We start from the raw sequence: 288358 nt of genomic DNA, 5'->3' as shown, positions 1-288358 counted from the left end.
AAACCTCCACCTCCTGGGTTCAAGCAATTCTCCTGCCTCAGCCTCCTGAGTAGCTGGGACTACAGGCAAATACCACCATGCCAGCTAATTTTTGTATTTTTTGTAGAGAAGGGATTTTGCCATGTTCACCAGGCTGATCTTGAACTCCTGACCTCAGGTAATCCACCTGCCTTGGCTTCCCAAAGTGCTGGGATTACAGGGAGGAGTCACTATGCCCAGCTCTAAATGGTACATTTTCAATGCCTATTCTATTCTTGTTTCTCCAGATCTTTAAACGTTCTACTCTTAATTTGAGAAAACCTTTCCATTATTAATCTCTTTGATGGTTTGTGCCTTAATCATATCTCCACAGTCACTTTTGACATATATGTTACTAATCTCAGGAATTAAAATGTGGACAGTGTGGTTGGGGGGCATCATCTAGTGGATGAACTCCATTTTATTTTACTGATCTATTTCTCTATTACAGTGTCTTATTTACTATAGCTTTATAATAGATTTTAATATTCAAGAGTGGAAAAATATTGTTATTCAAGATTGTGTTATTCTTTTGCTCTTTTTACTTACATAAAATTTTGAATATCAGCTTGCCAGTTTCCACACATATGCACACCTACTGAGATACTTCTTTCGAATGCATCATATTCATATATTAATTTCACAAACTTTAGCACCTACACATTTTTGTCTTTAATAATTGCATGGATTTAGAAGGTACATTTAAATTTCTAAATAGTTACATCTATTTTGAAAAAAAAATTATGTTAAATCAGGCTAGCCTTAGAGAGGTCAGAATTGTTCAATACATGTACAATTTGTTTTAGAACATTAAATATATCTGACTCCAGTTACACATGCACTTACTGATTCAATGTTAACTTGAAATAGTTCCTGCTGGTAAACTTGCATCATCATCTTTTCTATTCACCAACTTGCTTAGGTCAACTTTCTTCCTTGGATCTTCGTTCTCTAACTTTATTCTTTTCATTTATCCCTAGCTTTTTTGTATGTGCTCCTGATGAGTATAAAGGAAACCAAAGGCTCTCAGCAAAGTTGCAAAACAAGAAAAGGCTGATTTGTAAAGACATGATGCAGACATATTTTCTAGAATATACGTGCAGAATCTTTGCAGCTTCACTACCTGTACTAAATATGTCTACAGATGCCAGAGACTTAAAAATATGTTTTAAATGATTTATGTTATTTGTTGAGTCAGGTTCCCTTAGAAACAGACTGAAACGAGAATTTGTGTGCATGAAAGATATTTATTAAGGGTGATCTTAGGCAAAATCTCTAAGGAAGTGAGGGGAACTAGAGTGGATAGGGAAATAGCAGTACAAGAGAAAGATGTCAGAAGTCTAGCTTCAGTCTGATTCATCCAGGAACTTTGATGCTTACATTGCAATGCAGATTATGTTGTAACTGTAGGTAAGGAAGTTGGACTTTTGTAATTCTGACTAGTCTGTCACTGAATATACAGTTTGCTGTGTAACCCTAAGACAACTCCCAGAGAAGTGGCTCCAAATGCTCAAGGGTTAGCATGTGAAGAAGTTGCTAGGTAGTTACAGGTGTGAGCCTTTGTAGACACTGTGGGTGGACACCCTGAGCAAGTACAAAGGTTCCCAGTTCATGTGTCCTGGAGCCAACATCATATGCTACATCTTTTATTCCCTTGTGAGCTCTCTTTTACATGAACACTGCTTATAGCAAATACTGATCTCATTGTTAATCATGATTTCTCGTAGTATATAATGATTTTTTTTATTGCATGAGTTGATTTATAAGAAATTTATTAATCTGAAGGTACACATAATTTTAGAAGAATATTCTTTGGCTTCTTACATAGGTTTAAAAATTACATCTTGGGCTCTAACTTTTTTTTTTTTTTTTAAATTTTTTGAGATGGAGTCTAGCTCTGTCGCCCAGGATGGAATGTAGTGGCATGATCTCAGCTCACTGCAATCTCCACCTCCTGGGTTCAAGCAGTTCCCTGTCTCAGCCTCCTGAGTAGCTGGGATTACAGGCACCCACCACCACGCCTGGATAATTTTTTAATTTTTAGTAGAGATGGGGTTTCACTATCTTGACCAGGCTGGTCTTGAACTCCTGACCTTGTGATCCACCTGCCTTGACCGCCCAAAGTGCTGGGATTACAGGCATGAGCCACTGCACCGGCCAGGTTCAAACACTTTTAAAGGAACATATACTGAAATTATAAAGTAAATTAATAGGATCTTAATGGAATTACGGGGCTATAAACTATACTGGCTATTTACCAAAACTATTATCCTGTTCTTTCTTTTCTTCTTAGACTGTATTTCCTAGCCTACGTCTATTAAGAGGGCTGTTATGAGGTTATGCCAATAAAATGTTCATGGAAATTATGTATGTAACCACCAAGCCTGATCTCCCATACAGTCTTCAGGCTTGCTCTTTCTCTGTGTGCTGATTGGATGTCAATGCCCAGGGTGCTGAGGGGTGGTGGATGGGGGCAGCAAGGGGGATGTGTTCAAGATGGCAGAGCCTCCAGGCATCTAAGTTCCTGAATTACTAACAGAGCATGTCACAACCCTTGCCTCTAGTTGGACTCTAAAATAAGCATGTAATAAACTTCAATAATACTAAGCTGTGGAGATTTCAGGGTTCGTAGCTAATGCAATTACTAGTATTGTCTTATTTAACATATATACCAAAATATATGCACAAACATAATTTCAGGAGAATATAGACCTCCAAAATTGTTAAACATACTTGTGTATGTTTATCAGTAGTATATAAAGTTAAATAGTAAAATCTTAGATTAAAATCCTTTTCTATTATGCCCTTATTGGAAATGTATTTCAGAATTCTTTCCACTAGTAAATACTATTGCTTAATATCTTGAAGCCAGAATTTCCCTTAGACTTTTATATTCTACCTAATACTTAAAATAATTGTTGAAGAACAAGAATAGGAGTAATTTTAGAGGAGGTCAAATGAAGAAAATTTTGAGAATGGCTGTAAAATTTCCCATGATGTTTTGCTTTGTTTTGTCTATACTTGATTTGTTTTTTTCTGATGTGAAACCCTGAGCTACAGTAGTCATTAGATCATTTGCTTTTCTACTCTTAGCTTATACAGCTAAGCAGCAAACCAGCTCCCCGAAGAAAATCAGAAACACATTCATCCTTCCAGTTACAAACTTGACTACAATAAACTCACCAGGCACTTTAGTGACTATGATTAATGGGAAGTCAGTCAGCTCAGACACAATATCTTATATTTTTTGCATCCCACTAATTAAAATAATTTGAGAGATAGCAAATAATTTGAGGTAGAACCCATGGAAATACTATATGAAAAAAGGATGATTAGCTGGTAACTCAGTAACGTTCATTGATGCAATAGCTTGGTTTACCAGATCAATTATCATCAATGAATAGGATATGAAATGTGATTCAGTGAGGTTTTGAGGAAGGGAAGATAAAAGTGAAGGTTTATGTTCAGTTTTTTTTTTCTTGCTATCCTAGGAATGATTTGTGCTGCTTGTATCCTGATGGGGTAAAAGAATGAGTCCAGGGACTGTGGAGGACAGGACAACACCACAGCTTCCTGCTACAGAATTGCAGCTAGCACCAATCTTTTCTCAAAAGAAACACAGAACTTGGTTGAGTTTGTTATTACATTATCTGTAAGACATTTTTATCCATGTGGCCATACTTGGAAATCTGAACATTTTTTCAGTAAAAATCTACTTAATATGATAAAAGGTGTGTTGCTAGCACCTGGGTCATTGTGACTTCAAAAAGAACACAATTTGAGGAATAATTAACATAGTTCTTTCTTTCTGGATACTGTCCCCAGAAACATAATTTTATTCATAATTATGCTTAGGAATTATGCATGACATTCAAGAAATTAAATGTATGTTTTATTTTGAAAGGTCAAAACATTGTTTCCAACACTATTTATTAAATATCCATTTAATTCATGGCAAAGAATAAGAACATTCTAGAATTATAAATGTGTTTAATTTCCTTTCCTATGTTTAAATATTAATGTAGTGATTTGCAATATTTCTTCAGAGACCACTGTAATAAATCTTTCTTCAATGGAAGAGTTCTAAAGATCTAAATTATGGTGAATTCTTTTACTTTGAGAAGTAATAATTGGCTTTATTGCTCCTGTAAGTGAATTATGTGGGAGGAATCTCTGCATGTTTTCTGAGACCTAGAAACAATCAGACAGCAGTTGGCATGTCTTTTTTTAGCAACATTATTTGATATTGTAGAAAATAAAACAAAAGCCCACTTATAATTATTTTTATTCCATTGGTGAAAGGGTCACAGAGTATAGTTTTAATAATGTAAGGTTTTATAAATCCTCAAGGTCATAAAAATTGCTTGGCAAATTGCTAAGCTGAGAACGAATGATCCTAGGTTGTCATTTAGGTCTAAGAAGTGTCTGCTCTCTTAAATAAAATAAAACCTTTTCTGATAATATACAGGATATTTATCCAATATCTACTGGATACTAAATGCAAGGTATTCTTTCAAAGGTGGCTATGAGATATGGTATGGTTTAGATACTAACCCAAAGATGTAATTCTGATTAACTGGATAATTTAAAGGAGGGCCATGGAGGTTCATTTGCTCTCCTAAACCCATAGCCTTAATTAGGTAAAATTTAGATTTGGAGATTTAAGTAAGGAGTGCTTTGGACATGCATAGGTGAAAGAAAAACTTATACATATTTAACTGATAGTATTTACCAAGATTTTTTTTTCCTTTTTTTAAAATTGCATTTTAGGTTTTGGGGTACATGTGAAGAACATGCAAAATTGTTGCATAGGTGCATACGTGGTAGTGTGATTTGCTGCCTTCCTCCCATTCACTTATATGTGGCATTTCTCCCCATGATCTCCCTCCCCAACTCCCCACCCCCTGCTGTCCCTCCCCTATTTCCCCCAACAGACCCCAGTGTATAGTGCTCCCTTCCCTGTGTCCATGTGTTCTCATTGTTCAACACCCGCCTATGAGTGAGAACATGCAGTGTTTGATTTTGTGTTCTTGTGTCAGTTTGCTGAGAATGATGGTTTCCAGGTTTATCCATGTCCCTACAAAGGACACAAACTCATCATTTTTGATGGTTGTATAATATTCCATGGTGTATATATGCCACATTTTCAAGATTTGAAGCAAGTACTTTATGTATAACATTTTATGGAATCTCCATAATAGCTATGTGAATTAAACATTAGTGTTCTTATTATACAATAGATGATCTTCTAGAGTTACCTGTAAGAGAAATACAGAGATATAAATTATAATGAACTCTTCTACTTAGGAGCATGCCAGCCTCCTTACTTATGTCTTCTACTCCGGACCATCTCTTGGAGGGAAAGCACTTCTCTTGTGAGCATTCTTAGGCTCTTCCACCCTGAACATTTCTTGCAGTGAGAGAGGAAATTCACTGAAGCAAATATTTATGGGCCTACTTGTCTCTTTGTGAAACTATTTGCCACCTAGGAATTCTCACAATCATATAGCCACAGAGAAATAAACCTATTTGTGGGCTGCATGACCCAGGCAGTTCCTGTCTGGTGGCCGAACCAGGAGGGACAACACTTCTGACACCCAAATTTCTGATGACTAGGGTTCTAGAATAGCAGGTTTCGTATATTAGTGAGTCCCAAACCTTGATCATAAAGCTCAACGTTTTCCAACTTGGTTGGCTCCCACTGCCAAATCCAACTCTTTGTAAACATGTGCTTGTAAACATAAGAGGAAGCAGGGTATGTGATCCCCCCTAGTGAGCCCAGTTGTGGCCGACCCTCATATGTCTCTCCATGTTGTGCTAGAGCCTGGGGAACACTGTCATTCACCAGCCCTGTGCCTGAGGATGTCTGTTTTGAGACTTTGCTGTGGATTATTTGTTCTGCTTAGCTTTATTCTCGAGTCAAAAATAGCTTAATGGAAAGTATTTTCCCCATACTGGTTTCTTGTATAACTGTAGGCATGGCTTGGGGCAGAAATGATATTGGCAGAATTCGGGAGGCAAAACTCAATATTGATCTCTACCTGTGTAAAAAAGAAAGATTTCCTTTATGCTATTTGCTTTACCATTTCTTAGCACTTCCCATTTTAAATGGAAATATTTCAAAGCAAATTAAATACCTAAAAAGTAGTCATGGCATTCTATGTAGTAAAAAAGAAACCTATCAGCAGAAAGGTGGGATTTATATTTCTGCAGAGTGTACTTTCTGAGTTACATGAGCATTAAAAAAGATGGGGGGAGAGAAAGAGGTAGTTCAATTATACATGGTAAGTGTCACAGTGTTTTTAATTAAGAGAAAAACTGACTAAGGAGCTAGAGGGAGGGCTCTTGTTTTGATAGTATCAGACTATTGATGAGAGTAGAAAATAGTCTGCATATGCTCTACAGAGTTATTTTTTTCCGCACCCTCTGTCAATTCATATTACAGCTGTCAGAGTTGGTGCAGGTTTTCAAGCAAACTCAGTAATGCATTCAGTTTTCTTTTTCCCCATTTATCCGTCTCTCTAACATAGGGCCTTAAGTTGCCCTCAGACTTGCATTCTGCCTTATCATAGCTAACCATGATATTTCTAGCAAACCTGGTGTCAACCTCCTTGAAAGCACATTACCATTTCTTCAGCAGACTAATTGTCTACTTCAATCCAACATCTGCTTGCAGAGATTTTAAATTAAGCCTCAGAAGATTAAATAAGTTATATAGTTATTAGCAAAAAGAGACGGTACCAGAATATATCAAAAATTTAGCAAAATGCAAATGCTATGCCAATATCAAGTATAACAAAGTAAGTCTTCCAAATGCAACAGCCTAACAAATCTATATATTTATTTTATTGTGTAGATGTCAATATAACACTTGTTAGTATGTATGAAATGGTGATCTGGAATCTTTCCTAAAGCAGCAAATGATAATTATCCATGGATGTCCACACTATTTCCCTATTGACTGGCAAACTAATATTTAACTAAGCTAACTTAAATTGAAGTGCATTTCAGTTGTACAATTTCCTTTGAGAGTAGTTTGCAGTTTTAAAATTCTGTAGGCTGAGGTGTATCAGATATGACCATGCTAAGGGAGAAGACTGATTTTCTGTAACCAATTACCTCCTAAAAAGTGAAATAATAAAGAAACAACCTTGGGCTTTCACACTGTAGAAACAGAATATTTGTTTCAAAAATAACCAAATAACAACAACAATAGCAATTAAAACTGAACCCCTTACTTACGAGAAAGTGTATTAAGATCTATCTACAAAAACATATTGGATTTTGTCAGAAAATTCTTAGAGAATACCCGAGGCTATTGTTTCTATGGCGAAAAGATGAAGGTTTGGGTATTAACTCAGTTATTTACTTATAGATTTATTTATTTATTCATTAATAAACATGTATTAAGCATTAATTCCTGAAACTAGATATAAAAGGTAAAAGACGATTACTGGCAATTAGTTATATCAGGTTGCTAGTACCTAAAATGGTGGGAATTGTAAAATAATCAAATACTAAAAAATAACTTTTATTTTAAATTTATAAAACAGTTTTATGGGTTTTCATTAAATATATGTTTGTAGCCATAACATTCATATCAATATAGATATATGGCAGTGCTTGACTAGTTTTACCAAGTATTACAATTTTACATTTAATTTAGCCAGAAATTGTTTCCAATATGCTCAGAATGCTTTAAGCACCAAATGACACCACCTGTATTCTGGATCCCAGAAGTGGGACTTAAAACACTAAGCTGTAAAATATATTGGCCTTCCTTTACGTTTTCTGATGTTAAGGACATCCTAAGACTCTGAAATTGAATGGTGCTATTTTCAGAAGACGTTAAATGTGTGCCTTTTCAAAATCTTTTGATAGTTTATGCCATTTTTTTTACCACAATAATAATTTTAGAACACTGTGGTATTTTTCAACTCATATATTCTTTTCTACTTCACAGTCTTGAAGTCTTGTCAAATTTCCCCATATCATTGACTCACTCCACATTCAGATGAGTAGGTATGAGATCCAAGATCCATGCTACCCAATTCTTCTATATGCCCAGCATACATAAATAAGGAACTGTCATTAAGGGTTTCACTGCTATACCACTTGTTCATATAAGTCACTAAAAAATGGAGCAACTCTGTTCCCAAAAATGTTTCCACTGACAGCTCTAGGGAAACTAGAAAGCAGCAGCTGATATGAATGTAAAAAGGGGAATGACTTTACAATATATGTCTTTCTTTCTTTATTTTCTAAGCCATAAAACTGTTGAATTTCAGCTTCCTGTTTTTTACTGTATTGAAAAATTTCAATAGTTATTTTTACCAAAAATTTTTTATTCTTTCCAATACATACTGGTGGAAAATAAAAGTAATCAAATTCTTTCTTTATATTATTGTTTAGACTTAATGAAATAAAAGTTTGGTAACTTATGTCTTTTATTCTTCCCTCTTTCTTTATCTGCTTCAGGAATATTAGATTCTTTTACACTTAAAAAAATGTTTAATTTATGAGTAATACATTTCTCTATCTTTTCCAAGAGGTGTGCATCTTATACTACTTTTTTGAGTTGAGAAATATCATTGAAGGGGCAGCCAATTCCTTTACTGCGAGGCCATTTTAACACTATTGCCCCTAACCCAGAAATGCTTGTGTCACCATAGACATTAATTATTCGGTCCTTCAGCAAGATGATGTCAAAATAAGCACTTAGTACATTCAAATCACTTTGGCTCTCAAGGCATTTATACTCTAAACAGGGATATCCACATTTGTTTATATGCTTTTGTAAACAAATATGTTTATCTCTTTATTTGCTTATATACATTATAATCATATACACAAATTAATCATTAAAATAACTTTAGATATTAAAGTCCTGGGTGATATTAGCCAAGATGATCTGGCAAGGCCATTTTAAGAAGAATGCTTTTGAGAGGCATCATGAATAAGAAAACAAGCCAGTCAAACAAATGTCTCATATAAGATGCCTTCAGATAGAGTAAACTACAAGAACTAAACTTCTGAGGTTGGTGCAAGGTAACAGATAGAAGTAGGCAGCAGTGGCCAGATGGAAAAATATCTCATAGGCCTTGGAAGTAAGGAAGGTTATTTTTGTTCGTATATTTTCTTTTCTAATAATATTATAATAAGGATTTTTATCACAGGAAATATGGGATCTGATTTATAGTTTTTTTAAAAATATATTTTATTGCACTTTAGGTTTTGGGGTACATGTGCAGAACATGCAGGATTGTTGCATAGGTACATACATGGCAATGTGGTTTACTGCCTCCATCCCCCTCACTGATTTATACTTTTAAAAGATCATCAATGGAAAGTGAGCTCTAATTAACCTAAATGGAAATGGGCTAACTCTGGTAATGTGTAGATTTAACTATGTTAATCTATCTTAGCATTGTTTCAGTTTAAAAGACAATGTGCTGTGTTAGTATGATTCTTTGTACAATTTTTCATACTAGAGGTAAAAAAGAAAGTTTCAGCCAGAAGCCTCTAGGAGTATTCCTTATCTCTGGGCTGTACTAAGATATCCTTTTTATTTCTCTCTAGCCTTTCATGCCAGAACAGGGAGAAGCTTTTACCCAATGGTATAGTTGGTTCTCTTCTCTAGTAAACTTTTTTCTTATTGCACCAACAATCCCAACCAACAAGTTAGGACTCTATAGGCATTTGGTTCAAAAGACTCACAGCCTCATTCAAAGGTGAAAATGTCACAGCGTGTACTCTGCAGTAAGAGCTATACAGTAGTGTGAACACATTGCAAAAAAAGACAGAAAGAAGGGAGAGAACACTTCTATCTTGGGGAAGTTAGGGAAGATTGCATAGAGGATGTTGTGTTTGATTGAGGCCTAAAGACATTTAAAGTGGTTTAAAGTAGAGAATATATGAGTATAAGAATTTTCTCTAAATTACAAGGAAAAGTAGCATGAGTTAGAGCATGTAAGAATGATCATACGTGATTTTTAAATAAATGGAAAAGCACACTACTTCATCAGAAAAAGTGAAGATTTTTATGTCACTGGCAGTGATAGGAAATAAAATAGAAAAATTTATTATTTATAGCCATGGTAAGGAGTATGAGCATTAATTTTCAGGCCTTTAATGGAGAGTCAGCAAAAAATTTTTGAGCATGAGGGTGACCACAAAATTTGTGTTTTACAAAGATAATGCTAAGAAAAAGTGTAAAGAATGGATTCAAGGAGCAAAAGAACAAGTGACAAGCAGCAGGAAAACCTGTTAGAAGTCCTTAAAGTGATCTAGGTTAGATATGCTAAGGGGCTGGACAATGAAAGATGGAATCAAAGGGAAGAGGGATGAATTAAAGAATCATGTTGGGGTAGAAATGATAGGGGTCATGTGTAAATCAGGTTTATCTGCAATAATAAGTGATGTTAATGAAGTTTATAAAGCTTCAGGCTTAGACTACTTACTGCATGGGGATACTGGCAACCTAATAATCTATAACCTGGCCCACCCAGGAGAGATCTTCCAAAGATTATAGTCATTTGATAGGCTAGAACTTCACCTAAATCTCCCCATAATCATCCTAACTTCATTTCTTTTTTTTCCCCTTAGTATTTGGCATTTGAATAATGAATGTGGCTTTTGTACCTTGAAGAGCAAGGTACAATATGCATTGTGTTTTAAGCTGGAAATATCTCCTGCCTGCTAGTTTTGTCAGTGTGTTTAATGTTTGTTGTCTTTTTCATAGATGAATTAATTTTGGTTGAGTCTTTGCTCCTAATAGGCAACAAAGTCACATATTGTTTTCAGTCCTACTTTATAAAGCAGCCATATTTTTCACTTATGGCTGATTCACTCTTCTCATAAATTTAATTTTCTTCCCTCTACATTAATTATCTAAAGATGATATGGAGTTGCAATATCCTATCAGTGATATAAATTGCCTATTTCATAAAGTTAAGATATGTTCTGTTACAAATAACAAAATAATCAACACAACTATTTTTAATGAGAGATTTTCATGTCATATATAAAAAGAATAGTGTAACTACGAGGTTGGTTAATTGAAAGGCTAAATACGAAGCAAAGATACAGTTTCCTTCAATTATCTAGCACTGCCGTTTTCATCACACCAGTTTATCTTTTTAGACTGCCTACTCTCATACCTTGAAGATGATTTTCAGTTTCAGATATCACAGAAAAATGAATGATTCTTATATTGTGTCCCTTTACAAGGGTTAGAAAACTTTACTAGATGGTGTTGTCTAGACTTCCTCTCACATCTCATTGGCCATTTATATAACACTTGCTCTGTCTAAGCCAATCAAATATGATGGCAAGAATAATGTAATCACCATGATTGGTTTAGATTCATCCTTCTCTGAAATGCATGACCATCTAATAACTGAAAAAAAATCAGGGTTTTATGAAAAGATGGAGGAGCATGGAAGATGGTTTCATAAATAGGCAACTAATAGTATTCACCACTGCAGTATTCCTGAAGGATGTTTCTTTTGGAATATTTTAAGATTTGTTAATTACATAGTATGATCTCTGGGTAGATAACACTCCCTGAATACGTGTCCAACTTTGGAGCTTTCAGCATTAATTGGTCACTCATTTGGAGAAGACAAAGGAGAAAAAAAAGACAACAGTGTTCTTAACTATTGCGACACAGTCTCAGGAATTTGAACTTGGCATTCGCAAATTTCTATATTGGTCCTTGATCAACTGTTCTTCCAGTGCCAACCATTATGCTATTAGAAATCTGGTCCACACATGCTGTTCTGTGGCCACGCAGAAACTCCCTAGCAGAACTTTAACTAGCTTTCTGTTTCAAACTCATCTATTTGACCAAAATGTAATTGTCCTCTAGTCTCAGAAGCATTTCTGATTCATCTAAGAAACTAAGCTCTATCTTTGTATTCACTGGAAGTAATGGGTTAAAAAAAATCATTTCTCAAGCAGTAGAAGTGTATTTTGACAAAGATCTGAGGGTTCTAAAGATTATCCAGAAGAGGACACTGTTTGAAGCAGAATTTTCTAGTTTGCTGCCTATTTGACATTTGGCCATGCACTGATTATTTCACATCTCAAAAGTAGCACTTGCCTACCTCCATTTCTGTAGTATCCCATTGAAATAATACACTGATATTATGAGGTGCTACTCCAAGAAGTTCTTGGGACCTGGGGTAGAGGCTACAGTTTAGAAGCCCATGACAATGATGAGTATTGTTTCAGGCACTAGCTAGCTGCAGTTTTCGGCAGAACCTAAGTGTCAAAACTCCAGTCAGTCAGAGTGGTGAAATCTTTGAATAATGAAGTGATCTTCCTCTTCACATCTCCCAGAAGCCATGGAGTAAATATTTTACAATTAATTTTTGATGTCAAGTTACACAAAAATGATCTGATTAATTTCTATGAGTGAAAAGTTGTGGTATAGTGATAACAGTCAGAAAATGAATATTACAGTGGTTATTGCAAATGTCATCTTTTTATGCAGGAATATATTATTAAAACAATAAGGCTTACCAGCTCTGTGTGAACATATATATATATATGTGGGGGCACAAAGAAGTTCTAATGAAATCCCAAGCTGGTGTAATAAATGTTTTAGCTTTACAATCTATATATTTCCTGAAATTCAACAGAAAACATGTCTTCAGTTTCCTGAGCATTTAAAACAAGAAGAAAACTTTATTTTAAAAGGTTTTGATGGCAGAAGAGAAAAGTTAAAGTTTCCATTTCTTTTATCTTTTTTTCTCCCTTAGTTTTTCTACATTTCACATCTGTCTTTCTTCTCTGAACACCAAAAGTAATTGATGGCAACTTGACAGGGTCTCAAAAATGATTTAAATTATTAAAATGTCATTCTTGCAGGTATGAAGAGTTTATGCCATTTTATTCTTCACTATTTCAGAATGATGTCCTGCCCTCCTACCCATGGTGTAGCCTTCTTCGCTTATCTGAACACAAGTGACATCTTTTATGTATAAGACTAAAGTGAAGTGCCATGAATCATTTCTTTTTTAATGTTTCCCATAGAGCATTTCCTCTCCCTGTCAAATAGAAATTCACATTATTATCTTCTAGAGTTAAACCTTAATGTATTTTCTTTTTACTTGGAGTATTTTTCTATTGTACTTGGTTTCTGCATTGCTTTTTATGTCAGCAATTTGCTCTATCACTCTAGGTGCCCACATCAGGGAAATATGTTTCTCAAAAGCACTGAGTGTCTGAAACCATGACTATTTATAATAGGATGGTATAGTATACAGCAAGGGTCCCCAAACCCTGGGTTGACTGGTACTGGTGCGTGGCCTGTTAGGAACTGGGCTGCACAGCAGGAGGTGAGCGGGCAAGAAACTTTTATCACCTGAGCTCTGCCTCCTATCTGACTAGCAGTGGCATTAGATTCTCATAGGAGCACAAATCCTATTGTGAACTGAGTATGCGAGGGATCTAAGTTGCGTCTCCCTTATGAGAATCTAACTAATGCCTGATGATCTGATGTGGAACAGTTTCATCCCAAAACCATCTCATCCCCCAGCTCTGACCATCCGTGGAAAACTTGTCTTCCACAAAATCAGTTCCTGATGCCAAAAATGTTGGGGACCACTGGCACAGACAGCCGAAACATGATTATGAATTATAAAGTTTTATAACAGTTAATCAATGAAACCTGAGAAGTAACCATTACAATTACCAAAAACAAAATAAAATTGTACATTTGTTTGTCAACCATATCTATAATGTAATAGAAGACATGTTTACCGTAGAGTCAGAAGATGCTCCTAATAAGCTCTATGAACTTATATAAGGCTTTTCTCAGTCTCGTCGTCTGCTTCCAAATTTATAAATATATGAATCTTGAAGTAGATGATCACTATGACCCTTCCAGGTTAAATGATCTTGAATATCAGTATAATTTATCTTAATCAACTGGAAATTGACTTTAATAAAAGCATAACCATGGAATGCTTCCTCTTGTTACATGGGAACAACTCCTAAAACACACATTTGTAATTATGGTGCAGGAGAGTCTTATCATAGTTTGCAGATTTTTAGGAAGTTTCCCATAATGAATTAATTATATTAGGGGAGCTTATGATGGGATCAGTTACTTATAATGTTTATTTTGTTAGAGATTATAATATACATTTTGATGGAATAAAAGCTATTTGAGAGGATATTGCCTTGCTCTCTCACTCCAGTTTTTACATGTCTTTTATTCTACAGTTGTCTGAGTCTTAATATCAAAATTTGCTCCTTATGCAGAAAATCTATTTGGTAACTATCCATTTGTGCTACCTAATCTAGGTAATGTTGTAGAACAGGTCTGTTTTCCATAATATATCCCTGTCTATCCAAATCAAATTATCTTTAGTTTGGATAATGAGTATTTAGATAAACAATTTGGATAGAAATGGACATAACTAAAACTATTCAGCTGTGTGTTTTTGCGAAGTGAAAGTTCAGAGAGTAAGAGTTTCAATGTGATAGAGGGGTTGGGTAATATTTTTTTGAGGAAGCAGAATGCCTTAGTGGAAAGGGTATAAGAATTCATATAAGGAAAGATAGGTTCGTTCAATTCCTGTTTCTTCCTCTTGCTATCTGGGTGACCTGAAACAAAGGAATTGGCCAGATACATGTGTTAGGATTCACAGTTGTAGGTAGAAGAAACAAACTGGCTGATTAAGTGCAACTTGATTCATTAGAAGGATTTATATACAACTCAGAGAAGCAGTAGAAGAATGAGTGTTGCATTTCCATTATAATTACATAGAATAATAATGATAGTGTGTGGTAAATATACAATTTTTGAAGCTGATGCTGTTTGATATTTAGTACTGATACTCTATAAATGGCTATTTGATAAGAACATCAAGAACTTAAATTGGTCATTAGCTAGTGAATGACTAGAAATCCTATCAAGATCTGTTCATTTAATTTTGACTTCTCCTTTCAGAAAATGAATCTATAATTTATAGCTCTCGGTGAGAAAACAATATTTAAATTTTCATGTAGCTCTATTGAATCAAGTCTCATTTAAGGGATATAGATGTTAAAACAATCTTATAATAAAATCATCCCACCATTAAGATGGTTCCCAGGAAGACTTCAGCTTTTTTACTAGTTCTTTGTTTTACTTTATTCTCTTAATTTTTTTTTTAACCAATATTTCTAATTATCACCTATTCTACCTATAGACATCTTAGTCAGTGTTGGCCATACACATTTACTCAGAATTCCAGAAGAAAATTAGATTGTATAATACATGGTTGATTTCCCCTTATGTAAGCTTGACGAATAGCAAGTGACAAGATTAGCCATCCAGGAATCTACAATTAAAGAATATGGTTTAATCATAACCATGTTAATCAGACTGGCAGAATTTTTTGGCCAGTCCTTTGGTAAACTAGTAACAAAAATTGCCAAAGTCATCTTTGGTATAAAGGGAGGCAATGATAATTTGTTAAAGTGATAGCTTTTGCTTGAAGGATATAGAGATTTACTCATTATGTTTTCTAAAATGTTTTCATTATATTTTCTAAAATAAGAGAATTAGCTTATGGTATGAGATTTGGCATTCTGGACTTTTAGAATTTTAACTGCTTTCAATGAAAAAGAAGCATTCATTATGCACAATACTGTTGTTATGACCATTTTACTTTGCGATAAAGAGGAAGGGAAAAGTCTTGTTTTTCTTATCAAGCTGGAGTATGTTGTTGATGTCATAACTAGAGTGAATAGTGTTCCACTTTAATACAAATATTAATCTGCTTAAAATGCTTAATCTGCTTACTAAAAATGCAGATTTCTGGGTGCCACTTCCAGAGATTATGATTTGGTAGATTTTCAAAACCACCTTTAGGAGGTTCTGGCACAGAAGCTCAAGGACCACATTAGAAAATAATGCCTTAGTGTAAAGGGTGCCCATATCAGACATTTTTCTTGATTTTTTCCACCCCATTTGGTAATTATAATTGGATGGGCAACCCATTACCTGAGATGTAGCTTTTGCTTCAGCCTCACTCTAGGCAGAAATCCATCTTGTTAACAGGGCTTTGACTGTAATAGCAGGTAGCACTTTTCTCCAGCATCTTTGTCTGAACAAGGACAGCACATGTTTTAAGTGATGCTTCTTTGCACTATCCATGACCTGTGAAACTGCTATTAACCATCAATGAAAGGATAAAGGGAATCAGCTGATCTTGGAAAAAAGAAAATAGTAACCATTTACCTTTAGTTACCAACACTTTCTCGTGATGAGATGTTCTGTCAGTGGCTGTACTTGTACTTGTTATCTCAGTGTAAGTGACTATGTACTGTTTCATTCATACACTAATTTGCAGATGTGCAAATTAGAGAAGTCTACTAGTTAGCATTCCTTTTCACCCAAATTACAGAGGACAGATGCTTTCACTCTATTAGTTATATGATTATTTTGCTGAGACCATTTAATGCTAATGTGTGCCTTTTGTCTGCATTCATCTTTTTGCTTTTAGTTCTGCCAGCAGAGAGTCAGTTGTTACCCCCTCCTGAGGTGCCTCAGTCTTGCTATTGGAGCCATCTGCCTAGCTGACTTAATCTCTAGATCCATAGAAAATAGACATGTACACGTTTAATAGTTCCCTATGACATGGCAAAAAGCCCTGTAGAGACTTATAAACTATTCTTTAAAAGCACCTAAGAATGAAATGTCACATTGCATGATAAGAATAGTTAGTGATGTGACACAATTAATGGTCTGTGCTAGAACTGCCATAGTGAGGCTTTTCGTATTTTTAGTCACCATTCATTGAATATGTATTAATACACATGTTTGTTAGAGTTCTCCAGAGAAATAGAACCCATAATATATATAAAGATATAAAGAAAGAGATGTATTAGGAGTGATTGGCTCATCAGAGATTATGGAGGCTGAGAAGTCCCACAAACTTTCTGCAAGCTGGAGGCTCAGGAAAGCTGGTGGTGTAGTTCCAGTGAAAACTTGAGGCCTGAGAAGCAGTGGAGCCAATGATGTACTTCCAGTTAAAGGCCCAAATCCTGAGAAGTAGGGAGCTTCTAGTTACAGTCCTGGAGTCTGAAGGCCCAAGAACCAAGAACACTGAGGTCTGAGGGCAGGAGAAGATGAATGTCTCAGTTTAAGCAGAGAGAGCAATTTCACCATTTCTTTGCCTTTTTATTCTTTTCAGGCCCTCAATAGGTGGAGTGGTGCCCACCCATATTAGTGAGGGCAGAACTTCTTTCTTCTTCACTCAGTTTGCTAATTCACATGCTAATCTCTTCCAGGAACACCCTCACAGACACACCCAGAAATAAGGTTTTACCAGTCATGTGGGAATCTCTTAGCCAAACGGACACAAAAGCTTAAGTATCACAACACCACATCTCTTTCCTTCTTACATACCATTAAATGGTCAGACAGAAAGTAAAAGTCATAATAAAGTATTTTGATAGATAGTATAGTCTAAATCCAGACAGACCTATGTTTGAATCCTGACCCATTTTCTTACTAGCAAGTTTACTTAGCTTCTGTGAAATGAGTTTTACCTTTCGGGATTATTCTGAGAATATGGTAAATTGATAAGCTTAAAGTGACAAACAGGGTCTTACTGAATCTGGATCCCACTCTTAGGTGTGTAGATGTGGGAAATAAGCTGCTTTCTGATGCTCTAATGCAGATACATTCATGTTGTAGATTCCCTGTAGACTATAAATCACATTGCTATGATAAAGGTGTTTGGTGGCAAGGACACAGCAGTACAGCGATTGTGATGCCATGGAGCTAATACAAATATGATAAGTGGTTTCATTCTATATATAGCCATGGACAGGAGAAGATAGATGTCCCTTTGGATATTTATATTTTGTCATTCTTTAAAAAATTACATTGCTCCAAAAATAATTTTCACTTTATAATTCATTTATGCTTATTTTTTTATTAAGCAGCTTTCAGTCATATAAAAAAATTTAAAATGGTAATGATAATAAAAATAGAAAATCACCACTAAGTAGTGAGCAAATGCTCAGTTATAAATATAAAGTAAACATATGTTTTTATATATGTGTGTATATATATATTTGGTTTTATGTTAGTTTCCAAGCTCCTTTTAACCAGGGTAAAATTGGCAAAACAAGTTGGAGTATTTTATTATCAAAAGGAAGGATATATATATATATATATAACTTATATATATATATATAACTTATTCAGTTAAAATAAGAAAATTTTTCACATGGAATTTTGAAACAGACATGGGATAATGTAAAGAACAATCTTATCAATGATAAATTTATGAAAAATATAGAAGCAAATTTAACATGACTATTTCAACTACTTTACAAAATCTGAAGATACAACAGTTGTTCATAATTCAGTGAGAATTACCCTAAGAAGCACTAAGATAATGTGAGCCAGGTATATGCCTCTCTGGTGGTGCAAGCAAGAAGTAAATCCAAATGAGAAAATACTGATCATAGTAGATGAAGAACAGAAAGTATTTCCCTTAAAGAACTTTCCATCAGTTGAAAATTTAAGAGTGAGTGATTTGATGTGGGTTCGTAATGTCAGTGTTCTACAGTGCTCACTGTGAGTAAAATTAGATTCTTTAGAGTGAGATGACATTAGGAAAGTCAAGAAGTATATCCAGTATTCTACCTTCATTAAATATCTCCTACCTCTATATATGTGGTCCAAGAGAATCCCAAAATTATGTTTGATAAAGGTTTTACAAATAGCTTTCCTGCATTCCTTTATCTTCCTTTACATGTGATTTGTTTTTAATTGTCATTGATTGTCTCCCTTTCCCATTCCTGGAGCATCTCTCCCTGAACTCTCTCCTCTGACCCTCAGCGATTACCCAGGTCCTACTTCCTTAGAAGGTCAGGTCTGTGTTCTTTATTTTATCAACTGCTTACACTTCTAACTACAGACTGATCTGATTCTCAACTATCTCTATCTCCTTGCCTTTAATCTCAAATAGTACAGGGTACTTCTCTTTCTTCAGGTCAAACCATGTCAACCCAGGTCAATCTCCTGTATTCCTGACTTCCATCTCTTAAGAGACTGTGAGCTCTTCAAGGTCAGTTATTATGTCCTGACCACTTTGGTCTTCTCTAGCAGGTATATAGATGGCCTCCTTATATTCCCTGGGCCTTACCATTTGAATGACTAAACTGGACGTTCTTTGCCTAGGCTTGCTGTAGCAGCAGTGCACTCTACATGTGGAGATCCTAGAGAATTAATTCCTCCATTTCCCAACCCAGGTTCAGCCCTCAAATGATGACTTCTTAAAGTTGATATATAAATATTCCAGCCCTTTTGCTCCTCAGGCGGGATGACTAGGATGAATGTGCTCTACATTGGCTCCCAGAGTTCACTAGCCTGATTAAATTCTAGTTGACCCACAGTAATGCTTAATAATGTACCTTTCATCAGTTGTCATCTTTTCCCTGTTTCTCTTTGCTTTCCTCTTCCCCTTTCCAGGTGCTTCCCTGGATCACTTCCCAAGGAAATAACTTGTAAACAAATCTTAGTTTCAAGGTTTGCTTTCAAGGGTATGTAAAAAAAAATGTTTCTATACCCAACTCTGAGACTCCTACATAGAGCATTATAAGTGTTTGTTGAATGAATAAATGAATAAAATTAACAAATCATGAGTCTTGCCATGTTACTTGAATTCATATGAGCTAAGCTGTATTTTAAGGTTTTAAATAGCTACCACTCTTGCCATATTTCTGCACTACACGTTCTTCAGTATCTTGTCTATATTGCAGTAAACTTAGATTATCTTTGCTATAAATTGCTTTACCATGTCAATACATATTCTTTCATGTTAGTATTTTTCTAGATTGTAAAAGGTTCCCAGGAGATGAAAGTATGTGCAGTCTACATGCCAGGAATGGTTCACAAATAGCAGAAATTTAAACTAGTAACGCCAGCTTTATCTGCAAAACAGATCACAACGATAATTGCAAGCTCTGCTGTTGATGTTGAAAACATTTATTTGCTGTGCCTCCTAAATAAAAATAAAACCTAGTCAAAGAAGACACATTTGTGCTAGGCAAATACCTCATTGGAATTCCTTATTACTTCTAAGCTATCTGGGGCCAAAATACCCTTGAATATTTTTTGATCATTGCCTCTCCTAATTTTTCCGTAATTGTGAAGCAAGTTAGGTACCATGTAAAACTTTAGGATTTGAAGATGCTTTTTCTCTTTGTCCTCCACAGTCCAGCAGAGGGAGCAGTGTGTCACCCAGAAAAGCTTCAGCCACATACATACCTGAGCACTGGATTCTGTGAGACAGACAGATGCTTGGATTTCAGTATAAGGTATCCTTGACATAAGCTGAGAGCAGAGACTCAAACAAAAATGCTAGTGAAAATGGAAAGGACAGCCACATATACCGGTAAAGTTTGAGGGATTAGGTCAAACATTTCTCGTTTGGAATCTCCTTCATAATCAGTTCTCTCTATTGATGTACTGAAGTTTCCTCTGTAAAAAAGAAAATATTGTTCAGAAGAAGAGAAAGCCACCCTAAGGCATTACAACTCATGAACATCTTCAAATGGGTTAGTCAGTAGGAAGCAGTGAGTATGATGACTAGCAAATTAAACTTTGGAGTCAATTCCTGACTTTCACATGTGAATGTGTGACTTTATTCAAGTGATATAATACCTTGAACGCTCGTACTCTTTACCTTAAAAGTGGGGATAATATCAACATCATAGTACAGTCACAAGTATTAAATGCCTATAAAAGGCTTAGCATAAGTCTATCAGTAGTATCTCAGTAAATCTTAGCCTTTCTTGTTCGATTGATTAAAGTTATTTAACATTACCCTCAGGAAAAGAAACAGGCTAATGTGAAATCTAGTGCAAATAATGAAAAAAGGAAAATTACACAGTTAGAAAATTCTAGGGAAGAGGTGAAATGATAGGTCTTGAATTTTGGAGGCTGCCCAGTGTGTGTCCACTGTTATTAGTCACCTTAGAGCAGAAATATGAGAATAGAAGACGTCACCAGAAGCAGCAGGAAGTAATAGTGTTTAAGTCAAGTACTGCCTCATTTATACATTTATCTGGCTTGATTGTGCCAGGAAAGTCTTCTTTCACTAGGACCAAATGGTTCAAAAAGTGGGTTACATAGCTAAACTCAATGAAGAACTTTCTTCAAGTCAAATTTTCTTGAGTGTACAAAACATTAAAATGTTTGCAAAGGCATATGAATACTTGGCATCAGGGACAGCTAGGACTAAAGGTAGACTGAGCTTCCTCTTTTGTGTATCAATCTTACTTTATAGCTCTGTTTGGATATGGGCCAGCCCTTGGGATACAATTTTTTCCCTGCTTTTACCACAAAAATCATCATTGTGTCTGTCATCCTTGCCTATCTCAGGAGCAGCATTCCTCTGTGTTAGGTTTTTTGGAGTTGTATCCACAGCTGGATGGAACCAGAGGTGACCAATGCTAAAATAATTTATCTGTTCTGCAATCAGATCCTTTACTTTTTCTTCATCTCCCTCTGACTTCTTATTCCTCCCTTGAAAATCAACTGTTTTATTTCATAGTCCATTGCCTTTTACCTGTATTTTTCTCCTCAATTTCATGCATATATATCGAAAGGTTGTTGCTGTGGCAACCTTCTGTGAGGAAGCTTTTGAGCTGTTCTATTACTATATATTAAGGTAGATTATAGAAGAGGAAGTCATTTTTAAAATAGAAAGAAATTTAACCAAATTTATATATAAAAATGTTAGAGCACCAGGACTCTGAATGTAAAAATATTCTGTAATTGAGTTCATTATTTACAAATATTATTAGTGTTATTACTCTTTGTGTTCATTTTTACCTTGGGTTTGGAAAACCATTATCATTTTTTTTCCCTTTTTATCCTAGAGCGTACCACAAGTTGGCATCTGGTACAATTGTTCTCAAGTGTATTTCTTAATACATGTCATAATAAATGTCTCTCTCTTTATTTTCCTTAGTTTTCAATAAATATTTGCTCATAATTTTTCATTTCCTCTTCTGAATTATTCTTTGTGAAGCAAAATTCCCATGTATGGAAAGTGTACTGGATCCTTTCTTAGATGAATCTGCCGTGTGTCAGATGATCACGCCCTCAGAGTGTTATGGAACAGCTGTGATTTCTGACCATGACTCTCAGGTGGGTATCAAGAAATAGGAATACTGAAAGTGAAGCCTAGCCTTCTGTAGTTTCTTTGGTTTTTTCGTTTCCTTCATTTCCACAGCTTCTACTTATGAATCGGAATTCTCTTGTTCTTCAATCAGTGGTGTTTATGGCACATGCACTCACACAAGCACACACTCCTCATTCAGAGAATTGAAGGGCTTACTAGGAATTTACATATGGCTTTCAGTGGGAAAGGTTTAAAGTGCATCTTCCATGGTTTCTTTTCCATGGCTCTGTTTTACCCTCATAGTCTACATTTTTCAAGTCTGTGCCTTTAGCGTCTCATAACTTTTAGGTGCACTAGACTGAGAAGTCCTGAGAAAAGAAGTTATAGCTTTCTCATTTTTAATATACCCTAGCACAGGATCTGGCACATTAAAGGCACTTGGTGAATGATTAGTTGTATGCTATAATGAAGGTCATACAGATACTGTATATACATAATTTTAAAGAATCATAACCATTGTATTATGTCCATTGGAATTAACAGTGTGCAATATAGTGTGTCCCCTATGTAGCAATGGCATCAAATATATGGACATTGGTCAGGCCTCGTGGCTCATGCTTATTTGCCTCGTGACAAATCCCAGCACTTTGGGAGGCCAAGGCAGAAGGATCACTTTAGCCCAAGAGTTTGAGACCAGTGTGGAAGCATGGGAAAACCCCATCTCTCGACAACCCCCCGCAAATACAAAAATTAGCTGGGTGTGGTGACATGTGCCTGTATTCCTAGCTACTTGAGAGGCTGAAGTAGGAAGATCACCTGAGCCTGGAGGGGTTTAGGCTTCAATGAGCTGTGATCACACTGTTGCATTCCAGCCTGGGTGACAGAGTGAGACCCTCACTCTGTCACCCAGGCTGGAATGCAGCAGTGTGATATTAACTTCTATATTATTAACTTCTCTATATATATAGAAGTTAATTCAGTTTATTTTTATATTTATTCTATGTTTTTGGACTGATTGAATGGATAGTCTAAATAATTTGTCTTTACTAGCATTTGTATATAGATGCCTGCAAGTACTGAAATGTATTGAAGTGGTCTGGAACTTCAAAGAATATTTCATGAATTCTAAGGAGTAAGGCCATTACCCTACCTAACATATTTGGTACAGAAGAGTTAATCTCCAAAGTATCAAGCTTATTGTTAAAATTAAGTTTTGCTTTAGTATATGTTTATATTAGAAACTTCACTTTCTCAATTCTTTGAGTTTAATATAATAAAAAGTTTTAAAATAACCCAAATATGAAAAAACACAAACTTTTATGTTGATGTTCTAATTTTAATTAACCACTTAAATTATAAATTAAGCCATTTCCCTTCAATCTTTATCAGAATTATACAATTGCTATTTTAATTTTTTTAATTCAATTTAAAATTTATCTTTTTGAGACAGGGTCTCACTGTGTCACCCAGGTGGGAATGCAGTGGTACAATCAAAGTTCCCAGGCTCAGGTGATCCTCTCATTTCAGTGTCCCAAATAACTGGGACTATAGGCAGGCACAACCATACCTGGCTAATACTTTTAAATTTTTTGTAGAGATGGGGCCTCCTTAAATTGTGTAGGCTGGTCTCGAGCTCCTGGCCTCAAATGGTCCTCCAACCTTGGTCTTTCAAAATGCTGGGATTATAGATCTGAGGCACCATGCCTGGCCTCAATTGCAACTTTTAGAAAATATAAATTTAGTGCCTGCTTTTCAAAAATATCTTTCATTGTAACACTCCTGATGTGTTGACCATCTACTCAGCAGTATTGTCCTATGTGCTGGCAATATATAGATAGTGGGACAATTAGCTTTATAATTCTGTAATTTAAATTTTTTATTTTTCCTTCATTTTTCAATAACTATCAAATTTGGGGTTATGATGATTGTTGGCTTTTCCATTATACTTTTTTTCTAGGAAATTATATAAAACTAGTAAGTTGTTTCTTTTACCATGAATTTTCAAATATTTCAGAATAACAGATTATAGGTATATATTCATTCTAAAGTGGACAATTTAGCAACATGGTACCAGGTGTTTGCAAATGTATGTACATATGTGTGGATATTTTGTATAATGCTTAAAAGTCATACTTTTTATTGTCTCTGGCCCTCACCTCCTCACCTGCAAAAGTGAGGGATTCAACTGCATTGTTTTGTGTAACTGCTTCTGGGCTTTAATTGCCTTATTCTGAGTATAAATTCATCTAAAACTCATGACCACTTTTCAGATGACTTTTGATGCTCTTCCATTACTACTACTTTCACTGACTATCCCCAATATTCATATTAGCTCTTCAGTCAGAAAAAGAGTGTTTCTTGAAACCTTCCTCTCTTTCTCATCTTTAATATGTATTGACTCTTGTTTGAGTTTATTCCTCAATGTCTTACGTGTGGTCTATATCCATTTCTCTATAATAGTCCAATCCACAATCATATTTTGCTTGAAAAATTGCAGTAGCCTCCTAAAGGGGTCTCCTTAAATCACTTACTCTATTCCAATCTCCTCTTAAATGGTACCTAGATACATCTTCTAAAATTCCTTCATGTCATTTCCTGCTTGAAACAATGCAGTGGGAATAAGAAAAACAGCCATATTAACTGGTCTTGCTATAGACCCTAATTAATCTATTCCTACTCCTATCTGTTTCTCCACTGCCATCTTGCTATGTTTACTCATCTTTTTCTCTTCAATTTTCCATATTGAATGGCTTTCAGTTCTTCAAACATGCAATATTTTCATATGTCTCAAATCTTTTGGTATTCTCTTCTGTGTTGACATCACATTAGTTCATGCCATTCTACTTTTACTAGTCAACTTCTATTCGTTTTCTAGTGTTCACCTCAGAGACACTTACCTAGGGTAGATTATTGAGACTTTGTATTAGACCAAGATGCTATTACACACTCTGCTTATGTTATATGATATCTTAATCACCAGAACTCATCAAAATACTAAATATTTTATAATTTATAAATATGTTACTTCCACTAGATAGGAAGCTCTCTGAAGAAGGTATTGTGTCCATTTCATTCACCATCAGGCATTAAGTGCATTGTAGAAGTAGAGAAGAACCACCTATTGGTAAGCTCGTAACGTGTACTGCGTTGTAGATGACAAGTCTCAACATAGGATACAATCATCCATCCCTGTAAAAGAGAACTTTATATAAATAGGATGATACAGTACATACTTGTTGTACATACCTGTTGTATTCATCTACAAATTCAATACATTGCTAATATGTACATGTTATTACAAAAATCTACTGCATCAAGTTTTGTAAACTGTATAGAAGTTAATCATAGGAATTGAATACTCTATTTTTTACCTGTTTTGTTTGCTTTGTATTTTTTTATTAAAAGAATTACATAATCTTTCAGAAAAGTATATGTTTATGTACTTGACCATTTCCAAAGGCAGTGTTCTTTAAGTTGTTCATTTGGTGTATCCCTGAGGCAGAGGAGAATAGAAGAATGCCAGTCACACCTGAAGTGGCTCTTATAACAATAGAGGATTTGATACACACACGATATACATATATTTACATTATATGTTATACGTACATACATATGTAATATTTTTAAATAAAAGCAGGTAAATTTAAAATATAATTTTTTAATCTATGTGTTCTGATAATACATTAGAAATTATTTACAAAAAAATACTAATAATTGCCTTGCTGTTTCACTGTGTAATTAGTAAGATATTATTGCATTGAGTCTATAAATTTTTGAAAATGGAACCAAATTACATGGCCTATAAGATTAAACATCTTGCTAACTTTTGTATCCTTCTTTGTATTATGATATTTCAAGAAAGTAAATTCACATATATATGTATGTACAAATGATAATATTTTCATTACTTTATTCTTCTTTTATAATAATTCATGAAGAGAAATGGCAGATTGCTGCCCAAGCACAAAGTATGGACTTTCAATATACTCTGTGGGAATATTGACGGGTCTCATTTTGTTTAGATGTGCAGGCACTTGGGTATTGTGGTGGATTAAAAGAATATTTGATCTACTTGTCAGTCTATTTCAAAATCCAAAGCCCTCTCTCTTTCTTTCTTTTTCTTTTTCTTTTTTTTTTTGAGATGGAGTTTTCACTCTTGTTACCCAGGCTGGAGTGCAATGGCGCGATCTCGGCTCACCACAATCTCCGCCTCCTGGGTTCAGGCAATTCTCCTGCCTCAGCCTCCTGAGTAGCTGGGATTACAGGCATGTGCCACCGTGCCCAGCTAATTTTTTGTATTTTTAGTAGAGACGGGGTTTCACCATGTTGACTCGGATGGTCTCGATCTCTTGACCTTGTGATCCACCCACCTCAGCGTCCCAAAGTGCTGGGATTTCTCTTTCTTTTTTCCTATGCAAATGAACCATTTTTTGAGACAGAGTTTTGCTCTTGTTGCCCAGGCTGGAGTGCAATGGCATGATCTCAGCTCACCAGAACCCTATGTGGGGAAAGCTAAGGCTAAAAACAGAAACAATATTGCAATTGATAGTGTGAATACCATAGAAAGAGTAAAGGCCTTTAACTTGGATATGATACTTAGGTGGACAGAATGTACATATGTAATCTCCTAGGCCTTTTCATCAATTCCCACCTGCCTGACATGGTCAAATTGTCAAAAAGGCTATTAAAGTCAGCAGTAGAGTCCTGTTGTCAGCATACGAATTTATTCTGGAAGACAAAGGGGTTATTTCTTCTACAAAGGCAATTGAGTGCCACACATTCAGCATGCCCTAGTGAGATGATACCACATCTCATCTCAGCTCCACCAGTATACCCAAAAACTAGCAGAATACATGGCATTAAGCATACACTTAATATCAGAATGTATGGATGGATAAATGAAGGGATTCGTATATGAATTGAAGGGCAGATGTACTGAAGAATGTTATATTGATTTAAAGTATCTTGGGCATACAATGAAGGAAAGAGCAAAGTTTGAAGACATATATGTATACTTTGATTCTTTTATTTGCTTATGACTTTTCAAAATTTGGAATATATGAAAGATTTTAATAGATTTTTTTTCTAAATAGAGTTACCTATGTAGTCCTGAAAATAATAAAGATAAATTACAACATTTCACTTTTCTCTTCCACGTCAGGGAATTCTATTTTGAGGGAAAATATCCAAAGAGACATTCTAAAATTACCAGTAACAATACTAGAAAAGCAAAAACACATATTTAAATGTCCATTTTTAAAAAACATGTAATATTAGATATTTTACCTAAGTAACAATATAACAAGATCTTAAAAGTCTTGACAAATAGGTCTTCAGGTTTTCTCAGTCTGGACAGATCTAATGTCATTTATTTCTACTTTGTGAACATCTCTAATTTTATATTTTATACTTCAAAGTGTCTTCATTCATTAAAATGGCATCTCTTTTTATTTCAGTTTATAATTAGCCTTAATCTACACTTTCATCCTTATTAAGTAGTTGGACAGATGACAATTTCTGAAGGGATTTCATAGTACACTGCATAAAAGAAGGCAAAGTTTCAGAAGGGAAATTTCTGGCAAAAGTGAAAGCCTGGGTAAGGATGAAAATATGTGTCATTGCTTTTCTTGGAGCAAGTATGGTTTAAAATTATTTCTGAAATGTCTGGAGATTAATCCTCAAATGTTGTCTACATCCCCTCCAATCAACATTTAAGTCTGAGTTTCATGTAACTCTATCTAGAGTGGAATCTCTTGATTAAATTAGTGATAATAATAATAATAAAGGAGTCAGGTATAACTATACCATCATCAAACATAAAAGGATAAGTTAAACATCATGAAATATTCAGCTTCAAAAAATCAGATGCACTAGCTATTTTGGTTTCGTGAGAATAATGATTGAGGATATTAATCATATTAATTTTGAAAGCTGTTTTCAGAACGTTCAAATGTGGGAATGTCTGTCATTAGATTGAAAAACATTCAAATTAAAATTAAAAAATTTTCTCTTAGGAAAAAATGTAATTCTATAATTACAAAGAATATGTTGTAATTTTTTGCATTTCTAAGCTATTTTCTCCATATGTGATATTATATCCATGTAAATATATATTTAAACTACTATTGGCATTTTTCTCTATTTTGAAACTAATTTTATTAATTAACATTGGGAAATTTGGAAAAGCAGGCAACAGAGCAGTTTTAATTCTTTGTGTGTATGTGTTTCTTGCTGTCTCTCTCCTTCTCTCTTCAGTCTTCACTGCGTTTATAACTTAATATCCTACTTATTTTCACCTAATTGAGTAATAAGATTAGCAATTCCTCATCTCATAATTGTTTACAACTTGAAGAAATGGGAGCATAATATTCCATCAACTGGAAATTCTAGTTAGATTGCTTCCAATTTTGCTTTTACAAACAAAATTTCAATGCATATTTTCATAAACATATTTATGCACAAATTTCTGATTATTTTCTAGTTATATTTGTAGAATAAGATGTATGATTTTTCTTTAAAAGTGTGTGTTATTGGCGAATTGCTTTCCAAAAATATTCTGATTTATGATTATACCAACATTTCAGAAAATACTCATCTTATAATGTGTTCATATTATCGACTGCAAACTAAAAACTGTACCTCATTTTTAGTTATAATTTAAGCTAGATTTATTTTGTATATTTATGAATATGAATTATATGAATTGAATTTGTATGTTTTTGATCCTCATAGTGTTTGATCAAATGGTATATGTACTTTTAAAATTTATTTTCTTATTCTACAAAAGGGTTATTCTGTTTTTAAATTAAATATATTTTTTTACTTTTTAAAATTATTATTATACTTTAAGTTCTGAGGTACATGTGCAGATCTTGCAGGGTTGTTACATAGGTATACACATGCCATGCCATGGTGGTTTGCTGCCTCCATTCCCCATCACCTAAATTAGGTATTTCTCCTAATATTATCCCTCCCCAGTCTCCCAACCCCCTGCTATCCCTCCCCTAGACCCCCAACCCCCAAAACCCCAGTGTGTGATGTTCCGCTTCCTGTGTCCACGTGTTCTCATTGTTAAACATTGTTCTCACCACTTATGAGTGAGAACATGTGGTGTTTGGTTTTCTGTTCTTACGTCAGGTTGCTGAGACTGATGGTTTCCAGATTCATCCATGTCCCTGCAAAGGATATGAACACATTCTTTTATCGCTGCATAGTATTCCATGGTGTTTATGTGCCACATTTTCTTTATCCAATCTATCCTTGATGGGCATTTGGGTTGGTTCCAAGTCTTTGCTATTGTAAACAGTGCTGCAATGAACATACGTGTGCATGTCTCTTTATAATAGGACGATTTATAATCCTTTGTGTATATACCCATTAATGGGATTGCTGGTTCAAATGGAATTTCTATTTCTAGATCCTTGAGGAATTGCCACACTGTCTTCCACAATGGTTGAATTAATTTACACTCCCACCAACAGTGTAAACGCCTATTTCTCCACATCTTCTCTAGCATCTGTTGGGTCCAGATTTTTTGATGATCGCCCTTCTAACTGGCGTGAGATGGTATCTCAATGTGGCTTTGATTTGCATTTCTCTAATGACCAGTGGTGATGAGCATTTTTCATATGTTTGTTGGCTGCATAAATGTCTTCTTTTGAAAACTGCCTGTTCATTTCCTTCAGCCACTTTTTGATGGACTTGCTTGTGTTTTTTTTTTCTTTTAAATTTGCTTTAGTTCTTTGTAGATTTTGGATATTAGCCCTTTGTCAGATGGGTAGCTTGCAAAATTTTTTTCACATTCTGTTGGTTGCCGGTTTACTCTAATGATTGTTTCTTTTGCTGTGCAGAAGCTCTAGAGTTTAATTAGATCTCATTTGTCTATTTTGGCTTTTGTTGCCATTGCTTTCGGTGTTTTAGTCATGAATTTCTTGCCTATGCCTATGTCCTGAGTGGTTTTGCCTAGGTTTTCTTCTAGGGTTTTTATGGTGTTAGGTCTTATGTTTAAGTCTTTAATCTATCTGGAGTTAATTTTAGTGTAAGGTGTCAGGAAGGGGTCCAGTTTCTGCTTTCTGCACATGGTTAGCCAGTTTTCCCAATACCATTTATTAAACAGGGAATCCTTTCCCCGTTGCTTGTTTTTGTCCGGTTTGTCAAAGGTCAGATGGTTGTAGATGTGTGGCATTGCTTCTGAGGCCTCTGTTCTGTTCCATTGGTCTAAGTCTGTTTTGGTACCAGTACCATGCTGTTTTGATTACTGTAGCCTTGTAGTATAGTTTGAAATCAGGTAGCGTGATGCCTCCAGCTTTGTTCTTTTTGCTTAGCATTGTCTTGGCTATGAGGACTCTATTTTGGTTCCATATGAAGTTTAAGGTGGTTTTTTCCAGTTCTGTGAAGAAGATCAATGGTAGCTTGATGGGAATAGCATTGAATGTACAAATTACTTTGGGCAGTGTGGCCATTTTCATGATACTGATTCTTCCTAACCATAAGCATGAAATGTTTTTCCATTTGTTTGTGTCCTCTCTTATTTCCTTGAGCAGTGGTTTGTAGTTCTCCTTGAAGAGGTCCTTCACGTCATTTGTTAATTGTATTCCTAGGTGTTTTATTCTCTTTGTAGCAATTGTGAATGGAAGTTCACTCATGATTTGGCTCTCTGTTTGTTGTTATTGGTGTATAGAAATGCTTGTGTTTTTTGCACATTGATTTTATATCCCACCATTTTGCTGAAGTTGCTTATCATCTAAAGGACATTTTGGACTGAGACGATGTGGTCTTCCAAATATAAAATCATGTTATCTGCAAATAGAGACAGTTTGATTTCCTCTTTTCCTACTTGAATACCCTATATTTCTTTTTCTTGCCTGATTGCTCTGGCTAGAACTTCCAATACTATATTGAACAGGAGTGGTGAGAGAGGGAACCCTTGTCTAGTGCCAGTTTTCAAAGGGAATGCTTCCAGTTTTTGCCCATTCAGTATAATATTGGCTGTGGGTTTGTCATAAATAGCTTTTATTATTTTGAGATACGTTCCATCAGTACCTAGTTTATTGAGAGTTTTTAGCTTAAAGGACTGTTGAATTTTGTCAAAGGCCTTCTCTGCATCTGTTGAGATAACCATGTGGTTTTTGTGTTTGGTTCTGTTTATGTGATGGATTATGTTTATAGATTTGCAATTGTTGAACCAACCTTGCATCCCCAGGATGAATCCTACTTGATCGTGATGGATAAGCTTTTTGATGTGCTGTTGTATCTGGTTTGCCAGTATTGTATTGAAGATTTTTGCATTGATGTTCGTCATGGATATTGGCCTGGAATTTTCTTTTTCCCTTGTGCCTCTGCCAGGTTTTGGTATCAGGATGATGTTGGTCTAATAAAATGAGATAGGGAGGACTTTTTTTGTTTGTTAGGCTATTAATTGCTGCCTCAACTTCAGACCTTGTTATTGGTCTATTCAGGGATTCAACTTCTTCCTAGTTTAGTCTTGGGAGGGTGTAAGTGTCCAGGAATTTATCATTTCTTCTAGATTTACTGGTTCACGTGAATAGAGTTATTTGTAGTAATCTCTGATGGTAATTTGCATTTCTGTGGAATTGGTGGTGATATCCGCTTTATCATTTTTTTATTGCATCTATTTGTTTCTTCTCTCTTTTCTTTATTATTATTCTGGCTAGCAGTCTATCTATTTCACTGATCTTTTCATAAAACCAGATCCTGGATTTGTTGATTATTTCGAAGGGTTTTTTTTGTGTCTCTGTCTCCTTCACTTCTGCTGTGATCTTAGTTATTTCTTCTCTTCTGCTAGCTTTTGAATTTGTTTGATCTTGTTCCTCTAGCTCTTTTACTTTTGATGATAGGGTGTCGATTTTAGATCTTTCCTCACTTCTCATGTGGGCATTTATTGCTATAAATTTCCGTCTAGACACTGCTTTAAATGTGTCTGGTACATTGTGTTTTTGTTCTCATTGGTTTTGAAGAACATCTTTATTTCTGCCTTCATTTCATTATTTATCCAGTAGTCATTCAGAAGCACGTTGTCCAGTTTCTATGCAGTTGTGCAGTTTTGAGCGAGTTTCTTAATCCTGACTTCTAATTTGTTTGCACTGTGGTCTGAGAGGCTGGTTGTTATGATTTCTGTTCTCTTGCATTTGCTGAGGAGTGATTTACTTCCAATTATGTGGTCAATTTTAGAGTAAGTGTGATGCAGTGCTAAGATAAATGTATGTTCTGTGGATTTGGGATGGAGAGTTCTGTAGGTGTCTATTAGGTCCACTTGGTACAGATCTGCATTCAAATCCTGGATATACTTGTTGATTTTCTGTCTCATTGATCTGTCTAATATTGACAGTGGAGTGTTAAAATCTCCCATTATTATTGTGTGGGAGCCTAAATCTCTTTGTAGATTGTTAAGAACTTGCTCCATGTATCTGGGTGCTCCTGTATTGGGTGCATATATATTTAGGATAGCTCTTCTTGTTGCATTGATTCTTCTATCATTATGTAATACCCTTCTTTGTCTCTTTTGATCTTTGTTGGTTTAAAGTCTGTTTTATCCGAGACTATGATTGCAACCTCTGCTTTTTTTTGCTCTCCATTTTCTTGGTAAATCTTCCTCCATCCATTTATTTCAAGTCTATGTGTGTCTTTGCATTTGAATTGGGTTTCCTGAATACAACACACTGATGGGTCTTGACGTTTTATCCAATTTTCTAGTCTGTGTCTTTTGACTGGGGCATTTAGCTCATTTACATTTAAGGTTAATATTGTTATGTGTGAATTTGATCCTGCCATTTTGATACTAGCTGGTTGTTTTGCCCGTTAGTTGATGGAGTTTCTTCATTGTGTCAATGGTCTTTACCATTTGGTATGTTTTTGGAGTGGCTGGTACTGGTTGTTCCTTTGCATGTTTAGTGCTTCCTTCAGGAGCTCTTTCTCGTAAGGCAGGCCTGGTGGTGACAAATCTCTCAGCAATTGCTTGTCCATAAAGAATTTTATTTCTCTCACTTATGAAGCTTAGTTTGGCTGGATATGAAATTCTGGGTTGAAAGTTCTTTTCTTTAAGAATGTTGAATATTGGCCCCCCTCTCTTCTGGCTTGTGGGGTTTCTGCCGAGAGATGCACTGTGAATCTGATGGGCTTCCCTTTGTGGGTAACACAACCTTTCTCTCTGACTGCCTTTAGCATTTTTTCTTTCATTTCAACCTGGTGAGTCTGACAATTATGTGCCTTGGGGTTGCTTCTCTTGAGGAGTATCTTTGTGGTGTTCTCTGTATTTGGGGAAGTTCTCCTGGATAAGACCCTGAAGAGTGTTTTCCAGCTTGGATTCATTCTCCGCATCACATTCAGGTACACTGATCAAATGTAGATTAGGTCTTTTCACATAACCCCGTATTTCTTGGAGGCTTTGTTCATTTCTTTTTACTCTTTTTTCTCTAATCTTGCCTTCTTGTTTTATTTCATTGAGTTGATCTTCAATCTCTGATATCCTTTCTTCTGCTTGATTGATTTGGCTATTGAAACCTGTGTGTGCTTCGCAAAGTTCTTGTGCTGTGTTTTTCAGCTCCATCAAGTAGTTTATATTCTTCTCTAAGCTGGTTATTCTAGTTAGCATTTTGTCTAACCTTTTTTCCAGGTTCTTAGTTTCTTTGCATTGGGTTAGAACTTGTTCATTTATCTCAGAGAAGTTTGTTATTACCCACCTTCTGAAGCCTGCTTCTGTCAATTCATCAAACTCATTCTCCATCCAGTTTTGTTTCCTTCTGGTGAGGAGTTGTGATCCCTTGGAGGAGGAGAGGCATTCTGGTTTTTGGTGATTTCATCCTTTTTGCACTGGTTTCTTACCATCTTTGTGGATTTATTTACCTTTGGTCTTTGACCTTGGTGACTTTCGGATGGGGGTCTCTGAGTGAATGTCCTTCCTGTTGATGTTGAAGCTATTTCCTTTTGATTTTTAGTTTTCCTTCTAACAGTCAGGCCCCTCTGCTACAGGACTGCTGGAGGTCTACTCCAGACCCTGCTCGCCTGAGAGTCACTTGTGGGGGCTGCAGAACAGCAAGGATTGCTGTCTGTTCCTTCCTCTGGGGGCTTCATCCCAAGGGTACCTGCCAGATGTCAGTCAGAGCTCTCCTGTATGAGGTGTCTTTTTGGATATACAAGGGTCAGGGAGCAACCTGAGGAGGCAGTCTGTCCCTTATCAGAGCTCAAGTGCTGTGCTGGGAGCTCTGTTGCTCCTTTCAGAGCTGCTGGGCAGGTACATTTAAGTCTGTTGCATCAGAACCCACAACTGCCCTTTTTCCCAGGTGCTCTGTACTGGGAAGGTGGGGCTTTATTTATAAGTCCCTGATGACCTGCTGCCTTTTTTCAGAGATGTCCTGCCCAGCAAGGAGGGAATCTAGTCACAGTCTGGCTGCAGAGGCCTTGCTGAGCTGCCGTAGGCTCTGCCCAGCTGCTATGTAAACTTCCTTGCAATTTTGTTTACACCGGTAAAGTTAGAACTGCCTCAGTAATGGCGAACTGCCTCAGTAATGGTGGACTGCTTTGGTAATGGTGGGGTGCCTTGGTCATGGCAGACTGCCTTGGTAATGGCAGACAACCTTCTCCCACTGAGCTCGACCTTCCCGGGTTGAGCTCAAACTGCTATGCTGGCTGTGAAAATCCCAAGCCAGGAGGATTCGGTTTGCTGGTCAACGTGGGGGTGGGACCCGCTGAGCCTGATCACTTGACTCTTTACCTTCAGCCTCCTTTTTCTCAGGGGTATGAGTGGCTCTCTCTTGCAGGCGCTCCTGGTACCAGCCAAAATGGCCACTCATATTTGTGCTGGAAACCTGTGGTGCTGGCTGAATTGGCCACCCAGATTTGTGCTAGAAACCTGCAGTGGGTGGGGATCTGGGTGGGTGACATCCTGTTCTGTGGGCTGCAAAGACCATGGGAGAAGCACAGCATTTGAACCGGAGCACTGGAGTGGCCGAAGAAGTCCCCAGTGGCTTCTGTTGGATGTGGGGTTCCTCTGGCCTGTTTCATTTCACGGGTGAGGCAGCACCCCACCCTGCCTCAGTTTGCCCTCCTTGGGACTGTCCAACCAGTCCCATTGAGATGAACCTGGTACCTCGGTTGGAAATGTGGAGATCACTTGCCTTCTGTGTCACTCTCACTGGGAACTGCTCTCCGGAGCTGTTCCTATTCAGCCATCTTGGTGGAAGTTCCTCTCTATATACTTTAACATAATAAGGCATATATGTTCTAATATATCAAAACTATGTATACATTTAATAGATGTGTATATATTATAAAATGTGAATATATACTTTATGAAAAGACGTTAATTTTAATCATCAAAAGATTATATGTATACATACATCTATCTTTATAAATCTGTACACAGATTGAAGCTATATAATATATTTGTGTCTTACTTATTTTCATCTAACAGTGTAACATTAATAATTTCTTATGGTCATTAACATTGTTCAAAACAATGAAAAGAGGCAGCATAATATTCTCTCAATTGGAAATTTATAGTGAGATGGAGTAAAATATAAAACTTAAAATAATAAAAAGACAAACTGAAAAGATGTGCAAATATAAAAACAAAAACCTTTGTTTATTCTCATTTCCCTGACTGCCTTTGCTTTGAGTCCCTGGAAAAGGCTGACTCTCTTGATACAGGACGCTTTGAATAAATAGGTTCTATTCCCATTTTATGATCTTCATTTCTTTTCATTATAACATGTGTCTTGAGCCTAACTACTTCATGGATTTTTGAAATTAGAATCATATAAATGTATCATTATATGTCTGGCTGTTGACTGGTCTTTTATTATTAGTTTTGTGTGGAATTCTGTGATTCCTCTTGATATGTATACATTTTTATTCCATATTATGTGACATAGTGTTGCTTCTCTTTCTGTTTTTAGATTTCTTACTTGTAAGCAAGTGTCATTCTTGTTTAGGTCTTAGATCTCAGAATTCTATATCTTTTATCTTCTCTGTCATAGTTTCAACATATCCTTTACTTTCAGATTCTTTTCTGTTTTCTCTCCAAACCAGTTTGTGTACTTTTATTCTGCTCTTATTAAGGTAAATTTGATTCTGTCACTGTCTTTTGGGATTTCCTATGCTCTTATTTTGTCTCCCATTCTTTTAGTCTCCCTGATCCCATTTAGTTTTGTTTTCATCTTACCATTATCTAGACTATGTGCTTTACAATGATTTTGAGAGAATCATGCAGAAATCTTCTATTTTTTTTCCTATTTACTTTGTGTAAATGCTTTTAACTAGTTATAGCATTAAGAAAACATTATAAAACCATGGTTAAGAAAGAGATGGTCTTCAAGGTCAAATAATTAAAACATGAGCTTTGACTCTTCCTAATTGTGGTGGGTTGGGTCAAATTTCTTAATTTTCTCCCTTGAAAGTGGGAATAATACTTATCTGTTTGGGACCACTGCAAATTTTTCTTTTGAAGTTTGTTCATAAGTTGAGCACTTATCAAAATATTTTTCCTATCCTCTGTTAGTTTTTCTGTGACAGTGATTCTCAATGTTTTCAGGCATAAGGACCACTTGGAGCACTTGTTAGACCACCACCCACCCCAGGTGGCTGGGCCCCACTAACAGTCTCTAATTCAGAGGGTGAATTTGCATTTCTAACAAGTTCCCAGGAGATGCTGCTGCTGGTGGTCCTGTAATTCTAGGTGCATACTCTAAGAACCTCTAGGGTATGATTTTTTTAATTCTTATTTTTTTTTGTTCTCCAAAGATGGGATACATGATGTATAACTCAAGCCTCTGCTTCTCAATACATTATCACCAACAATAAAGTTAGTGAACTTCCTTCTCCCTGTTGTTATAAGATTTTAATTTTATCTCTCATTCCAGTGCTACTATTTGCTTTTGGCATTTTGGATATATTCACAGGCATTTTACAGGAAGAGTAGAGGACAAGTATTAAAGCTAGAAAATCTTGCTACCATATTAACTAGGCAGTCCTATATTTCTGTACAAAATTACACCATATGTATAATTTGTTTTTTCTGATTATAAGTTCATTGTTACAAAAGCCATGTTTTAGATCCAGCTAGTGATGTATTATAACTTACAACTGACAAATGGTAACCAAAAAGTAGTTTTATTCTTTTTTTTTTTTTTGCATAGCATTTTATAGTTTACAAGTTGGTTTCACACATGCAATCTCACTTTGCTATCACCACAAACAAGTTATTTTTGTTCTATTTTCCTCATTTAAAAGTAAAAGTACCCTGTTGGTGAATGATAGAATGTGGCAAAGCAGAGTTTATACTCATGTTTTCTAATTCCAAGTCTCTCTTAAACACAGAGCAGATAGTGTGTTACAAAGTTCATATACAGACTGTAGGTGAACAATACTCTTGAAAAAATAGTTAACAAAATATCCAAATCTGTAAAATATTGAGGCACAGAACTATTTGCCACATCACATTTGGCTCCTGTCCTCATGAGCTATCACAGCATGCAAAGCCAATTTAAACTTGAATCTCATATTTATGATGATGAGTACTACAAAACCTGAAAACCATAGTGAACAATTTGGCATTCTTTATATGACTTTTAAAACAACAGTTAAAACTTTGTGGACTATTTGCATGCATATGTAAAATTTATACATATTATATAGTATAAGTATAGGTATATAGTACTATATACTGTATTTTATACAATTACTATGGAAGTAATATGTATAAAAAGGAAAAGAAATGCACACATATAATATACATGGCATATACATATAAGTATATACATATTATATAGTATATATAAGTATATAGTACTCTATACTATACAAGTAATATGTATAAAAAAATTACTATACAAGCAATATGTATAAAAAGGAAAAGTAAAACATAGTATATATATATATGCCTATTATATATATGCCATATATAGTGTGTGTGTGTGTGTGTGTGTGTGTGTGTGTGTGTGTATGTGTATTTCTTCTCCTTTTATTTCCTTCTGAAAAAGTCCAGACTGCCTCCTTCGGTGATGTAGCCAAATCAAAGGCGAGAGATTATAGCATGTTAAACAGTTCTAAAATGTGTTTCTATTTTGCGTAATCTTTGGACCTACTTAAGTTTCCATGGTACAGTGCCTTTTCCTCTTCCTTGCAGTGTTGGTGAGGAGATTCCATTTCTGGCCTCTCTTCTTTTGTATTGAGCTTTCTATTGTGGGAGTGTTTCATTCTCTTCCTCAGCATGACTCACATAAAGAGCTTTTCCCTACCTAATATGTTAACTGAAGGTGGAAGTTGGACTTCATAAATTATGAAAGGATAACATTAAGCATTGGATTTCTGAACTTGTTTTTACTGATAAATGGGATTTTCAAACTTTAATGGAATGTTTTCTATCTTAAGCTCCTCGGATTTTTACCATGCAGTTTTTGAGATTGGATGAGGATATGTGAATTTTTATTTGCCAATGAAAGATTAATTTTGTTGCTAAGAGGTTGATTTCATTCTGCCTTCTGAACATATTTTATGTCTCAGCTCCTGTAGGAAGTTGAAAACTAGATAGCATTCCCTCTCATGGTGAGTTGGCAAGGATCCCTTCACTTGATATGGAGATATTCTAGCAGTGAAAGCACAGTGTTTTAATTCATACCCACTAAGCTGAAATTTTCTGCTTACTCCTCAGAGCAACCTCTTCATTGCTCATATAAATAGGGGCAAGCTGGTCATCAAAATGCATTAATTATACTTTTAATTAGTTGATTCAATCACATTAAGCTATTCCAGGCTTCCTTTTGGGGTGACTGTATAACCTACTCTTGTCTTCTCTGGGAACTGCTCCTTGTAGTTTCATTTGTATCATGAAAAATTGTCAACCTGACCATGACTTACTGATTGAGTTGGATTTTTGTTGGACTTCAAAATAACCTTGAATAACTTGCTCATGTATTTTTTTAGGAAGTACAAAATTTCACTGTTTTAAACATTTAGGTCTTTGCTCTTGTGCATTCTTTGAATTCATTTCAAATATACAATTCAATGATCAGATCATGTTAAATTAATAAAAAGTAGGTAAAGATAATTTACATGTAGATAGCTTCTGAATATTTAAGATGGTTATACACAAGTGCAAATGGCGTGATTAAATGCTAAAACGCATTTTATGATTGGAGACTATGTATAATTGACTCAGCAATGTGCAGTGGATTTTTTCACCTTTTTCAGAAAGTCAGCAGTTCTTGGTCAATAGTGAAGAAGAGGCGATTTGCATAGTGGTCAAATCTGTAGGTTGTGAAGCCTGACCGAATTCTATTACTAGTTCTGTCACACACTATCTGTGTGCCCTTGGACAAACTGTACATATTCCATAGTTCACATTCTCTACAACGTCTATAGTAGCAGTGTTTTACTTCTGAAGATTCTTATAAAATTTAACTTTCAAACAGTAAACATTCAAAGTGCTTAAAATAGTACAATGCCAGACACATAGGAAGCATTTCAGAAGTTATTACTATTATTATTAATGTAGAAAAAAATCTAGGCTAGATTTTCCCAATTATTTTTTTTTACTAAAAGTATTTAGAATTTGGCTACAATATATAAATATGTCTCATATAGAATATGGAGTTTACAGCTGTATTCTAACATAGATTCACGAGGGAACATGTGGTTTATTCAGAACTGTCTCATGATAACAATTTGGGTTTCATTTCCATCAGGCTAATTTCATCATTTCATAAATGTTCCAGGCCTACATGGAACTCACAAATTATATTCTCATAAACCATAAAAAGGCTCCTGATCCATGTGCCAAGACCTTCCTGCAGGAAAGGGCAAAGCAACACTTTAAAAGAATTTAGCACCATTACAGAGCTACTTAGAAGTACAGCAAGTAATATTTGGCTGCAAACCATCATCTCTGTTAGGAAGCTTGGAAGCAGAATATCACTGTGTCCCACAAAGTGTTATAGCACATATGGTAACTGTTCTTTATGAAGGCTCCTGAGAGGTGATCTGTGTTTGGGTCAAGATAAGTTTGGCTCTCTCTTCTGTACTCTGCTCTGGCAAAACAGCCCCTATTATTGTAAAATAATTTTGTTCTGGGAAAAAGATATCCCAATGCAGCTGTAGCAGAGAGACATAAAAGGCATTTTTAAAAATCAATTTATGTTTTTATTGATTTTATTTCAACCCTCATTGCATTTCATAGATATGCATATAATATATTTTCACCTCTAGCAGCCTTAGGATGTGATAGTTTATTTTTTAGAAATGAGCTAATGATTATCTTTATTTTTTCCTTTTAGATCTAGGAGATAGCTATGCACTTTTTGAGCTTTTGGCTGGAAGAGGAGTTTCCAAGTTGTTTGTCCTTGAGGATAACCTGGAGGGTGAAGTAGGATTCCCAGGTGATACAGAGTGATGATAAAGTACCAGTGTAGTCCACAAACTAAAATCAATACAGAGTCTAAGTCTTTCCTGAGAAAGTGTGGGTCTCCCTCTGGATGGTATCCTGAGAGATTCTGCAACTCTTTTCTTTCACAAACTTTTATTAAAACACAATTATGTTAACTGGTGTGAGAGATTCATGGGTGAACAATGTATTCTGTCTCTTTCAGAGCATTCATGATTTAAGAAAAGATCTAGACTCACAAACCTAAATAATAGTATGATGCTGAACATGTGATTTGAATGCAAGATAAGGAGAGATAAATTCTGCCTGGGAACTGAAGTTGCTGCTGAAGAGAGGTTTTCAGAGAAGTTACTGAGCTAGGTATTGAACATAAGTAATTGTTTTCTAGACACAAAAATAGAACTGTTTTCCAGGACAACTAAAGCAGAGGAAGAAACATATAACTGCATGGAGTCAAGAGGAAACATGGCATGCTTGTGAAAACAGTGAGAAGTGAGATATTCAAAGTGGTCAGAATCTAGAAATAGTAGAAGAAAATCAGCTCAGAGAGGTGGAATGGGTTCTGGTCATGAAGAGCTGTGGAAGACATCCTGTAGGCAAAAAGAGTGAATAATGTTTTGATTTAGAAAGATTACTATGGTAATTGTGTAATCTCAAGGATAGATTGAAGGGAAAAAAAAAATCACAACAAGGATAGATCAAAGGGGAAAAAAAATCATAACTGGGTGTTCAAACAACAGGTGATTGCAACACTCCATGTGATTGATGACAAAGATCTTGGCATACAGAATTACACAATACAGAGCAGAGAGGAAATAAATTCAGAAATATTTTAGGAAGTGGAGAAGATAAATATGCATCACTGATTGGATAACAGCTGGAAATAAAAGTGGAGAATTAAACTTTCCAGTTTCAAGCTAGGTGAATGACAAGAAATAAGAATATAGATGGACGAAGAGGTAATACTAACAGATGAAAATTTCAATATTGGACTGCTAATTTTTGAGAAGCTGTTGATTCAGGAGGACATGACATTTGGAAATAAGAATTTGGTGCTCAATAGTGACATCTGACATGGATATGTCAACACAAAGAGGGTTATTAGAGAGGGGGGGATGCATGACATCAACCAACGAGGTACTTAGATCAAGAACAAAATAATGACTGTGATCAGAATAATCTGATCTAATCATATGATTAGAAGGAAATGCAGAGAATAGTTTTCTTAATTGAGGTGCTTTTATATGCAGTGAACAAAAATCCTGATTCAATCTGGCTTAATCAGGAGAGGAATTATCTATAATGAGAGAAAGCCCATATCTAAACGCCCCAATTGTCGTCACAATGATTTTTCAACTTTAAACTCTTTCCCAGCCTGGCTTCCCTTATCAGTATAAAATGGCTGCTAGAAGCAATTGGGATTGTATGCATGAGAAGAGAGAGACACAGAAACACTCCCATAACCGTGAAAATAAAAGTGTCCCTTCAGAAGGATAGGACCAATTAAAGCATCCAATCATACTTGGTCAAATAACGATCACTAGGGAAAGGACATTTCAGTTCTTTGACAGGTGGTATAGGATTAACATAATTGACTGGGAATAGTTAGGACCTACTGCAAATAATGTACAGTTGAGCTGAACATGATGTGAACTTTTCTTGAGTCATATAGAATGAAAAGGGAGAGGTAGATTCCTGGATAAAACATTGATTGTATTAGAAAGGAGTAATAAAGGCAATGGCTTTTAGATAAGCAATCAACAGTCTCTACCATACTGCTAATCTAAAGGATAGAAAGTACACTTTATGCTTACCAACAATTACTAAAATACAGTCATGTTTGTGTGGACTCTATACATTAGGACTTTTTTAAGGGTTTAAAAATAGTTTTAGGGCAGAAAGGAAATTGTATGTGAGACAATAACATCATGACACTACATTAGTTTTCTGAGAGCAAAACCTCAAGCCATATGTGTAGATAATATCTCACATTTGCTAAGTGCTGTCTCAATCCTAAGTATTGTGCAAAGTTCTTTACATGGGTTATCACAGTTAATCCTTTTAACACTATGATGCAACAGATACTCAACTTTACATAGGACCATATCACCAGCATATGATAAAATCAAGATTTGAACTCAATCTAGTTCAAAGAATTAGGATCTATTCTTATCTCTGATGCTCCTGTCATCATGTACCACCACCATCCACCGAGTAAAAATGAAACAGGGGTTCAAAAACTTTTATTGGGTACCCCAACAAATGGGTTGAAGTTTAAAATGGTTTGGACAGAACTCCAGATGACAAAAGGAGCAGCAGCCAACATGGCTGGGGTTAAGAGGATACTATGTGACCCTCAGAGAGATTTCCAGGGTTTAGCCCTGTATTTGAGGCAAGTAGTTGCTAAGACTAATGTCAAGTCTGCTTGCTGAGGGATGGACGTTCTAGTCTGAACTTGGATTGGCTCAAGGACTTGGAGATAACTTTTGTATAAAGAACATAAATATGTAGATTGTGAAGATCTAGAGAAGGTGAGTTTTGATAATGGACTTAGTTACCAGTTGCTAAGCCTCTCCAACACTAATTGCCTGCTACCAACCTCCATCCTCCCCTATAGAGGAGTTTACTGATAACCTCACCAACAGGTGCAAAACCATGCCAGTTCCTAAATCAAATCTTTTAACACACTAACTTTTTCTCAGCCTCTTAACTCCCTTCCTTCAAACAAGATGAGCACTTTTTGATCCCATAGTAAGAAATGTTTTGGGGTATAATTCTGACATGTAAATTAATATACTAATGCTATCCACTGAGTCCACCATTGTTACCTGAGTTGCAAATTCAGGCTGGGAATATGAAGGAGGGGCCACGATAGGCTCATCTGGCATCCTGGCTCCTCCTGCATGTCCCCAGACTGAATTTTTCTATATCCTCTAGTCCATGGTTCAGACCTTATTTTGAGATTCTGTTTAAAAAACTTGCAGTATTCCTCAAACTCCTTTAAGAACTAGACTTCTGGCCCTCACCATTCTCCTTAGGAACTTGAATCCTGATTCCTACTACAGTCATGTGTTGCTTAGCAACAGAGATGCATTCTGAGAAACATGTCTTTAGGCGATTTTGTTGTTGTGTGAACATCATAAAGTGTACTTACACAAACCTGGATGGTGTAGCCTACTAGATACCTAGGCTATATGGTAAAGTCTCTTGCTCCTAAGCTATAGATCTGTACAGCATGTTACTGTACTATGTAGGTAATTGTAACATAATGATAAGTATTTGTGTATCTAAACAAAGAAAATGTACAGTAAAAAAATACAATATTATAATCTTATAGTACCACTGCATATGCGACCTATCATTGATAGAAAGGTAGTTATGGGTGCGTAAGTATGTTTCAATTTGTCCTGGGTCTGAATAGTGAATGGAGGCTACCAAACAGCTCACCTGCTAGGTTGAATATTCATTACCCCTCAAGCCCTTTCTAAATACCCATCTTATCTCAGTGGTCAATTCTAAGGCTAAGCCTCAGCTCTTCTCTGTACATGAGGTATCTGGCAATAAATAAACTGCTCTGCATCACAGATGAACGCTAAGAGAAAGCATATGTCATTGTCAACCCCACTGCCTTTGTAGCCTTAAACAGATTTTCACATAGTTCTATGATTCAAAAATGTGTCTATATCACTGATTTTAAAGAATGCCTACTATTTGACATACACTAGTGGCTTAATATTTTATTCATTTTTGCATAGAATTGAATTGATTTTTAAATCAAAGTCAAGAAGTATATAAAAATAACTTCAAGAAGAAATTCATATATTACTTGGACTCAATCTATTAGTTAATTTTACTTTCTGTAGTTTGAAAATGCAGTAATTATGAAATTTGTAGAGCTAACACAAAATTCAGTCTAGCTAGTACTATTGAAGAATCATGACTATGCATATCTAGCAGCTAGCAAATGTTAAAAAACAAAGCAAGTTAAAAACTCTAGACACCATCCATAAAGTAAAAGATACATTTTCCACAACGCTTTAGTATTTCCAATCTGCAGATCTGAATTTATGTCACTAACTTAGTTACAGGTGAATCTATTTTGCCTCTGGCTTGACAGGAACTCAGATTGCAATAGCTTTAGCTCTTCTGGGATTCTGAGGCTGTCAGGAGGCCAATATTTGTGAAACATTTTAGAGAAATTATGTTTATATCAAATAGAGAGATCGTTCATACTATATATTGTACTTGACTTATGTTTTTTCTTTTAAGTCAGGCAAATGTCTGAAACTACTCTTTTTAATAATTTTATTTTCCCTGGTTTGCCTTATATACAGGATGGTTCAAAATAATCAAATGCTTTAAAACATTATTACTCAATAAGCTGGTCATATATGAGCATGGAGTAAAAAATAATTTGAAAAGAACTAACACAGGTATTGTTATACATGTTCAATATGTGGTCTTTATTTCACAGGGCATACATCAATTTTTGTGGCCTAATTCTTCCCATATCCCTTTTTATTACACATTGCCTTTTATATTGAAATAGAATCCACCCTGTGTGTTTTTTCCTTTCTTTAAAGCTTTAAGTAAGAAGTGGTAGAACATTAAGGTTATTAATTTATCTCTCTCATAAAGTCTTGTGATTTGCTATCTGGGGATCTTGGTGGCAACTCTTTAAGTATTTATTGAATGTGATCGTATATATGCATTTTTATTTTCAGATATATCAATGATAATTAGAGGGGATTATGTCTTATTACAGTAGAATAAAAGTGAAAATTGTTATATTTCTTGACCACTGTGAGAAGATATTGAACAAATGTTTCTTTCTATTTTGGCAGACAAGTTGAATAATTTCTTGAATGTTGAAGATAAGTAATAAAATAAATTATTTTATTCTAATTGTAAATATGTTATATATAGCAAGAATAAATGAAATTGGGAAACTGTAAAAAGTAATGATTTTTGAGATGCTGTGAGAAATTAGTACTTTTTAAATCACATGTTGATGTACCTAGGAAGTCTTGAATATGACCTTTCTCAATAAGCAGTCCTAATCCAAAAATGCATTGCAAAAGTGAATTTTAAAAGTAACAAGTAAAAAAAGTGCATCATTTTATATAACATAGATCTTTAGTTTGTCACTCATAGACATAATGTAGATGAAAAATAGCTAGAAGTTAGCAATGCAATGACTAGGAGAATCTTTTGTCATTAAAATGCAAAAAAAGTATGTATACTTTACCATGATTTATAAGGAAGATTTGATTAATGGTGACCCTCAAAATTGCTGTTTTCATGTTACTAAGTAATATATTTTTATATCGGTGTTTTTATATAGTAGATACACACATGGATTGTTGTATCAAAGCCATAAGAGAAGATATCTTTGGCTCAACTTCAAATTTACAATGTAATCTGTAATTTTTATATATGCTTTATTCTTATTTGATGTTTTTGTTAAAATCATCCAGATCTAGTCTTAGGATGGTCCAATATCTCACCATTGTAACTCTTAAAATTATTTAGCAAATGTTTACCTTCATATGATAACATACATGTAGTTATGTTATTGATTTCTGTTCAATATTATAATACAGAAACACTTATAAGAAAACAACTATAAAGTCAGAATAGTCTCTAAAAGTCAAATGAATGCATTTAGTTTTCCTTCGTGCTCTGTGAAAGATGTAAATTTTTAAAGGTTTATTTTCCAGGATATCAAATTCATTGTAGCTATTAGAGAACAGAAGGGAAGAGACACATTAATATTTAGAGATTGATTTTAAACACACATGAGGTAATTATTATAAGCCAAAGCCACCAACCTTGGAAAACTTGGAAAATCTAAAATGTTTTCTGGAAGATTAGAATAAATGAATAGTTATTGAAGTGTTATGGTAGAAAATGAAAATATCATTTTAGTATGGTAGAAAGATAGTAATGAGAACAATTACAGTTACTGAAATAAAAGCCAATACTACATACTTGCAGAATTACATTTTCTGCCATTTCTTCTCTCCTAAAAATAGATTTTATGTATGTACTGTATATAGGGTTACCTAAAATTACCATGTAAACCAGGACACATCAGATCATGAATGGAAGTGTTATTAACAATTACTACAGACAAACTGGCATGTACGTTCGTCCCAGGTGGCAAAGGTATTTTCAAAGACTGCCTAGGCTAAAATTCCATTCCAACTGTTACCAGTGCTATAACCTCTCTGGACGTGTTGCTTAGTCTCTATTTGTCTCAGTTTTCTCCCCAGTGTAATGAAAACAATAATAACACTTTGGGTTGTTGTGTGGAAGTCTCCTAAAATTAGTATATTGTTTCCTAATGTACTTTGTTTTATTGATGTTTTTGTACTATTAATATATGCACGTAAGTTATTTACCCAATTTAGATGGTTTCTGATATTTTATTATCATAAACAATGCATCAATGTCATTGCACTTATGTCATTTTATACATGTGAATACATAGATATTTGTAATTTCCTAGACATGGCATTGCTGTGTCAAAGGACATATACATTAAAGGTGTTTCATGAACAAATTCTAAAGTTTGTTCTTTGTTTTGGAACACATTAAGATATACATTTAGTTGTGTCAGAAGTAATCTGTGCAAGGAATCATGTCACATACATATCCAGTTCTGAACATTTCCTGTTATAATGATTATTGAATTTTTTATGTGTTGAGAATTTCACCATGGCTTTAATAGTGCATTGCCAACTGGTGATGTCTCATTGCATATTTTTCCCAGTTTTTTTTTTTTTTTTTACTTGTTCAACTTTCATTTTAAGTTTTTACTTTAAAGAAGTAACTGATAGAATTTTGTGTTTGAGTTGGAGAACAAGGAATAGAGAAGGAAGGTAAAAGAATATAGAAAATTGGTTGTAATAGAGGAAAGATAACTTGATGACAACAGTAACTGCCTTTTTAATTCACATCTTTGAGATGGAGCTCAGAAACAATTCATTTTCTTCATGCTTGGCAGAATCATTTACATTTGTTAAGTGGTTTCTTGAGCCTTGCTCATATCACTCCTAAGATGGCACACTCATCCCAATGGTGTGCTTTCCATATTAAGTACCAATTTCCAGCAGCTCACAGTAATTAATGCTTGTTAACTATTTAAAATGAAGTAAATGCATTGAGGCAAAAATCAATATATCACTATTATTGCTCAAGTAAACTTTAAAAAGCTGAGCATGCAGAGGCCCTGGAAAGATCTGAGTCCAGTCACACATACATGGCCTTTGTGGTCAGATTCTTTGTTATGGATGTCATGCTTTCAGATCTTGTTTTTAAGCTTTTCAGTCGGCTCTAGTAGTAGCCTTTACTCTAAGGCTGGTTTAAGTCCCCAGGTATGACCCTAATCAAATCTTTACTATATGTCCCATGTGGGTCAACAAAATCTTTTCACTCTGGTGGAAATTCGAATGACTCTTGACCTTATGTGAGCTCTTGAAATTATTTGACTTACAGTGGTTATTTTGTTTTTCTGGAAGTTCATCTCTACTCAGGCTACTTTACTTTATATGTGTGAAGATTAATATTCATTCATGAACTATAGAACACCCTGCGGTCTTGATGATATCTGCTTCTTGCTGTTAAGCCTTTATTATCCTCTGTCCTTGAGTCTGGGCAGGACTTGTGACTGGATTCTAGCCAATAAAATATGGCAAAGATGATGAGATGTCAAACCCACAAATATTTATGCTACATAAGACTTCTTAGCAGGCTGGAAAAGAAACTCATTCTCCTACTAGTCTTAAAGAAGGCAACAACCATTTTTGGGAACTACTTATCCGGAGGGCCATCAGGCAGGGAACTATGGGTGGCTTCTAGAGCCTAAGAGTAACTTCTAGCCAACATCCTGTAAGAAGCCAGGGTTCTCAGTTCTATGGCCACAAAGAAATAAATTCTGCCAACAACCTGAGACACATTTGAAGCATATCTTTCCCCACTTGAGCTTTGGATATGACCACGGCCCCAGTAGTCCCTGATTATAGTCTGGTGACATCATGAAGCAGGGCCTGCATTTCTTACAAAAGCTGTGAGATAATAACTATGTATAGTTGAGAGATACTATATTTGTGGTAATTCATTATGTAGAATAGAGAACAAATATAAATCCAAATGTAGATTTCTGGAGCTCTGTGTTTGAGTAGCTACCTCCTTTCTGGTACACTGCCCTGTAAATTCTAGCCACCTCCGGTGCTCCAACCTCTGTCTCTGCAAATTGTCAAGAGTGCCTAGTTCGGTTTTGGTTCCCCTTGACTATTCTGCATCCCAGAAATTGCCACCAGATAGAAAACTAAAACAAATATAGGGTTCATTCTATTTGTGTCTCTTCCTGCAAGGATCACAGTTCCATGCTGCTTATTGCTCAAGTTTTTAAAATAGTTGTTTATGTATTTTGCCCATTTTTTTGTTTATGTCTAGCTCTGTTATTCCTTCATGTCAAAATTGAATTTATCTTCATTTTTGAAAACTACATTCTCTGAGTACCAGTTTTTAGGTTGCAAGTTCTTTCCTTTCAGTGCTTTGAAGAAAGTCTATAATATTCTAGCTTCCATTTTATCTGCTGACATTTGGCTGTCACATTTGTGGTTGCCCTTTTGAAGACAGTGTCTCTTTTTTTTTTTTTTTTTTTTTTTTTGAGATGGAGTCTTGCTCTGTCACCAGGCTGGAGTGCAGTGGTGCAATCTTGGCTCACTGCAACCTCTGCCTTCTAGATTCAAATGATACTTCCACCTCAGCCTCCTGAGTAGCTGGGACCACAGGCATGTGCCACCATGCCCAGCTAATTTTTTTTGTATTTTTAGTAGAGACGGGGTTTCACTGTGTTGGCCAGGATAGTCTCAATCTCTTGACCTCGTGATCCACCCACCTTAGCCTCCCAAAGTGCTGGGATTACAGGCGTGAGCCACTGCTCCGGGCCAGTGTCTCTCTTTTTACATACAATTCTTTTTAAAATTATTCCTTTGGCATTTATGTTCCATTATTTTGCTATGCTATTAATGTAATTTTCTTTTTATTTATTGTGCTTCTGGTTTCTATTGCTTCCTAAGCATGTGGCTTCATGTCTTTCACCAGTTTGAGAAAATTATTAGGCATTATCAATTCATCTGTTTCACCAGCATTGTGCTTTATACCCTTTCTGGGACTTCAGTTGCACTTATGTTAGATATTTCCACTTATTCTCATACTTTATTGTTATTATTTCAGTATTCCTCATCCTTATGTTACATTGGGCATCATTATGGATATTTTCTTCTGATTTGTATTTTCATTCAATAAATCCCTTTACAGTTGTATGGAATTCACTGTTAAACCAGTATTTTTGAGATCTTAATTTCAGTTACTGTGGTTTTTTGGTTATGGAGTTTGCATTTGATTATGTTTTATGGTCCAGCTTCTTCCAGACAGCTAAATCTTATATTGTATTTCCTTGAGCATATTAAGTAAAGTTATAGTAACTCCATTATATGTCTTCCTTGTGTAACAAGTGCTATCAGTATCCTGCCCATTCCCCTAGGCATTTATCTCTAAATATCCAAAAATTCTTCAAACATCTCTTCCTCCTTGCCTTTTCACCTTTGTTTTTACCAGTTGGAGTATTCTTGGTTTATGCACAGTGCAAGCTGCAAATATTGAAGAGAGAATGCCTATAGAAGTAGCCCTCATCCAGTGATCGTTGGGAAGTTGATAGACAAATACAACAGCTTTCTTACTCCTTGTTTGGGATGACTCTGAGACATGTTTTAAAATATCTCCTTAAGTTTCCTGGAGAGATTGAACTTCAGTTCTCCTTAGAGGGAATTGGTTCAGTAATGCATCTGGCATGTATTTTCTTTTATTTCTCTTTCTTACCTTTTCACTAGTCTAAAAAAGTTTTTTATGAACAGGTAGGTGCTCTCAAAAATATTTGTACTTGATGCCCTTTCTCATGATCTGGGTCTGAGAGAAACCCATATCACTTTGCTTCCCCTTCCTTTGTACTTTGTTAATTTTGATTGAGAGTTAGACATTGTATTTTAAAAAATACTAGAAAAGAAAAAAACCTGACGTTGTGAATAATGCTGTCTTCCTTTAAAGATGATTTAAGTTATTTGCTGGCAAGGAGACTTGTCAAAAGCAGAGACTGGCAAAGTTTTTTGGTACAAGCCCAGGCAGTAAGTATTTTAGGCTTTGACGGCCATGTGGTCAATTCTACAACAGTACCAAGAACACAGCCATAGACAATGCAAAAAAGAAAAAAAGAAAAGAATATTCATTGGCTGTTTGCCAATGAATCATATATATATATATATATATATATATATATATATATATGATTTCAAATATATATATATATATTTGAGATGGAGTTTTGCTCTTGTAGCCCAGATTGGAGTGCAATGGTGTGATTTTGGCTCACTGTAACCTCTGACACCTGGGTTCAAGCAATTCTCCTGTCTCAGCCTCATGAGTAACTGGGAATACAGGCACCTGCCACTACGCCCAGATAATTTTTGTATTTTTTGGTGGAGACAGAGTTTCACCATATTAGTCAGGCTGGTCCTGAACTCCTGACCTCAGATAATCCACCTGCCTCAGCTTACAAAGTGCTGGGATTACAGGTGTGAGCCACTGCAATGAGCCTGAAACATAATTTATGTGGTGTCCTGACATACGGTCCACAGGAACTTGCAAGCCAAATAATTTTAATAAAATCAGGGATTGAGATAATTTAAAGCTGAGCATCTGTCTCTGTGAGAGCTGATATAGTTCTGATTGATGCTTGTTCTGATTGATGCTTGTTCCTGATAAACTTGGAAACCACCTATCCAAAGCCTGGGAAGTTTTTCAGTACCTCCTCCAATCCTTGGTAGAATTTAAATTTTAAATTTGTAACTTTAGTCTCGGGAGTATTATAAGTCTTTACCCACCTTCTTAGAAGTTTTTTTTTTTTTCAAACATTGATGGGTGTCTCTTTGAGAAAAGCAATCCCAAGTTCCGGGTTACCTGTTTGGTTTTCTTCCTATCTCGTAATTCTTCACTGCCTTTGTAGCTCTCTAATGCTTCTAAAGAAGTTTTGTTGTTGTTGTTGTTTTTAAATATTTTGAGCAGTTCTAGCTCTTCTCAGTGAGAGAGTTATTCCATATTCCCCAGTCTTGCTTTGTTGAAATTGGAATGCCTCTACTCCCCTGTAGTCAACTGTGATTAGTATCTCTAATTCCTTGAAGGTTTCTTGGCTTACTGTCAATAATTCTTATACTGCAAAATTAATATATGTGATTTTACCAATATACTGACCTCTCAGACACTTGCCCTTGTTTTTGCCAGTGATTGTATCCTCCACCATGAATCCACTGATCACTTTCATGATTATATCTCACCTAGATCTTGTCATTATTAAGAACTGCATTTCAACCTCCGACCAATATCTATTCTCTTTCTAGTTTATTACCTCTGGAATCCATTCTTGACCTTTAATGGTCTGTTTTGCTAGTTCTTTCTTATTTCCCAAATCTATGGTCTCAGAGCTCAGTGACTTGGTTTTTATGTACACTCACTAACTTCATGACCATTCCCAGTCTCACAGTTTCCCTTCAAAGAAAAGACAAGAATCCACAGGAGGGGGTGTTCAGAGCAAGGCAAGAGACTTGTCCACAACCCAGGAACTTCAATTAAATTTAGAATTGTGGATTTAAGTCTAGGTCAAAAATGCTCAGAAACAAAGACAGCAAAGAAAAGCAAAACCTTGAAACTGGAGGAAGTCTTGCCTCAGAGAGGAAACTTTCTAGACAACTTTTGTTTCTGTAGGAGCAAATTAATGAAATCTTAGGGTGTTATTCTGGGGTATGGATGGTGTAAATGCATTGGAAAAATAATAAATACACTTAAGTAAAATAAAAGTACGTCTAATGGCCTGCAAACAAATTTTCTTTTCCCCCCTTACTCTGTAAACAAACCAAATAATTAGGAACAATCTTCTTTTGTAGTTTTCAGTTCATGGGATTACCAGTTATCATATTGAAGACAAAGGAAAACTGCAGATATTACCTCCATGAAGCTACCTAGCTACATTGGATTAGGTGCAGAGTTTTCTGTAAGTTCTAAACAATTCTTTCATGGTAACATTTGAAAACCTTTGTCCTAGTTTAGTCCCTTTCCACTACCATAATAAGAAAACAATACCAACCTGTAATTGTCACTGTCTGGAGGCAAATAAAGAGCCCTTCATTTCACCTTGTGCCTTCAGGTGCCATCAGAACTACTCTTGTAGTTCTCAGTAAAGAATTTTGCCTTATCCCTGTGAAAGTTTGAAATGTTATGACACGCAGTACCATTCCTTCTACCCTGGAAAAGGTTCTAGGTCCATCTAGGCTCTCTGACACCTTGACTCTAGGAATACCAGGGCTATTCCTAGGGTAGAATACTAAATGAATAATTCCTACACATCAAGGTGAAGATTCTTAAAACAAAATATAGATTATCATCTTTTAATTCTGTTTATTAGAAAGTAGGGTTATAAAAAAATGCCTACATTCTTATTTCTATGAAGATAGGGAAAATACTACTTAAATAACATTTGACATCAGAAATCTCCCTCTCCACCCCCCATATTCTGATGGTTAGTTGCCTCTGCAAGGTCTCCATAGCAAGTTTTCATTATTTAGGAAATTATGGTATAACAGCCTGGAGAATCTACCTGGTATAAAGGCCTGGTCACATCATATAATAGCACTATACTGGAACAAGTATTTAATATTTCTGCCTAGATAAGCCCTGCAAAGGGGTTGTAAGGATTAAATAAGATAAACCCTGCAATATGTTTCCCACAGTACCTGGTATATAAGGAACACTCAATTGAAGTAATTGATCATCATCACCATCTTCATGTTTGTAATTTTTTTAATCATTATATTAGCATGCACTTTTGTAAAGAGCAGATATAAATTCACAAAATGTTTATAATACATTAACTGGGAAAAATTCCAATGTTGTATACTTAATGCAACTATATAAAACATGTTAGCAGGTAAAGAACCATATAGCTATTTGCAATCGTGAACACAGTTTTATTACCATGGACTTATTTTCCTAATTATAATATTTTTATACATTATTGTCTTAATTGTAAAAAGTCATAGTCTCTATTTGTTTTTAAACTATTCTTCCTCACCTACCAATAAATTAAGCCCAACTTCATTTTCAGTTTGTTCAGTGAAAATGTGCAGTGAAATTCCCCTTAGGAGAACTCTAGATTAGTGTTATTTCACTAATCCTCTATCGACCATCCTTGAAAGATAGTTCAGTCTTCTGGTGAATGCTTCCAAGTTACTCATCCTAGGGCAGAGAGTTCTAATGGTTAGAAAATGTCTCCTTCTGCTGAGCTTAAATCTCTCTCCCAGTTATGGGCATTGATTGATTCCAATTCTGCCTTCTGAAGCTGTACCAGTAATTCTAACATGTTCTGAGAAAAATATCCCTTCACTCTTACAACAGGGATTTAAAACAAGCCTAGTAAAATAACCTGTCTATAGATGTGCATGTCTGTTTTATTCTGAGCTTCAACCATGGTTCCTTTAACCATGAGGAAATAATCGTGTATTTACAACAATGTTGTGACTTCCTTTTATACATCTTAGGATTCTAATTTCAATGTGATTCATAATGTTAATTGTGTAAAGAAATTATTTCAATGAATGTTATTGATAAATACATTTTTCTGTTTTAAAATTTAAATGTAAATTGAAAACTAAACTTAGGTTTGCAGTTGAAATAACTTGAAAGCATTTCCTGTTGTTAATTACATATGATGTACATATTAGAGAGAGTGTTACAAGCTTCCAATTTATAGAAAACGAGGTTTTTATCTTCCTCTTTGGATCCATAAAATTTATATTTAATTTTTTTTGAGCTTCTGAAAGGATAAATGCTTTTTGGTACACTAACCTTGCAAATGTCAGCCCAGCAGGAAAATTTTTGGAGAGTGCTGAATAATAGAAAACACAGCTTACTAATCATAGTTATCTTGCTGGTAGGTTTTCTTTTGCAAACATTGTTATACAGAGTGGTTCCAAAGATTACTAAATTGCCAAAAATGGTCAGAAATTTTATCTGAAGTATTTCTCCTAAATTTTTGGTAGTTTATCCTTAACCTGATTTTTATCTTGAAACGTACTAAAAGTGTAACACTACCTGAACTGAAAATGCCTATTTTATAAATATAGTGTTAAGCTGGAGTGTAGTGTATTTGTTATTTTAGAAAGAGGGCATTTTATTTAGTTACTCATTTTTAGAGTTTTAAAAATTTACAGTTAAATAAATGGAGTAAAAATGGTACTCCTACAGCATGGTAATTTTACTTCTTGCCAAGATTCTATGATCCTTAAATCATATTTAGAGATTTAGGATTGTTTTTCCTTCCTTGAATATACGAAGACAAAACAGGTTGGAGAAAAGATGCAGTTCTAAAACTACATTCTGTAACAGTTAATTTATTTTACCCTTGATGTGACAAAAGGAAAGAAAGGTCAATACTGTCAGTCTTATGCAAGAATCATCAGGTGGGAACTTTTTGTTTTTTTAAGCATTTTTTTCTCCTAATTTGCTCCTTTATAGGTTAAAATAAGAGTGATTAAATTAACTAAGAAAGATACCTTTCTGTGTTTTTATAAAGCAAGTAATGTTTTATTCAATAGACCATTGGATATAACGAATATTTTTTAAGCATGTGCTTTGTGGTAAACTATGTGGTTTTTTTTTTTTGGATGGAGGGAGACTTGCTCTGTCACTAGGCTGGAGTGCAATGGTACGATCTCAGCTCACTGCAACCTCTAACTTCCAGGTTCAAGTGATTCTCCTGCCTCAGCCTCCTGAGTAGCTGGGATTACAGGCATGTACCACCATGCCCAGCTAATTTTTGTATTTTTAGAGAGACAGGGTTTCACCATGTTGGACAGGATGGTCTTGATCTCTTGACCTCATCATCCGCCTGCCTCGGCCTCCCAAAGTGCTGGGATTACAGGCATGAGCCACCGTGCCCGGCCTAAACTAGGTATTTTTATAAACACATTTAATCATATGAATGAAAATTATTATATCCATTATGAAACAAAGGAACTTAGGCTAAAGGAATATGCAAGTTGTCTAAAATTGTATAATGAATTTGGAGCCTCATTGTTAATGCACGTAAGTCCTAACTCTGGAGTTGTGACAATTCCCTCTCTACTATGCTCCTGCTACAGTAAGATACCAGAAAATCAAATCACTATGTACAACCAGAGTTCCTATTAAGACATTCTGTCTAAAGCCTTTAGAACCTACACATCCTGAACCTGACATTCTTCTAAACAATTATAATATGATTATAATTATTTCAATTATAATTATAAAACAATTATAATATGATGACACATATGTAATGTGTTATATGGATACAAAATACATTTGTATATAGAATAAAACATTCATTACTGCAATAAGTCTGTGAATTAAATGGTATGGTTATATACTGGCCACATAATTAATAGATGAGAAAATGGATGCAAAGAAGGCTTAGGGTTATGAGTATAGAATGAAAAGGGTAAGAACATTAAGAGACTCTTGGAACATACCCTCCATCCCTGTTTGGAAGAATCTAGACATTTCTGCATAACTGCCACTTACCCTTACAAATACAGACCTCTCTGTCTCTCTCACACACACACACATGCACACACACACACATAGAGTTTTCTTGACTTCATAACTTGGATTCGGACATGGTACCAGATAGTACTGAGTTCTGTTAGTTTTGGTAAGGATCTGTAGAGAATATGTAAAATTTCTCCAGAAGTTGTTTAAAGTATTTGTAGGAAGTATTATAAGCAAATTTGTGTTTATTACGACTGAGATTTCAACTTTCAATTTGTATGACCACACACACTTCTAAAAGTTCATCATAATTTTCTTAAAATAATATAAATTTGAAGTAGTTCACCATTGATTAATTATTACAATACATGCAAAAAGATAAGTGCTCAGAGATATTGTGGATTGATTGGTGATAATTTTGTTCAGTTGTTCTCTTTTTTTATATAGTTCTGAATTTTATTGCCTCTGCCATAATACGGCATGGACATAATGTTTGACAATGAAGGACATTTAGGCCAACAGATCCAAGAGCCCTGAAACAAAACTGGATAACACTTAAAAAGGATTCTTTCTTTTACCTTCATTAGCAAACTGTGAAATGCAAAACGACAAATGTGCCTTAAGGATAGTTTTGATATTTATCTTTCTTCCTTTAATAACTATTTTTTTCTAAATACGCTTTCTCAGCAAATATCCTGGTCTTGTAGACATGGCTGAGCAATTCAGTTTTTTACTTGGTTGAGTAATTTCCTAAAATGCCTCTAATCCAAATGTAAGTTTTATCATAGCTTATTTCAGAGGTATTGAGCCTCAGGGTCTCATCCGGCAATGACCAGAATTTAGTATATTCTGATACACAGAGCTCACCATATTATAGTTATAATAGATATAAAGAATTTCATATTGCTTCAGACTGGTAAAATTACACTCAAGCAAGCACTAGCAGCCCACTATTGTTCCCTCACCCTTTCTTAATATTCAGGGAGCAGAACATTATTTTGAGATTTAAAAGTGGAATGATCTCTATTTTTTTGAATGTCAAGAAATGCAGCTAAAATACTGGTTGAAGACAATGCTGAAATAACTGTGACACACATACATTTTTCTCAGTACCTGGTTCTCTTTGTCTGCTGGAGTAAAAATGAAACAATCATATTTTATCTGTGGAGTTTAAATCACATTTTATGTTATATCATTTCATGTTTTGAGATAGAGTTTCACTTTGTTGCCCAGGCTGGAGTGCAGTGGCATGATCTCAGCTCACTGCAACTTTTCCCTCCCAGGTTCAAGCAATTCTCATGCCTCAGCCTCCTGAGTACCTGGGACTGCAGGTGCATGCCACCCTGCCCAGCTGATCTTTTATATTTTAGTAGAGCTGGTGTTTTGCCATGCTTCCCAGGCTGGTCTCAAACCTCTGAGCTCAGGAAATCTGCCTGCGTTGGCCTCCCAAAGTGGTAGGATTACAGGTATGTGCCACTGTGCTAGGCCTTAAGTCACATTTTAAATATTAAATTTTTAATAGAGAAATGGTATCTATCTATCTATATCTATCTATCTGTCTATCATTTATCTATAGAGAATTGAAGCACCATAGGTAGAGGCATCTTTTTAATTTTACAGGTAAGTGAAATAAAACAATTTACTATAACTAAAGTTAACATTAAAAGAATACTAGCTGAAAACCATCACAAAAGGAAAAAGACAACTTGGTAAATGGATGCCACATAATCTTAATAGATAACACATGCTTTGTGCCAGAATACTTTGAGATGATATATACTTTACATGTATCTTCTTATTTAATAGAAGAATCCTATGATAGGTACTACTATTGTCATGATTTTCAGCAAAGACAGCGAGAACTTAGAAAGATTAACTGTATTGCTCAAGTTCACATGTTAGTAGTTAGCAGATCTAAGTCTCCACGCTTCTCTCATGTTCCCAAGACTATGAACTTAACCATTCAATTATGAACTTGGGTAAATAGTGTTTTATCTTCCTTCCACTCTGGTTAACACTGTTTTGCTACAGTTCCCAGGACAGAGAAAAGATGAGGAGGGATGAATGAGAACAACTGTTCATTAGTTCACCTTATTTCTGGGTCATCCCAGAAGACCCCAAGTGTTTGGCACTTTTGTACTTTATTCTGAGACTTGGCAGTTCCTAAGGCTTTGCCTCTCAGCCTTTCTAATTAAGATTTTACCAGACCACTAGTTTTCCAAATAAAATTATTTTTAGGACTGTATAGGATCCCTCATTAGAAATACTAAATATTAAATTTAAAATAAGATTAACAAGGTGACCTTGGCCAAAAATATAGCTGTATCATTTATTAGAGGATAAAACACAGATATTAAATCAGATACAATTATATGTCATTGTAGTTAGAGTCACTCTGGGTGAATTAACCAGTTAATTTAGAATGTCGGTAAATGTATATTCTTGTTTTTGGATCCAATTTGTATATGCATTCTTTTGTTACTCTTTAGATTAAAAAAATTTAATGGGTGCCTACGATAGTCAATAGATTGTGTCCATCATGGGAATGCAAATATGGATACTAATGAATTTAAGAGAAAAATAAATATTAATATCATGAGTTTTACAAATGAGTGATCTTTTGGAGATCTTTGGTAAAATGGGACAAAAACTATAAAAAATGGTAATATAACCTCTGAAAAATTTGATGTCTTCATTTTAGTTGTAAAAATCCTCCTTTTCACATAAGTGCTTACTAGCTCTGCTATAATGCTACACATATATTTGATCTGAATTTCAAATTTTGTGCACCTTCTCATGAATATTAATGTGAATATTGTTAAAAAAAATTTCCAAAATGGGTAACTGTAGAAGAAAAGGAAAGAAAAGAAGTTACTGGCTTGACTAAATCTTAGATTTACTAATAGAGTGAAACAAATCAAAGAGCAGAAGTCAGGCTCTGATTTGTGGGGTGAACTTTCAAGGAGCTCACCAACCAATGAAAGAGGACATGAGATGGTCTAAAATTCTCTTTACAGTGTAATGATACATCAGAAATTTTACTGGTGCCTTGAGTCTCAAAGCTCTAATTGGCTAACTGAGGAAAAAAAAATTTTCTTTTCTTTTTTTCTTTTTTGTTTTTTGAAATGGAGTCTCATTCTGTCACCCAGGCTGGAGTGCAGTGGCACGATCTAGGCTCACTGCAACCTCCACCTCCCGGATTCAAGTAATTCTCCTGCCTTAGCCTCCTGAGTAGCTGGGATTACAGGTACCCATTACCACTGTTTTCTTTATCTTATGTTTTAAATTGGTGGATAAAATTGTATGTATTTATCATATGGAATTTGTACATTGTAGAATGTTTAAATCTAGCTAATTAACAAACGTATTAACCCTCAGTTATCATTCTTGTGGTAAGAAGTATTATCATCTACTCCCTTTATATGTCTAAGGAAAGGTTTAACATCTACTCCCTTTGTATGTCTAAGGAATACAATATTTCATCATTGACTATGGCCACTATGCTGTACAATAAATCTCTTTTCTTCTTATCTAACTGGCATAATTATATATCCTTTCCCCACTATTTCCCCACCCCTCTTTCCCTGTAACTGTCAGCCTCTAATAACCACCATCCTAATCTCTACTTCTATCGGACCAACATTTTTTTAGATTCCACATGTAAGTGAAATTATGTGATATTTGTCTTCCTGTGCCTGGCTTGTTTCACTTGACATGTCTTCCAGTTTCATCCACGTTGTTACACATAAGATTTTGTTTCTTTTTCATGGCTGAATGGTTTTCAATTGTGTATATGTACCATATTTTCTTTATCCAATCATCTGTTGATCATTTATTGATGATTCCATATTTTGGCTGTTATGAATAGAGGGAAAGCTATTTCAAGCAAACATTAGGGATATGTCATTAGCAATTGTGGGGGTGGGTTAGATATTTGATCTTGTTAATCAGATACTCATGGGCATTTGGCCTTATTGTCTCTAAGTGTTTCTGTAATAAGGAGGAACCAGGAGAGGGAGAGTTTTACTGCTGTACACGCATCTTCACTATATTAACAATGCATTCTAATCCCACACATGAAAGTCACAATTACACAACATGGTGCCACTCCCACTAAAAACAAGCTCTGGGGATGGCAGATCTGTTTACTGTAGTCTCATTGCTTTACTTCTGTTTCTTATCATCCTTTGCTCTATTCCTGTGTCTAACCGAATGCTGAATACTTTGAGTCTCATTCTTCGTGCATACTCACCCTGGGAACATCTTTCTGCTCTTGATCTCTTAAACTCTTATCTATGATAGAGTTTCTGATGCCACTGCATTTGCTCCTGGTAACTCTGTGTAGCCACCACTGGGGAATGAAAACCCACTATTTCCTCAAATTTCACTGTCTGACATTCACAACAATCTTCTGCCCTCCCCAACCTCAGCGACTCACCACCTTTCTCTTCTATTTCACATACACCACCTAAAAATGGTCATATGCGCAACCCAGCAATATCTCTTAATTCCAGCTTCCCCAAAGAGGATAAACTGGAAAACTCTATTTTTCTAGTAGGATCCAGTAGAGTGCAGACCAATAATTCAGGGTAGGTAGCTGGAAAATGATGGGGTTTCAAAATAGCAGGCAGAATTGGATTTGATTTGAGTGATGACTGGGAAAGTTCCACAGAGTGGAGTGTGTATTCATAGAATTAAAGAAAATTTGGAAGGACTACATTCACACAGGAGGCCAGGCCATTACGTTAGATGATATTCGAAGTGATAAGGAATTAGACTAAATGATTTGAATTCTGAAAGAGTTTTTGTGTTTTATTCTAGCTACCTATTCATTTTCTCTATTTACTATTAAAGCATGGATTATTTAACTGACAGAAAAGAGTCATTTACATATAATCCCAGAGTGTTTTTACAAAATATATACTAGGTAGATTTTGATTATCAACCTCTTCCACATTTGACACATGGGGCTTTATTTTCATTGCAATTTTAGTTTCAAGTGATAGAAGTTCACAATCAAATAACTTTGTGCTGACTGGTCAGGTCAATTTTGATTTTAACGAATCAATTTAGAAAAAATACTGCATAGAGAAATATACATTTCTGAGTTGCCAATTATTTTATTTATGCTTATCAAATTTTATGCTTTTTGAGTTTCCTCCCCTCCCTAAATTATCCTCGTAACTATGAATAAGTGGTTTTACTTTTATAGATGAGTGAAGGGAAGTGGCAAACTTGTCAGGATCTCATAGGCAATAAACCTTGCTAATATAGAAAAAGTAGGTTTTAGTGTTATATTTTGATAATATCCAAAATATTGTAGGTGAAACAATGAATTATTTGCTGGTTGGGTAACTCGTTTCAGGGCATTTGTGGGAAAGTTCTTCTTGTAACAGATATGATTTGTGGCTCTCTCAGATGACCTTCCAGCTAAGAATAATCACCAATAATATTTCATATAAAACTTAAATAAAAATGCAAAGGTAAAAATTTGTACATACACTAATTAAAATACATTATAAAAATGTGTTTTAGACTCAGTGTATAAAATGAAAGTAAAATATTAATCTAAGAATATCATCTATTTCAGAAGTTTAATTGTTATGATATAAATAAATTCTACTGATTTAAAAGTGTTAAATAAGTCCTCATGTTGCAATAATACATACTACATGTTTATAAAAAAGAGAACTTTTTTAAAAAAGTGGATCTCATGCTACCTAAAAAAACAGATTCAAAAAATGATTATAAGAATTCAATATATTTCTAAGTATTTACTTGATTTCCAAAGTGTTTGACAATGTGTTAACAAACCTTGTAGTTTTAAAGAATTATATAGGTGAATTAAAACATCTTCCTCAGAATCAACCTAATTTAAGATAAATATACACCTAAGTTATCTTTTATTACAGTATTATCTCATCACATCGGTTATCTCTTATCACATCAGCTTTCATACTTCAGTGACTTTGTTCACACTATTAAATGTAGCTTCCAATAAACCTTAAATTTTTTCAGGGTTTGTAAAACCTACGTATTTTTCAAAGGGTAGCTCAGAGGTCATTTCTTCTTGCACACTCTTTGTGAGCCATCCTAAGACAGAATTTTGTATTTACTTCTAATTGCAAAAAAATAAGCATTTAATAATATCCTTTGTAAACTTAAAATATCACACATAGGATCTCTGTTTTCTAGTAGGATGTAGTGTGTTGTATCAAAGCAATGCCAGCTCTACATCATATAAAAAAAAATAATCATACAAAAAAACCCATATTTAAAAAAAACATCGGAGAGCTATGAAATCAATGCAGACCATAGGAACAAAAATGCTGGACAGAAGGAAAACTTTTCTGAGGTGAGCTGATGATTCAGGCAGTTTGCCTTTGAGAATACTAGAGTTTACATACTTAGGTCAAGGGCCTCTACTGAGAACGAGAGAAAACAGAAAAGTACGTAGTGTTGGACAAGATGGATGTGAACAATTTGATTTTGATGGGCCACGCATGTCCGAAATGCATGGTTGATTTTAAGTACTGAATGCTTGCTTTTTTCAGGAGGCTACAGGGGAAGTTGGGAAGTTAGCCTGAATGCTTCTGAATGACAAAGGCAATTATCTTGTAGTTCCATGATATTTAGAAAACATTCTTCTGAGGAAGATAAGTTGGTCATGATGAGACTCTCACTCAAAATGTTTGTCAGATAAGTTCCATGGGGCTGGAGGTAGAAGGGCTGGACTTGCAAGTTCAGATACCTGGGAAGGGCATCTGAAGTGCACAGACAGACTTCCCATGGTCTTTCGGGACTGGAGAAAGCTCAGAAGGCTGCACCCTAGGAACTGAAGGAAATTAGAGTACACAGAACCTTACTGTAATGTAGCGCAGCCCATTCTCAGCTCAACTACTAATATGATTTAGCTGATCAATCTTACCTGCTTAACTGAGCAAAGAAATATCCTCTTTTCTGGACTAATATTACAATAAGACTTTTAAATTTTATTTTAATATATCTAGTATATTTAAAATATATTTAAAATATCTAGTATAAACATTTTACTAGACATATAAAAATACAAAAATAATCAACATAAAAAAAACTAAAAGAAATAAAATCATGAATGACCCTGATACTGATGAAAATGGAGATGAATATTAAAATCATTGTGTTTAGTATATAAAAATGAAAGAGAATAAGATGCACAAAATGAATAAAACAATGATTGATTTTACTAGATATGTTAAATTTATAAAAATAACCAAATATGCATTCTAGACAAATAATATAATGTTGGAAATTAGTAACTTGATGCACGTGTTTAAGTGCAGATTGGACACAGCAATAGACAGAATTAATAGACTAGAAGACAATTAAGTAAATATTGTCCAACTGAAGCAAAGAGAGAAAAAAATGAAAAGAAAAATCCCACTATAAGAGACATTTGGGATCTGTTCAAAGACTTTATATATAAAACTGGATTCTTGGAAGAAGAGCAGAGAGGAAATGAGGCAGAAGCAATATTGGAAATGTAAATGACTAAGAATTTTCCTCAAATGTTAAATTATGTATACCCACAGATTGAATAATCTTAATGAACCCCAAGTAGAATAAACACAAGGAAAACCACACCTCATTATATCATAGTAAAATTGCTAAAAATCAAAGACAAAGAGAAAATCTCAGAACCAGCCAGAGAAGACACATGATCTTAAAGAGCAATAATAAAACAGACAGCTGGCTTCTCAAGAAAAACACTGGAAGCCTGAAGAAAATGAAATGGTATCTTTAAAAGGCTTAAAAAATCAACTTAGATTTCAATACTTGGTAAAAAAATACGCTTCAAAAATAAATATAAAATAAAACTTTTGTAAAAAAGAGAAAAATGCCAGATTCCTGAATAAAAAGGAATTCTAAGAGGAATTTTTTAGAGTTAAAAAAAAAAAAACAAACTCATTCAGAAATTTCAAATGAAACTAAGAACAACAGAAAGGGTAAATGTGTGGATAAATATAAATGAATATTGAGGGCATAAAATTATTTTTAATATTGTATAAAATTTACAATATATCCAGAAATAAACTGAATAGTAATAATAATACAAATAGTAGAATAATATAAAGTTAAAAGTCTAACTTTCCAATGATAACAGGGAGATCTTAAAGCAGTGTTTTGTATGAGACAGTAAGTGATTATTAACTTTATGAGTCAATTTGATTGGGCTATGAGGTACCCAGATAACTGGTAAGGTTTCTGGGCATGTCTGTGAGGATGTTTCTAGAACAGATTGCCATTTGAAACAATGCACTAAGTAAGAAAGATCTGCCCTCACCTAGTGTGGGTGTGCATCATCCAATTGGTTGGGTTTAGGTAGAAAAAAAAAATGAAAGGTGAATTTTCTTTTTCTCTTCTGAAACTAGGAACACCTAGAATTCCAGTTTCTCAGACCTTTGGGCTTGGACTGAGGGTTTCACCTGGTTCTCAGGCCTTCAGACTTGAGAGCTGAGTGATGCTACCAGCTTCCCGGTTTCTTCAGTTTGCGGATGGCATATTGTGAGATTTCTCAGCCTCCATTATTGTGTGAGCAGTTTCATAACAAATTCCCATTTATGTATTTATATCTATATCTATTTCTATGATAGGTTCTGTTTCTCTGGAGAACTCTGACTAATACAAGGTAGCACAATAAGGTCGCATTCTGTAATGTCTAGTGTAGTGGTACTCACAGTCCCCAGACCAGCAGCATCAGCATAAACTGAAAATATAATAGAAACGCATTTTTCTTTTTTTTTGAGACGGAGTCTCACTCTGTCTCCCAGGTTGTAGGGCAGTGGCGCGATCTCGGCTCACTGCAACCTGCGCCTCCTGGGTTCAAGCGATTCTCCTGCCTCAGCCTCTCGAGTAGCTGGGACTACAGGCATGTGCCACCACATCTGGTTAATTTTTGTATTTTTTTAGTAGAAACGGGGTTTCACCATATTGGACAGGCTGGTCTATGAACTCTGCCTTGCCTTCCCAAAGTGCTGGGATTACAAGCGCGACACCACGCCTGGCCAGAAATGTATATTCTTGATCTCACCCCAGAACTCCTGAGTATAAAACTCTGGGGATAGGGCTTAGTAAAGCTCTGTTTTCAGAAGCTCTTCAGATGATTCTGATTAATATTAACATTTCAATTTTGATATGAAATTAAAATATTCAAATCAAAGTGTATGTTGTACATAAATAATATATACATAAAAGCTACTATATAATAATATATAACTAAAAAGTAAATAGAAATTAAAAATGGAGTAGTAAAAAATGATTGATCCAAATACAACAACTAAGGAGAGGAAAATGACACAACCCAGGTGGACCAAATTAAAATTAGATGCTAAGATGGTAGGTACAATCTAAAATATATTAGATAGCATATTACTTGTAAGTAGACTGAGCACTCTAAGTCAAGGGTTAAGATTGTCAAACTGGGTGGGAAAATAAAACTCAAATAGATGTTGCTTACAAAAGTCACACTTTAAAAGTAGGACAAAAATTGAAAATAAATGGTTGAAATTAACATATAACCTAGACATTAACCAAAAGAAAATTGGCATTTCTATTCTAATATCAGATAAAGTGGCCTTTTAGTCAAGAGGCATTACTAGGTATACATAGAAGTACTGAAGAATCATAAAGGGTCCAATCCAAAGTACATATATCACACTCCTAATGCACCAAGTAACAGATTTTGAATATATATAGACAAAAAAAAATAGACAAAGCTATTATCATAGTAGGAAACTTTAGTATACATGTCTCAGTAGTTGATGGGATAGGCAGTAAATATATAGAAGATATGAAAAAAATAACATACTTGACCTAAATGACATATAAAACAATATATTTAAATATATTAAACATCTTCACATTCTATATATATACACACACATACATATGCATACCATATATATATATGTATATATATAAAACATATATTTTACCAAAATCGATCATATGTCATATTCTAAGCTACAAGGAAGACCTCAAAAGATTAAAAATATTCTAAGTATGTTCTCTTACCACATTGAACTTAATCTAGAAATAAATAACAAAAAGAGAAGTTAGAAAAACTTCCAGGAAATTAAACAGTATACTTCTAAATAATCCATTGGTTGAACACAAAATGAAAACAAAATTTAGAAAATATTTTGAATTGAAAGTTAGTGAAGGCACAAGACAGTACCTATGCAAGGTCCAGCTAAAGCAGGCATTACACAGAAATATATTGGCTTGAATGCATTAGAAAGGAAAAAATGACACTCCTCTTATGAAGGCTGCAAAACAATTATACATCCAATTTTGGCAAAGTAAAAAGAGAAATAATGCAAGTAAGTTCAGAAATCAATAAAACAGAAAATATATGTCTTTTAGAGAAAATTAACAGAGTTGATTATTGGAAAAAATAATTAAGTGGATAAACCCTAGCAAGTCTGAATTTTTTTATAAAAGATAAAAGTACACACATAACCAATATCTAGAATTTAAAAAGATTTACTACAAATTTTAGAGATGTCAAAAAGTAAGAAAGCATTAATAACATCTTTATATTGATGTATTTGAAAATATGTATAAAAAGACAAGTTTCTAAAAATTATACAAACTTCCAAAGTAAACATAAGTCTGAGGAATTTTGTATTGATTAATAAAATAGAATCAATTCTTTAAGAAAATTTTAACAAAAGAAGACAAAAGCCTGTCTTCACCAGTGATTATTCCAAAATTTCAAGGAAGAAATAACAATTTTGTTCTTAACATTCCAGAGAAAAGGAAAACTTGGAACACTATCTTTTTAAATTAGTTCAGCATAACTTTTATCCAAAACTTAACAGTGATGTTTAAAAAATAAAAATTATAGATTAACTTCTTAACTAAATATATTTAAACATTTTATTTAATCAAATCAAGGAATACTTATAAAAGGAAAGTATGTCATGATCAGGTAGCTGATATTCTGGGAATTCAAGGTTGGTTTAACATTCAAGAATCAATCAATGAATTTCACCCTATTAAGAGAAAAATCTGAAAAACCATATGATCATCTTAATAGATTAGAAAATAGATTTTGATAGAATTCAGCATAAACTTATTATAATAATAAACCATTTTTAGCAAATAGATACACAATGTCTACCAAATAAATCTATAAAAATATGTAATAATGGGGAATTGAATTATTTCCTTTCAGAGACAACAAGGTGAGTAAGCCCACTGTGACTCCTATAGTCAACATTGCCTTGGAAGTTCTAGCCAGTGCAAAAAGTCAAAAGAAATAAATAATACATGAGTTAGAAGTAAGAAATTATCTGTCATTATTCTAAAATGGCATGCTTTTATCTCTAGTCATATACAAACTATGAGAATTATTAAGTGAGTTAGCAGGGTTTCTGGATACAAGGTAAATCTTCAAAAATCTATTAAGCTGGGTGTGGTGGTATGCACCTGTAGTGCCAGCCACTTAGGAGCCTGAGGCAAAAGGATCACTTGAGCTGGGAGGTTGAGGCTGCAATGAGCTGTGATTGTGCCACTGCATTCCAGCCTGAGTGACAGAGTGAGACCCTGTCTCCAAAAAAAAAAAAATCAATCAATCCATCAATCAAATTTGTATATTCCAGCCTCAAGCAAATAATAATATAACCTAAAAGAGCAGCTAAACCCATAAATACCTGGGAATATATATACCAAAACATATGAAATGTCTTTATATTAACATCTATAAAACATATTGAGACAAATTATAGAAGACCTAAGTAGGAAAGGGATATACTTTATTTATTAATTGAAAGACTCAATATTGTGAAGAAGTCAAATCTTTCAAAATTATCAATATATTTAATACTATACCAATATAAATAACAGCAGGTATTTTCATGGAAATCCTAAAATTCACATGGAAATACAAAGGTCAAGAATACCCAAGCCATCATGCAAAAGTGCAACAAACCTGGAAGTGTTATACAACCAAGATGCGAGACATATTGTAAAGCTATAGTAATTAAGGCCATTTGGTTTTGGTACAAGTTTGGGAGGGGGCAAATTACCAACAGAACAAAATAGAATCTAGAGATAGTTGCTATTGTCTGAATGTTTCTGTCCCCTCAAATTTATATGTTAAAACCTAATTGCCAATGCAACATTATTAAGAGGTGGGGCCTTTAGAATATTCATTAAATATTAAATAGAACCAACAAATCACTAACTATAAAAGAAAAATAGTGATAAATTGGACTATATTAAAATTAAGAACTTCTGTCATCAAAAGTCACAAGAGTGAATTTATAACCCGCAGAGTAGCAGATGTTTGCTATTTCTAATAAAGGGCACAAAACCAGAATATACAGATAGTTCTCAAAAAACAATAACAAAATGAAGGGACACACAGAGAAAAATGAACAAAAGATCCTAACAGTTCATAAAAGAGTATTTTAAGATACTAATAAACTATTAAAAATGATCAACTATTTCTTATTAGGGAAATGCAAATTAAAATAGGCTGCCACTGCACACCCTATTGAATGAATAGAATGAAAAGTCTGAAAATACCAAATGTTGGTGAAGATGTGGAGCAATTAGAACTCTTATACACTGTTGATTGAAATACTAATTAGTTGGAAAAATATTTGAGAATATGTGCTAAAGCTAAACATGTATACACTGTGACCCAGCTATTGCACTGCTTGGTATATGCTCTCTCCTTAAATGCATGCATGATGGTAACCAAAAGATGAACCCTAAAGTGTTCATAGAAGCACTGTATGTGATCATCTCAAACTAAGACCCATGCAAGTGCTAATTGTATGAAAAATAAATTGTGGCACATTCACACATGGAATAAATATCTATTTAGCAAAGAGAATGGAAAATATGAAACTACATGTATCTTTGTGCATATTCCAAGCATAATGTTGAGCAAAAGAAACCAGACACATAAAGTAACTTTTTGTACGATTCTATTTAATTGAAATAAAAATCAGACAAATTTATCTATGCTGTTAGAAAACCACATAGAAGTTACTGCTCAGGGACATTTAGTGACTGGAATGGGACAGGAGACAGACTTCTCCGGTGTCAGTATTTCACAGGGTATCAGAATTTCATAGGTGTATTCAGCTTATAAAAAGCCATCAAGCAGTACACTGTGGCATGCCCTTTTATATGTGTGTATTACACTTCTATAATGTGTTCAATATCAGAGCTTAGCTAAAATCTGATTTTACCATTATCTCTAATGATATCTTCCTTTATCTGTGTAAATTGTTTCACATAGCAATTTATTTGTGTTTACATGAGATCTACCTCATTCTTGGACAAGTTAGTTTTTCACATGCTGATGGATATTCTGTGAGTAAATTTGATTCTATTATGTACTCTTTCAAAAGTCGAACTAAGCACTTTTATACATTGTTTTCTGTGTACATATATGTCTGTTTAGCCAAGGTCTAAATATGTAGAAGCTGAATTGCTATAAAATAGGATATGATTATTTCAATTATGACACATATCGCAGATTTTATCACCCCAAATTTATACTCTCACCAGCAGTATTAAAAGTACCAGTTTCTTTACACCTTCATCAAACTTATCAACCTTTTTATTTCTTTCTTTGCCATAACATTCTTCTTTTAATCTGAATTTCCATGGGCCTGGTGAACAGCTTTTCATCTGTTTGGACTTATAATTTTATGACAGATCCTACACTGGAGTCTTCTACTCCCTACATTGAATCCATAAAAATGATAGAAAAGAACATATAAATACATAAAGACCTGAGCCAGAAAATGAGAAGAGAGCCTCTTAGCAGAACAGAGGCTGAAAAATATCAACTAGAGTTCATTTTCTCCATTCATCTTTCTTCTTTCAAGATGTTGCATGAACCTATATTTCAGCACCAATTTAATTCTGCTTACAACAATAGTTGGTTAGTTTTATGTCTGTTTGCTCCTACTAGTTAGTAAGGAGAACATTAAAAATGTAGTATTACTTTATTTAGGAACTAGAAAATTTACAATAGAGCTCTCCCTATTTTAGATATTTAGGAAATATGTGTTACGTAATGTAATGTTAAGAATGGGAGGAAATCTTTCGAACTGGATATACTAGTTTAAAAAATATCTGAATTTACTTGCCATGCCTATTAATATTTTTATAATTTAAAACCAAAACTATTGTTCTCAGAGAGACCATACAAAGCTGTTTTATTTTGTTTCACAATATTAAAATAATAGTTCAATGAGTGTATGTAATCCATAAGACAAAGGAATAAAGACAGTGAGAAAAATATCCCTATTTCAAACAATCTCTGTGAATCAACTTTGCATGAGAAAAATTTGCTGATAGAATTCGAATGTTCCATTTGCAATGTTAGTCTATGGCAGAAATACCTGAAGAAATTCCAGAGGACTTCTCCACTGCAGACATTCCCAATAAATATTTTCATAAAATACAAATCAAACAAAAACATACTATAGTTGAGATAGGATGAGTTTTTGCACTAAAAAGGAAGAATTATGGTGAGATGACTAATGAATGAAAATATATCTTTGAAAATTATTGTCAAATATTTAAGTTACAGTTTTTGGAGCCTAAATTGTGACCTAAAAATAAAGTGTTCCTTTATCAATAATAGTTGAATTACAACCTCACAAAAATTGTTGACCTAAAGGACTTATTAACATATCATACAAGAAGTTGTTTATTTTAGAAGTTATTTTAAAAGCATGAAAGGACAGAAAAGGAAGTTTCCAGTCCAAAAAAACATTATATTTTCAGCATCATAATTATTGTCATTTACAGTGCTGTAAAGCTTTAATCCAGGGGAAACTCATCAGTGGAATATGACTCAGTTTGATCTAAAAGTCCTTGAGAGGAGAACCGTCTGCAGATGGTTGCTCATCTGCATCTTGTAATTACAGTATATGTTCATTCACACTCTAATAAACCTAAAAATATATAAAGACCAATATAGCCAATCTTCTGAATAAGCAATAACTAATGAACAAACATCTGGAAATGGCTACATGACTTATAATTGAGTAGATAATTTCCAGATCAATCAATAACGTGTTGGCTGTTAAGTTCTTAGTATAAGTACTACAGTACTCCCTAGGCATTTAAAATCACTAGGCCTATTTGAAACTTTTTTTGTGCAAATTTAATATTCTATAATCCTAAATAAGTCTGTACGAAAGTGAACTTTTTGAAGATGAACAACCACATGGTTTGGTGAGTGACTGGAAACACCAATAAAATGTTTCTAGGAAAAACAGACCAGTTAGTGGGAAAGTAAATAAGTTCTGTTTGCATATGTCCTGTAACCATAGCTGAGCTACAGCCAGGATCATCCCCAGAAGAGACTCAGACAGGCCATTGAGGAGTAGCCTCAATTTCAAAGACACCTCACTTTTTGTTGCCTTTCTAATTTGGTTACACTCAACATTATTATAGCATTTGTGTAAAATGAATTACTAAACTTATTCACTGGGAATCTTGACCATCTCTAAGCTAATGGTTTTCTAAATTACTATTTCACTTTTGTGCTCTAAGCTCTTGGTTTCCAGACTCTGTTTCAACCCGAGTAGCTCAGTTTTTACTTGTTTTGTATTTTCTTTTTCTTTTTTTTTTAATTGCATTTTAGGTTTTGGGGTACATGTGAAGAACATGCAAGATTGTTGCATAGGTACACACGTGGCAGTGTGATGTGCTGCCTTCCTCCCCATCAGCTATATCTGGCATTTCTCCCCATGCTATCTCTCCCCAACTCCCCACCCCCCGGTGTCCCTCCCTATTTCCTCCCAACAGACCCCAGTGTGTGATGCTCCTCTCCCTGTGTTCATGTGTTCTCATTGTTCAACACCCACCTATGAGTGAGAACATGCGGTGTTTGATTTTCTGTTCTTGTGTCAGTTTGCTGAGAATGATGGTTTCCAGGTTCATCTATGTCCCTACAAAGGACACGAACTCATCATTTTTGATGGCTGCATAGTATTCCATGGCGTATATGTGCCACATTTTCCCTGTCCAGTCTATCATCAATGGGCATTTGGGTTGGTTCCAGGTCTTAGCTATTGTAAACAATGCTGCAATGAGCATTCATGTGCATGTGTCCTTATAGTAGAACGATTTATAATCCTTTGGATATATACCCAGTAATGGGATTGCTGGGTTGTTTTGTATTTTCAAATGCCATTAGTGCTTTGTTTTTGAGGAGGCATTGTGCTACCACTCAAACGGGCTTAAAATCTACTGTTGCAAGTCTATTTTATTTTAAAGAAGATAGATCAATTTTTGCAATCAACTTCAGTACATGTTATTTAGATATAGAAACATGATGAAAAAATGAATGAATTATGGAATGTGAAAATTCAGGAAAATAATACAGTACACCTGAAAAGTAGATGATATTTTTTGAAAGACAGTGCTTCTGGTTCTCTGATGGATTTTGCACCAGAGACAAACTTTGTAACCTACAAGAAACATTGAGACTGAGACAGCTCTTAGAGAAAGAAAAGGCTATATGTAGGTTTTATAAATAAATAAATAAATAAAACTACTATATGATCTAGCAGTTCCTCTTCTGAGTATGTACTCAAAGGAAATATCTGAGATATCTGAGCTTCCATGTTTGTTGCAGCATTATTCACAATAGCCAAGATATAGAAGCAAATGTCTATCAGTTAATGAATGCATAAAGTATTATATGTATGTGTGTAATAGAATATTATTCAGCTTTAACAAAAATGATATTGCCATTTGCTACAATATGGATGAATTTGGAGGATAGAACTTGGAGGATATGATGCTATGTGAAATAAGTCACAGAAAGAAAAATATTTCATGATCTCACTTATGTGTGGACTCCTAAAAAAGAAGTTGAGTACCTAAAAACAGAGAGTAGAATAGTGGTTGTAAGAGATGAAGAGGGGAAGGAAATGGAGAGATATCAGTCCAATGGTACAAACTTACAGTTATGTAGAATAGGTAAGTCTAGAGATCTAATATACAGCAAGAAAATTATAGTTAATAATGTTGTATTTTGTATTTAAAATTTACTGAGTAGATTTGAGGTGCACTTACCTTTCCCCCAAAATCCCCCCACGTAATGGTAGCAATGTAAGGTAATTAATATGTTAAATTGTTTACTTGTAGTAATTTTACTACGAAAATGCATATAAAAACATCATGTTGTACAACATAAATTTATATATTACAATAAAATAGAAAAGCACACAATGAAAATAATCAAAATGGCAATAATAGTAATTTTGAACTTAGATATGGTTTCTACATTTTTGATTTTCAAAACTTGAAATATTACCTCTCCTCTAGCTTTTAGATAAAAATGAAAATGAGAAGGAACTGAAGGAGCCAAAGCCCTTTTAAAAAATCTTGTTGTAGGCATTAAGTACTTAATAGGCATTATCTTATTTAATCTTTATAGTAACTTATTTAATCTTCATAAAAATAGTAAATACTATTTCTATCCAATTTAATAAATAGAGAAACTTGACCTGAACAAGTAGATCCTTCAAAAGTTGTGACCACAACATTTGGGTTCTAAAGTCAGTTGTTTTCATAGTCTTATTTTTACAAGAAGATGATTCTTTAAAAGGATTAAGGGTGTGGCCTTATATAAATAGACTAGCCTTCTCTGGTCTTATGTTCATATTTTCCTTAGGAATATGAACAACAGCAAAAATAAATTCTGTGTATTGCAGCAAATTCAAAAATTCAGTACCTGTTACTTTAGATGTACAAGTGTGATGAAGAAAAATCTCTTCAAACTAACATAGTGGTCCATGTTTATGCTTCTCCTCATGTAGACAGCTCTCATTGCATCATTTATTTTGGAGTAGTAATAATGCAGAAGACAAAACATACCTTTACTTTCATGAGTTAGTAAAAGCTCTCGATTCTATACTTTAGGTTTTTAGTTTATTATAAATTTGTTTGTATATAATATTCACCTGTTTTTAATTATCAACTAGTTGCTAAGAAATAAAAATACTTAGTTTTATTTGAAACTAGATAATTTTGTTTCCTTCACTAGAAATGGTCATCATTTTGTATTTTACAACAGAGATTTCCTTACTCCTAATGCTGATAAATTTATATGGATGTTATTTTAAGTAATTTTTACCTGATAAAAATATTTTAACAGCCTTCATTTAATATTTTGGACTTGATATTCAGAAATAGTATTCTATAGTACACATAGTATCCTGGCTATGTGGTGCTTCTTTATAAGTTATTTGCTTTGATTTCATGAAACTAAAATAAATCAAGTTGTAGTTTATGTAGTGCATTGGAATAGCTATTATTATAAACTGAATTATATGACCTCAAAATTCATATGGTGAAGCCCTGACCCTCAGTATTTTAGAATGTGACTGTATTTATACCTTTAAAGAAATAATTTAGATTGAATGAGGTGAATGCAAGAGTTCACCCCTAATCCAATATGACTGACGTCCTTATAAGAAGATGAAGAGATACCAGGGACGTGTGTGCGTGCACAGAGAAAAGGTGAGGTGAGGACATGGTGAGAAGGCAGTAATCTGAGGGAGGTGCCTCACATTGTTTCCATGTACTTTTAAAAAGTCCATAAATATTAACAGTTTCTTTATCAGTATGACATTGACATGACATAATATCCTATGGTATCACAAACGCCTTTTCTTTTGAATTAAAAAAAATTAAGACTCTTCAGGTGAGAGCATTATTTCTTTTGCCTCCTTGTAAATACAGCTCTTTTCTTTAGAACTCTTTTGTACCATTATCAACTGTTGTTTTGCTAGTGAGGGACTTACCTTGATGTCTCTCAGATTCTGTTGAAGACAATTTCAGTGGCTAACTCAATCATAGATGTTTGTAACTGAAGTCACTCAAAACACCTTTTCCATCACTAAACTTTTTCTTTCTACCTTTCTCTCAGGCTGCTTTAGGTGGAACGCATTTATCTTTCCACTGTGTCGTAGTTCCTGTTTCCCAGTTGTTGCGGATGATGTGCCTGTTGGTCTGTCCCACACATCCCTGCATCAGAAAGCAGATTGCCGACACGAGCCACTGCCCTGGCAGTATGTGTCAGTGACCACTTATAAGAACAGCCTCACTGCAGTTGTTCTGACTATAGAGAAAGGCTAATGATGCATCGCCAAGAATTTTTCTTAGCGAAAGCAATTACCGAGCTTTAAGGGCTTGAACAAGAGCAACATGAACTTTGATTATGACGCTCTCTTTATTAATTTTTAATTACTTCTATGCAGATACCCAATAATATTGACACGATTTTATCTAGTAAATTTGTGTTTGTGCAACCCCTGGATCATAGGTCAAAAAAAAACTGTGGTAGCAAAATTTTATAGGAGACACTCATTATACATTTATACTCATCACCGTATTCTAAAGGTGACAAAGCATTATTTTTACATTAATTTTGCTGACTATTGACTCCTTTAGTTTTGCTTGGTTCTAACATACATAAGAAAATTATTATTGTGTAATAAGGACATAAGACTTCTGAATATTTCAAGATACTGAAAATGATGTCATGTCAATTCAAGGACTGGATAAAAAGTCTAATTCATAGCATTTGATTTCTTATTTTCATTTATTGTTAGTATCTTTTCTGTTTATCCTTCTTCTAGTCAAAATATGTTTAATTCTTTGTACAAAAAGATACAGTCTACTTCTGATTAAAGCACAGAAGCTTAAGCTATTGGAACTTTTGGAGCTGAACATTCTGACATTTGATATATATTGGCTTTCTCGCAGGCTGCTCTTCCAGGATCAAGTGGACTTTAGCTTTTAACATAGAGATTGTATTTTGTTGTCATTTATTTTTTGATAATATACAGCTCAGCTGAATTAAAACATAGCAGGCAACATAGATTGCTGATATATGTGTGTGTGCCTCCATGTACATACCGAGAGAGAGAGAGAGAGACAGAGAAAGACAACGCAGAGAGAGGCAAATGTGTCTATCAACTTGTCATTAACCATGGTGACATTTTCTTTCATATTAATTGGCAGAATTTATATTTTACATAATTGACAATTCCTAATCAGTTTAATTACCTGTTTGCTGACTTACTGTTTCAATTAGGAGGCCGTAAATTGCAAATAACAGAAAACGCAACCTTAATTGACCTAAAAAATACAGGAAATGTTAGGTTAAGTGCATGTGTTAATGGATGGGGAAAGACCCAGGCATGATTTCGTAAAGAGGTTAACAATATCATGAGAGATCCAGCTCTGTATCTCTCACCTCTGTGCACCTTCTTACACTGGTTAATCTTCACAATAACTATATTAAAATGACTGCAGCAGTCCTTAAGCTTCGTCTCTATATACAACATCATCCAAAGAAAGAGAACTTAGTTGCGATACTCAATAACTCTGGGATTTACTGTTATTAAGCCAGCTTAGAATGAATATTCAGGTCTGAACCCAATGACTGTGATGAAGGAAGTGGATGTACTGTGTTAAGGTCACATTTCCCACACTTGAAGTTTGGAGGATGCCCAGGTCACATTTTCCACACCTGAAGCTGAGATGGAACCCAATTTTCCTGACGGCACTAGGATCTCAAAATAAAACCAGAGCTTCTTTCAAAAGGATGAAAGAAAAGTGCACAATAAAGATATACTCAACAAAGATAGATTATAGATGCATTTTTAAATCTGCATTGCTTGCTGTAAAAAAAAAAAGTCTGTAGTATTCAAACTGCCATCTTCTATTCTATAAGGAAGGATTGGTATTATTCTAGAAGATATTTTAGCTATTCTTTGTTGGGATCAGAGAGTGGGTGTCAAAGAGGAATTCGGCAGGGAAACAGAATGAATAAAACGCTGGACAGTTTCCCAGCTTTCCTGAGTCAGGTCTTCACTGTATGGCTTCATTAATCTCTTTGAAGTAATTTCTCAGAACATCAGACACATATTCAAATGTTAGTACAAAAATAACACTTCAAAGCCAAATGTTAACACTTTATATATCATGTATCACTTTGGATTAACAATATCTTTTTGATAAGGTATACCTATTTCTCCAGGATTTAGGTAGGCTTAGGAGAGATATTCAAAATATGTAACAACTGCTATTTCATGAACTTTTGGCAATCGTAATATCCCCAGCCAAGCTGAAAGATGGATTGCCAGCTCATGTCACTAACCTGTGAGTCGTGGCTGAATGGCAGTCCTTGTTAGGTCTTTACACAGGAAATCCTTGAGTTGTTATAGAGGTCTAAAAAAAAGTTTTTTAAAAAATGCAAATCTAGTGTTGAAAGTGGCCGTCAAATTGTTTGATATTTGTGAGTAGGAGGTCCTCCTTTTGGCATTTTCTAATTATTCTGGGGCTACCTGCTTTCACTGTTGGTCTTTATTATTGGTCCAAATTTGCTGATCTTTAAATAGATGGTTCTCAAACATATTAGCTTTTTGACCTGTAGGAACAGATAAACTTTCTCATTATAAGTTATTTCTCTTACAGTTGTAACCAATTTTTTTTTTTTCATGTGTTGCTCCTATATCAATACATTTATTTTACCTTTTGGGAGAATACATTTGCTGAAAGAAAGTCACCATGCCTTTGGTTGCCATCCACCAATTGTTTATCTGTATTCACAGCCCTGTCAAACTCATAGATGAGTGGTTACAGAATCCATATCAGAGATCTGCCAAGCCATAAGAGAATGGTGATGTGTTGGGAAACTCAGCAATTCTCAGAGAGGCACTGTTGATAATTTCTGGAAACTACTGGTGACTACTGTTTTCCAGGCACCGTAGTTTCCTGATGCCATATTCACTGTTCTCAGATTCACCACAGAAGTAAAATCCTAGAGTCAGGAAAACCAGTCCTTTTGATAGGTCACACAACATTTAGACATCATTCCATGATGCATCAAGAATAAATCATAACAGCCTATGGAGATTTATTAATATTGTAAATAAACTTTTATCAAAATGATTAGAGCTAGATTATTATTTACCTTAAGTATTACTAGCAAGTGCTTATTAAGTGTGACCTCCCTTAAATTCTGAACAAAATGGAAAATTTAAAAAAAACTTTGAAAGATTGTTTCTAAATGGTATTCATCTCTTTTTTATTTCTCCTTCTTAGACCAGGCAATGCACTATTGCTATGCTTTGAATGTGTCTTCCAAATTTCATGTGTTAGAAACTTAACACCCTCAATTCACATGTTGATGGGGTTTGGAAGTGGGACCTTTGGAAGGCAATTAGAATTAGATAAGGTCATCAGTGCGGTGCCCGCCTGATGGGACTGGTGTCTTTTCAAAAAGAGAAAAAGAAATCTGGGCTGGCATGTACTTGCCCTCTCACCATGTGATACCCTCTGCCTTGTTAGGACACAGCAAAAAGGTCCTCACCAGATGCTGGCATCATGGTCTTGGACTTCTCAGCATCCAGAGCTGTGAGCTAAATAAACTTATTTTCTTTACAAATTACCAGGTTGTGGTATTCTATTATAGAAACACAAAAGAGACTAGAATGATTACTTTAAGTATAGTTAAAATAGGCACATCTTAACTGTACTTTGAGTAAGTAAACACACACGCAAACCTTTTCCCACTGCAACATCTTATATTTACTTCCGAATTCAGTCCTTATCTCACCTCTATAATAATTCATAGTCCTTGCAATGAGCATAAGTGTTATCAAAGAAGAGATTACTGAGTTTATCACTTTAATGTTTACTACCAAATTTATATTTGTATTCTAGACATACATATACAATTTCTTGCAAATCAAGCTCAAATGCCCAAAATGGAGTCAAAATTTGTTCCTCTTCACTGTTTCATATTTAGTAAATGCCAGCATCTTGTCATCATCTGTCGCTTTAGACACCAAGGAGTGAACTCTGACCCTTCACTCTTTCTAATGCCTATACCTGGACAATTGATAATTTCCTGTCAGTTCCAGCTCCTAATGTACCCCAAATCTATCAACTTTTCATTTCTTACTGCTACTTTCCTCATCTAAGTCACTAAATCTTCTTATATCCACACCTGTCCCCTTCAATAATTTCATTCTTTCCTAACTGCCATGATATGTATTTAAAAAAACACAACCCTGATAAGAACACTCTTTTACTTAGGAGCTTTCAGTGATTTCCTTTAGCTCTTAGGATTAAAAACAAAACAAAACAAACAAAAAACCATTGATCTTGAAATAAGGTCAAGATCAATGGTCCTGTATCATGGGTCTTCAGCACAGAAGGTCCTGTATCTTGAGTTCTCAACCCTGTCTTCATATTATAAACATCTAGAATTCTTTTGGGATATTCCATATGCTCCAAGGAAGACTGACTTCACTTCCTCAGTTTTATTTCTGTAGAAAGAGTCTAGTTGGGTTAACCAGACATACAGGCTAGAGTGGACAGGCAGAATAATAAATGGGATGGGAGTTCCCAGAATATTATAGAGTTCTGGCATACAAACCAATAGAAATTCCATAACCCAGTTTGGGAAATGTTGGGACTAGAGTGATTATACAATTACTGCCACGGTTTATATGTGTATATGTAGACAGAGAGAGAGAGAGAGACAGAGACAGAGAGAGTCAGAAGGGCAGGAACTGGGGATGGGAGGGAGCGGGGTTGAATAGAGAGAGAGAGATTTACTTTAAGAAATTAACTCACATGATTGTGGAGGCGTGGTGAGTCCAAAATCTGAGGGAGGAGCCCTACATTTTTGAGACTCGGAAAAGAGTTTCAGTTTAGCTCCAAAGTCAGTCCACTGGCAAGCCAAGAAGAGCCAATGTTGCAGATAATGTCTAAAGGCAGCCTGCTACAGAATTTCCTCTTGCTCATGAGAGGTCAGCCTTTTGTTCTATTTGGGCCTTCAGCTGATTGGAGGAAGCTCATTCACATTATGAAAGGTCAACATTCTTTGCTCAAAGTTCAGCAATTTAAGTGTAAATTTAGTTCAAAAACATTCTCATAGAAACATCCAAAAAATACCTGACCAACTATCTGAACACCGTGGCCCAAGCAAGTTGACACATAAAATTTAACAATCATACGCGTTTGTCCTCTTTCCTCCATGTAGCCTTTAAATAGACTGTTAACTGTGAATACATATCAGGGTATTTGTACAACCAACACAGATTGATGGAATCAGGACTTGCATCTTTCAACAAGGGCAGCAAATCATTTTCCACCTAGGAAAAGATTGGAATAGTTTGTATTTATTTTGAAAGAAACAAATCATATAACAGATATAATTATTTCCTTGGAATGTTTGCTTCATGTAGTCATAATCCATTTGCTTGCTTTCTGTTGTCAGCATTGCCCTGGGCTCTCAAAGACGTAAATATTTTCATTAAAGGTGAGAATATAATCAAAAGCAATATTACACGACCTTTTTATTTTTATTTATTTATTGTTGTTGTTGTGTGGAATAGGGCATCATCCATAAGGTTTGCTTGGAACACCATTGGAAAAATAACCTCGCCTAAGTTGCTTTCACTTCCCTTGCATAGTATCTGAAATTTAATTAGAATAAAATTGTATATTTTGGTCATATAACATATTATCTTGAATAATAAAGATATACATGAGAGGAAGCTGTCTTTATTACCTACATACAGTGAATCTGTATATTTGTTTATAAAAGCATTTCCAAAATCATTTTGTTAGAGCACTATTCCTTTCAAAAACTCATTCAGTAGTCAAAAAGTTCATTTCATATTTTATGCTAGGTTGCTTTTTTGAAGAGTCATAATATGCATTGAAGAATATTAATGATTTTGGGAAGTACTCCAGTTTTAAAAAAATGTTTTATTTATTTTCCAAAAATGCCTCAGACTTGTTTGTCTATACAGCCACAATTTTATATTACATTATTTAACATACTTGTTGAACATATTTTGGAAAATGCTAATTTAGCAGATCCTGTCTTTAATGATTAAATCGTTTAACAGTAGCCTTTTTTGGGCTCCTACACAGCTCTAGGCAATGTATTCCACTCTGAGACATAAAACTATGAATAACATAGAGTTTCTATTGTGAGAGAACCCACAGTTTGGTATTTTCATACATATACATGGATAAATTAAAAAACTATGATCTAGATGTTTTAAGAGAAGCCCAAATAGTATAGTATAAGGGTTTGAGGTTACATATTTGTCTTTTAGGTAAACTTGAGGATTAAAAAAAAGTACTGTTTTAAAACTATAGTCTTGCTGCGAGGAATGGGATCAAGAAGATGTTTTAAAGCAGGATAGCAGGATAGGGACATGATCAATTAGAAATGCTTTCAGGAAGATCATTTGGCAGGAATCTGGTGGTGAGACTGTAGTGAGGAGGGCCTGGTGTGAGAAAGAACAGATGGAAAACTATTGCAATGTTTCAGATAAGTGATCCTGAGTTTCTGAACTAAGGCAGTTTTAGTGGAATTAAAGACAGTCCAGATTTCTGACAAGAAAAGTTGACTTGTTGAATATGGGAAAGGAAGGGAGAAAGAAAGCAGTGTCAAAAAATTTCTACCTTATATTTTGACATGGATGATAATTTCAGTAACAGTTCAGGACAGGGAGGAAGGGACAATGATATAACTAGAAAAGGGGGCATTGATTTCAGTTTTGAATCCACAGAGTTTGATATTCCTGTAATGAAAAAAGATGGGCATATCCAGTTAGAGATAGAAATATTGATATGGAACTCTAAAAAGATCAGGATTGACAGAATTGATTTGGAGCTCATTAGCCTATACAGATAATTAATTCTGGAGTGTGGACAAGCCCATTGAGAGAGCATACAGAGTGAGAGAGAAAGAGAAACAAGGCAGGGATCTGGCTAAGACTAACCTGTGTCCCCTTGAAGGATACCAAGATAAAACAATTCAAAAACATACAAGAGGAAGACGGGGAGAAATAGTATTCTGGATGATAGTGGAAAAAGACTTTCAAGAAGTGAGTGTATGGATCCCTTAGTGAAGCAAGAGATTGCACTTTCCTTCTCATTTTCTTTTGGAGTCTCTTCTGTTACTGGTGTCCTTAGAAACTCTTCTTTAGAGATGTTCAATATGCATCAAGTTACCAATTGTAAACTGCAAAGGTGCAATTAAGCAATGCACATTCTTTAAAATAGTTTCATTTTTCTAAATGTAAATATTTAACTATTGTCATTTATTCTGAGTAAAATGTTACATATACTTTTAAGTTAATGCCCTACTCTAATCCAAATTCAATTTATCTGTCTCAGATAGGCGTCACTTCACAATGGATCTGCATCAACTGTTCTGTCCCACATGTTTTACTTGTTCTGGCCCCAGTGACTACTGTCAGGACCCACTGGGAGTAGACTGTGACCAACTTCCTAATATAGGACTTCTGCCTCCTACTCTAAGTCTTCCCTATTGATGTAGAGAAGTGAGAGGTCACCATTTCTGTTAGTGTAACAATATGTGTTTGGCTGAGGTGGGAGTTTGGATTAATTAATATTTTGGGGGCTCATTGTTGACTAATCAATGACAGACAGGGGACCTAAAGATTAATTCTTTTGCTTTCTGACCCCAGGTGGAGTGTGCTGAAAAGCACTTGGTTTTATGGCCTCTTAGAAAGTGGAGCTCCCAGGTGGAGCAGTCAGTCACCTCAGTCATTCATTCTTGCTTCCTCTATTGGTTTTTCTCTTTCTTGACCTTATTCCCCTTCCCTTCACTCTTGCTATTTGGAATTATGCTCTCTAATAAAGAGGTATTGTATAAGTCTTTGCCTTAGGACCTGCATCTCATGGATCCAAACTTGATATTATTCATCAATAACAACAGCATCAACATTTATTAAGAACCCATTCTTGTCTCACTAGTTTGTAATTTGCTTATACTATAATAGGTTATTAGGTGGGTTTCTTGGTGTGCAATCTGTTCAGCTGACATTTCTTTAGCTTGCTTATTGTTATATAACACATTTTAATTTCACATAGATCACTTCTGTCTACACTACCCTTCATTTTGTTGGGGAGAAAGGTTTCCTTAATCCCCTTAGTGTCTCTGGGTAGGTCTGAAAATAAAACTGGAAAAGTCAGTTTAAAAAGAGAGAAACATATACATTGATTTAATAAAAGTTTTATGTGAGACAGGAACATTTGGAAATGAAGACAAAGACTCAGGGAAAACATGTATTTGTATGCTAAGTTTGATGAAAGAAGTGAATAGTTATGAAGAAAAATGATTAGACAAAAAGGGGTATGATTTAATGATAATAAACTGGGGTAATTCAGCAGGGTCTGTTTGTTCAGACTTTTTCTGCATCTCTATGTGACATTCCTTCCCCTTAGGTATGGAGCAGGACATCTGTCATATGAGGGTCTTCAGGGGAAAAGAGAGAGAGGAAGTCAGACAGTGACCTTCTTAGGTTTTATGGCTTGCTTCAGGGTAGAAGAATTCTAGTTTCTGAGATCCACTTCAGGGGGCCTGGAGAGCCACCTTCCTGCTTCTGTGATTTTCTTATTTTTTTCAGTTTGAAACAGTATTTTAAAAAGCCATAATTTAGGGTATTGTGTTCTGAGCCATGACTACTTTCCAAATGTTCTTACTCCATCATATAGTGTTATCACTGTATTAACATCATCATAGTGATCATATATTAACATGATCAATATATGTGCAATGGTTTGAATGTGTCATCCAAAGTTCTTGTGTTGGAAACTTAATCCCTGATGCAACAGTGTTGGGAGGTGGATCTTATAGGAGGTAACTGAGTCATTAATCCATTAATATGCTTTGCCCTCACTAATGGATTAATGTTATCTTAGGTATTGGTTAGTTATCAGAAGAGTGGGTTTGGTGACTCCTCTTACCCATCTACCATCTCCCATGGGAGATGAAGCATGTAATTCCTCACCAAATGCTGATGCCATGGTCTTGGACTTTTCAGCCAAATAAACATCTATTGTTTATGCATTACCCAATCAGTGGTATTCTGTTACAGCAACGAAAGTGGGCTAAGGCAATATGTGACAAATATAATGAGTGTATGAATATAATGTGATAAATATATAAAGTGATCAATGGCTAATATTATCATTATTGTATTTCATTCAACATGGACCTCAAAAGCAATGAACAACGTGACCGTTACAAAGTCCCTACACTTCTAAAAAGAGGAGTTAGAAGTCTTTAAGACATACTCAGAGATTGTGAAATTGGCCCAGTCAACATTTAGCCATTTCCGGTTGAATATAAGAAAACAAATAATCTGAAATTAAAAATTCTGTAGTGAGAATTGCTTTGTAAAAGTTGGTAGAATATATGACCTCCTCTCAACTGCCCATGGGGGAAAGAAGAGAAAGCCAAATGAAAAAAAAAAATTCAAGATAATAGGAGCTCTTATTTTGGGTCTACTGGAGCTTCAAGACCACTGAAACAAGGACTGGCATCACACCTGAAAAGTATAAAGTGGAAGGGCTATGCCTGAGTAGAGCACTGAGGAAGCCAGGGAAAAGGGTTTTCACATGGAGCAGACTATGCTTGTTTGGGCAAAGCATTTTGTGGGATGGAGCTGGCTCTGCACCTTTTCATAAAGGACTCCAAGGGTTCTCTTGCATAGAGAGCAGGAGTTGGTACTGGCAAAGGGAAAAAGACAAGGAGGAGTCACAGGCATCTAGCATGTCCCATCTGCAATCAGAGGGTAACATCAGGGAACTCTAAAGTACTCAAAAAAAAAAAAAAATACTCAATATATTTTCAAAATGAAAAAGCTTCCAGCAAAGAGGTGATGGCTGTAAGGTTCATGTCCTTTTAATTCTCTGCCACTTTATGAATATGAGGCACTTAGATGATGCATGCTCTGGTGCAGGCTAGCAGCAGGGCACAGTGGAGCCACTCAGGGAAAATGAGGTGGCTCAAAGGGAGGCACGGCCTGACCCAGCACCTCATGGTTACATCTGGAACACATCTGGGACACAGTTTTTTCTGTCCAAAGTTCTAGCTCTGGTGACTAAGATTGTCTTATTATATATGTGGCTCTCTCCCCGGGAAGACAAATCTAGTCCCATGAACACTAGGTCAGGGCAGAAACCAACTCTCTGCCACCTCATGAACCCAGAATGCCTAGCTCCTATTGCCCGTCATCCACGTGAGGCCACAACCTTTAACAAACCAAGGCTATGGCCTCTTAGCCGTTACTAAGAACAGCAACTCCCAGTGATTTAAAGATGGATTATCCATCTAACCAGTGCTGTCCTCAGCGATTCTACAGTAATTTCTCATCTTTATTTGTCCATAACATTGTACCAGTTTTGTCCCTATAGAAGAAAAGAGAAATCCACACATTCCCTCTCTTGTTAGGCAGCTGGGAGAAAAGGGTACCAACTACATGTGAACTGCAGAAGACTATGGCTCTCTATTTAGCAAAATGTGAAGTGACAGAAAAATTTCAAGAGGGGTAATGATAGGATGTATCAATGAGTAGAGGAGGAATGTGAACAATTCTTTTCTTGAAACTTAAAAGAGTAAAGATTATGCAATCCCGTTCTGTATTGCTAAGCTCCTTTTCATTGCCACTTGATCCCAACATGTTTTTTTTCAATTAATATAACTTCTGCTGTTGATCACATTTTTAAAATCTTCTGGTGGTCACTCATTATTTTTGGTGTATATAACTTGAGGTCTGGTCCATTAACATAGGATTTTTTTCTGTTTTTTCCTGCTCTGCTCCCTAAAGGAAGGGAATATACTACACAGAGAAGAAACCACTGTATGCTTCCAGCTCTGTCTGCCACTTCTCTTGGGTCTTGCCTGAGGAATTAAGCATGTAGCTACCTTTACTGGGCATCACAAGCTCCAGATGTGGTAATTGACCCACCCCCACTCTTACTATTCTGAAACTGAAATCAAGTGCATCCCATCACATAGCAGCTGGTCTAGGCATATTTTTGGTATCCCAAATGGTCCAACACCCCATTTTTAAAAAAACCCTTTCCTCTGCACTGTTACACTTTTCTACAGGGGAACGAAAGCATGCTGCTTATGCTCAACCTTTACCTTGTTTTGTTTTTACAGAAATCTTAATAAAACTTTTCCATTTTTATTTAGAATCCCACCTATCTTTTCCCACATTTGCACATTTGCAAGATTCATGTATCATATTAGACCCTTAGTGCCTGGATGAGAGAAATTTCACGCTACAAGTAACAAAAGGTAAAATAAGTAACATGAGGTGCTTCCCTCTGTGATTAGACTTTCTTACTAGCTTTTCTGCCTTATTCCCTTTTCCTTCAAGGGGCTGAATTAGGTCTTTCATGAGATTTTCAAGGCCTTCAAGGAATTCACTTTTGCGGTCTGTGTCATCATTCATCCAAAAATGATACAATCCCATAAGTGAGCAGAGTTTGGGATGAAGTTGGTCTCTCTCCCTCAACCCAACCCCACTTCCATTTCATCTATTGAATTCTAGTAAGTGACAGAGGATGAACTTTGTCCCTCAGAGGAACAAAGTTCCTTTAGGTTCCTCAGCTTTCCATTGGGCACCACTATGAGAAAGAATAAATGGTCCAAGTTGGTGGCAATTTGTGCCCAAGCTTCAACAAGAGTAGCTCTGCTTTTATCTGCTTTAATTTTTTTGCCCTTATAAGCTTCCTTGATAAAGAAGAGTTCCAAGAATTTTATTATTTCCCAATCCCGAATCACAGTGCTAAAATGTGGTAAGAGTGATAAGTTAGTTAACATTAATAAGTTATTTAACAAGTTATATATTAGCTGTTATATATAACTGGTATTAGTGTAGTCAATCCTAACTATCAGGCAATTCTGGAGAACATACTTTGAGGATAAAGTTTCTTTTCCATCATTAACAGTTGCATAAAACTAACTTATTACTTTTAAGTGTCCTTGATATGGTTTGGCTCTATGTCCCCAACTAAATCTCATCATAAATTGTCATCCTCACACATAGAGGGATGGAACTGGTCGGAGGTGATTGGATCATGGGGGCAGTTTCCAGCATGCTGGTCTCATGATAGTGAGGGAGTTCTCATGATGTCTGATGGTTTAAATGTGGCAGTTTCCCCTACACAATTTGTCTCTCTCTGCCCCATTGTAAAGAAAGTGCTTGCTGCTTCTCCTGCTTTCCCAATAATTATGTTTCCTGAGGCTTCCCCAGCCATAAAACTATGATTCAATTAAACCTTGCTTTTTAAGTAAATACTCCAGTCTCTGGTACTTCTTTATAGCAGTATGAAACGGGCTAATACACTTTTGAAAATTAAATTCTCTTGCCTTAAAATATGGGCAGAAAGATTTTTCTCAGAAGATTGTATAAATTTATCACTGCTGCAGTCTTTGCTTTTTTTTTTTTTTTTTTTAGTTATACTTTATGTTCTGGGATACAAGTGCAGAACTTGCAGGTTTGTTACATAGGTATATATGAGCCACAGTGGTTTGCTGCATCCATCAACCCATCATCTATAGTAGGTATTTATCCTAAGGTTATCCCTCCCCTAGCCCCCGACCCTGCAACAGGCTCCAGTGTGTGATGTTCCCCACCCTGTGTCCATGTGTTCCCATTGTTCAACTCCCACTTATGAATGAGAACATGTGGTATTTGGTTTTCTGTTCCTGTATTAGTTTGCTGAGAATGATGATTTCCAGATTCATCCATGTCCCTGCAAAAGACATGAACTCATCCTTTTTTATGGCTGCATAATGTTCCATGGTGTATACGTGCCACATTTTCTTTATCCAGTCTATCATTGATGGGCATTTGGGTTGGTTCCAAGTCTTTGCTATTGTGAACAGTGCCACAGCAAACATACATGTGCATACATCTTTATAGTAGAATGATTTACAATCCTTTGGGTATATACCCAGTAATGGAATTGCTGGGTCAAATGGTATTTCTGGTTCTAGATCCTTGAGGAATCACCACACTGTCTTCCACAATGATTGAACTAATTTACATTCCCACCAACAGTATAAAAGCACCCTATTTTTCCACATCCTCTCTAGCATCTATTGTTTTCTGACTTTTTAATGATTGCCATTCTAACTGGCATGAGATGGTATCTCAAGAGACAATTTGACTTCCTCTATTCCTATTTGAATACCCTTTATTTCTTCCTCTTGCCCGATTGCCTTGTTTGTTATGAATCTGTTCTTTAGCAATTGCTGAGGAGTGTTTTACTTTCAATTATGTGGTCAATCTTAGAGTAAGTGTGATGTGGTGCTGAGAAGAATGTATATTCTGTTGATTTGGGGTGAAGAATTTTGTAAATGTCTATTAGGTTCACTTGGTCCAGAGCTGAGTTCAATTCCTGAATATCTTTGTTAATTTTCTGTCTTGTTAATATGTCTAATATTGACAGTGGGGTGTTAAAGTTGCTCACTATTATTGTGTGGGAGTCCAAACCTCTTTATAGATCTCTAAGAACTTGCTTTATGAATCTGGGTGTTTCTGTATTGGGTGCATATATATTTAGGATACTTAGCTCTTCTTGTTGCATTGATCCCTTTACCATTATGTAATGCCTGTGTCTTTTTTGATCTTTGTTGGTTTAAAGTCTATTTTATCAGAGACTAGAATTGCAACCCCTGCTTTTTTTTACTTTCCATTTGCTTGCAAAATCTTCCTCCATTCCTTTATTTTGATCCTATGTGTGTCTTTGCATGTGAGGTTGGTCTCCTGAATATAGTTACACTGATGGATCTTGAGTCTTTATCCAATTTGTCAGTCTGTGTCTTTTAAATGGGGTATTTAGCTCATTTACTTTTAAGGTTAATGTTGTTATGTGTGAATTTGATCCTGTCATTACAATGCTAGCTGATTATTTTGCCCATTAGTTGATGCAGTTTCTTCATGGTATTGACATTTTTACAATTTGATATGCTTTTGCAGTGGCTGGTACCAGTTTTTCTTTTCCATGTTTAGTGTTTCCTTCAGAAGCTCTTATAAGTCAGGCCTGGTGGTGACAAAATCTCTCAGCATTTGCTTGTCTGTGAAGGATTTTATTTCTCCTTTGCTTATGAAGCTTAGTTTGGCTAGATATGAAATTCTGGGGTGAAAATTCTTTTCTCTCAGAATGTTGAGTATTGGCTCCTGCTCTCTTCTGGCTTGTAGGATTTCTACACAGAGATAAGCTGTGAGTCTGATGGACTTCCCTTTGTGGGTAACTGGACCTTTCTTTCCTGCTGCCCCGAACGTTTTATATTTCATTTCAACCTTGATGAATCTGATGATTATGTGTCTTGGGGTTGCTCTTCTCAAGGAGTATCTTTGTGGTGCCGTCTGTATTTCTTTTAATTTGAATGTTGGATTTTCTTGCTAGGTTGGGGAAGTTCTCCTGGATAATATCCTAAAGATTATTTTCCAATTTGGTTCCATTCTTCCTGTCACTTTCAGGTACACCAATCAAACATAGGTTTGGTCTTTTCACATAGTTCCATATTTCTTGGAGGCTTTGTTAGTTTCTTTTCATTCTTTTTTCTCTTATCTTGTCTTCACACTTTATTTCATTAAGGTGATCTTCAATCTCTGGTATCTTTACTTCCACTTGATCAATTTGGCTGTTGATACTTGTGTATGCTGTATATGCTTCACGAAGTTCTTATGCTGTGTTTTTCAGCTCCATCAGGTCATTTATCTTCTCTAAACTGGTAATTCTAGTTAGCAATTCCTTTAACCTTCTTTCCAGGTTCTTAGCTTCCTTGCATTGGGTTAGAACAATGCAATGAGCAATGCAATCCTTTAACTCGGAGGAGTTTGTTGTTATCCACCTGCTGAAGCCTACTTCTGTCAATTCATCAAACTCTCTCTGTCCAGTTTTCTTCCCTTGTTGGTGAGAAGTTGTGATTTTTTTGGAGGAGAAGAGGCATTCTGGTTTTTTGAATTTTCAGCCTTTTTGCGCTGTTTTTTTCCTCATCTTTGTGGATTTATCTACCTTTGGTCTTTGATGTTGGTGACCTTCAGATGGGGTTTCTGTGTGGAGGTCCTTTTTATTGATGTTGATGCTATTTCTTTCTGTTTGTTAGTTTTCCTTCTAACAGTCAGGCCCCTCTGTTGCAGGTGTGTTGGAGTTTCCTGGAGGTCTACTCCAGACCTGTTTGCCTGAGTATCACCAGCGGAGGCTGTAGAACAGCAAAGATTGCTGCCTGTTCCTTCCTCTGGCAGCTTTGTCCCAGAGAGGCACCTGCCAGATGCCAGCCAGAGCTCTCCTGTATGAGGTGTCTGTCAACCCCTGCTGGGAGGTGTCTCCAAATCAGGAGGCATGGGGGTCAGGGCCCACTTGAGGAGGTAGTTTGTCCCTTAGCAGAGCTCAAGCACTGTGCTGGGAGATCTGCTTCTCTCTTCAGAGCTGGCAGGCAGGAACATTTAAATCTGCTGAAGTTAAGCCCTTAGCCGCCTCTTCCACCAGATGCTCTGTCCCAGGGACATGGGAGTTTTATCTATAAACCCCTGACTGGGGCTGCTGTCTTTCTTTCAGAGATGCCCTGCCCAGAGATGAGGAATCTAGAGAGGCAGTCTGTCTACAGCAGCTTTGCCAAGGTACAGTGGGCTCCACCCAGTTCAAACTTCCTGGCAACTTTGTTTACACTGTGAAGGGAAAATGGCCTACTCAAGCCTCAATAATGACAGACACCCCTCCCCCTACCAAGCTCGAGCATCCCAGGTCAACTTCAGACTGCTGTGCTGGCAGCATTCCAGCCAGTAGATCTTAGCTTGCTAGGCTTCATGGGGGTGGGAACTGCTGAGCTAGATCATGTAGCTCCCTGGCTTCAGCCCCTTTCCAGGGAAGTGAATGGTTTTGTCTCACTGGTGCTCCAGGCACCACTGGGGTATGAATAAAACTCCTGCAGCTAGCTTGGTGTCTGCCAAACCGCCTCCCAGTTTTGTGCTTGAAACCCAGAGCCCTGGTGGCATTGGCACCCGAGGGAATCTCCTGGTCTGTGGGTTGCAAAGACTGTGGGAAAATCACAGTATCTGGGCTTGAGTGCATCGCTCATCACAGTACAGTCCTTCACAGCTTCCCTTGGCTAGTGGAGGGAGTTCTTTGACCGCTTGTGCTTCCAGGGTGAGGCGATGCCTCACCCTCCTTCAGCTCGCCCTCCATGGACTGCACCCAATGTCTAACCAGTCCCAGTGAAATGAGCTGGATACCTCAGTTGGAAATGGAGTAATCACCCACCTTCTGCACTGATCTCCCTGGGAGCTGCAGACCAGAGCTGTTCCTATTCAGCCATCTTGCCAGCCACCTGTTTTCAGTCATCTCAGTCTTTGCTTTTTTGAGGCATACCCTAAACTTACAGTTTTTCATACTGTTTGACAGGCGCGTAGAATTGAAATATCAGTGACACTTTTTATAGTACTGCTATTTTGCCTTTAAATAGTACCAATTTAAATGTGCATTATTATCTTAGGTGGGCTTAGTTTCTAAAGTCATTATTTGAAATACTCAGTGAGTGTTACTGGATTGTTATCTGCACAGTTATTTTAATAGTCTGGCCCATGCTTATTTCTTAATTTCAAATGCTGTTTTTTCCTATTGTGTTATTTTCTAAACTACATAGAGCACAGTGAAAGGTTAATGGTGGAAAAGTTGATTTGGTGCAGTGCCTGGTCTCTGACTTGATGAGAAAAATATTTCTAAATGAATCAACCAAACAATGAACAACAAACAAACAAAACCTTGAAATCAATTTATAAAGCAAGAGTCATCTGGGAGTCCCCTCGTCTCTTAGAGAACTATTCCAACTCGACTTGAACCTATGGCCTAATCCAATCTAAGTCCCTCGACGAGAGTTCTTTGAGTTTGAGGGTTTATTGCCTCCTGTGTCTCCTTACCTTTAAGCTGTTGTACCTATAAGTACTACCTTGACTTTGCCTCATATCAAGGTGAATGTGAAGTCTGAGTAATTCATTGGCTTCAAAAAAATCATGAGACAGTTTAGCTTTGTGACTATTGAAGACTATCATGGGGAAGAGTCACCTACCAGAGTGACAGGCCTCCTCTCCTCATGCTGACACCTCTTCTAACTCTTCCTCTCTTCTTCTTACCCTTCTTCCTTTCAGAAGTACAGACAGTTCTTCAGACCTACCCCTGTGATAGTTCTATCCACTATCAAATATCTCAGAGTCTGATTGGTTCATTTTATTTTTTTGAGACGGAGTTTCGCTTTCACCCAGGCTGGAGTGCAGTGGCATGATCTCAGATCACTGCAATCTCTACCTCCCAGGTTAAAGTGATTCTTGTGCCTCAGCCTCCTGAGTTGCTGGGATTACAGGTGCCTGCCACCATGCCCGGCTAACTTTTGTACTTTTTAGTAGAGAAAGAGTTTCTCCATGTTGACCAGGCTCATCTCGATCTCCTGACCTCTGGTAATCCGCCTGCCTTGGCTTCCCAAAGTGTTTGGATTACAGGCATGAGTCACTGTGCCTGGCCAGGCTTACTTCTAAAGTGTTCTGGTACTCAAGTCATTCACTATTTCATTACAGGAAAAACTTAAGGAAGGTTTTGTTTTATTTTGCTTCTTGTAGTTTTGTGGTTGTTGAGAGTGGGAGAGGGGACAGGTTTGTTGGGCTGCTAAGAAGCCACTCCTTTTTTATATAAAGGCAAGGATTTCCTAGGTTGTGGAATATGATTATAAGTGGATTTTCCCTCTCATCAATATACGAAGATATCACGAATAAAAATAAATGAATGTATCTATTAAACCAGAGATAGTAAAGTGAGAGTAGGGAAATTTCAGATACAGCCAACATTAAAAGAGTAACAAGAAAATGGGAGCTCATAGGGAGTAAAAGCAAGCACATTCTCATTTCAGTTCAGTTGAGAAAACATAGTTTGCAATTTATAATCATACAGTGTAGTAAATAAGGGAGGAAATGGAACTGTTTTGAACTTAGTTATTGCTTTAATTTTACTTTATTTCTAAAATATCTGTAGGCTACAAAAATATCTGTAGGCTTATTAGCAAATTAGAAGTTCTCCATGTAGATTTCATTTTCAAGTAATGATCATTTTTGAATTTGTTTTCACATATCAATATCAAAATATTGTGTGACAGATCTTAGGCACTATGCTTTATGTAGATCTTCTCATTTAATCTTTTTATCAAATCACCTCACAGAAGTAGGTGCTATTTCTATTTCATTTTTACAGTGAGAAAATCCAAGAACAGAAAAGTTAGGAATTTGCCTAAGTTCACACAGCTGGAAAGTACAAAGCAAGGATTTACATTCCAATAATCCTAGGGTAGTAGCAGGTCTTTTAACAGGATCTTGAAAGTCGCGCTGATGAAGATAACTTTGAGTTGTATTTTGAACATCAAGTGTTTTAGTATGATTAATAAAGTAGAAGGTTATCCCAAGTAAAACAATATATTTTAATTATACTTTAACAATTTAAAATGTCTGATAAATTTATAATTACCTTATAAATTTTACTGATTGCATTGATAGAGTATTTTCATAATGCATGTTTTTGTCCCATTGATTAGTGTTAATCTCTTATTACTCATTAGTAGATTTGGAACAGGAAGCAATATGGAATTGGAACAACTAAGGCGTTAACTATCTTAGTCACTTTGTGTACATTTTGCTGAGACTTATCATCCCAGACTTCGTTAATAATTGAACTATCCTTAAAAAATATGAACTCCGAATTCAATTCCAAAAGCTAGAACACTGAGAAACTGACAAATTAAAGAAGAAAAAGAAATGACACTTCTCTTTCAGTATGAATAGCTATATGGTAGCAGAGATTCAGAAACGCATGTTAATTATGAAATGTTCTGCATTAAATTGTTTAGGCAACATTATTTCTGGAGAATCACAGTAGTATTTACTGTGATGGCTACTGCGAACATATCTAATTTAATAGCACAGGTTAAATGAATTCTGATAACTACTTTGTCCTTCATCTATGTTACCTCTAACAATTGGTATGCAACCTTTCACAGCCATAGAGGCAGCCTTGTCATTCATTGGTGTTGTCAAGAAGCATAAATAATCACTATGTGACATTTTGACACGAGGGTTTATTTAGTGATGTTTGCATCCTGACATTGACAGAATATGTGAGGACATTTTATCAGCAGCACCTCCAGCCTCACAGAATGCAAAAAAGAATGTGCACTTTACTGATAACTGGAAGTGAGATTTGACCACCTTCTCCCAACTTTCTTATGTTTTCCTCCATATTTCTCTAATTGTTACATCCCCATTCTTTGATTTTATTAAAAAGAACTTGCTAAAAGAACTTTCTTTGTATCCAGGAAGTTAATTCATTATTTGGTAATTTCACGACATGTTTTTATTCACTTTTTGATGTCTGTTTGATGCAAAACAAAAACTACACAGAATGTTAATGTTAAACAGCAGGTATCTCCTTAATATTATGTGTCTGATACAGTGCTAACATCCATTCACCCTCTTTAATAGGGAAATTTGCTTATTTTTAAAATTCTGTCAATCATGTTAGCTATGTTTGGAGAGTAGACTTTCCAATTAGTAGATAGAAATGAGAGAAGGAAAAAGAGTAGCTTTAGAAAATCATTACATTTTATGTTTTAACTGGCTATTTGAATACCAAGATGTTTCTAGAGCCACATCACCTATGGGGTAATAATAAATAGGTAGATGCTCCCTATGAATGAAATGAATACAGTTTTTATTTTCAGGTTAGTTTTAAATAATAACTGCTAATTACTCAAATGGAAATTTGAGTTACAAGCACACACCTTGTAGGGTGGAGGAAGGACCATGCAACAAGGAAGTAGAGAATTTTAATGTATTCCCACTCCACCAATGTAATAATCCCCAGGGCCTCTTCTGTAATTTCCCGGAAAATTGTGACGATGATGTGAGGATGACTGGGCAATCACGGAAGTGGATGAGTTTTAGTGGCCATTTAACGGGGTTAACACAATACGGTTCTTTCCCCAAATGAAAATCATGTTAAAGTTCCCTTGAGTAAAAACTGGGAGGAATTCTACAAATGAGTGTGTAAAAATGACATTCTAGTTTCTAGCAGTTGTTTTTATTTCTGTAGTTGTTCTCTAGCCACCATCTCTAAATAACTGTATTATATAGAGCAGATGACTAACATGGCTGAACCTGGCTTGGCTTTCTGTCTTTGTGGCCACACAGTGATGTGGTCTTCCTCCAGCTTAACAGTAATCTTTGTGAGAATTTTAATTTTTGTGTTCTTCCTTCCCCAAGAAAGTATGTTCCATAGTGGTAAGAATCATAAACACAGAACTTCTACACACACATACACAGAAAACAGAAACATTATTAGAAGAAGTTTAAACATTTATGGGCTTTACAATTCAGTGGCTCTAGACTCCCCCATCCATGTTGATTATTTATACCTGCATGAGTGGTGGGATTGGATGAAACTGCAGTCACTGTCCAGTGTCTCCTGCTTTTCCCAGTTGCTTTTCCACTGAGGGGAAGATCCTCCCATGAACAAAGGTTTATATCCATATGTTGGACTCTTGCGATTTGTGAGAGAGCAGGGAATCAGGGTTTACTAATTGCAACTGTTCCTGGTGCCAAAGAATGAGAGCTCTCAGGAGTGAGGAAGGAAGATTGATGGTGCTTCTGCGTGTGACATTTCCCAGGGAAGGTCCTCTGCTAACAGGCATGCTGTTCCCATTGATCAGAGTTTTGTAATTCTAGCTGTGCTGTCAGAATCACCAGTGGAGCTTCTTAAAAATACCGATGCCTGGGTTCTCCCCCACATATATAATTGATTGGGAGTGGAGTCCTGAGGTGATTCTAGTGCATGGCTAAATACTATAAACACAGCAATTTTATTTCAGAAAATTCTATTCACCATTCTCCTTTTATATTCACTATTCTATTTACTATGCTGACCTGGGTTACCTGCCATGAAATGTTTGCGTTCTGTTCCCTACCCCTTTGTAACTGAGGGTCTTTCCTGCTTTATTGGCTTCTCCCTTATTTCCTATCAGTGTCCTATTGTCCAATTGTTCTGTTCCTCCCTTTTCTCCCTCTCCTTCATGCAGTCTTAATGCAGCCTCTGTACTGGAGGATGCTAAAGGAAGTTACATAGATATATGTATGTCTTCTAGACAACTATAATCAAAACAAAGATGAACATGGATAGCTATGTGTTATACCCTATATCCCTGTCACCCCTCACTCCACAAAATGGGATTTATATGATTGCACCAAAACTAAAGACTTATGCATACATTCATAATCAGTTGATTAGATTATAGAAACATTTCTGGATATTTGTAACAAAACTTCTGAAGAGACACCGATAAGTTCCATTTCTCTACTCTGTTTGGAAGCCATGCAGATATGCCACTGGATCTTCCTTCAAGAAGAGCTTGCCCTTCAGCTGGAGGCCATGCACTTAGCTCACAGCCTCCAGCTGCAGCACCTTTCCAGATCTGATGCAGCATTCAGCTGAAGACAAGCATGAGCAACCACAGCTCCTAGCCACTGACAATTCGGCGGGCCATTAGGACCAGGCCATCTTTTCCCAATGTGGTACTCTTTTAATGGGCCAGCTGGGCTTGGGAGCTCCCCATTGGGTTAGCCAAGACTTTATCTGACTTACACGTGATTTACATCATTGTCTGAGTCTCTCTCTACTCAGTTCTTCTTCCTGCACCTCTCCATCTTTCCTTTCACCGGTGTCAGCTCTGCTTCAGAGTTGAAGGCTCTCTCTGCTTCATTTTCTTCTTTCCCCTTTTATCTGTCTTAGGCATTGCACCCTAAGAAACCTCCTCTCTCAACTTTCTCTCAGCATCTGCTTCCCAGAGAAGTTGTGTTGACATTATTATCTGCCTTAATATTTTTAAACATTGTAAAATTTTACCACCTCTAAAATCTACTTTTTGTATTTTTCTCCCAGAATTTTGATACATGTTTGAAAGATTCTATAATGTGGTTATGTTATTTCTTATTTTATTCAAATTGTGTAAAAATCTTACCTCTTAAAAATCTTGTCATTAAAAATCTATTTTCAGAGTGCTAAAATAAAGTAATCTGAGCAGAGATAATTTAATGCTGAACCAAATGTAAGTGATTCCAGTTTAACAGGTTTGGAAAACTCCCATTAGCCAGAGCAATATTTCCTGAAGGCACTTGTTCCTCTGGCTGCAAATAAAGCAGTCTTCTTTCTTTAGGTACTTACCACATTGTATTAATTATTATTATTGTCATTATTATTTTAAAAAATATATCGTCATATTTTGTTGACATACTGTCTTCATCATTTCTGATCTGCACAAACTTTGCCATAGTGCTAGATACATAGTTTGTGCACATTAAATGTTTTTTATACTAAATCAAGCAAAATTCTTATACATATTTTGACATCTGGGACTTCATTCATGTTCTCAGGAAAGAAATCCTCAGTATAACTTCCATGTACATAGAAGAGAATAGGAAATTGTTATTTTTCCCTGAAGCCCTGCCAAATAATCTTTAGGTCTGATGAAACAATTATTTCTTTTTAAACAGATGTTGAGCTCTTGAAGATTTTAAAAGTCCTTATTCTTTCATAAATCAGAATACTCCAATGTACAGCTTTGCAGTAAAGAGAGGGTTTAAGTCAGGAGAACCTTGCTAAATAAATGGTCTACAAGTTAGAATGGCATATTGCCTTTCTCCGAATCCTCAGGCAGAGGCCAGGGTTTGGAGCCAAGATTAAAGGCTGGATGAGTCATCAGCCATGGTATGGCAATGCCTCTGTTCTCACGTCTGCGCAATCAAATCTCTAACTGATTTCTCCTTCTCATTTTTTTTCTTCTCTTTTTGGCAAGAGAGAAAATAACTTCAGCATTCTTTTTTAGGAGGATAAAAAAAAGGAACACCATTCTATTTCCCAAAATTGCATATAGAATTTCAAAGAGTGACCTCTTCCCAGATATAGCAAAACTTATGGTGGCAATGGGAATGTGTCACCTTTTGAAGCATGAAAGCATTAGATCCCCAGGCCTGCCCATTTCTCCATTGTACTTTTGGAGAATGTTAGGATTAGGAGTAAAGGAGTATTAAATATAATACCATCTTCCCCAGAGAGTAATTAATATTTCTGGCCATGCAGACTGTCACGTGGTGTGTCACAGTGGCAATAAGTGAATGACGAGAAGACAGACTCCAGGGATACTGAGATGTTCAAAGCCTTGCTTTTGTCACAGTGGGCCGATTAAGTCATTTTTAGAATGTGGACTTCTCAGGGGCAAAGGTTTTTTCTTTCATATTAGATATACTCTTTTCCCCACACCGTTCAGTTACATAATAGGATAAGTGCATGTACAAAGTCATGCCTTTTTAGTATAAAACACAGAATCATATCCTTCATTTCTGAAGTTATAGTTATTCATGATATTACTAATTTTGGACACAGCAAATAAAACATTGCCAGAAGTACTTTCCAGGCAGAATAAATATGTAGCTTTCTCTTAGCCGAGTTTGTTAAATATAGCTTTGATCCCCCCCACCCTCATGAACTGTAGGGTAGTTTTCTTGTAATTTACCACCCTATCTTTAAATGTTAGACTCCAGATGATTTTGTATTGTGCAGTTATATTTTCCAGATTTTTCCTGGCTTTGTGGCCTGGCCTGAAATTGTGTGGCTCTCTCTCCTTTGACCCATTCTGCTTGCAGTGTTTCACTTCAGTTCATCAGACAGCACCTGGTTAGGAGGCCTTCTATCATCCGTTCCCCACACATCCGCCTGGCCTCTGCACCACAGAGCTGGCTGCCCTCCAGAACCTCATCCTGGAAGCAGCTGCCCTCACAGGAAAAGATGAGTTTGGTTCATCTGTGAACATTTTCAAAGAGTTGGACTCAATGTCACAAATAGGTCAAAGCCTCAGTCACATTTAAAGTATGACACAATGGCATCCTTAAAAATATTTAACTTCCCTGGCAGCACTGTGTCATTAAAAGAATAGAAACCTTGACAATAGGCAGATGTGTTTCAGAATCTCTGCTTCACTGTCTTTCTATCTATTTAATATAAATACTAACCTTTAAAGTTCTAAGCACATTACCTGTCACATTAAAGTAGGCTCTTAATAAATTTTGGTTCTCTCTAAAACTCTATCAAATGTTTACCATGAGCAAGGCCAGTTTGGTTCATGGAATACCAGGTGGTACCAAATTATAAAGAAGTCAATGCTCAGGGTGCTCAGAGGGGATTTTGGTAAATTCTAAGCTGAAATACAAGTTAGAATATGAAAAAAGCCACATTGGAAATTTAGGGAAATGAGAGTTCAGAGGAGGGATATATTACTCTTAGTGGGAGTAAAATGAAAAACTTCATGACAGCAATAGCAATTGAAATAAAATGTGGAGAAATCCTTCCCTTTCCTTACGTACTAGTGCCTATGATTTGGACTTTGCAGGTATAGAAAAAAAGATATTTTAAGTGATAAGAGATAAGTGAACAAATGAAGTTAATAGAGGGCATGTTTGAGAAGTATCTAATAGTCAGAGTTGGCTAAAGCAAAGTGCCCATTAAAAAGAAGGTAGGAGATAATTTGGAAAGCTAGATTATGCCATATGTTGGAGGATCTTAGATTTCACCTGCATGATGAGAAGCTAGGCCTATAAAGGAAGAAAGCCCTCACGATCGATCAGGAATCCAAGGCTCTTTTCTTACTCTTTCACTACTTGTAAGGAATGGCAGAGCATCTAGGTTCTATATCTAGGTTCTGGGGTCAAGTCTCAGTTTCCACTTATCAACTCTGTGACATTGAACAAGTTATTTTGCCTTTCTATCTTCAATTTGCTGACTTGTAAAATGAGAGGATTAGACTAGACTGTGTCTTTTGAAGTATAAACTTATTTGTTTATAAATTTGGTTGCTAGAAAATGGCAAAGGTTTTTCACAAGGGAATGTTTAAAAGCTTCCAGATGAAATAATTGGAGGATTTTTATTTTCTATACCAATGCTAAGCACATGGTTTAAAGTGAGAGTTCGCGTACTACTATCCAGGGCAGTCTGAAGGAGAGAAAAATCCAATAAAGACAAATTATTTGAGTTTGGGCCTACCTAAAATGAGAATTTGAAGAAAGGTAGTGACTTTTTTTTAAAGAGAGGAGTAATTATGAGAGATATTGCGGCAATAACAATAAAAAGACTTGGAACCTAACTGAATATCAGTTCTAAAGCTAACAAGCATAGAAAGTATTGCTCTTTTTTAAGAAAAACTTACATGTTTTTTATATTGTCATACAAGTGATCTGATTTAGTCATTACTTTTATTTAGTTCTGTATTACTCAGAGAGTTTCAATGCGTGTAGAGTTTCCAGTGATATAAATTGGCACATGTTATTGATCTAATAAATATTTATTGTGTACTTAGTATGTGATAGATACTTTTCTAGGTATTGGAGACATAGCAGAGAACTAGGCAGACAAGGTCCTTGCCCTTGTACAGCTTACATTCTATAAGTGAAAATGGAAGACAAAGACAACAAACAAATGAAGAAAATAGTAGCTATAAAAAAGTGTGATGAGGAAGATGAACAAGATTGATGTGATGGGAATATCTCAGATGCTTGGGAAGACTTCCCTGAGAAGGGTGCATTTAGGTTGAGAGTTGAATGATTGAAGGAGCCAGCAGCATGGAGCAGCAGAGCAAGAAGTTTCCAGGCAGAAGGAACACATACAGTGCAAGGGCCCAAGGGTGGAGCTATGCTTTGGTGTGTATCAGGAATTGAAAGAAGCCAGGTTGCCAAGGGCATAATGAGCTTGGGGGAGAGTAGTCAGAGATGAGACGAGAATATAGGTGCTAGTTCACAGCATGGTGCCAACTGCAAAAGCTCATTTGTAATCTCTTCTCAGCCTTGTTGCAACTTTATAGCCCAAGAAATAATATCCTTCATAGCAGAAATAACAAAACCACATTTACTCTCTTTTTTCATACCAACACTAGGAAAATGTTTAAACTCCCAGTTTTTCAGGGGAATAAATTAGGTCTCAAAGTTGTTCAGCTACTTGCTCAAGGTCACACAGCTTGTAAATGGCACAGATGCGACTCAAATCAGGTCTTATGATTCCAGGACCAGAGAAGTTTCCACTTCCCACGGTGTCACTTTCCCTTCTTATGTAATCTTAAGAGAACAAACAGGGAGTTACTGACCTTTTATCAGAAAACTGGCAGAAGAAGCATCTGTAACTGAGGATAGGTATTTTAACCAAATAGCAGTGAAAGAGTCCCCTGCTTATGGCTGACAACCTGACACACACTTTCCTGCAGTTGGTTTAGAAGTAGAGAGGTACAAAGGAGTACGTATTGGCAGAGAATGCACAGAGTGATTATGTACTTATTTTCCTTTCCGTGGGAGTCTGATAGCAGCCTTTTGCTTTTATAATGCCATGATCTGATGATTTTTCTAACAAAATCAACTTCATGTATCTGGGCTGACTGAAATATGCCATAAGATATCTTGGCATTTTAAAGCAAACATGAATTGTGGTAAACAAGCTGGTATTTACTCATGGGCACTCTATTAGCTATTTCTGCACTTTGCCCCTCCATTAAGTTAACTGCCAGGCTGGGGCCATTAAAATCCAGCCTTCCTCCCTCAATTACAGGCACACATTAACTCTAGATATTCTGAGCCTTTCTAATAGAACCATTTCCAGAAAGGATTTCTATTAGTGTCTCCCTCCTTTCTGTTCTCATCCTAAGGCCCGTTAAGCTTCCTGCAACTTTGAGTTCTGAAAATGCCTATGTCAAAGCCAGTTGGGATCTCTGTTTATGATGCAACCCCAAATCCAGGCATCCGTTTAAACGAGTGCCCAGTTACAGAGACACATTGTACTTCTCTTCTTTCAGATAGCAGCATTTGCTTTTTGCTGGGGGCTTTCTGACTGATGCAGGGGGCGAGGAAGGAGAGTTGGCGGGCGTTTGGGAGCAGATTTAGAGCCGCTTCTCATTGGAGGGGCTCGCTTTTCCTGAGCTGCCAGACACTGCAGGCTCAACTGAGGCTCGGAGGTGCAATTCAGGCTGGTGGAGCAGCGGGGGAAGGCAGGGACAGGCGGGGCTAGCGCGGCTCTGCAGCTGATCACACGCACCACCACACACACCACATTCCTGCTGCCCCGGCTTGCGCCTCGCATCTTCCACCCGGGGCCACCGAGACGCTGACAAGGAGTGAGGGAGCAAAGAACGAAGAGGCAGAGGAAAAGCTGGAGCGGCGCTACTGTTTAACCTGAAAGTCTGACCGGCAACCCGAGCCTCGAACCCGGTCCAGCAGCACCGCTGTCGCCTGGAAGGAGGGCACAGCGCCAGGGAACCCACGAGTCCCCCGCTCGAGTCAATCAGTGCTCTGTGCGCCAAGGATCTTTCTGGCAGGGACAGCGCGGTGCCCTCACGGAGGTGTGGAGCTTGGGGGACCTGCATTGGCGCCCATCGTCGTACACCAGGAAAAGTGGGAACGAGGAAAACAGCCGTGAGCGCAGAGTGCGAGGCCAGGCTGCCGCTACCGCCCGCCGCGCCGCCTCCTGCCCTCTCCCGCTGGGTGAGTGCCCAGGCTTCGCGCACTGCCGTGTCTCTGCTGAGCGCGGGGGCGGCCTGCGGGCCCTTGAGGGTCCGCCGGAGGGCCCCGGTGGCGTCCGCGGAAACTCGGCGGTCGGGGGACGCCAGGCGGACAGGTCACTGGAGTCCGGAACCCGGGAATCTGAGCCCGGAGAGCGTGGGCAGGGGGCGTCGCACCAGTGCCCGGCAGACATGCCTTTGGGCGGGATTTTGGCTAAAAGATAGGAGGCAGGTGCGCAGGGGTGCGGGGAGCGGTCCCAGGGGGCGGGAGATTGGGGAGCGGCGGGGAGGGGGGAGGGTCTGGTCCAGGCAGGTAGAGGCGGCTTCTTAGGCAGCCAGCGAGTTGGCAGGTGGGTTGGGACTCGCTTGTCAACTCATTAATTTTAAGCAGTCAGTTTGGGGGCACTGCAGGATAATCAGGAGGGCCGTGGGGAGGCAAGAGGTGACCCGGGATGCCGGTGGTGGGGAAGGAAAAGAGGAGCCTTGGAAAGCTTGGAGGCAAAATTGCGCTTGGGTTCCGGGTCCTTGCATCCCCCCTGCCTTGAGTGCGGGAGAACACTTTTTCAAGACTCACCTTGGAAGGAAAGCCTCCGTCCCAGGGGAGAAGGAGAGGCGTCTGCAGGGGGCAGAGACCGCAGCTACCTGCCGGGTGCGCCCCCCACCCCAGGAGCGCTCGCTTCGCCCCCTTTCCTCCCCCGCCCCCACCTCCTTATTGGTGCTAGTTTGCGGCGCCCAGCTCCTGCGCCTTCGCTTCGCGTTTGAATCTGGCTCGCCCCTTCGTATTATGTCTGCACTCCGAAGGAAATTTGGGGACGATTACCAGGTAGTGACCACATCGTCCAGCGGCTCGGGCTTGCAGCCCCAGGGGCCAGGCCAGGACCCGCAGCAGCAGCTTGTGCCCAAGAAGAAGCGGCAGCGGTTCGTGGACAAGAACGGCCGGTGCAATGTACAGCACGGCAACCTGGGCAGCGAGACGAGCCGCTACCTCTCGGACCTCTTCACCACGCTGGTGGACCTCAAGTGGCGCTGGAACCTCTTCATCTTCATTCTCACCTACACCGTGGCCTGGCTCTTCATGGCGTCCATGTGGTGGGTGATCGCCTACACTCGGGGCGACCTGAACAAAGCCCACGTCGGTAACTACACGCCTTGCGTGGCCAATGTCTATAACTTCCCTTCTGCCTTCCTCTTCTTCATCGAGACCGAGGCCACCATCGGCTATGGCTACCGATACATCACCGACAAGTGCCCCGAGGGCATCATCCTCTTCCTCTTCCAGTCCATCCTGGGCTCCATCGTGGACGCCTTCCTCATCGGCTGCATGTTCATCAAGATGTCCCAGCCCAAGAAGCGCGCCGAGACCCTCATGTTTAGCGAGCACGCGGTAATCTCCATGAGGGACGGAAAACTCACGCTTATGTTCCGGGTGGGCAACCTGCGCAACAGCCACATGGTCTCCGCGCAGATCCGCTGCAAGCTGCTCAAAGTAAGTGCTCCCCGCCCCTTCCCCACCGGGAGACCTGCGTCCCCCAAATCCCGGGAGGAACTCGCCCTGAGAACCAGCCCGGGCCCCCTCCCCTGGTTCTACCTATCGCCACAGGTAAACTTCCTTTTGGGGGGTCGGGGGTTGGAGGACTGGGCAAAGAACGCAGTTGACAGTTCTGTTCTTTTCCCACGCACTGTCGTGCTCTTGTTTATATTCGTCATTTCGGATGTGCTTGATCACTTTCTGGACTAGTAACACTTGAGGACTGGTGTTGGCTCCTGGAGCCTTGAGGGCAATTAGTGCCCTGTTTGCCTTCCTGTCCTTGTTGCTTTGCTCTTCAGAGCGATTTTATTTGTTGTCGACACACTGCCCCCATTCAATGCGAGGTCCTAGAACTCACCTGAACAGCTGTTATTTTGAAGAAATAGGTGCTGAACTTGCCTCAACTTTCACGATGGGCTTTTCTTATTTTTTTCTTTCCTTTTTTTGACCCTAATAATATTAGGAGGCGGATTACTCCTCTAGACTGAATGTCTTGAACTCTTTCTTTTTAACAAACACACAGACCCAGGAAGCAGATAATAAAGTGGAAGAAACCACACTTGGTTCTTTTAAATTTTTATTTTTACTAAATATTTTCCTAGAAACCTGTTCTATGAAAGCTTGAGTGCTTTTCCTGTAGAGCCTCTTGTTAATTTTATTCTTAATTGCCTGTTTCTATGAAGCCTTTGTCAATTACAGATTTCACTTGAAGCTTTCAGCATCTATTAAAGAAGATTGCTTCCTACCATCAACGGTGTAATGCTAAAACAAATTGCACATGGAGTGGTTATTAAAGCAAGGTCCGTCTAGTCGTTAGAGGGCACCACCACAAACAAGAGAAGTCCTTCTTAATCACTCATCCAATTAGAGTATGGGAAGGAAGGCTTAAAGCCCAGTTGTTTGTCTCTGTGTGTGATTTACAATTCATATTCTTCCCCAGAGGTATTTTTCTCAGTAGTTTTCAGATGTTCATAAATTGAAAAAGTTGACCTTAAATAAATAGTTCATACAATGAAAAATGTTTATCTGAGATTGCATAGAGAACTGAAGCCAGATTCTGAATTTAGTATTAATACAATGAAAATCTGATCTCAATATTTGAGATTTTGCCTTTTAAATTTTAATTTCCACTCCACAAGTATATATTGTTTTACACAGCCCCAACTTAATGTTGTAATTAAAAGGGATCCAATGTGCTTTTAAAAGTTTTGCTCTTGTGTCATTTTCATTATTCACTTACAAGATCTTACCATAATTATCCTTGACTATGCTCAGTAAAGTGTTTAAATTAAAGCAGTTCACTTGTCCTGTCACTTCATATTCTATACATATTTACTGTGTTACATACAGTAAATAAACTAAATTTTGTATAACATAGTGGATAATTATCAACCTGGTTCTGATGTAAATGTTCATTAAGGTAACTATGAATAAATAATTTGAGTAGATCATATTCATTTATAATTAATTTAAATGAACTGCATACAATTTTTAAAAATTTTAACTTAGTGTATTGTTATTGACCACTGTTTGAACCAAGCAGTTTGTCAGATCAAGCTGAGCAGTTGTGTTGTAGGTATGTTTATTACAATGGTAATTGTATGTGTCTGTATCTATGCATAGACCACAATATAGCATTTCTTCCTTTAGGTTAGGCCTACTAGGCAGATAGGAACACTTTGTTATTATAGTGGCAAGGTTTCTGTTCAAGGAATCCATGTTTATGTACCACTTTGAGGCTTACTGAAGAAGAGTTTACCATATTAATTGATGTAATGGAAATTGAAAATTAGATATTAAAAGTTATTTATAGGCATTCTCTAGTTTTTTAAACATATAAGGTTATTTATTACAGATGTTTGTTCCAGACAACATATTTTTGATGATTATAGCTGTTTTTACATTTTATTTCAACAAAGCCAGTCATAATTAGGATTAACCTATATATTAGTTTTTGTTTCTTTTTTTAATGCAATGATTCTGAAGCACCCAGTCTCTACACTGGTGCAGGGTACTGATAATAATTTTTCTTCCTAAAGAAATACACAATATATACCATAAAGAGTATCCTAATTAAAAAGATGAAAGATTTATAGTGTTGACAAATTTGGAGCAAGGTGCTATATTAACACAAGGTGATAAAAGCATCTCATTATAATATATGTAATATTCCTATAAAGTTTTTTACTTTTGATTTGTTAGGAAGATGTCAGTGCTAGAAGTAAACACGATTTACCTGTGGCATCGATTTATATTTAAACAAAATTATAGTGAAATTCTCCCCTGCTTTTTGTGAGGGGAAAGGGTTGATACGTGGGTAACTCTTCAGCTAGCCAGGTAGTATAGTTTGTTCAAAGTTCATCTTTCCTGTAGCCATGGTAATTTAAGTGAATTATTGTAGTTCTCATTATTCCTTAGACTTCATTAAAAAGGGGTCATGTCTTATTGGGGAAATAATAGCATTCAGCAAAATTAGAGAGGAGATTTGGCTTTAACAAGTTGCTCTCATTTTCTCTTAGGGACTGAAATGAAGTGACCTAAAACAGTCAACTGTATTTTTAAAGAGAAGCTATACCAAAATCTTGAAGTAATAATATGTCCTTATCAGTTTTATACATTCTTCTTCTTATATATTATACACAATTTCACCCTATTAAACTCCATTTGGCAATTTAAATGCAAAGTTTATGTGTCTTTAATGCTGAATGTGTAGAATTTTTAAGGCAACAAAATCCAATATAATATTTAGTACTAATAACTATAGGGCATGTATGCTTTTCCTATCACCTAATTTAATTTTATTAATTTTTTTCTATTGTTGTTTTCTTATTTGCTAAATAAAAGTTTCTTTAAACAAATATAAAAGTTCTATTTACTAATTATCAAGCACTTTTTGATTTTTGGGAAGACAGTAAGAACATGGGCATAGCTTTCTAATGCTTGCTGTTATGAAATTTTTCATGTGTAATAGTTTTAAAATGCCTAACTTTTGATGGAAGTTTTTTGTAAAACTTCTCTGCCTAATTTTTAATTATGCTTTTCATTTATATGAAAGCACTTTTTATTTCATCTCTATTCCTGTCTTCCAGCCTTACAAATACTAAAATTTCTTTCAGTAGTCAAATGTAGATCTTTCAACTTTATGCCTGGAGGGGTCAGACCTTATTCTACTCAGAAAAAAAGAAAGTATATTAAATAAAAATCAAAGGCTATAGTTTGAAGTTCCTGATTAAAATCTGTGATTGAATTATAAATATAGATATAGACAGTTGTTTTAAGTTGAATATTCTTTCTTTCTTCCTCTCCTCGCCATATTTAATTTTTACTTGAATTTTCCATTTATTTTAGTTGTCTTCTTTTCATTTTATGCTTACTCAGAAAATAGGGACTACCTAGTATCATGGCTATGCTAAGTTAATATGTCATCCAGTTGAAAGTTTTAATAAAAATGCCTGGATTAAGACGTTGAGACCAGTAGCTGTAACGTTGAACCCTATAGTTTAGTGTTGGGTTTAAAGGATTTGGAAGTCTTACTTACTCCTTTCCACCAACCTAATAAGAATAGTTGATTGACCTAAACATACAACTTGTTAGGGCAAGAATTAATTACTATTCTTTGATACACTGTTCAAGAAATTACAAATTTATTATCTCAATGACATCATATATATGGTTATATTCATCCAGTCAGTATACAATTTTTTACATAAAGTAAACATAAACTATGGTTGTGTTCATATTTTGAAACCAAAAGATAAGGATTAATTTTCTGGAAGCATAATCTTACTTCTTTATAGTTCTATTTATTGCCAATAGTCATCCTCTTTCTTTCCTAAGAGGTCAGCTGCGCAATCCTTAACTTTCACTTGTCAAATGTAATAGAGTACATTCCTTTCCTCTTCTGACATCAGATATGTTATTTTTGTGCTCACGTTTTTAATCCTCCATATATATATATATATATATGTAAACTACTCCAAATTGGATGTTGTCTTATTTCCCCAATGGCTATTATCAAGTGCAGATACAATTTAAAAAATGATTGTCTGAAAGACCATTAAGCTCTTTATCCTCCAACATTTTGCTAATCTAACCAGAATGATTCCAGAATCACAGGATTCCTGAAGTTTTCTCATATATTTATTGGTTTATTTTAATTTCATTTCTTGCACTTAAATGTGATTATGTTTTTGACTCAGTATGATCTTAATTTTATAATTAAGACTCTTCACCAATTGATCGTGGCCAATTTGAACTTTACTTTTAATACTGATACAATTATTTACCTTCCTTTGCAAAAATAAAATCCACAAATGAATATCTATATTTTTAAAAAGCTCTGTTCTTCTGACCATCACCTAGACCATTAGTGAAAATATTCAAGGGGTCTAAGGCTGAGTACCTCAGAATGCTCAGGAGCTAGGTCTTGTATTGGTTTGTGAGTTCTTTATGTAGATTCATTATATCCTTAAAATTAGCACAGTTCCTATTTATTCTAGCTTTTCCTTCTCTGACACAAGTATCCTTATTCTCTAATAAGTATAGAACTTGGGTTCTTTTAAAAATATATAATTATTATTCTTTTTAAAATAGTAGTAATATATTTTGTTTGATTTTTTTATATATATATATTTTTAATGGGATTCCTGAAAAGTGAAGGTTGACTTGTGCTCAGGGAAGAAAAAGTGAACAGAAATCAGAGGCATAAAGACCCACAAATAAACAGCAGTAGGTAAGAACAAATGATAAAGAGAGGAGGAAAAAGCATTTGATAGAGTGGAGAGTGTTTGGTGAGTAGGAGGAAATGTGCAAGTAGGGTTACAAAGCCTGTCCTCAGTTATTATAAATCCCACAAAAGGCCCTCAAGGAATTAATAAAGCTGCTCTTTCATTTGAATTGTATGAAAGCCTCACATAATCTATTATAAGTAAATTACATTGCATTCTATAAGAAATGTTCTTTTCATAAAATTGAACATTTTTTTGTGTTAATTGTATCAGCAGTAAAAATTCTTATTTTGGACTTGACTTTGGATCATAGTTTTTCCACCTGAGTATTCATGGAATTTCAAGCTTAAGGAGTCCAAGTAAATATACAATATAATTGTAGACAATCCCAATAAACTTCTAGGTCTATATTCTCCTCTACCTGACTACTTAAATTTTGGTTTGGGCACCAAAGCCATTGCCATAACTACTTTGGGTTACAAGGTACTTTTGTTCCTGATCCTGGTACCTGTGTTTGGCTCATTTCCCAATGTTAGCTGCCAGATATTACTCTGACCTCATTCCATGTAATTTTCTTTATGACTGAAGCATATATTCAGCGTGCGCGCACACACACACACACATGCATATTACACATATAAAGAGAATAAGTGAAATTACAGATAAAATGAGGAGGTGGTAGGCAAGAATGGTTTACTCTCTCTGTCTTAGCTTCCTTTCCTTTCCTTCCCAGACCACTGGCCCTGTGGGCCCTTTTCCAGCAAGGACTTGTGAAAGGTGGTGAGGCATGGATCAAGCTTTAGAATATGATAGAGGTAAATATCTAGTATCAGACAGTAGTGATTAAACATGTTATTCAAAATTCCCTAAGCCTCACTCCAAGCTAGGAAAGAACATAGTTACAGATTAGAGGTGGGAGAGAGAGAGGGAACAAAGATATGGATTACATTGGTGAAATGTGGCCTTGACATGAATGTGGACACTTGGCCACATATCTGCCAGAAGGAAGGGGGACAAATATGGATCAGCTTGTGCCAGGGCAGTACTAAATGTGTATCCTAGGGTAACGTATGTATATGTATGTGTGTGTGTTTGTGTGTGTGTCTGTCTGTCTTCGAATAAACCCTTAACAGTTACCCTCTGTAATATGAAGGCTGTTTGTCTGCAAAATACATGACAATGATGGTCCCTTCTAGGCACCTGTGACTTTTGATTCTGTTTCCACCTGTAGTCAGAATTGCAGTTGATTATCTTGTAGGCCTCTTTTGAGGCTCTCAGGAAGTTCTAAGTCCTTTGACATGAATTGCTTCTTTGAAATTAGTACAATGATAAAATGAGGCACAAGTCTTAAATTCTACACATAGGCCATTTACATATAATGAAAACATGAATAATTAAAATATTAGTATTAAATTTTATATATATATATATATGATAAGTAACTTCAAAATTATTGCCACAACCAAAATTGTACAGAATTATCAGAAAATGCCTGATGTTCACATTATAATTTTTTGGACAGTTAGTTTAAACAATTAATTTATTTAAACAAATTTTGAGCTCTAGATTTCTTCAATTTTTATAACTCCCAGAATTTGTTGTAATGCAATCAACAAGAATTACTAGAATGGTGGAAAGACATTTATTTCCTTCCCAAGATTCTATAAAATTGAATATAGAAGTTGTATGGAAGTCATTTTCAAGCCATAGTTTTTTCAAATTATCATCTAAAGTTTTAGAATTAATAATTTTTATTCACTGTCTTTCTTTAAACATCTTTCTTATTTATTCCACAGTTCTTGTGATTCTAAATAATTTTCTTATGAAATAAAAGTCAAACAGTAATCAACTTTTTAGAAATTTAAATAATTTACTGCATTAATCTTAACTTTTAGCAATCACTTTGAATTTGAAAATAATTTAAATTATTGTTGATCTAGACCATATAAATTTACATCATTTTTATCTAGAAAACAATCCTGGTTCTATGTTTCCTTGGGAATTAGAAAGTTTATAAAGCTAAAAGAGATAACTACATCATCAACAAATTGCTCTATCAATGGAAGGTTTCTTATAATATTTACCATGACAAAATGAAGAAAGATTACATTATTTTTAATCTCAAAATATTCTGCATATTATCAAATATTTCTGGGTGAAATATGGTAGTTAATTGCTAAATAATATGAAGCTGATGGAATATCAGTGGTGCCAATTATTACATACTCAAGTTACAGAAGAAAACTGATTTTATAAAGACACATACATAACTCCTCTTTATTTTTTTTTTCACTTTCATATACATGTATGTATCACAGTTCCTGAACAAACATTCAAACATTCTCTCCCTCCACTTATGCAAGTTGAGATTTAAAACTAACACACTGACTTTTTTATTTTTTTCCCCTCCTGCAAATCCCCAGAATTGCACCAGAATTAGGACAGACTAGATTAGAATTATTTAGAAGCCTAGAGTAGACTGTATGTGCTTCTGAAAATGTCTTTGGTAAGCATGTATAGCTTTTGAGAGTTTCAAAAGCATGTGACTGAACACTGCTAAGATAACTTGGCTGTAGTTAGAAGCTCAGACTTCAAACAATTCTAGCAGTCCAGGCACCTGCCGTATTAAAACCGCACACTTCGCTTTTGACCTGAGCCAGTCTATGGAGTTTCAGTGATTAAGAGGCTCCCCAGTATATTACAAAGTCAAAGAAGAAAAAAAAATCAGGGAGGTGAACATATTAATAGTTGAAATATTTGGTGGCCTAATATAAAGGAAGAAAGACTTGGAAAATAAAATTGTAAATATTTGTAGCACCTCTATCATTAAGGTTAAATTATATAGTATCCACTGGAAAATAATTTTCAATACATATGTAAAGAGTTTCACTTATCTGAAAAATATATAACCATTGAAAGCATGTTTCCCAAAGTGTCATATAATAGGAAGACCTGTATGGGATATAAAGTATTTGGGTGGGAGGGTAGAGATAGGGTAATTTTGAGTACAGGTATAATTTTGAGTGCATAAAGCAAATATTTAAAATCAGAAGGTATATTGAGGCTAAATGGAAGAGACCTATGCATATTTAAGCCAAAATTACTTATGTCTGAATAAACTACTTTGGTAAAAATAAAACATTTCTTATTCTAAGTTGTCAACTTCCTGATAGCCTGCCTGTTTCTAGGCCACTTATTTCCATAGGTTGTTAAATGATTAGGGAATGCAAAATGTAACAGCTTACTCTAAAGTCTTTTAGAATGAAGCACAGGTATAAATAACAAATGTATGAAAAAGGAAGACAAATTTTAGTATTTGTGCACATATATAATACTTAGGAAAATATATCTTCTTTGGGGAAAATTGAGAACAAATGAGAAAATGTTTTTAAAACAATTATTATTGTCAACAATGCTAAGTAGCTCAGGAAAAGCAGAACTTAGAATGGTAAGCAAAAAGACCCAAGTTAATTATACACATCAGAATACCACCTTGTGTTCATATAGCACCTGTTTCTTAGTAGGTGAGAGAACAATGTCACAAGGTTTTTGCTTTTGTTGTTTTAATTTTGTTTTGTGTGGCATTTATTTTGTTATATTAATCAATACTTGTTATACAACCATGTAGTTTCAAAGACGTTGGTCTCATTTATATTTTACTAATTTGAGAATAGATTTAGAAATACAGGTGACTCAAAAAAGCTCTTTTGGGAGCTTTTTCATGCTGTCTTGGAAACGGCTAGTTTTCTCAAATATTGGTTGCTAGAGCTGCTGTTTTAATTTTTGCACCATCAGATTTTTCCATGGCTCTTTTATTTGTTTGTTTGTCAGCAATCATTTTTTTCCTGGTCTTCTTTTTTCAGCTACACACAAGTTAGAGAAGAAAAATAGTCTCCTTTTCATTAGAATAGTTCTACACAAATAGTATCCCTGAGTATTTCTAACTACAAAGTAGCCTCTCTAGTTGACTAATTCTCCTGTTGAAACTCTTTGCAACAATTGTTGCCATAATAAAGCACCACCAATTTGGAACCCTTCATTCTGTTTTGCCACAAAGGACATGTTGCTAAGCCACATTTCTCAGTGTTTTCAGACTCACTTACTGCATGTAAAAAGCCAATGTATTTTTTTTTTTTTTTTTTTTTTTTGGAACTCTGAGAGTAAGAATTTTTCTTCAAACAATCATTTCATTGGACAGACCAGTCTTACAGATTGTTTTGTTATTAAATTAGTTTTACATGGAATCTGTTAAAATAGATTCATCAAAGTCCCATTTGACCAGCAGCATGCTCCCCCTTCCCACCATTTTTTCTGTGCTCAATCCTAACTACCCAGCCCTTATTTTACCACCATAATTACATACACATATATGTTTGCTTGTATGTGATTATTATATGTGATAGATATGGAAAATGAAAATGAAGAGAAAAGAAAGATGAGTAAGTTTACTCCCATGGTTTGCTAATTTTTAATCGTCATATTTAATTTTCTTATAGAGTCCTAGATTGATTTATACCAAAACTGAATGCCACTACCTTAGAAAGATTTTATTAAACTATGTTTCTCAGGTATAGTTTTTTTGAAACTGCATTTTGATTAAGGAAAGTTCAATTTAGTACAATTTTTCACTGTGTTTTAAAAGTCATGAAATGACAGAGAAGCAAATATTTATAATGAGGTTTATTAGTAGGAGTTTGAAAACCATTAGCTAACAACATCTGCCATTTATTTTTATTATGTAAGCTCTTGTGTACATAACATAGCTTAATATGAGAACAGCTTCACTCTTGTATTTCATTTTACATGTGTTTTGTTACGTTTTGAAGGTCTGGAAAATAAATTATTGTGTTTTCCTTTTTAATAATCAATAAATCTCTTTCAAAGTGATGGTCAATCTTTGTCAGCTTTAAGAAACTCCATAAGAATTGGCTATTTATTTATTTGCTTTGTTGAGAGAAAAAATATCTGGCATGCAATGAGTTATCCTGCAGTGATTGCTGTCAAGCAGCAGCACATGCACACTCAGTTCCACAGTTTGTGCTAACAACCATTGTTGGACCAGGCATTTCTCCAAAGCTCATGAGTTAGGGAATGGTAATTATAGCAAGTTGTGTATTATAAATAATGCATGTATGTTCCTCATGAGCTATGTGGGATTTCGGCCCATTTGCTAGAACATAGTTGCATAATGATTTGTTTGGATTTTGTTGCAGATGATTGATAGTGCAGAATGTTGGCAATGATGTAAATTACTGTTGGGCTGGCTTGAAAATTTCAGTACAAGTGGTGATTTCTTCTCTTTTTCTGTGTGCTTGTCTAGTCTCGGCAGACACCTGAGGGTGAGTTCCTTCCCCTTGACCAACTTGAACTGGATGTAGGTTTTAGTACAGGGGCAGATCAACTTTTTCTTGTGTCCCCCCTCACAATTTGCCACGTGATCGATGCCAAAAGCCCCTTTTATGACCTATCCCAGCGAAGCATGCAAACTGAACAGTTCGAGATTGTCGTCATCCTAGAAGGCATTGTGGAAACAACTGGTGAGTAACAACAGATTTGACATAAAAACTTTATTTATACCATAATGACATTATATGATTTGCACGATACCTGTCATGAGTTGGGTGAAATGACTCAGAGTTTAAAGTAATGATTTACCTTTTATTTCTTTGTAACATTAAATCGATACTATTTTGAAAATTAAAATGTACTGTTTTGATAGTTACATACATGATATTAACTCAGGAATATTCACTGTAAAAAAAGTGAGATGACTTCTTATAAATGATTATGATGTTCTATTACAATTACAAACTTGACTTTCTTATAATCATGATATTTCTTTAAAGATTTAAGGCTCAAAAAATGTATGGTAATTAGTGAGCAGCCTGAACTCAGCATGCATATTCTGGCCTTGGGGATGGTGATTTGGGGTGTCATTGATAGAGCTTCGATATCCACTATGTGCAACCTCAGTGGAAAATTCCCTGTGTGTGTGTCTGTGTGTGCTAAAGCTGCATTTTAATTTTGAAGTGGGTCAGTGGATTTCCCCAGCTGAACCTTGACCAAAATTTCATTTCAAGAAGAGATTTTTACTCTTTTTCTGCTCTCATATAGCTATGTGCTGAATGTTCTTCCTTAAGATGCAGTATAAATCGGTATGCCCCAAATACCATTTGCTATTGTCTGAGGACAGTTACGTTGACAAAGGAAATTAGCAATAGTTATGAGCATAGTATTTGGGGCCTAAACATTGCCCAGTTAGTTTGGAACCTACTGGATGTCTGAGATTAATAATGTAGTATCCCTATAATTGTATGTATATGTACGTGTGTGTGTGTGTGTGTGTGTGTGTGTGTGTGAGTTCTACACTTTCTATAAGTACTGAGATAACAAGAAACATTTTAGCTTTTAATTGTTTTCTACCAATATCATCTGAATTATATAATGCTAATGATTATGTATAAACCATAGCAATATTGAAATTAGCACTGGCAATACTATAGATAAATTCAAGCTTTATACCAAGGTGGAAAGTCTTTGATCATGTAACAGTCAGTACTGTCCAAGCAACAGGAGGAGGAAAGCCCTTGTAATTTTAGCATGTCTGTCACATAACACCTATCTGAAATTTAGGCAAGATATTTACTCTCTTAAAGCTTCCTGTACTTCTCTTCAGAGTGAGGATGATAATAACCACCTCAAAGCTGCTTGTAGTATTTTAAACTGAAGCACTATTATTAGTTAGTTGATGTAACTTTCTATAATATTTAGCATTAGATAATAATAGTGCTTCAGTTTAAAAATTATGATTTTAAGGACAGTGAAAAAATATTTAATGCATTCATCTATGTATGAAATTTTATTTCTGCATACTATTTTATGATTTAAAGCTCCTGTTCATTTTTTTAACTTATAATTGAAATACCATAATATTTTAAAAAATACCATACATTGGTAAAAAGTATAATCAATTTATAAAGGCTCTTAGTTCAAGAAATCTTTAAATTTCCATTTTTATTCATCTAATTAAAGTAGTAATATATTAGGGTTTAAAAACAGATGTTGCCATTTTTATTGGTTTATTTCTTATAGCATATGGTTCTTTCTTTCATATATCTGCTTATAGTTTACCAATTGCTTATTAATATGCTCATCACTGACAGGAATGCATTTTTGTTTCACTTGATAGCCTTAAAAATGTTTTATTAGATCAATCTACTTATCTATTTAGCTATCCATTAATTATTTCCTGTTTTCCCTAAATACTGTATATATTTGTTAAGAGTGAAAGTGTTTTTCTATAAAATCACAGTCAAAGATGGAATAGTTCTTCAGTCTTACTTTGTGTTTCTTAAGCTTGATATACTTGAAAAATTAGGCCAGGTATTTTGTAGATTGTCTCTCAATTTGGATATGTCTGCGGTTTCCTTATTCATTCTTTTGAGTTTTAGCTCCCATACGGCATCTTAAGGGAATATTGAAGCAGGTTATTTGTATATTTTACCTATTTTTTAGAGGATCATGGTTGGTATACAATATTCTACATGATATTATGGTTTTGTAACACAAATTATTTATTAGAGTTATAGATTTTTTTTTACTACTTCTTCCCTCCGGCCTTAAAAAAAGAAATAAGTTGGAAGACAATACTTTCCACAGAAAATGTGAAAACGTGGCTGGAGATTGAGTTTCTTATTTAGAGATTGCCTTTTATGGAGAAGAGATTAAAGTCCACTTCCTCTTAACCTCTTAATTAAGCCTGTTTTCTAGATCTAATATAGCAAGACAAATAAGAAAAACATTACTCATAATTTATAGAATTTATTTTGTGGAAAATTTATCTGACATATTGTTTGCGTGCATGCCCTAACTAATTAAATCCCACACTGTTCAAACTCTGTAAAATCTATGTATATTTCCAGACCTCCCTGAGCCTGAACAAAGAAATTTTTATGTCCATTTGATCATTTAAAATTTTACTGAGATTTATTTAGGTTCACCTTTAATGATGTTTCCTTCTTTATCCTTTCATTCATAATAAACTTTACTTTCTCATAATATGTATTGCCTAGAACAAGACAATATGATTTTTTGGGATTCTTTCAGGGAACTAGAATGCTATGTTTACATCGTACTAAAGAATAAACTTTTCACTACTTTGTGAATAAGGTTAGTTGATGTAACTTTCTATCATATTTAGCATTAAAAAATGGCTTGTCATCATTCAGTAGTCATTTATTAGATAAGTATGTATTGAATGTATGTTGTGTGCTTGAAAGTATGTAAGCTGCTAGAGATATAGTAGTGACTTGGACAGACAGAATTTCTTTCCTCAGACAGGTTGTATTCTAATTGGAGGTGGCAGACCACAATACCCAAATAAATAAGGGAGGTATCAGATAACATAGTTGGGGGAAAAAAAAAAAACTCGGGAGCCTGAAGTGGAAGGATTGCCTGAGCCTGGGTGACACAGTGAGACCCTGTGTCTGAAAGTAAATAAATAAACAAACAAAAAAACCAAGGTGATGGTATAGGGATAAAGGGTCCCTGTAGGCTGCTTTAGGCTAATAATCAGGGAAGGTCTGAAGAGTGAACCTGACTATCCAGAAGGCCTTTCTGGGCCAGTCTGGGGGAAGAGCGTGGCAGACGCTGTGGAACAGCTGGTGTAAGGGCCCTGAGTTGGGAATGAGCTTGATTTATTCTGGGAACTAAAAAAAGGTGGAGGTGGTTGTAGCAGAATGAGCCATGTGGAGAGTGGGGTGAGAAGTCAGAGAGGAGGAAGGGCCATATCTGCACTCTAGATGGTTTTATTGCACCAATAGTAAGTGTTAGGATTCCATTAAAAAGCAGAGCCTGTATTTATATAAAAGAGTAATAATTTAGTAATCTCAAAGTGTATACAACAACAACAACAAAATCCACTCTTTACATATAGTGGGTTGCATGTAGTTAATTTAAAAATTAGTCATTCTGAATGTCTTGGAAATGCATACTGAGACACTCTGATGTCTCAGAAATGCATACAATTTTAGACAGTTCCCACTTTTGTATTAATTGTATCCCTCCTTTACCCTCCTACCCTCACACCCCTACCTAATATCTTTGTTCACAGCAGTGCTCCAGTGGTAAAAGTCTTCTAATTTCATTTAGTTTTTGTTTATTCCCATTGCTGTGGTCTCAGCAGGAGTGGTGTGGCAGGAGGGAAGTGAGAAATTAGCTTTCTAATTTCCTTGAAAGTTTCAGCTTTTCAGCTCAGGACTCAAATGTTACTCTCCCCACTTTTTGGGAAGTACTCCTCATTGATCAGACACAGGTTTGTTGCCCGCCTTGCTTCAAATGAGTTGGATTTTCACTCACAAGGTTTGTCTCTTCATTAATAAGCTTTGCAACTTTGTTCATCTAGCAAATTTCAAAACGTAGGTTACCTCTCACTCTTGCTCTCTTTGCAGCTTCTCCCAGGAGAGAGAGCACTGCTAGAGGCAAACAAAGCATTGCAGATTTGGCTCATTAGAACTCCGTGCTTTCAAACTTCAATCTGGTTTCTGCTGCTATTTGGCAGTCTTTTTAATTGTCTTTTCTGTACTCTCAGGCCTGCTCCCCATGGGATCTATTTTAGACCTTTTCTCTCTCTCTGCATTCCCAATCCCAGCTGTCCCATCCCTAACTTGGCATGTCATCTCTCCACCTAGTCTATTAAAAAGAATGTGACACTTCAATTTTTATACATTTCTTTATCTCTATTCTGTTCTCATAGTTAGCTTCTCGTTCTCTTTCCTGGTGTCTGTGAGGAAAAGTGCCTATTCTTTTCCAAAACCATGACTTTTATAGCTACAAATGTTTCTTATGCATCGCTTTCTACCACCTATGACTCAAGCGCCAATTCTTAGCATCCCTGACATCTAAAATCCCATTAACTCTTTGTATTTGCTCTGAAATATTTTCAGTTCTTTCCTACTGGACAAAAATAAAACTCTATTATTTGTTTGTTCCTTTATACACTTAAGGTTCTTCCTGAAATTCAGACACACTGCATTCTCCCCACTCTCTCTCTCTCTTTCTTTCTCTTTGTATTTTTCAGTTGTTCCATATATCCTACATCCCTGCCTCTTCCTGCTCCTCCTCTCTCCAGTAAATATTTTCTAGTTTTTCCTTTCTAGTCTAGATATTTGCTTTTTTAGTGAATTCACAAAGTGCTCACAAATCCACCATTTCTTTTATCTCCAGCTATGAAACTCTCCTCCAGCTATGGTCTTGTATTTGTTATTTAATTTCTAAACCATTTTTTCCACTTGAACATCACTATTTTAATTCAAAGTTACCTTGTCAAAATACCAAACCATCAGCTTACCCTCAAATTATATCCTCATTCAGAAAGTTTGCATCTATTAATGGTAGCTATTTTGTCCTGGTCCCCTGCTTTTAAATTTAGTTAATTTGTTCATCCAACAAATGCTTATTGAGCAGGTATTATAGGCTAAACAATTCTTGACTTTAGGGAACACAGTTTGCAAAACAAAATTCCTTCCCTATATGGATACTTATGTGGGATACAGACAAAGACAGAATGAAGTGCATCATCTAGAATGTTAGAAACTGATAAGTGCTATGGAAAAAGAAATACAGCAAGTGAAGCGGGACTGGGAGTGTAGGGACGTCAGGGAGGCTGAGTTAAATAGGCGATAGTTGAGCCGAAACTCAGTATTTTGAGCAAAGCAAATATTAATAACTCAGAGGAGAACTTTCCAGGTAGAGGTACCAGTAATTACAAATGCTCCAAGGGGCAGGGTACCTGGCTGCAACTCCCTGTTAGTAATACCTCTCAATTCAACTCTTTCTTTTTAAACCCACATCATGGTACTTCTAAATCACACTAGTTGTCTCAGAAATGGATTTAGTACCTAGAGGATCTCCGTTTACATACAGATAGCATACTACTGCCTGGTAAATTTGTGTACAACACTACTTCCATAATATACTTGTGCTCAAAGTCCCTTATGATGGCTCCATCAAAATACACACATTTCCTATTGAGAAAATTAGGCTGCCCTTTTATGGTACTGCTAATACACTGCTCATACACTCACTCTTGCCTCCAATATTTGTGATCATGTCATTTTCCATTGCCTAGGATAGGATTTCTGTCTTCTCTCACATAGCACAATAGTGGCATATTTGTTGAATCTTCCATGAGCACTTTAATCCATAGTTTTTCTCAATACCTCATTAAAACAAAACTTTTACTATGCGAGTGATATTAAATGCCTACTTATTATAGAAAAAAATAAAAATATGCAAAATATAAAGACTTTACTCTTAATTTCATCTATTGCACTGTTAACACATTTGTGAGTAACCTTCCAGGTGTTTGTATTCCGATATATCATTTTTATGCTACCTGTGCCACGTTGTAACTGACTTTATTGTATAATCTATTGTTAATGTCTTTCATGTCAAATGACTAATCTACGCCATTAGTTTTAATGACTTTACTATATTCTAGTTTATATATCTATCTTAATTTTTTTATTCTCTCCTAGTTTTGGATCTTGAGGCATTTCCTTTTTAATAAGGTTAAATAATTTTATAGGCTCTAGTTTCAATTTACTTATCGCCAACTTTACCATTTTAGATAAATTCTCTGCAGATAGAATTTCTGGGTAAAGGTCCATTATATCTGCTGGTTTGTAACACATACTTCAGGGTTTGCTACCAAGTGCCCGTTTCTTCATGCCCTTGCCAGTAATGGACATAATTATTATTTTTTCATTTTTTTTTCTCTTTGATTATTAACACTAGTGAGATTGAAATGATTGTATCTCTCTATTAGCTGTGAATTTTACTTTGCAAGTTCTTGGTTAATATTGATCATTTGCTTTCAACTCTCTTTATGCATATATTTTTGTATAATTAGCACATTATTAGACAAAATCATATTTCTAGTAGTCTAAATACTTTTATCAAAATGTTTTTTAAATGTATATGTGTATTATATTTATCTCACATGTTTTATGACATCTCTGAATAAGCTATAAACTTCTGATATTGATTAAGGACTTTGTTTATGGCTACTTATTTTATATGCCATAGATCCTGGAAAGTGGTAGACCCAGTAAGCACATTCGATCTGTTTGTTTTTATTTTTAGCTGATTTTAATAGAGTTGCCTTATTTTTATAAGCTTACTCTTGTGAATTTTTTTCTTACAGGAAATTGATCAATAAATGTTTTTTGATTACCTATGTTATTTTAGGTTCAAGATAATATAAGGTTGATTAAGGAGAAAGTCCATAGTCCAGAGGGAGAAAGGAGCTGAACTAAATCAAGTATTAACACTGTGTACTCAAATGAATGTAAAGTTAGGCTATAGCAGGGGCCTAGAGGAGTGGTCCCTAATGGATTTCCCCCAAAGGAGATCTTAGAAGTCTCTCCTGAGGACAGGGTGTGAACTGAAACTTGAAAGTGAAGCAGAAGCTCAACATTACAGGGAGCTAAGCCTTCTGGCCAGAGACAAGTGCAGGCACTTAGGACTCATTTTATTAGGGTTGTCATAAATAATTTGGTATGATGAGAGTGTAGAACAAGTCTAGGGAAACTGACTGGAGATGAGCCTAGAATTTGTCCTGGATAACAGTTTGGACCTAATTCTCCAGGCCATAAAGCTCTTGATGGATTTTAAGCAAGAGAATGCCATGATCATATCAGCATGCTAGAAAGATGCCTCTGGCTCCAGATGGAGGATGGATTGAGTGTGGCTGAGATTGGAGATAGCCCAGGTATTAAGCTGTTACAATAGGCTCTACCAGAGGTAATTGGTTCTTTCATGAAATTGTCTGGCTCAGGCAACCTGTGACTCTTTAGAATAATTTTTAAAAAGCCCTTGGTTTCCAAGATGTTACCTGTAATTAGGGAAAAATGGCCCCAGGATTCTTCCTCCTGAAGTTCTCTAGGTTACTTAAAAGTGAAGACACCCAGATAAATAAAAATGATAAATTAAACAGCACTAACCAGCCATTGACTCTTTTCCTTACTAGTGAAAAACAGAAATTTTCTAATGAATATATCTTAGAGTAGAAGCTCCACTTGTGAATAATTGAGGTATACCTGTAATTTTCCTCTTTTAATGATTTGATAATATTTAGCTTTATTAATTATAATTAATCATTACTTCTTAGTGATCTATCAAAAGACAGTGATCAGCAAACTACTAGTGTTATGTAAGTGAGGTAGTATTGTTCTGACCATTGGAAATGTTATTTATCCTTCCTAATTGCAGTTTCTGGGTCTTTAGCCTACGAACTCCTCACTCGTATGGTAGCCATAATCTAAGTCAGGCGTGTCATGTTTACCTCTCTAGTGTCCCTGTTTCCACCCAGATCTCTGATTCCTCTTAAGGTAATTGCTGGTGTTTTACAAGACTTATCTTATCAGGTAAAAGCATTGACACACGGATGTGTATAGGTTGGACATCTCAAAAGTAGATTCTTCCTAGTAATTTCCATTTTTATATATTTGTAATTTATCGCTTCTTCATTGTGAACTTTTTTCTCTTTAAGATATATCTTTATCAGTAATTCATAGGTCAAAACTCAAACTTTTTGGGGACACGTATTCCTTTTTAATCTAAAGCAACTTTTTATGAGCAGTTCCTAAATAATATCCTACTTCATTATTTTCTTTTGATAATTGTAGAAATTTTCTGAAGACTTAAAAAAATTAATACTTAAATATTGAAGCATGAAATAGGGTGACTAGCTGTCTTAGTTTGCCTGAGGCTGAAAGGTTTTCCAGAACATATGAAATTCAGTGCTAAAACCAAGAAAGTCCTGTTCAAATTAGGATGGTCACTTTACTCAGCAGTCTGAGAATGTTAATTCAGCCTTCCTGACTGCCTGCCTCAATTTAATTGAGTTTACTCTATCGATAGTGAAATGTCCTTTTTTTGCATTCAGGATAGGTATATTCCACCATTTACTGACTTTACTTTTGTCAAGGCTGAAATCACAAAAATACATAAAAAGGATATTTGCACATATTTTCTCTAAGGTTTTCAGTGTTTTATTGAAAATTTAATTAATGTAGTTCTTAGCATCTTAGGGTGGACATTTTTTATTTGCTGTGCAGGAGATTGGTATGGGTGAATTACCATACTAATGTGAAGTGGGTTGAAATAAAGTCGACACTACATTTGTCACGATCTGGGCTGATATGGATAAAGGGAGTCAGCAAACCTTATGGATAATCCAGTTAATTGTTAAATGTAAGCACAGGAAAATTGTAATTGGGGAACAAGCAGTTTTGGTTAAGATGTGTCATAGTGCAGTGACAAGAAACTGTGCAATTTACAGTAATTCATTTCCAGAGTGTTTCAAGATGAGGTCTTGGGACTACCTGTATTATAATCTCATGGGATTCTTATTAAAATGCTGACTTGTGGGCCCTCACCTAGATTTACAGTGTTAAAATGCCTGAGGTTTGTGGTCCAGGAAATGTGCATTTTTTAAAAGCACACAGGTGATTCTTAGAGCACTAAAGTATACAACTCTTCCATCTAGCAACTAGGAAATCCACTAGTATTTATTGAATTAACTACTCAACTGCAATAACATGACTTAACCTAAACCATAGGCATGTGGTAGAACTGGAAGAGAACATAATCCTTTAAATTTCTGAAGTCTTCAGAGGTGAAGCTTTGTTGTCAATTCAGACTATGCCAATTAATGTAGCCAAATGAAAACTAATGTGGGTAGAAAACAGTAAAAATCAAGAGTGTGAATTAAAATGCATTGCTATTCATTATCATAACCAAGAACAAGATGTGATATTTATTGTGGAACATTGTGTGAAGATGTGATGTAAATGCCGTACAAGGACATTAGTGCCACTTACTGATGGATAGAAATCTGATCCTTGGAACTGCTACACACTCATGAAACCAGAACACCATGTGCCATTATTTACTGTTTCATGGCAGAGAATATCATTATGCTTACAGCAAAGTTCAAAGTGACAATTTTCATAATTTTACATGGAGACCACCACTGGCTGTTAGTCATTAAAACTAAACTATTTGAGAGCTTCCTTTTCTGGAGAAATTTTTGCAGAGTAAATAGAGATTAAATATGAATATGCTTTTAATAGGTAATGATAATGAATGGATAAGTTGTCAGGTCCAGATAGAGTGAGTCTCTCTTGAGAAATAAAGATTCTAGGCCCAGTTTGGCACTGTCTCAATTTGATTAGTTTTAACTTTGTTATTTCTATGCCCCAGGCTCTGTCAGAAAAAGAGCTAAGATGATTTAACCTACTTGGTTCATAGCAGTGACCTTAGCACTCAAATTCCAATGGAAAATCATAGCTGCTGTTGTTATTGTTGCTGTTGAAAATAAATGTTGAATGAGATAAAATAATATGAAGTTATTTTATAAACTGGGACATCTTAATATTTATTAATGGTGGCAGCAGAGTTCCATCAGAATATTGAGGATACATCCTCTTGGGACAGGGTGGGGAGGGAAGGAAGGAAGACCATCAATTCTTTGTTCTCCCAGGGTGGCTTACCCTTGGAGCATATTATTAATCATGGTGATTATATATGGAATGTATTTGCTTAGCCTTTATGTTGAAAATATACTTGTAAGCCTAAGCGTAACCGTAGTTCTGATCCATTCCTGCTACCTACTTCAGAGAAGAGCTATGTCTAGACCATTTTAGAGGGTTGATTAGATCTTAAAGACTTTTGAACAAAGAACATCTTAGTCTCCCTTAAATTACTGTCAAGCAATTTTTCCATATGACTCTAAATTAAATTTTAATATAATTTAAGCCCTTAATTTTATTTTGCTTTACTTTCATTTCAGATTCCTTGTCATTTAAGTTGGAAAATGCCCTGTTTATATTTCAGAGCCATCTTATTCACATGTAGTACCAACTCTGTGCTGTACCTTACCATTTAGATACAGGCAAAATCTGGTTCCTTGGAAACAAAATTTTTTCCCAAACAGCAATGACTATGAGAGGATAAGTGTGGGAAGGGATGAGTGCATAGTTCTTTGATGACTAGAGAAGGTTTGGACCTTATGAACTGAAAGTGCATGTATGTGTATGAGCTTTCAGCACTATTTTAGTACTTTTTCTTCACTAAGGGTTTACTTTCTGACTCATGGTCCTGATTCAGCAGTTCCCCAGAAATGGCTTCAATCCTTCAGTGTTTGGCAGCACTACTTAGAGAATGTAGAGGGAAAATGATGTAGCCTCTTTGTGTGTGTGTGTATTTATTCAGATTAGCATTATCGACTCCAAAAATGTTTTAGCATGTGTTATCTAGTTTTTTTTCTATTTTTGCTTTGCTATACATTTTTCCCTGTGGTCTTTTAAAAAATATGTTTCATTACCCTCCATTTTAATTTTTATACATTCTGTGCAAAGCTTCATTGAACTTATATGACTTATTTTATTCATTCAGTTAAGATTTTTAATATCTTCTAGACTGTAAATTGTAGAACAGTAGTGCTTTACAATAATCTTTTACACAAAAGGTCAGGTCTTTTACGTGTTTAAAGCCAGTTTTCTAAAATTGAGGGTAGACTTTGGTCTTGAACTTTCTATGTCCCATGCTGTACAGCACACTGATCTATTGGTTTTAATTCAGTTATTGTATATTGTTGGAATTCAGTATAACAAGCTGAATTTATCTTCTAAATATATCTAAAATGTTACTAAATGAAGAGATGTAACAGAGAGCTCTCCTAGGTTTCAGGTTCTACTAGACCAGTAGTACAAATGCCAATTAAAATCTTGTTTCTTGGCCGGGCATACTGACTCACACCTGTAATCTCAGCACTTTGGGAGGCCAAGGTGGGTAGATCACCTGAGGTCTGGAGTTCGAGACCAACCTGGCCCACATGGTGAAACCCCGTCTCTGCTAAAAATATAAAAATCAGCTGGATGTGGTGGCACTTGCCTGTAATCCCAGCTACTCAGGAGTCTGAGACAGGAGAATCTACTTGAACCTGGGAGGCGGAGGTTGCAGTGAGCTGAGATGGCGCCACTGCCCTCCAGCCTAAAAAGTACACACACACACACACACACACACACACACAATTTCTTATTTGAACTGATCATTCAATTTTATCTGCTTGATATGTCTTCACTGGCTTGGATATGCTTGGTAAAATCTAACATGACACATTCAGCTTTGAAAAGCGTATTTCTTACTTTATTTTTTTATAGTGAAAGCCAGAATATTATTGGAACCAGAAAAAGTTGAGAGTTGGAAAAAAGTCACATTTATGATGTTTTAAATCTTAGCTATCCTCAAGTTGAATAGTAGAACTGGAATGATCAAATTATAAAGATAAAATGCACCTCAACGATAATCTAGTTAAAATCCTCCATTTTACAGAAATGGAAACTATGATTCATTTAGGGGAAACAACTTGTCTGTCTTATCATAGTTCATTGGTGGAATGACCTGGAATATGTTTGTGTGCTTTGATTCTTATTCCAGCATTCTTCTCATTACTGATGATATTTCAGTTACTTAAATGCATATCTTGCTTGCCCACTTTAAAATAATTTATAATGACATAAAGACTATATTTTGTTAACATTTGTCGATAATCTTTCCTATTTCTAGGGTCTAAGTTTCAGATCAGATCAGACAGTTACCTAGCTAACTAGAGAGGAAGGAAAGTCAACAGATTTTTGTCTTATAGGTAGGTCTGCTCTTGAACAAAATTACAAAGTTTTTTTTCTTTTTTGCAGCAAATACACTAAAAGTTGTAGCTATTAAGACAGCCATATTATCAGTAACTGTGCATAAACAAACTATGTATCAAGCACCGTGCCAGACACTGAGTACACAATGGTGAATGAGAAAGTCCAGGGTTCTCAGCCAGTATAATTCATAATCTGGTGAGAGATAAAAATATGTACACAGGCAGTGATGAGTAGTGTAAATTGGGAAATGTACCATGCTACTAGGGGATGGATGAGATCACAACTTAGGCTTTGGAAGAATAAGTGAGACTTGGCAAAGAAGGGGGAAAAGAATATTATCAGAAGAGTAAAGAAAGTTGGGAGATCTCAAGTGTAAGAGAAGAGAAAAACTTGCTGTTTAAATTACTGAATGACATTCGTATGGTTAAGGTAGAGTGTGTGTGAGATAACGCATGTTTCAGGAGATGTTAGGAGAAGAGTAAAGGCTAGAAAACCTAGCACTTTCAGTTCACCCATGTGCACTTAATTGTAAACAGTAATGGGGGAGCCATAGATGTTTTTCTTAAGCAGGAAAATGACATAATCACAATTGCACTTTAGAAAAAAAACCACACACTGGCCGACCTTGGAGACAGTGTAAAACAGGGCAAAACTGGAGGTGGGTAGAATATTTAGGATACTACGGCAGTAATTGAGATGAGAGATGATCCTTTATTCACTTATTGCTAGAGGAAGTTTGAAGAAGCATCCACTCTTGGCTGTGGTATAAGGGAAGACTAGAAAACTCGAAGCATTTAACATTTAATTTTTCCCTTGATAAAGTTTCATGCTTGAAAATGGAGGAGAAGACATTTAAGATGGTACAACAGTGCAGGTTTGAGGGTATGAAAATACAGAAAATAGGCTGAGCATAGTGGCTCATGCCTGTCATCCCAGCACTTTGGGAGGCTGAGACAGTTGGATTATTTGAGCCCAAAAGTTCAAGACCAACCTGGACAATATGAGAAGACCCTTTATCTGCAAAAATTACAAAAATAATAGCTGGATGTGGTGTTACCTGTCTGTGGTCCCAGTTATAGGGGTGACATATATAATGGAAGAGTTTCTAAATTCAGGTTTGGACTGCAGGGTAAGGTATGTGAAGAGGAATAAGATTTAAAAGTAAGGCGTAAGGCTAGAAATGTATTGGGAGTAGGCTGTGGATAGCTGAGAGAGCCAGACCTTCACTTTATGAGGCAAAAACCAAAAAAAAGCTATCTCAGGTTTTTGAGCAGGAGCAGGAGATCACTGGAATCACATTGTACTTAAGATCTCTGAGTAATAATGTGTAAAATAACAATAGTATATGTAAGATTGTCTTTCCCATTTTATTATGTTCTGTGTTCATGTTGTCTCTTCTATGAGAGGATAAATGAATGATAAATTCGTTTAACTTGGTAAAAATTGCTTTACAGTAATGGGATAAATACATTTAAAAAACTGGATTAAATATGCTTAGTACTTCAGTAAAAATAAATTGTCCAAATTACTATTTTTACAACTAAAGAAATACAAAAGTTTATTTTTAGGAGAGTATTTAGATACCTAGAATGAGTTTGTGTTCAAAACACAGTATTTTAAATATCATTCAGAGTGATATGAAAACTAAATTACAATTTGTAGCTTAAATTATAATTCCAAATTATAATTAGATTTAAAAAAAACTTTTAAACAGGAAATCTGTGAAATCATTTGAATCACCCAATAATACATTTATATTTCATGATTTAAAATTAAATTCTAGAGAGCACCGTTGAATCATGCACCATTTGTCTTTCAGAATTCTTTAATAAAGAATGACTATGTGAAGAAAAAATAAAATATCAGAAACTTGACATTTGTTAAATTAATGCTTTGTGTGAAGATAAAATGATGAATATTATAGTTATAGAAATTAGTCTTATAGTGACAATATCCAATTGATAAAATACCAGGAATATCTGAGATTACACAGTGTTGTGTGTGTATGTGTCTGTGTGTGCCTTCTGGCTTCTGATGCATACACTTAAGGTTAATCAAGGACCATTAAAATAATAATCATGGTTTTTTTTTTATCTATGCTATTATTAGAATAGCTTAGTTCAGTAAATGCTGACTATAGATAAATTCTGCCCTATTTTGTGAGCAAAATGAATTTAAACTGATTTAGGGAGGGAAAGATAGATAAATCAACTTTTCCTACAGCTCAAGAATCTTCTTTTGATGTGTCACCAAGGTCAGCCTAAGCTATTATACATTTCCTGCTCACGCAGTGGTTTTTACTCTGCAAGCAAAAGTGAGAATAGAGCATAACCTGTTGAAGAATGCTTTCCCTACACATTTCAATTTGTGGCACTGTGCCAGCAATTATGTACCATAGGAATGAATGGTTTATTGCCTTTTAGCTTTAGCTTTGCCATTTTCCAATATAATGCGGTGTCAAATTGGAAAATGAGGATTTTTAACTGCCTGAGAGAATGAAAGCTGCTGTAATGGGTGTAAGTAAAATCTGTACTACTATTATACATGTAATGTTTAATTATAAATATAAGAAAAATGTTATGTTTCATTATGTATGTATGTATATATACAAGATATGTGTGTGTGTGTGTGTGTGTATATGTACCTATATATACCTTTGATGGAGACCTGGGAAATGAAGAAATATTTCACTCTAAGAGATTTTAATGACTCACCTGGGTTTTTAGTGTTTCCCTTGGGAGATTCTTCTGCTTCTTAATGGTGCATGTTTCAAAAATAATTTCCATAGGCATTCAAATATCTCCTTCAAGAAATGTAACTTAATTGGTATAATATTAGCTACAGCCCATTGTTTGTTTGTTTAAAAATAATCTTTCAAATTGTTACTGGTTTTGATTATATTCCCACCTTGTAATTCTCTAGTCAAAAAATAGATGGTTATTTTCTGATGTTTTTTCCTCCAAACTTCTATAGACTTGTCCTCTACTACTTTCTATTTTTTATATCTTGCCATTCTCTACCAACTACCCAGATGTTTTGGGAAGATATCTTTTTTTTTGAAAGTTTGCTTTTTTTTTTTGGAAAATAGCAGTAATAATAGCTTCTCCACTTAATTGTCAGATTTATCCTGAGAAACGTTTTCCAGCTCAGTGTGTCATTGTCTTCTACTTTTCATTCCCCCATCGCCCGCAATTATTTAAAACCGTTAACTTTCATGGTTCCACTCACGGTGTTTTTTTCTTAGGAATATTTGATAATTTTCTTGTATCAAACTTTATCAGTTCTTCTAGAAAAAAAAAAAAATTCTAAAATTCATATGGAACCAGAAAAGAGGCCACATAGTCAAAGCCAGACTAAGCAAAAAGAACAAATCTGGAGGTGTCACATTACTCAACTTCAAACTATACTATAAGGTTACAGCTGCCAAAGCAGCCTGGTACTGGTATAAAAATAGGCACATAGACCAATGGAACAGAATGGCGAACCAAGAAATAAAGCCAAATACTTACAGCCAGTTGATCTTTGACAAATAAAACATAAACATAAAGTGGGGAAAGGACTTTCTATTCAACAAATGGTGCTGGGATAACTGGCAAGCCACATGTAGAAGAATGAAACATCACTCACCTTGTACAAAAATCAACTCAACATGGATCAAGGACTTAAATCTAAGACCTGAAACCATAAACATTCTAGAAGATAACATTGGAAAAACCGTTCTAGATGTTAACTTAAAAAAAGACTTCCTGACAACCATTCCCAAAACATACACAATGAAAAGAAAGATGGGACTGAATTAAACTAAAAAGCTTCTGCACAGTAAAAGACATAACCAGTGGAGCAAACAGACAACCCAGAGAATGGGAGAAAATTTTTGCAAACTATGCAATTGACAAAGAACTAATATCCGAAATCTACAAGAAACTCAAACAAATTAGCAAGATAAAAAGAATCCCATTAAAAAGTGGGCTGAAGACATGAATAGACAATTCTCAAAAGAAGATATACAAATGGTCCACAAACACATTTAAAAATGCTCAACATAACTAATGATTAGGGAAATGCAAATCAAAACCACAATGCAATACTATCTTACTCCTGCCAGAATGGCCATAATCAAAAAATCAAAAACTAGTAGATGTTGGTGTGGATGAAATGAAAAAGAACACTTTTACACTGCTGGTTGGAATGTAAACTAGTACAACCACTATGAAAAACAGTATGGAGATTCCTAAAGAACTAAAAGTAGGTCTCCCATTTGATCCAGCAATCCCACTACTAGGTATCTACTCAGAGAAAATGAAGTCATTTTATTGAAAAGATATTTGCACATGCATGTTTATAGCAGCACAATTCACAGTCACAAAAATATGGAACCAGCCCAAATGACCATCAAAGAGTGGATAAAGGAAATGTATATATATACCATGGAATACTACTCAGCCAATAAAAATAACAAAATAATGGCATTTGCAGCAACCAGGATGGAATTGGATACCATTATTCTAAGTGATTCAAACTCAGGAATAGAAAACCTAATATTGTATGTTCTTACTCAATGAGAGCTAAGCTACGAGGATGTGAAGGCATACGAATGACACAGTGGACTGTGGGGACTGGGGGAAAGGGTGGGCAGGGGCTGAGGGATAAAAGACTACACATTGGTTACAATGTACAGTGCTCAGGTGAGGGTGCACCAAAATCCCAGAAATCATCACTAAAGAACTTATTCATGTAACCAACACCACTATTCTCCAAAAACGTATGGAAATATAAAAAATTAAAATTTAAAAAACCTTACTTTTACTAGTTCTTAAGAATATACTTAACTTTCCATTTTTATTAACTTCTTTGGTGTACTCTAGACAGATCTGCCAGTGACCTGAAAATTATATTAATTTATGAAAAGAGCATGAATGGCCGGGTGCGGTGGCTCATGGGTGTAATCCCAGCACTTTGGGAGGCCCAGGTGGGTTGATCACCTGAGGTCAGGCTTGGAGACCAGCCTGACCAACATGGAGAAACCCCATCTTTACTTAAAAAAAAAAAAAAAGAAAAATTAGCAAGTCTTGGTAGCGCATGCCTGTAATCCCAGCTCCTCGGGAGGCTGAAGCGGGAAATCACTTGAACTTGGGAGGCAGAGGTTGCAGTGGCGGTGAGCAGAGATTGTGCCATTGCACTGCAGCCTGGGCAACAAGAGTGAAAGTATATCTAAAAAAAAAAAAAAAAAAAAAAAAAAAAAAAGAATTAAATTTATTTTAGAACTGTTTTTCTTAGGTTTTACAGAATATCATAGGTTCAATATGATATCTCATGTTAAAAATTTGCTTAGATTGAAAATTTCTAGGGTGCAGAGGTTATACATGATGCTAACTTATTATATATATATATATATATTTTTTTATTGCACTTCAGGTTCTAGGGTACATGTGTAGAACATGCAGGATTGTTGCATAAGTACATACATGGCAATGTGGTTTGCTGCCTCCATCCCCCCATCACCTATACCTGGCATTTCTCCCCATGTTATCCCTCCCCAACCTCACAACCCCCACTGTCCCTCCCTTAGTCACCCCCAACAGACTCCAGTTTGTGATGCTCCCCTTCCTGTGTCCATGTGATGTTAACTTTTTTAAAATGGCATTTAGAATAGTCTTAATACCTGCGTGGTCAGTTGTTGTATTAGAAAAAAACTGCTAGGTTAGAATCCAGTTCTGCCGTTTACTGGTCATGCTATCTGTGCCAAAGTCATAATATTCTTGAGTAAAATTTTCTTTATAACATGTAATTTATAATATGTAATATATTTATTTCTTTATTTAGAGTATATGGATAATATATTATCATGGAATTTGCTAAATAAAAGTGAAATATTTTGTAAAATTATGAAGTTTCCTAGTGTGAAAAACAATGATTTTGATTAATGAAAATAGCTGAAATATTATTTTCCCCATTATTCTTATTAATATTTCATTCAATTCTATTTCATTAGCTCTTCTGATTATATCAAAATTTCATTAGTATCCTATGTCATATTGCATATGTATTTAGTAAAGATATATTCTTGGCCGGGCGTGGTAGCTCACACCTGTAATCCCAGCACTTTGGGAGGCCAAGGTGGGCGGATCACAGGGTCAAGAGATCGAGACCATCCTGGCCAACATGGTGAAACCCCGTATCTATTTAAAAAAAAAAAAAGATATATTCTTGATTATTCACTGTGACCTCATTACTCTTAATGAAAGTGTGGTTATAGCCAGTAAAATTACTAATACACTTGCCATTGTCTCTTATTTACAGAAATCACCTTGTGGCTTAATTTTATCTGTTTGCTTGTTGGATGCTTGTCTTTACGTATTTTTGCAGTACTTTGCTCTAGTGCTCTGATGCTGGGCAGCCATACAAATGTCAGAACTACTTTTTATTGATGTCAGTTTGGAAAGGGGATGTCTAAAATAGCATATATTCTCAAAGCTTTTGTGAGGTTACAATAAACCTCCTCCCTATTAATATACTACACGCTTGGTCTCACTTTTTGGGAATTTATGTGGTTGATTCCTGGAAACACTGGAACAAATCTGCCACTGTTAGTAAAAAAGAAAATTCGGTATCCACAGAGTTGTCCAAATTTCCTATAGAAGAATGTAGCACATGATATTTCAACTTGTTGGTTACAAAATACATCAGGTGATTGGGCTGTAGTATTTGGAGGAATTAGCACATGTGGTGAATTTTGGTCTAGACTGGAGTCAGATTCCCTGGTTTTAATTTCTATATGCCAAATGGTATTCGTGGGATTCCAGGCCAGTTGAATAACTTCCCTTGGCCTTGGTATCTTCATATGTAAAATGAAAGTAGAAATTATACCTATCTTATTTTTTTGGTGGGAAAGGGAAATATTAAATTAACAATATTAAAATAAGATATTAACAATATTAAAACATGTTAGTGGGCTTAGCACATTATCTAGTACTCCAGGCCATTCAGTAAATATTAGTAATATTAGCTAATATTGTTGTCATCAAAATCATTAAAATCACAGGGTTCTAAGTTTAACTCAGTTTTGAAGACTAACAGTGTTTTGACATCTGTATTACATACCAATTTCTTAAACAAATTCTCTAAAACTATTAATCAAGAATGGAAATTGTTTGAAATTACAATGTATTTACAAGAAAACCTTTTTAATGAGTACCAGAAATGAAGTCTTCTTCAGTTTCAGCATGATTTTTAATTGACAAATGCAGGTTTAGCGTGACTAGAACAAATTGCAAATAGGGTTTCTCTATGCCATTTTAGGAGGATTACTTCGAAAATGTATATGTTTTACAATTAACTTCACCAGCCAGATTATCATAGAAGAATTTCACTGATCCTTTAATTTTAAATGCAATAAAATGTCATAAAGTGATAAGAGGAGAAACTTTAACTGATTAAGCCACAGTCATTTAATTAAGTTCCTTTGAACTAGACCATGAACCTGAATATAGCAGTCAGTGTCCATAATACCCCTTGTAGATCTTATTTTACAACTGTAAGTTTAACTCCTAGTTGATTTAGGCCTTTCTTTTTGTTGTTGTTGTTGTTCTTGTTACATAGTATTTTTAAAAATGTTTTTCAGTAGCTTAATCATTATATGAATCATCCACAGTAAAGCAGTATATTGGCTTTTAATATTTGATAACAAAAGTTAATTATCATGACTTCTCATAATCAATGAGAAGCAGAGACTGGGGACTAAGATGCTATATCTAAAGCAATACAGACTACATAAATCAAGTTTTAAAAACTGAGTCAATAAGAATAACATTTTATTATAAAGCAAACAGTAATGAAATAATTTTAAATCAATAACTTTCTATCAGAAAGCTGGATTTATACTTGCAGTAGGTTTTCTTCTAAATAACATTTATTGCATGAGTTAGAAATGCATTTGATTGCAAGTATAGAAAATCAATCCAACCATGGCTTAAATAGTTGAGTGTTTATTTTTCATCTGTAAGGAGATGTTCAGAAGCAGGCAATCAGGCTGGTCCATCTGCTCCAGGACGTCTTATAAAGACCCAGACTCCTCCTACCCTTTTATACCATCTTAAACACTTCCTTTTCCTAGGTGAGTTCATTAAGATGGCTGCTGCACCTTTAGGCGGCATTTCAGAGTTATAAGCAGAAAGCAAGGATAACTGCTTTCCGCTTATAACTCTGAAATTATGTAACTAAGGACCAACAGGGCTTTCTCCTGGAGAGACTTTGCCATTTTATTCAGAAAAGGACATTGCCTAGGAAATTATCTCTCCATTGCATTGGTCAGAACAACCTCCTCCTACCCCCGTGACCCTAACTGGAAGAGGTAAAAAATTGAGTATTTTTAGTTGTACATATTGTTTGATTAAATTAAATGATTCACATAGTAAGAAATAATGAGATGGAGGAATGGACAATCTGAGGAAAAAAACGTAGTCTTTATTCAACCAAGTTTTAAAAGTTATGTTAATAAAGCAATATAATGAAAAAGCATTATTTATATATAAAATTCCTCAAGCTTAATAATTTAAAAGTCCAAATAATACAATGAAGATGTTTAATATATTTTCCATAAGGGCTAACTTAAGTAGAAAAAACTAGTGATAGAGGAGTATTAAAATTATTAGGTTTAGTTATTTGGTGTTAACCTGTATTGCTTTTTAAATATGAAATAAAGCTAAGGTATAAGTTAAGAAAAGCTACATCACTTTTTTTAACTACCAATGAATTTTGCAAATATAAACATTAAAGTCCATATAAATATTATGGAAACATCAAATTTTATTGTATCCTTAAGTATGCTCACATGAGAAGCTCTTTTCCCTTTATTTTTTTCAATATATTCTAGTTTGAATCTCATAGATTAAAAATGCCCTCCCAGTAGATAGTTCTTCATCTATAATATATTGTCAAATCACACGGTGCACTAACCTATAATTATTCCCTATTTGAAGTATGGTAAAATAAGCCTACCAAATTTTGAAATCACATTTAAAAAGTAATTTAACTTATTTTTTTCGAAAAAGAGGTAGGAATATAATTCATTTAGACTCTATGTTATGATTCTTATAATAATAGAAGGATGTGGAGTAAAAAAGTTTCATTTAGAGAAGAGTAGGATTATTATAATGCCTCTGAGAGTTTGAGGACAAGGTAGACTATTCAGATCAAGTGTCGTCTTACTAGAATTTTAAAAAGATGGATAGAATTTTAGCTAGCACCAAGAGCAAAGGCTTGAAGGAGTGATACAGTATGGTTTGATTTGGGTTACATTATTGGTCCTTCTATGTAAGACAGAAGAAAATAAGAGGTGGAGTTGCCAATTCATGAAGCCATTCAAACAGATTCTTTTGGATTAGCAAAATCCTGAACAATTTTAAAAACTCAAATTTATGTGGTAAAATTTTTATGTTAGAATTAGTAGCTTTAGTTTCCTACCATTTTTATACATTGCACCTAAGTACCTATGCCCCTTTATCTGTTTTGTTAATAAGAGAATTTATGTAGTCAATTCAAAGAAAGCTCTTCTTCTGAAATGTATGTGTTATGTACATATTTGAGTTACTTTGAGTAAGGAAAATAACTTCTCTGGGTGTCTTTTAAATATATATTACTAGTGCTTTCTGTTTATAAATTTAAGAATGGTATTTTATCTATTGCCATTTTATATATTTGTTGTCATATGAAATTACTTTTTCAAATAGGTGATAGGTGAACAGATCTTGCTCTGGAAAAAAAGAAAAGAGACTTTTTGTATTCTGTACTTTTTCAAAGAAAACAATTTGATTCATTTTTTTTTTTTTAAGTGGAGGGGATTCCAGGGTAAGCCCATGCATTCTTAGATAAAAAAAAATTCCTATCAAATGAAAATGTTAGTTTATTTCAGTGGGTCTTTTTATGGTAAAAAATTATCATCATGTTCTACTGATATGTAATGCTAGTGTAGCAATAGTATATTCATTACAATGTGCCAGGGAAGAGACTAAACATATTAAAACACACCTTTTGTTTAATCACATCATCTCCATGAGTTGACATCTCCAGTAGTCCATTAGCTGCTCAATTCCGTCTTCTTTGCCTTGTTTTGCTAACTGTCCATCAAAATCCAGTGTGTAGCTTTGGGCCTGCTATAAACAATCTGGCAAGATATCATTCAAAAGCTTGCATTAGTTACAGATCACTTGGAAGTATCAGGGATTAATCAAGGATGGAAAGTATAAAAGCATATTTAGCTTTTATCAGTGATTTATTTTAAACTTGGGAAATAAATCAGATGTTTGCTGCATTTCTAGGAAACAGAAGCCAAGTCTGCCCAGCACAACATTAAAAAAAGCAAACTAATAAAAACTTTAGTGTTGATTTTTGGTTAACCTATTTGTATGTATACATTTTGTTTTATAAAATCAACTTCCTTTTTACAAACTTAGAGATAAACCAGACACTTTACTTATGGTAAAAACTCATTTTGGGTATTGAAACAGATTCTATCACTGGAAGATTCTGTTTTACTTCATTTGTTACAAAATTATTTTTAGTGTCTGTAGTTGAACTATCTACCCTTAAACGTAATTCTCAAGTCAATGCTTTTTTATTAACTTACTCTATATTAATTACAAATTTAAATTTAAAAATCATAGAGTCCTACCTCCTACAAAATTAACCTGCAGTGTTTTCCTTTTCATTGAGATATGATAAACATTTATAATAAATAGTGCATGTTTCACTTTGTTTCCATTTTGCCTTGAAGGACAAAAATGAGTTTTCCTAGGAAAATAAAATGTAAAATAAATGTATCTTCTTGAATATTTTCATTAGTTTTAAGTTAAGGCCCTCTTTGGATGGAGGGGGAAGCCCGAGTCAGAGATTTTCACTTGCATTGTCTCAGGTGAATGAATGTTTATAGAATAGCAATTTCTATGAAACATTCCTCCTTCTCTTAGATTTAATCACTGAAGGCCCAAAGCTGAAATCTCTGGGTAAAATCTGCCTCATATTATAAGGAGTTGCTGGATATATTCATGTAGGGTTGTCAAAATGATTGAAAACTGCTTTGGTGACCATTCACCACCATTGCCTGCCTTGATTTGCCGAAGAATATTGATAAGAATTATTAATGTAGATTGTGTCAGCCTATTGGGGAGTTTGTTGTCCCGGGACATTTCATCATTTTTATTCCATGGAAGATTGAAGAGAAGAAATCCAAGTGAGAGTTCCTAGGAGATCTGACACGTGTTTGTTGCTGTTGGGTTTGCTGTGCCTAAGTGAATATAGACTGTCAGGAGCATCCAAGATTTGTGAGTCCTGAAACTTACACAATATAAAGAAGTCTATATTACGTTCGCAAATTTTAAAGACTTTCACAATATGAACATATTGCTAAGCCTTTTTCAGGGATTTGGAAGAGTCTTATGCAAGGGACCCTGAAGTTTAAATTTTCTTAATTTCAAAATAAATCTATGTCTAACATAAATGAATATTTGCATCCCACTTGCATGAAAATTTGCTGAAGATACCTGCAAAGACAGAATTCTGCAAGACTAACAGCAGATAATGCATCTAGCATTTTAATGGCAAGGATGTCTTAGTTTGCCATAAGCTAACTGCATTCTGGAGGAAATAGCTGGAAATACCTGCTCTAAGAGGAATTCTGCCCAAAAGGGCTACTTGCTGGAAGGGAACACCTCCTAACCTTAAGAAAATCTAGGATAATTCTCCATGGTTAGAATCTGAGACAGAAGTCTTTAGAATTACAGCCCACCCTCTCCATCCTTTGAAAAGGGTGAATTAGTGAAATATCAACCATAAGTAAGTCTGAGGTATCTCAAAAGCAAACAAAAGAAACGACAATTACCCTATATATGTCCTATAAAGAAGCCAGCATCTGTTGATTGCTGGAATGGAGAGCAAGAAAACCAGCCTGTGTTCAACAAGGTAGAATGGAGAGGTGCCTGTGTTTCACCCCTTTAATAGTAATTATCATGCCTACTGTCTTGTCCAATTTTGTAAGAAAGAGAAGATGGAATGAGGGTGAGGGAGGAGATGGAGACAGTGGAAGGTCAGACTACACATCCCTATTGATATAGAGTAAAAAAAATTGAGATTGAGGTTTGATTTTAGAGAGTATTGAACCACTTAGTAATAAAAGTGAGTTGTAATTATCAGTAAGGGTACTGTTCTATACCTGGAAGTTACCTGAAACACTGAGATGTTATCAGAGTATTGAAGAATGAGGACTCAACAGAATGAAATAAAAGCTGGATTTTTCACTACCCTTGTGGGCCTGTTTCCAGGTCACTGGAGTGAATATCTTATTCTGTATTCCTGCTAACATAAACCGCCTGAGATTGCAAGAGAATCAACCTTACAGGGTAAGAATTGTTTTAATTACGTGGCAACGTTTCTCCAAACATGAAGAGAAACATTGGAAATACACTTAATAAAATTCTATATTATTTTTTTTTCTTCTGGGAAGTAGTTAATTTTCTTATTGATGTTAGTACAAAACGTTTTTGATTATTAAGAAGTCCAGATGTTTAATTTAAAAATGGAACTAGACATACATAGAGGCATTAACAATTGTTCTGAAATATAGTTTTTCCTTTATATGTTATCATAGATTATTTCATTTAATTACTATTTTAATATTTATTTTCTGCAGAATAGTCCAAATTTTTGAAGAAATACATCGGAAATCTTTCACTTCCCCTGCCATATAGTTTTCAAAGCAAAAGCAAGCTGAGTAATCTTGATTTTAAGTGAGTGACATGCCTTGCACTGTTTCATAGAAAATTGTTATGGCTTGGATTAAAAAAAAAATAGCTTTATCCTTCTTATTTGATACATTAAAATCTGTAATAAGTTCCATTTAGAGTTTTAAGTTATAATTTCTACTGCTAAGGAGAGACTACTCTGTCTCTATTAAAGTCCTAGGGCAGCACATATAATTTTTTTGTGGCTTTACTTTTTGGAACCTTGCAATGTGTTCTGAATTATTCTTGGAGTTTCAGTTTCCTGTGCTTCTCTTTCCTCTCTTGTCATTGTAAAATGTGTTTTCTAAGTTTGTCATACGTTGGTTGGTATAACGAGTCATAAATTTAATTATTGCAGCTCTTATTTTGGGTCATTTTAATATTTAGAACCTGAGCCTATTTTAAATCTAAGAGACACTCAAGGCAAAAAGAAGTATGTACTCTTTTACCATTGCATCTTGGCCTTGTAGAACAGAAGAGAATGACAGGACTCACTAGTTCTTAAACACAAACAACAAACAACAACAACAAAAACAACTAAACAAAAACAAACCTGACAGTGGATTATGCTTGTGGCCCCCCTGAACTGACTTATTCTAAAACAACAACAAAAACAAAACCAGACCTGACGTTGGATTCTGGCTGTGGCCAACCTGAACTAACTTATTCTTACTAACTCACAGGGTTTTACGATGCATATAGCCAGTGAAACAACAGAACTTGTAAAGAGCAACAAATGTGGGGAGGAAAGAACAGACTCTGACCCTTAAAAGTATATATATGAATGAAAAACAAATCCAAAATTCCATGCCTTCAAAGATGGAGTAAAAAGGACAAAGTGTACTCTTCCGCGTGAAACAACTGAGCAAAATATATTAAACACCAGTTTTTCAGGACAGTTGGATGTTAAATAAGCAAGTTAAATGAGTCTTGAGAGACAAGAAACAAATAAGACCTAAAACTGCCCCAGCTTACTGCTTATATTTTTTCCAAACTGTGGTGCAAGGAGGGGGACCCAGGTGAAGCACAGAGGTATCCTTGAGTTGAGGAGAGGTCATCATAGTGGCTAGAGTTTACAGGTCAAAACATCAGAGAGGGGAGAGCTGCAAGGGAGAAATAACTCTGGACATTTACAAAGATGTATAGTTTCCAGCTGGGGACTCACAGCGCATGTCCATGAATGAGGATTACCTGAGGCTGAGAAGGAACCAAGCGAAAGGAGTAGAGGTCATGTGCTGGAAATCAGGCAAGGCCAGGGAGAGTTCTTGCTCACACCAGACAGAGGAGAAAAATCTCATAATTTTGGGACATTGTGTAAAATGTTCGGGCAGGTTTTGTTTCACTATTGGGGCAAAATTAGCTCTAGATTAAAGTTTGTTCTAGATCTGCTTAAAAAAGGTTTAAAAGCAATATTTGAAAAGATGAAACTGTTTACAAATAACTTCATCATGCTCAGAACAAAATTCAAAAGTATTTATGGAAATACAAAAATATTTATTACCCAACAATGTAAATTTCACAGTTTCTGTCATCCAAGAAAGTAAATTTCACAATTTCTGGCATCAAATTAAAAGTAACCAGACATTCAAAGAAGCAGGAAAATATGATCCACAAAGAGGAGAAAAATCAATCAAGGACCTTAAGACAGTTATTAAAACTGTATTCTTTATGTACATAAAGCTAGAGGAAGGACTGAATCAGTAGAAATACACAGAAATATTAAAAAATATTCCAACCAAGCTTCTAGACATGAAAACTATAATGTTGGAGATGAAAAATAAATGGAAACTATTCAAAATGAAACCCCCCAATTTTTTTTAAAGGAGCATCAGTCAGGTGGGGGTTATCTTAAAGGTGAAGAGTGGGGAGGCAAAAATGGTTGAAGAAACAGTAGCCGGCTGGGCGCGGTGGCTCAAGCCTGTAATCCCAGCACTTTGGGAGACCGAGGCGGGTGGATCACAAGGTCAAGAGATCGAGACCATCCTGGCCAACATGGTGAAACCCGGTCTCTACTAAAAAATACAAAAAATAGCCGGGCATGGTGGCACGTGCCAGTGGTCCCAGCTACTCGGGAGGCTGAGGTGGAAGAATTGCTTGAATCCAGGAGGCGGAGGTTGCGGTGAGCCGAGATTGCGCCATTGCACTCCAGCCTGGCGATAGAGCGAGACTCCGTCTCAAAAAAAAAAAAAAAAAAAAGAGTAGCCACAAAATTTCCAAATTTGATGAAAACTAAAACTCCATGTACACATGTATTCAAAAAGCTCAATAAATCTCAAGGAGGCAAAACAAAGCAATCTACCAAAAGACATACCCAATTAAATTCATTAAAATTAGTGATAATACTCCATTTTATATATGTACCATTTTATATATGTACCATTTTATATATGTATTTTAAAAAATACATTCATCTGTTGATGGACATTTAGGTTGCTTCCAGTTCTTAGCTATTATAAACAGTGCTGCAACAAATATAGAATGAGATCCAGTCATTTGGAACAACATGGATGGAAATGAAGATCATCGTGTTAAGTAAAACAAGCTAGGCACAGAAAGACAAGCATTGCATGTTCTCACTTATTTGTGGGATCTAATAATCAAAACAATTGAACTCACGGAAATAGAGAGTAAGGATGGTTACCAGAGGCTGGGAAGGGAGGTGGGAGGGTGGAAGTGGGGAGACTGGGATTGTTAATGGGTACAGAAAAATAATTAAAGACTGAATAAAACTTGCTATTTGGTAGCACAATAGGATGACTATAGTCAATAATTACTTAATTGTACATTTTAAAATAATTTAACACCTGTAATTGAATTGTTTGTAACTCAAATAATAAATACTTGAGGGGACCCCATTCTCTATGATGTGCTTATTTCACATTGAATCAAAAAATCTCATGTACCCCATAAATATATACACCTGCTATGTAGCCAAAAAAATTAACACTATATACTACAAAAAATAAAAATTAAATTAGTGATAGACAATCTTAAATGTAACTAGAGAAAAAAAGACACATAATGTACAGAGTAAAGAAAAAGATGCCTGCAGTTTATCCTCAAAATGAGTGCAAGCCAGAAGACAGTGGAAAAATATCTTTAAAATACTGAAAGGGGGAAAACAAGTCAAGCTAGACTGCTGTAACCAGCAAGGACTATCTTTTAAAATAAGAAGGTGAAAACAAGCATGTCTTTTATACATACAAAATTGAAATAATCACCAGAAGCTCGATCGCAAGAAATTGTTTAAGGAAGTCCTTCAGGAGGAGGAGAAAAATAATACCAGAGAGAGTGAATAACATGGAAATGGTGACTACATTAGTAAATATTTTAGAAACCCACCCAAAGTTCTTACTTTGAATTGCTTCATTATTGTTAATGCTGTACTTATTTAAAAAAACTAGAAAGCAGAAATTATAAATTATATAGTTAAGGAAAAAATAACTTTCAGACGTCTAATCTTTTAAAGTTCCCTCTGTGAGGGTGGGTAGAACCTCAGGTGCTATTTTTGTACTTCTTAGTAGAAGGGAGTTTATAAAATCTGTAGCATGTGGGAGTATTAACCTATTATACTATTTCCCATGCAAAAAGAGGTCTTAAATTACTATAGAGAACTAAGTGTTATTTTTATGTGATAACCACTGTACCAGCTCCTGAGAAAATTTTCAACCGTGTCCAAAATTTCACATTGGACAGAGTGCAAGATATTTTTTCTTTCGTGTCCTCATTCCCACATAAAGAGTTCAAGTTCCCAGTCTCTATTTAAGATTCTCAGAATAAATGTCCAATTGAATTTTCCATGAGTGAAGAGTTGGTGCTCTCACACAATAGTTTTTTTTCTGTCCTGTCTCCTGCCATTTGCTTTCCTTATTACCACTTGGGGAAGGACCATCCTTCTCCACCTTCATTTTCATGTAACTATAATTTCCTACTCTCCGGAGACTCCCAACCTTCATCCTATCTTGGCTTTTGGAACAGAACGACTCATACATATATCTGAATCTTTCAAATACTTCTTCTATGTCTAAAGGCTTGAGGCTTCCTTGAGTCATTGTTTTAATATGGGCAGAGGAAAAGAAAATTAGCTCACAAACTGGGGTTCCCTTCAGATTACAGAATGAGAAGTGTGCACAAAATGTATACAGAAGCATACTGAAGCTAAGGCTTCAGGATACATCCCACCAAATATATTTGACAAATGTGTCTTTTCTGCCTTTATTTCACTATCTGGCAAATAATACAATATTTTCATATGTGTTCAGCAACTAATATGGCATCGTGTCCTATAGGGACATATATAGTTTTCTTCTCTGTAAATAGAAACGAGAAGCAGTGAGGTATAGAAATGGAAAGGACTGACTGAGGAGAAGAAAAATCTCTTTATCTATTCACCTTAAAGTAAAATGAAATGAAGCAAACATAAACTCCCCAGGTAATAATAGTAATTATATATTATTTTTCATTTTTAATGCTGGTTGTTACCTTTGAGTTAACAATTTTTATTATCACATGCTTGTCAGAGTATCGTTAAAACAGATGGAGAGATTTCCTTATTGTTTTTCTTCAACTCTGCACTGGGATTGGAGACTATTTTTAGTAATGGCTTCTGTTATTATTTCTCTGATTGATCATATGTTCCCTGTTGTTGCCAGTGATTAAAAAGGTATCTGCTGGTCTCTTAGAAACTTGTTCAATAGAGTGCAGATTTTACCTCCCATCCCACAGACCAGTATGTTCATTTTTGTTAGTAGAATTTTAGTAGTGTAACTATTTAATGGAAGCCATTCTTCATTAAGGAGGGTGTTTTGTTTTTGTTTAATAATACCTCTTTGCCATTGTGGTGACTGTTGCCTTTTTAGAGAGAAATTATAGGACTCTGATGTCACGCCCTAGATGAGACTTTCCAGTTTTAGCATCTGTCCCTTTGGCATGTTTCCTGGTGTTGACAGTTGGGTAAGAAGACACCCCTGGGTTTTATAAAGTCCTCCTGCTACAGATGGTAGGCTTTTGCTTTTAAAGAGTCTGTTTTAGCACTGACTCTCTTTTTAATCTCCTTTCTATATTTTTTTGGTGAAAGTTTTATGTAATCAAAAATGACAATTCTTGCATAGAAAATCAGTACAAAATCATTTTAATGTGGTACATGAGATGAAATCAAAAACACAAGTTTTGGATTGTCAGAATCTACCAATTCTAGCTCTGCACCTGACTTGTCAGATAGAATACCATGCAAATTACAAATAAGACTAGTATAAAGCTCTTCAGCCACCTTTCTCGAGTGTTTATACTGGGTACCAAATAGCTGAATATTTCACTCAGCACAATATAGGTTTCTAGAGAATTGTGTAACTGGAATTAATGCGGAGAGAATACTCAGTCTGAGTTTCTGGGAACCACTCCCTGTAGAGTTTCTGAGAAACACAGCTTTTAATAATCTTAGGAAGTATTTATTGGGAAATTGTCAGATGCTGGTCTTTAAGTATTTTTATAGATTATAAAGCCTCACACACCTTATGAGATATAAACTGTTATTACATTTGACATTAGATGAATCTGATAGTAAGAAAGATTAAGTAACTTCTTCAAAGTCAAACAGCTAATTATGGTGCGTCTGAGATATGAACCTTTGCATTCTGACCACAGACCACATTCTGATAACTGCTTATCTCCAGCATAAACGATAAGCCTCTTTTTGACACACATTTGCCTGATTAGTTTAATTCAAAGTACCTTATAAACAAAACTATGTTTTTGTTAACTTTGATATGTCATTTTCTAGTGTTATAGTGTTGTAATTTAATGATTTATTTATTTTTTCCATTTAGGCTTTTTGTTTTTGTCTTCCTTAAAATGATTGACAGAGAATCAATTGCCTTAAAAATTATCAAAATCAAATTGTTTTATTGTTATTGGGAAGTGGTCATTTCTTCTGCTTATGGAAGTAGGTATAATCAGATGAAAATCTAAGTAAAATGAATTTACAAAAATTATGTGGGAAATCATAGCTGAAAACAGAATTTAGAAGATTGACTTGCAGTTTATGATGGCAGATTAAACATAGGAGTTTAGCTCTCCTCATTCTCCAAATCTCTTTGAAATGATAGAGAAATACATGTGCAAAGAAATGAGTCCATAACAATCCCAGAAAGCAAGAAAGAGTACATACAATCAGCAGCTAAGATATTTTTATGAATTTTGTAGTTTTCAGCCTACAAATCCTGTATTTTTTTGTGGTAAAATACACATAAAATTTACATCTTAACTATTTAAAATATACAATTCTGTAGTATTAAATATATATACAATGTTGTGCAATTGTCACTACCATCCCTCTCCATAATTATTTTCATCTTAAAACTGAAGCTCTGTACCTGTAATAACTCCTCATCCTCCCGGACACACTCAGTCCCTGGAAACCACCATCTGATTTTCTGTCCCTATTATTTAACCTACTTGAAGTATATCATCTAAGTGGAATGATATAATATTTGTCTTTTTGTAACAGACTTATTTTGCTTACCAAAATATCCTTAAGATTTATTCATGTTGTAGCATGTGTCAGAATTGTCTTCCATTTTAAGGCTGAGTAACATTCTATTGTATGTATATACCACATTTTGCTTATCCCTTCATCTGTTGTTGGGTACTTGCATTGCTTCCATGCTTTAGTTAATGTGAATACTGTTGTAGTGAACATGGATGTACAAATATCCCTCTGAGACTCTGCTTTCAGGTATTTTGGGTATATACTCAGAAGTAAAATTGCCAGGTCATATGGTAATTTTATTTTAAATGTTTGGAGGAATCGCCATAGTCCTCTACAGCAGCTGTGCCCTTTTATATTCCCATCAACGGTGCACAAGGGTTAAATTCTTGTACATGTTCACCAACACTCATTATTTTCTGTTTTGATACTAGTCATCCTAATTGATCTGAGGTGGTATGTCATTATAGTTTTGATTTGGAGTTCACTAGTGATGACTGATATTGAGCATCTTTTCATGCTTATTGGCCATTTGTTTATTTTCTTTGGAAAATTGTCTGTTCAAGTTCTCTCATTTTTGAATTGGGTTGTTTGTTTTTTGATAGTTGAGTTTTAGGAATTCTCTCCATACATGAGATGTCAATTATTTATCAGATACATGATTTGCAAATGTTTTCTTTCATTCTGTGGGTTTCCTTTTTTACTTTATTTATAGTGTCTTTTGAAGCAAAAAAAAAAAAAAGAATGTTTTCATTAAGTCCAATTTGTCTTTTATTTTGTTTTGTTATCTTTACCTTTTGTATCATAGCCAAAAAGTCACTGACTAATCAATGTTGTAAGCTTTTGCCATATGTTTTCTTCTAAGAGTTTCATCGTTTTAATTCTTACATTTAGGTCTTTGATTCATTTTGATTAATTTTTGTGTATGGTGTAATGTAAAATTCCAACTTCATTCTTTTACATGTGGATATTAGGTTTTCTTAGCATTATTTGTAGCAAAGACTGTCCTTTCCCTCATTAAATGGTCTTGACATCTTTGTCAAAAATTATTTGACCATATATATGAGGGTTTATTTTTGGGCTCTCTATTCTATTCCATTGGACTATATTTCTATATATACCAGCACCACACTATTTTTCCATTATTTTTCATCATTATTTTTCATGGTTGTTTTGGCTATTTGAGGTCTCTTGAAATTCCAAATGAATTTTAAGATTGGTTTTTCTAGTTTTTAAAAAAATGTCATTGAGGTCTTGATAGGAATTGCATAGAATCTGTCAATAGTTTTGAGTAGTTCTGAAAGCTTAACAATATTGTCCTCCAATCTATGAACATGGGAAGTATTTCTGTTTATTTAGATCTTCTTTATTTTTTCAGCCATGTCTTGTAACTGTATACATTTTGTCAGATTTATTCTTGAGTATTCTTTTGAGTGATCATACATGATGTATTTTCTTTGTTTTAGTGTCTATATGCTCATTCACTCCAAGTGTATAGGAATAAAACTGATTTTTTTTATGTTTAGCTTATATTTGTAAACTTGTTGATCTCACATATTGTTCCAAGAGGTTTTGTATTTAAAGGTTTGCCAATTTCTTTTACATAGAAAATCATGTAATCTCTGAAAAAGTTTTATTTTTCTCTTTTCAGTGTGAGCACATTTTCTGTGTTATTTTCTCCCCCTATAATGTGGAGTCTTGAACTTCCAGCACTGTGTTGAATAAGAGTGATAGGTGTGGACATTCTTGCTTTATTCACCATCTTAATAAGCAGCTTTCAATCTTTTACTATTAAATATAATATTATATATATTTTTATAGATATTCTTTATAAAGTTGAGAAAGTGCCCAACTATTCCTATTTTCTAAGTGTTTTTATTATGAATAGATATTGAATTTTGTTAAATATTAGTACTGTTTCTACATCAGCTGATATGATTCTGAAATGTTTCTCTTCAGTTAGTATTGCACTTTAAATTGAACATTGCACTTTCAATTTTGAATATTGAACCAGCTTTGCAAGCCTGGAATAATAAACCCTACTTGGTTATGGTGTATAATTCTTTTTATATGTTGCTGAATTCTATTTGCTTATATTTGTTGGAAATTTTTATAGCTAAATTCATGAGGGATATTGATGTGTAGTTTTCTTTTTTATACTGATTGCATCTGGCTTTGGTATCAGGGTAATACTTCAAAAAGTGAACTGGGTAGACTTTTGGGGTTTTTTTTGGAAGATATCGTTTATAACTAATGTTAATTCTTCTTTAAATGTTTTATAAAATTCTACAGTGAAATCAGTCTGAAGGTTTTTCATTTGGGCATTTTTAAATTAGGAATCCAATTTCATTATGGCTATATGACTATTTAAATATTCTATTTCATACTGTGTTTTGATAGTTCATGTTTCTTAAGGAATTAGTTCATTTCCTCTAGGTTGTCAAACTTATATATGTAGAATTTTGTTTTATATTCCTTTGTTTGCTTTCCGATGTCTGCATTATCTATAGTGATATTCTCTGTTTCCTTACTGATATTGGTAATTTGCATCTTCTCCCTTTCTTTGCTAAAGGTTTATTAATTTTATGGATCATTTCCAACAACCAAGTACTTGTCACATTGATTTTTTTAGTTGTTACTGTTTTTAATTTTATTGATTTTGCTCTTGTCTTTATTATTTCTTTCCATCTGCTTGCTTTGGATTTATTTAGTGCATAAGTTTCCATCTCAGCACTGCTTTAACTGTGTTGCTCTAATTTAGTTATGTTGTATTTTCATTTAGTGCAGTTTAGTGTATTTCTTATTTTCCTTGAGACTTCTTCTTTGACCCATGGACTATTTAGAAGGATGTTGTTTGGTTTCTTTTTGAGAATTTTTCCATAATCTTTCTGTCACTGGTTTCTTGTTTGATTTTATTGTGTTCAGGGAATACACTCTGCCTCATTTAAAACCTCTTACATTTGCTGAGGCTTGTTCTATGGCCCAGTATGGGCTCCATCATGATACATGCTCTGTTGGTACTTGAAAGAATTATGCATTTGATATTCTTCAGTGGAAAGTTGTTTTTTTTTTTTTTTTTTTTTTTTCAATTAGATCCTATTGGTTTGTGGTGTCTGGAGTTCTTCTACAACCTTACTAGGTTTTTGGGTAATTGTTCTATTAATTGTGGAAAGATGGGTGCAGAAATCTTTATTGATGCCAGTTAGTGTATTTCTTCTTTCATTTCAATTATATTTTATTTCACACATTTTTTATCTCCGCTGTTAGAGTATACACATTTAGAATTGCTATAACTTCTTGGTGGGTTGACTGTTCTATCATTATTTAATGTACTTTTCTGTCCTTGGTAATTTTTATTTCAGTTATTGTGTTTTTGAGTTCTAAAATTTTCATTTGATTCATTTTTATATTTTGCATTTCTTTGCTGTCACTATTTTGTCGTTGTTTCAAGTGTGATTACAATTGCTCATTAATGCATTTTTAAAATATCTGCTTTAAAACTTTTCTCCAGAGAAGTCTCACACCTTTGTCATCTTCATTTGGCCGTCTGTTGGCTTTAACATTTATCTTTATGGTTGTTGGGATGACTAGAGATTTTCAGTTGAAACCTGGACATTATTTGAAACTTGATCTTATCTAAATTTTCTGATTTAGCTTGCTTCTTTTCATACTGTTTGAGTAGAGAAAGGTGAAGTACCACATCCTAATTGCCAGGTGTAGATAAAAGTTCAGATTCCCACTCAGCCGTCATTGATATCCTAGCTTTCTTACTGCTAGGCAGGGGTGGAGTAATGGCCTCCTCCTAGGTCTCCCTTCCCTGTCTGGGAGGTGTAGAAATGCCATACCACTGTTCCCTAGATGCCACTCCTGGACCAACTCTTCCTCTTTTTTCTCAGCTTATTCAATTGAACATGACAAGAATGAACACCTTTATGATGACCCACTTCTACTTAATGAATAGTAAATAGATTTTCTCTTCTTTGTGATGGTTTTTAATAACATTTTTATTCTCCAGATTACTTTATTGTAAGAATTCAATATATAAATATGTAACGTTAAAATATGTGTTAATTGGCTGTTCAAGTTATTGATAAGGTTTCCAGTCAATGATACAGTGGTTAAGTTTTGGAGAGTCAAATGTTATATGTAAAGTTTTGCTGCATGGTAAGTTGGAAATCCCAGCCCCCATAATTGTTTAAGGGTGAACCGTATAACCTATGTACATCCTCCTATATACTTTAAATCATCTCTAGATTACTTATAACACCTAGTATAAAATAAATGCTATGTAAATAGGTGTTATATTGATTTTTATTTATATTATTTTTATTATTGTATTGTTATTTTTACAAATACTTTCTATCTGAGTTGATAGAAAGTTGGTTGATTCATATATGAAGAACCTGCGTATATGGAGGGCCAACTGTATGTGTGTGTTTGTGTGTGTGTGTACACACAGATAGATGTATATGTATATATGTGTATGTTTTCAAATATTTTAAGATATTTGAATTTCAAATTATTTGGGAAAGGAATCACAGGGAGCACAAGAAAGTCCATAAAGTTTTTTAAAAACTACATAGAGAATTAATAGGCACCAAACTCTTCCACTTGGAGGTTTTCTTTCTATAACTTCCTGGAAAATGATTTGTGAAATATATTCCCTAAGTCATTACATCATAATAATGTGGACAATGTTATCTAAATCAGCAATAATAGCAAGTTGCTTGGATCTTAGCAATAAAATCTAGTCTGCCTCTTGTAAAATAAGAATAAGACAGTAAGAACTTCAAACAGGAAAACTACTTCCTGCTGTTGCTGTTGAAAGAACAGGGAAGTCCCATTACTTTTGTATAACAGGTAGCACACACCAAACTTACAGCGTATTTTTATTGTATAAAGCACTTGAGAGCTATATTTTATAGTTATTAAGAATAATTATTTCAGTTCATTTCTTAGTAACTATAGATAATAGTTTATAATTTGCCTAAGGAAGTCAATATTTTACATGTCATAAAACATACACCCTTTGAGTTATTAACAATTACTCTTTTTACTAATATGCTAGTATGATTAGGACTATGGTCCCTAGTTATTATAGAGTAATTTATAAAGTAGAAGAGTTGTAAGAGGTGAGATTAAAGGATTTTTTTGTAGATGTTGGGGGGATAGATGAAACAAACCACCATGGCATGTGTATACCTATGTAACAATCCTGCACGATCTGCACATATACCCGAGAAATTAAGTAAAATTTAAAAAATGTTGAAAAAAGGATTTTTTGAGGGGGAAATTGAGAAGATTTAATTAATATTCTACTTCATTTTTAATCTTTTCTTATGTACATATTTACAAAACTTATATAAGAAGGTATATATTTTTAAGAAAAAAACTAGTGCTCAGTATTTTTTTGTTACTGTGGACCCATTGGGGAAGAGTGACACTAATCTGTATTCTTGCCCTTTCTTTAATGTTTTTACAAGTCTGAGCTCTCTTTATCTTACCCCCATCCCCATTACAAGTAAACAGCTTTGTGGTTTCATGCCTATTCCAGATTAGAGAAAGGAAAGGTTATTACTTTAATTTAAAAAGATGAATAGCCCAGCATGGAGTTAATTTCTTAAGAGAAATGAAATTAGAGTTGTAGGTCTTGGTAGTGGAAAAACCTTCAGCTAAAACTTATAGGACCCCCAGATAAAGCCTTGATGTTTCATAGGTGATGTCTGGCCACCTGGAGCCCAATACCAGGGACCATGATTTGGGTAAATAAGGTGAAAGATTCCAGTGGCCAAGACAGAAAAATAGTCAATTTTTGGTCAATTACATGGACTTGGTCGGGAAGAATCCTGACCAGTTCTCACCAAACCCAATGTTCAAGTTTTCTGGGTAAAGTATGCCTCTTTGGGACTCTAATAAAACCCTAGAGATTTTTGAGGGACCCTGCCTCCATCTCCCATTACAAAATATAACATGACTAATTTAAAATTTTCTGTCAACCCAGTGTAACAAGAAGAAATAAACCATATTAGATTTTTTTTTTGTTTTTTTGAAAAGTTATGAAATAACTTTGCTTTCACTTGAATGCCATTCATGGACCAAATTCATACCTAAATAAACTGACTAAATAACACTTAAAAAAAAAACAAAATTATAATGTGACTTTTATTTTAAAATTAACTTTAAATCACTTGATTTATTTTCTTCTTTCTTTCGTGTGCCAGGGATATAGAGGCCTTTCAAATATAACTAGCAAAAAATAAAAATACGTTGGCATACTGAAGGTATGATAGTGTTCCTTCTTTTTTTTCATTTAAGAAATGAAAAGTAGAAAATTATACATGGGGTTTCTGTTAAAAGCTGGGTTTTCCTTTCAAATTGTTATGGAGTGTGATGTCACCTAGTGAGAGCAAGTGAGGAAGCAATTCTACGTGACATTTCTGGGATGCCCAGTGCCCTTTGCCCTATGCCTTGGAACCAAACTCATCCAATTGTAAGATATCTAGTTTCAAATGAATATGAGTGACTTGAACACTATCAGTCATATATCAATTGACAGATTACTTAGAAACCTATGCTTTTCTTTTTTGAGTTGTATTAGGAAAATAGAATAAATGACTTACATCCTCAAGAAACAGTGATAAAATTCAAATGTTTCTTTTATTTTAACTACAGCTGTCAGTGAGAAGACAGATCAACACACTAGAAAACACAAATCACACCACTGATATGGACATATTAACAGCTATCTGTCAGCTACATGACTTTTCCCTCACTTTACAGTGAAAAATGAAGTGGCTTGCAAGGCACTTTGCAAGTTTAAGCTGACCTGATTTATTGCAATAGAGAACTACCAATATTTTTATATTGGTATATAAAAATCAGCAGATATTATTCCCTTTTAATTTTTAAGTCACCAGATGTACTGTGTGCTGAGAATCACTACTTTTGTTTTCATTTGGAATGGGCAGTGGCGGAGTGAACTGAGCCCATGCAGAAGTCAAGCTGTTCTTACAGAAGCCATTAATTTGTTATAAATTATCATTTAGAAATTTAACCACTGAACACTAAATAACAGATTCACTGTCAAAAACAGACCTTTCAAATGCATTTAGATGAAACCAAGAGACATCCCTCTCAAAATTAATTAAAGCTTTCAGAGATATGTGCATTTATAGCAGGCTCATCTACATGCCTGTGAAAAAGTAGGATACGCACAAAAGTTTTAGCAGCTCTGCTTCATTATGGTTCGTGCAGGTAGTCAGTTTGCCAGACCTTAGAATGGTAATCTAGTTCTCTGTCAACCTCAACATTCAGCAGGCATGTTGTGGGCAAATAAGAAAAAATATTTTTTTGTTGCATCTGATTGTGATAATTTTACATAGACATAACTTGAAATGTTGAACTCTGTGACTATGTGTCCTGTGTCAGAGGGTTGTACTGCAAGATGATGTGTTTTGTGCTTTATTTTAAAATGTGTTTGGCTGCTGGTTAGATCAAATAGTTTTATGACTTTGCCAAAGTAACATAAATTTCCTCATACTCATTTTCCCTTATCTGTAAAGTGGGAACAGATTATTTTTGAGGGAGTGGTAGTGAGTGCAAATATAAAATTTTTTTCTTTTTTTTTTCTTTGCCCCTTTTCTCCATCTTTGAAGACAGCAATAGAAGTCAAGTTTTTCTCATGTCTTGGCTCTCTGACATTCTGTCTCTTCCTTGGTGTGTAAACCCATGTGATGAGATTGGACCCACCTGAATAACTCATAGCAGTCTCCCTATCTCCAAACCAGCTGATTAGTGACCATAACCTCTGAAATAAATGCTTATTAATTTATGTTTGTATGGACTCAAAACTGAAAATCATGCTTAAAATATTAGTTTATTGTAAATGTCTTGCGGAAGATAGCCTAGTGAATAGGAATAAAGCAAGTATGTCCTCTGATTAAGATGTTGCATTTCCAGAAGTTTTATTTTTTCTCATATTTCTTTATTGAACAATATTAAAGAATAGAATATGTAAACATTATGTGCAACATACAAATGAAATAAGAGCTTCCTTGTGTTTTATTTGTACACAATTATACTGCTATAATTAATTAAGTGGTTAACAAAGGCTTCATTTTAGTTTCAGTATATATAGAGTTAGGTCATGAAAGGTTAAAGTAGTCTCTCATAATACATAACACAATTAAAGAATTATATACTTTAGAAAAAAAAGATTTTGTTTATTTCTATTATAGTAGTTCGTTAGGGCTGTCTTAGTAAAGTACAAAACAAGGTGGCTTAAGCAATAGAATTTTTTTTTCACCATTCTGGAGGCTGGAAGCCCAAGATTAAGGTGTCAGTGGGACTGGTTTCTTCTGAGCCCTCTGCTTGGCTTACAGATGGAATCTTCTCCATGTGTCTTCACATACTTTTCCCTCTGTGTTTGTGTGTGACATAATCTTATCTTCTGATAAAGACAACAGTCATATTAGATTAGGGCACCCTAATTACTTCATTTTAACTGAAGTACCACCTCTTTAAAGACTCTTTTGTTAATACAGTCACATTCTGAGAAATTGGGGTTAGAATTTAAACACATCAATTTTAGAAGGACACAATTCATACCATAGCATCAATTAAAATTACTTTTTACTCATAAAGGCAATGTAACTTCTTTTATTTTCATTATAAAGTAATTTCTTCTTATACATTTCCATACAAATAAAATAGCTTGATGTTATCTTAAGTGCTGAAAAAAAATTCTTGAATATAGAAACATTTTGGTGTACTCAAATTGAGATTGTTTTTCTTTAAGAAATGCTATTGTCATTATAAAAGTAATACAACAAAAAAAAATTTTTCTGCAATAGCTGTAGTTAACTAGGAAATGTGATGAAAAAAATCAAATCCATTCATAAGAACAACATAAACTACCACGTAAACCACAAAATACAGATGAATATATCTAAGAAAGAATGTGAAAGACAGACAAAATGAAAAGTATGGAGCTTTGAAGAAGGATTTTAAAAACTTGAGGAAATTGAGAGATATATGGTTTTAGTTAAAACAAAATTCTATAAACTCTTAATTTACTAAAAATTATTTATATGCTACATCCTTAATTTTAAAAATAGGAAATATTATGAAACTTTCTATGATGATCCCAGTAATGGCTAATCACTAAGTTTTTCTGAATATTTACTATTTGTGAATTATCTTTTTTTTTTTTTTTTTTTTTTTTGAGACGGAATTTCCCTCGTTACCCAGGCTGGAGTGCAATGGCATGATCTCGGCTCACCGCAACCTCCGCCTCCTGGGTTCAAGCAATTCTCCTGCCTCAGCCTCCCGAGTAGCTGGGACTACAGGCGCGTGCCACCATGCCCAGCTAATTTTTGCATTTTCAGTAGAGACGGGGTTTCACCTTGTTGACCAGGATGGTCTCGATCTCTTGACCTCGTGATCCACCCGCCTCGGCCTCCCAAAGTGCTGGGATTATAGGCGTGAGCCACCGTGCCCAGCCTATTTGTGAATTTTCAAGTGCTTGTTAGGTCCAAAAAATTTTCAAATATTTACTATTTGTAAGGTTCTATGTAAGTCTTCATACCTCTCTATCTTTGATCTCTCCAGCTGTAAATTGCGGACAATAATTGTACAAGTATGACAAAGTGTTAGTTAGCTTGAGATTCTGTTAAGCTACATAAACATATAGAACACTGTAAGTAAAGGAAGCTGCTACTGTGACTTGATATACATTAAAACTTCTGTATCATAAAAAAATCATGAAGAGAAACAATAACAAAATAATTATGTCTAAAACATTAAAAATATATAACCAATCAGTATGTGACACTGTTGATAAAAATAATATTGAGCAATATTTATGTATCAGTTATTGTTCTGAGATAGCAATCCTATTTGGTTAGCATTATTGACCTCAGATGAAGACAATCATTTTCTCGTATTGGATAAGAATTTTTTTCTAATGATGTATAATGCAATGACCATTGTTTTGTAGCAAGACTTTTATAGCGATTAAAATATTTCATTTTAATGGACTGCTAAAACTATAATTATAAAGTCAAAAGCCAGTGATATGAAAGTCTCCCATTGCTTTCCAAATAGGTTATACCAATTATACTGCCACAGAAATGGATGACAGTAATGTTTATTAATAGAAGCATTCTGATTGACTCAAGCCATTTAGAAACAGCATGGCATGTTGGCTTGTTAAAATCGTGTTGATACTAATATTAGGACAAATGTTCTTATTTCGTTTGTTATTTGTTATTTATTTATTGTTGCCTTTATGCACCTTTAAGATTGTAAGAAATCATATATGATTAATTGTGGAGTTTGTTCCAGATTTTAGTGCTGAAGTATAAATATCAGTCCTTCACTCAAGTTTTAATTTTCAGCGGAATTATTTTTTCTCATACTTACTGTGTTTTATGTTACAATTTCAGATCCTGAATATTTTGTTTTTTTGTAACTATGTGAACAGTTTTTATCACGGTTTTAAAATTGCATTAAAAAATGTTATGTATTTGACAACTGAAAGAATGGAGATGGAAAAGCCTTCTAAAAGGTACTGCAGGTGTTAGGAAGGGCTGACTCTGTGGCATTTATAAATGACAGATTTTAAACATCATTCAGAAGACATTTAAAAAAATAATGCATTTAGTTTAGTTGTCTAATGCATAGATTTATTCATTTATTCATGAAATTTGCCTTATCCTTTTCTAGAAAACATATTATTTTGAAATAATTCTACAGAAGTTACATAATTAGTAGAGTTCCCACTTACACTTAACCTAGCTTTTAATGTTACTGTCTTCCAGAATCATACTACAATGATCAGAAACAGAAAATTAGTATTGACTCCATAATGTTTTACTATGAATCCTAGTTGATTTTTGCCAATTTTCCCACCACTATTTTTTAAATAACTTTTTTACTTTAGAATAGTTTGTGATTTATAGAACAATTGCAAAGACTTACAAAATCCTCATCTAGTCCCATTTTTATTATAAATAAATATTAATAATTATCAAATACTATTTCTCAATCTATTGATATTTTTATGCCATCAATGTGATAAATTACATTGATGTTTGAATATTTAATTAATCTAGCACTCCTTCAATAAATCTTGAGTAAACATTTCTTTAATAATACTTCAATACATGGTGTAATATCCTTTTAAATCTTGGTGAATTTGAATTGGAACTATTTTGCTTAGGACTTACATGTCTATTTTTATGAGATATTAGCTTACCGGATTTTTTCTTCAGTAAAAATTATATATAATGTCCTTGTGAAGTTTGTCATGAGGCTGTACAAATCTCATAAAACTAGTTGGCAAACATTTCTCTATTTTTAAAAATTTGCATAAAATTGATATTATTTCTGCTTTAAATATTTGATAAAATTTGCTTGTGAAGTTATCTGAGGTTGGAATTTTAAATGTAGCAAGTTTTTATTGCAAATTTACTTTTCAAATCAGATATAACACTATTAAGATTTTCTACTTTTTCTTGTATTGGCTTTGGTCAGTTATATTTCCAAGGAATTTGTTTATTCTAAGTTGTCAAATGTATTGATGTAAAGTTGTTAGTGATAACTTTGTATTATTTTTATAATATTTGCAAGATCTGTAGTGATAGATCTCTTTTCATTACTATAATTGGAAATGTATATTTTCTCCTTTTTTCTTCCCTTCAGTATTACTAGAGGTTTTTCCACATTTTTTTTTTTATTGCATTTTAGGTTTTGAGGTACATGTGAAAAACATGCAAGATTGTTGCATAGGTGCATACGTGGCAGTGTGATTTGCTGCCTTCCTCCCCTTCACCTATATATGGCATTTCTCCCCATGCTATCTCTCCCCAACTCCCCGCCCCCCGCTGTCCCCCTCCACTCCCCCCAACAGACCCCAGTGTATAGTGCTCCCCTCCCTGTGTCCATGTGTTCCCATTGTTCAACACCCGTCTATGAGTGAGAACATGTGATGTTTGATTTTGTGTTCTTGTGTCAGTTTGTTGAGAATGATGGTTTCCAGGTTCATCCATGTCCCTACAAAGGACGCGAACTCATCGTTTTTGATGGCTGCATAATATTTCATGGTTTTTAAGGTTTTTCAGAGAATAAACTTCTGAATTTATTGAGTTTCTCCATTGTGTATCTGCCATATTTGCCAATAATTTATTCTATTAGCATTCTTTTTTCTTTCTTCTACTTCTTGAGATTGATTTACCATTTTTGTTTAGCTTCTTGAGATATAAGCTTACATTAATGAGTCTTTATTTTTTTATTAAATTCAAAATATGAGTATTCTCCAGTTTTCATTTGAATAAGTTCTGTGATTTGTGTTTCTTTTTTTTTTTTTAGAGTTTTGTTGCTAAATTTTCAAATATTTTACTATTTTACAAAATCTATTATGCATTTACAAACATTATTCTGCCTAAGGAATCCATGCCACAAAAAATGTTAAGGATACCTGTAAATATATATAGTTATAGGAGGTACTCAAATTTAAGTAATTTTTATTTTTATTCCGGCATACTAGATTATTTCTGACCATGGTCAGCATTTTATGTTCATAAAATCTATGAGGGTACACATATTTTGTCCCGAGGTTCTTATTCACATTGTTTTCACAAATCTGTTTTTCTTCTTTGCTTGAAATTGAATGTAAACTAATACATTCTTTACTGCTTTTTAAGTTTGCTTAGAAATGAATGTATACAAAACGAAAGTAGAAAATGTAACAAATAATTCCATCTAAAACCTAGTGTGATAGGGTGGGGAATTTAGATTTGGTTCTGTCTTGTATTAACTTTCTGATATTAAGTCAATTAATAAAAGTTTCCTTGAATTTTTTTTTCATATGTGAATTAGGAATAATTGATAGAGATACAAATATATCAAAGATATTAAAACAATTTCTGTTACATTTTAAATATGCCATTTTTCTTGCACATCATCTACTGCTAAAGATTTTACTTTGGGGCAGAACTTTTTTCCTTTCAGTCTTCAGAGTCTTTATATTGTGGTTCGTAGATATCCAGATGGGTTTATATCTTTATGTAAGCAGCATACCAATAAGTGCTTTCTTATTATTGATATTTGATCAATTCTTCCTACAGTCTTCCTTTTTAAATAAACTACAGAACTTGATATCAGTATCAACTAGAGTTAACCATTACCTAATCAGATAAATAATAATGATTATAGTAGCAATTGTCATATATATTATTTCTTATAGGCAAGATTCTAGCTAAAATACTTTACACTTGGTATTTTATTTTTCAAAATAACACTGTATTATGTACTTGTGCTCTGATATACTCCAGCCCAATTGTGACTCATGTTTGGTAATTTAGTGAATATCAAATAGATATATAATATTAGATTTTATAAAACTGGTGCTGTGAGCAATATTTTCATAGTGTCATTTTCATTAAAAGTATTATGTCATATAATAGAGCAAAGTCCTTTGTTTTCAGTTTAATATTTAGGACAAAAGCAAATTTACAAGTTTGACACCTAAGACATTTGTACTGTAGAAAGAGAATAAGATATATGTGAGAGGATTTTGACTAAAATACACCCTTGGAAAGTATATAATCTTGGAAAAATTGAACTCATCTCTAAGTTCATGTATTCTTCCAAGAAAATGTGTAAAAAATAACTTCACAATTTATTATAAATAAATTAAAAATAAAATTTAAAGGTACTTTTAAATGTCAAAGTATTATGTATATATTTTCACAGCAAAAAATATTATAAATCAAGAATGTAAGTCAAGACATTTGAATTTGACAGAATGCCTTTTCTGTCTTTGTTTTTTGTTTTGGGAAGGCTGAGTGGCTTTTTGCAACATGAGCAACTAAGGAAAGCTGCTGGTTTTCTATTTGTAAGAGCAGTAAAATAAGTAAGGTAAATATTTTTGGGAAGAAAGTTTAGTATTGCAAAGGCTGGTTCAAGCTGTTTCCTTATCAGAAATAGTGCTTCTAGAGTATCAAAATGAGGAATAGGAGCATAAAATACAATTATTACTCAACTAAATTAACTCTGTGCCCTTTTCCCCCTCTGTAAATTTCTCTCTATAACTCCCCATTCTGTATTTGTGCATATTTTGTTTTTTTCTCTACATGAGATCTTATTATGTAGTAAGAATTAGAAAAAAGGATTTTTTTTCTAAAAAATCCTTTGAAATATGCAGCACCAGCATATTTGGTAGCTGGTGAGGGCTCCCTCTCCACTTCAGTAATGGTGAATTGTTGCTATGTCCTCACATGATGGAGCAAAGAGTTCCGTGAAACCTCTTTTATAAGGGCACTCATCCCATTCATGAGGATGGAGCCCTCATGACTGAATCACTTCTCAAAGACCCTGCCTCTTAATACTATCAAATTGGATATTACGTTTTAACACATGAATTTAGGAGGACATGAATATTCGCATCATAGCAGATGGCATTTAAAAATTATATGCTTAGTATTTGAGAAGTATTCAGCATTTCAAATATATTGAACATAATTTCTACTAGATCAGGTTCCTCTATTTCAGGCATGTTAAAATTTTCTTAACAATAGAGTATCTCTTGACCCTTGCTCCCTGTGTTTAAGCTGAGTGCATTTGCAGAGCTTTTGGTGGGGAAATCTCAGAATTTCAGAGTAAGGATTGTTTTTATTATGGCTAGTATGACACTTGATCAGTAACATTGTTTAGAATTTATACTTGGTGTTGACTTCTAGATACATTAAATGCAATTGAATAAAAAGTAAAGACAAACATACAACATAGTACAATTGTTTCTTGGTATCTGGAAGGGATTGGTATGAGGACCTCCCTCAGGTACCAAAATATGTGGGTGCTCAAGTTTCTGATATAAAATTATGTAGTATTTGCTTATAACCTGTGCACATCCTCCTGTATACTTTAAATTCCTCTCTAGATCACTTACAATACCTAACACAATGTAAATGCTATATAAATAGCTGTAATACTATATTGTTTAGAAAATAATGACTAGAAAAAATGTCTGTGCCTGTTCAGTACAGACACGACTATCCATTTTGTTTCTGAGTATTTTCAATCCCTAGTTGATTTGTGACTCCACAGATGGGAAACCCCATGGATCCCCAGTAAAATACACTTGTGTACTAATACAGGATGTCTCTAGAGAAATTACAGTCTTGCAAATCAGGTGACATGTGTTAAGGGAGAAAGCTTCTTTTGTTTACTTAAAAAAATTGCTAACTTGTATCAAATGCTGATCTCCATATTGGATTAAACATTAAACTGAATATGAAAGAGGACAGTTGAACCAATGGAGAACCCACTTTTAAGGAAAAGGGTATTCTAAAGTATCTGTCTTGACAGCTCTTTTTTAAGCTTTTTCTTCAGGGCATTATGTTTAGTTATTTCAAGTTTGCTTCTCATGCTGTTGATAGGACTCTGAGATTTGCCCTAGAGGCCTCTAACAACAGAAAAACAAGTTTCATAAGCAAAGAAATAAAATGGTTGGTGGAATTTCTCTGTTTTGCTGACTCAGGAAGATGGTACTCCTAACCTTCTAATAAATGTCTATTTATAATGTTCATGTCTGTAGCCAACAGAGAGCAAGTCTCATGGCTGTGAAAGCACAGGATTGTGTAGAATTGAAGGGAACACTGCAACAACTCCTATTGCTGGGACACTGAATTTCATTCTTACTTCTTTGCATTGTTGAACTTTTACTTCAATCTTGTTTTTGGACTGAGAATGACTCTCTAATGCACCGGAAGGATTTTTTGATATTGATAATGGTTTTAGAAGTCTTCTTTTTGCCATTTGAGCTGTTTTTTTTTTTTGTTTGTTTGTTTGTTTTGCAATTTACCTAAAGGACTTTCATATTGGTTTTAAATTCAACTTAATTTTATTTGTAAAATATATTTCAAACACATAGATAAGAAGAAATCTTTGTGTATATAGCACTCAGATGTAATAGCTGTTTATATTTTGAAATATTTGTTTTCTTTTAAAAAATATATCTATCTATAGAGAGATATTATGGATAGATACAGATACATATCGATATACATAGTCACTAAGACCTAAGCACCTTTTTTGCCACTCCTTAATTCTCCCAAGGAAATTCAATTCCATGTATTGATTTTTATTTTCATCATATTTATAAAATCCCATAAAAATGAATATTGATTGTTCTACTTTTAATGTGGGTAAATTGTATCATTTGCAATTTGTTTCTTTAACTTTATTGTATTTTTCAAAAAATAAAATTTTGCTCATGTATTTGAACTACTGGAACAGTCTTACATGTTATGAAAAAGTGTTCAATAATCAGTATTTTATTAATGGATCATTTGTTTCTAATTTTACATATCAACCAGTGTCTCTGAAATGCATATTATTTCAGATGTTTCGTTAGAGAAGACAGGGTTTTATAAGTCTACAGAGCTATTTAAAGAAGTGCTGAGTGGTAGAGAATATACATCAACAGATTTTCTAAATACTGTAACACATTGCCAAATTGAACTGCAAAGTGATTACTCCAATTATACTCTTACCAGTTATTCATGAACTATAGAAGTAACACATCCTAACCAGCACCAGATTAAATCTTTAAATTTTGGGCCAGTTGGGTTACTATAAAATGTTACACTCTCATTGTTTTAGTTCATATTTTTCTGATCCTGGTATAGTTTAACCTTTATTTGTGTAATTATTAGTCATTTGATTATCTTCTGTATTATCTATTATTTACTAACTTTTAGGAGATATTTATTATTTTCTGACATAATCTTCTATGAGATATGTGTGTTATGACTGTTTTCTCTAAGTGTTGGGCTTTAAATATTTATGCAGGATTTTTTGTTGTATAGTAACTTTCAGTTTCTTATTAAATTTATTGGTCTCTTCCTTTAAAATTAATTGTTTTTTTTTAAAGGAGTCTTAATTACTTTAAGGGAATTCTATTTTTCTAAATGTGAAGTTTTGCTTTTCACTTCTCTCTCTCTCTTTCTTTCTTTCAATTTCTTGACAGAATCTCATTTTGCCACACAGCCTGGATTGTAGTGATATATAGTGGTATAATCTTCAATGGTATCGTCTCAACCTCCTGGGCTGAACTGATACTCCCACCTCAGCTTCCCAAGTAGTTAGGATTACAGGCTTATGCCAACACCCTGGCTATTAAAAAAATTATTATTATTATTATTTTTTTTTTTTTAGAGACAGGATCTCACTATGTTGCCCAGGTTAGCTTTTCACTTTTTGGTTTGTAATCCTTTTAGAATTCATTTATCAGTATTATATGAGGTAATGATATAACTTAATCTTTGTTTTTAGTATGGAGAGTTGACTTTAACAGAATAAACAGAGCATATTTTCTCCGTCAAACTGTAATGTCACGTCTACCTTCACAAGTTTCTGTTCATATTGGCATCTGTTTTTAGGTTTTATCTTCCTCAGAGATATGTATGTCTATCCCTATATCAATCCCTACTAATTTAATTATTGCAATTGTAAAATAAGCCATGATATCTTATGAGCATATGCCCCCATCATTATTTTTGTCATTTGATCTCTTGTATAATTTTGGGATCAGCTTATCATCAAGCTCTAGCAAAAGGCTTACTGTGATGCTGATTAGAATTTCATTACACTTTTAGATTTATTTAGGGGAACTGTCAACATCATGATATTGTGTCTCTGCATCCTAATGAGTCTTTTAATTACATCTTATTTTATTATGTTTTCTAGGACATACAAACATGTTGAACAAAATAGATAGCATGTTTTGACTTTATTCTATTTTGTACTTTAAAGGGAATAATTTAATTTATATCATTAAATTTGAATCACTTTTTTAACTTCTGGAAATGGGTATATCGGAGCATATGAGAATTATGTAAAATGTAATTAGTTAGGGTACTTGCTTTTTAAAATTTAGCTTTTGTAGTAAGTAGGAAAATGACTCCTTAAAGATGTCCAGGTCATAATTCCCAGAGCCTGTGAATATATTACCTTACATGGCAAAAAAGACTTTGCAGATGTGGTTATGTTAAGTGTCATGAGGAGGGGATGTTGTCCTAGATTATCCAGGTGTACCCAATGGCATCAGAGAGTCTTTATTAAAAAAAAAAAAAAAAACAGTCTGAGAAGCAGATATAATGATGAAAATAGAGGACAGATTGATGTGTCCACTAGTCAAGGAATGTGGGTAACCTCTAGAGGCTAGAATAGGCAAAGAATGAACTCTCCCTTGGAGCCTCCAGCAGGAACACAGCCCTCTCAATGCCTTGGTGTTATACTTCTGATCTCCAGATAGTAAGGTAATTAATGTGTGTTGATTTAAACCATTAAGTTTGTGGCAATTTGTTACAACAATAGGAAACAAATAAACCTTGTAATGAAATTGTTTTGCAAGGCTCTGATCTGATTCAATGTAATGAAAAAAATGCCTTTAATATTATATGTCAAATAACAAATGTTGTCATAGTTTGAGGAGTTTGTTGGATAGTGACATTAATCTAGAAGTAGAGGCATTTAGAAGAGGTTCAGTCTTGCCAGTTACATATTCCTGATTTATACACAGGCCCCTGGAGATTGTTCCAGGAATTAAGCCTTGCTGAAGATAAGGGAGGTAGCCAGTTGTGTAATAAGGAAGTTCTAGACTAGATTTATTAAGATCTGATAGTCAGTTATTTACAAAAGTGTTCCCAGCAAAGCCAGTTCCCGTCAGTTTCCTTTTTTAAAATAGTATTTATAATATCTTCAATCTTAAGGAGCTGATGGGAGAAATAAATAAAATCTTATGATTAATTCTCAGAATAATATGGTAAGAGGAACTCTACTCCCTGGGGCCCACATAAAGAAAGCAGTATTGGAAGAAGGGAAACAAATTGGTAATGACAATGGATGTGAGACTCTTAATTGCTGCCATTACATTACATTGGCTATTGACTTAAAAATGTTGTAAATAGCCTCAGTTGGTTATTGAGAGGGATGGAAAGCTTTAAGATATTTGGCCTAGAGAAATAAAAAGGTGGGCGGGAAGGGGGGAATACAATGCCTTGTAAATGGTCTCAGGGAAAGTGCAGAGAAATTTTCATTTTACCATGAATTATCTTCTCAGATTAGAAATTTAATTTCTCCAAGCCTTAGTTTCTTCATCTGTAACATGACAATTCCGAAGCTTTGCAGAACTATGGTGATAATAAAATGAAATAATATAATGACAATACCTATTCCATTATATCTGTAACTTTGGGATTCACATTTCTGACAGTCAATTTTGTGAGAACTTTATTAAAAGCTTAACTATCTTAGAATGCACCTTTTAAAATTGTTTTATATGCTGCTATCAGAATGATTTTAGTTGCTTGTCTGTGTCTACCTAATAAGGCTTAGACACACACATTAGCTAATGTGTTGTCAAGATGAAATAAATGGAATCTTTTTCTTCCCCATTGGATTTTCTCTATGTGGGCCTATAGTTTTCATCCTTTTAAGAACATTGTTTCTCAAGGTGGGCACTATTGATGTTTGGGGTCAGGTAGTTTGTCAGGGGGAAGAGGCTTGAGGGCTATGCTATGCGTTTTAGGTATTTAGCAGCATCCCTAGCCTCTACCCACCATAGTGCTTGTAACATTCTCCACAGCCCTAGTTATGGCAACCAAAAGAAATTTTCCAAATGCCCCGTGGGGATCAAACTCACCTTCAATTGAGAACCACTGCTTTAGAGGTTACTGCAAATGTTATTTGCTTATTTAGGAAGGCTTCTTTTACCCCTGAAATAACTTGACTCCTTTCAGCCTTTATTCATTCTCAAGTCACTCTATCTTATTAGTCTATTAAAGTCTCCTTTGTGGCACTTATTACCAGTATCAACTATAAAATGAATATTTAAATACATGTTTTGCATTAATTTCTCTTGCTAGAATGTAAAGTCCAAAAAAAGTGACTTATTCTTCCTGGTTGCCTACTGTATTTCTACTGCCTAGCATACTGCCTTGCATATAGTTGGCACTCAATATGCATTTGTGAACTTAATAATCTTTGATTTGGGTTCTATTTATTCCTACTATATAAAACTAGCATTTTTTGAAACTAGCAAATATTTGCAGTTATCAGAGCCCTAACAGTGAATTCATTATTGTGATTATATTAATATTTAGCCTAATGGTTCCCTAACTGGGCGCCATGCACTCCAGTGAGCTCTTGAGAGGCTGTGGAATATTTTAATCTTCAAGGAAAATACAGTAACATTTACATACATCCTGGAAACTACTAGCTCTAGTTAGTTCACAGTTTCAACATTATAGCACATCACATTACTTTTTATGATGTCCTATCTTTGCAAAGCTGCATTTTTGACAGTTGCTGTGATGAAAAAGCAAATAGTAGAAGAAAAATCAATGTGGAACAGAAAATGAGGGTGATGATGTTTAGTCTGATTCTAAGATCCCAGAAATGGCATGGTGACAAACAGGCACACACATGCCATTAGTAACTGTGGTTACTAAAGCATGAAATAAAATGATATTTTTCTATTTGTGTGTACTAGTTTTAAAAATGACTATCAGGTTGTTAAGGACATAAATAATTAGTAGGTGTTTGAATTTAACTACTTAAGAGGTAGAACAACTAGATATTTCTTTTGGCAAGGGGCATAATGAGCAAAATTACTGAAACACTAAGGGGTGATGAAGTGAGAAAGTGTGGAAACCCTGCATTAACCAGTTTAACCATTTTCATTCTGACCACTTTTTATAGACACTGTTTTTCAGTTTCTTATGTAAGCAATAATATATTTTAATGGGTCTCACTGTAATGTACTTATACCATGGTATATCATTGTGATCTGAAGAATATACAGTAAGAAACTTAGAATAGATATAGGTTGCAGGTTTTCTTCTGCTGTGATGCTAAAGCTCAATATTCAAAGAAACTGGTATTGATTTTAGAGGTTTTTCCAGGTTACCCAAAGTAGATAAAAGGATTAATAAAAATGACCCATAATTCTTTGTTAATTTTAATTTTATTTTATTTTGAGACAGAATCTCGCTCTGTTGCTCAGGCTGGAGTACACTGGCATGATCTTGGCTCTGAAGCCTCTGCCTCTCGGGTTCAAGCAATTCTTCTGCTTCAGCCTCCCAAGTAGCTGGGACTACAAGCATACACCACCACAACCAGCTAGTTTTTGTATTTTTAGAGAGATGAGGTTTCACCATATTGGCCAGGCTGGTCTCAAACTCCTGACCTCGTGATCCTCCCACCTCAGCCTCGCAAAGTGCTGGGATTACAAGTTTGAGCCACTGCACCCAGCCTATTTTTATTTTTATAGGGTCCATCTATCTGCTAATGTGAAAACTAAACTATTATGTTGAGTAGATGTTAAATTTTATTATTGTATCTACCAGAGGGTTACTAAGCTAATCATAGGTTATTAATGTCTTGGCTGTACTAAATAAGGCTTTTATAAGAATTTGTTTGAAATAAGTCTTAACTATCACTTTTCATTAAACTATAAATCTCTTTACTTTTTGTTTATTCAGTAATTTTCACTCATTTGTGCCACAGGTTTCATAAATAGAATTGTAATTCAATCAAATTTATTTTAGCTCAGAATGCAAATCCTGTTTAACTGCCAGTACATCCTTTACCTTTTTCATGGACTCTATATACTATCCCAGTATTCTGTGGTTATATGAATTACTGCAGAAATTGGTGGAAGGAAAGCTTTATGAATCCCAAAACTAATAATAAATTTTTCCTATTTGGTATCATTCCTCCATTGATAGTTTTAATGAAGAAATTTTCTGTAACAAATTCAAGCCTTTTTAAAGACATTTTAAATATGATGATTGTATCTTCAGTCCTACGTTATTACTGGTTCTGAAAAAGTATTTCTAATGATAGATTAAGTTTCAGAATGAGTTGCGCACCTTAACTGAGGAGATGAATATGTCATAGGGAGGCAATTTAACAATCTACAATATTCAGTTATACATATTTACAAAACATTTATAATCATGAGCTTTATTTTGCTTCCTTACACCCTCTCCTTAGTACATAGCTTTGCCTTAAATTGCTCTCTGAACAATCTTCTTTGAAATTCCAGATATTATACACTAAAGTAGTTTGTGAAGAATTTGTATCACTGACTTCTTAGAAAGATGAGTAGAATTCATGTTGGTGGAAATCTTCTTGGTTCTTAATTCTGTTTCATCACAGCTCTTGTAAATTGGGAGGAGCATTTTTGGCAGCTTGAAGAAATTTGAGAAATGGGATTTTTTGCCTCAATTTTTTCTTTTTCTCTTTCTTTCTTGCCTGTAGTGTTTTAAGTATGTATTATCGTGCATTATCTTGATTATTTCCTTCCACTGTTAAATAGATGATTTTGTGATTTAAATGAGTTGTCCTCAGTCTATTTCATTTATTCCACTGCCAATTCTTTTTAAATCTTAGTTTTTATTGTTGTTGTTTGGAATTTTGGGAAGTAGTTAGGAGTAGGTTAAGAATCATAAGGATCCATAAAGATCCTCTAATTTTCATTCACTAGAAAAGTAGCTTTGTTATTCCCTATTGTAGTCTCTAGATGACAGTTCTTCTACAACAAAATACTCAACACATCATTTTGAAGGTGCAAAAAGAATTTGATTTATGATAAATTCGTGCTTGTAAAAATATTAAATTAATTTTCATAGACAGTAAGTCTCAAGATGAATTTTTTTTTTTTGAGACGAAGTCTTGCTCTATTGCCCAGGCTGGAGTGCAGCAGCACAATCTTGGCTGACTGCAACCTCGGCCTCCCAGGTTCAAGTGATTCTCCTGCCTCAACCTCCCCAGTAGCAAGATTATAGGCACGTGCCACCACGCTAATTTTTGTTATTTGTAGTAAAGACATGGTTTCGCCATGTTGGCCAGGCTGGTCTCAAACTCCTGACCTCAAGTGATCCGCCCTCCTCAGCCTCCCAGAGATTACAGGCATGAGCCATCATGCCTGCCCAAGAAGATAATTTTTAATGGTTATTTGTTAAAGGCAATTTATCTGCAAGAGTTAGGGGGAAAAAAAGCTATTGATTCTTTCCATGATGTAAAACAGAACTTTTCAATAAATGTTGTTGGGACAAGTGAACAAGCATCTGGAAGAAAAAATAAATCTGGATGCTTAAGTCACTTACATAAACTAAATTGCAAATAAATCAAATATTTAAATATAAAATCTGAAAGCATGAAAGTAGCAGGTGAAAATACTAGAGAATTACTTTATAAACAGGGAGTGGTCCTATGAAAAGCTAACTTGATTTCATTGAGCAGGAATCTAGAGGAAGTTTGGAGCTGCTGAAATAGGGCAGCAAAAAGGATAAAAGTGAGTATGCAGAATAGGGCAGACTCAGCCACAGGAATAGAAAGGTTGTCTGTTCCAAAAGATAGAGCCCCTTATACCGTGGGCCAGTTATCAAGCAAATGTGCTCCATTACAGTTGGTATCAGCTGTGTGTAACATGGCCAGAATGTTTGAAGAATCCAGTAGAAAAGGGACAGTTCAATACTGTTCAGAAGGCAAATACTCTCTAGGAACTAGACAGTATTGTTGAGAGATGGCAGGACCATACCTTAGATTGGGGTCATGGGTTGTACTCCTCTAAGCCTTAAGGGAGGAATTGATACTCGCAAGGTTGAGGCATTTGCAAATTACTAAATAGAAACCCTAGGGTACACTAGTGGTGGCTTCACACCAATGGTCATTTGTTACTAAGTATTAGAGTAATATCCTAGCTTGAATTCCTATTGCTTATGTGTAATTGGAGAAACAACCCAAGGTTGAGGACATTTAACTTCATGTGTGCTAGAAACAGATGCAAAGGCAGAAATGAAAGATCTGTTGTCAAGATGCTAAAAATACATAAATTGATACTGAGAAAGTTGACTGACTGGCCTGGAGTAAAGCCGTAAACCAACGTTGACATCAACTAATCATTTGTAATGACAATTTGAATTTAAGCAACAATTTAAACAGTGATAAATGGTTTACCGTTTTGCAAAAAGACGGAATAGTTTTATATTTTATATATCAAATATTGTTCTGAGTGGATCAGTCTCATTTTCCTGTTCCCACTCCTTACATATAGGCTTGTACATCATAAAAAACAGAGAATAAGAGACAAAGGCTGAGAATCACTATGGTGAAGGGTTTGTTTTTTAATCTCAGTTCATTTTTTAATTTGTTACATACATTGAAATATATAAAAATCCTAATGTGTTTTCATGGGTATTAAAATACTTCATGGAATTTGTAATGGTTGAAACACAAGTGTTATAAAATCTACTTTAAATGTTGGTTTTGTTCTTGAAATAAGATTTTTGAAAGTACAATGCTGCGTGGTTGTTTTAACCTTTTACTTTTCCTCAAATTGTTAAAAAAAGAAAATATACTGTAGCTAACGAATGAATGTTTAAAATATTTAATCTAGTTTGAACATTAACTGAGAAAGTAAGAGTGATCTGCAAGCTGGCAGTCATTCTGCATTATTATCCCTACACTTTTGTTTTCAGAGACCATTTCTTGTAAAGCTAATTAGAGATAGCTGCAGCAAACTTCAAGCCTTAGTTAGTATCTTCACTCATCTCGGTGTCTAAAAGTCACAGAAAACTTCAATCATACAAACTGTGGAGTTAAACAAGTGTGATGAATTTTTTCCCAAAATAATTTTATTAATGCAATTTTGTTTTAAAATAGTATTTCCAATTTTAAATATACCTTATTCTAGAAAAACCATTGGAATATTTAGTGTTATATGCTCTACAGTCCATGAATCCATAAAAATTGAATAATGCCCTGAATAAATTAATACAAAGTAGTGAAATAAATTAAGCAAGAGATAAAAAAGAGACCTTTGGTGAAAAGTTATCACATGTAATTGGGGAAAAACAGCACATTTTGACTATTGAAATTAACATTTGTTAATATCAGTTATTTCAATGCATTTAGTCTTTGCTTTTAATATGTAAGCATCTGCTTGCATAACTTACTGTATTCTCCTACACATTGTATCATAGAATTGCTTTATTTTTGATTACTTGCTGAGATTAGCACCGAAATATAAATTTTAAGATCATATGTATGTGTGTGGTGGTTAAGTAACATATGTATTTTTGGAGCATGGGCTGTTTTGCTAGATAGTTGGCTTAAGTGTGATTCTGAGAATAGGTATTTGGGGGTAGATTAAAGGCAACATTAAGATATTAGGTATGTAAGGTTTAGGGGGAGATTTCATGATCCAGAGATTGATTTTGTTTTCGGAATAATTTCTAGTATAGATCCATGGTGCTGCCAAATTCACTTGCTCTTCTACAAGGGTGGTTAAGCCAGAGTCATGTGATGTAGTGTTTCAATTAATGTCTTGTTATTCTGACTTTGATATCACTAGTATTCTGTATTTTAATGCTCTTTTAATAATTCAGACCTATCTTTTTTAGGTTCCACATCTTTCATTTATGCATTTTCAGAAGTTTTGAAGGGTTATTAAGTTGACTGAATGTCTGATATTCACACTTGAAACATGTCTTAATATGTAAATTATATCTACTAAAAGTATTGTGTAGTCATTATGAGATGTTAACTTTCTTCAATACTTTGTCAGAGAATGACTTTTTAGTTACAAATATATTAGTCTTCACTAATTTTATACTTACTATCCAACTATTAATATCACCAGTTCATAATTGCCTGATATTTTTAATTCTGTCATTTCCTTGGAGTTCGTATTTCCATATATATCATCCCAACGATCTGCAAAGAAGGTTTTCAAATGTAATTTTGACATGTTAAGCTACCAAAGATGCATATTGCTCTCTTAGTTTATTATGTTTAAAAATTTTATTCAGTAATACTTTAATATCACTTCCAAGTAGACTGACTCTCATTTGGCACTCATAATTAGTTTCTAGCATATTATTTTAGAAGTTACAAATATTCTCAAAATAAAACAACTGACTGGTCCAGGACAAATTCTTTAAAGGATATTTTATAGAATAGAACTAGTTTCTTCAAATACAAACCAATTTCCAAGCAATTTCTGCTTCATTTCATCTCATCTCCAAGAATACTTTTATGGCAATTGGATTAAGAAGGTTATGCCCATTTACCTATTGATTATTTGCATTGCTTCAGTGTTTTAAGGTAGCAATTTATGGTCAGAAGGGTAACTGTAACATACTCTATAAAATATTTCTAAATATTAACATCTTTATTTAGAAACAACTGATAAAATTTTTGACCAAATTTTAGCTTAAGATTTAATTATTTAAATTAATATTTATGAAAAAACTATTATAGCCTTTAGAGGGGTAATGATTTTCATTGGTTTAAAGACTTGCTGCAATAGCAAAAGGACAAATATTTTGATGAATATTAAATCAAGTGGGAACACTCTATTCTGTAATACATGGGAAAAAACTTACAATGATAAAGATATTAGAAACAGGAAAAAGGCAAATGCAAAGTTACTGTTATGAAATCATGATAAGCCCTTTAGGATGTCACATTTTTAAATATTTTATAGCAATAATAACTAGGCACTTTTATGTTTAAAATTGAGATAAACAAATGTTGAGGTTATCCTTCTATTTTTGTTAACATCTCCCAGTGAATTTTATTTTTCTTAACTTTTCTTCTTTGTTTTTGTTTTTGTTTTAGAGACAGGGTATCACTCTGTTGCCCGAGTGATCCCCCTGTGTTAACCTCCGGAATAGCTGGGACCAAAGGCATAAGCTACCATGCCTGACTAAGTTTTGTATTTTTTGTACAGACCAGGTTTCGCCATGTTGCCCAGGCTTGTCTCAAACTCCTAGGCTCAAGCAATCAATCAGTCTGCCTCAGCCTTCCAAGCTGATAAGATTACAGGTATGAGCCACTGCACCCAGCCTGTTTTTGCTAACTTTTCTTTGTTGTAGGACAAAGGAACTGCTTTTTTTCATAATATTTAGTGAATATCACAAAAAAATTATAATTCACAAGTTTTCAGTTGGGTAAAATTTTTAAAAAATCATTTCAAAGATGCTTGTTTAATTTGTTTTACTGTACAGGAATCAGTATTTTGCATGAGAGATTTTGCTAAACCACTTATCTATGTTTTTTTAACTGATTCCTGTATCATAGTGCTATTTGCTTCCCAGAATTGGGCATCATTCATTTTTTAGAAGTTTCCATAATATGTACATTTCTTACTTTATTTTACTTTCCTAAATATCACAGACTGCTAAAAAATAAAAGGTTGAGCTTACAAAGTATTTTATGAGATAAGTAAACCTAAAAAATGATCAAATAATATCATTTAATTAAATATACTGAATGAATGTAGAACACATTATGTTTATAAATGTCACTATATACCTCAGTATTCATTTTAGGATTAAGGAAATTCAGTCCTTTTGTGAGACCTTTTGGGAGTTTGCAGAAGTTCTCCATTAAACCATTTGGGTACAAGTAATTGTGTGAAACATGAAAGGACAAAACCTTAGACCAGGACAACCCTGGGTAGATAGAAAAAGTACCAGGAGAAGGTGGTGATGTAACGAAAGTTTAGGTAAACTCACCTATGAGGCAGACAAAACTTCTTTTCAAAATACTGAGCTTGTTTTCTTCATATTGTATTTTGCAATACATAGGAGCATTTTTATTTTTCAGACCGATAACCTTTTTAAAAAGGAACTCAGGAGAAGGGATTCTTAGTACTTGTGCTCTTCTACTGTCTCACAGTTCCCTTTCCCACCCCCCACCCACATCTGCCAAGAGGTTTAAAAAATAGCTGGAGAAGGAACTTGAGCAAAAGCATTTGTTCATTATTGGCCATCACAAAAACACGTACACACATAATATATTGACATATATATTAACTAATTAGTGGATTTGAAGCTGAAGATTTCAGCTATTTCATGGTAATTTTCAAACCTCATTGTTTAATAAAATAGGTTCTTACCATTTCTGAAATTGTCACATATCTAATTTAGGAAGTATTCTTTCAATTATATGACTGTACCTCTAGAATATAGTTCAGTAAGGACAGATAAGTACTTTGAAATATTCATATGATTATATTGAATTAATATCCTAGTCCCTGTGAAGAAAAGATATATAACTACAATCTCAGTTGAAAAAAAATACCACAGTTAAATGATTATGACAGTACTAGACATTTAGCAGTGTTCCCAAAATGATTGAAATTTTATTATCTTTGGTGTTTATTTTTACATTTCTTAGCAATCCATTGGCAATAAATAGAAAAAAAAATCCCTCCACATTAACAAAATGGAATTTAAAAAGAGTAGAATTATGTTCTAGTGTTCTATTTTAAAATGACATCGCACATACCAGGCACACTCCATTTCTTAATGTTCCAAGGAAATCTTGTGCTAATTTTTCCAGAAGTCCCTCCAACCAGTTTTCACACATACACACACACACACACACACACACACACACACACACTCATTAAATTGGAATGATGCAGTTAGGACATGAGCTAAATTTGTCTGATGGATCAAAATAGCAAATCCAGTCTGCAAATATCTCCGTACATAATGCACATATATGAAAGCATTTTGTGTAACTAGGGTCTTTTCAATCCGTTTTCATTGAGAATGTTTGAATTGCATTGCAATAGGCCTCATTATTTTCCTCTGACTACAGTTTTTCTGTGACTTATTTGTGAATAGATGCATGTGTGGTGGTTGGTGTGTTTGTGTGTGTCTCAAACTTAAGCAAATATTTTTTTACATTTCCCATCTTTAGTGAAAACCACGTGCATTTATTGGGTTAGCCAGGTTGGTGTAGTCTGCTGTCAAAAATTACTGACCCAGAGCAAACAAAAACCAACAGTCCTATGAAATTTGCAACTTATCTTCCTTTTCTGTCACAAATCTTATTTATCTTTTGTTTCTACTTTGCTTTTTCTCCCTCTTCATTTCCTGCCTGCCAACTGATACCTTTTTATAGCTCGGCATGATAAGGGATATTGGAAGTGGTATTATTATTCGTTGAATCAGTAACTGCTTTGTCTCCCACCACCACTGTGTGGTATATCCTGTTTAAATACATTGGACTTTGGGAGTATTTTAATTTTTTTTCTGTTGAAATGTATTTCTTCAGTAATGCTTTTGCAAAGGCTTAAAATATTTTTCGCATAAACCTACTGAATTTTTCAACTCTAGCTTCTCTGAGTCAGTTGTCCTAATTTAATTTAGACTCGGTTGGCAAAACATACTGAGGAGAAAAAGGAGACTGGCTTTATGGTAGCCATTATAAAATAAAACATGAACATATATATGGGGCTTTAACGTGGAGCTTTCATAAACGACCTCAATAAACCACTTCATCCATAGTCTCTGTTTCCTGCCGTGCCAAATAGTGGATATTCCCTAGTTTGTTTATTAATTTATTCTCCTTAATTCTTCTTCACAAAGGAGAGGAATAATTAGAAATCATAAAGAAAAGATAGATACTAGGTGTAATACTTATAGTGTGTTGCATTCTAAATCTTTACTGAAGAGTCCTTATGTCTATCTATACAATTTGATTATTTAAATGATAAAGATTTCTTCAGTTTGTATGACCAAATTCTTACTTGTAGTTTCACTGCTGAAACTCATATTTTGAAAAAAAAAATTCTGAAAAAAATATTATGTAATAATTCATTTTGTTTCTTTACTGAAATAAAGAATTAGCAGTCATAGCTTCTAATTAGCATGTGGTTACCAAGATTACTGTAAGGAATTGAGATATTTAAAGGCCAGAGCAAAACAACAGATCAGATTGTCCCTTGAAACTCTTTCAAGAATAAATGACAGGTTTCCATGTGGTAATTTTTGTCTAGTAGACCAAAATCCCTAGGACAGGAACTATGTTCTGCAATATCAGTCAGAGAGCATTTTTTATAATGATTGAAACATTAAGCTCCTTTCAAACTCTTAGCTTATTACATTATAATGAAATTTGTCTTAGAATTAGACAGGGATAGATTTTCCTTAAGATAATTAAGCACCATGTAAATGATGCAGTAGGTTTGGGAACTGAGATAATTTTTCTTTAATTATTATTGATGTATTTAATCATCATAATACATATGCATATGCTCCTTTTGGAAAACAATAATATTCTTAGAAAATTATAGTTGAAATTGAAAATAATTCTTTTTTCTTTGCCTTCTCTGTGATCAGAACAGTGGCTAATTACTTAAATATTTTTTCCCTCAGGTATATTGGGATGTAGAAAAACTTATAGTTTAGGGCATCAGCTTAGCTGTTGGAGGGGGCTAAGATTTTACTACCTTGGCACCAAAGGGTTAATGCAATACCCTAAATTTTAGTTTTCCTTATGTGAAATGAGATAATAATATGCTTCTGAGGTGTCATAGGATTAAATATATGTAAGTTTCATAGGAGAGTGCTTGGCAAATGGTTGGTACCTGAGAAAACCTTAGCAGTACTTATTCTGAAATGAAATAAAAATTATTGCTAATTTTTAAGCGATTTATTATATTCTTGTGTGGTACAGGGAAAACCACACAATACATTGACCATTCATTGTATAGTTTAGAGCTGGATTGCATGCAGAATCATTTGAGAAGTTTGACAGTGTTGGTTTTGAGTCACTTACCTCTAGCCAAGAAGTGATTTCTGCAGACCTTGTGCAAATAAATCATTGGTAAAAGGGACCACATTAGATGGTACTTAGGAACCTAAAAGTTGTTCAAAATACTGGCCTCTCTAACAGGAGAGCTCCTCCTGATATCCTAAGAGACTTTTGAAGCCAGTTTACTAGACTTGAGATGTATGTGTGTGTATTTTTTTTTTTTTTTTTTGAGACAGAGTCTTGCTTTATCCCTAGGCTGGAGTGCAGTGGCGCTATCTTGGCTCACTGCTACCTCCACCTCCCACACTCGGCTAATTTTTTATTTTTAATAGAGATCAGGTTTTACCATGTTGTCCAGGCTGGTCTTAAACTCATGACCTCAGATGATCCATCTCCCTCAGCCTCCCAAAGTGCTCAGATTGCATGCGTGACCCACCGAACCTGACTAGGCTTGATATTATGAGTGTAAGATTTGAATAATGCAATGGTTAGGACCTCTCCCAAAGTCAAACTTTCATATGGCCTAGTTTCTAAAGAGTTGGAATCTTTTATGTGCACTAATAGTTTAAGATTATGATGAGGTATTAGAATTTTATTTTCTATGGCTTCAAAACATGCCTCTGTTTGTACTATTGTCTTGTAAAAAGGAAAAGGAAAGGAAGAGAGGAAAAGACAGGTGTGTGTGTGCACTCATGAGACGGGCAAGGACATATATTCAACAGTAATGTGATAAACACTGTAATAGAGCAGTATATCATGTACTGTGGGAATACAAAGAATGAAATGTACTACCTTGGAAAGGTCAGGAAATATGTACTCATGAATAAATATTTGAAGTGGATTATGAAAAGGAGTTTTTAAGCCACACCATTCAGGGACTGCAACAAAGAGAAAAAGGCACAAATGCAGGAGGCAGCTTGGTACATTGTGGTTATAATAAGTGTTTCAACATGGATTAAGGTGTGTGTATGTATATGCGCACTCTTGCACAAGTGTATGTGCCTATGTTGTGAGAGAGAGTTGTGTTTTAGGTAATATGACTGCTGGATACAGGGAAAGTTGCTTTCTTAAATGACTTAAGTTTATCCTGTAGGTGATGGAGAATGATGCAACAATTTTAAGCAAAGAGGACATGATAGGATTTACATGATGGAAAATGACTGCATCATCAGTATGAAGGATGTTAGGAAAGGAAACCGCTGGTAACAGTCGATAGGAATAGTCCAGGCAAAAAGTGAATGGGATTCAGAGCAAGGCAGTATTTGTGGAGCTAGAGAAGGGGAACTAGTTATTGGTTCAGTCGGTTAGCAGGAGTGAGGAGGCTTGGGGACTCGGGGTGGGGCACCTGAGTTCCAGCTTGCAAGGTCTCTCAGGTATGGGGTACAGGATATTTATGTTTGTGCTTTTCTTGTTTCATACATATGTATTATACATAAATGTTATACATGTATATTATTCACATGTATTTAAAAACAGATATCCCTCTGGCTTTCCTTTCCTTTGAACAAAGGAAATGACTTAAATAATTTCTGAATAGCAAAGAAACAATGGTCTTTTGTAATAGGAAGAATAATGGCTGCCCGGGGTCTTTACATGCTATCCTCAGAACTGCTAAATATGCTGCGTTACATGACAAAGGGACATTAAGGCAGCAGAAGGAATTACAGTTGCTAATTAGCTGACTATAGAATGGGAAGCTTACTCTGAATTATGTTGGAGAAGGCTTTCACTGTAATTGCAGGTGGTCTTTAAATGAGGACAAGAAAGTCAAAAGAGTCAACTTCAGAGTGATGAGATGTTAGAAGGACAACTGGTCCTTTGAAGATGGAAGCAGGCCATGAGTAATGGACTAAAGGCAACCTTTGGGAGGTGGGGAGGCAAGGAAATGGATTCTAGCCTAGAATCCCCAGGAAGGAATGCAGCCTGGCCAGCACCTTCATTTTAGCCCAGTGAGATATGTTTCAGGTTTTTGATTTACAGAACTGCAAAATGATCTATTTTTTAGTAACAAATAAGTTTGTAGTAATTTGTTATAGCCATAACAAGAAATTAATTCACCCTGGAACATGAATGAGCCTTATGACTGTATCTTTTTTCTGCCATCTTGTGCTCAATTATTTACATGAAGTTTGCAACTGATAGATGAGTACAAAATTATCATCCGTAACTTTTCCAAGGAAGTGTTACCTTTGAATTTTAGTATTTTCTGATAGAAAAAATAGTCTCAGAAAGAAAAAAGAAGCAGCATACAATGAAACAAAGTACAGATGCAAGAATTAGCTATGAAGATTCTGTTTTGAAATTTGTACCACTTAATGTGCATTCTAATTGCTGAAATGATAGCAGAATTTAATAGCATGCAAGATCTTGCTTCTGATTGGTTTGTTTCTTATATTGTAGGTTAAAAATAGATCTTAAATTGACAAAAAAAATCAGTATTGAGATACTTTTTATTTGCCTGAACCATTTAATAATTTATTTGCAATATATACATCTAATGAACATAGACATTATGATGTAAATATGGAGTGTATCTGTGACTTTTAATTTCTCCAACAATGCTTACCTTATACTTAGTATTGGCTTAGTAATAGAGCCTTACAGAGTATAAATACATTTATTCAGTGTTTTAATTATATTCGTTTAACAAGTAGTGAACTGGCTTCTAAAATAATTGGTTTTGAGTGCTTTGAACATTCTTATTTAAGTGGATAAATTCTTCTTTGCACCTTTAAATCTTTTTGTGATGATTTTTGCCCATGATATTGAAGTATATACAATTATCATTTAGTTTTGGGGTATCTTGGGTGCTTCATCATGTTCATCATGTTTGTGTGCCCAGTGATTATTAGGAAGTCTTATTGAATGACATAGTTTAAAGAAACATTGGAATGTTTGAGAAGAAGAACCAAGGAGCCAGAATACCTGGTTAAATTTGGTTCTGCTACTTGCTAACCAAGTAATTCTGGGAAAGTTCCTCATCTATCTATGCATCAGGATTTTTCTCTTGTATATTAAGGGGGAATAATAATAATGCCTATTTCACAGGGATATTGAAAGGATTAAACGAGTTAATACACGTAAAGTAGTTAGAACAGTGATTGGCCCCTAATAGGTGCTAATTTAATTATTTACTTAAGCAACATATGATATTGAAAATAAACCAGGCTTACATTTAAAGTTGTCATGATATGTAGCATAATAATGCCATACATATTCATATTTCCATAACATACAGGCATACACACACACACACACTCACACGTGCACTTTCACATCCAACATGCATTTTATAGGTCAGAAATGAAGGCAAAATGACATGATAAAATATCTACTTTTTATTTATGTGTCTCCAACTGCCTGTCTAGTGCCATGCATGACAATGATAAAGTGTTCCTTCTGTGAAAAGATTTGGAAGAGAGATATGGTTGTCTCACAGTGTTTTACAACTCAGATCAAGGCACATAGAAGCCTATCCCTACTTCGTTTAATTTTTCAGTTGGCCAGGGTGTATACAAATATGAAAGAAGATTTGGGGTGAAATTAAATTAAAACTTCATGTTTCCTTTTGAGCCAAGAGCTCTGAATTCAAATCATAAAATAGTACTTTTAGTATGTTTTGCTTAAGAAATATACAGAGGAGACACTGAAACAACAAGTGGCTTGCATTTTAATAGAATTGAAATAAAGAAGGCTGTTAAAAAAAATGTGTATTTGCTTCTACAGTGCATTTTACATAATTCAGGTTTTTTTTTTCTTTTTGAGTTGGAGTTTTGCTCTTGTTTCCCAAGCTGGAGTGCAATGGCATGATCTTGGCTCACTGCAACCTCTACCTCCCAGGTTCAAGCGATTCTCCTGCCTCAGCCTCCCAAATAGCTGGGATTACAGGCACCTGCCACCATGCCCCACTAAGTTTTTGTATTTTTAGTTGAAACGGGGTTTCACCATGTTAACCAGGCTGGTCTCGAACTCCTGACCTCAGGTGATTCGCCTGCCTTGGCCTCCCAAAGTGCTGAGATTACAGGGGTGAGCCACCATGCCCTGCCATAACTCAGGTTTTTTAAGTGGGTTTTAGTGATGTTAACAGATCTGTTCTGTGTTTGTTGGATCCTTTGTTTTGCTTGGAAAAAAGATAGAAACAAGGAGACCTGGGAATATTCTTTCACATGATGCATCAAGAGAAAGGCTCCTTATTGTATTTTTCTGCCACTACTGACACACTGGATCTGTCTCAAAATTCTAATACTTACATGGCTTTTGAAAAAATCACATGTAAAAGATAGTATGTTCAAAGCATATCTTAAGTGCCTTATAAATATTAACTTAGTAAATTTTCATAAAAACTTCATGAAGTAGGCATTTCAAGCATTCCCATTTTAGAGAGGATAAACTAAGGCACCAAGAGGTGAAATAATTTTCCCAAGTTGGCACAGCTGCTAAGTGCTAGAGTTGGATTTGAATCCAGGTGACCTTATACCCTACCTCCTTAACTACAGATGGTGTTTCTTCTCTATACAAGAAACTCAGTGGTATTCCCATCATTCTGTTGTTTTTAATTTGCTCAGTTTAAATTCTATGTATGCTGCAACCTTAGAATGAATTTGGATTACCACTATTATTGATTGAATTAGATGCAAAAATAACTTCTTGAACATATGTAATCATGAAATAATACAGCATTGATTCATAAAGGAATGAAAAAAGAGTATGGCACTCTTTTATTTTACAAACCTTACATGAAAATTCCATAGTTAAAATTTTCTTGCTGGGTGATAAAATTTGAGGTTTATAAAATGACTTACTTAGATTTGAAGGTATTGCTTTAATGATATGTCAATAATTATAACAAGCATAAATTTGTGAATTAATGGTAACTCAAAGATTTTCAAACAATGTTTAATATTTAAAATTTCTTATTTATCACAGAAATATTATTTGTTACAGCTGCAGAATTGGACAAAATTTAGATTTACCTTATCTGTTTAAGCCAAAAAGATCTTTGCATTTTATAAAAGAGAAAAATTCTTGAGTGAAAAGCGGACATGACTTTGGCATAAAGATGGGTTATTTGAACAGAGGGATTGAGATAGAATGAAAGACAGTCAAATTGTTTAAAAGTCACAGCAGTGTTTTGGAAATCCTTTAACATATTGGTTAAAGAATGCATGCAAAGTTGTGCTATCCACATTGGGTTTAAGCTAGCTCTGCAACCTTGGACAAGTTACTTACTTTCTTTGCGTCTGTTTACAAATTGTTAAAGTGAGCCCAGTAATATTACCTACCTTACAGAATTGTTGTGAGAATCAAATGATGGCAGAGCCTGTAACATACTATATGCTCAATAAAAGTTAGATTATATTGTGATGGTGATGGCAGCGTGAGAAGAAGAAGAGGGCTTTACTGAATTATGGTCTAAATGTGCCAAATAGCAGATAAGACAAAGCAGCATTATATGAGTGAAATATTACTCCAAATGCTGCTGCTATACACTGTTCTCTCGTAGAGAATATATGATGACTAAATAAAATTGGCCAGGCGTGGTGGCTCACGCCTGTAATCCCAGCACTTTGGGAGGTTGAGGTGGGAGGACCACGAGGTAAGGAGTTTGAGACCATCATGGCCAATGTGATGAAACCCTGTCTCTACTAAGAATACAAAAATATTAGCTGGGCATGGCAGCATGCACCTGTAGTCCCAGCTACTCGGGAGACTGAGGCAGGAGAATCACTTGAACCTGGGAAGCGGAGGTTGTAGTGAGCCAAGATCGTGCCACGGCACTCTAGCCTGGGCGACAGAGCAGGACTCCGTCTCAAACAAACAGTGTCATTTCATGTAAATAGCAAGATGTGTGGTAAAGTCATTGTGTTAGTTTCCTAGGGCTGCAGTAACAGAATTCCACAGATTGGATATCTTAATAGACATTGATTTCTCACAGTTCAGGAGGGTCCCAGCCTAAGATCAAGGTGTTGGCAGGTTTGCTTTCTTCTGAGTACCCCCTTCCTGCCTTACGAATGGCCACCTTCTTGCCTTGTACTCACATGATCTTTTCTCTGAGCACAAGTCCCTTGGTTTGCGTGTTTGTCCCTTCCAAAACTCATGCTGAAACTCACTTGTCATTGTAATAGTGTTAAGAGGTGGGGCTTTTAAGGGATGGCTAGGTCATGAGGGATTCACTCTCACAGGTGAATTAATGCTGTTATCAGGAGAGTGTGTCAGTTACTAGGGGAGTGGGCTCCTGGTAAAAGGCTTACTGGCTCCCACACCATGTGATGCCTTTTGCTAATGGGCTTACACTCCCCAGATGCCAGTACAGTGCCCTTATACTTCTCCACCTTCAGAACTTTGAGAAATAAACTTTTCTTTATAAATTACCCAGTAAGTGGTATTCTATTGTAGCAGAAGAAATATGAACTTGGCACACATCCCTGATGTGTCTCTGTGTATTCAAATTTCTCCTTCTAATGAGGACACCAGTCAGGTTGGATTAGAGCCCATCTTAATGGCCTCATTTAAACTTAATTACCTGTTTAATGTCCCTATCTCAAATAGAGTGACATTCTGACATACTGGGGGTTAGGGCTTCAACATACAAATCTGGAGAGAAAACACAATTCAGCCCATAACATTCATGTTTGAGGTAAATGAATTTTAAGACCTGTGACTAAATGTCGGGGCTAATGTTAAGATGTCAATGTTTTAATCATGAAATTGATGGTTATCTGTCTTCTAGGGCTACCATGGTAATATGAACTTCATCTCCTGAGGAAATGCATTGCTCATAGTGGAAGCACAACTCACTCAGACTGAGGCTATTGTAAAGTGTTTCAGATCTGGTACTTTTAGATTACGGTTTTCACTACATTTATTTAGGGATAAAATACCCACCAGTTAGAAACATTTAGTCTTTTTTTACCTCAGTATATTTCTAATGATATTTTATCCCATTATTTTGAGAAGTGTGGGAGGAAAATTATAAAAATGTGTTTCTATAGACCCTTGGGAACCAAGGGGACATAGAAAGTCAAGCAATTTTCTGGAAAAATAAGTACTCAAATTTATAAATATTTCATTCATTTCTGAAGTATTAGATGAGACATAGGAAATGTTTTTTAAGGATCAATGATGCTATCCACCAAAGCTACATAAGTAAATCATTTGTTATTGGACACCATTTATGTGAGGAATGAAATGTCATTCGCCATGTTATTTTCAGTCTGTCAAATTGCTTCTGAGTACTTGATGATCTTCTGTTTTGTACCAGTGAGATGCAGATATATATGTATATATGTATTTAAGACTTCTCTATTAAAAAAAAAAAAAAAAAAAAAAAAAAAAAAAAGACTTCTCTATTATTTATTGCCCCTGGCTCAAACAAACCAAAAGAAAATATATTCTGCTTACATCACAAACTGCTGTACACCATAAATAAAGCAGTAACAAAATGAATTTTATTTTAGTTAACTGAAAATAATCAAGAAAAAATAGATTCCCCTTTGTTTAATATAATAGTTGCCAAAATTGAATTATAAAATGTATTGTTTTTCATTGAGGAGCAAACCTAAAATGAATTAGACACGGAATCTCTGGGGATAATATCCACTGGTGCAGGGAAAGTACGTTTAGTAGCAATGTTTGCAAATATGAGCCAGAGAATATTAATTTGCTATTCTAAAATTTAGCTTTCTACATAACTTAGAGTAGTTTTGAGGTATGAAGTGGGAACATGCTGTTAATAATAATGGTTGGCTTATTTGTTGGACTCTTCCAATAAGTGTTTTTATGACCACTAGGAGAAATGTGTGTAAATTTAAAAGTATTTATAAAATATATTGAAAAGATAATTGTAAAATTGAGAAAGGAAAGGAAACAACTTTTAATATTCCATTGTGGAATTAGGCTCTCTTTTATACTCCTTGCATTTTCAAACACAGTATTATTGCTATAACTTTGTTGTCTTTGAATTGGTTGTTGAGCTCTACCATTCACTGATGGCTTTTGCTTCTAGCATTGTCTTGAAAAAATTAATTTTCAGTCTATTTTTTCTTTTTTGTGCCTTCTTAATACTCTATTTAAACAAAGCCTTTAGTAGAATTTCAACATATCACGGAGCTATTCTGAACCCTCTTTTTCCCTCTTCCTCCACCACTGCAGCAAAGAGTGCCTCTTTGAAACCTTAGGACATTAGGAGTAAAGGGTGAATGTGACTATTCCCACCAATGCAGATCTATGTATTTCTCTCTTCTTATTCTTTCTGTTTTCTCAAGCTTTTCCAAGTCCAATTCTCACAACAACTAGCAATTAATACATGGCAAAGCCATATCTAGGTGGATTTAGATGTAGATAAGTTGGCATCTCTTACCCACTCTTCAAGCTGTACTGCTCAGGTTCCTTGAAACTAGTCTGTGTCATATTGTACTCAAACATTTTTCTTCATGGCTTTCCCATTAAGTGGAATGCAGCTTTTTTCATGTCTGCCTTTCGAAAATCTGTACGTCATTTCTGGTATTCCAAATATAATTTACTGGTGCTGTCCAACTAAATGAGATCTAGTACTTTTTATGACAATTATTTTACTCTTGCTTATAATATAACCCAACATATATTTGTGTTAATTGGTCAAAAACTCTTTGATGGGGAGAAGAGTGTTCAGAAAGACACATAGGCATCTATCTACACCCATTTATTCAGTTTATAAAATTAAGAAATGGAACAGCTGATATTTCTATAAAATGCATGAAAACTGAGCTGAGAAGATGTGCTTGGCCAGAGCATTGAAGGTAAACAATATTTAAGGTAGAGAAAAAGGAAGCCATCAGAGAGAGTGAGAAGCAGCAGACACATTTACATCTAAATTCTTTATTACTATATAAGGTAAATAAAATCTACATAAGTATAGTCTAGTCAAAATATGCAGCTGGCAAAATGGAGATATTGAGAAAGTATAATAAACTAGAAAAAATTATTGTAAATTATTGTATTCAGCTACTTTCTGGTAGACAGGAATTGCTGGAATATAAGTTCATGAGCTGAACCAGTGGTCCCAGTGTATATCTGACTGCTGATATTCTAGAATTTAATCAAGGTGCTATATTGCTATAATTGTGAAAAACAGCAGTCTTTTTGCATTTTGCAGAAAAAGCAATTTACTGGTTAGAGTTTTCCTGTGTCTAAACAGATGTTTTATCATTTTCTCATATTCCTTTGATACTTACTACTGTTTGTCTGCTAGTGAAAGTAGTCTTTTAAATAAATATTGATGGGAAAATTTGAGATGGCCAGTAACACTTATTATAGGCATATGCTTTGCATGGTCATGAATTTTTCCTCTTTTTAAAATACTGATTTTAAATATGTTTATGTTTTCTGCTGTTATAATTTCCATAGATTTTAAGATGGATGGAAAAGTATCAGTATGTGAGTGTGAGGTGTTTTTCTTAAAACTCGGGTGTAAGAATTACTAGCAAATATATTTGAAAGGATAATTTTAAAGAAGTGAGGCAGCATGCTGGATGAAAAAAAAATGAGGATATGCTGGAGAAAAAGGTTACTCAAAATTTCCTTCAGCATGACTATGGCAGTTTTTCAAAAACTATACTATCTGTTCTTGATTCGGAGTGGTTTATGACTCTTGCTCTGAAGTTTGGTTTTAAGGTATGAGAAACCTTTACCAAGTGGTTGAGAATTTGTTGGTGTGAATGTCATCTTTTGCCATTATAGATTGTCCTGTGTTATACTGACTCCAAAACCTTTAATTTGTTGAAGGTACAGACATTTCGTGGCTATTTTCCAAGCTGCATACTATTGTAAAAAGACAAAGCACAAGGATATTTGAATATTAGATCTTTTAAACCAACAAGCCCAGAAGTTACCACGTACCTCAGGCCTAATAGTAATCAGTAAAGTAAAGAGGACAGTGGCCGCAGGGGAAATTAAACTGACTATCTCCTTGTTTGTTGGAATACCATGGGGCTTTTATATGAGGAAAACGCTAAGAATATTTGTTTTATTTAGTAATCTAAATTGTGTAAGTTTGCTTTTTGCAAGACTTTATTAGTAATTAGAAGAGCAAACGAAGCTAGGGAGCTAGAGTTACCTTCTTTAGAAAACATATTGTACTCTTCATATAATTAACAGATTGGTGTAGAAGTCAAACCTGATTACTGGGATAATACATTCAAAAGTGCCTTGAGATATGCAAAACACCATTCAAATGTTAGATATTGTTAGTTTATTAAAACATAAGCTTCTGGAAAGGTAAAAATGTAGCCAGAAAATACATAAAGCAAAATTAAACTAATTCCCTTTATCCTCTGTCCTTGCATTATATACACACATATGTAGGTATTTGCACAAGTAATCCAAATTGTCATATAATTTTTAAATCTTTATTGATGTTCAATGTAAAAATGTGTGATTTTGTTATTGAAATACTTGCTTAGGAAAGGCTTTAGCTATTCAAACATAAATAGGTCTAGTAATAAAGAGAGTTCAAAGATGGTGCAATGGGGAAAATAAGAATTTGCAACAGAGAATTTGGGGCACAATAAAGGAATACAAAATCAACACTAATTTTATCAGAATTCTTTAATAGGAATATAATGTATAATAATGTCTAATGTTTGAGGATCTGATGGAAATCAAATTCCATCAAGTCTTACTAATAATATGTTAGAAGCAGTTTTATTCCCTGTAGGAGAAATGGAAAGCAAATGATCCGACATGTTTCATAAATACCACTGTCTTTGGGAGGCATGATCTTACTTCTCTCTCATGACAGATAAACAGACAGATAGAAAATGTTTTAACAGAAAAAGTCCAAAAATAGCACAGTGTTCAAGACAGGTTGACCAGATTATCCAACATAAAGCAGAGAACTAGAAGGGTATCCAAGGAATATTTGTTTTTACATCACAGGTGATGCAGTGATCTACAGAACAAACGATAACTTTAGTAATTCTACAATAGAAACTAAATTACTAGGGAAACAGAGAAGCAGACAGCAAAGATAATTTGTACCCTCTCTGACACTTCTGATATTTTCCTAATGGTATTGTTGCATAAACTTCAATCATCTCCTCCACTTGCTTTTGTTATTTCTCTTACATATTTATCCTGAATCTGACGTCCTCGAATTCATCTGAGGCCTCCCAAAAGAATGACTGGGAGGGTATGTGGACAGGATGAGAGATACATTAATGCTTAGCTATGTTGCATGTCTCATTTCTCACTGTAGTTCCATCGTGAGATTAAACACTTTGAAGAAGGTTATCGCCCCCACAAAAAATCAAACAGGTTATAAAGTATCAGTTATCACAAGATACAAGAGATTTTTCTTCTTGATGTCTAAAATTTTGGGTTTTTGGGGATGTAGAAAACATAGGCCACTTAGAATGCCTACATTTTCAGGTCCATGTATTTTTAATGCATGTGATGATCCTAGCAGAGAAGGATGTATGGAATATACAGTGGAAATTGGATGGGAGTCTTGAGAGGTCTGCCAGGGAGGATCTGCCTGTTTTGACAAGTAATGGGGTAGTGGAGAGACCCCAGAAAGGGGAGAGAGTGATCTTTGAGTAAGTCAGAAAATAAGAAAACATTACCAATATTTGTATTTCAACAATCTTAACAAAGTAAGACTTTCATCTATCCTCACATTCTTTTCACTTCTCTCCAATATGAGGCCCCAGAATCTGTTCAGTGAGAAGAGGGTGGGGCTTGGAGGAAGTGAGGAAGGACACAGGGAAGAATACTGGAGAAAGACAGAAGCCTCACCCTACTGTTGGCTGGTGGGATTTGCTGGTCATTCCTGGTCTAGGGAAATGTTGAAATTTTAATTGGTTAAGATTAGAGTCTTAGTAGTTTAAAATACATCACCTAAGAATTGCTTATTAATTAATTTCTGAAAGTCGTTAAAGTGCTAAAGTGCATGCCCAAGATTTGATCTAGGGAAGGGGAAGATAAGGGCTCCAAAGATGATTTTGGAAGTGTTAAAAATAAGTGATCGAAACAATTAAAAGTTTGTTACTCTTTCTTTAAGCCTTCCGAGTCCAGCCTTTCTATAAACTGGTTACATGTGCCTTACATCATTGAATCCTTGTGAGATGTATTCTATTATCATTGTTATTTGAACAATGTGCGTTCAAGAGAGGTTGAAAAACTTGTCTGAGTTCACACAGGTAGTGGATGGCAAGGCCAGATTTTGAAACTAGGCACTGACTCAAAAGTCTACCCCTTTATCCAGGATGGATAGATGTGAGAATTGGGTAAAATGGGAGGTAAGATCCCATGGCTGTGGAGAGCAGAAGTAGGCTGGTGGTATAAAAGCTCTGAAATAGATAAAAGATGGGAGAGTTAAAGCAAGGGTTTGGGAACCAGAGCATAAAATCAGAGACTAGAAAGCCTTCAGTATTAGTCTATAGGGACAAGACAAATTTTGATACAGCCAAGGTTAGTGATTCAAGCAGAAAATATGCAAAATCTAAGTGGTTAATCAGCAGAATGCTCAATAGAATGTGACAAGTACACTGGCAAACAGAATTCATTTACTCATTCAAGAAAAATATATGAAAAACTCCAGTACAGGCGAGATTTTGTATAAGGCCCAGAGATTGCATTAGTCAGCAAAGCAAATGAGAGATTCTGTCCTCATGTGGCTTCTTCAGGAGGCAAAGTAAAAGTGGGTGTTTTGTCTTTTAACTGCTTTTATATTTCTAGTCCTGTACACGTCGCTTCCCAAAAACAAAACAGTTTTCATTTCTGCTGGAAGTCAGTCCACTGCTGTCATCTTGTGCTCCTACTTGTCTTCCTGGGTGTGTCAAAATGACAAGGCCCTGACTATTCCTTCACCTGTGCCTTTTCTCAAGATTGTTTAGGCAGCAGGCATTTTTGGAAAGTGAGGCCATGCATCCCAGGAAGGCATTGTGTTTGCCTGAGCTATGCTCGATCTCCCCATGGGTAGAACAGAAGCTTGCTTAATGTTTATTATAAAAGTAGTATGTTCCTAAAACTCAGGGCTCCCCTCTAGTGACACTCCTCACTGAATATACAATCTCTACCGAGCCCTTTGGGTTGCCCTGGGGATTTAGGACTTGGAAAATCAGAACTAACTGATCAACAACTGTGCTGATATTTCTGCTTCTCTCACTCAGGAGTCCTGTGTCTGCTGTCAAAGTCCATGGAGCTTGACAAGCTAATCTGTTAGTTTATACAGTTGTTGCAGTCTGAATTGTCCTTCTACTAGGTCCTCTCCCCACATCACACATACTGAAGTCAGGCAAAATTTCAACGGAGTCCGTTAGGATCCCTGCAGATTATTCAGTCAATCAATCACTAACAAATCAGCCAATCACTAGTACATGATTGTGTTCGCCAGGAGAATCATTCTCTACTTTGATCATCACCAAGCCCAAAGGCAGAGAGATCTGTGGCCTCACAAAATGGTTGTCCTTGTTTATTGTTTTCTGTTTTCATTATTTGAGTGTTTTTAAATAAATGACTATTCTACCTAAAAATATTTGCTTAGTTTATCATGCTGTCAACTATACTTCAACCCACTTGGCAAACTGTTTTCTGAACAAAGTTGTCCCATAATTGTAAATGGAGACCATGAAGGTAGGAAAAAGATAAATGTTTACCAGAAATCCCTGGGATGAATCTTAAAAAAGATGTCTACAACAGTTTTATTTGAAATGAAAGGCCAGAGTTGTACTAATTAGCACATTGGAAAGTGCTTCTTTACATGGTTTGTTTTATGGGAATGGAATAAATTTAGGCCACAGGCTGGTTTAAGATTTTTTTCCCTCAGAATATAGTATAGTTTCTAAGTATTCATATCATGACATTCAAAAGTGAAAGACTTCAAGATTTGAGGAAAATAAGTGAGTTCATGAAAAATGCAAGCCTAGGTCATAAGGATTGTATTATGTTGGTGAGTTTTTACTGTATTTTTTTTCCCTCTCTTTGAGGCAATCCAATACCTCCAATCTTCTTTTCACTGCTTCTCTTTACTCACTGGAAAATATTCACTGATGACAGTATATCATTTTGAATAATCAAAGGTTATGACATAAACCCTATCAGGTTTGTGCCTTCTAGGAATATGCTTATCAATGTATGGTGAAAGCTAGAAACTGCAGGCCTATATACAAATAGATGAAAACAAGGAACACCACACTGTATGAGTGATCTTCCTTTTAATATCTTTATTTTTTTTAAAAATATGATTTCCAGGTCGATAGTATGTCAGAAAAGTGTGATTTCTTGGGCTTACCATGACTGCATGGTCCCAAATCCTTTAAAAGATATTCCTTATCAAATTAAATCTTCTAAAGTGTTATCTAAAGCTGTATCTGTAGTTTAAAACACATACACCTCTAAAATATTAGTTTTGCCAAGTATTAGCCACTAGAAGTTTCTGATAAACACACATACACACATAAGCTGGACTGAGGATTAAGTTTTCCTGAGATCGCAGAATAACCGTTAATATGTTTCTCTGTAAGCTCTTCAAGTAGTACAGGGAGCCTGGCATTTAAATATTTGCTGGTTGAATGAATAAATGAGTGAGTAGTATCAGAGGGAATGGCTATGGATTAAATATATGTAATTGGATTTAATGCCTCTAGGCACTTGTACTGTAGATTCTGAGCCCAAACATTATGGTATTTTTTTTTTTTTTCCTGAAGCAAATGCCTTGCTATTTTCAGGGCTGTTATGTGTTCACTTTCAGCAATGTAATGTGGAGGTGTCTGGAATCTCCTCAAAGCTAATCTATGAGAAAAGTTTGGTTTTGCTGAATTGGGAGATGACATTTCAAATCTAACTAAAAGAATCAGATTAATATATTCTATAATTTTATGTCTTGGGTTATTGAGTAAGAATTTCCATTGATTTCTTATCTGACCAGGAAGCTGGTCAGATAAATTTGTTTTTGCCAGATAAAAAATAACATGTATTTTGTTGTCATTTCTCTTTGATGTTTTTATTTCCTTTAAGAGAACTGATTTTACATTAAAACTTTTGTTCTTGTTCAGCATTTCCTTTCAATGTTCTTTAAAAATATCTACCAATGAAAATAATTCACCTTCTTGCAAAATGTTAACATTTTCAATTTTAAGTAGAAGCCACCTTGCCAACAGTGTTATTTCAAAACGTTTGATTTGTCATGATATGTTCAGTCTATTTTTAAGATTCTCCAAATTGAATTTTGAGGTTGGTGCTTGTTCCAAGTTAGAGCAGCATGCAATATGTTGCAGTATGACTGAGTGGAGGAGAGAAAGATCCAGGAATAAATATATCTAGAAGAGTGCTCACAGAAAAATTCTCTTTTCATTTCCCAGCAAAGGAGATTAACTTGCCAAATGGCATCTTGCCCTCAAAGTCATGATGAATCTTATTGATGAACAAATGTGATAGTTACTTTTGACGAATATTTCCATTTATGTGAAACACAAAATATTGTTGAAGAACAAATGAATTATCTGACTTCTCATTATTTTCAAAGATAGTTTAGTGCTTAGTCATACTGAGATATTTGTGAACAATGCTGAGCGCATAGTAGGTATTCAATAAATGCCAGTGAATGATGAAGTATTGAATATCCTTAAAAGAAGGCCTATTACTCTTCTTATCAAAGAAGAATTTTCTTTTTTAATACCCAACACTATATGCCAAGCACTGTGTAATTAGACATAAAAATGAGGGTAAGACAATATTCTAGCCATCAGGAACCTCACAGTGAAGTGAGGGATACAGACTTGTAATACTAAGGGGGGAATGTTACACAGGACATTAAAGAACCTTCATCAAGGAAGTCTGTCCCCTTAGAAACATTTACAAGTATCTTGGAATAATTATATTTAAACTCCACCTTTTTGAATAGTCTACTTTTTGAACAGCCATAGTTTCCTTTTATTTTCTATATGAATGCTGTGTTTTAATTTAGCAAACAAGTATACATTGTTGAACAGCAATATACATATCCCTTGGCACAAATCAATGCTCCTTAGTAAACAGTTTTGATTGGGAGAGTGACTCTTTACTAGATTACATTTAGATTTTTAGTATTAAAAATGTTGATTTCTCTATCCAGAATGTGTTTCAATTTTAGTTTCTTTCTTCTTACATTTATACCTTAAGGAAATCTATGATGTTTACTGACCCTCGTGTTACTCCTTAATTGGGCTTTGTTCATAATTATGATGTATTTTCCACAATTTTAGTGGAAAAATCTGTGTTCTATAAAATTGGAGATTTTAAATCAATAATCTGTTGCAATTAACATTGTTTCCATATTTAGTGGAATTTTTAAGTCTTTAGCTTATGAAGGGCATTTTTATTCAATATTCCAGAGTTCATCAAATAGACTAAAAGTCTTTAATGGTTCATAGTGATTTGGTAGCTTTGTAGATGAAATAAATCATGAGTTTTTTTTATGATATACAGTTGAAAAGCAGGACTCTTTTTGAGTCACATAAGAATACCTGCTGCTTTATTTTTGGATTTCTTTGTGAAGTGTTTTCCCTTTTATCCCCTTTCCTGAATCAGTGTGGAGCCCAAAGCATCATTACAGTGTAAGGAAAGAGTTGAATTTCTGCTTGGGAAATTGGATTTTGACGAGTTGGAATTCCCCAGTGGAGTATGAGTGACAATAACTCAAACTCTAAGAAAAGGGCATCTTTGGAATATCCTTGTAGAATAATTCACAAAATCCTTGGCCATAGTTCTATTGTTCTTTTCTTTTTCCTCATTAGATTGCAAGTTTTATCGTGCCTTTTCTCTAGCTATCATGTATATAACCTGGGTGATGGATTAAAATGCAAACTGTGATAAGTGTCTTAACAAGGGTTGGGATGCAGTGCTAAATTCCATAATTGTGTGAGGTTATCTGAGGAATTAAAGGAATTGAGTCTATAGCTGAGGTACAGTGTCTATTTGTACAATAGAGGGATTCATTCTAGGAATGGCACTGACAAGATGCAGTCAGAAAAGAAGAAATGCCACAATGGGGAGACATTCAAGGGCTTCTGTGGATTTCTGTGGACACAAAATACCCCTTCATAGAAAAATTAAAAATGCATTTTCCAATTAGGTTGTCCAGACACTATTGAAGTATTCCAATTTCCTTTATTATTTTATCTCAATGATTTCACTGTTTGATTGACATAATTATTTGCTTTGTATCTTTTAAACACCTGACCTCTAAATGAAGCAATACCTTTTGGCCATTACTCAGTTGAGGATCATGGGTCATGTTTTTGTATCAAATGCAGGCAAAGAATTTAGCATTTGAGAAGGCAGTGTAGAAGTCTGTATTGCTCATTAATGTTTGAGTCACTGAATTCAAATCATGTTTTAAAGGCTTTTTTGTAATAATTGTGAAAAAGTATGTCATATAACAGTGTTGAATGACCTGATGTGGACAACATTTAAAGTAGGTTACCTAGATTACTAGCTGATTAGCTTGTTAGCAATATTGCAATTTATTAATTTAAATTTGAAATAGTGCTTAAGAGTCACAGAATATACTTATTAGAAAAAGTTATTTAATTCAATTTTATAAAATATTCTCTTAAGAATAAAAAAATCTTTTTCAAAATATTTGCATCAAAATCAGTGGCTATAGCTGGCCAAGCCAGCCCATTTTTATTCTAGATTCATTGTACCCCATTCTATTCTAGCATTGCCGGCCTAGAAATCTAGAATATACGTATTGAGTAATATCTAGCAAAGGGTGCATCTATACAAGGTGTAGGAGGAGAAGGAGCCTCAAACTAGGTGTTAAGATTACTGGCCTCTAGAAACACTCTGTCTCTTATTCATGCCATTGGGAGTTTACTGATAGACACAAAGCACCACCTAATGTGGGTGGTGCTTGGCAAATGTGGGCAGCTATCACTTGTCTGGTGCTTAAGCATTTTAGTTACATTCTGTGGAGCATCTTTTGACTTTTCTCAACTGTAAAACTGAGGTATTAATGTGTGATTGTGTTTCACAAAACTTGATATGAATCTTAAATTAGATAATAGATTTTTTGGAAAAAGCCTTTTATTTGATACTATTATACACGTGCAAATATACATTTAATTATAAAAGTAAAATATGAAATCTGTTTTCTGTTTAAAATATTCAATAAACCAGAACTCTGCAAAATAAAAAGTGAAATTCTTTCACCACAGACCCCACTGTCTATAATTTAGTGTGCCATCTGATGATTTTAGCTGTGGTTATGCATAGAAGCAAACACATTTAGCTTTGATATTTTTGCTGTTTTTAATGTTATTATTTTATAAAAATGAGATATATTATGTGTATGAATGTATATTAGTGTGATTATATATACCTATAAATATATTTATATAAAATTACATGTGCACATATGTACTACTATAACACTGCTTTCTCCCTAGAAGTTAAAGTTACATTGGGCACACTCTTCCTATATAAAATATTTTATGGAATGTGTGATGATTTGTATAACCATTCCCCTTAGACTGAACACTCAGATTGTTTCACTTGTTATTATTATATTATTATCATAAAAGTACTTAACATGAGATATACTCCTAACAGATTGTTAAGGGTGAAATACAGTATTGTGCTATGGGCATAATGTTGTACAGCAGATCTCTAAGGCATATTCATTTTCTATAATTGAAAATTTACACTTATTGGACAGTTCTTCATTTCCTGGTCCTCCTAGCCCCTGGCAACCACCATCAGCACTATTCATAAGAGCCAAAACATGGAAACAATGTTATATATTTATACACACTACACATACACAGAACATTCACATACACTTCACATACCATGCGCATATACACACTACACACACTCTACATGTACATACACCACAAACCCCCATCATTCAAACACAACACACAAACACACAACACACACCGTCTGTTCTCTAGCCACAACACTCCTGCCCACTACAACACTGAATGAAAGACACATGGTTACACTTAAAAGATTCCTAGACAAAAGGTTCTATACTTCAAATATGTCAAATCTTACCAAATACGTATAACATTCAGTGCAATCTTAATCAAAATCTCAATAGGTTGCTTTTTTTTCTGAGAACCTGTGAGTTTATTCTAAATTCCATCTGGAAGACAAACTGTGCAAGAACAGCCAAGATATTTCTGAAAACAAAGTGGAAGATCAAGGGAAGACCAGCCTTCCTTGCTCTCAGAACATACAGAAGGTCGCATTGATTAACACAGAATGGTTTTGGGTGCTGGTATAGATCAGTGATAAAAAAGTAGTCTGTGAATATTGGGACTTGAGTATTAAGATAAGTGAACCATGAGAGTCCCTGCAATTTCATTTAATATATATATATATATATTTTGAGACGGAGTTTCACTCTTATTACCCAGGCTGGAGTGCAATGGCGCGATCTCGGCTCACCGCAACCTCCGCCTCCTGGGTTCAGGCAATTCTCCTGCCTCAGCCTCCTGAGTAGCTGGGATTACAGGCACGCGCCACCATGCCCAGCTAATTTTTTTTTTTGTATTAGTAGAGACGGGGTTTCACCGTGTTGACCAGGATGGTCTCGATCTCTTGACCTCGTGATCCACCCGCCTCGGCCTCCCAAAGTGCTGGGATTACAGGCTTGAGCCACCGCGCCCGGCCCTCATTTAATATTTTTAAAAGGTAGTCTGCCCTTCTGTAATGGGCTTATTCTCTTAGCATAATATGCTCAAGGTTCATCCATCTTGTTGCATATTGCAAAATTACCTTCTTTTAAAAGGCAGAATATGTTCTATGTAGACAGCACACTGTTTTTATCCATTTATCCATTGATAGACAGTTAACATAGTTCCACATCATGGCTGTTCTGAATAGTACTGATGGTGTATATATAGTGTGTGTGATGTGTATGCGCATGCTGTGTGTGTGTGTATGCTGTGTAATGTGTGTATGTGGTGTGTAGTGTGTGTGGTGTGTCGGGGTGTGTATATGGTGTGTGTGTTGAAGTGGGAGAAAAATGGGGATCAGTACATTAGATGGTAAATCTGTGAGAATTATGTATGTAAATCTGTGAGAATTATGTATGTAACTCTATGAATTTAGCAATTCCACAGTCAAAAGAAATAAATGGTAGGATCTTTTTGTTGTTTGAGACGGAGTCTTGCTCTGTGGCCTAGGCTGGAATGCAGTGGCATGATCTCGGCTCACTGCAACCTCTTCCTCCCAGGTTCAAATGATTTTCCCACCTCAGCCTCCCAGTAGCTGGGATTACAGCATGCGCCACCATGCCTGTGTAAGTTTTGTATTTTTAGTAGAGATGGTGTTTCACCACGTTGGTCAGGCTGGTCTTGAACTCATGACCACCTCAACCTCCCAAAGTGCTGGGATTACAGGCATAAGACACTGTGCCCACACAAAAGAATACAATTTTAAAGCAATTTATGGTAAAATGCTGAGGAAGAAGGAGGGGTGGCTGGGTCTGGGGAGAGGATGATGGAGAAGATAATGGTCTAATTAAGTTCAAGATGTTTCCAAGGCTCTGCATGCTAGACACAACCACCCCTTTTTCTTTTACCATGGACAGCCCAAAGCCTTAATATATAGCCACTAGAACTATCTCCAGACTTAGCATACAAGTCTCTCTTCCAATCTACCACTCCAACCATGTTTCAGGTTCTTCTTTAAGTGTAAGTGCTTGAGGCTTGCTATTTCCTCCCGTGTGTGTGCAGCCTGCTCTCCACCCGCTTCCTAGGTACTTCACTCCATAATAAATCAAATACTTATTGATAGCCTGATAGGCATCAGTGTTCTCTGTTCTTCAAATGTATACCTGGACAGCAATTATAAAATGTCCCATCCCTCAAGAAGCTGACATTCTAGTCATAATACATAAGAAATTGTGTAGTTTGTTAGCAGATTGTAAGTGCAAAGGACAAATAAAAGCAGAGCAGAGTGGGATCTGGTTGGAGAGTGAGTTGAAATTTCAAATAGGATAGTGAGGACAGAGCCAAAGACAACATTTGTACCAAGTCTTGAAGGAGGTTGGTGGAATTATCGGTGCAAATATCTGGACTCTAACTAAATAGTGTTTTCATCACCCTTGATGCTCAAAACAAGACGTATATATTGATCCATTTGCATGATGTTTGGTCTTCATTGACTTATTTTGATTTATAGGGTTTGTGCTGTCTTTGCCCCAGCTGTAGAAAGCTTACTATTAATAACTTTGAATATAGTTTAGGCTGTTCTTATTTCCTCTGCAGTCATTAAAATCCAAGCGAAATGAAGTCAAGTGTTCTGCTTCTTTCAGTTTATAAATTCTGTAAAAATGCGGACCTGATTTTAAGGGCAAGAGACTTTCAATTTTGGGCAGTCCTAGGTAAATACTTGTTAAGTGTTTGTGAAATGGAGGAAGGAATGGGGAGATTTGCACTCCATTCTCTTTTGCCCACACCTATCATATTTCTTGTAGCTTTTCTTTCGGTGGCTTTCTTCTTTATTTTCAGAGCACTATGTTTTTCCTTCACATTATCAATTTTATGTTTTTAATTCGCTTTTTATTGCCTTCTAAATTATTTTTAATCGAGTATTTAGAATGTTTTGCATTTTTTTCTTATTTCTGCCAACCTCTTTATGGCCCATTTTCCTGTTTCATTGATCTTGACACTTTTCGACGACACCAAACAATTATTTTCAGAAATGCATTTTAAATTCTATTTAAACAATATTTTTCACTGCTGTGCTGTTCTATAGTGCCTTTAGAGGAAGATTCTGCTTGTTGTATAGATTATATTTTAAGTACAATATATAAAAGTATAACTGGAGATGGCTATGCAATGCAGAATTCTTGGTTACCACCGTTTCCTATCCCTATGAGCCTCCTGTGTAGTCTGACTCCCCTGTGACCTGGGGAGACAGATAGCAGGTACAGTGTAGTATTAACCCTGTGTACTCTGGAGCAAGATGCCTGAGTTTAAAACGTGCTTCTGGCTGGGCTCAGTGGCTCATGTCTATAATCCCAGCACTGTGGGAGGCTGAGGTCGGTGGATTACGAGGTCAAGAGATTGAGACCATCCTGGCCAACATGGTGAAACCTCATCTCTACTTAAAATACAAAAATTAGCTGGTTGTGGTGGCACGTGCCTATAGTCCCAGTTACTCTGGAAGCTGAGGCAAGAGAATCACTTGAACCCAGGAGGCAAAGGTTGCAGTGAGCCAAGATTGCGCCACTGCACTCCAGCCTGGCAACAGAATGAGACTCCATCTCAATTACCCGCCACCCCACAAAAAAAACAAAAACAAAAACACTTTTACAGACCTTTATCAGCTCCTTGACTCAGGGGAAGCTACTTCCCTTAATTTCTCTTACTTTCTTTTTCTGATTCTATAAAATAGAAATAACCACTGACTTCAGGAGGATTAAATGAGTGAATGCAGTTGAAATATCTAAAAACATGATTAAGCACTCTATGAATGCTAGCATGTTTATTCTTAATTTATTTACTATTATTTATAAATCTCATAGTTTTTAGTGAATTGTTTCTGTTTCCCAATCTTTGAACGAGAACACATATAACAACTGATAAGTTGTTAGTGTCTGGTACCAGGAAGGAATTGTGTCTAACTACCTCAATTTTTCCAGGCACCTGGAAGGTCCCCTTTCTTTCTTATTTTTCTTTTTTTCATTTTCTCTCAAGTAGCTGAGACTACAGGTGTGTGCCACCACACCCAGCTAACTTTTGTATCTTTAGTAGAGACTGGGTTTTGACATGTTGCCCAGGTTGGTCTTGAACTCCTGGGCTCAAGTGATTCATCCACATTGGCCTCCCAAAGTGTTGGGATTACAGGCGTGAGCCACTGCAACTCGTCTTCCCACTTTCTTATTACACCCAGAATTAAAACAAAACAGAACAACATCCAAAGTAACTAGCCTAACCCCCATCTCATTTTCTTGCTATTGATGTTGTTTGCATCTGTGGAACTACTGCTTTGGGATTTCCTCCTGCTCTGGCTCTGTGGTTCTAACTGTAGTTCTGAGTCAGGAGTACTGTCTATGTGTTTATATATGTTTGATAAAAGAACCTCCTGCCTGTTATGGAATTTTTTTTAGGTTTTTAAGGATTTGGGAGAATTAGTTTTTTTTTTTTTTATTTAGACAACTTTCCTCTTGGGCTACCTGTAATTGCTTATCTCCTAATTGTTTACAGTGACATGGAATGAGCTGTAACATTCCATAGATGGGAACATAGGTATGGTCATGTGAGGAAGCATGGTTCCCTGTGGCTTGGATTAGGGATCTTAATCAGGATTATGGTTGCCTGATATTATGGTCCTTGCCATGACTTGGTTGTATTATCTCACAAGTGGTTCATTTCACTTTGCCAGTTTTTATAGCTGTACATCTTCACAGTGGTTTTGAATAAATAGTGAGCTACAGAGAAGGACTAAAGGAAACCTGGGTTTCATGCTTTTAATCATGATTTTATCTTTTAAGTATATTGAAATTTTGACTAAAAGATTAACTATGCCCTTGCATGATACATATGCATGACTACATTTTCCTATAATAAAATAATTTACATTCCCAGTTTATTCCACATACACAGTAACTCATGGCTATAAGAAATTAATTCTATCTCATTCAGTCTCATAGTTTCATAGATATGTGAAATATATTTATAATACATTGATTAACAGTTTTATAATAAGATCCAAAGCAATATAGCCATTTTATAAAGTAACTAACTGAAGGTGATACTGATAATTTATTGACTTTTAATTGGCTATTAAAATGAACTACAGATTTCTCTGAGAGGATGGAGGAATTGCCTGTCTGGATTGAGTAAAATAGTTTACAGATTCTACATTTTGCAATTAACCTACCAACTTTCTAACAGTAAATTCAATAGTATCTTAAAGTCACTGAAACCAACAATGTAATATAATTCCACTATTGGAACTAATGATGAACAGAAAAGTAAATGATTAAGGAAATAGATGAGAAAAACGTTAAATTGTAGCTTACACAATGTAATATAATTCCACTATTGGAACTAATGATGAACAGAAAAGTAAATGATTAAGGAAATAGATGAGAAAAACGTTAAATTGTAACTTACTGTTGCTTAAGGTTATTTAGATAATCTCCATGGCACAGTGGGAATAAATTAGGGGATTTCTTAAATTCTGCAGATTCTATCAATAAAAAGTGAATTAAAATTTATTATAAGTGGATTTTTCATATTAAGAGAATGTATTATTCAAGAAGCCAAAAAAGCTACTTTTTAGTAGTTTTCATTTCCTGTATTTTCTTGTAAATCTATGAATATAAATTGGTATATCATGAAATTAGAATTGAATAAATGAGCATCTGTCTTAAAAAATAATAATTGGAATAACTTAAAAATCATTCTCAAATCTTGGTCTTTTACAAGGTGATTTTTAAATCAAGATAGTTCACACGTATAAACACACAGAAAATAATTGATAAAGATTCAGTACATTAATTTATCAAATATTTAGTGGCAATTCCAACTATGTTGGCAAAAGAATAGATTGATAAATCACACTCTTTCTCAAACAGACTTAAGAATCCAGTATAATTAAGCTTAAACTAAATTATTGTATCTCTTTAATTATTACTTCAAATACCTAAGATTTAAATTCTGAGATCTAAAATACATACTTTTACATGATGGTATGTTAGCATTTATTTTTTTCTCTGATGAAGTTGAAATAGGAATAAAAATAGTTTATTGGAACGTCTCATTGACAAGATGCATACGGAAATAAAAATACATTGTGGCATGGAAATGAAATGCAGTCAAGATTAATGCTGAATTTGAATTGAAGTTTAATATAAAATGAGTAAGTAATGCTGATTAGGCTGTATGTGAATAAAAATATTCTGAATACAGAGAATTATGATATTTTAAGTATCATTTTTGAACTGGAAAAAAAATTTTAAAAAGCATAAGAAATTTACACAATTTAATGGTTGTGTTAGTCTTAGAGTATTTTAATGCATTCTGACAAGTTTTTCAAGCTTATTTTTTAAAAAGCTTTTATATTTCTAAGAATAATTTCAGTATTTTGAAGGCCATTTCAAAATTTGGAGTCCTGAAATGTTATTGGCTATTATAAAGACATAGTTAATAAAATGATTACAAAAAAGCTTAAATGGTTAAAAATAATACTTGTTTCAAAGAGTAGTCTTTAGACAGGAGACATATAATACATGTAAATTAGCACAACTCGTGTTACATAGGACATCCCCAATGAATGTTAGTAAATGTTAACGCCAAGGGTGCAGGTGTATGAAATGTCCCTAAGGAAATAATGATAAATGTTTCAACTTCACAGAAAAGTGCTAGTTTTAGTGAAAAATTAGTTAAATATATTTATGACTGAGCTGTTTCTGGTACTGGGTCACTTGATTTTCTTGTCTGTCTCAAACTTTTCTGTTTTCCTCCACTGTCCACATTTGCAAAATTTCTTTATTTCCAAATTGTCTAGAAGATATTTCACACTGTTGTAATAGGAAGCAATATTCAAGTGAGTAAGAGTGATGCAGAAGCCATCTACTATATTCCTGTTGAATTTTCTGCTAAATTTCTCATCAGGTAATAAGAGCTCTGACTTATTCTGTGACAAGTAAGTGTCAAGTACTAGGCAGGGTGCTGTTTATATAGCATCCAACTCTGTAAAGTAGGTATTATCTACATTGTATTGACAGGTACTCCAAGACACAGAGAGTTAAGGAGCTTATCCGTGTTCGTATACTAAAAAATAATGGTGCTGATGTTGAAATCTGGGTCAGCATGACCAGAAGCTGTGTTCCAAACTGGAGGAGGTATTTTCCTATATTTGACATACTCTTAAATGTTGTAAAGATTAAACAAAAAGAGTCTGTAATAAGAATGACATATTATCAGTTTTTTATTATTACATCATTTGAGTTGTTCTATATTTCAATATAAAATACATAGACCCTTCATGTTACAAATGGATTATGTTCCAGAAATTTATTTCCATATCACATCTTAGAATGTTAGGATAAGAAACACAATTTAAAATTATCTTTAAACTCTAAGTTGACAAAAAGGCAAGTGTAATCAGAAGAGAATAAGGAGGTAGGTAAAGAGAGCCTTCTGAGTACATCGAAGGACTGACAAATGAAATCCTTAGAAAAATGAAGAGTTTTTTCTAAGAAGTAAACTTAGCAATTGGAATATGGTGTGGAAGTGAAAAGTCACAATCTGTAGATTTGTGTTCAGAAGAGGTGAATTTAGTAACTTGTCAAAAAACAAGGTTTTTTTTTGTTGTTTGTTTGTTTTGGGTTTTTTTTGGTACAAACTATGACCTAACAGACTAAAGGGAGGGCTAAAGGATATGACAGGAATTTGAGGCAAGATAATTTCTTCTTGTGCTGATGAAGTATTGCTATCAGCCTGGGGTAGGCAGATTGCTGAAATTGTATAAGTGCCTTGATAGAAACAAAAACTTCAGAGGGAGTAGAATAATGCTGGGCTAAAATGAAGGAGAAATCTTGTGAAATCTGTTTTTTTTTTCTGTTTCAGAAAACATTTCAATAACATTTTGAAATGATCTTAAATTTGCCTTTATCTCCTTATGGTTAATTATTGAATGGTAGTGCAGGGATAATTTTAAAGTCAACACATCATATGAATTATAGTTTGGAGCAAAGGAGCTAAAAGATTGTATTTTTACTTAGTAAATTCTTGGCATCTAAATTTGTGGAACATTTTAGTTAAAGGGCTATGATAGAAGTATTATTTTAAATTAAATTATTTTAGATACTGAATCAAATGCCTTTAACTGTTATGTGCAAATAATAGATTGTGTGTGTAACATGGACATATTACAATTAAATCACTACTTTAAGAATGTGTATATATCACACAAAGATTAAAATGGATAATGACGAGACTCATCAAATTTACATGAAGTGATTTCCAATTTAGAAAATAGAATTTTAAAAAATATATTTGATGAGTTATAAGCAGAGTTACATAAGACAGATATGGATATTTAATAAACAAAATGAAAAATATTCTAATGTTCTAATGTTTTACATAAACATGTAGAGAAAATAGACAATAGTCCAAAACATGTTCTGCATTCGTATACTAGTTCAAATCCTAGTCTGGCTACTTTGTAGGTAGTGTGCCTTTTGTCAAATTATAAGAATATATTTCATTTGTATTTTGAAAATGAGTGAGATGCTTAAATAGAATACAGTTATCTCATTCAAAATGTATGTTGTTTCCTCTAGAGAACTGTGAAGGTTCTGAGATTTGATTTTACTCTACTTGCAAGTAAAAAGGCAGCCTTCTGTTACATGAGTGCTAACAGAAGACACCAGATTCTTGGGTCAGAAATAAAGGACATTATTACTCATGACACAGTGAGCAGTAAGATCATCAGCATATTTGTATCTGTCCCCTTTGCTTCTTGGGTACCAATGGAGCAATGCAATTGAACCAGACAGATATTACACAAGCAGTGGGTTTGCTTCACAGCTGAGGAAGCCAGGACCAAGGGCCCAGAACTTTTTAAGCAAGGATCAAACATTGTGGCAAATGGCAAACGAGCAGATTCCCTGTCCACCAGGGAGCAAGCAGTTACATGGTTGTCATACTCTGGGAGACATGACCTATTTAGTTGCTTATGTGACTAGGTAGAAAAAAACTGCTAAGTATCAAGAGAAAAATAAGCCTTGAAGTCTGGCATACTCAGCAATAACATACTGGATGCTCAGAGACCTGGAAGACTGCCTCTCCTGAAAAAACACCCGTTGGCCCTAAATATTCTTTGCTGAACTCAGATTTTCACATTAGTATGTCACTGTGTAAGGATACTATCAACATGACTCCATGTTGGTGCAAGATGGCACCAACCTACATTATTTACTTCAACCATGTCTGCCTTCCTCAGGTTTCCAGATTCAGCTAGCTAAGCAAATCCTATAAATTTTAAAATATGCCTTAAAAAGACACGTAACTTTCTCTTTAAGTCTCTGCATTGATGTTTCCTCTTGTCCAGAGGAACTAATGGAGGTACATTAGGGTATATTAGATTGCAAAGGTTTCACCTTGATCTCAAAGAGGGATGCATAGAACAATATTGTTCTCCATAACAGTCTTGCCTGTGAGTTGAGGTGACATAAATGCGTCTGTTTCCATAATGGTGTCATTGATAACTTCAGCTAAGGTCAGGGACACATTTGCTATCATTATTTCTGATTGGATATTTTCAATTATAAAGATAACCACCCACAGAGTGCAGAGAAACATTGAGTCATTTCTTCCTCCAGGAAGCTCCTTGAATAGTGGCCTGTTCCAGACAGATTTCCACATTCATCTGAGGATGACATGATCGATTAGTAGTGTTTCATTAAACATTTGAAGGGGTCTTATGACCATTCCTTGGGTACAGGTTGCAGCAGGCTTAGGGAGAAGAAACTTAATGCCTAGTGTTCATAATAGTAGAAGAAATAGTGCAGTCTTGGTGACACACATAGCACCCTTGGAGGGAAAATGTTCAGTTGTTCTTCACTCAATGTATGACCTACATCAGTCAAGGACACAGGTTGACAATGCCTCTGATGTGACTTCCTGGCTAGTTTGTAAACCTTAAGGTCTCCAATTCAGTTAAGCCATTGTCTTTGGAGGGATAATCTGAACAGCAGTCTGACCTATAATATTTGTCTATACCACCTACCAGGTGACATTTATCTATCCCATGGGATGATCCATTGATACAAGTGGGGATGGAGAGGAGAAGACATCTAGAGGTTATGACAGGTTTTGCATTGGAGCTACAGAAGCTGGGATTGCCTCTTACTGTTTCTGAATTGATTTCTTGGTAAACTTAGAGACTGGTGATCATCTCATGGCTACCACCACGTGGTGAAGAGTGGCAGATCTAGCAGTCGTTTAAATTCAAGCAGGTCACTGTCCTTTGGGAAGGATGCACTGGGACACTGGGATGTGTTTCTTTGTGAGGAAGGCACCAGGGTGGCTCTGAAAGACAAAAAGATCATTAGTGTCTCTCCCTGCTCTATCTCTCTTGGGTTCTAAGGCATTTCCTCCCCACCTGTTGGAATTGGTGCTCTTCCTGTACTCCCCAGCATTAGTTTGTCTCATTCTGGTACCCACAAACTCAACTTTTCTTCAATCATAATCCAGCTGCATCCAGACCTTGCATCTAGAGTGTCAAATGTAAGAGGGATAAGGGAATTTTTTTTTTGAGACAGAGTCTCGCTCTGTTGCCCAGGCTGGAGTGCAGTGGTGTGATCTCCGTTGGCTGCAACCTCTGCCTCCCAGGTTCAAGCAATTCTCCCTGCCTCAGCCTCCCGAATAGCGGGAACTACAGGCACATGCCACCACGCCCAGCTAATTTTTGTATTTGTAGTAGAGATGAAGTTTCACTGTGTTGGCCAGGCTGGTCTTGAACTCCTGACCTCATGTGATCCACCTGCCTCCGCCTCTCAAAGTGCTGGGATTACAGGAGTGAGCCACCATGCCCAGCGGAATAAGGGCATTTTAATAAAATGTGTTGAGGTGAATTACACTCCCTACCTTGCCTCATGTGAGCTTTTATCAGGTTCAGGATCAGTGCACTCAGTTGGTGATCATTATCTTTATGACCTGAGAACCATAACAACCCAACAAAACAATTCAGGTGGCTGAACAAGAATTAAGTGTTAATTCCTTAGACCACCTTTGATCTGAGTTGCCACCAAGCCTGAGTACCTAGAAGGCTGCTTGAGGTTGTTTTTAAGGGCAAAAAAGTAGCATCGTGACCAAAAATGCATGGTGGCATCCCCAGTTTAAAAAATAGATTTATGTAACTCTTCAACCATTTTATTTTGGTTATTACCCATGAGATGATCAAGGAAAAAAAATAACCATTTGGAGAAACTGCCATATTCTGTGACCAAATTGCCTTTACTAAAGTGTATGGAGCAGGAAAAGGTGAGGGAGGTGGAGTCATGAATCTTTTTCTTTATATTTCTAAAAGATCATGCCGATTATTAATGACATTAGCATTTAAGAATGAAAAAGGGGTATGAAATATCCATTGGGTACCTTGATTATTGGCCCACTGTTAGGTGACCTTTCTGACAAAAGTTGTATCATTATGAGATGGAAAATGGTCTGGAATGCTAAAAGAGTAACGCAGTTTAGTTTCATGGGCCACAATAATGTAGTTGGAATTGGCTAATCAGCTTGGAATAGTAACAGTTTTCCTGTCCCCCTCCCCACCCAACAAGCTTATTCCCTCACGTATAATCAGTCCTAGAGAGCTTTGAGTAACCCTGTGCAGCAGTGAGCACTTTACTGCATAGCAGAGGAAAGGCAAGAGAAGAAACCTGCAAACTCCTGGAAAATAAACCAGGTTTTTTCTCCAGATCTCACCAGTCAGATAAGTAAAACCCAATGAGAGGAGGTTTTCCATTAATTCTGAGAGATTAGAATTTTTATTACACAGAAAACTGAGAAAAAGAGTGAATGATCTTACCTACAATACAGCTGTGAAAATAAGTAGGCTGGATAGTTAGCTAATTAAATGAGATAATCAGGTTAATTACCAAATTGAGAGGTAAAGTGAATTGTCTATAAAAGCAATTATCAGAAGCACTCATACAAGGCAGAGAATAAGTAACATTGGATTGACAGAGTGGTCAGGCTTTTCATTTTAGCACTTTCTACTACAGAAAGCCTTCACTTGAGGTTTTCCTTTATTCGCTAGTTTTCTATCATAGGCAGAAAGATCAATCGTCTGTTTGTGAACTTGAAACCAAAACTTACAGCAGTGTTGGTCACCTACTCATATAGAGCAATAACGTACTTTGCAAAGGGGTATCTTATTCAAAATAATTTTTTGCCTAATACTCAAACAACTAACATTATACAGCTAGCTTATGCGAGTTATTATACTTCTGTGTGAATATTATAAAGAAATAACATTGTCCATTTCACATATTGCCTATGAAATTCTACATAATGGAAATTTATACACACACACACACACACACACACACATATATTATCTAGATATACACACATGCATGCAAAGATTTATTTTATTTACATTTTTCCAAAGCTCAGTTCAGTATCACACATATGGAACATTTATATGTACAAATACAGTTTTGCACATATAAATATAGTTTTAACAATAATTAATACTGTTTTCTCTCTCTATTCCTCCCTTTTTAGGGACAGAGTCTCTCTCTGTTTCCCCGTCTGGAGTGCAGTGGCACAATTTCGGCTCACTGCCTCTTTGACCTGCTGGGCTCAAGCAATCCTCCCAGCTCAGCCTCCACAGTAGCTGAGACTATAGCTGTGTGCCACCACTCCTGATTAATTTTTTGTATTTTTTGAAGAAATGGGGTTTCACCATGTTGCCCAGGCTGGTCTTGAACTCTTGGACTCAAGGGATTTTCCCACCTTGACCTCCCAAAGTGCTGGGATTACAGGTGTGAGCCTCCACACTCAGCCAATACTTTTCTCTACATTAAATTCAAGGAATAAGGAAAACAGGCAAGACAAGAACATGTTTAGAAAACATTTCTTACTAGATAAGGCTTATTGAATCAATTATTGAAAACTGAAAGATACAATACTTAAAATAATACTATTATAGAGCTAGGTAGAACAGTTAATCAAAGTAGAAGACCCAAAAATAAAATTGGCATTTAACTGACATTTCAAATCGATTTTTTATTTAAAAAAACATTAAGTGGTGCATACAGTTGGCTTACTGTTTGAAAAATTAGTCAAAAATACCAAAATCAAACTACAGATCAATTAAAAAATAAAAATTAATCCAAGATTAACCGGCTAGAAATATAATTGAAGTATCTATTTGAGCTTAATGTAGCTAAGCTATTTCTCAGGCTAGTAAAAAGAAACTACAGGCCGGGCGCGGTGGCTCAAGCCTGTAATCCCAGCACTTTGGGAGGCTGAGGCGAGTGGATCATGAGGTCAAGAGATCGAGACAATCCTGGTCAACGTTGTGAAACCCCATCTTTACTAATACAAAAAAATTAGCTGGGCACGGTGGCGCGTGCCTGTAATCCCAGCTACTCAGGAGGCTGAGGCAGGAGAATTGCCTGAACCCAGGAGGCGGAGGTTGCGGTGAGCGGAGATCGCGCCATTGTACTCCAGCCTGGGTAACAAGAGCGAAACTCCGTCTCAAAAAAAAAAAAAAAAAAAGAAACTACAATGGCTGAAGACTGATATCTAAATACATATAACTTTCTTTCCTGGCAAATGATCTGAGACTCATATAAAACTGTCAGAATAAAGATATTTTATTTGCCAGTGCTCATGGATGATCCTTTTACTATCCCAAGTTAAATGTTATTTTAGAGCACATTGTTGTAATGTCTCTTACATTATCTTGTCCAAATGAAAATAGGATGACTAGGTTTGTTCCTGTGTGAGATAAAGCCTGAGCAACTTTCTTCACTTTCATATATTTGTTACATTTATTGTGTGCTTAATAGGTACCAAGCACCACTCTGGGAAAATCAGGATGTACACATTCAGAAATTTATGTAGTAGGAGTGTGGCTTGGGGATATCTCCTCCCCCACAACTTCTAAATCTTCTGGAATGCATGGCGAGAAGAGGGCTAGAAGACTTGGTGTATGTCGAATGACAGGTTATATTAAAATGTGATGGGAGGGTGGCGGCTCAAAACTGGTTCCATATGCTCTTGGAGTCTCTGCCAATGAAATACTTCCTCAGGAAAGATAAGTGTTCTGGGGGCAGTTTTCAACTTTAATCCAAGTCCCCACTCTGTCACCTTCTCAGAGGGGAGAAGCTTTGTCTCCTTTTGTCCCCTATCAGTTCAGGGGCCCTCACACCACTATACCATTGTTACTTCTTGTCCTACTCCCATAAGTGGCTCTAGCAAGACTTTGGTTTCCAGAAGCATCTAGTTAAGAAACAAATTTCACTGTGTTTTCCAGCCATCTTAGTGAAATGGAATAGAGGAAGGAGAATTGTAGGTGTGTAGCAGAGATGGGTGGTATTTCATCTAATTCTGCCACATTTAATATATTAGCCTGGAATGAAGGATCTGTTCCCTTTTCTTTCAGATTCTCTCTAGAATAAAAAATACTTAAAGCCTCCTGTGTTTCCGGGTCGTTCACCAGTTTTCAATTGATGGGCGAAGAAAAAAGTCATATTCAGCATCCTTTTCTGCTAGTGACAACTAAACAAAATTCTGTAAGAGGAAAATGATCTCATTTACTAGAAGCACAAAATAACTTGGAATAACTTGAAAAGAAATGTTACGATCTATTTTAAGAGCATTGCAAAATGTAATTGGGTGACATTCCTTTGATAAATGCTTACTAAGTGACTATTATGCAAAAAACTTTGAATACCATTGTCCTGGATGAGAAGAGTCAATATTATAAAGGTAAAACTTGACTCAAATTGATCTCTAAAATTAATACAATTTTAATCCAAAGCCCAGTAGAACCAAGCAGACGCTTATATAATCAAGAAAATTTTGACAGACTGCCTTGTCATGGTGTGTGGGACACAGAACATATCCAACTTTTAGGTGAAAAGGAAGAGTTAGGACAAAAATTATAATATATACACACTTTTAATTTTAAACGAGTCTTAAAAAAACCTCTAAGCTTTCCTAATCTGCCATTGCTAATTCATGACTCTTGTGAAATCTGTAGAATCTTCTGAATTCTGTTGAGAAGACAAATTAGAAACTTTCTAAAGTTTCTGGTATTTCTTGTAGGACATTGATTTCATTGTGAAGCAGTGGTTCTGATCTACAGAGTAACCCCCTTCTTTTAGACTAAAGAATTCTTTTAAAATCTGGGGAAGTTTCTGTTTTCTCATTCATACAGGTGTAGTACAATATTGGGAGTTGATATAGGCTTTTCAAATGTTTTGATTTATTTTGGCTCTCCTATAATCAGGTTAAAAAATATAAAAACAGTTTATAATTTGCTTTGCTAGGGCATATATCAAATTGCCTGTGAATAAAGCTGGAAAAAGGGCAGTAAAAACTTCATTCTGGATATTGTATAATCTTAAGTAATATTTATTGAACATTTCCTGTGTATCTCATATATATTAGTGCATTACATTTAATGTGTTCACTAATCCAGGCAGTATCCACAGGTAAATATTGCTATCATTCCTGTTTTTCAAATGCAGAAACTGATGTTAACAAAGCTAACTGATTAACCCAGGTTACACAGCCAGTAAGTAGCTAGAACTGACACTCCTAATCACTATGTTGGATTGCTGAAGAGTTTCATTCATGACTTAGTAGTTAGCAGGGCCAATCACATCTCTTTTTTCTTGTCTATTTGCACTCATTAGTAACTAGCTTGCAGTTGTGCCCCACTTTCTGCCTGGCACAGAGGTCTTTTCCACGTGCAAATCATGGGAAGCTTTGTGAAGCTTCTGCTTTGATGCGTTGCTGACAAGAATCCTCATCCATAATCTCTCCAAGATCATGTTGTTCATGGTATCCTGAGTTCTGCTCCACTTGTTTAACAAACTTTTTCATCATGCATGGAGCCCTGGATCAAAGTAGTCTCTTCATCTTCTGGTTCTTTCTATAGTCTATTTAGCAGAAATTATTTCTATTAGAATCCAAAGTTTAACTTTTTTTTCTTTTTCTTATGCTCTTGACTGCTTCAGTGAATTCTGGTATAACATAGGTTTAGATATATATGCTAATTTGCCACTTTTCTAGGCAAATTTGTTATTATTTGGGATGTTTTATCATTAGTTTAGCAAAATACTGTTATATAAATATGTGCTATGTAAAATATGTAATATAAGTTATCTTGATACTATCCAGTCAGCTGAATCAAATTTCCTATCTAGAGATGGAAATGCGTAACTCTTATTGAGCTTATACATGCAACCTTTGTGCCCTAAGGAAACAATGTTAACACTGTGTGTGAGAGAGAGCTTTAGATTAGAGGGCCCTGGTGATGTCAACTGGTATCTTCCTCACATAGAACCATGCTTTACGCTCCTACTGAGTCAGAGATAAATGCATTATCCTTTTAAGGTTATGTTTCAATATTGGGTTTACACACCCAGATAGTCACAATTTGTAGCCTTAAAAAATGTGTATATTAATCAACCGGTTGTGTTGTCCACATATTTGCCACTGACTGGTCAATTGCTACATTTCTCCTGCAATGTCTTCAATTCTAGTCTCAACATTCTCTCCTACCCTGTCATTATTTCCTCAACAGTTCTGTTAAGATTATTGTTTAAAATACATTTTCAAAAGGTTTAATTTCCTTTTTAAAATTAAATTTAGTGATTTATTTTGTTGTTCACCTAATTGTGTGACTTTTGACATAAGGTAACAACTTGATTCCAAGGGCAAATGCAATAGTATAAATTACTATCAAATATTTCAAATATATAGTATTTAATATAAAGTATAAATATAAAAACATTATAATCTTCAAAGTATGTATCAGGTATGAAATGAAGTATGTTCACTGGGTGTGGTGACTCATGCCTGTAATCTCAGCACTTTGGGAGGCCAAGGCAGATGGATCACCTGAGGTCAGGAGTTCGAGACCAGCCTGGCCAACATCATGAAACCTCGTCTCTACTAAAAGTACAAAAGGTATGGTGGTGGGAGCCTGTAATCCCAGCTACTTAGGAGGCTGAGGCAGGAGAATCTCTTGAACCCAGGAGGTGGGGGTTGCGGTGAGCTGAGATTATACTTTTGCACTCCAGCCTGGGCAACAAAAGCAAGATTCTGTCTCAAAAGATAAATAAATAAATAAATAATAAATAATAAATAAAATGAAGTATGTTAAGGGAGAAAATCTCTCAATACATAAAACTTACAAAAATAATTTTTACTCGCCTTTCAATCTTTTTATTTTATAATTATCTCAGCAGAAATACCTTCACAGGCCATCAGGTAAATATCTGTAGTCAATCATTTTATATGCATTATTATGAAAAGTGACATCTAGGAACATTTTGTAATCTTTGTTAAGTTCTGAGACTAAAGTGGTAAAAAAAAAAAAAAAGCATTTAATGTAAGATAGGAAATTTAATAACTAATACTTTTAGAGCCAGAAAGCAATTCTGGAAAAGATTACAACCATAAGTAGGTAAGACGGTTAAAGCAGGCACCATGACTTGCACAAAAACAAGGCTTGTGTGCATGTGGCATGTTATATGTGCAGGAATAGCTGCGACTGTCTCCAAGAGTCCAGCAGATATGAAAGCTGAGTTGCCTAATTTGTTTAACTTCTTTTCAATACAAACATTTCCTTTAAAGCCATATCTCTATATAAATCATTTTTCTATATCTTTTTTTCTCCTTAAGGAAGAGGGCCTTCTCGGCTTCTTCAATATATGTTTCAATTTTAACTAAATCCTAAAAAGGTAATATATGGTTATTAATTCAGCTATAGACAATACCCAGGAATTTTTTTAAATCTCAATGGCTGATTCTATTCCAAAGATATATACCAATAATTGGTAATAGCAAGCAGGAACTGCATCTTTTTTGTTGTTCAGTTCTTTTTTATCGCCTCTTTTTTCCTTTTGAATCTGCATTAGACAAATATCGATTGTGTAGTCAGCTTTCAATGTTGTCCTTTGTAATTTATTTATAGGTTTATCACACATGCCCATGTTCACCAGAAAGAATCAATGACTAAATAGATGGAAAATGTATTAGTTAATCCAGTCTTGAACTTGTGTGTACTTAGGCATAGGTGTAGATGAAGGTGTTCATTTATTTTGAATCGAGAGAGAAATGCCCTTCCTGTCTTTCCCGTATGTTGTATTTTTTCTGTCAATCTATAAGGCCTGTATAAACAGACTCCTAACTTGTTCCCTAATTCGATTGTTAATATTCATTGCCTCACTGCAGGCCCTTCAGCCATTCTAGACAGAATACTGCTGTTCTTAACTTGCCAAGCCTGTATCCATCTCAGGATCTTTGCATTTACTGTCCTTTTGCTGAAACCCAGATGTTTCACATATTTCCATGGTTTTCTTTGCTCACTTTATTTACACACCTACTCATCAGGAAAGTGTTTCTTGGCAGCCAGTGTATAAATGTGTGCCCCACCATAGTGCTTTATTATTTTTCAGAGAGCTGATCACTGCCTGCAAGCCAGCTATTTGTTGGCTTGCTTATTTTTTGCCTCTCTTCTCATTAGAATGCAAACTTCATGAGGGCATTACTTTGCCTTGCATGTAGTAGATTTGCAAAACTGTGAAGGATATAATGAAGAAAACCTTTATTTGAAATTCGCAATATTCTTAAGTACAAGGGAGTAAATGACTTAACATGATCAAACAGTTAAAAAATTTTATAAACATAGCTGTGGTGAGTAAAAAATGCCTTATATAATATTATGCAAAAAGAATATTGGTTGAGGGGATTTGATCAAAGTCTTTAAAAAATTGTTCATTTAAAAATAACTTCTACATTACTCTTTGGATGTCACTGATTAAAAAAGAAAAAAGCATCATCATTTGATTTTTGTTTTTGACTTGTTTTTAACTTTTTCTTTCATGCAACATACATTTTAGAATACCTGCTATATAATGCAATATGGTATATGAGTAAATGAAATCCCAAAGCTGAAGGAGGTCGTTTCCATTTGGAATTAAAAGCACATTACAAATACTTTCAAAGGTATGTGAACTTGTGAAAACAGAAAAGCACTGAAAATTAGCCATAATAAAAGTTATATATGTGATATTTAATAAATGCAAATAATTATATATTTATAGGCTCTATCTCTATAAATCTGGACCATAAAATAATGGATAGAAAATTTTTGAATACATCAGCAGATGTCATAGCAAATAACTTTCACCATTAAACTTTCAGTTTATTTAAGCCTTAGGAAAAACAGATTTTCCTGAGGTGATGTTTTCATGCAAGTATTAATAATTATTCTGTACAAATGTTCTAAAATATGGATATAAAGTGTAGCCCTTCTATCCTTATTGCAATTTCTCATTGGCTTTTACATTAATCATGGATATTATTTTCATATCTGAAAGATAAAACCCTCTGAGTGATTTTAAATAGTTTTTTACTTTATTTTTGTTCTCCTGGCAAGTCATTTTGCCCTGAGGCATTATGTCCTTTCTATGCCAGTCCTCAGTTATAAAAGTGATTAATGTGAGGAAAGAAGAATACCGCAATCATTTGAGTGCATTAATTGCATACAAGATACAATCTTTTTCTTCCACCGATAATAAGAACCTATGTTTGGTTTTCTTCCCATTAATTTCATACTTCTTTTTCATTCTAATAATAACCTGTAGTCTGCAGCCTTAATCATGATAAGCAATCTCAAATCACTTTATCTCATCACAGTGTTGGATAAACACTTCTGATTTAAATTTCAATAATTCTACATTAGCAGTGCTGATAGAAGCCTTGGATGTCTGATGGAAATTCTGCACAGGGATTACTTAGTAATTATTGGTTTCATTGAGGTTTATGTTAGAGCTGCAGTTAGCTTTTTTTGCCAGAAATCCAAGCCCCAGAGAGCAAGCCAGGCCAAGTTTGCATGATCACTGCTGTTCACCTATTAGATGTGTCATAAAAATGAAATTAAAGTCTCTCTAGTGAGTGATCAAACTGTCTAAAAAACTCATAGAATTTTAGGATCATGGAAATTTAAAGATGAGACAGCTCTATTAGATTATCTAATCAACCTACCTCCCCTCTCTTTCTCTTGAGGGACTGTTCTTTTAATGCCATTTTTGATTATTTTGTCTAGTCAACTGAAATGACTTGGTCCATAAGGCTTCTATAATTCCCCCAGGATAACTTTCCCTGCTCTAATAGATTTCATTGTTAGGAAGTGCTTCCTAATTACTAAATCTTCCCACTCAACTCCTTTAATTCATGTCATTCTCATATTTTAACCTTTGTTTTATTGTCCATTAGCTCCTGTACCTTGTATAAAACCTACATCCTACATAAGTTTTGCATTTATCCCATTGAGATTCAAAACATGGGCAATAAAAACATGTCCAACGAAATCCTATTTATTAATCAACTAAGAAATTGTCTTATTTCATGTCTTGTAGAATCATTTTTATACTATTGTCTCTCTCTCCATGTTCTAATATGAAAATCATGAGCCACACTTGATCATGCAAAGTTATTTGCACTCCCTTTATGGTGGAAGAAAAGTTAGAATAAATATTCCCTTTATCGTATATTAACTTATATGTGATATATGGTTATATATGGTATGATGAAAGTATACTTCATTTCTTGACACTTTTATCATACAATATATAACCCTGGGCTCCTCCAGGTTATGGGGAACGACATAGCCTTCCTCAATTTCTAAAATTCTTTGAATCATGGGTCTTGGATTGGAGTTAACATTGAAAATATTTTCTCACTGAAATGGCTAGCAGGGGAAACTAGATACATATTTTGTAATTTGATACAAACTAGTCGCTTGCGTCCCATCATATGACCAATGCTGTTCAAAAGAAGCATCCACTTCTCCCTCTGGAGAACAGAAGAATTGAAATGTCATCATTATTACTTCCTTTTATTTAGTAGTCATTTTGCATCAAATATTTTCCTAAGTGTTTTACACGTGATCTGTCAGTTATTTCTCAGAATTCTAACTCCCGTTATTATTCTCTTTTATCAGATGAAGAAACTGAAGCTTAGAGAGAGACTAGAAAAGTCATGCACCTAGTAAAAATGTCTGATTCTAAATCCTGGTTTTAACTTCGCTGCTATGCTGCCATTCTATACTTACTTTGAAACCGTTTTTAAAAATATATAATGACAAGAATATACATATATTTAAGAAACTACTGTTCTCTTTAATTGGTCTGTGATTACATGCATGGAAGTTTCAAAACTTCTGAAAAGCTTAATTGTGGACAAAACACAACTGATGCTTTTGACATTTTGTCTGATTTGTTAGAATTCAGCAGCCGGCGAAACATAATAGAAATCTAATGGTGCTTGAGCTGTAGTTGCAAAAGCCTTTCTTTCTCATCTTGTGGAATTCTACTGCAGGCCATCTGGGATTGCCAGGCAGCTCTTGCAATAGCAAGATCATGAGGCAAGGCCAGAGTGCATCTATAATTCCAGCTACTCTGAAGGCAGAGGCAGGATTGCTAGAGCCTAAGAGTTTGAGACTTACCTGAATGACATAGTGAGACCATGTCTTTGAGAAAGAAAGAAAGAAAAAAGGCCATGAGGTAATTATTGCACTTCAGCATATAGTGAGTGATAGAGGCTGAAATGGGCCTAGAACTTTGTTCTAGTTGCATGGTTAAGCAAAAGTTATAGAATGTAAACTTTTAAATAACTTTTTATTGTTAAGGTTTGCAAACAAACACAAATGTGGACATGATGTTATAGTAAACTCTTATATACCTATCCCCAGATTCAATCAGTATTAGTGACAAATAATCAATGCTTAATTTTATTTTTCTGTTGCATTTTTAAGTTGAATCCTTAGAATCATGACATTTTATCACTAAATACTTCTATTTTTTTTCACATTAATGATATCTTCTTCTCTCAACACAATACTATTTTTTTTTTTTGAAATGGAGTCTTCACTCTGTCGCCAGGCTAGAGTGCCATGGCATGATCTCCGCTCACTGCAACCTCTGCCTCCTACGTTCCAGCGATTCTCCTGCCTCAGCCTCTTGAGTAGCTGGAACTACAGGCCCATGCTACCATGTAACTTTTGTATTTTTAGTAGAGACTAGAGTTTCACCATGTTGGCCAGGATGGTCTTGATCTCTTGACCTTGTGATCCGCCCACCTCAGCCTCCTAAAGTGCTGGGATTACAGGCGTGAACCACTGCGCCTGGCCGTAATACCATTATTATACCTAACAAACTTAAGTTTAACATATAATGCTGAATTTATATTTAAGCTTTCCAGATTGCCAAAACAAATCCCTTAGTGGGTATGTTCAAATTCAGAACAAAACAAGCTCTGCGCTTTGCATTTGTTGTATTTTTGTCTATTAAGAATTTAAAATTTAAAATAATTTTAGAATTATGGAAACATTGCAATATAGCACAGAGTTGGAGAATATTCTTTCTCTAGCTTCCCCTAGTATCTAACATCTTACACAGCCATAGTGCAATAATCAAAATCAAGAAATTAACATTGATCACAATATTATTAATTAACCTGGTGAATCCAGATTCCACCAGTTATTTTCATTAATTATTTTTCCCTTCTTCTTCCAGGATCCAACCCAGGATCCCTTGCTGCATATATAGCCCACTTTATCTCCCAATGTTATCAAGTTATTGAAGAAACCTTAACAATTGATAGGATTTCTACGTTCTGAATTTTTCAGTTTTCTCACAATATTAGTCAGTATGTATCTTTATCCAGTGTATTTCCTGAGAATTGGAAGATAGACCAAATGGCTTGATTTGATTCAGTGTCATCACTTTTGACTAAAATATTTCAAAGGGGATGCTGTATACTTAATATTTTATCACATCAGGAGACACATTTGCTTGTCCCATTTTAGTGGTGGTTGGAGGTGGAAGGCTGCAGACGCTTGTAGTCAGGTTGTTCTATTGCAGACTTTCCCATCAATTTTTCTCCTGATGGTTTTAGTATTGTGAACAAAAGTTCCCTGAAAAGGGATTTGGAAGAAAGAAACTTTAGTCTAGTGAACAGTTTGCAAACCTGAGAGATGCAGCTTTCAGTGTCTAGATTCCTTTTCAGGGAACTTTTATTCACAGTATCCATTGATAGTCATTGCATGAATCACTTATTTCATTTGAAGTTGCAAAATGATGGTAATTTTCTAATTTTATAGTTTCTCTTAAAATTTATTGTTTAGAATTACTCTGTAAAAGAAAATTCGCCCTGATCAACTAGAGTGATGTAGTTACCTTGAATTTTAATTTTCTCCACTTTAATTACCAACTTTTAGAGTAAAGGGTTGGTACGCTAGCTACCTTCAGTGGAAACAAGAGATTTGATTTTCTCTTTCATTTTGACTGAGTAATTTGTATCTCTGTATCACATCTATGTTTTTAAATATCATTATGAGCTCCCAGATATTATACATTCAATGTTTCTCTTAATTATGCTCGTTTTCTTTTTCATGCTCAAATTCCTTGTCTCTCATCACACTAGCCCAGTCAAGCTGGCTCTCATTCCCTTTGCACACAATTTCATTAAACATTGACAGTTTTCTTGTTTGTCAGCACAAGTTGTCAGAGTCTCATCTTGTGAGTTTTTTGCCCCAGATCTGGAATGAGCCAATTCTTCAAAAAGCCCAGATTTCTCTCTTTGTGAAGAAAGTGAAAATGGTATTAGGAGATCATAGCCTGGATGTGAGAGTCAAGACATGGACACTATTTCTTGAAAGTTCATTATTTTCATAAGCAGACATAAGGCAACTATTAGAAAATAATCTACTGCAAAGTTTAAAGGTAGGAAACTTTGTTTTGAAATATTTTCCCTGTATCCCTTCAAAGCCGAGCTATCTACAAATCAATTTCTGTACAGTAAATGAAACACAATTCCATTAGTGTATTTTGTAGCTTCCTTGGGATGGCTTTATAATTTGAAGAACAGCCTGCCTTAAAAGCTTACAGTGACTGGGCAGATATGCTAGCACCAACTTTTCCAAAAAAAGAAAGAAAGAAAAAGGGAATATGCAGTTTTTTTTTGAGACAAAGTCTCGCTATGTTGCCCAGGCTGGAGTGCAGTGGCATGATCTCAGCTCATTGCAACCTCCGCCTGCCTGGTTCAAGCAATTTTCCTGTGTCAGCCTCCCGAGTAGCTAGGACTAAAGGCTCATGCCACCACAGCTGGCTACTTTTTGTATTTTTAGTAGAGACAAGGTTTCACTATGTTGACCAGGCTGGCCTTTAACTCCTGACCTCAGGTGATCCACCCACCTCAGCCTCCCAGAATGCTGAGATTACGGGCATGAGATGCTGTAGCCAGCCTGCATATGTGAATTTTTTAAAAAAAACAATGTGCAGCTATCTGACAGCAGAACTCCACCAAAAAGTGCGGTCATTCTACTTTCCTATTTTGGGACTTAAAGCATGCTGTTATCACTGTTGACTACCTATACGGTATTACACTTGCCAAATTTAATGATTATGTTCTCCATGAAATCATCAGAAACAAGGCAGAAGTGTGTGTAACATTTTTATGACTCCAGTAAATAGTTTTGTAATATATTTTCAGATTTTTACAAATGAATCTGAGCAGGTTTTCAAATATCAGAGATAAAATAAGTGAAACGTATGTGATCATGTAAATGTTTTTAGTATGTGAGATTAAAACTTTATAGGACTAAATCTACAGTATTAAAATTCTTTATACTTTGTATTTTTGATCTGTATGCCTCATAATTATCTTGAGCCATTCAGGCATTTCAGCAGCTTTAACTGACTTAGGATAACATTTACAAATGGTCTGTTCAGTTTCTCTAATTGACCAAATGAAATAGTACTGTGGCAGATACTAGAATTGGATCCATGAAAATCTAGCCATTCATTTTTACAAATAAAATAGTTTTCTTTCCACTTGTCATTCCTTCATTGACAAGATGAGCTGTAACCAGTTTAGTTAATGTAATGGACACTTACATAGCAGTCTCTGAACATTTTGCTGTGCTAACGAATACTATGTTTGAATGGCAATAGAACATACCTATTTGATTACAGGAGTAAAGTTCTAATTTCTCCAAGTAAATGAAACATTAATTAATATGCTAATAAGATACTTTTAAACATAAACTTTTAAATTGCTCAAATTATTGAAATAAAATATATTTTCTAAAAGTATGAGCAGTTGAATTCACAGCATGCCAAAAATAGCTAAATAAAATAATCTGATATAGTAGGCAGAAACAATTTGTGGTACTATAATTAAAATGTTTTTAGCTTGACTAAGTAATAGTGTAATATTTGTTAAATTTGGCATTGATATTATAAAACATTAGCATAGATATATAATTACTATGTATTAATCATATGTAGTTAATATATAACATTAATGTTTCTTGTGCAGATTATAATATTAAAATTTGATATTTTTATAACCTGAAGGGTATTATTTTTATGCAGTACATATTTGACGTACATTGCTTGGCTGCTGAGAACCTGAACAGATGTTTCTAATAATTTACATTGCAAACTAATATTGATATGGTATTAACAAAAAGTGTGGTACATGCAGTCATGCATATGCAACATTGAGTTGGCTTTTAATCGTTTGTTACTGCACAGTTAAGGGATTTATATGAATAATAATCAAAAGGGAAAAAGCCAATGATGAAATAAGGAACAGTTAATGTTTTGATAGAGAATTAGAAGGGCAGAAGGAGATGGACAAAAGAGACAGAGAGAAGGAAAAGGAGGCTAGGATAAAGTAAAGAGGATCGCGGTACCATAGAAACTTTCCACATTCTTTTTATTACATTGAGTCAATGACTAAAGTCCAGCAATAATCGTGGTTTTATTTATTCAGTCCTTTATCTCTTCAACCAGCAAATATTTACAGCATCTACCATATGGTAAGCACACAGGTCCTAATGCCTACATCTCTCAAATGTAAGCTCCTTCTCTGATCTCACTGCCTTCATTGACTCTTGAATATATCAATTTCTTGTATTTTATTGCCCTTTTCTATATAACATGTATCTGCATTACACACTCAGTTAATATATTGTCTCCTCATAAGTGGTGTCTCCAATCTTACTCAGTCCAACATAAATTAGTTTCCTGTTACCATAATATTTATACAAATACATCTTAGTTGATTTATGTGGCTTTTTTGTAAGATGTTCATATTTTTGTTGTCTACAGAAGACTGTGATGTCCTTGGAGTCAGGGGATTTGTGTCATTTATTTGTCTTTGGTCTTAGTGACCTTTTAGTGTTTAGCATAAAGGAAGTACTCATCATATAATTGTTGAATAAATAAGTTAATGAATAAAGAGCTACAACATCCTTGAAGTAATATAAAACTAAACATGAAGGATATTAAGAGTTTTTTTGTTTCCTTTGGAATGACAAATTGAGAAAATTATATATGGCTTTAAATTACCCTATACTTAGGACTGGTGTTGTGTGGCTCACACCTGTAATCCTAGCACTTTGGAAGGCCCAGGTGGACAGATTGCTTGAGCTCAGGAATTGGAGACCAGTCTGAGAAACATGGTGAAACCACACCTACAAAAAATACAAAAATCAGCCAGGGATGGTGGCGTGCACCTGTAGTCCAGGCTACTTGGTGGGCTGAGTAGGGGAGGATCGCTTGAGCCTGGGAGGTCAAAGCTGCAGTTGGCTGTGATCACTCCACTGCACTCCAGTCTGGATGACAGAGTGAGATCTCACCTCAAAAAAATAGTAAAAAAAATTACCCTATGCTTGAGAATATATTGCTGTCACATTATTTTTATTAATATTTATTCTTGATATATTCACACCAGTCTCCTTAAATATTAAATATCAGCTTTTCACTTTAACAACGGTTTGAGTGCCTAAAATATGTCAAACATATGTAAATCCCACTGCACCAAATTTGTGTTTTAAAAGTGATTTTAAATTCAAGCATTTGTTGAGGTTCTACCACTGAAATGAAACTAGTGAGTAATCTATAAGAAGCTTAAGATATACCTCTTATTTGCAGTGATAATTCTTGTATTGAGAAAAATATAAATGTATTATAAAAATAGGAAAACAAACAGTGTTTACTTTTAAATAATGTAATACAAACCATTGTCATATATGGAAAACAGGAAGCAGAATCCAGCCACAAGAAAAAAAAATGTTGCAGAAGCCAGATGAATAGTTGTGTAACTAGAAGATGGCTTATATAAAAAACACATTAATAACTTACTTTGCAGGGGTGCAGGCCAAAGCAACTACTGTGCACTAATGACTGCAGTGGGTCTTCTCAAAAGTAAAGCTGTGAAGCACGTGTGAATCCTCTTTATGGGAAAATACTATGTGGATGATTTGGTGTTAGCAGTCGTATGCAATCTGTTTTGCATATTTCTCTTAAGATAAAGTTCAATCTGCTTACTATAGTTTCACAATTCTCTGTGACCTGGTCACTGCTTATTTACTTGATGTATCTCCCGTTCCTTCTTTTTAGTGGTCTATGCCTTGTTTATAACTTATTTTCTTAAATGCATTCAATGTGCTTTCTGGCTTCCCTTCTGGGCATTCTGATAGGCAGATCTCTTGGCCTGGACTTACCCTTTCTGTCATCCTTCTGTGTTTTTCCTACCTTGGGAAGCCTTCTCACTTTTCTTGACCTCTACGCTCAGGGTGAATGCCGCAGCTTTGTGTTCCAAAAGTGCCTGGGATGGAATTTATCAAACTTTGCTGAAATGTTGTATTTAAAAATCTATTCATTGCTAGTCTCTTAGGTCCATAAGGGTAGGAATCTAACCTGTTTTGCTTACCAATTTTCTTCAGTGCCTAGTACAATGTTCAATACCTAATACATGAATGAATGCTAATGTTGTAACTGAAATATTAGGAGAAATCTTGAGTAGCAAGTAGCAGTTTCAAAGATCTAATCACAGTAATGAAGGTTCAGGGCACCAAGAACTCATGGAATTATTATTGTTATTATTATTTTATTTTTTGAGACAGGGTCTTGCTCTGTTGCCCAGACTGGAGTGCAATGGCATGATTACAGCTCACTGCAGCCTTGACCTCCCAGACTTAAAGTGATCTTTCCACCTGAGCCTCTCAAGTATCTGGGACCACAGGCATGCACCACCATACCCAGCTATTTTTTTATTTTTTATTTTTTTGTAGAGAATGAGGTCTCACTATGTTGCCTAGGCTGGTCTGAGACTACTGGGCTTAAGTGATCTTCCCATCTCGGCTTCCCAAAATACTGGGATTACAGTCATGAGTCATGAGCCACTGCCCATTTAGTGGGCTTATAGAGTAAATATGTCCCATATTTAACTTAAAGGGAAGAATTATAGAAAGAAATTGATTGAGGGTCTGACTAACTTACCAATGGCATTCTTTGTTATTTGGTTTCAAGATTCATGAATTATTTATTGAGAACCAGGTATTGAGGACTGGACTAATCATTAGAAGGGGCACAGATAAATAAGAAATAGTCTGCCCACTAGGATATATGAAAATGTTCATAAAGAATGGTTCAGAATACATAGCAGTTTGGCTAACAACAGCTTTTCATTCTGAAATGTTAACCTTGGCATCTGAAAATTTTCAAATACTTACAAATTGTTTAAAGAATTTCAGACCCTTATGTTGTTTTCCTTTTTCTTGTATAAAATGGAATTTCTTGAAGACACTAGTCATTTGCAGTGTTGGTTAATGAAGTTTTGGTAATTTAACTTAATGTTGGAAAAGTTGTTACTATTTCCACATATATAATTTGCTAAAAATTGTCATTAAAATAAGCTTTGAAGACATAAAGCTAAAACTCATTTTATATGGAACTAGAAATGAATATATGCATATACTTTTGCACTGTTGTTTCTCTTTGACATGAACACCCTGATGAGCAAGGTTGTCTCGTGATGAGATATGAGGAATGTTAGCAAGGCTCCTTGTTACAAAATGCTGCACAATGAATTCAGAGAGCACCAATTTTGTTATGCGTGTTTAGATCAGACATTTAAATTTTATAAATGAACTTACCTGTTTGTGCACGTGTGTGGATGTGTGTAGATGTCAGGGATGGGAGATATTTTCTGAAATTTCATTTTTATTTAAAGCTAGTACACTTCATTTGTCAGAATTTTGGACTTAATAAACTTGTATATTTTGTATTTACTGTTCAAAACAGCATATATGATTTGGGGACCTCTAGGCATCTTGGACGATTTCATTTTTCAGAGCAGGTTAGAGTGTGTGTGTCTCTATTTGCTTTGTGTGTCTGTTGAGCTGAGCCTCCAAGACCCTTGTTTCCTTTTCTGATTGATACACCCTGTTCTCAAAGATGACAACCTTTTGCCAAATCATATCCTTCTCCCAGCTTAGTAAGTCTGTTTAAACACAGCTTATTAGTCTTATTAAACACAGCTTAATGTCTGTGTTTTTTTTGCCTTTTTTCCATTCTGATAGTTTAAAATAAGCATATCTTTTAATTGACTTACATCTTCTTTGATTTGCTGAGAAAATTTGACTCCTAGGAGCAAAGCGTTCTAGGCATTGGCTTTTCTTTAGCTTTTTACTGTCTTGGTTTTGTGAATTTTGGGGGTATTTTTCTATTTTATTCAAAAATATTTTCAAAAGAGCCTCTCATTCCTTTTTACTTGTATATTGATAAAATCTATCATTGTCCTGTGACTTAGTGCTGTAACTCAGAAATTTCCCTTAAGGCCTTTCAAAGGTGATATTTTTCTGAAATCAGTTTAACAGATGTTTTGCTTAATACCCTGCCTTATGTAAATGCGACTGTTTCTGCTTGGCAAGTATGAAGAGACAGTGACCCTTTCCAGTAATGACTCCTGCTTGAAACGCAATTTACAACAGACTCTAAACCTCTAGAAGTCGCTCAGTCTAGTGACATTTGGAGGACTCAGGAGGAGAGGAAGGTGTAAACAAATTGAATACAGGCTTGCATAGGTGCTTTCTATAAATGTTCAAAGAATATATATATTTTTTGCTTGGGCATTTAAAGTTTTATTCTTAACCAGGCTTTTACTATGTTAGCCATATCCAGTATAATATATTCTAATATAGTTCATCTAAATAGACATTAATAAATATAAACACGTCTTAGTCATACAGTTTCTTATAAGCATAATAAGCAATTTTGTTCTTCAGTGTAACTTAACAATTCTAATGATCAAATTCTGGAAAGAACAATATCTCTTCTGTAACTAACTTAGATTTTAGGAAATATAAACGATACTGTCAGATGTTTATTCTTGTATTAGGTGAAAGAACACATAATTTCTGACCTCTATACGTGACTGTCTTCATACAAATGCTTTTCTCATTAAATGGGTGGCAAGGTTGATATTTGCATTGTATTTATGCTAAAAGTAAGTTTTAGAAGACAAACCTATTACTGTAATAACTCAATTCTGAAGAATTGCTACTACTTACCTATTACTGTCAATATTTAAAAATTATAAAGTATGGTTTTCATAAGATTACGGCATGGGTAGGTTTCACTCATGAGAGCCATCATATAACTACATGAACCTAAACTTTGTAAAAGCTATCCAAATGTTTTCAACAAATATTAAAGGCTTTAGATATCCTATTGGGGTTTCCAGTGATCCCAGTCCTGCCCACTTCCCACATGCAAGGGCTACCAGGGCAGGGAAGCACGAAGTTCCCAAGTTCTGGGAGTGGGGAAGGTTGAGTTAGAAGCAAGTATGATCAGGATAGTCAGTTTATTTAATGGGGCACAAGTGTTGACATTTTTGGGTGGTGCTTTGTCAAGACTGGTCAAGGGATTTGAAAAAATCAGTGTATTTCATGCCTTTGGGGGTTGAGAGATGTCAGTATGACCTGGCAATAAAAACAATAACTAGACTCTTAGCTCAGACCAAACAGGGCTATTTTAGTCCAATGTGAAGCCCAAGTTTGGGCATCTCCTCAGTTCCCAAACTGCTACCTTGAATGCTGTTCCCTCTGGCAGAGGTGGGAAGTCTCTTGTTAACTAATTATCTCTTTTCTGCATGCCTTTTGGTATGTAAAGTCTTATATCCTTTCAAAATAAAGAACTTGTGCTCTATATTGCTAAATAGGTAGATTAGGGGCAAAATACTTAGTTTGAGTTTTTCAAACAAAATACAGTAGAAAAACAGAACTTATTTAACCAATTCACTGTATCAAAAAAATATGTATTATGCCAGGTATGTGCTCTTCTGGTATGTAACTGATTTTATATAATGTTTTGGTCTGAAGTTAAAAAACATAATACACACTTAATAATGACTATATATGCTGTACCATCTTGATTGTGCTACTCTCCTCTGTGTCCTGGTAAAGTAGAAGTTGAAAATATCTGATGGGACCTCAGAACAGGTATACTAAGAGACTGAAACTCAAATATTCTTTATTTATAACTGCCATTGTAGGTTTAAGGGTACATGTACAGGTTTGATTTATAGGTAAATAGCATGTCATAGGGGTTTGGTGTACAGATTATTTTGTCACCCAAGTAATGAGCATAGTGTCCAATAGGTAGTTTTTCAATTCGCACTCTTCTCCCAGCCTCTACCCTCAATAGATCCTGGTGTCTATTGTTTCCTTCTTTATTTGCATGTGTACTCGATGTTTTGCTCACACATATAAGTGAGAACATGCAATATTTGTTTTTTTGTTCCTGTGTTAGTTTACTCATGATAATGCCCTCCAGCTCCATCCATATTGCTGCAAAGAACATAATCTTGTTCTTTTTCTTAGCTGTATAGTATTCCATGATGTATATATATCACATTTTTAAAATCCAGTCTCCTAGTGATTAGCATTTAGACTTGTTCCATGTCTTTGCTATAGTGAATAGTGCTGCAGTGAACATATCTGTGCATGTGTCCTTATGGTTGAATGGTTTATATTCTTTGGATATATGCCCAATAAAGGGATGGCCAGGTCAAATGGTAATTTTGTTTTAAGTTTTTTGAGGAATTGCCACACTGCTTTCTGGCTTATAAGTGTTCCTTTTGCTCTACAATCTCACTAGCCTCTATTTTTGACTGTTTATTAATCAATAAAAATAATAACAATAATATTCTTATGATTAATTGATAATGGCCATTCTGATTTGTATGAGATGGTATCTTATTGTGGTTTTGATTTCTATTTTTCTAATGATCAGTAATTTTGAGCATTTCTTAGATGCTTGTTGGTCACACATATGTCTTCTTTTGGAAAGTCTCAAATATTATTTATAAATGATAGTAGTGAAGAAGACAGAAGACTGTTTCCTTCACATATTTTAGTAGCAACCTCTGATTAAAATAAGAGGTAACTCAAAATATAAGTAAAACTTTACAGAGAGTTAATCTGAAAACTTTAGACAGGATCATGATTCTCTGCATTTTGAAGTAAGAATTTAGATTGTGTTCAAATTATCTGGTCATTAGCTCATGTTTCCACTTCATCTTGAATTATGTTATAAAATGTGAAAATAGATAAGGCCAGCACATGTACAGGAAATTCCTCCTCTGTACCTCAGTTTCCCTCTTTGATATAAGCTAGTGGTTTAGATTATGTTACCTCAGGCTTTGCCAACTCAAATTAGTCTGGATTTTTAAAATTGCACTATTCAGGCAATAAGGTTATTCACTTACAAAAGACATAATTTTTATTTTATCAGATCTGAATAGAGCACATTTTCTTTGCCTATTTTGTTCTCATATTACTGAAAAAGCAGCATTGCATTATGGCTATATTCCAGTAGATTCCTATTGATTATTGGAAAGTTAATTGTTTTTATTAAAACTGTATTTTAACATCACCAAATCACTATAAGATTATTATACCTGTTTGTCTAGAAAACAGCCTTGGAAAAAACAATTGCATTAAGATGTGCATCATGTATTTCAAACTTAATGTATTTAATCTGATTAGTTGGCTGAGACCCAGCCAGTGCTCCGTCAGCAGATCAGGAGTAAAAGAAAGAGGCTATAATTAATGAAATTAACGCCAGATATAGAAACTTGAGACTTGAGGTGACACTTTGGTCATAACATTTCCTTTGAACTTGGCAGAATGGAGAGACAGCTTAGTTGGAAGTAATTGTTGTTAGTTTAATGGCACATGATTAAATGAGAATGATTATTTTTCTCATTCTACTGGCTGCTAAGATTGTTGGCAGGCATGACTCTACAAAACTGTCAGACAAATGTGATCAGAAAGTTCAGAAAATGAAAGGGAATGATTTAATTTGCTATTTTTATCTTTCCTTTCTTACAAGACGTACAAGTAAAATTTCAGGGTATGTCCATCTTCATCATTGCAACAGTAAGACATTGTTCATAGCCAGTCTTCCTCATCTTCCAAATCCAATCAGTTGTCAAGTCCTGTTAAATTTGCCTCCTAAATATCTTTTTAATCTATCTCTGCAGTCATTTGTTTGGCCATTGTCTTTTACTACAGTTTCCCATTTGGTTTACTTGCTTCAGTCCCGACCTCATCAGATATTTTTCTCCAAAGGGCAGTCAAAGTGGGTCTGCAAAACACAGTCTCAGACTGTGTCACAGCCTTTGATAAAGCATACCAGTTACCCCTCACTGAGTGGAGTAACTTTTCTTTCAGGTGATAAGTACAATTTCCCTTCAATATACAACACCAAATACTCCTTATCTGATGGAGGTTTGTCATCATTCAAAGGAAATGGAAAAGTCTGTTTTACTCTAAAAATAGCTTTGTATAAGACATCATTTCCTAAGATTAAATCTTGAAATATTAATAATTACGGTAGTAATAATATTCAATAATTACTGAATATCCCTTAAAAGAGAAGAAGGACAGTTGTGAGGAACAGTTTTAAGGTCAGGATAATTGCCAGGTCTGTCAAAGGCTATTGTCAGGACTAGCTTTGACATGGGGTGGGGGAGATGATACCAGGTTAAGAGTGTCCAATGGGCCATGTGTATGGATGAGATGTGTAACTGAGGGAAAATAGGCAATGTCTATAATAGGTGTGCAGAATGTGTATCCTGCTGTCAGTGTTCATAAATATTAAGAGCAGAAAACAGAAAATTTATGCAAGAATACCACCAAAGTACTGCCAAATCTTTTTAACTGTACATGCAGTCTAGATCAGGGAACATTGCTTTGATTACATGTTATAACATTTTGCAGGAGCACTTCCAGTTGGGGATGTATCTTAGTCCATTTGTGTTACTGTAAAGGAATACCCAAGACTAGGTACATTATAAAGAAAATACGTTTATTTGGCTCATGGTTCTGCAGGTTGTACAAGAAGCATTTACTTCTGATGAGGACTCAGGTGGCTTCCAGCCATGGTGGATGGTGAAAGGGAACCAGTGTGTGCAGAGACCACAGAATTCACATGGTGACAAAAGAAGCAAGAGAAAGAGAGGGAGGTACCAGGCTCTTTTTACTAGCTGTCTTGGAATTAATAGAGTGAGAACTTACCACTTGGAGAATAGCACCAAGACGTTCATGAGAGATCTGCCCCCATGCTTCAGACAGCTCCCACCAGGCCCCATCTCAACATTACGGGTCAAGTTTCAGGAAGGTATTTGAAGAGTTCAAATATCCAAACCATAGGACAGGGGTTCAGTTTGAGAAAAAAATAATAAAAGTATGAAATCAAGTGTATGAAAATGAAAATGACTTGTGTTAGTGAGAATCCCCGAAGCTCAATCTTCACAAGTATTATGATAAAACCACCTGGGACGAATGGAAGTTTTCAATGTTTAGTTAATGTTCCTCTTGAAAAATAGTCTATACGTGTTTCTCTTTGTTTGATGGTGATGGGAACATTTCTCTTTTAAGATTATAGCATATTCTCATAACAGTCCTGAATTTGGATCTTATGATAATATTTTATAGTAAGCTCTGCTTCTTGCACCATTTATTAAATATTTTATGTTCTTAACTAATCGATATCTGAAGAAAGATGAAGAAAATAATATGTATTGCTTGAGGGAAGAAACAGATATAAAAGAGTATGATAGCAGCCAATAAATAACTTGGAGTTATTAACATCAGAGGAAATGGAGCTTATAGAGAGTATAAGCAATAGTGATAGCTTTAAATGAAGATGCTTTACATTTTGAAGAATGAGGAAATAATTTTATCTTTGTTCATGGAAACCTTAACATCAGATTGAGGTTTTTGAAATTGGCTTATAAGGCATGGAAAGTCTATGTGTTTCTTGTCTTCATTCATTTTATGGAGATGCGTGGAGATATGCAATAGACACAACAAAACAGATTTGCCTATTTACTTAGGTGACTAGGCAAAATATTGCCAAATGTGATGAGCAGGGTATTTAGAATATACACATTTCAGAACAACAAAAATAGGGTTTGACTATGTGACTTCTCATTCCACCCTTAAAGGTATCGTTTTTTTAAATTTAAAAAATTCTTTTAAATGTGGTTTTAGAAATTATTATAATGAAAATTTAGAAATTGTTAAATAAGCAGATTTGGTGATAAATCTTTATGTCAATAATTGTTATTTCATTAAATGCATCATGGTACATAGGTCCTTTATGGCGTAGTGAGATGGTTGAAATGTAGCATGTAATCATACAGCCTTTGTGGAATAGTTAACTCAAAGAACAAAAATATTGTGGTTTCACCATCTTTCAAGATGTGAGGCCTTCAGCAAGTTATGTAACCTCTCTTTAAGTACAAGGTTTTTCTGTTTTTGTTATTTAAATTTTTAAAACTTTAACATTTTCAAATTAATAGACTTTATTTTTAGAACAGTTTTAGACTCTGAGCAAAATTAAGCAGATAGTACAGAGAGTTTCCATGCATGTTGCCCCCACCCCAATCTCTACTCCAGCTTCTCACATCATCAGTATGCAGCACATTGTGGTACATCTGTTACAATCAATGAACCACATGACACATCATTATCCAGCCAAGTTCATAGTTTACATCAAGGTTCATGTTTTGTGTTGTATATTCTGAGATTTGGCAAATGTATAATGATGTATAACTACCATTGTGTATCAAACAGAATAATTTCACTGCCCTAAAAATCTCTTGTGTTCTATCTATTCATCCCTCCCTCTCCCTAAACTCCTGGCAATCACTAATCTTTTTACTCTCTCCATAGTTACGTTTTCTAGAATGTTACATAGTTGAAATAATACAGGATGTAGCATTTTCAAATGACGTATTTTAAATCATAAATGGATTTAAGGTTCCTCCATAATATTCTGTTGTATGGATGTACCGCAGTCTTTTTCCTATGAAGACATCTTGATGGCTTCCAAGTTTGGGCAATTATAAATAAAGCTGCTATAAATATTCCTGTTCAGATTTTTGCATGGACATAACTGTCCAGTTCAACTGGGTAAATATCAAGGAGTGTGACTCTTGGGTCGTATGGTAAAAATATGTTTAGTTTTGTAAGAAACTGGCAAACTGTCTTCCAGAGTGGCTGTGCCATTTTGCATTCCCACTAGCAATGAATGAGAGTTCCTGTGATTCCTTAACCTTACAAGCATTCAGTATTGTCAATGTTTTGGATTTTAGTCATTCTGATAGCCATGTAACAGTATCTCCTTGTTTTAATTTGCAATCCTCTGATGACATATGATGTTGAGCATCTTTTTATACAGTCACTTGCCATCTGTATATCTTCTTTGGTGAAGTCTCTGTTAAAGTCTTTTGCCCATATTTTGTTCAGTATAAATATTTTATCTGGAAAAGAAAATATTAATTATATTACAAGGATTTGAAAGTAAGTCATTTAAACTTTTAGGATAGAACCTAGCGTATAATATATAGGCAGTAAATTTTAAACGAAGCTGTTTTTATGAGTTATCTACATCATAATTGCATACTTAATAATAACTTCTCATTCCACCCTTAACAGTAAATTTTAAAAGTTTGAAAATATCTTTAATTATGGTTTTATGAATTATTTTAATCAATTATAATAAATATAAACAAATCTTGCTCATTCCACCTCACCCACCAACCAGCTTCTCTTCCTTTTATTTTTGAGATGGAGTCTCACTCTCTCACCAGGCTAGAGTGCAGTGGCTCAGTCTCGGCTCACTGCAACCTCTGCTTCCCGAATTCAAGCGATTCGCCTGCCTCAGCCTCCTGAGTAACTGGAACTACAGGCGCATGCCACCACACCCAGCTAATTTTGTATTTGTAGTAGAGATGGGATTTCACCATGTTGTCCAGGATGGTCTCCATCTCCTGACCTTGTGATTCACCCACCTTGGCCTCCCAAAGTACTGGGATTACAGACATGAACCACCTCACCTAGCCTTTTTTTTTTTTTTAACATCAGTACCTCTGATATTCTTCTTTTTGATTTGGCTTAAAATATTTCTATTATTTTTGATTCATCTCCTAAATACAGACAAATTTCCGTCATTTTATTTCTCTGAAAATTTTGTTAAATAAGACATTAATTAGTCAATGAAGTAGGCGGTGAAAAATTTTGGATACTTTTGCCAATATGTGTATAAGAAAAGATTTAATCATATGCAGTTCAAATATTTTAAGTGGAACATTACCTTGTTAATTTTTGAAATGCTTATTAGGCAGAATAAAATGTACTTAAAATAACTTCATGACAATAAATTATTTTCTACTTTTTGGTTTTTTCTTTGTTGTTCAAAAGGTAATATATTTAAGGATAAATATTACTAGCTAAACGGATGTTAAAATTGGCAGATTATATGTGAATGTTGTCATTTTCTGAATGACATAATAATTTATACGTGTGGATAAGTTTGGCCACAACATAAATGTTTTTTTCACCAATTATTATTTCTATCTAATGATTCCAAAGTGAGAATATGGCCATAAATGTATTTTTCACCAATTATTATTTCTATCTTAATGATTCCAAAGTGAGGATATGGCCAGAGAGCTTGATTTGCAATATCCCAAATGGATTAATTTACTCAACCTTTCTCCTTCTCTCTCCCTTCCTTGTTTAGACCTTAGCTATGTCATTTTGTAATATTAACAAGCTTTTTAATATTAGGCAGGTTAACATATTTTGTGTCTTAACATCATTTATAGAATATGGATAATTATGTTCATAAATGACAAAACATTCTTCACTGATAAAGTTTTTCTAAAAGGTCACCAGACTATTTGAGAATTTTACGTCTAGACCTTGGCTCTTTATTTTAACAGAATGCTTATAGACAGATCATCTTTTAGTTTAAAATCTAGCCCAGCACTTTCGGAGGCTGAGGTGGGTGGATCACCTGAGGTCAGGAGTTTGAGACCAACCTGGCCAACATGTTGAAACCCTGTCTTTACTTAAAATACAAAAACTAGCCAGGCGTGGTGGCATGCACCTGTAGTCCCAGCTGCTTGGGAGGCTGAGGCAGGAGAATTGCTTGAACCCGGTAGGTGGAGATTGCAGTGAACTGAGTTCGTGCCACTGCACTCTAGCCTAGCCGACAGAGCAAGACTCCACCTCACAAAAAAAAAGAAAAAAAGAAAAAAAAAAATCTAGGAGAAAATCTAGCTTGCCTTTGCCTTGGAGCTGAGCTACATTTTAGCATTAAACTTACAGAGCTAAATTACCATTGCGTTTCTGAAAATGTCAATTTTAAGGAAGTCACTGTTTGCATCTTACATGTTATTTTTCTCAGCATTTTTATATCTTTGACTTTTTAAAAGTGATTTTGTTTTTGTTTTTTTTAAATTGAAATAAATTATATCTAAGGAAATGAGAAAGCATGTAGTTTAGGAAACTTTTAACAATTTGACTTTAAATGCGTATTTATGTGATGGCAGAAAATTAAATTCCTTTATAAGACTTGTATGTACATGGTCAAAGCAATCATTTATTTTTTTCTTTAAAAATATATGTACTAAAATATCGTATATTTGTGATTATTAGTGTGATGCATTTTCTCAACCAAAATAAAAAGCATTCCAAAATGTTTTCATAAAATTATAGGGAATTTATTTTTCACTTAGATTCTATAAATAGCATAACAGTAAAATTAGAAGCAAATTCTCTGACCTTTTACTGCAAAGCATAGAAACAGAACAACTGCTGAATTGCAAATATTTGTTTATTCAGGCCCTGTTTTAAGCCTGCAAGCAAACAAAATGTATTTGAATTTCTGCCAAAGGAGATGTTAAAAAATAGCCACAGTTAGTGATTTAAAAAGATGTGGCAGTCTATGTAAAGAGTAAGACTCATGAGTTGCAATAAAACAATTTTCAAATCATCAGGTAAAAATAGATACAACATATTTTTAAGGTGATCTATTATAATTGCAGGAGGGATAGAAATTTCACCAAAACTTTAGATTCCATAGAGGTTAAGTATTTAAGTGTATCAAAATGTCCAATTAACGTAATTATCCTATGGTTTAATGATTGAATGATGATCAAGTCAACTTATCTAGTAAACATATATATCTATCTGTGTATAATTTCATAGAGGTATAAGAAAAAACCCAACTGGGCCAGGCAAGGTGGCTCACACCTGTAATCCCAGAACTTTGGGAGGCCGAGGCAGGCGGATCACGAGGTCAGGAGTTCGAGACTGTCTTGGCTAATAAGGTGAAATCTCATCTCTAATAAAAAATTAGCTGGGTGTGGTGGCAGGCACCTGTAGTCACAGCTACTCTGGAGGCTGAGACAGGAGAATTGCTTGAACCTGGGAGGCGGAGGCTGCAGTGAGCCGAGATTGTACCACTGCACTGCAGCCTGGTAACAGAGCAAGACTCCGTCTCAAAAACAAAACAAAGCAAAACAAAAAACCTGGTTATTATTGAATTTGATTTGCCAGCAAATGTATCTTACTTTTTTTGTGCAAAAGGCATTAATGATTTAAACAATGATTGTTTATAATTTATTTTGATGTTCCTTCCTCCTCACTAATCAATATAAAAAGCTCTTTGTATAGATGTTTCAAAGTCAATTTTTGAGTTCATGAGTTGAATTGATTAACATATCATTGTCTTAAAAGCACAGGAAATAATCCAGATTGAAATGTTATATATATCTATTTTATTAATAGATATATATAACCCTCTGGAGTTTTATTATATTTTTGTTAGTGACTCTCTGGAGTTGTGGTGAAGTAGATTAGTATAGTAATGGGAATGGAAGACCTGTATTATTCAAAAAGTTGACTTCGCCTCTGCTGACATTTTTCACCTTCTCATTCTTTCTCTTTCTCTATTCTTTCTGCTGTCTCTCCTGTGGAATGCATTAACCATCTCATACCTAGCACAATGCTTCGTTAGGAGATGGATAAAGTATATAAGAGTTCGCTTAAGAAGCTTACTTTAATCTGAAATGTGTCTGTAACTGCAGTGAATTATAAATAGGAATTGTATGTTGACTGGTGATGCCTTTGCATGTGCTCTTTTCCCATCCACCCCAGAATGTAGTTTTCTCACATTGTAGATGTAGACTATATTTGAAACTACTACTTGTCTTTCAAGAATCGGTTTGAAAATGGGATTTGAGTTTATTCTTCACTTTATTGCAATAGCATCTTGTAATTTAGCATCTAGAATGCCTGGCAGAAAGGAAATTTTAATAAATGAATAAATGTTAAATATTATTACTGATTGAACTCAAGTATATATGTCATAGAGACATTTACAGTACATAGCAGATGTAGGATGAGTGTGTGTATGTGAATGTATGTTTATGTGTCTGACAATATGACACATTCAAAAGACACTAAATTAAAATGGAGAAATAAGGAATGACTTCATAAAATTCAGAGCATTTGGTCAGCCTTGAATGTGAGGAGTTGTGTCAGCAGGTGACGAGATGGAAGAGGACATGCCAGCATCCATCACATAATATGAGTGGGAAATAGTAGATTCCATCTAATGGAAAAGTCAATAATTCGTGAAAACAAAATAGCAGAATAGCATGGAGGTGAAAATGTCTGGCTGTAGAATTGAGGATTTGAGTGTGTATTTTGACTACAACCATCTCTTGTCCTGTGACTCTGGACAAGCAACTTTATCTTCCTGTACCTCAGCATCTTTATCAATCATGTGAGAAAAAGAACAGTATATACTTCCTAGGGTAGTGAGGAGAATTGTATGATAATACACATAGAAACACTTAGGATCTGGCATATATTTTTTACTATGTGTGTTTTTAAAGATTTTAAGAGCGAAATTGTAATGGTAATTTAGAACTAGATTTCGAAGGAACTAGAAAGACATGCTAGAAAATTTGGGTTTTATTTTTATTTCTTATTTAAATTTTATTTATTTATTTTACATAAGTGTAACATTGTAAAGCAAAGCTTTAGTAATATATTTGAAAACAGAAATTAATCTAAGCATTCGATTATTGTACTTTGTATGTATCATTTAGAAAAAGTTGACACATGTCATTGCTTTATACAAAATTTCAAAAAATTTTCTCCCCTATGCTAGGGATAATGTTTTCCAAAATAATTAAATTATAGCATCGCCTGTATGTTCCATTTGTTTTTTTTTTAATGCTAGAAATTTATTCTATTTTTCTTTTGAAAAACAAAAATGTATTTTTGAGACAGAATCCGCTCTGTCGCCCAGGCTGGATTGCGGTGGCATGATCTCAGCTAACTAACCTCTGCCTCCTGGGTTCAAGTGATTCTCATGCCTCAGCCTCCAAAGTACCTGGGATTAGAGACATGTGCCACCAAGCCTGGCTGTTTTTTGTATTTTTAGTAGAGACGGGTTTCACCATGTTGTCCAGGCCAGTCTCAAACTCCTGACCTCAAGTGATCCACCCACCTTGGCCTCCCAAAATGCTGGGATTACAGGTGTGAGCCACCACACCCAGCTTGAAAAATACCTTTTCTGATGTCAGTCTTATGGAGTATGTTTCAACAATAGTTGTATAGTTAAGATATTTTGAAAGCTAAAAATTGTATCTTACTGGGAGAAAACAATAGCATAAATGTATTTAGGTAGCTATTGCTTTTATTCTATAATTAACAATGCAAAGAAACCTACTTCAGTAAACACCACAAGGAGAAAGCAGAAAAGGGTGTGATGAGACTGGTTCATTTCCACTGTTAGGTTAAAGGAATAATAAACAGTTGAAAGTGAATGTGCGCCAGGTGCAGTGGCTCATGCCTGTAATCTCACCACTTTGGCAAGCCAAGGCGGGTGGATCACTTGAGGTCAGGAGTTCGAGACCAGCCTAGCCAATATGGTGAAACCCCTTCTCTACTGAAAATACAAAAATTAGCTGGGTGTGGTGGTATGTGCCTGTAGTCCCAGCTACTCAGGAGGCCGAGGCAGGAGAATCGCTTGAACCTGGGAGGTGGAAGTTGAGATGACACCATTGCACTCCAGTCTGGGCGTCATAGCGAGACTCTGTCTAAAAAAAAAAAGAAAAAGAAGAAGATGAATTTGGCAAATTCTGCAATACTTTTATATAATGTAATAGTAGAGAGTTAAAGGTACTGCTTTCTCGATACAGCAGATATATCAATTATATTTTGGAGAAAGTAGTTGTTAATACAAAGCTAAGTGAAATTTGTTCAGAGCAGGCTATGTTGACAGTGATAGTAGATTGTACTCAGTTCCTCATGTTTGTTTTACTCAGTTCACTATAAACCCTTCCTCATATTCCAGATAAATATAGACAATGTAGTCTGTATCAAATTGCCAGAAATTAGCATGGTGAAAATTGTTCTATGCATTGATCTGTTTCTGAGAAATTAGGTGATCACTAAAAATTTATCTAAAATATATCTAAACTGATTTTTTAATTAATTGGAACCTTAATAATCATGACTAATAATAATGATTAATTATTGAACCTTTATTATTTACCAGCTAAAATAGTAGGCTCATAAATAGGTTATATATTTATAGTCACAATAACCATATACATTATTTATTTTATCCAGTACCACTACCCATATTTTATAGCAATTCAGGTACTTCTAACATGCCTAAGGTCTTACTAACAGTGAGTGATCCAAACAGGAACAATCTCAAGTTTATGTTCAAATCCCATGTTCTTTTGCTTAATATTTTCCTGTCTTTCAGTAATATGATTGGGAATTTCCTGTCATGTTTTCTACCTGACCTTGAGCCTTTAGCATCTGCACTTATCATCCTTTTTGAACATCAAACATTGTGTTCTGTTGGTCATTGTTAAAAATCTATTTTTTCTTTTGTTCCGGGAACTTAGAAACCTTAGGTATTGTATTTGACATATCTGTTTATAAAATTCTTATTGAAGTTTTATTTTCTAACAAATACAATTGGGCTTTTCTTCTTTATCTTTAGGTTTTTAAAATCCTTTGACCTAGCTTGAGCAGTAGTGGCGAACTGATGTCTGAGAACACATTGTAAGACAAGTGCTTGTAAATAATAGAGGATAATATTGAGTTGAATGCATGCCAGAAACTTCTACTCCTTGCTAAAAGTCTGTTTTGGGCAGAATATGTGGAGATTTAAAGAGACTCCATCTATTTGAAAACTGCAGTTTCTGGAAACAATTTTTGTATTCTTAATGGCTTTGCAACCTATACCTCAAAAGAGCCTGTTGCAAGTAACCTTAGTATTACTGAACTGTGATGTATGCAGTGTCTGTGTTTTATAAACAAGATTAAAAAAAAATCATAAGCTTCTTCAGAAAGTTTATGCTTTACATTTAGGTTCAGCTCAGTGCAACACAATAGAGAGCATGCAGAGAATGCCAACTTAGTGTTACAGTTATTGTAACTTGGAAGATGGGTGAAATTTTTGAAGTACCTTAGAGAAGAAACAGCTATAGTCCTCATTTAACACCCCTCAGAGCAGTATGTAGAGTGGACTAGGAAATCACTTGGTGATAGGCAACATGCTCTGCATGCTAAGCTATTAGCTGATTCAGTTATTAAAACCACTGCCAATTTGAAGAAAAAATAGAATAGATTTGGGGGAAAACCTAATACGTTATTTGGTTAAATTTGCAAGTTTTTCTCTTCTGTGTACGTGCCTGTGTAAATGAAAGTTGTAGTCATATCGCCTGTATTTGAGGATTCTTCTGGGAGGAAATTATCAATATTTATTGTGCATGCAGTTTACATATGTCACTTAATTTCATTTAATTCTCACAATCTCCATGTGAAATCAGCAGGGTGGGCCTCAATTTACAGATAATGAAACTAAAACTTAAAGCAATGTATTAGTTTTTTTTAATGTCACATAGTAATTACTGTGTGGAGCTGGGATTCAGTGTTTGATGTTAGGTGCATCTGGCATTAAAACCGATGCTTTACCCTCTCTGCAATTGGCCTCTAGGGCTGATATGACCTGCTTACTGTGGACACCAGAATATCAGCTAGCATTGTCCTATAGGATCTCTTTGCTTCAGATCATTAAAGTGATACCAAAAGGCTTTGTTTATTCAGGAAAGTAGGTAAGAAATCTGGATCCCACACTAGAAATGAACAGTGTACAATTTACTTAATAACTAATAACTCAAATATATATATATACACATATACCACCTATATATATTTGTACAAATAATATTAATTTTTAATTCTATGTTTGGGTTTGAATATGTTATCACTAAGGAAGTCATGCGATAGTAAAGTTATTTGTTGAGAGCTTAGGTTTGGGAATCAGTATGAGTTCTGGATTTAGCTCTCCTGATTACTCTGTGTTATTTGAATTTTCAAGTTCTAACATTCTTATGGATATATGAAAACAATAAAATCTTATTTACAGTTTTGCTGTGATGGTAAAATGACATAAAATATATAAAACCTATATAGCACACTATTTGGCACGTCATTCATTACTCAATATGTAATTAATATCACCACTATCATTTTTATGTTTATAATTAGCCATTTTAACCAACAGTTGCATTAGCAAATATTTCTTTTTCCTGTCCAGTAGGAAGGTGATTAATTCATTTTAATTCTTCCAAGTTTACTCATCAATTGGTTTCCCACACTTTTTCCACCTGTAATAGCAGCTACAATAAACATCATCACTAATATTTATTAACACATTGCTAAACATATTGCATACAATATCTTAAAATTATTCCAATTATCCTAGAATACAAGTACTACTCTTATTATACTTTTCAAGATTAGAAAAACAGAGGTTCAGAGTTAAGCAGCATAGGTGGTAGAGCTGGGATGCAGCCCCAGGGTTGTCTGGTACCAGAGTTCTTACTCCAGAGACTTGTGCAGAGTCCCTCTGGTGTTCATCCCTGCAGAAAGTTTCCTCTCATTCATTCCTTGCTTTTAGTTTTATTCTGGCAAATATGGTCCCCTAGATCACAAAATCACAGACCTCATGCTCTTGTACCCAAAAGTTGGCACTTTAAGTTGAATACTCATTAACTCTATTACTAATTCTAGACTCTCTTTTGTTCCTTCTTTTGCTTGCACAGTACTACTTGATAGAGAGATGGAGTTAAGAACATGAATCCGGCTGGGAGCACTGGCTCACGCCTGTAATCCCAGCACTTTGGGAGGCAGAGGCGGGCAAATCACGGTCAGGAGTTTGAGACCAGCCTGGTCAACATGATGAAACCCCATCTCTCTGTCTCTCCTAAAAATACAAAAAATTAGCCAGCCGTGATGGTATGTGCCTGTAGTCCCAGTTACTCGGGAGACTGAGGCAAGAGAATTGCTTGAACCCAGGAGGCAGAGGTTGCAGTGAGCCGTGATCGCACCACTGCACTCCAACCTGGGCGACAGAGCAAGACTCTGTCTCAAAAAAAAAAAAAAAAAAGTGAATCCTCAAGTTTTATTTCTTATGTTAATTTCCAGCTGCTTCACCTAGGTGATCCTACTATCTTGTATCATCCTGTGGCTCAGTTTCTACCTCGAGATAGGAAGGGGGATAAAGAGTTGTGAGGATTAAAGACAACTTGTAAATAGTGCTTAGAGATATTTGACACACATAATCCTATACAGATATTACTACTACATGGATTAACTGAAGGAGATTTCCTTTTTTTTTTTTTTGCTTTTGTTTAATGCATTCTTGATAAAACACAGCCACAGCCACCATTACAGGAGAATGCTCTTTTGCTCTCTCTCCTCTCTCTTTCTTTGTCTCTCTGGCACTGATTCTATCTATCCTTCTATCCATCTTTCCTCCTTCCCTTTCTTCTCTTCCCCAACCTTCCCCCAAACACATCTGTATTGGGTAAGGTTTAGATGAAGTCTCCATGTGCAGAAGTCATTGATTGCGAGATATTTTCTGTGTCACAGCTTTCAGACATTCCCGTTGGCCTGTGGTTATATTGTTTTTAACCATATTGCACCCCCTTTGTGTGACACATCCACCATCTCTGACTAGGAGAAACAATGGAAAATAACTGAGTTGGAGATATCCTGAAAGTTGAATTAAGGACTTGTCGAATAACAGCTCACTTTGTCATTTTCACTTTAAAACCTTCCACAGATCTGTTCTTTGAATGAATGTTTAATTCAGTTAAAAGGATGAACTTAGTGCAATTTAAAGGCAGAATCAAGAAAGGAAAATGTCAAAAATAAAGAGGTTAGACTATGTTGCCTCTACCATTTTAAACGGACATACTGATACTGGAATAAATTACATTAAACAATAATATATACCCTTTAAAATCTGTGAATATTGCAATGCAATGCACAGAATAATTTTTTTTAAAATGTTTTTTATCCAAGGATTCAAAAGTCCCAGCTATTTCCAGTAGCAGCATCTGTTGCTTTGCCAGTTTCCACAGAGATGAGCTCGTGTTGATTTTCACCACATTTGTTCAAGTCTGGAATCTGGTTAAAACATGCAAACAGTTGTCTTGCTGGCTAAGAGGTGCAATCACATAGTACCCTTTGAATAACAGTATTCACTTGCATTTATTTCAAATCAAATGGCATTTGCAATTATGAATCTAAGCATGGATTATTTTAAAATAACTTTAATTAGAATAAGAAATATAAAGCATTCTAATTCTAGAAGGAAGAATGATACGATACATGCATGTTCTTAGAAAACATAATGATACCTACTTTAAATCTTTTCAGTTGAAATTTGCATTTTATTTTTTCATCACCATTTTGGGATAACTTTTGCAAAAAGAAGTAGTCTCTCAATTACATCTTATCTTAGTTCATTGTCTAAGATGCAGATTGGCAAACATAGACGTTTTTCTGTTATCCAATTTATAAGTCTTCCATATCCTTATCCATATATTGATTGCAAATTCATAATATCCTGAGATGAAACCAGATTTTAAAACTATGATTGTGAATTGAACATGTCTGCTATTTAGGTACCTACATCTAATTAAATCAGGACAGAAACAGTAGAAAAAACAAAGGTTAAAGTGCTGGCAAATGTTCTTGGTATGATTAACATAGTATTATCATTGATTTTAGCCATTCTGCTTGCTGCAAGCCTTTTAATACACCCCACATGTTCATATTTAGTCTCCTCTGCTATGAGGAATAGTTAGGTGGAAAATATTGAGAAACCCTAAAAGTTGGAAATATCAGTAATGTAACTTTTTTCTATATTTTTAAATATTTTGAATGTTTAATTGTCTGACAATTTTAAAATCAAATTACTGGCCAGGAATACTGGCTCATACCTATAATGCCAGAACTTTGGGAGGCTGAGGTGAGAGGATCACTTGAGGCCAGGAATTTGAGAGCAGCCTGGGCGACATAATGAGACCCCATCTCTACAAAAAATTAAAAATTAGTCAGACTTGGTGGCTTGTGCCTGTAGTCCCAGCTACTTGGGAACAAAAGGCGAGAAGATTGCTTGAGCCCAGGAGTTTGAAGCTGCAGTGAGCTCTGATCCCACCACTGCACTCCAGCCTGGGTGGCAGAACAAGAGCCCATCTGAAAAAAAAAAATTGTTACATCATAGTAAGTGACTTTTAAACTTAATTCTTAATTTTCTATATTGCTAATATGGGTAAATTACAAATATGTAAAAATTCCTCACGCATATTAAGGCATCTTACTAATTTTCAGGAAAAACAGGAAATGCAAGTGACTATTATAGAACAATAGAAACACTAGTCATGAATGAGCATGCCTAAACACCAAGCAAGGCTCTGTGTCTTTTACTTTCAAACTCTCAGTAGGTTTATAAGAGAAGATATTGTTATCTCTAGTTTATAAAGGAGAAAACAGGATAAGAGAGCTTTAGGTAATTTTCACAAGCTACTTAATAGTGGCATTGACAGCCAAATTCATAAACTTTTTAATTATGTTTCAGATTGCCTCATTTATGTGAGTTTGCTGTGGAAATAAGTAAAGTTTATTTTATATAGTAAAATAGATTCTCCACCTTCCTTTTCAGTCAAAATCATGCATTGGAATTTCAGTAACAATGATTACAAGTATTTTAATGCCAACAAACATTTCCACTGTAGACGTCATAGCACTTTAAGTACCTTAATAATTGATGGCCTGTTTTCCCAATGTTAAAATTTTACAAGATTTTATTTTCCCAATTTTTCCTCCATGTAAGTGTCTGTAGTTCCTTTCCATGGCTTCTGATAATTATATAGGAAACAACTCAAGGGCATCTGAAATGTGGGGTGTTGTAATGGTAAAAGCGGGGACAAAATTTTGATTTTTAATTTAATGTTATTTTCTCAATGTAAAAAAAGGCCACCAAAATGAAATGGGGTAGGATGGTGATATTGTCAAATTTTATTTCAAAATTTACTTGTGATTGTTAGAAATAATTGAACAAACTTCATAATCTGAATTTACTTTAAATCGATATATATGTGTTTATATTAATCAAAGGACAAACATACAAACTTTTCTTATATTTTAAAACACTGTGTTATATTGAATATGTTACCTCACTTAGGATAATTCTGCCTGACATCAATTTTCAATGGTTGAAGTTTTTAAAATTAAAAACGTGGCCGCGTGCGGTGGCTCACGTGTGTAATCCTAGCACTTTGGGAGGCTGAGGCAGACAGATCACATAAGCTCAGGAGTTTAAGACCAGCCTGAGCAACATGGCAAAGCCCTGTCACAAAAGTAACAGCTACTCGGGAGGCTGAGGTGGGAGGATCACCTGATCCCGAGGAGGTTAAGGCTGCAATGAACCAAGATCGTGCCACAGCACTCCAGCCTGGACGACAGAGTGAGACCTCATCTCAAAAAACATAAAAATAAAAAAGATTATAAGGAGGTATTATGATTTAGTAAAAGTATACTTATAGTCTTTTTTCTTAAATTTAAATTAATGTCTTGGACTGGAAAGACACTTAGAATGACAGTGGTTGCTTTTAGGGGGAAAATATAAGTTACTTCTACATGGTTTGTTTTATTATTTCATATCTTAATTAATAATAACATCAGATATTTATTCTTTGTTCTAGATTTTTTTTATCTTTAAATTTCTCCCCCAAAAGAAAACCAAGTAAATATATCAGGAAATACATCTTTTATTTTTCCTGATTAAGTGATAATCTATGATTTTTCTTATGAAGTACTTAGAGGCTAGAAAGTTATTAGAAAAATAGAGAATGCTGCTATGTGTGTGTTTACACTTAATATTTTAAAACTAATTTTATTATCTTACATATGTTTCTGGGGCTATTCTTCACATAAAATTGCTTATAAACATAAATATTTGATCATGGTCAGATTTGCACCATTACAGAGTTTAACTGATAATTGAATTTCTAACTAAAATATTAGGGGCATCATGGCAAAGTAAAATACCAACAACAATTTTTTAAAAACCCACACAGAAATAGGATGATACATTTTTTTTCTCTGCAGCTTATTAAATCTGTGCTCAAGGAAGGTCAAGAGACTTAACCTCTCTGAGCCCTAAATTTCTCATCTTTAAAATAGAATAATATCTTCTTAACAGAACCATATTGAGGATTAGAAGGGAAAAAAAAAGAGAAGATGAGAGAGCACTTAACACAGTGCTAGCCACGTGATAAATACTAATTTACTACATGAATTTATTTTGAAACTGTCTTAAAAAATAGTATGTAGTGATAACCACTAATTATTTGGTAATATGTAACAGAATACTCATAAGGCAAGATTTTGGAAGGATTCAAATGTGGCTTCTTAATTATACATTATATCCTAATTATCTATATGTATTGTATGTCTGATTACTAGTCAGTTAGAAAAAAGAATATTCCCTTCCTTCAAACTATGCCAGGCTTAAAAACAATAGAAATTACTTATAACAGATGGGAGAGAATGGAAATGAATGAGGAAAAATTATCATCACTTGTTTAAATTATACTTTATTGAAAGGGTGATTTTTAAAAATTTATCATCATCTTGCATTTTAGTAGCCTTTAATAGAAGTCTGACAGATTTCTATTAAAGTAGAGAAATTGCTGAATTTCACTACTTACAGATAATTATAATATATAAGACAGAAACGTGATACGTGGTTTTAATTTATTCTAATACTTCCAGTCTTCACAAAATGAATATTCACAAGTTGACTGATTTGATTGTAACCAAATCTAAATAAATCATTTATGAAGAGAACAAAATTGAATACATTAGAATACCATGAGGCAAACGATATCCAAGGGACATAATTGATAAACTGAAAAAATTTACATCTGACAACCAGCATCCATTTCCAGATAATCTTAGAGCAGGCATGGAACTTGTTATGTCATATGGACTAGATCACTGATTTTAGCATATAGATTTCTGAAACTTGAGCAAAAGTTTATTCTGGCCTTATAGGTCCAAAATGATAGAACCACCACAATGACTTTATTTTTCTAGCATATAAATATTATCACCTTCTATTTGTTTAGCAAATACTTGGAAGAGTTACCCTTTGTCCTCCTAACTCCCATAGCAAGCCTCTGCTAAGTGAAGAGAAAAAAAGTAAGCTCTCATTAACTGAGTCACCTATTTATAGACATTATATGACAAGTTTTACATTTCTGTGTATGTCATTTCATGCTCACAGCAATTTTGTGAGACAGGTGTTGACAGTGCTCTACTCTGCAGAAGAAAAAAGTGATACTCAGTTGCATGTATTTTTCTTTTTATCTGTTTAAATATACTTTAAGTTTGGGGGTACATGTGCAGAATGTGCAGGTTTGTTATGTAGGTATACATATGCCATGGTGGTTTGCTGCATCCGTCGCCCAGTCATCTACATTAGATATTTCTCCTAAGGCTATACCTTACCTAAGCCCCACCCCCTGTTATCCCTCCCCTAGACCCCCACCCCCCAACAGCCCTGGTGTGTGATGTTCCCCTCCCTGTGTCCATGCATTCTCATTGTTCAACAGCCACTTATAAGTGAGAACATGTGGTGTTTGTGTTCTTGTGTAAGTTTGCTGAGAATGATGGTTTCCTGCATTATCTATGTCCCTGCAAATAACATAAACTCATTCTTTTTTATAGCTGCATAGTATTCCATCGTGTATATATGCCACATTTTCCCTGTCCAGTCTATCCTTGATGGGCATTTGGGTTGGTTCCAAGTCTTTGCTATTGTGAACAGTGTCATAATAAACATACGTGTGCATGTTTCTTTATAATAGAATGATTTATAATCCTTTGGGTATATACCCAGTAATGGGATTACTGGATCAAATGGTATTTCTGGTTCTAGATCCTTGAGGAATCGCCACACTGTCTTCCACAATGGTTGAACTAATTTACACTCCCACCAACAGTGTAAAAGTGTTCCTATTTCTCCAAATCCTCTCTAGTATCTGTTGTCTCCTGATTTTTTAATGATTGCCATTCTGGCATGAGATGGTATCTCAATATGGTTTTGATTTGCATTTCTCTAATGACCAGTGATGATGAGCTTTTTTTCATATGTTTGTTGGCTGCATAAATGTCTTCTTTTGAAAAGTGTCTGTTCATATCCTTTGCCCACTTTTTGATGTTTTTTTTTTCTTGTAAATTTGTTTTACTTCTTTGTAGATTCTAGATATTAGCCCTTTTACAGATGGGTAGATCGCAAAAATTTTTTTCCCATTCCGTCAATTGCTGATTTACTCTAATGATAGTTTCTTTTGCTGTGCAGAAGCTCTTTAGTTTAATTAGATTCCATTTGTCTATTTTGGCTTATGTTGCCATTGCTTTTGGTGTTTTAGTCATGAAGTCCTTGCCCATGCCTATGTCCTGAATGGTATTGCCTAGGTTTTTTTCTAGGGTTTTTATGGTGTTTGGTCTTATGTTTAAATCTTCAATCCATCTGGAGTTAATTTTTGTATTTACACAGTATTAAAGTTTAGATTCAAAGTCAGATTTGTTTCATTTATGACTCCTCTTAAATGATGAAAAATTGTTATATAATTTTTCCATTTATTTCTTTATAGGGACACTTATGTTCTGAAATTATTCTACGCAGCTTTTGCTTTTGGTTTGTGGTTAATATTTACATAACGATGTATTATCATTCAAACATGAATAGTATCAGCACCCTGTGTTTTTTGTCAAAAGAAAGTATATGTATCAAAACTATTAACTTATAGTACAACGTTTAATCTATTCAGTTTATTATTCAGTTTTCAGATAAACAGTACAAAACCTAGATAAGAAAGTGAAATGAATTATTTAGGTAAAACTGGCTTTATATGTGCTTCCACTATGCATAATTTATCAAGAATTTTCTCTTTTTTTTTTGTAGGGATGACTTGTCAAGCTCGAACATCATATACTGAAGATGAAGTTCTTTGGGGTCATCGTTTTTTTCCTGTAATTTCCTTAGAAGAAGGATTCTTTAAAGTTGATTACTCTCAGTTCCATGCAACATTTGAAGTCCCCACCCCACCTTACAGTGTGAAAGAGCAGGAGGAAATGCTTCTCATGTCGTCCCCTTTAATAGCACCAGCCATAACTAATAGCAAAGAAAGACATAATTCTGTGGAATGCTTAGATGGACTAGATGACATTACTACAAAACTACCATCTAAGCTGCAGAAAATTACTGGAAGAGAAGACTTTCCCAAAAAACTCTTGAGGATGAGTTCTACAACTTCAGAAAAAGCCTACAGCTTGGGAGACTTGCCCATGAAACTTCAACGAATAAGTTCAGTTCCAGGCAACTCAGAAGAAAAACTGGTCTCCAAAACCACCAAGATGTTATCAGATCCCATGAGCCAGTCTGTGGCTGATTTGCCACCAAAGCTTCAAAAGATGGCTGGAGGAGCAGCTAGGATGGAAGGGAACCTTCCAGCCAAATTAAGAAAAATGAACTCTGATCGCTTCACATAACAAAGCACTCCCTTAGGAATTATTTAATGTTTGATTTAGTAATAGTCCAATATTTGGCAATGAGGTAATTCTCCCTAAGGAATCTGAAAGTATATTTTCCTCCCAGTTCTACAAGCATATTTGAGAACCCTTCCTTTCCCAAGTATTGCTAATGTGCAGAAAGCCACAGTTATGAAGGGAGGACATAATAAGGAAGTTATTTATGGGCATGTATTATCACATCAAGCATGCAATAATGTGCAAATTTTGCATTTAGTTTTATGGCATGATTTATATATGGCATATTTATATTGTATATTCTGAAAAAAATATATATATATATTTAAAGGGGAGATACTCTCCCCAACATTTCTAACATATGTATTAAGCCAAACATGAGTGAATAGCTTTCAGGGCGATAAAACTAAATATATGTCTGTGTGTGTGTGTATGTATACACACATATACATATATAATATATATATACATACACATACATACATACATATATATCTGATAAAATTGTGATGTTTTGTTCAAAGTTGTAGTTCTTGTGCATGTTTACTTTATTAGAGTAGGAAGGCTACTGGCATTAATTATTAATACCAAATATTTTAGCCTTAAATTTTTGTCATTTTAAAATCTGATTTAATGTTTTCTGCTGTTTAAGGTCCTGGGAGGCTTTCAATTGTATTTTATATGAGAGAATCACACAGTTGTGCTATTTATGGCCCTGCAAAAATATAACCATTACATGTTTAAATTGTACATTTTAGAGCATACCAGTACTAGTATAGCATTGAACATTTCTTATGATTTTTAAAAGTTGCTAGTACTGGGGAGAAATAATTGTTGATTAATTTGAGAATTATTCCTTTCCTAGACTAATTAAAATCTGGAAATCTGTTTTGTATAAGATCTAATACAAAGATGAGCTCTGAACAAACGCTGAATCATTGTTAATAGACAGTAGAGAAGTTATATTGAATATATCAGAATCTGTGTGAAGTTACACAATTAATGGTCCCTGTTTCAAACTAAGTCAATTGGAAACATTTTCATTCTTTTTTCCGGAAATTACCTTCATTTAAAAAACTAATCATTTTAAGAAAACATGACAATGCAATGAAACAGATGATAAATATTTATGCTTAAAATATGTATGTCTAATTGAGTCTCCTTTTCATTCTGTTTTCTTGTTTATGACATTTGTTGTAACAGGATAGACTTTTTCCTCACCTAGGGAACCTATCCCATGCCTGTCACTTATCGTTCCAGAGGGAGTTTTTGCACGGACCTGAAAGAAATTAAAATTAGATAAATTGAAGATATCTTAGACACAGTTTTTTGGTGAACACACTGATTTTATTGGTGTCTTGGATCCCTGGTCTACCCAAATCATTTTAACAGTACTGTTTGTCTAATCCCAAAGTCTGATATTTATGACTCATTAGCAGGAATCAAAACTAGTGATCAGTAGAACACTTTCAAAATAAAAAATTGGAATGCAGAGACTTTTATGAAAATTTTAAAGTGCTCCTTAACAGAATGTCATGGGTTTTCCTATGAAACTTCTTTAAGTATTGTAATTTAAGTCTGCCCCAAATTAAAAAAAATTCTCATTAATATGTAAGTCATTAATTGCTAGTTTGGGCTCTTATTATTTCCTATTTTTTAATAATCTTGTGATAATTTTATTATTGGCAAATTCATTGACTATAATAATACCTCCTGGCTACCTCTGTATCAACCAAATTCTGTAGGTGCAAATATATACCAGGGAATTGTTACTGGCAAAATGATCAATCTTGGGTGTGCATCCACTGTGAATGGAGCAAACTGCCCTATACCCATTGATAACCAAGCTTTCTGATTTGGTGGATGTAGGAAACAAAATAGTGACAGAGAAAGAAAGGGGTCCACAGGGCATGGTGTATTTATCAGCAGTGGAAAAAAGTGCATGGATCATTTAGTCCAAGAACTTAAAACTAAATAGAGCCATAATTTACTTTGGAGAGTCATTTTAATTTGTCTTTGGTCCCAAGGAGAAGATGGAACCAAAAACAAACTCTCCAAGTATATTCACACATTCAAAACAATTTTTTTGTATGCCTTCTATATCGTAGGCATTTTTAGTTCCTGGGGATTTGGACATAACTAAGTCAGAGGAGGTCATTGCTCACCATGAACACTGTATACCAGAAGGAGAGTGGGGAGGAGACAAAAACAAGACCACTTCAGACAGTCAAAACATCAGTCAAGAGAATGAAAACAGGCCGGGCACCGTGGCTCACGCCTGTAATCCCAGTACTTTGGGAGACCGAGGTGGGTGGATCCCTGAGGTCAAGAATTTGAGACCAGCCTGAACAACACGGTGAATTCCTGTCTTTACTAAAAATACAAAAATTAGCTGGGTGTGGTGGCAGGTGCTTATAACCCCAGCTACTGGAGAAGCTGAGGCAGGAGAATCGCTTGAACCTGGGAAGCGGAGGTTGCAGTGAGCTGAGATTGCGCCACTGCACTCAACCTGGGTGACAGAGCGAGACTCCATCACAACATCTAAAAAAAAAAAAAAAAAAAGAATGAAACAGGGTAACGTAATGCAAAGTGACTGTGTGGAGTAAGAACTGATTAATTTAGAAAATGTGACCGGCTCAGGATGGGGATAATATGTGAACAGAACTCTATCTGATTGGTGAGAAAGAACTACTGTTGTTGAAATTACCTTATCTGAGTGAATGCTATTCTTTTATCTTTTCCACACGTGTGTGGGAAAGGTATGATTTCTGCATGTAATTGCAGTTTAACTTTTATTTCTAGGTTGATGATAGGTCCCAGTTTACCCAGGAAAATTCCAGTTTATACCTGTTGTACCTGTGTAATTATTTGTAGCACTCCCTTTCACTCTTATAATGTCTTGGTTTGGATGATACATGGTGAAGTTTTTGTTGAAACTAAATTATGAAGTCTGATATATTTGGATAAAAATAAAGAATTGCTTTTCTTCTCCTTTTGGTGACTTTTTGACACATCATTCTAAGCAAAATCATCTCAGCTTCATATATTTCAGCCTGAAGTACTTCTTACCAAAGTTATTTCATGTAACATTTGTTCAATATGTTCATGATATGTCTTTCAGCAATGAAAAGTTATGCATTTTACTGAATGGATAAAAACTTAGCCTCTGTTATTTCCATTTCTGAAAGTTGTAAGAGCTCACATCAAAGAAAGCAAAAGTCAATTTAAGCCTAGATAATTTTTAACTCACCAATGTGATGGTTATTGGAGAGGAAAACCTAATATGATCATTGAACTGAATAACTCTACGTGTAAACAGGTGGAAAATAGACTTTATTTAATAGCATTTTCATAGTATAGGTCCTGTTATAGTAAGATATTTCATTCTATTTATCAAAATGGTGTAAATAAAAGAAATACAATTATTTTGATAATGCTTATCTTCAACTTAAATATTTATTCTTTTCAGAAATATGTGAATACACCTGTAAATATATACAAAATGAAAAATAAGGATATTTTATCATGAATTATTTATGAAAGATTCTTCTTATGCTGTTTTAAATTTATCTATATATGGCTTAAATTATTATGAAAAGAGCCTTTTTGTCTGGACAAAATGGGCTCATAATACAGTATTTCTATTGGAGGAAGACTGGGGTCATGGGAAAACTGGCTTACATTCTATTAGTTCTTACATTCTTCAGAATTTATGTTTGAATTACATTGTACATAAAATCAGCATCAACCTAATTGCAATTTCTGGCATGCAATTTATAATTATTTAAGTGTACAAGGTCATTTAGGTTCAAAGATACAAACTCATGTATTCAATACTGCAAGTTCAATTTTATAAAAAATGATATTAAACTTTTGAAACATGATTGGGTTTAATTTTTATAGTGTGCTCATCCTTTTTGCACTCTTCACCACTTAATTATTCACATTCTTGACTCAGTTTATCAAAAGACTCTTAATTCCTGAAAGACAATCATTAAATCCATCACAAGTCATTCTTTGATAATTCCTTTTATTTGGGCTGCTTATTGGTAAGATGCTTCAGCAATACCGAATGTCAACTTAGTAATGCAGATACTCAGGACCTACATTGCTTGGAGGAAGCTTCATGGTTATCCTACCCCTTGCTGAACCAGTGTTTTAAACACTACAGTAAGTAAAGCAGACAAATGCATAGTTTTTCTAATTTTGTTTAAATATCCAATCATCTTTTAATAAAGCATTCAGTTGCTTCACTTGTATTTCATAGAAAAATGTGTTCTTAACTTGGATCAGATGAGTTTTGTGATGTGTAATGTGCCCAACTCCCAGGCATCTCATAGAATTAATCTAGAAAAGCTAAGTTGCCACAGCTTCTGACCTAGTGGAGTTCCATAGGGATGGTCTTTAATCATTTAGTAGAATTGTTAGGGTTGTTTTTCAATATATCTTTTGTTGTTGTTGTTTACAGTTTTCTTCTGGACTTTCTTGTTGCTTAAAAGTCTATTATATGTTTGATTGCTGTGTTTCAGAGAGGAGAATATTTACATATTCTCTTTGACTTAAATATTCTTCAGTTTAACTGTGATTTCTTTGGGATTTTTAAAATCTACTTGTAAAACTTTCTTGAAATCATAGCTGTTTCAGAATATCCAGGACTGTTTCTGAGCAATGGATGCTATAGAGAGCAAATACAGTATGCCTACTATATCCTTAGTATCCTATTGTTTACTAAGGATAAAATCCATACTTTTATTTATCCTCTCCCATCTCTGAATGTGTCAATCACATGCATGGTGACTTTCACACATTATTTGAATATTCAAAACAACTCTGCATGGTAAAGATCATCCCTATTTTACAGTTGAAGAAATTTATTCTCAGTTAGGCTGTTTAGCGGGGCTTTTTAATTAGATCCACAAACGTGAGGTGTAGTTTCTGCTCCCTGGGAGTATAAAGACTAAAGAGAATCCCTTTTTTAAACAACTGCGTATTCCAGAAAATTTGGATGCATGAGTATAAATATTCAATGACTCTGTGCACTGGCTTCTAACCTAACAGAATGCCTTGTCCAGTGGAGTTTGCATTTTTCCTTGCTGTGATTTGGAGAAGTGGTGGATGGAAAATGACAGCAGTGTTAGGAGTAGCTGTGGTCAGAATTGCGTGTTGGCTAAAGGAAAAAAAAGTAGATAGAAAGCAAGGACAGATAAAAATGAAGAAAATGAAGAAGAAAGTAAATAATTGAAGTGTTGCACAAAGAAATACATAAATGGCAAAGAGGTAAAAATGAAAAAGACAAGCTAAAAAATCAAGAGTCCACTGGATACTGAAAAAAAAATTTCAAATAAGCAGAAAGTTGCTTCAAACCCAGGTAACTCAGATTCAGAGTTTTTTTGTTTGTTTGTTTTTAAATGGTACAGTAACATTGTGTTGTATTTCCCTCATGTATTTATTAAACAAATAAAGTGTCATAGAAATCTAAAATAGGCCAGGCATAGTGGCTCACCTATAATCTCAGCACTTTGGGAGGCCAAGGCAGGAGGATTTCTTGAGCCCAGGGGTTTGAGACCAGCCTGGGCAATAGTCAGATCTCATTTCTACTAGCAATAAGTTTTAAAAAATTAGCTGGGCATAGTGGCATGTGCCTATAGCCCCAGCTACTAGGGAAGCTGAGGTGGAGGATCACTTGAGCCCAGGAGTTTAAGGTTATAGTGAGTTATGATCTATGCCAGTGCACTCCAGCCTGGGTGACAGAGTGAGACCTTGTCTCAAAAGAAAAGAAAGAATAAAAAGAAAAAGAAAGAAACTTAAAACAGCCCTCTGTCTCTTCCAAATCCTACGCTATTCCATTTCTCTCCCTCATTGGAAGTCATCACTACCTAGAAATGTGTATCTGTATACCGTGCTAGTGTGTATATGTATACTGTATATACATAAATTTATATGTAATACATGCTATAATGATCTGATGTTTATTTGAATATATTTCTATAAAAATTTTCTATAAATATGTGATATTTATATATACAATATATTTGTTATATAAATGTTTCTATAAAATATATGCTATATATAACATGTTCTCTATATATTTAATATAAATATAAATATTCATACATATCCACCTACTGATAACTTTGTTTTTTTTTTTCTGCCTTGTCTTGGATTTAAAAATTTTTTCTTTATTTGCCTTTTTTTAAAAAACGTTTCATGTCTATTATTTTAGTAACCCTCAAAATTTAAGCTTGCATACAGCACCTAATGAAACAAAAGCTAATTAACATCTCCACCTTCCTTTCAAATAACACAAACATCTTATACCATGTTAAATTCAGCCACATCTTCCCATTTTCTCTGCTATTTTTGCATAGTATTACACTTGTTTTTAATGTTTTAACAAAAAACTGTTATTTTTATGTCAATGCATTTTCATAATTGACTATATATTTACTGATTTCTTCATTCACCACAGCTTCTTGCATCTTACTCCTTCATTCTTCTTTCTCTCTTCTTTCTTAAGTATACATTTTAACAGTTATTTAGGCAAACATACGTGGTAAGAAACTTTCAGTTCTTGATCATCTGAAATGTCTTTTCTCTTTTTTTTACATTTTTTTCCTGGACGTTCTTGTTGATTAAAAGTGTATTATATGTCTAATTGATGTGTTTTCAGGAAGGAAGTTATTTTCATATTCTTCAGTTTCGCTATGATTTCATTATTCAGGAGCCAGGTAACAAAATTTTTTTTTTCCCATAGGATAACCTGGTGAAGATATCCATAATTGCATGATGCTTAGGTTTGAGGTTTCAGCTTCTTCCAGAATACCTTCTGCTCTCTCCATAGCCTTGTGCACAGATAAGCTTCCTTGTCACTGGGACTTAGGTGGAAAGTTTGATTCCTGATAAATTTTTACTTATTGAGGGGCTTCAGTTCTAGTTTCCTGTTTAACAAGTATCTCAGGTGTATCTTTGCCATTAAAGGTGTTAAAATCTCAGTCCCCAAATTAGAATCTATCTCTAAGTCTAATTCTCTTGAATTTACACACACACACACACACACACACACACACACTCTCTCTCTCTCTCTCACATATATGGAAGAACCTCCTGAATTTTAAAGACATTGTTTCACATATGTGTGTGTGTGAATACACACATATGAATTCGTACAAATATACATGTGCATGTGTGTGTGTATATATGTATACACACACACACATATATATAGTAGAAAAATAAAGACTCATGAAGTTTTTACAAGGCTTGTTACAATAAAAAACAGCCCCCACTCTCTACCTACTGTCTCCTCACTCTTTCCCCAGAGACAAAGACTTTCAACCCTTTCAAATGACTCTATTGTTATTTACATGCAAATTTCTAATCATTCTTTTATGGCTTCCCTTGGTTTTCTATTTTGGGGCATTATTTGTTTGCCTTCCATTGTGGTAAATGATTTAGCTCTATTTTAACCCTTGCTACCCACTATACATCTACAATATCCACTCTAGTATAGTTAAATTTCCAACAGTTATATTTTAATGGTTTAATTATCAATGTTCTTATTAATTAAGCCCCATGTATTTTGGGCATTTTTCTCACCCTTTGCAGCTTCCTCCTCCTAGAGTTGATAACTGTCTTCTTTGTTCATTTATGTACATATCACTAATATAGCCATAGAGTCTTTCCCAACTATGTAATGCTTTCCTGTTAATGTTTCAGACTCATTAGATAGTCTTAACAGTTTTATCTTCTTGAAGAACCGTCCACCAAGACATCTGGACCTGCTCTATGAAGGAAAGTTCTTTATGACTTCTGTACAGGTGTTGTCTTGGGATCTTCTTTTGTCATTGTACTGGAGAGTCCATTCACCTTGTTCTCGGTGTAGAAACCCTATTTCACTGAGAAGGCTTTCTTCTTCCTGTTTTCACCCTTTGTTCTGTTTTGATAAAATTTGTTTTGATAAGACACATTTTCCAAGAGTTTCTGAGAAAGAAATAGTGATAAACTTTTGGAGACCTCACATATATTTAAATAAATCTTTACCTTATAATTAATTGTTTGACCTCTTATAGAAATAATTTTTTCTTCTGAGTTTCGGTGACATCGTTCTCTTTTTTCTAGTTTCTGGTGTTGTTATTGAGGTGATACCATTCTGAATTTTAATTTTTTATATGAAACTAATTTTTCTCCTTAAAGCTCTTGAGACATTTTATTCTTCTCCAGTATTCTAAAATTTTCAAATGATCTATGTAGGTATGGGTCCACTTATTCCCTTTTGCTGGGCCTTTGCAATAGGTATGATCATGCTTGTCTCCATTTTCTTCTATTCGTTCTTTCTGGAATTTTTATTATTCGGATGTCAGACCGCTTGGACTGTTACTCTAACACTTTCATGTTTCCTATTTTATCTTTTTGCATTTTTTTCTGTACTTTATTGGGAACTTTCTTGACTTTATCCTTTATGATTTTTATTTTTGTCCATTTATTTCACTTTAGATAATGGATCTTCCAGATTTTCATTTCTGTTATACTAGTTTTAATTTTCAAGTACTTTCCCCTGTTCTATAAATGTTTCCTTTTTCAAGAGTCCTTTTGTTGTTTCATGAATGCATAATTTAAGTCTCAAATTATTAAAGATACTGTGTTTTAAATGTTTTTCCTCTCTGCATTGTACCTATTTCTAATTTCTTTTTATATGTGTGATTTGGGGTCTATATTTAATATTAGATTGTTTTCTCATATATCTGGTGATTCTTAGGTCTTTTCTCATACTAAAAAAAATGGAGCAATTACAATGATCAATGAAGTTCTGGGCAAATGTACGGGGTAAATGAAACTGGTCTTCACTGGTGTGTGATGTGGTTGAGCTATTTACCTGAATTTAGTATATCCTTCAGCCTGTTAAGGTCAGTAACTGTGCACAGGTAAGACTCTTTTAATCTTCTCTTGCAGTCCGTGAAGGGTCGGTACCTGGCCACCAATGTTCAGAGGGAACAGTGGGTTCAAGAATGACTATCTCTATCCTGTTTTCAGAATAGTATCCTCATTCTCAAGAGTGTTTAGGCTTCTTATTCTAGATACAGTTATGACCCCATCCAGAAATAAATCTTCAGTTTTCTGCCAGAATATAAGAGAAGCAATCAACAGATTAAGTTGATTAGAAGGGGATCTTGGCTCACTGCAACTTCCATCTCCTGGGTTCAAGTGATTCTCCTGCCTCAGCCTCCGGAGTAGCTGTGACTGCAGGTGCCTGTCACCACGCCTACATGATTTTTGTATTTTTAGTAGAGACAGGGTTTTACCATATTGGCCAGGCTGGTTTCAAACTCTTAAACTTGTGATCCACTTGCCTCAGCCTCCCAAAGTGCTGGGATTACAGGCATGAGTCACTGTACCCAGACAAGGGATCTGCTTCTTAAATAGGCTTCCAATGATTTTTTGCTATCATCTCCTTTTCTGAGCTCTTGACTCTACTATGCTTCAAAATCCCCCAACTACCATTTTAGTAATTTCAGAAAGTAATAAATAAATAAATGCTTATATTTAAGTCACTTTTAGTCTTAATGAACAAACTTAATGTATTTAATTAGACTACAGTATCACTGTTGTGATAAATGATCACAAATTTAGAAGCTTAAATAACACAAATGTTCTATTTTACGGTTCTGAAGCTCTAAGTCTGATATTGTTTTCACTGGGCCAAAATTAATGTCTCACCAGGGCTGAGTTTTCTTCTGGAGGCTCTAGAAGAGAATTCATTTCCATGTCTTTTTTTTAAATTGTATTTTAGGTTTTGGGGTACATGTGAAGAACATGCAAAATTGTTGCATAGGTACACATGTGGCAGTGTGATTTGCTGCCTTCCTCCCCTTCACCTATATCTGGCATTTCTCCCCATGCTATCTCTCCCCACCTCCCCAACCCCCACTGTCCCTCCCCTATTTCCCCCCAACAGACCCCAGTGTATAGTGCTCCCCTCCCTGTGTCCATGTGTTCTCATTGTTCAACACCCGTCTATGAGTGAGAACATGCGGTGTTTGATTTTGTGTTCTTGTGTCAGTTTGCTGAGAATGATGGTTTCCAGGTTCATCCATGTCCCTACAAAGGACACAAACTCATCATTTTTGATGGCTGCATAATATTCCATGGTGTATATGTGCCACATTTTCCCTGTCCAGTCTATCATCGATGGGCATTTGAGTTGGTTCCAGGTCTTTGCTATTGTAAACTGTGCTGCAATGAACATTAGTGTGCATGTATCCTTATAGTAGAATGATTTATAATCCTTTGGATATATACCCAGTAATGGGATTGCTGGGTCAAATGGAATTTCTATTTCTAGGTCCTTGAGGAATTGCCACACTGTCTTCCACAGTGGTTGAACTAATTTACACTCCCACCAACAGTGTAAAAGTGTTCCTATTTCTCCACATTCTCTCCAGCATCTGTTCTCTCCAGATTTTTTAATGATCGCCATTCTAAGTGGCACAAGATGATATCTCAATGTAGTTTTGATTTGCGTTTCTTTAATGACCAGTGATGATGAGCATTTTTTCATATGTTTGTTGACCTCGTGTATGTCTTCTTTTGTAAACTGTTCTGTCCATGTCTTTTTCAATGTCTAGAGCCCTCCCACATTCTTTGGCTTCTTACCGTTTTCCCCCATCATCAAAGCCAGCAAAATGGCCTCCCTCTGTGCCGTTATTCTATAGTCCTATCTAGCTCTGACTCTCTTCTACATTATTCTCACAAACCTGGGAAACATTGCAATTACATTGGGGTAGGTAATCCAAGATAATCTCACCATCTCACAATCTCAAAGTCCTTGGCCTAATCACATCTTCCAGTCCCCTTTGCAAAGTAAAGTCATATATTCACAAGTTCCAGATATCAAAATATAGACATCTTTGGGGATCATTATTCTGCCTACCCCACCAACCTTTCTTTCTTCTTCCCTTTTATAAACAGAGAATATAGAATTTTTCTAAAGTGTTTTCTTTCCCAAATCTAAGTATATTTATAAAAATTTTAAAATAAGAGAAGACACATTTCTATTAATGACATCTTTCCTTGTGAAAAAATATATTTACCCATATATTGTTTTAATTATTTTCTTCAAAATCTATTTCTGTCACAGTCTGTGAACAAATGGTTGGCCAGGTTTTATTTTATACTTCTTCCTGGAAGATAAAACAAAACAAAACAAAATAGATTAAAATTAACATCTATAACTTCAATATTCTAAATCTAAGGATGTATCCAAGTCCACTTTCTTTTGGCTAACTACCCTACCCTATAGCCTTAAAACAGTATTAAGAGTAGATTTAACTTTTAGTAGATCAACTTGAGAGCTGATGTCAGTGTTTATTGGAAGAAAAGCATAACTGTGCCACACAAACACATAACATGTATAAAAATCTGTGGCCTAGAAATTAATTTTAGAAATAAATTCCAATGTATTTACCAGATAATCAATGAAATGTATACAGTGACTTTGGATGGGCCCATGAGAGTGGGCACTTTGATCAATATTTAAGTTTCAGGGGCTGACTCAATGAGAAGAATTAATTAGAAAATATCATTTAGATGCAGGTTTAGTTTTGTAAATGAAAGCTGCTAGCATGTCCTCTATTAGTATCTTTTTTCATACAGAAGGCTGTGAAGAGATTTATGGCTTTCTTTCTTAGTAAAAATTCCCAAATAATTATTGTTTTTTTGTCACCAACTTTTATCTCCCATCCATCTCACAGCTTAAGTGATTTCTTAGTTTCACAAAGCAAGCTAAATTAAAGGGAAAAGTGGGCAAAGAATAAAACAATTATACTATAGTCTCATATTTTTGCAATACAATACAGGTTTCACTTCACTGGCTCTTTCCATATATATAACATTTATAGTGTGAAAATATATTTCATTATTTTAAAGTGAGATTTATGTTTCACATTATCAACATCTTTCTTAAAATATCTAGATTTGTGCATGTGAATAAACTCTCTCATCTAACTATAGCATTTTAATTAAATATAAGAATCACGTATATAATGCCAGCCATTACAGAGTTGATTTCAACTGCAAAGAAGACATTAAGTGGAAGATATTTGGAAAAGTGAGACCTACATTATGCTAGAAGTGTATAATGATTTTAAAAAAAAGATTAATCAGAAAGTTTAGGCTTGTGAATTGATAAAATTATTGTTGATGTCTAAGGTGTAGGAAAAAGTTTGCTTTGGAAATTATGCATCATACTTAAAGAACATGGTTTCCCCTCCAAATGAGAATTAAAATGTTGGAATAGAACAAAAGCTGTGAATGAGCACTATTCAAATCAATATTCTATTATCCTGAACCAAAAAGAGATTATTTAGTCACTTTTTATGTGCTTATTTGTTATCTTTTCCCAATACTTTATGATTACTTTTGAAATTGTTAAGCATGGCTTTTTTTTTTTAATAGAGAAATAAGGTTTCTTTTGGTTCATGGTTCTGCAGGATGTATAAGAAATGTGGCACCAGCATCAGTACCTGCTCTTGGTCAGGTCTTCAGGAAGTTCACAATCGTGGTGGAAGGTGAAGGAAGAGCAGGCAGTGTTACACTGCAAGAGAGGGAGTAAGGGGTGGAGTGAAAACACCACACTCTTTTAAACAAGCAGATCTCGTATGAACTCAGAGCGAGAATTCACTCATTACTGTAAGGAAGGCACTAAGCCATTTATGAGGAATCTGCCCCCATGACCAAAACACCTCCCACTATGTTCCAACATTGGAGGTCATATTTCAACAGGAGACTTGGAGGTGACAAATATCCAATCCATATCACTGCCATTTTGTGACCATGAGAGAGAGGCCAAAGGACCCACAGAGAAGTGGGCCCTGACATTATTGAGCACTGAACCAATGCTAGTAGACACCTAACTTCAGATTTCTCTTATGTAAGGAAACATAAACTCTCTTTGTTTAAGGCATTGAAATGAAGGATTCTGTTACTTGCAGCCCAAGTATTTCTTACTAACAGCTCTTCTTTTCAAAATTTTCCATTTCCCACTTAAAAAGAAATTCACCAGCTATATGTAGTAAATATGAAAAAATTCTCACAAATATTAAAATAAGATTTTAAAAGACAGAATTGCAGAGTAGGGAACATAATTTTGAAAAAGAAGAATGTTGGAGAACTCACACTGCCTGATTTTAAGACTTATTCTAAAACTAAGCATTTATAAATCTTTAAAAATGAAAATATTGCTATTGGTAAAAGGACAGATACGTGGATGAATGGAACACAATACAAAGCCCCAACAATACGGAATTGCAAAGTAGACATCATTCTGGAGCATTTCTGCAGAGGAAATATTCAACCACCCAAATTACCACTTCTACTTACAGTGTCGAGCCAGCTAAATTCCCAGGGAGTTTTCTTAACCTGAGATAAATCCTAATCATAATGAATATGTTTAAAGGTAAATTCTTCATTAGCCTTTCCTTGAATAGGCTGCATTTCTCCGCTTTTGGGTCTTCTTTCTATTCACTCCTGTCTCCTTGGGGCTTTAGGAAAATTCTTCTGCCTCTATGTGAGCCAGTCCTGGTGCTGTCGATTCTCAGTATACCTCTAGTCTGGAGCAGGTACAAGGATTGTTCTTTCCAGCACCCCAAATTCCCTTCTCCTGCCTTTACTAATTTTGTTTTCTTCTAGACACCTTGTCCACCCGCCTCCCTCAGTTGTCTTTAGCTCCATAGACTATGAATCCGATCACCCCATCCCCTTGCTTAAAACTGCCAATGGATGCTCCTTTCCATGGGTTTGTTCCTTCAACCCAGCAAGGATCTTATGGCTTTTTATAGGGAAGCTCTTACTTGAGAATGATGGAAACAGTTTTTACCACATATAGAATTTGCACCATCTCTTGCTTATTGACATTAACTTTGTTAGTGTTCATGTACAGAAGTTTCAAATCTAAACAGAGACTCATCAACTTAAAAGCTTTAGGTCGACAATCACTTGTTTGGCCAATTTTGTGTCATGTTGTAGGTGTTATGGTATTCACTAGGATTATAGAAAATAATAAGGGGAAAAAGTTATAAACTTATTAGAAATGACTGACAATTAAAATACAGTAAATATTTTGAAACATAATTGCACAGCATGCTATGGGAAAACTGAAGAAGGCGATTTAACTCATGTATGATGTGGAATTGGGTGGGGCTAAAAATGTGGGAAGATCTTGAAGAGTATTTTATAGTAAAGAATACTGGAATTGTGTTTTAGAAGACTTGAATAAATTACATAAACAATGAAAAGGAGAAAAAGTAAAGAAAGAAGCCTCTATAGATGTATAGAATTTGGAAAGAATATTACGTTTTGCAAAGACAAGTTTAAGAAGAGTAGAACTTGGGGTGTGAGAAGTGCATTAATATGGGACATGCATAGAGAAACAAGTAGGCATATTCACAATGTGTATTATAACCTACAGAAAATAGTTGGATTTTTATGTTAAAAGCAACTTTTGAATATTTTAAAGGGATGGTAGGCAGATATGCATTTTAGAAAATTTACTTTGCCAACATGTACTAAAGATAAATAAACTCCTCAGTTTTTACTTCATTGGAACCAAAGTATTTTTCATTAAACTTTATAGTTTACATTTTTCAGAAAAATAATTTATGAAGGTTAAAAAAGTTACATTAAAAGATGAGTAATATCAAATACCCAATAAGATAAGGGAAAAAGCAAAAATCATTCTAAATGCAAAAGATAACATAGATGCTATTACCAAATGCAATATTTCACTGTTGTCAGATCAGATTTAGAAGAGTGAAGGGATCATGTTTGTGGTTTCCCTTATATGAAAAGGAGAAAGCAAACAGTTGCCCAAAGGCCAACCAAAAATTTTAGCACTTGTTAGTTCTCATTAGACTTTCACAACGTCTCTTTCCTCAAGCATTGCAATCAAGCACTCCGTCTGAACCATTTCCAAAAGGAAGTTGTCTTGAAAGTTTATGTTCTATCTTTTTTTCCTCTTGTTGCATTTAAGAGCATGACGTTTGTTTAAATAAAGGCAGTAAAATCCAAACTGTGAAGAAGCAAGTATGAGAAATATAACAGTATTGATATTGAGGTACTTGCTAACCAAGAGGTGATTTTGTATTAGGTATGTGTTTCAGATGAATAATTCCTAGATGAAATTTTTAAGAATAAAAAAATGCCTAGTGGTGGTACATAAAAAAAATGCCCAGTAGTGGTACATCTACAGCCATTTCAAGTAATATTATAGATATTCCATAATTTGAAATTTAATAAGAGTCATTTGTTAAATCACTAGAATTTAAAATATATCCAATGGAGGGCATTTTTTCAATAATTATTTGCATTAAAGTAAATAATTAGTTATTAGAATATATCACTCTAGGCAATAAATGTTCATACATTAATCCTCCCCTTCAACTGAAGGGTTCAGAATAGTGACCAATCAATATAGACGACATGTAGACTGATATTCATACACAAGCCATCTACATTTACATTCCTGGAACTTGTATAAACTTTGATGAACTACAAATTAGAGTTGCTGCTTTACAATTTTAATTTACAGCTAATTCTAAAATCTAGAAAAATAGAAATGAAAGCACAGCCAACCACTGGAATTTATGTTGGTGTTCATAAAATCATAGATCATTTTGAAATGTCAACAGAAATTGACTACCCTAATCAATATCTGGCTTGATAGACACAAATGCAATATGTCCTCTGAAGAGGTTGGTTGAGTTAAACATATGCCAGCCTCCATTTAGTCTTACAATATAACAAATGGAAAATTACACAAATATGGCAGATGTTTATGAGCTTACTAATACAGGTTTATTTTCAAATATCTCTCAGAACAACTTCTCAAGAGAGTGCTCACTTGGAAGAAATTCATTCCTGGACTTATCCGAGTACCCAGAATGATTACTAGCAGCTGACTGGGCAAAAATCAAAAGGGATGCAATACTGAGAAGTCTGACAAGAAGAAAAAACAAGTCAGCCAAACTCCACCTCAAATCAGTTTTGTGAAAAAAAAATATAAATTGCCACTAAACTAAGTACTTGCTTTAATTAGTGTTAGAGTCCAAATGATCTAATATATTTTGGTATACATAAAATAGTGCACATTCTTAGAGAATTTGAAATGTGAAAATTATGCTATCTTTGTTAAGGAAAGAGACTACATTTATTATTTTAAATGCTTACATGCACATGGATAAATGATTTCAAAATAAATGTGTAATTAGTAAGAGAATAATATGGAAAACAGATTAAATACTCAGATAATTTTTTGCACATCAAGAGAACTATTTTTGTATTTATTAATGAATGAGACGCTTAGGTCATGGAAAATTTCACCTGGGTCGTGAGGAGGGAACTAATCATAATCGAGAAAGCTCAGTGCCACTAGTCAGCACCGGGCCTCCATGTAAAACAGTCTGGATGGTTCAAACAGTTTCCTTCATGCTGTAGCTTGATAGTTTGTCAATAACAATTTTCCACAAGCAGATGACACCTTAATTGCCAAACCATAGAAAGCTTTTTGTTTTTCTTAGCCATCTTCCAATGAGAAGACCCATGCTACTAAGAATATGTTAGTATTTCCTACTGAACTACATCAGGTTCTCTTCTTTAACTACAGCAGAAGGAAACAAATTTCTCAGCTGAAAATGAGTGTGCAATTACCGTTACAACCATCCCCCAGAAAGTTTTAGATAGGAACCCAGTAAACTCTTACTTAATCTGCATTCCTTTCACATCCAACACAATGGTAGGTTCTAACATAAAATATGCAATATAGTTGCTGAGTGCTATTTTCCTGATAAAGTCTAATTAAAGTGATGCCTTTCATCTCCCATCTTTGTATGAGAAATATATGAGCCTTCTTATCCCTGAATAATAATTAAGTGATGCACTATAATAATCCTACTACTCAGAAATAATATAATCAGGATAAGTAAGAAAAATTTCTTTTCTTATAACTGTAAGATTCATGGCAATGTGCTTCTTCAAAGCTAGCAAATGAGAGAGACTCCAGTAGGACTGTTGCTATGCTTTTATGTATCACATACAAGTAATCTAAATCCCATTGCCTTTGGCACAGTCATTTCATTTAAGCAAGCCATAGCTCTTACTCACACTCAAGAGGAGAGGATTACATAAAGGCATTAATTCCAGGAAGTGGGAATCATATGAGGGATTTTTTCTTTCTGGCCTGGAGACTGATAATTTCGAATAGTTTAATAATCTGAATATATAGATAATTTCCCAAGATTCTAGGTGAACAGGCAATTGCCAGAATATGTCCTCTGCTACTTTCTCCATCTTAAAAAATATAAAATATAGAGGACTCCACACAAACCTCCTGTAACTTACCAATTACATTTTTATTTAGTCCTATGTAAGTTTCAAAAATTTCTAAAACTGCTCAAAGCAAAGATACAAACCTATGAGTCACATCTTACCCATGATGTGAAATGAGACCTTTATGAAAAAATCTATGTAGCAGTAAGTAGGAGACAGAATTTTCTATTTATTGCATTTTTCTTTTCCAATATCAATTACAAATATATACCTACTCTATTTACTAGTTTATTTATTCATTATTTATTTTATTTATTTCTCTGCTTTTTAGATCCTTATCCACAAATGATTCTGAGATAGCTTTTAAATTACAATAAAAGTGTAAAATTTAAACAAAATTATTTTTAATATAATTTAAAAATGCTTTTAATAAGAGTATGCCCAAATCTAAATTAAACAGAAATTTGTGACATAGAAGATCTTATATTTTGTTATAATTTGGCTGAGAAATTTGGGCTCACCTTACAGAAAAAGTGAAATAAGGAACATTAATTTTTTTAAATCTGAAAAACTAACAGGAAAACAAAAAATAACAGTATAAGAGTAATAAAATCATTATATCAATTATTAACATTCTTTTAGGTAGTATAAGTAAGCTAGAGATAATTCAAAGTATGTAAAGGGATTTGCATTGGTTACATGCAAATACTATTTCATTTTATATAAGGGACCTGAGCATCTGCAGATTTTGGTATTTGCAGGGGCCCTAAAACAAATGCCCCATGGATATTGAGATTGTACACTAGAGAAACTCAGTCACATTTACACCAGGATAAATGTAAAAGAGTATTCATGGCTGGGAGTGGTACCTGTAATCCCAGCACACTGGGAGGCCGAGGTGGGAGGATTATGAGGTCAGAAGATAGAGACCATCCTGGCCAACATGATGAAACCCAGTCTCTACTAAAATACAAAAAAAATAGCTGGTTGTGACGTCACACACCTGTAGTCCCAGCTACTCGGGAAACTGAGGCAAAAGAATCACTTGAACCCAGGAGGCAGAGGTTGCAGTGAGCCAACATCCATGTGTCTTTCAACAGTAGAAAGAAAAAATAAACCATGATAAATTCATAAAATTAAGTGTTGTAATAAATGAAAATAAAGGATCTAGACTGTAGATAATATGGATTTATCTTGCATGCATAATATGTAAAAGAGAAAAAGGTTTTTTCAGATTTATTTTTCACATGTATTTTCACCAAGGACAGCTTAACAGCTATCACAGATGTCATCAGATTCTGTCAGAAACTGGTTACTGAAATAACTAGGCTTATGTAGCCTATCCTGTAGTAGGTAAATAAAACATAACGATCACCCACCCTATCGCCACAACAAACCTCATAAACTGTATTTTGAAAATTTCAACATATTTTGGTAACAACTTATTCAACAGAAAAAGTTGTGGTATTGCATTTCCTATGAACATAACAAGTAACAAGTTGGCAATTTCTGAAAATATTCATAGACTAAATATGAACCTGTTTCCAAAAGCACAATGTGATTTACAGCCAATGTTTTTGGTATTTTCTATGTATTTAGACCATATAATGTCTTTTTAAAGGAAAATGATTTATCAACAATTTTTTCCTTTGATAATGTAGGCTTTTTATTTCTCCTTAGAATATTTTCTTTCAGAAATAACTCCAGTGTGACTATAAGCCTATGCATACAAGTTCATTCAATTACTGGATTCAAAAATTGTTTTCAGTCAGTAAGCATGTTTAAAAGTAAATTATTCTACAAATATATGTCCTTGTAGTAAGGTCAAAGTATACTTAAATCTACAAATAAGAGAAGTGTTTATTTCACTAGATTTTGTTAAAAAAGCAGAACAAGCTTTGATGGTGGCCTTCATTTAGGGAGGGTAAAAATAGATGTTATTTTGTGTGTGCATTTCAATACATGTTGGGTGTACAGAAATTGTTTAAAAAATATTTCACCTTCTGAGATCAGTTTTTAAATTGGATGTTGAAATTTTAATTAGCAATATTCAATTCAAAATTCTTATGTGACAATGTTTTTCATAGAATATCTCAAAATCAGTATGATCTTCAGATAAAGCTGACTGCAGAATAAACTTCTTAGACATTTTGACATTAGCATTCTTAAAGCTTTTTGATGAAGCAGAAATAGTATTACTAATTTCCTCGTACAATTGTATCCACTTCTCTAGGAATTAGTTTTAGGCAATGCAGCAAAAACAGTAAAAGCATAAAATCAAAGATGACAACAAGAATGAGTGGAGAGATATAAACAAAATTCCAATAATGCTGAAGGGAAAGCGGTTTGTTACTCAACTGAAATGGAAAACATTTAAATCGAAGTTATATTAAGAAAGGAATGATTTAGTAATAGAGGCTAGAGGCGGCAATTTCTTCTGAGAATTAAAGCCTTGGGAAGATCAAATGTTTGCCTGCATGTTTTGGACTTCACAGCTTGAGTCATGAAACAGATGAAAGATGAATCCTTTGCTTCAAAAGATGATGTTTTGATTTGACGGCATACATAAGAGGACATTTGTGATAAAGTGAAGTAGCAAGATAGAGGAGATGAAATTATAGCATTGAAATGTACTGCCATGGTGTTTGTAGGATGGCAAGCAAATACTAATCAACTTCCAAAACTCTTTAAGATTTGAATAAACAGAAGGTTTTTTGTTTTTATTTTTGTGTTTCTAAGAAACCCACATATGAGCAAGCATTATGTGATATTTGTCTTCCTGTGCTTGGCTTACATCACTTAATGACTTCCAGTTTTATCCATACTGCTACAAATGACAGGATTTCTTTCTTTTTATGGCTGCATAATATTCTTTTGGGTATATACACTACATTATCTATATCCATTTATCCACTGAGGGGCACTTAGGTTGATTCCATGTTTTGGTTATTGTCATTAGTGCTGCCTAAATGTAGGAGTGTAGATATCTCCTTGATATGTTGATTTTCTTTCTTTTGAATATATATTCAGTAGTGAAATTACTGAATCATAAGGTGGTTCTATTTTAGTTTTTGGTTCTTTTTTAGCATCCTCTATACTATTCTCCATAGTGGTTTTACTAATTTACATTTGCATCAGTAGTTTACTAAGGTTTTCCTTTCTGTACACACTCACTAGAATCCACAAATATCTTTTTGATAAAAGCCATTTTAACTTTCACAAGATGATATAGCATTGTGCATTTGATTTGCATTACTCTAATGATTAGTAATGATGAGCATTTTTAATATACTCATTGGCTATTTGTATGTCTTCTTTTGTGAAATGTCTATTCTGAACTACTGCCCATTTTAAGGCAGACTATTTAGTTTTCTGCTATTGAGTTGTTTGAGCTCCTTATATATTCCAGTTATTAATGCCTTGTCAGATGAAGAGTTTTGCAACTATATTCTCCCATTCTGTGGGTTGTCTCCGCACTTTGTTAATTGTTTCCTTTGCTGTGCAGAAGCTTCTTAGCCTAGAAATGTAATCTCATTTCTCCATTTTTGCTTTGATTGCCTATACTTTTGATGTTTTATCTAAGAAATATTCTTGATCAGACCAATGTCACAGTTTTGCCCTCGTGTTTCCTTCTGGTAGTTTCATAGTGTTAAGTATTAGATTTAAGTTTTTAATAAATTTTGATTTGATTTTTGTATATGGTTAGAGATAGGGTCTAGTTTCATTCCTCTGCATACACTTATCCAGTTTTCCCAGCACCATCTATTGAAGAGATTGTGCATTTCCCTATGAGTATTCTTGGTACCTGTGTGGAAAATTAGTTGGCTGTGAATGCAAGGATTTATATATGGATTCTCATTTTTATTCCATTGGTCTATGTGTCTGATTTTTATGCCAATACCATGCTGACTTGGTTACTATAGCGTTGTAGTATATTTTGAAGTCAAACAGAATGAAAATTCTAGCTTTGTTCATTTTGTTCAGGATTGCTTTGGCTAATTGAGACACTTTGTATTTCCATATAAATTGTAGGATTCTTTTTTTAAATATTTTTGTGAAGAATGTCACTGGCATTTAGACAGAGTTTGCATTGAATTTGGAAGTTGCTTTGGAGAGTATTGCCATTTTAAGTATTTTATTTCTTTTAATTTGTGAGAATGGAGTATCCTTCCATTTTCTTGTGTCCTAATTTCTTTCATCAGTGTTTTATAGTTTTTCTTGTATAGATCTTTCACTTATTTGATTGAATTGATTCTTAGGTAATTCATAGTTTTTGTAATATTTGTTAATGGGATTATCTTTATAAATTTGTTTTTTAAGTTTTTCTCTGTTGACATGTAGAAACGTTGCTGATTTTTATTAACTTATTTTAGGTTCAAGGGTGCATATGCAGGTTTGTTATGTAGGTAAATTGTGTGTCAAGAGGGAGTGGTGTACATATGATTTCATCATTCAGGTAATAAGCATAATGCCCTATAGGTAGTTACTTACCCTCATCCTACCCTTCACTCTCAAGTAGTCCACAGTGTCTGTTTTTCCCTTCTTTGTGTTCATGTGTACTTCTTGTTTAGCTCCCACTTGTAAGTGAGAACAAGCAGTATTTGGTTTTCTGTTACTACATTACTTTGCTTAGGATAATGACCTCCAGCTTCATCCAGGGTGTTGCAAAGGGCATGATCTTATTCTTCGTTATGGCTGTGTGGTATTCCATGTCACACCTTTCTCTTACTTTAGTCAGAAAAGGCTATCACCAAGTCCTTCTGAGATTTTTCAGCATGCCATAAATATATTTCCTTTCCTCCAAATTCTTACCTGGATTTTTCTTGCAGTCTCTCTCTCTCTGTTTCTGTCTCTGTCTCTGTCTCTCTCTCTCTCTCTTTCTGTCTTCTTTTCCCCTTCCTTCTCTTTATACTCTTTCTTCTCCCCCTTTAAAAAATTATTTTAGGTTCAGGAGTACATGTGCAGGTTATATATGTAAATTGTCTGTCATGGGGGTTGGTGTACAGATTATTTCATCACCAAAGTAAAAGCATAGGACCTGACAGGTAGTTTTTTGATCCTCACTCTCTTCTCACCCTTCCACTTTCAAGTAGTGTCTGGTGTCTGTCATCCTTTCTTTATGTCCATGTGTACTCAATGTTTAACTCCCACTTACAAGTGAGAACATGTGGTATTTGGTTTTCCTGTCCCTGTGTTAGTTTGCTTAGGACAATGGCTTCCAACTCCATCAATGTAGCTGCAAAGAACATAATCTTGTTCTTTATTATGGCTGTGTAGTATACTATGGTGTATATGTGCCTCATTTTCTTTATCCAGTCCCCCATTGATGGGCCCTAGGTTGATTCCATGTCTTTGCTAATCTGAATAGGGTTGTAATGAACGTACATATGCATGTATCTTTAGAGTAGAGTTATTTATATTCTGTTGGGTATAAACCTAATAAAGGGATTGCTATCTCAAATGGTAGTTCTAAGTTATTTGAGAAATCACCAAACTGCTTTCCACGATGACTGAACTCACTTAAATATCCACCAACAGTGTATAAGCATTCCTTTTCCTCCACAAACTCACCAACATCTGTTACTTTTTGACATTTTAATAATAGCCATTCTGACTGGTGTGAGATGTTATCTCATTGTAGTTTTGATTTGCATTTCTCTAATAATTATTGCTGTTGAGCATCATTTCATATGCTTGTTGGCCACATCTCTGTCTTCTTTAGACAACTGTCTGTTCACGTCCTTTGCCCCACTTTTTAATGGGGTTGTCTGTTTTTTGCTTGTAAGTTTCAGTTTCTTATACATTCTAGATATTAGAACTTTGTCAGATGCATAGTTTACCAGTATTTTCTCCCATTCTGCAGGTTGTCTTTTTACCTGTTGGTGGCTTCTTTTGCTGAGCAGATGCTCTTTAGTTTAATTAGGTGCTGTTTATCAATATTTATTTTCGTTGCAATGGCTTTTGGAGTCTTCAACATAAAATCATTGCCAGGGCCTCTGTCCAGAATGGTATTTCCTAGGTAGGTTACCTTCTGAGCTTTATAGTTCTAGCTTATACATTTAAGTTTTTAATCTGTCTAGAGTTGGATCTTTCTCTCTCTCTTTTTTTTTTTTTTTTTTTTTTGAGACGGAGTTTCTCTCTTGTTACCCAGGCTGGAGTGCAATGGCGTGATCTCGGCTCACTGCAACCTCCACCTCCTGGGTTCAGGCAATTCTCCTGCCTCAGCCTCCCGAGTAGCTGGGATTACAGGCGTGCGCCACCATGCCCAGCTAATTTTTTGTATTTTTAGTAGAGACAGGGTTTCACCATGTTGACCAGGATTGTCTCGATCTCTTGACCTCATGATCCACCCACCTCGGCCTCCCAAAGTGCTGGGATTATAGGTGTGAGACACTGCGCCCGGCCTCTTTTTTTTCATTATTAGTCTAGCTATTTGTCTACCAATCTTATTTGTTACTTCAAAAAATTAATTTCTGAATTCATTGATCTTTTGTATGGTTTTTCATGTGTCAATTTCCTTCAGTTCAATTCTGCTTTTGGCTTTTCTTATTTCTTGTCATGTGCTAGTTTTGGAGTTATTTTTGTTTTGGGCTTTTTTTTCTTATGGAGGAGAGTGAAGCCAGCTTGCTTCTTTGCTGCCATTTTGGAACTGGAAGTCTAGTGCCAATTATTTTATGTGTATTTTTTCTCTTTTAATATTCATAAGCATTTACCGGGATAAATGCAATGTTGAAAATGAAGATATTGATGCAGACATGTTCTGTAGCTAGACCAATGCTCTTCAAATGCAGGGAAGTGCATGCTCAATGACTGGAATGAATGTATAAATATATAAGAGATGATAAAAACACCCAAAATAAACATAAACATTTTCTCTTAGACAAAATGTTGGAAAGATAAGCAATACGCAAAACAATAGGTAAGATATATGATATGTGATAAACACTATGCAGAAAAAATGTAGGAAGAGAGACAAGTGATGCTAGAGTAGGGAAATAGGAAGTTTTTACTGAGATAGTGACATTTGAATGAAGATCAATAGAAGGTTCCAGAGCTCTCTAGAGAGGTAAAATTCCAGAAAGTGGGAACCCTCTGAAGGAAGAAACATGCTTAGTAATTTGATTTCAAAGTAACAAGGACAATTTATCTTGGGATAATTGAGAAGGGTCAGATTAAGTAAGTGAGGTAGTTGGAGGAGGTGGTAAATGGAAGGCGTATGAAGTTATATGAACCATTTTAATAACTGCCATGGAGTGAGAAGTTGTTGAGAGAATTTTTGAGCAAAGGAGTTTTATTGATTTGATATATGATAGAATCACACTGGCTTGTATTTAACACAATATGCTGGCTGCTGTATTGCAAGCAGATGATAAGGGGCGTGAACAACTCAGGGAGACCATTTAGGAGGCTTTTTGCAATAAGCCACAGAAGGGATGCTGACAAAGGAATTAGGAAGATAGTTGTTCATTTTGTAAGAAGTAGTTGTATTCTGAATATTTTTGAAGATAGCTGGTGGAATTTCCTGCCAAAATAAAATGTAATTGCCTTTATAATCTTAACATAGCACATGACAAATCAAAGTTTCCATGTTCATTTCATAAACTTAGCACACCCACCAAAAACATACTCTAAATGAAAACTGTCAAATAAGACTCTGATGTAAAAGTATTTAGAAAAGAAAACAATTCTACTGGCAAAGAAATCTTGCAAGGGAAACCAGGAGTACTGGCTTATATAAAAAAAATCTCAAATATTTAAAGAAAAATAATCACCCGCAAGGTTATTGATGGAAACCTTTTGTTGATGGAAAACTATAATTTCCCCATGTAATTTTCATATTTTCCAGGCTGCTTATAGATTTTCAAAAGTCAGAACTTCAAGGCCCAGGAAAAAGAAAATGTTCTTGGAGGAGGGGTTATGAAAACCTCAAGGTTTCATTTATTTGTGAGATTAAAACTAAAAACAGCTGATATAACCCAGATGAGAAGGTTACTTATTTATTTATATTACATCAAATTTAAAATTAAATAATTAAAATTTGTTTCTAATCTAATGGAACAAATATTTCTTCTTTTCCTTTTCTCTTAAATGATTTCTGATAAACTGGCCACTCTCAGTGGAGGCAGAGTAAAGAGTTAATTTCCTTTAAGGTAACTTACTCTAGCTGATATCAAGTGGACTGTTGGTCCTAAAATGTAACTGGAATTTATGTCCTCCTTAGGCTGGCAAAAGCAGCCTTTCCTTACATTGTTGGGTGATTTTGTGCTTTGGCTGAAGGGCTGATATCCAACCTCTGCACACTGGCAAAACTAAACATTGTGGTACTCACCAGATAGGACAATTTTTGTCTAATTGCTCACTCAGAGAGGGGATTTCTCTATTTCTTTCCAGAGCGAGTTTCTTTTTCTGATTTTCACTAATGTGCTGTATTCTGAACCCAGGTTTTTGAAGGTAATGTTACATACTTCATTATGCTTGATCCTGGATAACGGAATCATATCCTTGCCTTGAAATTTGTTTCTACAGTTAATGAAACAAAATAAAATGTCCTATACCCATGGTACCCTAAGAAACTAATTGAATGAATTAGAAATATTTGCCTTTCTAATACATAGTTAACATTAACACAGTAATATACGGATAATGAGTTTAATAAAAAACAAGAGTAAGTAGTGAATAATCAGAAACTCCCTGGTGGCAATTCAGATAATCAAATCAATAACACATCATATGTACTTTTTGAAAGAGTACTGTTAGTCAATCACAGGTAGGTTGAGATCTATAGTTGGGGAAGAAATTTTAGAAAATGACAACTAAAGATTTCTTCTGCTGTAGAGAAGAAATGTGATTTTTCAATAATAGAAATGCACATTTTAACAACTGAGATGGTGGAAGAGAGAGTGATGGATAATATAAATAAAATGAAAAAAGATTTTTAGTTGTTAGTAGAGATCATTGATACTAATTTATAATTATTGTTAGACTACCTAAAATTGTTAAAAGAAATTACTGAAAATGTAAACACTTAAAATTTCATATTGGATTTAAAGGCAAATCATTTGTCCATCTCCAGCTGACTAAATAAATGTAATTACCATGCCATATTGAAAAGAACTTTGAGTTTTAATAGTTTTAGCTCTAAATGTTACTTTTCAAATAGTTAATACATGCTCACAGTATAAAATTCAGAATTTTCAATAGTCTGTATGGTGAAAAGTATATCTACTATACTTTTCCCACTGAGCCACTTCATTCCCATTCCTGGATGCAAACACTATTGCCTGTACCTTATGTATATACCTAGAAATATTCTATGTAGGTACAAATATATATCATAGAATATTGCAGAGGGATTTCATGCGGTTCTAAACATAGAATTCATAGAAAATTATGAATTTCATATGCACACACACATATAGCACACACACATACTCATATTTGTGTTTGCATAGTTGTATACAACTATATGTGTGTGGGTATATACATAATTTTAAACCATTTGTTTCCTCTCACACATTGTAGCAACCCACAAATAGGTGTTTAATGGTACCATCTTTTATTCACCTAATGTGTCTTGGAATATGTCTACAATATAAAAAACTGGCCGTGGAATTGCTGGATCAAGAACAATCCATGAATTTTCAGTTTTGATAGAAAATGCTTATTTTATCGCCTAGAATTGGTACTCATTTGCATTCTTACCTTCGATGTTATCAACCAGTCTATTGCCCCAAAACCTTGTTCACAAAGTTGGTTATCAATTTTATCTTACATTGATCAAACTTGCAGATGAAATACAAGTGCAATGTATTTTACATTGCATTTATTTCATTATGACAGGGATTAGGCACATTTTCATATTTAAGGTCCTTTTATCCTTTTCTGTGAATATTCAGTTTATAATCTTTACCCATTTTTATGTTTTCTCTTACATCTTCATATTTACATCTTCTTGTGAAAATATGCCTGTGTAGATGGTAGATTCTCCTACTTTTCTTAGAGTTTTTCTGTATAACTTCAACTTGCGCTTACCCTGTTTTGTACAAAACACACTTCCACTTTTTTTCCCATGGCTAATGTAAACATAAATAGTATCACAGGTTGGATTTTTGGGAAAGCGTTCAATGTGAGATATTTATTATGAAGTGACATGGACATCCAAGTCTATGTAAGGGAGCAGGAGGAAGCAACACTGACTAGAATTCCAGCTGTAATATGGGTCCCACAACAGCTCTCCTGACTGTATAGGAAACTCTGGTACTAAAATGCCCCTGAGGTGCCAGGCCTCATTGTGCCTTCATTGATCAGTCATTGGATGCAGCTCTCTGCTAAGAGAAAGAAACTTGAGACACTCTGGAACTGAGGCAACTCTTGAATAGGCTGATAGCTGAACGTATCTGTTCACAGTACTTCCAACAGACACGGCAACAGGTTCATCACTGAAGGGATATTGGATGGCACACATCACAGTATGTACAGCAGATGGAGAAAACAAATGATGAAAACTTAAAAATGTGATTCCCTCTATCATTAATTCTCTTTTAAAGTGCTTATATTGGTACTTGACATTGTTTAAATTTGAATCACATGGACAGTTTTTAGCCATTTAACTGGCTTTAACTTGATTCTTAAAGGGAGTTCTACAATCTTTATTCTAAATATAACAGCAATATTTTTAAGAATTTAGAATTCTGCGTAATTACCATAAGATTAAGAAGTTGATATATTTAGTTTGGAAATAATGAAACTGTAAATTTCATTGAAAATAACTCCATTTACAATATTTTGATCATTTTTATTAGTTATCTCATACCCTTGGAGAGGAGAGTATTTTATCAATATTTTAATGGGTCAAATATTAGAGTTATTTCACAACTTTGAATAAGAGTACACAAATTTTTTTTAAAATACAGGGTCAAATTAGAAACATTTCAGAAGAAAAACAGTGACATGGTATTAGAAGCAGTTATGAGTATGAAACTAATGAAAATATGTTTTTATATACCAATAATAATTTTGTTAACATTATGTTAAATTACAAAGTAGTCAAAATAAAGACTTTTTATCTTGCATTAATGTTTACACTAATATGTAATTTTGGTTTTTAAAAAATAATTATAGTTTAATATATATTGGAATGTGATTTAGAAACCAAATCAAAATTGTTTATAAATTGAAGAAGGTTACAAACCAACTAAATGAGAGGAAAGACAACATAACTTCTAGAATTAGCACAGTTGGTAGTTAGTGTAAGAGTTACTGATTAAACTGCAGAACTAAAATATGATAAAGTTTTGAAAGAGATGTGATTCGTTAGATGATAAAACACTGTTTACAATAGCAAAGACTCAATCCAAATGCCCATTAATGATAGACTGCATAAAGAAAATGTGGCACATATACACCATGGAATACTATGCAGCCTTAAAAAATAATGAGTTCATGTTCCTTGCAAGGACATAGATGAAGCTGGAAACCATCATTCTCAGCAAACTAACACATTAACAGAAAACCAAACACTGCATGTTCTCACTCATAAGTGGGAGTTGAACAATGAGAGCACATGGACACAGGGAGGGGAACATCATATACCAGGGCCTGTTAGGAGGTGGGTGGTAAGGAGAGGGAGAGAATTAGGACAAATACCTAATTCACCCGGGACTTGAAACCTAGATGATGGGTTGATGGGTGCAGCAAACCACCATGGCACATGTATGCCTGTGTAACAAACCTGCACTTTCTGCACATGTATCCCAGAACTTAAAGTAAATAAATAAAATAGAAAAGAAGATAAAACAATGTAAACTTGGTTTCAAAAGTATTTCAACACACATTATTTTTTGACTGCCATTTTTCTTTCTTAGGTTAACTAAATTAAGTCTACTTTTCTTGAAAATCCATATTTCATACAATGCAAATAAAAGTGCTGTGGAATTTAATGGCAAAGAGATAAGAAGAATTGTAAAACTGATGAATTAGATTCTACAAATAGGCATTATAAATAGCTTTGGTGAACAGTGTATTACATTTTACTACAAAGAGCAATTTAAACATTTTGTCATAACTCATATACTTCCATAACTCAGAAATGGCATGGCAGATATCCAGATACCATTGTGGGTAAAACTGCACACTGTAAAAATGTGATAGAATTTGCTAACCAATTCTATTGAATGATTGGACAGTAATAAGAATTTAACTCTATTTTCTAAAAGACAAAAGTAAAGGATTCAAATAGATATAAGAATGCAATCTCAAATAAGCCTGGGATAGATACATTAATAATAGGCAAAACAGGCTTTAAGTCAAAAACTTTACCAAAGTTTATGAAAGGGATTAATCACAAGAAGACACAACAATTTTTAATTAAAATGACCTAAAAACATAAACATAAGAGTTGTAAAAGAATCAGTAAACTATATTGATAAATCCACAATGATAGCAAAATATTTTAACAATTATTTGTCAGTAATTGAAAAATCGAATAGAAATTATTAAGGATATGGAAAAACAAGATTCATTACAAATTTACTGATATTTAAATAGAACATTATGCTGTGCACAAAAGCATGACATTCATGCCTTTAAGTATACCTGAAACATTCACAAACATTGATCACACACTGGATCATGAAGCAAGTGTCAATTAATTTCAGATTCAAAGTCATAGAATCTGCTATCTGGCCATAGCACAATTTAGCTGTTAACAAACAGAACAAATCTAACTGGAAAACAAAATCCACATACTTAAAAATTAACAAAGCACTTTAAGTAGTACCTGGTTCAAAGAATAAATAACAATGGGAATTAGTCAATATTTGAATCAATTTTAACAAAAAACTAGTGGTCAAAATTTGTAGAATCCAATTAAAGCAAAGAGAATTTTATACCTTAAGTGCATGAAAATGTTAGAATAGAAAATTAAAATTAATGAGCCAAAAAATCTCTTTCAAGAAGTTAAAGGAGAGCAAAATAAAACCAGAGAATAAATGATGAATAAAATAATAGAGATAATAATAAGAATTCATGAATCAGAAAACAACTTTAAAAATAGAGATAACATACTTAAAAGTTTGATAAACCTCTGGCAAGACTGATCAAGAAGAAAAACATCAATTATAAAAAAGTAATTATCATTACAGACCCTGCAGTTAATAAAAATATAATAATTGGATATTACAACGATGCCTTTGAGAATTTAGATGAAAAGGAATTTTTTCCTAGAAAGTGTCGATTACCAAAACAGATCTAGAAATATAGAGAAATTATCAAGGGTTCTACAATTATTACAGAAATTGAATCAGTAAGTAAAATCCTATGACAAAGAAAACGACATGGAGAGTTTCTTTAGTAAATTCAATCAACAGTTACGAAATAAATTATTCAAATGTTAAATGCTTTCGGAGAATAGAGAAAGAAGCATTTTTCTCAAAATTAATTTATGAGACCAGCGTAATCTTCACATCAAAACCAGAATAAGACTTTCTGTGAATAAAATACTATAGTCCAATTTTACCCATGAAAAGAGAGAAAAAGACCTTGAAAAATTAGTATTATTGAACCTTATTCAAAAACATTTAAAAAGAATAATAACACATAACATGAAAGGTGGATTTATCACACGCATGCATGGTTAGTTTAGGAATATAAAAGTACTCAAATCACCACATCAACAGATTAAATTAGCAAAATGATAGGTGTAAAATTTTTTTTGATAAAATCACCAGCAGTTGATTAAAAGAAAAACTATGAACTTTTACTGTCACAGGGATTGAATAAAAATCATTTAAGTGATTTAATATTACCACAAAATTTTACAACAATGTACATAACTTAAGAATGAAACACCAAAAGCTTTCTCTTCCTATTCCCACTACTACTGAGTATTCTACAGTATGCCCCGGTGAATAAGCAAAAAAGAAAATTTGGGAAAACATCCAAATTTGTGATTATTCATAGACAAAGTGCTTGTATATGTAGAAAATTCAAAACATCCAAATTTGTGATTATTCATAGACAAAGTGCTTGTACATGTAGAAAATTCAAACAATTTAACACGTCAACTTTAAGATTTAATGATTACTGTGCAGAATTACTGGATTCACGGATGGCACACAATAATCAAATGAAAAGGTCTGCATCACCAAGAAACACTTTCCAAAAGAAATGCCATTTATAATGCCATCAAGAATATCAAGTGCATGGAAAAAATAAACTAATAAAATAAGGGCAAGACTTGTGTAAGGAGAACTGCAAAACAGTAACATTCCAGAAGACTCAGATAAATGGAGCTATATGCTATGTTTATGTATTTGAAAACTCAATATTGTAGACATGTCAACTCTCAAATTTATATAACCAATACAGCCCACTCAGAATCTCATCATTTATTTTTAAGTTGGCAAACTGTTGCTAACATTTCTTAGGCAATACACAGTGTCAATAATAGCTGAGACACTCTTAATAGTGACAAGTTTACTCTTAAAGCTGAAACTCTAGCAAATATTAAGGCTTATTATAAGACTATCACTAAAAAAACAGTATGAGATAACAATGAAACAAAATAGAAATCACAGAAGCAGCCATGCACATTTATGGGATTAGAACTTAAGGAAAACATTAGAGAAAAATGGAAGTTTTAATGTATAAAAACGAAGTGCCTGATAAGGGAAGACTCTGCACCTGATTTTTTTCAAAATTTTATTTGTATTTTAAGCCCTTTAATTTTCAACTTCTATAATCAGATTTTTTAATTCCATGAAAAGCTCTCACAAAATTTTGATTAAAATTGCATTACATTTTAGTATAACGGAGAACAATTTACAATACTGACTCTATATATTAATGGAGAGTAATATTTAACTTTTCATATATTCAAGTATTATTTGATCTTTTAATAAATATTTATAATTCCCTTAAATGTTTACACATAACTTATTAAGTAAATATCTTGATACTTTTAGATGTCACTGTTTTTGTCAGTAATATTTTAAAAAATACACTTTCTTCATAAATATTACTCATAAATGAGAATGGTCTTATGTGCATCTAAAATTCTGACTGTCTTGGATTTTGTATGTAGATAGCCATATACTTTTGGATAGTGATTTATTTATTTCCAATCCTTAGGAAACGTATATTTTCCAAGTATAAAATCAAATTATTTGATGAAAGTTTAATGGTTATTTTCCATTCCTTATATAGCTTATTTATTTTAATAATTTTCTTAAACCTAGGATGCTTAAGAGATTGTGAATAGAAGTACTGATATCATATATTACTGTCTCATTTCTGATTTTAAATTGCTGATTTTATCTTTAACAATCAATGAGTATTCAAAAAAATTCTTGCCACTCACAAGATTCACCAGATATTTGTGAAGAAAAATTCAAATATTACTGAATTATTTAACAATATAGAAAAGGAAGTAAACATGGTAACCTGTCAGATAAATTTAACACATTTTTTAAAGAAAAAATACTTAATAAGCGTGAGATAGAACATGCAAAATTATGAGCTAATAACACTAATACTTTTTTAACAAACCAAATTATTTATAGATTTTATGGTGATCCAAGTAATTTAAAATGCATTTGGTAAGATTCATTACTGATGAAAACCCATGCCAAGCAGTATGAAAAAGGACATCAATAACTCAGTAAAGGGTACCTACCAAAACTTCAAAATCTATTATAGGTTATGAAATGATTAAATTTCTTTCCTCTGAGTTAGGAAACAAATAAAGATTGCCTCATATGATCACTTCTAGTCAACATAGTTCTCCAGGGCCTAGTGAGTACAGTTTTAGTTGCAAAAAAAGAATGCAAGGTATAAAATTTGGAAAACCCTTATTTGAACCCTCTCCCAGATTACCAAAACACAAAGCTAAATCTTGTTATCAGCTCTTTCAATACTCTGGGCTATCTTATCATTTTCCCTGATGTACATTCTCACTTGCTGCAGTGAATAATAAACCAAACTTCTTCAATTACAGATATATCCCCGGTGATGTTTGAACAGAGGGCATCGACAGAACTGATCAAAATGTTGAGTGAGATTTGCACAGTGGTATGAAGGGATGAAATCACTCTTGGTTACATGAACAATATAAGAGGATACATGGGCATGGTAAACGGCAAGATATGTGAAGAGGAAACAGAAAGTTGTCCAATGTAACTAGACTATCAAGTGTGGAAAGTTCATGCACTAGAGAATGAGCATAATTTCCACTAGTAAAGTTTCCCCTTTAGGAGGCTGAGAAAGGATTTGAGCTCTTGCACATGGTGCTCTTATGCACAGATATTTGGACGTTATATCAATTTTTTTAAAAATTAGGTTTGTCATATATTCACACATACACACACACATACACACATACATATAAATATAGTGTTTTTAGAAATGCCAAGAAGTCTACCCATGCGCCCATGTGTTTCCTTTATTTCCATTATTTTGGGTGAAGATCTTGCAGTTGCCAAATTGTGCAATACATTTTAGATGAAACATGACAAAGGTATCTCAATTATATAAGTAAATAGGAAAAATGTATTTTTATCAGTTGCCTAAAGCAGATATATATGGTTGGAAGATTGGAGGATATAATAAGGAATAGATGAATAAGACTAACACTATCAATATTAGTGAGAGATATATGTATATGTTTGTGTATATGCACACACACTTACATATATATAGTTTAATTATATTTTTAAAATCTGTGATTTTTCTGCATCCAGTATAAAACAATAATGAGACATGGTCAGCTTTAATATCATACTTCTTATTCCAGAAATATAGTACATCTTTTCGAACCAATTTGGAAGTTAGAACAATATTATAAATTGGGAATAAATTAGTTGTTCTCTGCTTATTTTTTTAAATTCTCCCTCATAGACCACATTTTAATTCTGCATTAAGGCTAATAAGGATATTTCAACTTAATAGAATAAACTTTCCCTGCTTTCCTCAGAAGTTGATGCCCTTATGATTGGGGGTGGCAGCAGGCAAAAGACTTGTGTTTAGTTTTTAACTGTCCCTTATCTTGGCTTAAGATACAGTCTTCACAATCTTTGTTGCAACTTAGAAACACATTGTGTTTATGAGCATATTTCACTTCCAGAAACCATGAAAGGAATGTCACTTTGAATTCATGCTTTACTTTAAGCTGATATCCCTCTGTAACGTGGTTGTTTCTTTTGGAAACTTTAACTATGACCCCTGCTAAACAAATATACTACCTAGCAATAAAGAGACTAGTTGCCAAATACCAAATAAATATGTACTTTACCTAATAAATTTCATTTGTAGTGGTAGAATTTGGCAACTGCAAGATCTTCACCCAAAGTAATGGAAATAAAGGAAACACATGGGCACATGGGTAGACTTCTTGGCATTTCTAAAAACACTATATTTACATGTGTGTGTGTATGTGTGAATATATGACAAACCTAATTTTAAAAAAATCTGATATAACATCCAAATATCTGTGCATAAGAGCACCATGTGCAAGAGCTCAAATCCTTTCTCAGCCTCCTAAAGGGGAAACTTTCCTAGTGGCTAAATCAGCTAAGGGATGTATTTACACTATTGCCAGAGTATGCACTAGAGGGTAAAACCTCCCATCATGAGAAACAACTTCGCCAATGCTCAAATATTTTAGATTTTTGTTGTTTCAGAAATGGTAAATATTTCTTCTATCACCAAGGGGTTTACAGATAATTACCATGTCTATGTTATAGGAATTATAGGATACCTACAGGATAAGTAAGATAACCAGGCTCTGCCTCATCCCAGAAAAAAAAAAAAAAAGAGAACTATAGCTAATGCTGTCAACAATAGAGAATTACCTATAATTTTGATAACCCTATTTAGTATATGCATAGATCTAGATCTATCTATCTATTTATCATCTATCTATCTATCTATCTATCCATCCATCTGCTTCCTTTTTTCCTAGTATATTTGATTAGGACTTTGTCTGATTTTTCTAGGCAAAAATCTATGCCATCAAATATATAATAATAAATCTATTGAGAGAATACATCTCTAAATGCACCAAAGGGTATTGTAAGAAACTCATTCAAATACTTTATAGAAATGTGAATATATTTATGTGGTATTTCCCAGATATAGAAGCAGACCTTTTAAAATAATTTCCAGGAATTATAATTTCCCTTTCTGTGTCATTTTAAATGATCACTGTAATGATATATTAACAGATATATAAAGGATTAAAGGACATATAAAACTAATGTCCAATAGAAGAGTAACTCTGCCAGTTAAAATGTTTCATAGACAAATTAATATATTCATTTAAATTCCTACCTGCAGCAGCACAGTCCTCAGCTAAATGACTAGTGACTATCTTGCAATTCTCAACTTATTAGAATAGTATGAGGGAAACTGCCCCCAATATTCAATTCCCTTCTACAACATGTGGGGATTATGTCTCGGAACCTACAATTCAAGAAAAGATTTGGGTGGAGACAGAGATAAACAATACCATTCCACCCCTGGCCCCTCCCACATCTCAAGTCCTCACATTTAAAAACAAAATTGATATGGTTTGGCTGTGTCCCCACCCAAATCTCATCTTGAATTGTAGCTCCCATAATTCCCATGTGTTGTGGGACCTAGTGGGAAATAATTGAATCATGAGGACAATTTTCTCCTGCTGTTCTTGTGGTAGTGAATAAGTCTCATGAGATCTGATGATTTATAAGGGGTTTCCCCTTTCCTCTTGGTTCTCACTTCTCTCTTGCCTGCCACCATGTAAGACATCACTTTGCTCTTTCTTTGTCTTCCACCATGACTGTGAGGCCTCCACAGCCAGTAGAATGTGAGTTCATTAAATCTTTTTCCTTTATTAAATTACCCAGTCTTGGGTATGTCTTTATTAGCAGCATGAGAACTGACTAATGAAACATTCATGCCCTTCCAACAGTCCTCCATAGTCTTAACTCATTCCAGCATTAACTCAAAAGTCCACAGTCCAAAGTCTCATTTGAGACAAGACAACTCCATTCCACCTATAAGCCTGTAAAATCAAAAGTAAGTTGGTTACTTCCTAGATACACTGAGGGTACCAGCATTGGGTAAATACACCCATTCCAAATGGGAGAAATTGGCCAAAACAAAAGGGCTACAGGCCCCATGCAAGTCCAAAATCCAACAGGGCAGTCATTAAACCTTAAAGTTCCAAAATGGTCTCCTTTGACTACATGTCTCAAATCTAGGGCATGCTGATGCAAGAGGTAGGCTCCCATGGCCTTGGGTAACTCCATGCCTATGGTTTTGCCTGGTATAGCACCCTTCCTGGCTGCTTTCATGGGCTGGTGTTGACTGTCTGCCACCTTTTAGGTGCATAGTGCAAACTATCAGTGGATCTACCCTTCTGGGGTCGGGAGGATGCTGGCTGCCTTCTCAGAGCTTCACCAGGTGGTGTCCCAATAGGGATTCTTTGTGAGGACTCTGATCCCACATTTCCCTTCTGCACTGCCTAGCAGAAGTTCTTTATAAGGGCTCCTCACCTGCAGCAAAGATGAACCTGAACACCCAGGCGTTTTCATATATCCTCTGTAATCTAGGCAGAGGTTCTGAAACCTCAATTCTTGACTTCTGTGTACCCACAGGCCCAAAATCATGTGCAAGCCACCAAGGATTAGGGATTGCATCATCTGAAGCAATGATCTGAGCTCTATGTTGGCTCCTTTTAGCCATGGCTGGAGCTGAAGCAGCTGGGATGCAAGGCACAGTTTCCTGAGGCTGCATAGAGCAGGGGGCCCCTGGGCCCAGTCCATAAAGCCACTTTTTCCTCCCAGGCGTCTGGGCCTGTGATGGGAGGGACTGCCATGAAGGTCTCTAACATGCCATCGGATATTTTTTCCATTGTTTTGGTGATTAACATTTGGCTCCTCATTACTTATGCAAATTTCTGCAGCTGGGTTTAATTTCTACCCAGAAACTGGGGTTTCTTTTCTATCACGTCATCTGGATGCAAATTTTCCAAAGTCTTATGCTTTGCTTCCAATTGAACACTTTGCCACTTGCAAATTTTTTCCACCAGATACCTTAAATTATCTCTCTCAAGTAAAACTTCCACAGATCTTCAGGGCAGAGGCAAAATGCTGCCAGTATCTTTGCATAGCAAGAGTGATCTTTACTCCAGTTCCCATCAAGCTTCTCATCTCCATCTGAGACCACCTCAGCCTGGAGTTCATTGTCTATATCACTATCAATATTTTGGTAAAAGCCATTCAACAGGTCTCTAGGAAGTTCCAAACTTTCTCACATTTTTTTCTATCTTCTTCAGAGCTCTACAGACTATTCCAATCTCTGCCTGTTACCCAGTTCCAAAGTTGCTTCAACATTTTCGGGTATCCTCATACCAGCACCCACTCCTGGTATCAATTTACTCTGTTAGTCCATTCTCATGCTACTCTAAGGATATACCTGAGACTGGGTAATTTATAAAGAAAAGAGATTTAATTGACTCACTTTTCAGCATGGCTGGGGAGGCCTTAGGAATCTTACAATCATGGTGGAAGGGGAAGTGTACATGTCCTTCTTCACATGGTGGCAGGAAGGAGAAGTGCAGAGCAAAATGGGGAAAGCCCTATATAAAAACAGAAGATCTCTTGAAAAGTTACTCACTATCACAAGAACAACAGAATGCGGGTATCTAGCCCCCCATGACACATGGGGATTATGAGAACTACAATTCAAGATGAACTTTGGGTGGGAACACAGCCAAATCCTATCAAGTACTATTGTTTTATAACTTTGGGTTCTCCAGTATTGAGTGCATGTATTTTTCTTATCATTACATTTTCTTGTTGAATTGATTCCTTTATCATTATATAATGCTTGATTTTTTTTACTGTATTTTCTATAAAGTCTGTTTTCTTTGATGTAAATATAATTACTCCCGCTCAGTTTTGTTTTCAGTTTGCATGGTATATCTTTTTCCACTCATTTACTTTCAGTATATAAATGTGTTTACCACTTAGGTGGCTGTCCTGAAGCAGCAGAAACAGCTACAACCACCCCTAACATGCATGAAGACCCTCAGTCTCTATGCTCTCTCCTTGGCTTGCCAGCAGTGGCAGTGACAGCCTCAGGACAGAATGCAGGCCTCTGGGCTGTCAGCATGGTGGTATCAGGCTGCTGCTGAAAGGTTCAGGCAAGAGTGGAGTAGTTATGCCATGGAGATGTAGGGAGGACATACTCCCTCCATGGTCTGGCTGTGGTGGCAGCTGCTGAGGCAGCAGTGCCAACCCCAGGGCAGAACACAAACTTCTAGGATTTGGGCTCTCAGAATGATGCTGAGCTTCAGTTGACATGCTCAGGAAGGGGCAGGGTGGCTGCACTGAGGGCCCACCACTGAATATGGCAAGCCCCTGTCAGAGGGAACAGTGGAGGCAAGCAACCATGGGGTGCATAGTTCACACTCTCCTCAATCTTGTAGCAGCTGTGGTGGTATCCATTACTGGGGCACACATAGCTGCCCAATTTCCATGCTCCATCCCTTACCTGCCGGCAGCCATGGCAGAAGTGGTGTTGGCAGTCCCAGAGCAAAGCCCAGATCTCTAGGGTCTGGGCTTTCAGAGTGGCACTGGGCAGCAGCTGCTCAGGGCTCAAATGTTCTGTGTGACTCTATGTGATTTTGAGCAGTGCCGCTGTGCAATCTGTAGGCAGCTCTCTGTGTTAGTCTGGAGGCCTGCAGAAGGGTGGTTGAGAGGCTCTTCCATAGCTAGGACTGTAAAATTCTTCAGAGAATGTGTGGAGCCTCAGTAGTTCCCCACTCACCCCTTCTCCAGGTCAGGGAGCCTCACCCAGCTCCATGTTGATTCCAGCCCAGGAGTCTGCCTGGCTTCACTCTCAGCTGCTTTCCATAATTTCTGTCACTTCTCTGTTGAAATCCTTTGTTCTTTCTTAGATAATCTGTTTGAAGTGTGACTATTTGCTTGTTATTTCTATTTCTCTCCATGGGAGAGGTGCCCACTAGCTACATCTAGTCAGCCATCTTGAACCAGAGCTACATTTTCTCATTTTTATTGGGCTAAGGGAATTTTTAAAATATATATTTAAGACACAGATTTTTTTCATATCTGAATGGCAAATATTTTTCCCTAGTATGTGACTCTTGCTTTTCATTTCCTTCCTTCTTTCCTTCCTTCCTTCCTCCCTCCCTTCCTTCCTTCCTTCCTTCCTTCCTTCCTTCCTTCCTTCCTTCCTTCCTTCCTTCCTTCCTCTCTTCTTTCTTTTTGGAGATGGAGTCTTGCTCTGTCACCCAGGCTGGAGTGCAATGGCAGATCTCGGCTCACTGCAACCTCTGCCTTGCAAGTTCAAGTTATTCTCCTGCCTCAGCCTCCCAAGTAGGTGAGACTACAGGTGCCCACCACCATGCTCAGCTAATTTTTTGTATTTTTAGTAGAGATGGAGTTTCACCATGTTGGCCAGCATGGTCTTGATCTCTTGAACTCATGATCCACCAGTCTTGGACTCCCAAAGTGCTGGAATTACAGGTGTGAGCCACCACGCCTGGCCACTTTCATTTCCTTAATGATATAATTCACAACAAAAGGTTTTAATTTTGATAAAGTACAATTTAGTA

The 288358-nt window shown here is 34.9% G+C and overlaps 1 protein-coding gene across 2 annotated transcripts; it reads left to right on the top strand.

The window, feature by feature from the left end:
- Window positions 1–103013: 103013 nt before the first annotated feature.
- On the top strand, window positions 103014–251418 carry KCNJ3 (potassium inwardly rectifying channel subfamily J member 3). Of its 2 annotated transcripts, XM_021665904.2 has the most exons (3): window positions 103014–104207; window positions 114297–114513; window positions 247844–251418. In XM_021665904.2, exons 1-3 carry the CDS (start codon window positions 103506–103508, stop codon window positions 248428–248430), a joined length of 1506 nt encoding a protein of 501 aa, XP_021521579.2. In that variant the 5' UTR covers window positions 103014–103505; the 3' UTR covers window positions 248431–251418. The 2 variants fall into 2 exon arrangements, with proteins under 2 accessions (XP_021521579.2, XP_064238815.1); XM_064382745.1 differs by lacking the exon at window positions 114297–114513.
- The last annotated feature ends 36940 nt before the right edge of the window (window positions 251419–288358 follow it).

Source organism: Aotus nancymaae, unplaced genomic scaffold, assembly GCF_030222135.1.
Source record: "Aotus nancymaae isolate 86718 unplaced genomic scaffold, 86718_ANA_hifiasm-v0.15.2.pri h1tg000029l, whole genome shotgun sequence".
Classification (NCBI taxonomy): Eukaryota; Metazoa; Chordata; class Mammalia; order Primates; family Aotidae; genus Aotus; species Aotus nancymaae.
Note: the sequence above shows the minus strand (reverse complement) of the source record. Positions and strands in the feature narration are given on the sequence as shown.

Bases quoted from the DNA above. Each gene is read 5' to 3' on its own strand.
- KCNJ3 (XM_021665904.2), top strand. From the start codon at position 103,506: ATGTCTGCACTCCGAAGGAAATTTGGGGACGATTACCAGGTAGTGACC. The intron at 104,208-114,296 runs GTAAGTGCTCCC...GTGCTTGTCTAG, and splicing joins TCCGCTGCAAGCTGCTCAAA to TCTCGGCAGACACCTGAGGG. The intron at 114,514-247,843 runs GTGAGTAACAAC...TTTTTTTTGTAG, and splicing joins AGGCATTGTGGAAACAACTG to GGATGACTTGTCAAGCTCGA.